Here is a 273248-nt window from a genome sequence, read left to right as displayed (position 1 = left end):
TGTATTTGTCTCCATCCATCTTCCCATCAACTGTGACCAGCTTCCCTGTCCCTGCTAAAGAAAAGCATCCGCACAACATGATGCTGCCACCACCATGTTTCACGGTGGGGATGGTGTGTTCATAGTGATGTGCAGTGTTAGTTTTCCGCCACACATAGTGTTTTGCTTTTAGGCCAGAAAGTTCAATTTTGGTCTCATCTGACCAGAGCACCTTCTTCCACATGTTTGCTGTGTCCTCCACATGGCTTCTCACAAACTGCAAATAGGACTTCTTATGGCTTTCTTTTAGCAATATATTTCTTCTTGCCACTCTTCCATAAAGGGCAGATTTGTGGAGAACACGACTAATAGTTGTCCCATTGGCCTCTTGGCTGCTCTCTCCTTGCCCGACTTGGATTGGATTGAACAGAGCTCCGTGAGATGTTCAAAGCTTGGGAAATTTTTATATAAACTAATCCTACTTCTCCACAACTTTATCCCTGACCTGTCTGGCATGTTCCTTGGCCTTCATGATGCTGTTTGTTCACAGAGGTTTTCTAAAAAACCTCTGAAGGCTTTACAGAACAGCTGTATTTATACTGAGATTAAATTACACACAGGTGACTTCTGAAGGCAATTGGTTCCACTAGATTTTAGTTAGGGGTATCAGAGGAAAGGGGGCTGAATACAAATGCCCCCCCCCACACTTTTCACATATTTATTTGTACAGAAATTTGAAAAACATTTATCATTCTCCTTCCACTTCACAATTATGTGCCACTTTGTGTTGGTCTATCACATAAAATCCCAATAAAATACATTTATGTTTTTGATTGTAACATGACAAAGTGTGGAAAATGTCATGGGGTATGAATACTTTTTCAAGGCACTGTATATAGTATTGTGTGTGTGTGTGTGTGTGTGTGTGTATATATACACCTCACATTTTTGTAAATCTTTTCTTCTATCTTTTCATGTGACAACACTGAAGAAATGACACTTGTCTACAATGTAAAGTAGTGAGTGTACAGCTTGTATAACAGTGTAAATTTGCTGTCCCCTCAAAATAACTCAACACACAGCCATTAATGTCTAAACCACTGGCAACAAAAGTCAGTACACCCCTAAGTGAAAATGTCCAAATTGGGCCCAAAGTGTCAATATTTTGTGTGGCCAACATTATTTTCCAGCACTGCCTTAACCCTCTTGGGCATGGAGGTCACCAGAGCTTCACAGGTTGTCACTGGAGTCCTCTTCCCCTCCTCCATGATGACATCACGGAGCTGGTGGATGTTAGAGACCTTGTGCTCCTCCACCTTCCGTTTGAGGATGTCCCACAGATGATCAATAGGGTTTAGGTCTGGAGACATGCTTGGCCAGTCCATCACCTTTACCCTCAGCTTTTTTAGCAAGGCAGTGGTCATCTTGGAGGTGTGTTTGGGGTGGTTATCATGTTGGAATACTGCCCTGCGGTCCAGTCTCTGAAGGGAGGGGATCATTCTCTGCTTCAGTATGTCACAGTACATGTTGGCATTCATGGTTCCCTCAATGATCTGTAGCTCCCCAGTGCCGGTGTTCTGCCGAGGAAGTTCCGCTCGGCGGATAAGTTCCCCCCCCCCTACTGCGCCTGCGCAGTAGGATCCGGCGGAAATAGCCGAAGCGGAACAGCTGAAAATCAGCTGTACATGGCGCCTGTAAGAGGGCCCCTCGCGGGCTCGCTTCGCTCGCCACACTTCGGCCACGGCCTCACTGCGCTCGGCACTTTTAGATTCCCCCTCTAGGTCCACTTGGATGGTGGGGAAGGAACCTGGACCCAGAGCGCAGGCGCCGTGTACAGCTGATTGAAGCGTTTAAGCTTCGGCTATCTCCGGCGGCTGACAGTAGTACGTACTGCGCAGGTGCTGCGCCTGCGCAGTACAGGGGGGGAACTTATCCGCCGAGGGAACTTTCTCGGCAATACCCCGGTAGCACTCATGCAGCCCCAGACCATGAGACTCCCACCACCATGCTTGACTGTAGACAAGACACACTTGTCTTTGTCCTCCTCACCTGGTTGCCCCCACACACGCTTGTCACCATCTGAACCAAATAAGTTTATCTTGGTCTCATCAGACCACAGGACATGGTTCCAGTAATCCATGTCCTTAGTCTGCTTGTCTTCAGCAAACTGTTTGTTGGCTTTCTTGTGCATCGTCTTTAGAAGAGGCTTCCTTCTGGGATGACAGCCATGCAGACCAATTTGATGCAGTGTGCGGCGTATGGTCTGAGCACTGACAGACTGACCCCCCACCCCTACAACCTCTGCAGCAATGCTGGCAGCACTCATACGTCTATTTCCCAAAGACAACCTCTGGATATGACGCTGAGCACATGACCTCAACTTCTTTGGTCCACCATGGCGAGGCCTGTTCTGAGTGGAACCTGTCCTGTTAAACCTCTGTATGGTCTTGGCCACCGTGCCGCAGCTCAGTTTCAGGGTCTTGGCAATCTTCTTATAGTCTAGGCCATCTTTATGTGGAGCAACAATTCTTTTTTTTCAGATCCTCAGAGAGTTCTTTGCCATGAGGTGCCATGTTGAACTTCCAGTGACCAGTATGAGAGTGAGAGCGATAACACCAAATTTAAAACACCTGCTCCCCATTCACACCTGAGACCTTGTAACACTAACGAGTCACATGACACTGGGGAGGGAAAATGGCTCAGTGGGCCCAATTTGGACATTTTTACTTAGGGGTGTACTCACTTTTGTTGCCAGCGGTTTAGACATTAATGGCTGTGTGTTGAGTTATTTTGAGGGGACAGCAAATTTACACTGTTATACAAGCTGTACACTCACTACTTTGCATTGTAGCAAAGTGTCATTCAGTGCTGTCACATGAAAAGATAGAAGAAAAGATTTACAAAAATGTGAGGGGGTGTACTTACTTTTGTGACATACTGTATACTATATTACCAAAAGTATTGGGACACCTGCCTTTAAACACACATGAACTTTAATGGCATCCCAGTCTTAGTCCGTAGGGTTCAATATTGAGTTGGCCCACCCTTTGCAACTATTACAGATTCAACTCTTCTGGGAAGGCCGTCCACAAGGTTTAGGAGGGTGTCTATGGGAATGTTTTGACCATTCTTCCAGAAACGCATTTGCAAGGTCAGGCACTGATGATGGATGAGAAGGCCTGGCTCTCAGTCTTCGCTCCAGTTCATCCCAAGGGTGTTCTATTGAGTTGAGGTCAGGACTCTGTGCAGGCCAGTCAAGTTCCTCCACCCCAAACTCGCTCATCCATGTCTTTATGGACCTTGCTTTGTGCACTGGTGTGCAGTCATGTTGGAACAGGAAGGGGCCGTCCCCAAACTGTTCCCACAAGGTTGGGAGCATTAAATTGCCAAAAATGTGTTGGTATGCTGACACCTTAGGAGTTCCCTTCACTGGAACTAAGGGGCCAAACCCAACCCCTGAAAAACAACCCCCACACCATAATCTCCCCTCCACCAAGCTTTACACTTGGCACAATGCAGTCAGGCAAGTACTGTTCTCCTGGTAGCTGCCAAACCCAGACATGTCCATCAGATTGCCAGACAGAGAATCGTGATTCATCGCTCCAAAGAATGCGTCTTCACTGCTCTAGAGTCCAGTGGCGGCGTGCTTTACACCACGGCATCCGACACTTTGCCTTGCAGTTGGTGATGTAAGGCTTGGATGCAGCTGCTTGGCCAGGAAAACCCATTCCATGATGATCTCTACGCACTGTTGTTGTGCCAATCTGAAGGCCACATGAAGTTTGGAGGTCTGTAGCTTTTGACTCTGCAGACAGTTGGCAACTTCTGCGCACTGTGAGCTTCAGCATGCGCTGATCCCCGCTCTGTCATTTTATGTGGCCTACCACTTCGTGGCTGAGTTGCTGTTGTTCTCAGTTGCTTCCACTTTGTTATAATGCCACTAACAGGTGACCGTGGAAAATTTTGTAGCAAGGAAATTTCACGGATGGACTTATTGCACAGGTGACAACCTATCACGGTACCACGCTTGAAGTCACTGAGCTTCTGAGAGTGACCCATTCCTTCACAAATGTTTGTAGAAGCCGTCTGCATGCCTAGGTGTGCAATGTGTTTTTACACCTGTGGCCATGGAGGTGATTGGAACGTCTGAATCCAATGATTTGGAGGGGGGTGCCCCAATACTTTTGGCAATATAGTGTATATATAGATACATATATGTATATATCTATCTATCTTCATCTATATCTCTCTCTGTCTCTCTCTATCTATATACAGGGCTTTTTTTCAGCAGGAACGTGGGGGAACGCAGTTGAGGGAAGGTCTATTGATGCTGGCTGCTGGGGAATCTATAGTTTCTGGAGGGAATTTTTGCAGGGGTGTCTATTGTTGCTGGTAAAAGATCTATTGTTGCTCAGGGTGGGTATTATGTTGCAGGGAGTCAATCATTGCTAGGAGGGATCTATTGTTGAGGTAGGGGTCTAATGTTGCTGGCTGTTGGAGGGTCTATTGATGCTGGCTGTTGGGTATCCATTGTTGCTAGATTACTTTTTTACTGCCATTCTTGTTATCATTAACACATTCCATACAAAATACTTAGAACCACAAAACGATACTTGGTTCTCTATTCTCTAAAAGGGGTAGTACTGGAAGGTGGGCAAGGTGTGGAACAAAAGAATTGTACTCGGAGGTGGGTAGGGGGTGGAGTAGGGGGCGGAGTCAAGGGGTGACTCGGAAGGGAGGAGTTCCTGCACCCATTCTCTGAGAAAAAAAAGCCCTTTCTATATTATAGATAGATAGACCTGTGTATGGTATAATCTGGGATACAGACGGTATATGAACACTTTATATAATAAAGTATCTGGAAATCTAAGTTCTCTGAATATTCAGAATGTAATAAAAAGGGAGAAAAAAAGGGAGAAAACTTTACCTGTATGTTCTTCCATCTACAATCGGTGCTTCCTCAGGCTTTGGGAAGGAAAGAATAATTTAAATCTGATTTTCTGTGGACACAAATCAATCATTTTTATATATGAATGATAGATAGATAGATAGATAGATAGATAGATAGATAGATAGATAGATAGATAGATAGATAGATAGATAGATAGATAGATATGCAAATGCAGATAATACTTCCCTGTGTACATGCCTTGGTGAATTGTTGTTGTTGTTGTCTACCCATCTCACAAGATTGATCTAAATCCTGGTGCCTCCACCTCATCATAATCTGCAACATAGACCCCTTCCTAACTCTGGAGACCTCTGAAGAACTCCTCCATACCCTTATAACCTCCTGTCTCAATTTCTGCAACCTGTTCCCTCTAACTATGTTCTCACCTCTACAATCTATGATCAGTGTTGCTGTAATACTCGTCTATTGCTCCCACCACTCATCATCTGCTCTCTCCTCATTGTCAGTCTCTTCACTGCCTTCTAATCAACCTGGGAACAAAGAATGTACAAGTCACCATACCTTGTCTTAAAAAAACACTTTAATAATCCTACCGCTATATTTCTGACCTCATACATAAATATTCCCTAGACCTCCCTCCCCTTTTCCTCTGCTGAGCTATTAAGGTGCATGTATAGCCAAAAGTTTTTTTTGTTTTGGATAGAGTATCAAATAATTCAACCCCCTGCCAGTGTATTGTTTTCTTATCGATTGGTGAGATTTCACTTCACCTTCTATCCTGGAGATGCAATGGGAAGTGAGAGGAAATCTCCTTTTGGACACTTGTCATCAGAAGAGGTGTCCCCTTTGGAAATCTCCTTTGACCATCTCTACAATCAGTTAGCCATTGTATCTAAAGTTCCCCGACCTCATCTCTTATATTGTAAGCTCATTCAGACGAGGTCTTCTTATGTTCTTGTTTTATGTTTTTAGAATTGTATCTGTTTTTTTTTTTTTATTTGTAATTTGCACCCTTTGTTATGTGACATAACAAAGGGTGCAAATTACAAACAAACACAAAAACAAAAAAAAAAAAGTCATGTGTAATATGTCTATACATTTGTGTAATGAATACTGTAATTGTCCAGTAAAGATGGAATTGAATACTCACCTTTTTCACTTCCAACATCACTAATCTTTACAGTAATGAAGAGAAACTGCTGGCTGGAGATTCCAAAAAATCTGAGGATCTTCAGCTGGAAGTTTCTGTAGAGATCGGTGGTTAGTCCATATCTTCTCTGCAGTGAACTCTTCATTGTATAGATTTATCTAATGCCGCGTACACACGATCGGACTTTACGGCATACTTGGTTCGGCGTACCGGATTTCGTCAGACAATTCGATCGTGTGTGGGCTCCAGCGGACTTTGTTTTCTCAAAAGTTTGACGGACTTAGATTTGAAACATGTTTCAAATCTATCCGACGGACTCGAGTCCGGTCGAAAAGTCCGCTCATCTGTATGCTAGTCCGGTCAGAAACCGACGCTAGGGCAGCTATTGGCTACTGGCTATGAACTTCCTTGTTTTAGTCCGGTCGTACGTCATCACGTACAAATCAGTCGGACTTTGGTTGATCGTGTGTAGGCAAGTCTGTTCATTCGGAAAGTCCGTCGTAAAGTCCGTAGAAAAGTCCGCCGGGCAAAGTATGCCGTAAAGTCCGCTCGTGTGTACACGGCATTAGAGACAGAGTAGTTTTCAAAATGGTAATGTAAATAATAAAAGATGTTGCTAGGAAATGATTTTTGTACTTTATAAAACACATTTGTATATAATTAGTACAATATGTAAATCACGAACACTTATACAGAGATTTTATATATGTATTTATTGTTTCTATCCCGGTATACATTTTTAAAAATGAGATTATATTTTACAAACAGCGAACTCTGCGGGGTGTTTGTTGGTACGGATGGATTTTCAGTGTAAATAAGACTGGATTTAATAAAGCTGTGAAATATTTACATTTATTGTCTCTTTCCTGAATATTTAATGTCTTCACTCATTGCTGTAAAATCATAAAAATTATATATTCAAATTAAATGTCAAGATAATTTTTGTTCTTACTTTTGGAGTAGAAATTGGGTAAAACCCCTGTCAGCATTTCTCAGTTTAGAGAGATTTCTGTTAAATTATATCTGAAGGATGTTTTTTATATTTTGAATAGGACAGGGAGTATTTTTATTGTCATAAGTGTCCCATTAATCACAACAGGAACTGAAAGGAAAATTCTCCAATGTGATGAGAAATTCCCTCCCAGACAGTTGTCACCGATACAAGATTTCCTCTCTATTCCTGTTCTGGTGAAAACCCAAAATTTGGTATTTTTTCTGACTCTCTCTGAGAAAACAATGTACAGTAATGAAAAAGTACAATTCGTGATATAAGTCAGTTTTACAAGCATACATGGAATATTTTCTTTAGTGTATTCTAAAGCATGTGCAGTTAGTTGTCTAACGTAGTCATGTCTGCATGTTAATATCACATGGTATGAAATAACGTCTTATATAAGATAATAAAAGTAGCAAAAATAGTCAGAGGGAAGAGTAAAGAGATAGAAAAGAATAGGGAGAGAAGAGGGGAAAGATCACCAGAGTAGCTCATTTACCTGGTTATAAAGGGTCCTCCTGAAGGTGCCATAGCTCCCAGACCTTGTTGTGGGCTTCCAATCTATCCTGCATCCTGGCCGTCATTTTCTCCATCAACTCCACATCTTTAATTCTCGTATACAGTGCCTCAAGGGTAGGGAAAGATCTCTTTTTCCAATTTAATGCGATAAGACATTGTGCAGCCGTAAGTATATGGCGCAATAATTTCTTGTTGGTTTTGGATATCTTTAGTGGGGATAAGCCTAATAGGAAGAATTTGGGGGTCATAGGGATTGGTATTCCTAGAAAATTGGTCAGCAACTGCTGAACCTCTTTCCAAAAGGTAATGATTAGTGGGCATTCCCAGTAAATATGGAGGAGGGTGCCCATAACTCCCAGGCATCTCCAGCAGCGATCTGAGCTGGCAGGGTAAATGGCATGGAGTACATCTGGGGTCATGTACCAGAAAAAAATTATTTTGTATGCGTTTTCTTTATATAGTGTGCAGAGGGAGCTCTTTGCTGCCTGAGACCATATCACCCGCCATTGTTCCGTGGGGATCTCCTCATTGAGAGCTTTCTCCCACCTAATCCTATAGAGATGCTTATCTTGTGCATCCAGTGAGTAAGCATTTAATATTTTATAGATGTCAGAGATTAATCCCTTCTGGGCCAAGCCCGTTAAGACCAAGTTTTCAAAAGGGGTTAGGGAGGAGAATTGCAGGTCAGTAGCTATGGTCATGGCATAATGGCGAATTTGTAGGTAGCTATAAAATGCCTGGCGAGGTATATCATACTTAGTTTGAAGTTCAGAGAAGGGTAATAATTTACGTGTTCTAGGGTCTATTATATTCCCGTAGTGAAACAAGTTTCGCTATGACCATGGATAAGACATTTGATGTGTGAGGCTATCTGGCACCTTGGGATTGCAAATGAATGAAGTCATAAGCGATTTTTCGGAAGAGAGGCCGTGTAGGGGCCGCAATGCGCACCAGAGCCGGCGAAGTTGAGACATGGCTCCTAGTAGACGCTCGGGGGGCACCTCCACGTCTGCACACCAAAGCAAGCTATTAGGGTGGGTCGAGGCTAGCCAGATCTTTTCAATTTCCATCCACTTAATGTATGACCTCTGGATAGACCATGATATTATAGCTCGGAGTTGAGTAGCTTGGTAATATTTTATTAGGTTTGGTAACGCAAGGCCACCATCCGAGCGAGCTGCCGTAAGGACTGATTGGGGTATTCTATGTCTTTTATAGTTCAACAAACAAATTTGAGTATATCTGATTGAAGTTTTCTTAGGTGTTTGTAGGGAACCGGAATAGGTAAGGTTTGGAATAGATAAAGTATCTTCATGAGGATCGTCATTTTAATCGATGCGATCCGGCCTAAAAGGGAGAGGTGATGTTTTTTCCATCGTAGGAGCATGGATCTAATGGAGTGGAAGAGAGGGGGGAAGTTTTCCTGATAGAGGGTGGCAAATTTTGGGGTAATGCGTATTCCCAAGTATTTTAGGGATTACAAAAGAGAATCTGAGAACTGACCCCTAACATAAACCACCTCCATCCCAAAATATCAGAAAGAGAAGAAACAAACGTCGCCCACGGGACTTTAAATGAGGTGTAAATGGTGATCAAAGGGTAAACAAGTATAAAAGTACAAATATTTTATTGAGAACAACAACATGATCCATAGTATGACATGAGCATGGGTGAACAGGTTCATAAAACAGCAACATTGCATTGTAATCCTAAAACATAGCCATGATAAAATAGTGATATATATAATACAGGTATGCATAGTACATCTCTAATCCGACGCGTTTCGCGAGCTTTCCTCGCTTCATCAGGTGCTGATGTGCATATCTGCTGTCTGTAAAAACAGATTAAAGTAATTAGAGTATCGGTTATGATTGGATGAAAGCAAGAAGCCAGGACCGATCATCCCATACTTACTAGTAGGACCAAGGCTACAGACACTGAACCCAAGTAGGGGTCGGCAGAGGGCATCTCCCCCGGGAGCTGAAGAGGCTGAGGACCCAACCAGAGGACCGAGGCTGGACGTGGGGGGCAGCATGGCAATGAGAAAGAGAAAGGGGATGTGGACCCAAATTGTTCCCATATGTCCTGCAGGGCAACTCACTGTGTGGGAATACAAATATAGTAGTGTAAGGTTGAAAGGTCTTGGAAGTGTGAAAAAATGTACAACATGGCAACAAATGCAGGGTATGCTGATGGACAAGGTATAATAGCATTGGCACTGTCATAAAAATATGAAATGTGTGTTGCATGCATAGTATGCCTGAGGTGTCCCACAGAGCAAGGAGAAAAAGAAGAGTACAAAGTGAGGGAATGAATGAGAAGGGAAAGGAGAAAAGAAGGAAAGGACAAGGGGAAGTGAAGTGAAGAGAGACAGAAGAGAGACAAAGAGAGAGAAAAGGAAAAGAAAAGAAAAAGGGGGGAACAGGACCAAGGGGAAGGGACGGAAAGAAAAGTGGGGAAGTGGAGAGTAATGAGGCACAGTGAAAAAGAAGGACAAATTGTTAATGGTGTGATGGACTAAAAGCAGGTACTTCCATGTGAGAGGAAAAAGGGAGTGAAAAAAGTGTAGATGTTAAGGAGTCAGTCAGAAATAAAAATGAGGATAGGTACACTATGGGATACAGAGTATTCAGAGTATTTCCTTTTCTCTCTCTTTGTCTCTCTTCTGTCTCTCTTCACTTCACTTCCCCTTGTCCTTTCCTTCTTTTCTCCTTTCCCTTCTCATTCATTCCCTCACTTTGTACCCTTCTTCTCCTTGCTCTGCGGGACACCTCAGGCATACTATGCATGCAACACACATTTCATATTTTTATGACAGTGCCAATGCTATTATACCTTGTCCATCAGCATACCCTGCATTTGTTGCCATGTTGTACATTTTTTCACACTTCCAAGACCTTTCAACCTTATACTACTATATTTGTATTCCCACACAGTGAGTTGCCCTGCAGGACATATGGGAACAATTTGGGTCCACGTCCCCTTTCTCTTTCTCATTGCCATGCTGCCCCCCACGTCCAGCCTCGGTCCTCTGGTTGGGTCCTCGGCCTCTTCAGCTCCTGGGGGAGATGCCCTCTGCCGACCCCTACTTGGGTTCAGTGTCTGTAGCCTTGGTCCTACTAGTAAGTATGGGATGATCGGTCCTGGCTTCTTGCTTTCATCCAATCATAACCGATACTCTAATTACTTTAATCTGTTTTTACAGACAGCAGATATGCACATCAGCCCCTGATGAAGCGAGGAAAGCTTGCGAAACGCGTCGGGTTAGAGATGTACCATGCATACCTGTATTATATATATCACTATTTTATCATGGCTATGTTTTAGGATTACAATGCAATGTTGCTGTTTTATGAACCTGTTCACCCATGCTCATGTCATACTATGGATCATGTTGTTGTTCTCAATAAAATATTTGTACTTTTATACTTGTTTACCCTTTGATCACCATTTACACCTCATTTAAAGTCCCGTGGGCGACGTTTGTTTCTTCTTTTTCCAAGTATTTTAGGGATGCGGTTTTCCAATGGTATGAGAAATTGGCCTGTAAGTGTGTAATTTCTGTTTCAGGGATATTTATTGGGAGGGCTTCTGATTTGGACGTATTAATTTTGCAGCCCGAGAGGGACCCGTACCGATCTAGCTCAGCATGGAGATTTGGGAGGAATATTCTAGGTTGTGTCAGGGTAAGAATGATGTCGTCAGCAAATAATGAAATTTTGAACTCTCTTCCCCTGACTGATATACCGCGAATATCCGGGTTGCCTCGGATAGAGGCTGCCAGGGGTTCCACACATAATGCAAATAGCAGGGGTGAGGACACCCCTGCCGAGTGCCATTAGTGACGGAGAATGAAGGGGAGAAGGCAAAGGGGGTCCTAACCTGAGCAGTGGGGTATGAATATAGATGCTGAATTGCTCGTAGGAAGGGGCCCTTCAACCCTACATGTTGTAACGTGGCGAACAGGAAGGGCCAACCAAGACGGTCAAAGGCCTTTTCGGCAACCAGGCTAAGGAGCAAGGACGCCGAGTCTTCCCTGTTCTCCACGTCCACCAAGTCAATCACCTTCCTAGTATTGTCTCCTGCTTGCCGGAGCAGGACAAAGCCCACTTGGTCCTTATGAATAAGGGAGGGGAGGACTATGTTCAGGCGAATTGAGAGTAGTTTCATAAAGATTTTTAAGACTGAATTTAAGAGAGCAATGGGTCGTTAATTGGCGCATAGGACAGGGTCTTTATCCGGTTTGGGGATCAAAGTGATGAATGATCGTTGCATGTCTACCGGGACAGGAGTATCCCGGAGAAAAGCGTTAAAGAGTCTGCACATATATGGAAGTAGGAGAGGAAGAAAGGTCTTATAGTACTCGTATGGTAGGCCATCTGGACCCGGGGATTCGCGGGACGGTAAAGATTTAACTGTGAGTTCTATTTCTTCTTCTGTGATTGGCGCATTTAGGGCCTCTAAGTCTGTAGCTTGGAGACTCCACTTTGTTCAAGATAATGGTGCAATCTAAAGGAGACCTCCTGGGAACGGGGGTTACTTGGGATGTTGGGGTTATTGTAGAGGTCTGTATAGAAATCTGCAAAGGTTTGGGCAATGTCTTTAGGGTGGGATAGCAGACAACCTGATTTATTCTTAATCTGGTGGGGTGTAGAGTTAAGGGAGTCATCACGTAGCTTTTTTGCCAGTAGAGAATGTGCCTTATTTCCTCTATCATAATATATTTGTTTTAGCCTAAGTAAAGCCTTTTCTACTCGACCCAGTGCAAAATCCCTCAGGGTCGCCCGTAGTTCAATGATTTTCCTGAGCAGGGACAAGGTAGGGGACGTTTGTAGCCGGGTTTCTAGGGTCTTTAGTTCCTTCTCGGTTCGTAATTTTGTGGCTAACGTGTCCTTCTTCATGGCTGATGACAGAGCTATGCATCTACCCCGGATGACCGCCTTATGCGCGTCCCAAAGCGTGGGGGGGGAGATGTCTGGGGTGTTGTTTTCTGTAAAGTAGAATTTTAAGGTTGAGGACAGTTCCGTGGTCGACGGGAGGTGTTGGAGGAGAAAAGTGTTTAGTCTCCAGTTGTAGGGCCTGGGATTAGGAGACCCCAGGTCCAACGTAAGCAGGATGGGGGCGTGGTCAGACCAGGAGATGGGGAGTATTTGGGCTTCACGTACTATTCTAAGTGTAGAATTATTAACAAAAAAGTAATCGATACGGGAGTGGGTTCTGTGGGGTGCCGAGTAGAAAGTGTACCGCCGATTGCCCGGGTGGAGAACCCTCCAGGCATCAAACAGAGCATGTCTTCTAGAAAGTTGGCGGAAGAGCTTTGAGTCTCTGAGGGCTCGAGCCGACGATGTCCGGGGGCTCACCACGTGACGATCAACAGTCGCGGAATGGGTACAATTAAAGTCTCCCCCCACCACTAAAATCCCATGGTCAGACCGAAAGAGGCGAGTGAACAGTTTAGAGCCGAATCTGTATTGTTTAACATTCGGTGTATATAGAGCACACAGGGTGATCTCCCCAGTCTGCCACAGACCCCTAAGAATGACAAAATGGCCATGTGGATCACTATAGTGAGTCACATATGTAAACGGGGACCCCTGTTTAATGAGTATGACCACCCCTGCACGTTTTATGTAGTCCTGAGGAGAGATAGCTTTGGGGGAATTGTCTGGATGCAAACGCGAAGGTGCCCCCTTTATCAAAGTGCGTCTCCTGGACAAATATGATATCTGCGCCTGACTGTTTAAATTCCCTCAGTGCCAGATGCCTCTTTTTATTGGAATTTAAGCCGTGAACATTTAAAGAGAAAATCCTAGCCATGGTATCGAATAAAGGGAGGAAGGGAGAATGTATTACCTGATGTGGAGATGGAGGTCTCGGAGCCTGGAGCTAGGAGCGGGCACACCTCGGGAGAAGATCCAGGCAAATTCCATGGTCCACGCGGGGAGCCACACAGGGACGGGGAAGAAAGAGAGAAAGAAGAAGAAGCTGGAAAAGAAAAACATAGGTTAATACAAAAGAAATCAAAACAGATCAAAATAGATCTTTTCATCTGACCTTGAGAGGTTGTTAGACCTAGGTCAGTACGGTTTCCCGAGAATCCACCCAACCCCGATCCGAAAGGATGGGCTAGGTGGAAGCAGGGGAGCCCTAAGTTGGTCATGTAACTGATTAATATCAAAACTGCTGTGATTGTAATCACTTAACTGGGGGGAGGGTGGTTCAGCATGGAAACACCTACTCTCTCAAGTCTCATCCGAGACACGCCCATAAAGTAGATCAAAAAATTAAAACTGGGGCAGGGAAGGGGGGACTAAATAAACGAAAATGTCCAGGACAGATCCGTCAGCCTTGTAGAATGGCCGTATATTAATATAGTAGATCACCCAAGAGGAGGGGGTGTGGTCAGTTCAGCCATTTCTGGGTTTGGTGCTCTTGCGGGGGTGCCCGCATTCCGGGATTGAGTAGAAGGGGGACCTTCTGCCAAATCGTAGGCGGTGAGGGTGGTGTAGCTACCAAGTCCCATTCCGGGAGTTGGGGGGTAGAGATACCCAAAGTATCGCAAAAGTTATTTAGATCCTCTGGGTAGCGGAGAACAGCAGATTTGCCTTGGTGTTTAGCTGTGAGGCTGAAGGGGAATCCCCACCGATAAGGAACATTCTCTTCTTGAAGTATGTGTAGGAGAGGTTGCAGGAGTCTGTGCTTCTGTAGTGTTATCCATGAGAGATCTGGGAATAGTTGCAGCTGGACATCCTGGAAAGTTACCTTGCGTGTCAGGCGAGCTTGCCGCATGATGTCTTCCTTCAAGGGATAGGAGCTAATTCTACAGATAATGTCCCTTGGTTTGGAGGTGGGATTCTTGGGGCGGAGGGCCCGGTGTGCTCTATCCATTTCAATGCGGTTAGTTAGAGGCTCACCTAAAAGGTTATTAAATACATGTTGCAATTTGTTGTGAATGTCCTCAGGGCCTTCCGTCTCCGGGACTCCTCTCACCCGTATGTTGTTTCTGCGCCCCCTATTATCTAAGTCCTCAACATGGTGCTGCATTTCCCTTAACAGGGTACGATGATCCGCTCCCTGGAGCTGGGTTCTGTGGACTGCCAGTTTAGTTTCTTGGATTTCTTCTTCGGCCATTTCCACCCTGTCTGCTAGGTGTTTAAGGCCTGTTTGTAGTATCTGTATTTCTGAACGACAAGTAAATTTTATGTCTGCTATCAACTGTTTAAAATCTTCTTTAGTAGGCATCGCCTGTAGGTACGAATACCACTCCGTGGAAAGTGAGTGGGGTTGAGCTGGTAGTAAGGGTTGCTGCGGTAGAAGTTGGTGAGGTGGTTGCTGCTGAAACTGCAGTGCAGCCTTGTCCTGGGGAGGATGCAGAGGTCTTGAGGTCATGTTCCATGAGTCTCCCCAGGGCTGTACCTGGGTAGGTGTGGGGGCCCCCACATCCCCCAGATCATAGCGGTGAGGGATAGGCGATTGTTCCTTCTGTGCATTATTATTATTATTATTATAATACAGTATTTATATAGCGCCAACAGTTTACGTAGCGCTTTACAACTTGAGGGTAGACAGTACAAATACAATACAATTTGATACAGTAGGAATCAGAGGGCCCTGCTCCTTAGAGCTTACAATCTAAGAGGGAAGGTCAAGAGATACAAGAGGTAATAACTGTGGGTGATGTGCTGATTGAGAAGATAAATGTACAGTTGTTAGGTGGGGGCCAGATAGGCTTCTCTGAAGAGATGAGTTTTCAGGGATCGTCTGAAAGTGGATAAAGTAGGAGAAAATCGGACGGATTGGGGTAGAGCATTCCAGAGGATGGGGGAGGCTCTGGAGAAGTCCTGAAGGCGAGCATGGGATGAGGTGACAAGGGAGTTTGAGAGCAGGAGGTCTTGGGAGGAGCGAAGAGAACGATTAGGTTGGTATTTTGTGACTAGGTTAGAGATGTAGCTAGGGGCCAGGTTGTGGATGGCTTTGTAGGTTATAGTTAGTATCTTGAATTTAATTCGGTGACTGAGTGGCAGCCAATGGAGGGATTGGCAGAGGGGTGTAGCAGACGCTGAGCGGTTTGTGAGGTGGATGAGCCTGGCCGCAGCGTTCATGATGGACTGAAGTGGGGATAGCCTATTTAGAGGTAAACCAATGAGGAGGGAGTTGCAGTAGTCAAGGCGGGAGATGACCAAAGAGTGGATTAGAAGCTTTGTGGTGTCATTGGTTAGGAAGGGGCGTATCTTGGAGATGTTGCGAAGACAGAGGCGGCAAGCTTTGGATAGTGATAGAATGTGGGGTCGAAAGGTTAGTTCAGAGTCCAGGATTACACCTAGGACCTTGGCGTGGGGAGATGGGTTGATAGTTGAGCCGTTGATCTTGACAGGGAGATCAGGGGAAGTGGCACCTGAGGGAGGAAATATCATGAGCTCAGTTTTGGATAGGTTGAGTTTGAGAAAGTGATGTGACATCCAGGCTGATATGTCTGCTAGTAAGTTGGTAATGCGTGAGGAGACAGATGGAGAGAGCTGGGGGGTGGAGAGATAGATTTGGGTGTCATCAGCGTAGAGATGATATTTAAAGCCGTGGGAGGCAATCAACTGACCCAAGGAGGTGGTGTAGATTGAGAAAAGGAGAGGTCCGAGAACAGAACCTTGGGGGACCCCAACGGAAAAAGGAAGAGGAGAGGAGGAAGTAGAGTTGTAAGTGACACTGAAGGAGCGGTGGGATAGGTAGGATGAGAACCAGCGAAGAGTACAGTCACGGAGACCAAAGGAGTGGAGTTTTTTGAGGAGGAGGGGGTGGTCCACTGTGTCAAAGGCAGCAGAGAGATCCAGGAGAAGTAGTACAGAATAGTGTCCATTGGCTTTAGCCATTAGTAGGTCATTTGAGAGTTTAAGGAGAGCAGTTTCCGTGGAGTGTTGAGGGCGAAAACCGGACTGAAGGGGATCAAGAAGTTTATTCATGGTCAGATGGTCGCTTAGTCGGTTGTAGACCAGTCTTTCAAGAAGTTTGGAGGAGAAGGAGAGTAAGGAGATGGGACGTAAGTTGTTGAGATTGGTGGGATCCAGTGAGGGCTTTTTTAGTATGGGGGTGACTAGCGCATGTTTTAGAGAGTTTGGGAAGATGCCACAAGAGAGGGAGAGGTTGAAAATGTGAGTTAGAGAGCGTAGAATCGAGTCAGAGGGTGAGCGTAGCATTTGCGAGGGAACAGGATCCAGGGGGCAAGTGGTTAGATGAGTGCTAGATAAAAGTTTAGCAACCTCAGTAGTAGTAGCAGGGTTGAATGAGGGAAGTAATGATTGTATCTGTGGACATGGGGTGTTGCATGGGGGAGGTTTTTGCGCATTGGCGATCTCCTCATGAATTGTATCAATCTTAGTTTTGAAGTGATTGGCAATCTCCTGGGCAGTGAGTGAGTTGGTGGGTGGAGGCAGTGGAGGACAGAGTAGAGTGTTGAAGGTAGAGAAGAGTTGACGTGGACTGGATGAGAAGGTGTTAATGAGTGTGATAAAGTAGGTCTGTTTGGCAGTGTGAAGGCAGGAGTAGTATTTTAGGAGGGCAGATTTATATTGTGTGAAGTCTTCCTGGGTCTTAGTCTTATGCCACAGGCGCTCAAGAGCGCGGCTACGTTTTCTGAGACTTCTGGTGTCATCTGTTTGCCAGGGTTGTAGCAGTCAGGGCCTAATTCTGCGTGTAGTGAGGGGGGCCAGCTTGTCTAGGGAGGAAGACAGTGAGCTGTTGTAGATGAAAGTAGCTAGGTTGGGGCAGGACAGGGGGGAGATTTTGTCATAGAGGTGATCAGTATCAGAGTAGAGAAGAGAAGGGTTGAGGTGGCGAAGGTTTCTGCGTGTAACTGTTAGGCGGTTGGAGGGAGAAGAGGTGGAAGACGAGGAGAGAGCAAAACTAATAAGGTGGTGATCAGAGAGTGGGAGTGGATTGTTGGAAAGGTTGCACGGAGTGCACAGATAGGAGAAGGCAAGGTCAAGGGTGTTGCCGTTGGAGTGGGTAGGAGCCTGTATCCATTGCTTCAGGTCAAGCGATGAGGTTAGATTAAGAAGTTTAGAAGTAATAGTAGTGTTAGTGTTGACAGGGATGTTGAAGTCCCCAAGAATAATTGTGGGGATTTCAGAAGAGAGAAAGTAGGGTAGCCAGGCAGAGAAGTCATCAAGAAAGGCTGATACCAGTCCAGGGGGCCGGTAGATGACAGCAATTCTTAGAGAAATGGGAGAGAAAAGACGAATGCAGTGTGCCTCAAAAGAGGAGAGTGTCAGAGAGGGAGGTGGGTGAAGAACCTGATAGGTGCTGCATGGGGCTAGAAGGATTCCCACTCCACCTCCCTTCCGTCCACTTGGTCTGGGGGAGTGAGTCCAGAAAAGGCCCCCATGGGAGAGGGAAGCAGGAGAAATAGTATCCGATTCATGAAGCCAGGTTTCAGTAATGGCAAGTAGGTTAAAGGAATTTGTGATGAAGAGGTTGTGGAGGGCGGTGAGTTTGTTGCAGACAGAACGTGCATTCCACAGGGCACAGGAAAAGGGGGGGCTGGTTTTGGAAAGAGGAATAGAGACCAAGTTCTGTGGGTTGCGGCTCCTGCCAGAGGGTGTAGGGGGATGGGAGCGTTGGGCAAAGACAGATGATGGTGGCCCAGGGTTTGGGGATATGTCACCAGAGATTAGGATAAGCAGGAGGGTGAGGGAGGTAATGTGGGACTGTGATTTATGTGAAGGGGCATGTCTCAGAGTACTGGAGGTTTTATCAGTGTATGGATGTAGAATGAGCGAGAGTTGGTAAGAGCAGTAGTAGGGGGAAGACAGAAGGCAGGGTGATATGTATAAGTAGGCAGGTGGAGAGGGGGGGTGAAGGTAAGAGAGTTTGAGGAGAGAGGAGAGGAGTGTCAGAAGCAGTGGTAGAGAGTGCATGTTACAGAGTGGAAGGAGAGCTTAATAGAGAGACAGGGTCACCTGCAGTCTGTTAGCAGCTTTCCAGTGCAGATTGCTGTATTCGTTTGCTTCGTGCAATCGCTGAAGTGCAGAGAGTGAAGTGCATATCACTTGTAGAAAGAATCACTTAGAGAAAGAAGCCTTAAAGATAGAAGCCATTGCAATGTGCTCCCCCGAGCAATGTGCTCACCCCTTAAGGATGCTCAAATATATACTGTTATAGGGGTGGGGTTGAAGTTCGTTAATTAATCATGAGTGACTATAAGAGTGCCTAGCATAAGTGGCAGAGTGTGTGGACTGTTCCCTGGAAGAGCCTAAGGCCTGTAAGAATGATAGTCTCTGGGCTTTAGGTGTAGGTGAATCAGGCGAGAAGACTCTGGAGGCCGCTGGAGTGTCATCAGTTCCAGGGAGGGTATTACTGGCCGGATACATCAGGCCTGGTAAGGCTGGAAAGTCAGACGATATATCAGAGGATGCCGGGGATCCAGGGGCATCTCCTGGCAGGCAGGGATCTGAGGCCGTCCGCAGCAGACGTGGAAAGGCATCCGAGCATTGGGTGTAGTGAGGGGGAGGGGGGCCAGACATGGCCGACTGAGAGCCATGCGGTGAGATCCCGGTCAGGGCAGGGTGGAGGGGACTCACCGCTCCTGATGAGGAAGAAATGCCCAGGGTGTCCAGCGGAGCCGATGGGGGACCCTCCGGGATCCGGCTCACGTCCTGGTCTGGCCGGGAGAGCCGTGTGGAGTTCCTGGAGTGGGCCTCCGAGGCCTCCAGCGCCATGTTGTCTGTGCCGCCGGGAGGCAAGTCTGTCAGCAGGAAGGAGGGCCGGAGGTCCGACGTGGAGCCGGGCGGGGGTTGTGATGATCCCCGGGCTTTGGCGGATCGGGTGGCTTTAGATCTGCCCATGTAGATGTGGTTAAACGTCCCCAATTTAGCCTTTAGTCACGGGCTGAGAGAGAGCAGGCCAATCAAGCGGCCATCGAGGTCGGCTTCCGGTCACGCCCCCCCATGTTTGTTATTTTAACTTAAAAAAACAGCGCACAGAGTGGGACCCACTAATTCGGGGTACTTTGTCGCAGTAAGTGGGCTTAGCACTATATGACCATAAAGTGTGACCAAACCCCTGTATTTTTTGAATATGTTCAGGTGTTTTTAACTAGCCCTGCAGGAAATGTCATTCTTGTATGTGTGCTCTGTAAAATATTTTGTACTGTTTGTAGGTCTTATAGCAGCACCATCTTGAATTTAAACGCATTGTATGGTCTGCCCCCAAATATGTTCTTGTATATTGTAATAGGCCCTGACTAGGTCTTTTGGGCTGAAGCACCCCTCCCCCTCCTCATTACCTCTTATTTAGTGGCCACCAGTGTATAGGATGTATCCCCTTCAGTTCTCCCACATAGAGGAGTTCAGCTCCCATGGTTGAGACAAAGGATCTTCCATTCTATTACTAGAGTAGGACCCACTAATTCGGGGTACTTTGTCGCAGTAAGTGGGCTTAGCACTATATGACCATATAGTGTGACCAAACCCCCGTATTTTTTGAATATGTTCAGGTGTTTTTAACTAGCCCTGCAGAAAATATGATTCTTGTATGTGTGCGCTGTAAAATATTTTGTACATGTGGCTGGCGTGATGGCGTCAGCACAACGCACCGCCCTACATGTTTCGCAATACCTTGGGTCTTCCTGGGGGAATTTCCGACACACAAAATTTGAGAGCTGGATCAGAACAAAATCCGTTCTGGTAAATTCCCGAGCATGTGTAGACAATTCCGACACACAAAATTCCACACATGCTCTGAATCAAGTACGAGACGGAAGTGCTCGGTCTGGTAAAACTAGCGTTCGTAATGGAGATAGCACATTCGTCACGCAGCGCATTCTCTTCTTCTTTATAATGCTAGAATAATGAAGTTTTGTTGCTGATATTCACACAGAGTTCTCACAAACTGATTTCTTTATTATTTCTCGTTATCTCCATAATAATTTTTTGTTTTTGTTTTTATAGGGATTTTTTTTTTTATCTCCTGTTTTTATTTTTTATTTTTTTCTAGTGATCCCTAATATTTTTTTTTTGTTTTGTGTGTCAAGTTACCACAACACCATTATTATCTTGTATTTTTTAACCTCAAGGGGGTTGGTTGGTGCCCCTTGTTAATTTCACATTGTATTTTTGAAATGTACCTGCCTCCTCACAAACAAACTGTCCTTTTTGAAGTAAAACACATAGGCAAGTATTTGTGAAAAAATACTTTTATTATTGGTCATAAGAAAATAAAGAGGAAGGCAACGCTGGATAAACTGGTGAAATTTGCGAAGCCTTTCTACCCCAGGGCAGACATCAATTATTTTACAGTCAAAATTAGGAGCCTGAGGAGTTCATATAATAGTGAGCACAATCCGGTCCAGGACTCTGAGAGATCGGGAACAGCAGCAGATGACATATATGTCCCCAGGCTGTGGTCATATAACAGCCTGCATCTTTTGCCAGACCAGACTGAACCCAGGTCATCATACTCTTGTCTTCCTTACACACTTCCTTCCAGGCTGTGGCTCTGGTGTTGGTGGTGTGGCAGGAGGTGGAAGAGGAGGACGATGGTCAAACTCCTGGCTTCCACTAACCCCCGCCACCTCCTGGCTGCCACTTACCCCCGCCTCCTCCTGGTTGAGGTCTTCCTGTGTATGAAAAAGGGACATAGTTTTAGTTTCACAATTCATCAATCACACACAATTTTCAGCTCTTGACTGTTGCAAATTGAATGTTAACAAATAGAAAAGACTATCATTCTGACCCCAGCATTTTTCATTTTTCATTCTTGTCCCAATTATTTTTGGCCACTACGGTCTATTGATATGTAAAAAACTTTGTTAAATCATAAATTAGTGATCACTAATAACATCTAGTTAACATCATTAATTTTTGAACAAGAAATATGTTGAACAATGCTATACCTGACTCAAGCTGGGCTCCTCCATATCTTCCTGCCTGGAAGGCCCAGGTTGGACGTCGGAAGCCTGAGGTGGAAGGAAGCCTTGAAGGAAGAGTGGAGAGTGCTGGCCTGGGTTCACTCTGGTCTGACAGAAAATGCAGTCTGTCATAGTACCACATCCTGGGTACATAAATGTCATCTGCTGCAGCTCCTGATCTCTGGGAATCCTGGACCTTCTTGCGCTCCCTAATATAAGTGCTCCTCAGGCCACCAATTTTGGCCTTCAAATAGGGGATGTGTGCCGTGGGGAAACTCGGCTTCACAAATTCCAGCAATTTATCCATCGCTGCCTTCCTTTTTTCTTTTTTTATTACTGTAGAAGGGGTGGTTCACCAGCCACAGACAGGGCAGCTCCCTGAACATGTCAATGAATATTGGGAGAAATTCCCTATCATTGAATGGATCCATTTTCTCTGCAAGACACAAAACAAGACAAACCCTAATGTCAGGCTAAACTCTCCTAATCTTGTCCCAATATAGGCCTCAATGTATAAGCAGTATAGCCCACTGATGCACCAAGTTTAAATTGTACCTTCATTATCACGATCGTCGCTTCCGCTACTCCTTTCTCTGCTCACAGATCGTATGTACGACACATGCGTGTTACGCTTTATATACACTGCGAATGCCTGTAATTCTGCCCGCCCCTGACATTCTTTCTAGTCTATTCCCCGCCCCTTCTCTTTCGGCGCAGTGGGAGAGCACATGGCGGAGAAAGAGCAAGTGCATGCAGACAGCAGCAGCAACGACGAAAGGCCAGAGCCACGAGTGTCCCGATCCCAGGGAAGATATAAGGCCTAAAATATGTCCTTTGTAGAGATGGTGGACATCTTGAAGAGGGCCGACTATGATGGGAAGTATGGACCTTACCCAAACCCAACTGTGAGAAATGCCAAGATCATGACTAAAGTTGTGAGAAGTCTGCACAGGAATTTTGGGGTATGACGATCCAAGGAGCAATTGAGGAAACGCTGGTCAGACCTGAAATTGAGGGAGCACGATCAGTACAGAAAGATCAGGAAACTGCTTCTAAAAACTAAGTAGTTGTCCTGTGCTCCTATTATTATTACTTGCATGCTGCTCCATGTGATTTTCTTTACTGTTGTACAGTTTAAAATGGCAACTTTCAGGTTTGTGGGCACAGTAATCGTTCGTAGTAAACATCATTCGTTCGCCCACTAATACGATGTTTGGGGCAGATCCAGGTTAACTACATTTGGTCATGCCTATTTGTATTAAAAGAAGTTTAGTACATTGTTGTCTAGATGGGTTTGTAACTAGAATGAAATGCAAACTTGGTTCAGTGTAAGGAGAAGACACTCAGCAGCTGTTTACACATCTGGATGCTGGAGCACTAGTGTGGGATACCAGAACAAACTTTTTAGGGTTTCCCACACAGGTGCTCCAGTGGATACTAGGGGTGTCTCCATGTGTGAAAATTGTACAAAAAAGGTAACTATTCCAGCTTTAGAAAGGGAAAAAAAATGTCTTCAGCTTGGAACTCTGCCCAAAAAGAAAATTGTACGACACTTCCAAGCAATGTTTAATTTTCCTATTTTTGGCCTCAAATATCTGTGTGCTAAGTATACCTTTTTTTTATTCACATAGGGGAGAGAAGACTCGGGACATCTGAGGACACCAGGGACCCAAAACCTCCTAAAGAAGGGGAAATACCAACACCACAACCAGAGGATGTGGAGGAAGGAGAGGATTATGAAGTTGATGAAATAGTGACCACAACAGGTGAGTGTCTGGGACCACAGCTTCAGGTAATAAATGTATGCCTGCATATTTATAACACAAGGTGTGTTTTTGAATTTTAGGTGATATGGATGTTGTGGAAGAAGAAACGCATTTCACAAGTGCATACGTCCTCATCAGGGAGATTATGGTGTGCAATCGTGATTTACAGAAGATCAAGGAAGACATCAATGATGTTGAAAAAGACTCAAAAACATCATTGATGTTCTAGGCAGAATCTAAAACACACCAAAATTCTGAAATTTGTTGAGATTTTATAAACATTTTAAACTTTTTTGAAGTCTATTGAAAGCCAAATTTTGAAGATGCACACAGTGTGTCAACATGTGCTATCTGCCATCATGGGATATCAATGTACACGTTTTGTGGGTGCAACCCCTTCCTCACAACTAAAATAGCTGAGAGGAAGGGGTTGCACCCCCGAAACACGTACTTTGATCCCCCATGATGGGAGCTAGCACATGTTGACATTATTCATGGGATCAGGAGGGAAATCCCCATTTTGACTCCCAATTTGTGTGCATCTTCAAAATGTGGCTTTCACAGCGGTGACATCACCCCATCTGATGAAGACAAGATCAACACGGTTTGGACATACTAATGTCTGATATTGCCTTCAATTTGTCAAAGTTGAACTTTGTAAGTTCCTAAATTGTGTATTGTTTTATGGTTTTAAACATGCCTGTTTACCACAAAAAAGGGCTATTTTGTACTGTCAAATGCAAAAATGTTATTCCAAAAATATGTTGGTTTGTTCAAAAACACTTTTCTAAAGCGCATGTGAATGTGCACAGAGTAGCACATTTTTAAATCAGCAATGTGAGGCTTCTTCTTTCAATGCTCAATAGCAGTTTTGGTACTAAGTTGGTGTTTACAGTGACAATGGGGGTTATTTACTAAAGGCAAATAAACTTTGCACTACAAGTGCACTTTCAGTGCAGTTTCAAGTGCACTTTTGCAGTACACTTGTAGTGCAAAGTGGATTTTCCTTTAGCGACTCCCAAAAATTCATTCATGGTGCTGAAAATGATGAATATATTTTTATCATTAATGCATAACATACATTAACAACAAAAAACAAGGTGTGTGTCTAACAGACCCATAACATAATAGTTTGCTGAAGAAGAGATTGTCACCTCATGTATCAGATAAATTATGTTTGCACTATTGAAGAAAATGGCCAAAAAGAAAAGCCCATTGGAGAACCTAGGAGGCAGCTAAAAGAAACACAAGCAGTAAATCAAAGGAAATATTATTTCAGTTTAACTAAAAAATTAATTTTTAAAATGTTTCTTAAACATTGTCTGGCATATCAATGGCCCCCCTACCCGCAAAGTACGCTAGATACTTTTCGCGAACTTCGCGGGCGCTTTGCAGGGGCAAACCAGGACGGCCACGTTCAAGAGCCGTCAGATTTGTTGGATCCGGTAATAAGCCGGCCTCAGTCCCAACTGAGGCCACATAGTTTGATGCATTTTTTCTTAAAAAGTTATGTAATATGCAGCATGTAAGAACCATGTGCTTGATTTTATATTCCGCCATGTTGATTGCAGTGAGGAATAGGCGGAACCGGCTGGCCATTATCCCGAAAGTGTTCTCCACCACTCTTCTGGCTCTGGCCAGCCGCTAGTTAAAAACCCTTTGGTCTGGGGTGAGGGTCCTCATCGGGAATGGCCGCATCACGTGATCACCCAGCCCAAATGCTTCATCAGGGACAAAAACAAATGGGAGTCCTTCCACGTTCTCTTCAGCAGGTGGCAATCCCAAGCCACCATTTTGGATCCGTCTGTAAAACTCGGTCTAGGCGATGACTCCACCTTCCGACATCCGGCCATTCTTCCCCACGTTCACATAGAGAAACTCATATGTCGCAGACACCACTGCCAACATCACAATACTAATAAACCCCTTATAGTTGTAATAGTATGACCCCGAGTTGGGGGATGGGACTATGTGGACGTGTTTCCCATCAATTGCCCCTCTGCAGTTGGGAAAGTCCCAACGATGGGCAAATTGGGAAGCCACAGTCTGCCATTCCTGTGGCGTTGAAGGAAACTGTGGAGTCAAACAAGAAAAAACAAATTAGTAATTTTGCACATAACATTGCAAGCAGATTAGACACAAACATTCTTGGTCAACTTCGGTATTAACATTTATTTTAAGGAGTATTTAAAGACAAAAGTATAAGGTCAACTTATCAGATTCCTCACCCCCTCTGATGGCCCATTGTAAAAATTTTAGGTGGGGGGGATGTTTTGGACAGGTAACCCTCTCCACTTCATTGAGAGCTGAATGCATAAATAATGTGTGTTACTTTGACCAGCCCCTCCCTACGTACACTATTGACAGCCCATTGGATAGGTAAGAAGTGTCATAATAAAATAAAAAAATACACACTGTACAAATTGAAGCACTTTTTTGCATTCTGAAATTACCTATCAAGATAATAGGAGAACAAAACTTTAAACAGTACCATTTGAAAGTATTCAGGCAGGCCCTTTCACTACATGCTTTGGGAAATTCATACAGAAATATGACCACAAAAGAGGTAGGTATAGTGTGTATGGGTTGAGCAAAGTCAGCAGATAGAGGATTGGTATCGGTTGACTTAGCGGTTGGGGGGAGGGAGGGTCCCCAAAAAAAGCCTCTGGCACTCTGCATGAATTTAAGCACACAAATAACATTTAAACACATTTTAGGGCAGGGCTGATCCTGGGAGGGTGCACGGGGTTCTCCGTACCCCGGCGCTGCAGAGGGGGGTGCTGAAGTGTCAGACTGCTCTCCACCCTCCTCCTCTCCTTGTGTCACACACACAGCAGGTTCTAGCGTAAGGCAGCTGCTAGGGCGCCAGGAGGGCACTGAAGCTGGGAGTAACAAAATGTCCCTGAAGAAAAGTTGCGCTGCCGCCGCCCTCCGCTCTTGTGTAGCTCAGCAGCACAGGTACAGGCACAAAGCGCACAATGACAGGCAGCACAGCCCCCACAATATGAACTTCAGCCGCTGTTTCCAGTGGCGGAATTACCAGGGTCGCACTTGCGCCCTGGCATTCCGCCACTGTGGGGGGGCCCTCAAGACCCCGCACCTCCCCCTGTACCTCTGGGCCGGCTGGCATCTCTAACTATACAGGGGAGGGGGCAATCGGCAGCTCTGTGATGTCCCTCCAGCCAGCACAGTTCACTTCCCAATAGTGTCAGTGTATACAATGGAGAGGGGAGGAGCCTCTGACCCGAGCAGGCGCCAGATTCAGTGCACAAGTTTGTCCCTCTGCTTGTACACTCTGAGTCTTGCCGATACATGCTCGGGGTACAGGACTGCATAATGCACAGAGCGCTGGGCACAGGGCTGCATAATACACAGAGCCCTGGGTACAGGGCTGCATAATACACAGAGCCCTGGGTACAGGACTGCATAATACACAGAGCGCTGGGTACAGGGCTGCATAATACACAGGGCACAGGACACAATATACAGAGAGCTGGGTACAGGGCTGCATAATACACAGATTACTGGGCACAGGGCTGCATAATACACAGAGCGCTGGGCACAGGACTCCATAATGCACAGAGCGCTGGGTACAGGACTCCATAATACACAGAGTGCTGGGTACAGGACTGTATAATATACAGGGCACAGGACACAATATACAGAGTGCTGGGTACAGGGCTGCATAATACACAGAGCGCTGGGCACAGGACTACATAATACACAGAGCGCTGGGCACAGGACTCCATAATGCACAGAGCGCTGGGTACAGGACTCCATAATACACAGAGTGCTGGGTACAGGACTGCATAATACACAGGGCACAGGACACAATATACAGAGCGCTGGGTACAGGGCTGCATAATACACAGAGCGCTGGGCACAGGACTACATAATACACAGAGCGCTTGGCACATGACTACATAATACACAGAGTGCTGGGCTCAGGGCTGCAAAATACACAGAGCACTGAGTACAGGGCTGCATAATACACAGAGCACTGGGTACAGGGCTGCATAATACACAGAGTGCTGGGTACAGGGCTGCATAATACACAGAGCGCTGGGTACAGGACTCCATAATGCACAGAGCGCTGGGTACAGGGCTGCATAATACACAGAGCGCTGGGCACAGGACTACATAATACACAGAGCACTTGGCACAGGACTACATAATACACAGAGTGCTGGGCTCAGGGCTGCATAATACACAGAGCACTGGGTACAGGGCTGCAAAATACACAGAGTGCTGGGTACAGGGCTGCATAATACACAGAGCACTGGGTACAGGGCTGCATAATACACAGAGTGCTGGGTACAGGGCTGCATAATACACAGAGTGCTGGGTACAGGGCTGCATAATACACAGAGCCCTGGGTACAGGACTCCATAATACACAGAGTGCTGGGTACAGGACTCCATAATACACAGAGCGCTGGGTACAGGGCTGCTTAATACACAGAGTGCTGGGTACAGGACTCCATAATACACAGAGTGCTGGGTACAGGGCTGCTTAATACACAGAGTGCTGGGTACAGGACTCCATAATACACAGAGTGCTGGGTACAGGACTGCTTAATACACAGAGTGCTGGGTACAGGACTCCATAATACACAGAGTGCTGGATAAAGCGCTGCATAATACACAGCGCTGGGTACAGGAATGCATACTACACAGGAGGGTGTTAGGCATAGGGTGCAGAGTTCAGAGGTTTGCTATGCACAGAGGACACTTCGACCCCCACATCCATAGCTCACCTCTGCACCCTTCTCTCACAGATAATCTCTGCAGCCACCTCTTTGCCCTTCCCCCACAACAGCTAAACTCTCCATTTCTCAATGCAGCTGCATCAGCTCTGACCCCCGCTCCCCCACTGCCCTCACCTTTGTACAAACAGCCCCCCCCCCATCTGCTCACCTCCCGTCTCAGCCCTCCACACAGTACATTTTTGGCTCTGCCTCTCCTCCATTGAACAGCAGCAGGAGTGGCAATGAGATTGTCCAGCAATTGGCGTCAGCATTCGAGCCACCAGGCTGTTTCTCAGCTAGCATGGGATACCCTGTCTACGTTAATCTGGCCCTGAATCCGGGGACAAAACCGGGGACAGACTTGGTCCGGGGACAGTGTCCTCAGTCCGGGGAGTCGGGGACTGTCCCCGTGAACCGTGGGGATGTCTGATCACCCTACTTAAGGGTCTGCTATGTATTTTATGGAGGATCTCATGCATTTGTTTGAATGGAGTTTCCCCTTGAAGTCTATTTCCGGGGAAACCTCACAAACTTTTTCTTTTTTTTTTTTGCAAGAGGTATACCATTAAAATTGATACCTGAGGGTCTGATATGTATTTTGGGTGGGAACTCTAATTTCTGTTTGCTACAGCAAAAGTGACATTTACAAAGAAAAAAGCATACAGAATCCGTCAAAGATTCCTCAAAATGCACAGCAGATACTTGAAGGGGCCTGTGTGCTGTTTTTTTTAGGCAGCTGGTAATGAAATGTCATTTGCTGGCAATTTTTAGAAATGCTTTTCCTTAGTAAATGTCGGTGCTGCACTTTCTGTACATCACAAAGATGTGCCCCTTCACAGGCAGGATTAAGGTAACCCCCCCCCCCCAAGCATGTTATTTAACCACTTGTCAACCAGCCACAGTACATATACTGTTTGGTTACAGCATCGTACGACCACGCAATTGTCAGTTAAAGTAACGCAGTGCCGTATAGCAAAAAAACAGCCTGGTCATAAAGGGGGGTAAATCTTCCGGGGCTGAAGTGGTTAAAGGAATTGGAAATTTTTAATGTTTCACATTAAGCTTTCGCTGCTCCTGGCTGAATAGAATTTTCAGAGAACATAAAGATCCTAAATAAATGCAGCGCTAATGCAAATGTATGAATAACACAAACGTTACGTGAAAAAGAAACTTTCTGTGAAAAAATATGTATATAAACTAGTGAAAGAGTAAAAAACTATAACTAAAGCAAAATTCCAATATTATTGCAATTCATATGTGTTAAAAAAAAATAGGTGACCATGTATTTGGTGAAAAATAAATGACAAATGAACAGTGAAAACTAAGGCAGAGTCCCATTAATCATTAAGTCCATACACTGGTAAGGATGGAAGATTGTAGAGAAGAAACAATGTGCAATTTCCACAACCAGGTGATTCAAAGGGTGGCTTGCTTACCAGATGGCGAAGACTGCTAAACACCATCCCCAGACGGCGTCCTATCGTGACAAAACGCAAAGGGTGGAGCCTACGACGGTGACGTCATTACGTTTTTCCTTTCAGGAAGTGGATGGGCAAATTATACCTACTAGGAAGTGAAAGATAGCTGACGAGGACACCGCTGGCCTTGCTGCCTTTTAATCATTGCTGTTGAATGGCTTCTACTTTGTAAGTGTGATTCCTCTATTTATTAAACAATTTCTTTATCAAAACGTATTGCACTATGGAAAGTTTTATTTTCTCTGTTTCCGAGTACCATTAGAGTTTTGCGGCCGTTCCAGTAATTGCTTGGGTCTTGGGGAGACTGATTTCCCTATGCTGGGCGAGACTGCTGTTCAGCAGTCATCGCCATCTGGTAAGCAAGCCATCCTTTGAATCACCTGGTTGTGGAAATTGCATGTTGTTTCTTCTCTACAATCTTCCATCTTTCTACAGGGATTGGTGTTTTTTCTTCTCTTACCAGTGTATGGACTTAATGATTAATGGGACTCTGCCTTAGTTTTCACAGTTCATTTGTCATTTATTTTTCACAAAATACATGGTCACCTATTTTTTGATTTTTTTATCACATATGGATTGCAATAATATTGGAATTTTGCTTTAGTTATAGTTTTTTACTCTTTCACTAGTTTATGTTTATATGAATATTTTTTCAAAGAAAGTTTCTTTTTCACATAACGTTTGTGTTAGTCATACATTTGCATTAGCGTGGATCTATTTTTGATTGCTATTATTATTTTAGTTGGGTACTAGACTTTAAGGTGCTGGAAGCTTTTTTTTGTTTTTGATTTAATCACTATTCTGCATCACATACTAATCTTCTAGTGCAGCTCCAGCCTTCAGGCTTTCTTTTTATTCTATCATAAAGATCCTACTTAGTTCTTTGTAAGGAGGGTGCCTGCTGTGTTTCTTCTGCACCTTGAAGAGTTAATTATCAAGTCACATGTGTTACTTCCTGGATCTGCTCATCTGAATGGGGGAGGGGTCTGTAGTCTGCTGTTTACCTTCACTTATGAAGACGGAAAAGGTTGTACGGTAAAAACATTCTAGAAAATATACATTGTACTAATTATTATTATTACTATTATACAGGATTTATATGGCGCCAACAGTTTGCACAGCGCTTTACAACATGAGGGCAGACAGTACAATTCAATGCAGGAGGAATCAGAGAGCCCTGGTCATTAGAGGTTACAATCTAGGAGGGAGGGTCAAGTGATACAAAAGGGTAATAAATGTTGGGAAAGAGCTGATGGATAAAATAGACATACAGTTGTTAGGTGTGGGTAGGATAGGCTTCTCTGAAGAGGAGGGTTTTCAGGGATTGCCTTAAAGCTAAAAGAGTAGGAGATAATCGGACATGTAGCAAGGTCCCAATCCTCCATTAGTCTAATGAGAACCTACTCATTAGGGACAGCTGACATCCTTCTATATAGAGTGGGTTACAAGGCATAGTGAGTGTAATGCAAGATAGATTCATAGGCGCCAGACACTTCTTGGATGTAAAGAGATTTATTTTCTCTTGAACACAACAGTGGGAGAGAGGGTTAGGGCCAGTACACCCTTGCAATGTATATTGGCAGACTCCGAGACTTCTACAGGTAGACAGCCATGCAGGGAAAGGCCCCAGCAAGACACCACATCTACATGTGTAGGAGCGCTGTCTCCTATGGCAACAGTCCTAGAACAGTTCCTAACACAAGTTGTAACAAACTCCTTTACTTTTAAACAATCACTTCTTGTAAACTCTCGACCCACTGAGCTCCCAGTCTCTCTCTCTAGACTTGCAGATTCACTGCCACTGAATCCTATGAGCTCTTCCAATCTTCTTACTTTAGTATCTTCCTCAAGCATCACCGCCGCTTCCCTGCTCGGTCCCTGGCTTGGCACTCCAGATACTCCTCAAGTGTCACCTCCGCTGGTTGGGTTCCTGGCTTGATACCCGCTGAAGTTTCCCGATTCTTCAACGTCCTCGGTTGGTGAGAATGCTGCTCCAGTTCTTGCTTCAGTTACTCACTGAGGTCCCTGGTAATAAGGTGGATGGTCCCTTAGTGGAGACAGGTTCCCCTCTACCTCCGACCACGACAGGTTCTCTGGTCGGCAGAACCATCACTTCTGATTGGATTGCGAGCCGCAATCCCAACTCTGCGCTGCTGTCTTGCTTCTGGATAGACCCTCAGACAGCCTAGCTTCTAGATGTGTTCGGGATAGGCCCAAACTCTGGCCTAGCAGCCCAGGCAATACGACACACATCCACCCAAACAGCCGTCCAGGTGGCACCAAACCCTGATCACCTGACTCCACCCAAATATATAGATTCTCACAGCAGGCCAAGGGATTTAAGAAAACCCCTGTCCATTGGCTGAGATACCCCATATACCCATAATCTGTCTCTGTTTTCCCCCTGTCTTATCTAATGTCACCAGATACCCGGCCATCTAGTGACAGAAGAGAGAAGTGCAGCAATTCTAGATTTAGGGCGAAACCAATTGATCCCTAACAATGAGCCAAGGTAACTACACCTGGCAGGTAAATTTAGGAGCAACCCGGCCTAAACACCAGGGTGCTACAGACAGATTGGGGTAAGGAGTTCCATAGGATTGGAGAGGCTATGAGAGCTGGAGGTCTTGAGAGGAACGAAGAGAACAAATAGGTTGATATTTAGAGACCACGTTAGTGATGCAGCTGGGGGCAAATTTAATATGTTGGGTGAGCGGGAGCCAGTGGAGGGATTGACAGAGAGGGGTGGCAGACACTGAACAGTTGATGAGGTGAATAAGTCTGGCAGCAGCATTCATGATGGATTGAAGGGGGGATAGCCTGTGTAAAAGTAAGCCAATGAGAAGGGCGTTGCATTAGTCAAGGTGAGAGATGACCAGGGAGTGAATTAAAGTGATTGTAAAGTCTGTTTTGTTTGTTTTTGTTTTTTTTAAATAACAATACTAATACTAACCTCCTCTGTACAGTTGGCTTTGCACAGAGCAGCATGGATCCTCCTCTCCTGGGTTCCCTCTCTGCTGCTCCTGGCCCCTCCCCCCTATCGAGGGCCCACACAGCCAGCAGCTTCCTATGGGGGCACCCGAGTCAGAGATCCATTCAGACACGGAGCCCGACCCGCCCCCACCCCGGACCCGCCCCCTCTCTTCCCTGATTGGCTGACCGACTTTCATGAACAGCTTCGGGAGCCAATGGTGCCAGTGCTGTGTCTCAGCCAGTCAGGAGGAGTGTCCCGGACGGTTTAGACATTCGTGGACATCGCTGTAGAGAGATGGGGCTCAGGTAAGTAATTAGGGGGGCTGGGGAGGCTATCACACACAGATTTGATGAAGTGAACGTGCGTGAGGGCCGACCATTTTGCCTGACATTCTTTGAACAATTAAAATTCGGTCTAAGTGCGTTTGTCCGAGCACTAATACACTGCCCAACAAGAATTCTCTTGCCTTTGTGGCTGTGTGTGAGTAAAGAGATGAGCTTGGGCGTATTATTTGGATATACCATATTTATTTGCATATAACACATACCTTCACTTTAAGTGGGAAGTTTCAGGAAAAAAAATTACATTTTAAATAAAGAACTGTGAAGAAAAATAAGGGTCCCTGCCCATCTGCAGCCTCACAAGTGCCCATATGCGGACCCAACATTGCCATGAATGTAGCCCCACCATTGCTAGGAATGCAGCACCCACCATTGCCAGGAATGCAGCCTCACTATTGCTAGGAATGCAGCCCACCATTGCTAGGAATGCAGCACCCACCATTGCCAGGAATGCAGCACCCACCATTGCCAGGAATGCAGCACCCACCATTGCTAGGAATGCACTCACAAGCACCAAAGATTACCTACAGAAGAATCTCCTGTTTACACGGTGGCCTCTTTAATAGAAAGTCTCGTTTCCTTTGATGGACAGAACAGTTGTCCAATGGCAGCGCCGGAGACAGGACTTCCTATTACAGAGGCCGCCCATAAACAGGAAATTCTCCTGTGTGTGTGTGTACAGCGCTTGTCCCGCCTCCTCCCTGTCACCTCCAAGGCATATACTGTACATCTTTTGTGGCCCCGGCGCTGGGAGATCGTCGGGGGCCACAAAAGATATATATGTCCAAATAACCAGACGGGCCATTCAAAACCGAACTTTGGACATGCCTGCTATAAACTAACAAAACGGACCTTAGTTTACAGACTAACTTTACTAAAATTCATTAGACTTGTGTATTATAGGGGTATTTTTATTTAAAAAGTATAAATTCGGCGGGAACACCGCTTTAACCACTTGCCGACCGCCGCATGTACATGTACATCGGCAGAATGGCACAGACAGGCAAATGGGCGTACAGGTACATCCCTTTAAAATTGCCGGCGTATGGTTGCGTGCGCGCAGCCGCAGGAGCGCGCATGACCATGCCGTGAGCTCCATGAGTGTGATCGCGGACTCGATGTCCACGGAGATCCCCGCGATCCTCTCACGGAGAGGAATAACGGGCAAATGCTGATGTAAACAAGCATTTCCCCATTCTGCCTAGTGACAGAACACTGATCACAGCTCCCTGTAATCGGGAGCGGTGATCAGTGTCATGACATACGTAGCCCCTCCCCCCACAGTTAAAAAACATCCCTAGGACACACCATTAACTCCTGCAGGGCCCCCTCCTGGTTAACCCCTTTACTGCCAGTTACATTTACACAGTAATCAATGCATTTTTAATCGCACTGATCGCTGTATAAATGTGAATGGTCCCAAAATAGCGCCAAAAGTGTCCGATGTGTCGCCATAATGTCGCAGTCACAATAAAAATCGTTGATCCCCGCCATTACTAGTAAAAAAAAAAACATATTAATAAAAATGCCATAAAACTATCCCCTATTTTGTAAACGCTACAACTTTTGCGCAAACCAATCAATAGGAGCTTATTGCGATTTTTTTTTACCAAAAATATGTAGAAGAATAAGTATCGGCCTAAACTGAGGAAGAAATTTGTTAGCGCAAAAAATAAAAACCGCAGAGGTGATCAAATACCACCAAAAGAAAGCTCTATTTGTGGGGAAAAAAGGATGTCAAATTTTGTTTGAGAGCAACGTGGCACGACTGCGCAATTGTCAGTTAAAGCGACGCAGTGCCGAATCGCAAAAAGTGCTCTGGTCTTTGGCCAGCGAAATGGTCCGGGGCTTAAGTGGTTAAGATTAAAAAAAACCTTCTGCCTTTACAACTCCTTTAAGAGCTTTGTTGCGCCATTGGTTAGGAAGGGACATATTTTGGAGATGTTGCGGAGGTTAAGGCGGCAAGATTTGGATAGCGATTGGATGTGGGGCCTAAAGGAGAGTTCAGAGTCCAGGATTACACCTAGAACCTTGGCATGCTAGGATGGGCTGATAGTTGTGCCATCAATTTTGACAGAGAGATCAGGGGAAGAGGAAGGTGCACATGGGGGAGGAAAAATTATAAGTTCGGTTTTGGATAAATTGAGTTTGAAGAAGTGGGGTGACATCCAGACTGATATATCTGTTAGTAAATTATTGATACATGAGGAGAATGATGGAGTGAGTTGAGGGGTAGAGAAATAGATTTGGGTGTCGTCTGGTAAGCTGTCCTATGAAGGTTCACCTTACAGATTTTTCAACCAATAAAGAATAATGCCGTGTACACACGGGCGGACTTTTCGACTGGACTGGTCCGACGGACTGAATCCAGCGGACAATCCGAACGTGTGTGGGCTTCATCGAACCTGCAGCGGACTTTTCCGGTCAAAAATCTGACTGACTTTAGATTTGGAACTTTAGATTTGGAACTTTAGATTTCGACCGGACTCGAGTCCAGTCGAAAAATCCACTCTTCTGTATGCTAGTCCGATGGACGTAAACCCACGCTAGGGCAACTATTGGCTACTGGCTATAAACTTCCTTATTTTAGTTCGGTCGTACGTCATCACGTACAAATCCGTCGTAGGAAAGTCCGTTCATTAGGAAAGTCCGTCGGAAGTCCGTCGAAAGTCCGTCGGAAAGTCAGTCGGACCAATCCGGTCGAAAAGTCCGCCCGTGTGTACATGGCATAAGATCCCCTGGAGAGACAAGGCTCTTGTGCACATTGCTGGAGGAAGATCGGGCTCAGGTAAGTATTAGGGGGGGCTGCATAGAATGCATGAAGGTAAAAAACCTGGAGCCTTTACAACCATTCTGTGTGTGCATTTTCCCCTCCTAAAAATCACTGACCTCTGGAAATGTAAGCATAGTGCATATCTGGAAATCCTTTGGTTTTGATCTATAAATCCCAATTTATTTGTAGACCCGTAGTATCTAGTTATAGCCCAGCTGCCATACATCAGCATCATGTCTCCTCTTTTCTTCTCCTCCAATATCTTCTGGTTCCTCCCCCCACGAGTGCCCACCATAGTAAGCTGCTTGCTATGGGGGCACTCTTGTGTGCTCACTTCCAAACTGGCTCCGTCCATGGACACACAGAGCACGACTCAGCCCCACCTTTGCTCCCTCCTCACTTGCTGTGATTGACAGCTGCAGAAGCTCCCTCCCACTGCATTATCCGAGCCAAAGAGGAGGGGGAGAGTTGAGAGAGCCTCTGCTCCGTGTGTTTTAGGACACTAGTAATGTCTCTGTTCTAATAGATGACATCACATTTATTTTAACATTTATATAACTTGAATAAAGGTAACAAATAAAGTTTGTCTACATTTAAAAGGTAACAATTATGTGTCAATGTCTCTAGGTGATGATGGTCTGACATCTGCTGGACATTAACCTGGGAGGAAAGATGCCGGAGGGAAAAATGCCGGAGGGAAAGATGGCGGAGGGATCTGAGATATCTGGTAATAAAGTATAATTTGCTATTTCTCCATCCATATGTTGATCAATTATGACATTGTGTGAATGTATACAGTTTTTTAGTGTAGTCTCCTATCAGAATCCAATAGGGATCCTACTTTTAAATAGGACCTTTACTCTCAAAGTTGTGCCTGAAACAGGCAAGAAAAAGGCAAAGGACTAATCAACACTGTTGCCTGTAGGGCGCAGGCATATTACAAATTCACATCAATCTGCACTTTTCTGCACTGTTTCTGCACTGTGTCCTTGTGTGGAGAAGGCCATCTTGGTAGAGGAGCATTGCTTTGCATGGTCTGATGATGGGTGGGGAACAGTGGAGGAAGCACTGATCCATGAATGGATAAAACAGAAGAAAGAGATCCTTGCACTTCAGGTCCTCAGGTACAACTTGCTTTCCAGCCAGGAGAACAGGGAGCAGCACATTAATAACATCACCAAATCTCACGCTAAATCTGTGTAGCATCCTCGTAGGTAGACTGCTGGGTGGTAGGTAAATTTAGTTTTTCTTTTTTGGTCTCACTGTAAATCAGTAAATTGGCCTTCAACTGCTTTAAGCCGTTATAGAGTTAACAGGCTCTAGATTTGATTACTCCCTCCTGCTTTCTGGATGTTTTCAGAACATAGGGTGGAGAGAGTCAAAAAGGTAGTCTGGATATTTATTACGTTCGAGAGAGAGGACAAATCCAGTGCACCTAAAACAAAAAGTCCATAGTAATGACTGGCTAAAGGAGCTGAAGATTAAAAAGTCCAATAGGCTAAATGAGTGGCAGCCGCTGCTGGAGTGCTAGAATATACTCTGCAATGGGAAGAGAAAGAAAAGCAGCGCCATGTGAGTATAGCAGGTAAATACTTTAATAATGGCAAAAAAGTGTCAACTCACAGAAGTAGGGATGAATAGTGCTCATCAATGTAGATGAAAGTCCCCTCTGCAGCTAGCTGGATGGTCGGCATTCCTCCTCAGTGGGAAACCGGATGAACCTTGGGCGGTGCTGAGGGTTCCTGGATGGCTGTCCCAGGGACCAACACTTCTTGGATGGCTGTCCCAGGGACTTTTATCTACATTGATGGGCACTATTCATCCTTACTTCTGTGAGTTGCCACTCTGTTGCCGCTATTAAAGTATTTACCTGCTACACTCAGATGGTGCTGATTTATTGAGCTCCAGCCAATCCCAGGGGGAGGGTGTCCTAGTAGGTGAATGGAAAGAGTGATAAATAGTGTGAACTCTAGAAAAACAGTGTTGAAGGGATTCCACCAGTCTGGGGGTGGGAGTGTGTAGAGAGTTCCTGCCTCTACAAGCTGACAGGAGTAGTGACAGCAGAATCCCCTCTCCTCTCAGCTTAGCGTGGGAAGTGACAAGCTAAATCTGGAGAGGAACCTGAACTGGGAGCTTGGGCTAAGTACAATGTCAAGACAATCTCAGGTTGGTTCACACCACTCCGGGATTTCCCTGCCACAGCTCTCCTTAGATTACAATGTCCCTGCGAGTTATCTACCATATTTGCCAGAGTATAAGACGACCCCCTAATTTTCCAGTTAAAACATTGGTTTTGGGCTATATTCACTGTATAAGACGACCCCATTCTGACTAGTCTGTCAGCCCGCTGGATGTGCAGTAATACCATATGTACAGTAGCTTCGGTAACATACAGAATTCATACAGTATACCTCGCTGAGCCGCTGGATGTGCGGTAATACTGTACGTAGCTTTGGCTACATACAATGTACCACGCTGAGCCAATCACGGTGAGCAATGTATTCTATTAATGAATACAAAGCCTGCTCGGATTGACAGAGGTTGTAACATTATCAACCCGCTCCTCTCTGACTCTCAAAACCAATCCAAGCAGGCTTTGTATTCAAATAATAGAATACATTGCTCGCCGTGATTGGCTCAGCGTGGTACATTGTATGTAGCCAAAGCTACGTACAGTATTACCGCACATCCAGCGGGCTGACAGATTAGGGATGTTAGTTTTGGGCCAGCTTGGCCCAAAGGAACTAAAAGTGCACATTTTAAACCGGGGTATAAGACGACCTCCGATTTTTGGGGGATGTTTTTAAGTATGAAAAGTCGTCTTATACGCTGGGAAATACGGTATGCTGTTATCCCATGCTTTCAGTAGTCAGTTTCCTACAGGCTTCACTTTTGGTTGTCCAATCTGCTCTGGAGCATGTGCTTCGATCAGATTGTGCCAAGAAACCTACCTCTCATTTCTACTCTCATCTAGTCTTTCATACTCTCATCTAGGGCCACCAGAACCGGTGGCTGCGTGATATTCCAGATTTAGACAACAATGATTGGAAAGATATCTGGGATCTCCATTCCAAACCTTAGATTATCTATGGGATCAACTCATACAATTTTAATCGTACATGGGGCCTACTACACCATCTACAGACTTCATAGGATGAATCCCTCATACCCGCCAGAGTGTTGGAGGTGTGGTCAATCACCAGGGGATTTTTCCTTTATATTCTGGACCAGGCCTGCCATCACTGGGTTCTGTGAGGAGGCGCTAGCCTCAATTGACCTGGTGTCATCTATCTCCTTGTAACCCTCAATGAACATCTGTCTACTAGGCCTAGTAGAAATTGTAATTCACACAGTGGCAGAAAGCCTGCTCCTTTTCTATGCTAGAAGGACCATAGCAATGTAGTGGAAATAACCTGCCTCCCATCTCTTTCTTTCTGGAAACAACTGGTGAAAAACAGCTTGCCCCTTTATAAAGATACCTACATCAACAGAGGTTGCCCCAAAAGATACATCACGGTATGGTCTAAATTAGGGGTTAGCAACCTGTAGATCGCGATCTACCAGTAGATCGCGGACAGGTGACTGGTAGATTCCAGTCTGGGCTTGATGAACCACCATTCCAGAACATCAAACAGAGTACAATGCAGAGGGACTAATTGTAAAGTTGAAGTTGTACTAGGGAGCAAGAGTCGCATAAGCTGATGCGTCCTCTGTAGATCTGGCTCCTGTCCCATCTTGAATGCAGGAGTTTTGGTGTGCATTCAGAAAGTGCCCCACACCTGCAGGATATAATAGAAGTCTATGGCAAAGTGCAGCTAACCCAGCAGCATTAGAGGGTGCCCAGGACAGTAAGGGTTCATTTACATTTTCAGTTTAGGAGGTGATGTTTTTACCACCCATACCCGATTGCACTCCCTTTAGCTGCAGTGGCCAGGGGTGTACACATGTCGCAGCTGCAGCAGGAGTTACATGTCCTGTCATGATTGGTGGGTGTTGCACCTGCCAAACATGACCCATTCAAGTGAATGAGGCCACTCTGCAAATGCCCTGCAACCTTGTGCAGTAAAGCAAATAAGGAGTTAAAGAAGGCAGCATTGTGTTGCTTTCTCACCACCTGCTTTAACCCCTTGGACTCCGCAGAAGCATGCAGTTGCGGGGCGCTTGCAGAGTGGCCCCATTTACTTAAATGGGTCATGATTGGCAGGTGGTAACACCCACCAAAGCAACAGGGGGTTTAATTCCTGTTGCAGCATGTGTACACCTTTGGCTGCTGCCTCAGCTTTACCTGGTTTAAACCCACGATTGCCACGCACTGTATATGATTGTGACGCGGTAGTACAGCAATTAGAGGTTTAAATCAGGTGTGAGGAGGTGACAATGTGCCCAGTGATCTTTGACTTCTCCCGTGTTGTTCAGGTAGATCTCCACCTTTTTTAAGGTTGCCTACCGTGGTCTAAATGGTTCATCGGAGCCCTTGGCAGCTTCACTAATGACTACAGTTTAATGTTTGTCAGTTTGTAAGAGTAGACTATATGTTTTTTTTTTTACTTTAGGGACATCCCTCAATTTGGGTTATTACATACCTTGTACTTTTGTTATGCCTGCTTCTGCATGTATATGTTATTGTGAGCCACGCCTCAGTTTTACGAATGAGGCCGTTGCTATTCCTTGTCTCCTGACTTGTTGTTGTCTTTTGTTATTTGGTTGTGTCTTTTACCAAATTCAATAAACAGATTTGCAAAGAAAATCTGGAGAAGAGGAGAGAGCCAGGAGGAGGTGCAGGTGTTTCGTCACATACTCAACCCATCACATTTGGCTACCCTCTGGAGTGCGCATGTGTGACGCCGCCATATGCATTCCAACAGTTTTCAGACAAAAAAGCACACTAAAACCGTCATGGACGTTCCGTCGCCGCCATCTTGCTACACCCCACACTTCTCCATCGTAAAGATACACTGAGAAGGGGGAAAGCGGACATCTTGTTACACCCACCGGAGTGTTGCATTTTACACTTATTTTTAGCAGTAAAGTGAGTTTATCTAGTGAAATACAGTACTTACAATTCCATCTGACTGGTTAGATGTTGAATTTTTAAAGCAGCGGCAAGCCTGCTTATGTCACAGGTTTGCTAATCTGACAGAAGTTCACTGCTTTCAAAATTGAACATCTAACCAGTCAGACGGAGTTCTAAGTACTGTATTTCACTATATAAACTCAGTTTACTGTTAAAAATAAGTGTAAAATGTCAAACTCCGGTGGGTGTAACAAGATGTCCGCTTTCCCCTTCTCAGTGTATCTTTACTATTGAGGAGTGCAGGATGTAGCAAGATGGCGGCGACGAAACGTCACTTCCGTTACACGTTCTGACGGGTCATGTAATCTGACGAAACAACAGTGTTGGAGCGCATATGGCGGCGTCGCGCATGCGCTCTCCAGCGGGTAGCCAAATGTGATGGGTAGCCATATGTGATGAAACACAGGCTGTGCTCTCTCCCCTGGCTCTCTTTTACTGCCACTGCAGCACCCATAGATTAGGACTGTCAGATCAGGACTGTGCAGGGTCCCGATCCTACAGTCAGTGGTGTTGTCGAGCTGTGATTCCATACCCCTGTAACAGTGGCATCTTTCCTTGTTGGTTGCCTGTCAAAACTGTTAAAAGTCTTGCCTTAGGCTTCTCCTACTCTTTAACTTGTCAATATGTGTGTGCTAGAGGAGGGATACAGAGGAAATACCAATGTTTGTGTGCTGGAGGAAGGATACAGGGGAGAGACTAATGTGTGTGCTGGAGGGGGGATGCAGGGGAAAGACCAATATGAATGTGCTGGGGGAGGGATACATGGGTGGGACCAATGAGTGTGCTGGAGCAGGGATACAGGGGAAAGACCATTTGGGTGGATTTACTAAAGGCAAATAGACTGTGTATTTTCCTTAGTAACCGTAAATGTGGTGAAGCTTCACTTTGTAAATAATACCCAATCAGGTGCAAGGAAAATAAATAAATAGTATTTTTCCTTGCACATGGTTGGATGATAGAAATTAGTAGGGCTTTACCACATTCACTAAGCTCTGGGGATAATGGGTGCAACTGGAACTTGCAAAGTGCACAGTCGATTTGTCTTTACTAAATCCATCCACAGGTGCGTACTGTATGTGCTCTTCCAATAGAATCTTATATAACAGATACTCACCTCAAAAATAAACAAATGTACAATGTCATACAGAATATCTTTCTCCAATAATAGACATTGCCTGAACACCCCCCTGTTCGGTTCGCAGCAGAGCACCCAAACAGGCAAAATATTCTAACACGAACGGCGAACCCCATTGAAGTCTATTGGAGCTGAACAGGAAAATTAAAAAATGCCCATTTTGGAGGCTTATGTGCAAGTAATTGGCCATAAAAGGGGTATGGGGGTCTGGATACTGCCCTGGTGGACATGTATCAATGCAAAAACATTTTTTTTTAAAAACAATAGTTTTTTCAGGAGCAGTGATTTTAATTATGCTTAAAGTGCAACAATAAAAATTAAAAATCCCTTTAAATATTGTGCATGGGGGTCCCCTTAGTCTTCCTGTAAAGTGGTGCATCTGTACCATGTATAGAACATGCTGCAGCAAAAATGACATTTCTAAAGAAAAAAAAACGAGACAAATCACATTTAAAATGAGGTGGGGCGAGCGAGCGCCCCCCCTGAACCATACCAGGCCACATGCCCTCGACATGGAGGGGGGTGGGTGCTTTGGGGTAGGGGGGTCTGTCCCCAGATCCAGGCTCCCCCCTCCATGTGAATGAGTTTGGGGTACAAAAATGTGTAAATAATTAATATAGACAGTATAGACAGTACACAAGTTTTTGACAATTCCTTTACTAAAAAACAAAAAACAATGTCTTCCGATATAGATCCATCTCACATCGCCCGCCGCTACGGCCAAACCCCGCCAAAAAAAAAAACCCAGCCTCGTCGAACACTCCCTGCAGACGGCCTGATCCTTCATCTGACATTTCTACATAACTAAGGGGTGGCGTTACCCAATGATGTCAGCGGGTGACCCTGTCCCCTTGTGATGTCACAGACCGGGTCATGCTGGGTCGATGACGTCACAAGGGGCAGGGTCACCAGGTGGCCCCGCCCAATACCTATTTAAGAACTGTTACCCAACTGGAGTAGGCATTAGGCGGTCAGGAGGTGCGGTGGGCTTGTGATTGACAATGGATCTTCATCGGGGGAACATTGTTTTTATTTATCTATATATTTTTTAATAAAAGGACTTGTCCAAAACCGTCTACTGTTTTTCTTTATTTTTGACACCTTTTTTGGTGAATGACTAGGGGGGCATTGTGCTTACTCATTCACTTGGGGGGCTAGAACAGGCCCCCTTGTTAAAGGGGGCTTCCAGATTCCGATAAGCCCCTTGCCTGCAGACCCCCACAACCACCGGCCAGGGTTGTCGGGAAGAGGCCCTTGTCCCCATCAACATGGAGACAAGGTTCTTTGGTGTGGGGGCGGAATAATGTTTTTTTTTTTAAATAGCTGAGCTGGCAATTGTAACTGTGAGTAAATTCAAATGTGATTTGACTCATTTTTTTTCTTTAGGAATATCATTTTTGCTGCAACAGGTACAGATGTGCCAGTTTACAGGCAGACTAAGGGGACCCCCTGGAACGATATTTAAAGGAATTTTTAATTTTTATTGTTTCACATTAAGTAGGGTTCCAAGAAAAAAAATCCCAAAAACGTATCTGAATTTGTATTGAGACCGTAACGAATTGCACATGTCTTGAGTATAGGGGGTCAGTGGTGATAAAGTACAGGGTGCACTGGTCAGAAATATGTAATGTACAGACCAGAGTACAGATAGCAGTGGTCAGGGGTTAGTAATGTACAGTACACAGTATTGTACATTATGGGGTTTAAACTCACCAAAACGTTGAAATAAATCAGCCTTAAACAATCATTTCCTTCAACCAGGCTCCCATCATCATCTTAGAAGGCAGGCAAATGTTGTACTCCTATCAATGCTGATTTTAATAATCACTTTTGATATATATATATATGGATACCGTATTTATCGGTGTATAACACGCGCCAGCGTATAACACGCACCCCAAGTTTAGGAGGGAATTTTCAGGAAAAAAACTTTTAGGAGGGAGGTTTAAGGAAAAAAAACTTACATTAAAATGCCCATCAATGCAGCGTTATCGGTGTCCATCTGCAGCCTTGTCAGTGTCAGTGCAGCCTTGCCCCAGTGTCCATTGCAGCCTTGTCAGTGCAGCCTTGTCAGTGCAACTTTGCCCCAGTGCAGCCTTGTCAGTGCAGCTTTGCCCCAGTGCAGCCTTGTCTGTGCAGCTTTGCCCCAGTGCAGCCTTGTCAGTGCAGCTTTGCCCCAGTGCAGCCTTGTCAGTGCAGCTTTGCCCCAGTGCAGCCTTGTCAGTGCATCTTTGCCCCAGTGCAGCCTTGTCAGTGCAGCTTTGCCCCAGTGCAGCCTTGTCAGTGCAGCTTTGCCCCAGTGCAGCCTTGTCAGTGCAGCTTTGCCCCAGTGCAGCCTTGTCAGTGCATCTTTGCCCCAGTGCAGCCTTGTCAGTGCAGCTTTGCCCCAGTGCAGCCTTGTCAGTGCAGCTTTGCCCCAGTGCAGCCTTGCCCCAGTGGTCAGTGCAGCCTTGTCATTTCAGCCTTGACCCCAGTGTCCATTACAGATTTAAATATGGTGCCGCGGAGTTCGCAGGGACTCGGCGGAGCTGAACGAGCGCCTCCGAGATCACAGTGATTGGGCGAAGCCAAGATACACATAGCCATGTGTACTCGGCTCGTCTCGGCGCCGCTCACAGTCACGCCTAGTCCCGCCCTATGATGGACATAACATAGGTCCAATGTCCGGGACTGGGCGTGACTGTGAGCGGCGCCGAGAAGAGCCAAGTACACTCGGCTATGTGTATCTCGGCTCCGCCCAGTCACTGTGATCTCGGCGGCGCTCGTTCCGCTCCGCCGAGTCCCTGCGAACTCCGCGGCGCCATTTTTAAATCTACACGCTATGTGTATGTCGGCGGCGATCGCCCCGATCGATCAAAATTAGCGGGGATCGGCGTATAACACGATTTTTCCCTGATTTTAAGGGGAAAAAAGTGCGTGTTATACGCCGATAAATAGGGTATATATATACACACACACAGTGCAGTCAGCGTACAGTATATAAAACAGTGTATTGAAGTGGTTACGGAGAACCCTATGACACAATTTAAAAAAAAAAAAAACAGGTGCTGTTCTAAGGAGTTGGGATCGCACCTCCACATTTGGTGGTTCTGCCCTCTTATACAACCGTTTTGGAAAGAACTACAGACTCACAAACCAAATAACCACACTTATTTTAAACTACACACCAGCCCAATTTCTACTGCACCATTTTACCATGCCGAATGGTGCATACTTACGCTCGCTAGCCATTCACATGGTAAAAGCAGCAAATATGTGCATACCTGCCAAATGGCGCTCCTCAGACCCTCCAACCATAAAAGACTGGGTCAGACGCATACAAAAAAACCTCTGCTATGGACGAACTCATCCATCAAGCGAATGATACCCCTTCCAAATTCAGGAAAATATGGTCCTGCTGGCAACATTTTATAACTACTGATGAATATTCCAAACTTTTGGCCTAATCTTTCACAAAATAGACCAGCAGGCATATAATCGTGCATCCTGGGCCTATTATCTTCCCTTTCTCCTCCTCCTTGCAATGACTACTAAGTAAATCACCTACACTCTTAAAACCTACTTCAACCACTACCACCACTCCCTTTATCGCCGGTGATACAACCCTGATAAAGAATATGAGAAAATATATATACACTCAGAACACCTGCATAAAGACTTTGAATACCACATCCACAAACGAGCTGAGACAAACATAACTGCTACAACTAACAAATTTTAGTTCTTTCTTGGATGTTTATGTTTTGTTTTTTGTTTGTTTGACATGCTCTGATAAGGAGTAAACCTAAAACTAGGCATAATGCCTATACTTTTAACTACACCAACATACTGGCTAAAATGTACGTGTGACAAGCTCTCTACCTAGCCGCAACCCATTTTATGTTGTTTCTTTCTTCTGTTAATATAGCAGCTGCGTCCACAATACTGTGATTTTTCATATGTACCCTTTATAAATACTTTTGATAAACAAAAAACAAAAAAACAGTGTCTGTGGCCCTTTGGGTCTGGCATAGGTTTTTTGTTTACACAAAGAATGACATTATCGGGAACTACCTCCTCCCAGCCACGTACAACTCCTGATGTTTCTGAAGATCATGTTACAGACAAGACATTATAGATATATAAAATCGACAATATACAAAAGATGGCAAGTATAGAGAATCAAAGCATAATGTGAAGCTGCATATAAAGGACTGGTTACATTTAGATAGTTCACACTATATACCATATTAGGGAAACAAAGAAATTGAAAGCACAATAACAGTGGTGGGTTACAAAAAAGGGATGTCCCAGTTGTCCCATTTTTTGTCAAAGAGATGCATTGTAGCATACAGTGTATAATGAATACGTTCAGATAACTTGATCTTCTCCATCCTGGCCAACACCTGAGACCATGAGACAGAGGAGGAGCGCACGTTAAAAGCGGTTACCCACCCAGATAGCAAGCAATTGAGCTGCAGGTTTGAAAATTACTCGCTAAGCTATTGCTAGACTTGCCAGGCTTCACAAGTTTGTTGCACATTTGCAGAAAGTCTGCATTGCATGACTCCAGATCAACTTTCTTTGCAAACATTCTGCAAGTCTGCTGCAAGTTCTGGTTCAGTTATGTTGTGTAATAGTCACCCCACCACAGGGGGTCACTGTGGCTGAATTTTCATGCTGTAGACTTGCAGAGCTCTTGCTGTAGACTCACCACTGCAACTTTGCTCTTGCTAGAGACTTGCCACGCAAATTTGCTACAAATTGGAAAAGTGTCAACTAGAACTTGTGCTCCAAGTACTCTACAAGTGTATAACTTACCAGTGAAAATGTGCAGCAAGTTAACAGACTTACAATTCAACACTGCCACAAATTTTTGGCAAGTTATCCTTGCTGTCTGGGCAGTGAATGGATACAAAGAGAGTATGTATCAATTTTTGTCAGGCATGGAGGTAAAAAAGAGACATAATTGCATTGTTAAAGTAATGGGGCGACCTGCTATTAAAGTGGTGTTCCGGCCAAAATTATACTTTTTAAATAAAAATACCCCTATAATACACAAGCTTAATGTATTCTAGTAAAGTTAGTCTGTAAACTAAGGTCTGTGTTGTTCGTTTATAGCAGTAGTTTGTTATTTTATAAACTTACAGCAGGCCGTGGCCATCTTAAGTGTGGGCATCTGAAGCCAGACTGTATTTCTTCCTGGATCTCATCCTTGCAGATCTGGCACATGCTCAGTGCAGCACAAGCAGTGTAATAGGTTTCAGGTCAGATTTCCAAAGCAACGGCAGTGTCAGAGGAAATTGCCACCCCTTCCCAGAAGGCATTGCAAACAGGAAATGATGCGATGAGCCACGGCTAGGGAGGAGGAAGTGAAAAATGAATACAGCAGATATACAGTAGGTGCTGAGAAAAAAAATGTAAAAATATCCAATTCGTTTACAGTGCACAGTTTAGTGAGGGATGCTGAAGAGTTGTAAAAGTGGGTGGAACTCCACTTTAAGGTAGGTTTCGTAGCTGCACGTTGCCAAATTGACTGAAGGTGCTTGCAGCTCCAAAAAATATGGATAAATGAGCCAGGGTCCGGGCAGCCATGAAAACAAGAGGAAGAGATTGTTGGGTAAATAGTATGGAACTTATTTATACTTGGTATGCCCGACTAGGTGTAGAACACCCACAAGATTAGCACCTCATCCCAATTAGTCAAATATGTAAAGTGGGAAGGAAAGAGATTTTTTTTTAACGATGCTTACAAATGATAATGAGAACCACATATTTAAAATTATATACGTTTATAAAGAAAAACGTTAAAAATAGAGCAAAGCTGGTTTATTCAAAGGTGTTCAATATTTCATCATGACGGTGGTCATAAGGCAAGTGTCCAGCTTAAACAAAGCTTTCATATTCGTATATTATCCCGACATGTTTCGCCTAGTAGCTTTATCAGGGGATATACGAATCAGTAAAAGAGTGCATAAGACTGTACAAGGATACAAAAAAACACAATCAATACAAAGTATCCAAAAACACATGTATGTATCATTATATGTCAAAGGCAGGGGTGGACTGACCATTCGGGCACTCAGGCACTGCCCGAGGGCCCAGTGGCCACTAGGGGGCCCCATCAGGGTTGCCAGCCTCAGTAAAAGCGGGGACAGTTTGTAAAAATATGTGTATGTTTACATCTGTCCCTGAAATGGCCACTTACAGACATCATTTTGCTGTACAAACCTTGAGATTATAGCTGCCCTGCCTCTCCATTGCCTCCTCAGCCAATGGTAGCACAGTGTACACTGTCCCTTCTACAGTGTGGCTTTTTTGACACAGGAGCAGGAGATGCCGACAGCTGGAGGAGAGGGAGGAGGGGACAGCCTGCAGTGTGGGACAGACTGCTGCCTGATACAAGGTAAGCTGGCTGAGCTGAAAGCAATGTATTCTTATCAGTGCTTACCCTGGTGAGGAAGGGGAGGGGGAAGGCTGTGTTACCTCTAGCAGGGCTCCTCCTGTCTCTTAGGCTGCTGTTAGATTGATGTTCTGTGTGTGAGTCGTGCCATGCTTCTGGAGGATGGACGTTCTGAACTTCTCCAATCTCTGCTACACCTCCCTACTGATTACCTGCCCACCAGTACACAGGCAGTCTCCTCTCCTGTATTACCGCATCCAAAGTCTGTGAGCTGCTGGGGCACTACAAGTCCCAGCATGCCAGGAGATGGGGGCAGCAGCAATGGGTTCTATCAGGCTGATTTTTGGATGAAAGTGCTGGTGTGTGTGTGTGTGTATATATGTATACTATGTATGTATACTGTGCATGTATGTGTGTAGCAGGGGCGGCCCCTCTATCGCGCCACCCCCTATTTGCATAGCATAAATCTATCCATGGCCACTGCTGCAACCCCCTATTCGGGCATCTGGCCCCTTTCAGGATGCCGGGCACCTGAATTACAGCGATAGGGGTGTTTTTGTGAAGCACCTGATTAGAGCCATAGGCTCTAATAGGATTCAAAATTGGGTGGGCTCCGAGCGCAGAGCACTCGGAGCCCACCCAGGTGTGTTAGAAAAGCAAATGAATATTCGCTTTTCTAACACTGAAACGCCTCTCTGCCAATCAGGAAGTGTGGGTCTGACACCCATGACGCTGATGGCTGAAAGGACAGGCGCTCCTATTGGACGCCTAGCAGGAGGAAAGAAGAGACACAGGGAGTAAGCATGGAGGACACAGCTCACCGCTGCCTGACCTGCTGCCTGTCCCATGTCTCACCACCGTCACTCACTGCCTGACCCGCCACCAAGATGGGGTAAATGCCAGGGTCTGACAACAGGCAGGGGTGCTGGTTAAATGCCGCCGGGGATCACAGTGGCTGAATTTGATGGGCAGAGTGGCTGCAATTGATGGGCACAGTGGCTGCAATTGATAGGCACAGTGGCTGCATTTGATGGGGCACAGTGGCGGCACTTGATGGCAGAGAGGCTTTATTTGATGAGCACAGTGGCTGCGTTGGATGGCACAGTGGCTGCGTTGGATGGCACAGTGGCTGCGTTTGATGGCACAGTGAGGCTGTAATTGATGTTTTTTTCCAGTATTTTTCAGAATTTTTCCCGTTTTATTTCCGCCCGCCCCCCCCAAAAAAATTTGAGCACTAGCCACCACTGGTGTATACTGTGTGTGTATACTGTATGATCAATGTGTGCCCACTGCTGCTCAACAGAAGTCGTTCTAACAATCCCATGCCCATGAAAAATGCACTTGTTGCCATTCGGGTCCATCTGATTGATGCACTGCTGAGCTCGGCCTCGGTTAGGCAGCAGAGCAGGTCTGGGTACACACCTGTGCAGTGACATCATGGCACACATCAAGCATGACTTTTATTCACATGCCCCACTGCCTGATCTGGCTCTACAACTAACTTGCGCAGTTCAGAGCCTGCAACATGTGGATTTTTTTAAAAGCCTTTTCCCGCCAGCTGCCTACCACACCAAGCACCAAGGTGCAAAGGTGTGTGTGTAAAGGGACACTGATAGAAGGTGACACTGGGTGCTCTGCCATAGGATGACACACTGGGGGGTTCTGTTGTAGGGTGGCACACTGGGGGGCTCTGCCGTAAGGTGTTACTCTGGGGCTCTGCCGTAGGGTGACACACTGGGGAGCTCTGCCGTAGGGTGACACACTGGGGGCTTTGCCGTAGGGGGGCACACTGGGGTGCTCTGCCGTAGGGTGGCAAATTGGGGGGCTCTGCCGTAGGGTTGCACTCTGCAGACTGTGATATATAGGGAGAATGTTGGGACTTTGATATAAGGGAGGACTCTGATGTGAGCGTGGCGCTCATCCAGAGAAGCCCGGAGCAGCAATGAAGAGAATAGTGGAGGGCTGGCATGACAGGGGAAACAGGGTGCTAAAAAATAAGAGAGTGGCATGGATTGGGAGTGACGTGGGGGGAGGAGAGGTCAGTGGTGTTAAAGAGGCTGGCCCCTCCCCAGCGTCACCACAGCGTGCGGAGCAAGATTCCAGGATGGCCGACATGGAGCAGCTCCTGGCTGAACTGCAGGCTGAGGCTGTGGCCAAGGGAGCTGGATGGATGGCTCCAAGCGCAACTGGCGCCAGTGCTGGGAGCACAGATTGTGGTAGCAGGTACTGGGGGTGAGAGTCCGCACGTGCGCAGAGGTCCAGGTCTCCAGAGCGCTTCTTGCCAGACCCTGCCCCCAGAGCTCAGTGTCACTCCGGGGGTGTACCGTTCGGGCCCCCCGCGAAGCGTCATGCCGTGCTTGCGGGTGGGGGTCCCGGGAAGAATCCCCCCCAAACAGACGGCAACTGGACACGGAGAGCAGGGCTCCGCCCCTGGTGCCGTGTTAGCGGAGGCGGGGCTCCGACGGGGGAATCGCACAGCCGCGGCTGCCGGGCCATACACTTCCACAGCTGGCGGCACACCTTCTTCTACCAGGGGACAGTTACTGCCGGAGACAGCGGGGATGGAGACGGCATTGGTGTCTGCCTGGAGCTCTCCAGGACCGGGCAAGGCAACGCAGAAGTTGGTAGGCGGATCCGGTGCGAGGAGGCGGATACAACTGCAGCGCGGATCCTCAGCATCCAGGGAAGCTTCCCCTGGAGGGCTGTCGCTCGATTGTGACCGGATGTTGGTGCAGAGATCGGAGGGAGAACCGTCGTGTCGGAGGAGGAGGAGCCTCAGGGGCGGTCGGTAGCTATGGAAGCGGGACCTTTGGCTGGTGGGACCCTTCCTAGGCAGCCTGGTAAGTCCATTTATAATTATCCTATTTCTGGGCAGTCTGCTGGGGTAGCGGAGGGGGTGCATAATGGTGGGCCTAGGTCACGGGGGGAGGGGTCGGCTGCGCGGGCGAGCTTGCGCGCAGGCCCCCCCTGGATAGTGCGGTTCATGGTCACACTGCTGCTAAGGCCGATACAGGGTTACAGGGGTTCCTGGTTAAGTTGAAGAAATTGGAGAAACATTTTGAATCAGGGCCGGGCTCTCAGGTCAGCCCGTCAACGACTTGGGGACCACAGGTGGGGGAGGTGGTGGCCCCGGGATACAGCAGGGCTGGGAGGGCTCCCATCACTGTGGCGGCGGTGCCCGCTATAGTGGAGACGGTGGCGCAGGTACAGGTGGCGACAGCGGATAAGTCTGCTGGGGGGAACAAGGCTGGGGCAGCGGGGGAGGCTGCTAGCAAGCAGGAGACAATTAGATTGGCCGACTCGGCCAAGTGTGAAGTTTACATGGGTTTTGAGGGACCCCTGGGGGCACATCTGAAACCGGAGGTGCGCGACAAGATTTGGAAAGGTGAGTACATGGAGATGTTTTCATTATCGCTGCTGGAAAAGTTCAACCTGGATAGGGTGAAGCCGGAGGAGACCAAGAAGGAGGTTGAGGAGAAGAGGCAGTACAGGCTGATCCCGCTGACTTTTCCAAACTGGTTGCAGGCTTTCGCCGTTATGGCAAGTGTGATTGGGGAGAAAAACCCCAAAGCACTGTTCGGCGCTTTTCTAGACGCCGTGGGAGAAGCCTATGGAGTCTACGGGGGCACTGCCTGGTTGTGGTATGACGAGCAGTTTCAGCAGCGGAGGGCTATACGCCCGTCTTTGAGGTGGGATCACAAGGACGTTAGTCTGTGGATGCGGCTCATGACCTCGGCACGGGCTCCGAATCAGTTTTCGCCGGAGCTGCTACCCCAGGACAATCGGCCAGAAAAAAAGGGGGTGTGCTGGCAGTACAATGAGGGTTCTTGCAAGTTTGGGGGGTCCTGCCGGTACAAGCACGAGTGCTCAGGGTGCGGAGGCGACCACCTGGTGTCCCACTGTTTTAAACAAAGAAAAGGGTGTACCGGGGAGTTTGGTAACAAAAGGGACAATGCTAGTGAGGGTGGAAAAGATGCAGCCTTTTCTTGATAGGTACCCTGAGAGGGAGGCGGCACAGGCGTTGGGACTGGGTTTCTCTGAGGGGTTTCGCACACCTTATGCACTGGCTGAGGCACCTCCGAGGTCCCGGAACTTGCGATCGGCTGTGCAACATTCTGACGTGGTTTCGGAGAAACTGCAGAAGGAAGTAGCGTTAGGCCGCATGTGTCGCCCTTTTCCGGTGATCCCTTTGGTGGATTTGGTTGTATCTCCTCTGGGGGTTGTGTCGAAGAAGGAGCCAAATAAATTCCAGCTCATTCACCATCTTTCTTTCCTTAAAGGGGGGTCGGTTAATGATGCCATTGACTAGGAGGAGTGTGCGGTAAGTTATACGTCCTTCGACGCATCTTTTTTTGGGTACGCCATTACGGACAGGGGCCCTTACAGACTTACACGTACCTGACTGACTAACCCGGTATAGCAGGGGAGGCCTCCCGTACGTATCTGATTCCTGGCCCCTGATAGTGTAAACAGAAGGCACAGGAGCGCAGAGTGGTAAGATAGCCTGGCGGGTGACTTGCGGAGGTAAGGCCCAGGTTTGGTCTGGAAGTCCTAGAAAGTAAGGTTCTAGGCAGCTGGTGCAGAGCAGGAGCAGAAAGGGCAGGTCCGGTCTCAGGAAGAGTTGGCAGCAGATGGTCAGCAAGGTACAGAGGAACAGGCAGGCTCAAAGTCTGGGTCACAGGCAGGGTTGGCAGCAGGTGGGCAACGTGGTACAGAGGAGCAGGCAGAAACGTAGTCAAGGGAAGCCGTGGTCAGGTGCAGGCGGATAACAAGAGAAGTCCAAAGACAGGCCGGGGTCACTAGGAGATCAGACAGGCAAACAGGAAGTGGACAGGAAACAGGAACTCAGGCACTGGGAGCTGCAGATCGGACAGCACCGAGCAGAAGGCTCCAGCATGTTAAATAGGGCGGCTGGTCCACCAGTCCACCCCGATAGTTTTCAGTTTGTGGGATGCTACCGGGAGGATGCGTTCTATGTAGATCGCTGCCTGCCCATGGGATGTTCGATTTCCTGTGCCTTGTTTGACTGGTTCAGCTCTTTTATAGAATGGGTGGTTAGGGATGTGTCTGGGGTGAATTCGATCATCCATTATTTGGGCGACTTCCTGTGTGTGGGTCCGGCCTCTTCAAACCCTGCGTGGTGCTACTGACTATGTTGGAGCACATCGCAGATCCGTTTTGGGATCTCATTGGCTCCAGAGAAGACGGAGGGTCCAACTTCGGGGCTAAGTTTCTTGGGCATTGTCTTGGACTCCAGCGTCATGCAATGTCTCCTGTCGGAGGACAAATTGGTTCCTCTCAAGGAGGAGATTCGGAGTTTGTTCGGATTGCGCTAGGTTCAACTCCAAAAATTGCAGTTGCTACTGGGGAAGTTGAATTTTGCGTGTCGCATACTGCCAATGGGGAGAGTATTTTGCAGAAGGCTGTCAGCAAGTACGGCAGGGGTTATGGCACCTACGCATTTTGTGTGTTTGGTATGGGAACATAGGGAAGATCTGCGGGTGTGGCATTCTTTCCTGGAGTCCTTTAACGGGCGGGCCTTGTGGATGTCCGGGCCGGTTAGTAACTTCGACCTGGAACGCTACACTGATGCGGCGGGCTTGACAGGGTTTGGGGCCTTTTTTTTTTTCAAGGACAGTGGAGTGTTGGCCCGTGGCCGGATACATGGAAGGAAGCAGGTTTCACTCGCAATTTAGTGCTACTGGAATTGTTTACGGTGGTTGTGGAGTTGTGGGGTGAGTCTTTCAGGGATCTGAAAGTACGTTTTCACAGGGACAATCTTGGGGTGGTTCAGGTCATCAACAAAGTCTCTGCCTCGTCTCCGCTGGTGGTGCGCCTGCTCCAGCACCTGGTGCTGCGATGTCTGCAATTAAATGTTTTTATTTATGCAGATTCTGCTTCCTATTGATTCATTGGTTTGGTTTTCTCTGTGAGAGAATTTTCATTTAAATAGCTGTAGATAAGTGATATTATACCTTTTCCCTGGACATGGATTCACAGATATGTTCGAATTGTGTGTGTTGCAGACGGGATGTTAGTGTACATCTGCTATGAAAAAAGTGCTGAATTTGAATATATCTAAACAGTTCAGTGGAGGGTAAGTTATATTCTGTCTGGAGTTGTGAGAAGGTTTTAAAATGAGAGTCTAATTTAAAAGATTTAAATGTTATTAAACCAGAAGCGCACCAAATAATAAAATGATCTCTTTCTTAAAGGGTGGGGAAGCGTCAGGGTCACCTTAAAAGGAGAAGAGGGTGCAATCAGAGAAACCAATTTAAATCTTATCCCATATAGAGACCAAAGGCAGAGAGTCTGGGCAATAATTCTATTGAGAGGCAGTACAGAGTTTGCCTGTATGAACCTAGACCATAATAGGTAGTATGGAAAAATTAAGTCTGGCATAGATTTAAAGGGGAACTCCATGACAATTTTTTAAAAATATTTGGTGTGGCGTCCCCCCAAAATCCATACCAGACACTTATCTGAGCAAGCAGTCTGGCAGGCCAGGAAAGGGGGGGGACGAGCAAGCTCCCCCCCTCCTGAACCATACCAGGCCGCTTGCCGTCAACATTGGGGGGGGGCTTTTGGGTACCCCCCAAAGCATATTGTCCCAATTTGTTGATGGGGACTAAGGCCTCATCCTGAAAACCCTTATGACTTATTGGAATCTGGTAGCCCCCTTTAACAAGGGGGCCCCTAGATCCCGCCACACCCTATGTGAATGGGTATCGGGTACATTGTTCCCCTACCCATTCACAAAAAAAGTGTCAAAAAGAAAAAAACACAAAAAGACAGTTTTTGACAATTCCTTTATTAAAAAAGAAAAGTGTCCCGCGATGTTCATCCATCTTCAATCGTGCTGCCTGACAAGCCCGAAAAATAAATACAAAAACGAAAAAGCTCCGTCTGTCTTTTCGCTATGACAGCTCTTATAGGCAAGGGCAGGGCCACCCGGTGACGTACCCGATACCCATTCACATGGGGGGGACGGGATCTGGGGGCCAATCAATGGCCAGGGTTGTCGGGACCCCAAAGCACCCTCCCCATGTTAAGGGCATGTGGCCTGGTATGGTTCAGGTGGGGGGGGGCCTGGTATGAACTGGGGGGGGGGACCCACACCAATTTTTTCCTTTTAGAAATGTAATTTTGCTGTGGTACTGTAATAAACATCAGAAAGATGAGCTACTTTACAGGCAGACTAAGGGGACCCCCAGGCATGATATTTAAAGGAATATTTCATTTTTATTGTTTCACTTTAAGCATGCTGCTCCTGAAAAAATGGTTGTTTTAAAAACTTTTTTTTTTCATTGATACATGTCCCCTAGGGCAGTACCAGGGTCCCTATACACTTTTTATGGCAATAAATTGCATATAAGCCTTTAAAATTTGCAATTTTGATTTTTCATGTTCGTGTCCCATAGACTTTAATAGGGTTTGCATGTTTGCACAATTTTTGTCTGTTCGCATGTTCTGGTGCAAACTGAACCTGGGGGTGTTTGGCCCACCCATCCCTAGTGTACTGCTAGCAGATTGGGTGCAAGTACCCGTGGCACCCACTGCGATACCAGCATCCCTCTCAGTGGAGGTTTTTGAGAAGACTTGAGGTATAGTAGGGGTAGAGATCCCAGATGAGGAGCAAGGAGAAGTCTGAATTTTTTTATGATGTGGGTCTTTCAGGTGCTGTTGCCAATGGACCGCATGGGAGGTCATCATATGTCTTTTCAAGCATGTGGTGCCCAAGTGGCTGGTGTTCTGGCCACGCTTGATCCACTTCAGACAGAGATTGCAAATAGCAACGCTGTGGTCGGCTGCACGTGTTGAAAAAAGCCCACACCAATGATCTTTTGGAAATCAGTGGGGAGTCAGCAGCTCCCTGCACCTGTGGAGCTCTGTACTGTGATACAGTAGGGTGGCTGCCCTTAAGCCCATGGAGGACATCATGCCTCGTTGAAGTTGTGCCTTCTCCTCTTTTTCCTCCTCTCTTTTCTCAGGCACAGTCAGTGTCCTTATCATCCCCTCCCTCCTCGTCACTGGAGCAAACCTGGTAGTATGATACAGCTGGGGGAACATGACTGCCAGTTTCTTGTCCGTCATTGGCATACCCTCTCTCTAGGCTCACTTTACTCCCTTCCTCAATCTGGGAACCAACATTGGAGCATTCAAATTGCTGCACATCCTCCATCAGCATGTACCCGACACTATGATCAAATAATTCAGGTGACTCCTCTGTACATTATGTTGGGGCTACGGAAGGAGGCCGCTTTGGCAGCTGTGATAGAAGGCAAACTAGTATGAGCCTGGGTGACAGAGGATGAGGAGGATGAGGACAGCTTAGTTATCCATTCCACCAACTCTTCTGCATGTTGTGGCTCAATAACATGGCCGGCAGCAGAAAAAAAGGACACGTGTGCCCTGCCTGCAGAGGATGCACCGCGCCCGTGACCACTACTTTTTGCTGTAGACACAGAGGCTGCTTGCCCCCTTTTAGTGGCCTGTAAGCATCTGCCTCTCCTTGTTGGCCTTTTGGACATGATGGAGATTTTTTGGGGGGATCTTTATAACTTTTTATTATGGAGTGTAGGATGCAAATACGGTGCTTGGGAGCAATACTTTTGTGCTTGGTGCACTATAAACCATTTTATTTTATTTATTTATTTATTTATTTTTAATAAAGAAAATAAGGGTGCAGCAATTGTGGAAAAATAATTTTTATTGCTTTCAGACTTTTTATTGCTGCTACTGCTGCTGCAAAAAAAACTAAAGCTAAAATAAATGTAAAAAAAAACAGTGGTGACGCAGAAGGAAGACCACCTGTGACTCAGAAACAGCCATTAGGAAAAAATTCTGCTGCTGAAAAAACGCCCCCAAAAAACCCATTGCTGACGCGGAAACAGGAACACCTGCAACGTAGAAGGGGAGACAGCAATTATGCCCTAAATATTCTTAGTGCTCCTGCACAGCAAAAAAAAACAAAAGACAAAAAAAAAAGGAAACCTCTAATAATGCAGCAACAGAACCTGATACTGTAAAAATAAATAAAATAAAAAAAAATTATCAATGAAACAAAAAAATGGGATCAGTGGTGACAGATAAGTGTTGTACACACCAACACTTCAGTGGCACCACAACACTGTGTTATTCACAATACGCTACACTGACTGGACTAATCTATATTAAAACGCTACACACGGCTGCCGTGTAAGCAGCCTTATATATTGTGGGGCATGGCCCCTGAGCTTTGCCTTTGGCCAATCATGGCTCTCACAGTACATTATGCTGTGATTGGCCAAAACATACAGGTCAGGTGCATGCTTTGGCCAATCATCAGCAATCAATTCACTGTGAGATCACAGTGCATTATGGGGCGCTCGGCGGCGGGCAAACTTCCCGCTGATGTTCGAGTCAAACTTCTAGCCCATCTCTATCCTACATACACGACCTCTAGGGAAAGCAATATGCTCTAGCTAAGAACAAAATTGATATGGTTACCTGTAATATATGAGGCATTTCTAAGAAATTAATGTTTGTATCAGACATCAAATTTTAGACTTCTACTTTAACTTGATGGTAAATTTTTTCCATTTCATTCCAGATATTCAGATAAAGCACAAGAAACATCTGCTGGAGGAAACTAAAACTCTAGTGGAGCCAAGACTCCCAGGATCTACTCTGGAACCACAAAGATTTCCCATCAATGAGCGTTATGTGACGCTGACTGTTGTCTGTATTAATATTTTCGAGGAATTCCTGAAAGATATACAAACTGAACAGGAATACATTTTCCCTAACAGGCTGTTCAGCTGGAGCCACCAGTCACAATGTGTACCACATGCAGTAATGGTGAGCGGAGAGCCAGGAATAGGGAAGACCACACTGATGAAGAAGATTGTCTATGATTGGGCAAATAAAAAACTCTACAAGGGATTTGCCTTTGTCTTTTTATTTAAATTTCAAGAACTCAATAAACTGGTTGAGGTCAATTTGGAGGAGATGATTCTTGAACAATATCCATATTTGGAGGGTCAGATTGGAAATATCCTACTACATCCAGAGGAACTTCTGTTTATATTTGATGGATTAGATGAAAGTGTTCACCAAATTGATTTCAGATCAAGTGAAATATTTACTGATTTAAAACAGAAAGGAAATGTTGGTGTGATTGTGGATAGTTTGGTAGGGCAGAGTCTGCTTATGGGTTGCTCCATACTGATAACCAGCCGTCCAACCAGACTGGCATCAATTGACACTGAGGATTTCCAGAGAATGACTGAGGTCATTGGATTCCACCACAGAGACCAACTGATCTACTTTGACCATTTCTTTGGAAACAAGGAGCTCTCAGAAAAGGCTTTTCATTATGTACAGGAGAATGACACACTGCACACTTTCTGTTATATCCCATCATACTGCTGGATCGTCTGTACAGTGTTATCAATGTGCTTCAGAGTCCAACCAACAATCACTGATCAGCTGATGGCATCATTGCCCAAAACAGTGACACAACTCATTGTGACCTTTTTTTCCAACATTCTGGCCAATCATAATGACAAGAAAGATTTGATATCTATCGGACGGATGGCAGAATACGGAGTTATGAATCAGGTGACTGTATTTGATCGCCGCCATCTGGATTCATACAATGTGAAAACTGATAATGATCTCTTTTCATGTCTCATGATAGAATCTGGTCGGCCTCCTGATGTGAATTACACCTTCTTACAGCTCGCTCTTCAGGAGTTCCTTGCCGCTTTAGTTCATTTCATTAATTATAATCCCAACAGATTGCAGAAATCACTTGATAGGGCTGAATCATACAAAGACAGCCGTGCTGAAATATTCCTTCGTTTCCTCTGCGGTCTCTCAGACTCTTCTAGTAGATCCATGTTAGAGTCTCATGTGGGAGAAATGTCTGCTGAGGCTTCCAGACACGTCATCTCCTGGATCCAGAGGAAGACAAAACATCAAAAACCTGACAAATCTATCAGGGGCTCCATAAATCTTCTTACTGTATTCTATTATCTCCATGAGAGCGGGAACAAGGAGTTAGTGTTACAATGTATTGGATCAAACAGAGACATTGACTTTTCTGGCATTACTCTCACCTCTGTAGACTGCTCTGTATTGTCTTTCATCCTTAAATCCTGCAGAGAGACAGAACATCTGAACCTAAAGGGATGTAACATTCAAAATGAAGGATTAAGAAAACTTGTACCAGCTCTACACACCATCAGTAGTTTGAGGTAAAGATTAAATGCTAAGAAATGAATGAATTTCTGTGTTAAACTACAGTACATGCACCATGTCAAGGAGTCACACTGACAGTTACATGCTATCCAGAGTAAAACAATTGTTTAGTAGAGGAGAAATGAGGAGAGAGTTTACCAGAGGCTGGGTCCACACCATTGCAAATTAGTTACAGGTTCCCCACTAGGGATGAGGTTCGTGTTCGAGTCGAACCCATGTTCGACTCGAACATCGTCTGTTCGCCCGTTCCCCGAATTGCGAACGATATGGGCCGTTCGCGCCAAATTCATGTGGCGCGTCACGGCCCATAATTCACTGCGGCATCGCAGTGCATTGCTGGCTGATGATTGGCCAAGCATGCACTATGACCCGCATGCTTGGCCAATCACAGCGCCGTCTGAACAGAGAGCCGTAATTGGCCAAAGCCAAGGAGGCTTTGGCCAATTATGGCTCAGGGGATTTAGTACACGCCCCACACTATACAAGGCCGCCTGCACGGCGGCCCTGTGTAGTGTGTGTTCCGGCGTTGAAAGAGATAGACAGAGAGACAGTGTCATTTGATTTGAGTTAGATAGATTAGGCAGAACAGTCAGTCAGTTTAGCTGCACTTACAGTGTATTGTGTATATATATGCATCCCAGGTGTTGCATATATATATATATATACACTGTATTCAGTTTAGCTAGATCCGTTCCTTTTATCTTCCTACTGACAGGCAGGCTTGTCTTGTTACAGTATTTACAGCTACCTGAAGAAAATTGCTGGTGTTCTTTTGATCCTATTAGTACCACAGTCAGGCAGCTAGACTATTTACAGTTAGTGCAGTGCGTCCTGCTCACAGTGTTCAGCTAGATCCGTTCCTGTTATCTTCTTACTGACAGGCAGGCTTGTCTTGTTACAGTATATACAGCTACCTGAAGAAAATTACTGGTGTTCTTTTGATCCTATTAGTACCACAGTCAGGCAGCTAGACTATTTACAGTTAGTGCAGTGCGTCCTGCTGACAGTGTTCAGCTAAACCTACAAGTTAGTGTGGTGCGTCCACCTCACAGTGTTCAGCTAAACCTACAAGTTAGTGTGGTGCGTCCTGCTCACAGTGTTCAGCTAAAACTACAAGTTAGTGGGGTACATCCTGCTCACAGTGTTCAGCTAAACCTACAAGTTAGTGGGGTGCGTCCTGCTCACAGTGTTCAGCTAAACCTACAAGTTAGTGTGGTGCGTCCACCTCACAGTGTTCAACTAAACCTACAAGTTAGTGCGGTGCGTCCTGCTCACAGTGTTCAGCTAAAACTACAAGTTAGTGGGGTGCGTCCTGCTCACAGTGTTCAGCTAATCCTAGAAGTTAGTGGGGTGCGTCCTGCTCACAGTGTTCAGCTAAACCTACAAGTTGGTGTAGTGAGACCTCTGCACAGTGTTCATCTCAAGCTACAAGTTAGTGCAGTGCGTCCTGCTCACAGTGTTCAGCTAAAACTACAAGTTAGAGCTGTGCGTCCTGCTCACAGTGTTCAGCTAAAACTACAAGTTGGTGTAGTGAGACCTCTGCACAATGTTCATCTAAAGCTACAAGTTAGTGCTGTGCGTCCTGCTCACAGTGTTCAGCTAAAACTACAAGTTAGTGTGGTGCGTCCACCTCACAGTGTTTAGCTAAACCTACATATATATATATCCCAGCTTAGTGCAGCTACAGGCCATTAGTATGTCTGGAAGGCCAAGAAGGAGAGGCAGACAGTCACAAGCCAATAAGAGAGGGCAAGCAGGCTCTGTGTCTAGTGCTGGTCGTGGAGACGGTGCATCCTCATCAGCACGTGGCCGTGGGACACGCTTGGCCTTTTTTTCGGCAGCTGGCAGTGTTGAGCCGCAACATGCGGAAGACTTGGTCGAGTGGATGACCAAGCCGTCCTCATCCTCCTCATCCTCTCTCACCCATGCCCAGGGTACTTTGTCTGGCAAAGCAGCGGCCTCTTCCCTCGGCTCAATGTCATCAGTGACTCCTTCCTTAGCCCCGCCATGTCCTCCCGAGGAGCCCCTCGAACTGTTTGACCACAGTGTTGGGTAGATGCTCCAGGAGGATGCCCAGCGTTTGGAAGGCTCTGATGATGATACTGAGCTTGATGAAGGCAGTAACATGAGCATGGACAGAGGGGGTGCCCAAGAAGGACAGCAATCTGGCAGTCATGCTCCCCCTGCTGCAGCATACTGCCAGGTTTGCTCCAGTGATGAGGAGGGAGGGGATGATGAGGTCACTGACTCAACGTGGGTGCCTGATAGGAGAGAGGAAGAGGAGGAGGAGGCGGCACATCACCAACGAGGCAGGATGCCCTCCAGGGGCCAGCCTAAGGGCAGCACACTGACTGCATCACACCCCAAAGCTCCACATGTGAAGGGTGCTGCAGTCTCTGAGCGTTATTCAAAAAGTTCTTTGGTGAGAGTTAATATGGGAAAAACATTTCTCCTTTCCACTGATGCTTTCCAATCCTTGTTCCACAAAAAAACCCACATTTTCAAAAAACATTTGTCATTGGGACAAAAAGAGAGGTGAAATCTTCTGAAGAGGAGGAAAGACAGCAAAACAAATGTCACAGGGGTGATAACCCTTCCCTATGTTTTCCAAAAAGCTTAAAAAAGATTTTTTGGCTGGAGCTAAACACGTTAAAAATGTACCCGTTCAAAATTACAAAGAGATTCTACTTAACAACAAACCTACAGTCCCTGTCTTGTTTGCACCGCCTGTATACTGCTGTTCAGAGTATATAGGGCCTGGTGGCCCCACACCTTTCCTTATTTTAATTTGGGTGCGGGGTTTAAGACCCAAAGGGCCTGGTAATGGACTGGGGGGTACCCATGCCGTTTGTCTCACTGATTTTCATCCATATTGCCAGGACCCGACATTACATTAAACCCGCAAGCAGTTTTAAATGAGATTTTTTCCTTTATAAATGACATTTGGTGCAGGGACTGTTCTAAACACGGGAAACACGCTCCACTTTACAGGCATACTATAGACACCCCCCAGGTACGATATTTAAAGGAATATTTCACTTTTTTTTGTTTACTTTAAGCATCATTAAAATCACTGCTCCCGAAAAACGGCCGTTTTTAAAAGTTTTTTTTTTGCAATGATACATGTCCCCTGGGGTAGGACCCGGGTCCCCAAACCCTTTTTAGGACAATACCATGCAAATTAGCCTTTAAAATGAGCACTTTTGATTTCGAACGTTCGAGTCCCATAGACGTCAATGGGGTTCTAACGTTCGTGCGAATTTTCGGTCCGTTCGCAGGTTCTGGTGCGAACCGAACCGGGGGGGGGGGGGTGTTCGGCTCATCCCTATTCCCCACATCCAATTCTCAATAGCAGGACATTTTGACCGGCTCTCTATGGAGCCGGTTCACATATCTCCGCTACGGCTCTGGTGTGAATTGCACAGGAGCCCTGTGCATCTTTCGGTCTGTTTGAGGTCCAAATTCAGCCAAAAAAGCGGGATGAAATCGGACCTGAAATGGTGAATCAGGACGCAAAGGACCCCTGCTGAGAGCCCCAGTATTAGGTGTGAACCCAGCCTTAGGCATATAGAAAGCTGCACAGCCTGCAATACCAATGCCACTGGAGAGCAATTTAGCCAAATCAAGCTGGCTGGACTCACACAGGAAGATACAAATCCTCCATACAATCTCGCATACTCTTATGCCCCATACACACAATCAGAAATTCCGTCAGAAAAAACTTGGATGGTTTTTCCGACGGAATTCCGCTCAAGCTTGCCTTGCATACACACGGTCACACAAAAGTTCTCTGAACTTTCGACCGCCAAGAACGCAGTGACGTACAACGCTACAATGAGCTGAGAAAATGAAGTTCAATGCTTCCAAGCATGCGTCAGATTGTGTCTGAGCATGCGTGATTTTTTGCGCGTCCTAATTGCATACAGATGAATGCATTTTTCAATAGGAACTTTTTCCGACCGAAAAATAGAGAACCTGCTCCCAATCTTTTACACTGTCTGTAAGTGGTATTCTTCTCTTTTCTGGGGAGTTAAGACCCTTGGCATATATGGAGATAATGTTGCGTTTGTCTATTGCTCCCCAAGGGAAAGGGAATGGGGTGGGGGAGAGAAAAGAAAAAGAGGGGGGTGTGGAGGGGTGAAAGGAAAGAATTGGGGGGTGGGTCAGGAAAGAACAACTATAGAGTAGACATGTGCATTTGTTTTCGTCCGAATGCATTTTCGTCCGAATTTTGGGTATTTTCGTTATCGTTCTAACAAACGATAACGAACGTGCAAAATCCAAAAACCGAAAGATCCGACACAAACAAATGCTTTATTTTCATTTTCGTGATGACAACAGTTCGATATAGATAGGAGATTCAACATGATGCTGACAATAGCGATCTGCGTCCATCGAACCTGTGGTCGAATGTGCCTAACCTTAGCTCTATTAGTTCAAGATTATTCTACATAGAGAGAAAAGATTCGACATTATAGAGACAATAGCAAAAAAGGTTGAATGTGCCTAACCTAACTCTATTAGTCCAAGATTATTCAACATAGAGAGAAAAGATTCGACATGAAGATTCGACGAAGCAGTCGCCGCGAGCAGACATTTATGGTCAAATGCTCCGCCCATAGGCTATAGAAGAATTCTAATGTTGGTTGACTAGTAATAATAATTAATAAATATAATTATTACTAGTGTCATACAACATTAGAATTCTACTATACCATCTGGCTTTCAGGAAAAAACTCAAGACCTACTTCTTCTAGTGAAGCTTGACAACACAACGCATCAGCGCCTTGAGGCGATTCAGTTCGCATTTGCAGCGCTCTACAAATCATTCATTCATTCATACTATAGCCTGTAGGCGGAACATTCGACCGTAAATGTTCGATTGCGACATTGTACAGTTTAGCTGCTCCGTCAAATCTTCTTAGAATATTCGACAGACACCATAAGCCTTCAATGACAGACTCGACCTTAATTATTTTGGATTTTCGGATGGATGCATTTTTTTAACGAAACAAAATAAATAAAAATGAATTTCGGGAGTAACTAAATAAATGTATTTTTCGGACGAAAACGAAATTCCGAAACTAAATATTTCAGTGTGCACATGTCTATTATAGAGTAGGGTAGGGGTAGGATCAGCGGGGGGATAAACTGCTCACTAACAGGCCCAATCGACAAATAGCAGGGTTTCTCGGTGCCCTGAAGTTGCACAGGAGAGACTTTGCCACCTAAGTGGGAGTGGTTGATAATGTAGGTGGTGAGGTGCACAATAAGGGTTGCAGATATAACATATGGGCATCCGCTGGAGATAACTATTAACCATCAAGTAAAATAACATATACAGTGGGGACGGAAAGTATTCAGACCTCCTTAAATTTTTCACTCTTTGTTATATTGCAGCCATTTGCTAAAATCATTTAAGTTAATTTTTTTCCTCATTAATGTACACACAGCACCCCATATTGACAGAAAAACACAGAATTGTTGACATTTTTGCAGATTTATTAAAAAAGAAAAACTGAAATATCACATGGTCCTAAGTATTCAGACCCTTTGCTGTGACACTCATACATTTAACTCAGGTGCTGTCCATTTCTTCTGATCATCCTTGAGATGGTTCTACACCTTCATTTGAGTCCAGCTGTGTTTGATTATACTGATTGGATTCGATTAGGAAAGCCACACACCTGTCTATATAAGACCTTCCAGCTTACAGTGCATGTCAGAGCAAATGAGAATCATGAGGTCAAAGGAACTGCCTGAAGAGCTCAGAGAGAGAATTGTGGCAAGGAACAGATCTGGCCAAGGTTACAAAAAGATTTCTGCTGCACTTTAGGTTCCTAACAGCATAGCGGCCTCCATAATCCTTAAATGGAAGACATTTGGGACGACCAAAACCCTTCCTAGAGCTGGCCATCCGGCCAAACTGAGCTATCGGGGGAGAAGAGCCTTGGTGAGAGAGGTAAAGAAGAACACAGATCACTGTGGCTGATCTCCAGAGATGCAGTCAGGAGATGGGAGAAAGTTGTAGAAAGTCAACCATCTCTGCAGCCCTCCACCAGTCCGGGCTTTGTGGCAGAGTGGCCCAATGGAAGCCTCACCTCAGTGCAAGACACATGAAAGCCTGCATGGAGTTTGCTAAAAAACACCTGAAGGACTCGAAGATGGTGATAAATAAGATTCTCTGATCTGATGAGACCAAGATAGAACTTTTTGGCCATAATTCTAAGCGGTATGTGTGGAGAAAACCAGGCACTGCTCATCACCTGTCCAATACAGTCCCAACAGTGAAGCATGGTGGTGGCAGCCTTATGCTGTGGGGGTGTTTTTCAGCTGCAGGGACAGGACGACTGGTTGCAATTGAGGGAAAGATGAATGCGGCTAAGTACATGGATATCCTGGACGAAAACCTTCTGGGCTGATGGTTTACCTTTCAACAAGACAATGACCCTAAGAACACAGCTAAAATAACGAAGGAGTGGCTTCACAACAACTCCGTGACTGTTCTTGAATGGCCCATCCAGAGCCCTGACTTAAACCCAATTGAGCATCTCTAGAGAGACCTAAAAATGGCCGTCCACCAACGTTTACCATCCAACCTGACAGAACTGGAGAGGATCTGCAAGGAGGAATGGCAGAGGATCCCCAAATCCAGGTGTGAAAAACTTGTTGCATCTTTCCCAAAAAGACTCATGGCTGTATTAGATCAAAAGGGTGCTTCTACTAAATATTGAGCAAAGGGTCTGAATACTTAGGACCATGTGATATTTCAGTTTTTCTTTTTTAATAAATCTGCAAAAATGTCAACAATTCTGTGTTTTTCTGTCAATATCGGGTGCTGTGTGTACATTAATGAGGAAAAAATGAACTTAAATGATTTTAGCAAATGGCTGCAATATAACAAAGAGTGAAAAATTTTAGGGGGTCTGTTGCACTGCGTAAATTCTCAATCAGTAAATGCAAAACCAAGACTAAATAAATCAGCAATCACCTCTAATGACAAAGTGAATCAATAAAATGTCCATAAATATTCCAAATGTTATAATGTCCATCATTTTCCATAATGGGATACAATGAAGTGTCACCAATGAGCCTCTTCACTTTACTGTCTGACAAGCAGGGCCGATCCCAGACGGGGTGCACGGGGTGCAGTGCACCCCAGCGCCAGAGAGGTGGGGGCGCTGAAGCGCCAGAGTGCTCCCTTCCCTCCTCCTCCTCCTCTTGTTTGTGTCCTGCGGCGCCTCTCCGCTGGTGTTCTAAGAAGAAAGGCGTCGCTGTATTTACTGCTTAAGCCCCTCCCTCCTTCTGTCAGAGAAGGAGAACAGCCAGGCCAGCCGAAGATGAGAAGGGAGGCAGAGCGGCTGGTCTCTGTGTGGAGAGAGACCAGCCGTGCAATGAGTAATGTCTCGCGCGCGCGGGGGGAGCGGTCCATGCTGTGCTGACAGTCTCCTCCTCTCTGTGTCTCTCACTCCTGCTGTGTACTCTTCTGTTCTCCACCCGGGCGGCACGGCTGCACACTCTCCTCTCCAGCTGCCACCCGGGTGTTTTTATCATGTGTACTGTACCCTAATGGAGGGGGGGTCTGTACTAATGGAGGAGGGGGGTCTGCCCTGGGGGGTCATTACTAATAGAGGGGGGCTCTGTCCTGGGGGGTCTGTAGTAATGGAGGGGGGCTCTGTCTTGGGGGGTCTGTAGTAAGGGAGGGGGGTCTGTCCTCGGGGGTCTGTACTAATGGAGGGGGCTCTGTCTTGGGGGGTCTGTAGTAATGGAGGGGGGGTCTGTCCTGGGGGGGGTCTGTACTATTGGAGAGGGGTCTGTCCTGGGGGGGTCTGTAGTAATGGAGGGGGGGCTCTGTCCTGGGGGGTCTGTACTAATGGAGGGGGGTCTGTCCTGGGGGGTCTGTACTAATGGAGTGGGCTCTGCCCTGGGGGGTCTGTAGTAATGGAGGGGGCTCTGTCCTGGGGGGGTCTGTACTAATGGAGGGGGTCTGTCCTGGGGGGTCTGTACTAATGGAGGGGGCTCTGTCCTGGGGGGTCTATAGTAATGGAGGGGGGTCTGTCCTGGGGGGTCTGTACTAATGGAGGGGGGTCTGTCCTGGGGGTCTGTAGTAATGGAGGGGGGCTCTGTCCTGGGGGTCTGTAGTAATGGAGGGGGCTCTGTCCTGGGGAGTCTGTACTAATAGAGGGGGGTCTGTCCTGGGGGGTCATTACTAATAGAGGGGGGTCTGTCCTGGGGGGTCTGTAGTAATGGAGGGGTGGCTCTGTCCTGGGGGGGTCTGTACTAATGGAGGGGGGTCTGTCCTGGGGGGTCTGTACTAATGGAGGGGGGTCTGTCCTGGGGGGTCTGTACTAATTGAGGGGGTCTGTCCTGGGGGTCTGTACTAACAGAGGGGGGTCTTTCCTGGGGGGGTCTGTACTAATGAAGGAGGGGTCTGTCCTGAGCGGTCTGTACTAATGGAGGGGGGTCTGTCCTGGGGGTCGTTACTAATGGGGGGGGTCTGTCCCCGGGGGGTCTGTACTAATGGAGGGGGGGTCTGTCCTGGGGGGGTCTGTACTAATGGAGGGGGGTCTGTACTGAGTAAGTTCTGTAGTGAGGGAGGGGTTTATACTTAGTGCGGGTTCTGCACTGATGGAGGGGGTCTATACTTAGTGGAGGGGGTTCTGTACTGAGGGGAGACTATAGTTGGTGGAAAGGGGGGTGACCCCAACCCTAGTGATGCCAATGCAGCTGCGGGCTCTTCTTTCCCCCCTCCCTCTCCCTCTTGCGCACGCTGCTGTACTAGTGAGCAGCGCTTGCCAGCACAACTGCCCACTATGTATCTTCCCCTGCTTTCATATACCCAGGGAAGAAACAGAATAGAAAAAGGAGCAGAGAAGAGGATTGTGGGACATGTAGTCCCGAGGACTGGCAGCCCCACTGTAACACGGAAACTGCAGCTCACACAGCATGCTCAGCTGAATGGGAGAGAGAGAGAGAGAGAGAGAGACAGGAGCCTGGGAAAGATTTCAGGGAAGTGCACCCAGGACTCCAGAGGGAGAGGACAGTGCTGAGGGAACACCATCAGAGAGAGAACCCTGCTGACCTGCGCCACCAGAGGGAAAGCCACACAGCCTAGCGCCATCCCTGGCAGAGAAAGGAATGGAGTCATTGCAGGAATACAGATCTGGGTGCTACCCAGCAGAGTCGCCACGGGCAATTCAGAGTGAGCTGACTCCTGATCAGAGGAACCGTTGTTGCTGTATCGCTGGGTCAGGTGAGAGGGCTGATCGGCCATTATTTACTAACGTTCATAGGAAATGCAGTCTCTGATCATCTCTTGTACTATGTCTGCAGTCTCTGATTATCTCCTGTACTATGTCTGCAGTCTCTGACCATCTCCTGTACTATGTCTGCAGTCTCTGACCATCTCCTGTACTATGTCTGCAGTCTCTGATCATCTCTTATATCCTGTCTGCAGTCTCTGATCATCTCCTGTACTATGTCTGCAGTCTTTGATCATCTCTTATATCCTGTCTGCAGTCTCTGATCATCTCCTGTAGTATGTCTGCAGTCTCTGATCATCTCCTGTATTATGTCTGCAGTCTCTGACCATCTCCTGTACTATGTCTGCAGTCTCTGATCATCTCCTGTATTATGTCTGCAGTCTCTGACCATCTCCTGTACTATGTCTGCAGTCTCTGACCATCTCCTGTACTATGTCTGCAGTCTCTGATCATCTCCTGTAGTATGTCTGCAGTCTCTGATCATCTCCTGTATTATGTCTGCAGTCTCTGACCATCTCCTGTACTATGTCTGCAGTCTTTGATCATCTCTTATATCCTGTCTGCAGTCTCTGATCATCTCCTGTAGTATGTCTGCAGTCTCTGATCATCTCCTGTAGTATGTCTGCAGTCTCTGATCATCTCTTGTACTATGTCTGCAGTCTCTGATCATCTCCTGTATTATGTCTGCAGTCTTTGATCATCTCCTGTATTATGTCTGCAGTCTCTGACCATCTTCTGTAATATGTCTGGGGGCTCTTTCTAACAGACTCTCTAACAGAAGCCCTCTCTGTGTGCATCAGAGAGACTCCCCTCCAGGTCTCATTAGAGTACTCTCTTCCTGTATTTTCTTTATTAAAAGATCACAGGAGGATCCCAGGGTAACAAAGACTTCTTAGGGGAGCATCTCTGTGTTTGAGTCGTTGCCATAGAAACATTTGTAAAGGGGAGGAGTTGGTAAGATGACCACTCCCATGTGGGGGCGCCAGAAATATTTCTGCACCCAGGCACCCTAGGATCGGCCCTGCTGACAAGTCACAGCTCTCTGATGTCATCCAAAACAACATTCCAGAGCGTCAGGCAGCAGAGAGTGCTAGATCGCTTGGGGGGGTGGGGGCAAGGAAAAAGGTATGACTTTATTCCTTATCTTGTAGGCAAAAGGAGCAGTTAGCCCTTGCAAATGGAATAATGTTTTTTCTTCCACTGAATTCAGTTTTAAATCAACTTTTTAAGTCTTGGACTCCAGCAGGGCCCCTGATAGAAATCATGGGACCCGTACAGCCTAATTGACGGGGCCCCCCCTTCAGCCCAACCCCTGGCCCCGCCCCTGGTCCCTCCCTCAGCTCCACCCCTGGCCCCTCCCCAGACACCGCCTTTTTACTTTTTGCACTATAACCAAAAAAATTAAAACAATTTATATATATATATAGCAGGAAGTAAAAAAAAAAAAAAAAATATATATATATATATATATATAAATATATTATAAATATATATATATATATTTTTTTTAATTTCCTGTTATAAAACATTTCCAATAAAAAAATTTAAAAAATCTAATATCTAATTTCTTCAATAGTTTAGGCCAATATGTATTCTGCGACATATTTTTGGTAAAAAAAAAATCCAAAAAGCGTATATTGATTGGTTTGCACAAAAGTTCTAGTGTCTACAAACTATGGGGTGCATTTTTTATATATTTTTAAATGTATTTTTACTAGTAATGGTGGCGCTCAGCGACTTGACAGCGAGACTTGCCAGTGCCATAATGTACTGCAGACAGTGCCACCCATGCTGCTAATGCCATAATGTGCTGCAGACAGTGCCACCCATGCCGCCAATGCTATAATGCCATTGGCAGCGTGGGTTGCACTGTCTGCTGGCAGCACATGTGTTATGGCATTGACAGCATGGGTGGCACTGTCTGCAGCACATTATGGCATTGGCGGCATGGGTGGCACTGTCTGCAGCACATTATGGCATTGGCGGCATGGGTGGCACTGTCTAGAATGTATAGATGCTGCTGCAGACAGATACAGTGATATGGTAGATCTTGAATCACCCCCCCCCCAGGAAGCACACACCTGTGTAGGCTGGGCCCCACGAGCCACTTCCTCTCTCCTGCTGCTGCCTAGAGTGTTTCAGTCACATCCATTTTCAGATGTCAGCTAAGCTGCTTCCTCCTTCTGCCACCATTAGCCTCACTGCTTCTTTTTCTCCAGTCTCACGTCTCTGTCTCATGCCGAGTGGAGAACGGAGCAGAGCGCCATAAGCAGAGGGAGAGGAATCACTCTGCCAGGAAAGGCCATATGCCGGGACTTGAGCCAGCATGCGGAGCGGGCACGGAGGAGACATGCCCCCAAAACAGAAGAAGTTGTCCCTCCCTCCCGAGTCCCACACACACGAGCATCAAGAAAAAGGAGCAAAAAATAGAAAAAAACCTGAAAAGTCGGGGGGATACGGTTGTTTCAGTTGGTGATGTTGTGCTGGCTGGAGGAATATTTTTAATTTTTTATTCTGCATCAATTCTGACTCTGTTCAGATTGGCTGGGCCCCCCTGCTGGCCGGGCCCGGTACAACAGGGCAGTTTAACTGGCCTATCAGCGGCCCTGAACTCCAGTACCGGGGAGCTCATGCCACAGTTCCAAGTTATGCACACTTGCTGTTACCATTACTAGTAGGTTCTGCTTCCCCCTTTAGGGTTCTAAATGTAGTTATATCCTAGGAAAAAAACACCAGTAGTGATAACATCCAGTATGCAGGAACACACAAAACTTCAAAGTGGGCAGGAACACATTCAGGAGTTCTCAATAGGAGAATGCTGCTAAAGATCCAAGAAATACAAGAAACGATTTGTATGGCTGAAATTACATCGCACAGAGATCACATGTGATTTGCATTGCAGTGCGGTGCGAACTACATCCGAACTCTGACATCGCAGCAGTGTGAACCAGTCCTAAAGGGTAATAACACTGTAATATGAAATTAAAAAAAGTCAACAAAAATGAAATATACAGTGCCTTGAAAAAGTATTCATACCCCTTGAAATGTTCCACATTTTGTCATGTTACAACCAAAAACATAAATGTATTTTATTAGGATTTTTTGTGATAGACCAACACAAAGTGGCACATAATTGTGAAGTGGAAGGAAAATGATAAATGGTTTTCAACATTTTTTTTTACAAATAAATATGTGAAAAGTGTGGGGGGTCATTTGTATTCAGCCCCCTTTACTCTGATACCCCTAAATAAAATCTAGTGGAACCAATTGCCTTCAGAAGTCACCTAATTAGTAAATAGAGTCCACCTGTGTGTAATTTAATCCCAGTATAAATACAGCTGTTCTCATTCTTCTCTTCTTCTACAGTTTGAATGATAATAACCTGACAGACAGTTCCTGCACCGACCTAGCATCAGGAATAAGAAATAACCAGACCCTGAGGAGACTGGACTTGTCTGGGAACAATCTGGAGGGTCCTCATTTCAGGGATCTGATGACAGCTCTGACCACAAGCCGGATAGAGGAATTACTGTGAGTAGAACAGGACTAAACTTTTCAGAACCCTTTTACATCCAAAACATAAATAAAATATCTGTGGGGTGTTTTCATAAAGGGTTAACTCTCACAATCACACTAAAGCCAAAATAAAGGGAACAATCACACAATATGTACTGTAACGAACATCGTGATTCACAGAGGTGATTCCCACATTCTAGGAACATTCCCCAGCATCTGGCTCTACATCCATCCCAGTCTGCTCCATCCCAGTCCTGTCAGGCATGCCTCCCAGTCCTCACTGTTATGAAGTCCCAAACTGCTCATACTCATTCTCTGTATATGTGATGGAAATTTACAAAGATTTTCCAGATTCCACAATTTTCCTATGTAGCACTAACCCCTGAAAGAACCACTGTGTTTTCGCACACTGATACAATAGCAGCTAGGCACATTGCAACAGTCACTCTTCTGGCACAAGGTGTGTGGAATCCAGTGTTGATTGCTGAAGAGTCCGAAAAAGGCTGCAGCATTTAAAAAGGAGAGAAAGAAGGAAGCACGGGGCTCTGGAAAAGTAAGCACACAACCTTTACTTTTGAAGGGAACTGTTCTGCCCAAATTATAGGGTGGGTGACTGACAACAGAGTTTCTAAAAGCCAGGATGGCAAATCCCATATTTCAACCCCAACAGGCTACCTTTAAAGATGTCCTAATAGCTATTCTCCACAGATTATGTCTCTCAGATTCCTATCACCCCGCCCCCTGTCATCTTCATCTCCGTCATCTTCATCCCCCTGTCATCTTCATCCCCCTGTCATCTTCACCCCCTGTCAGCTTCCTGCCAGCCCGCCCCTGTCATCTTTATCCCTCCTGTCAGCTTCCTGCCACCCCGCCCCTGTCAGCCTTATCCCCCTGTCAGCTTCATCCCCCTGTCAGCTTCCTACCACCCCGCCCCCTGTCATCTTCATCCCCATCATCTTCATCCCCCTGTCATCTTCATCCCCCCGTCAGCTTCCTGCCACCCCATCCCCTGTCATCTTCACCCCCTGTCATCTTCATCCCCCTTTCAGCTTTCTGCCAGCCCACCCCCTGTCATCTTCATCCCCCTGCCAACTTCCTACCACCCCACCTCCTTAAATTTACTGGTACACGTCACATATGATGGATGCAGGGACAATTTTTTTTCTTCCAGTGACAACATGGACAGAAGTACATTTGTCCTTCCAGTGAAACCACCGTTGCAGGGACTTTTTTCTTTCAGTGACACCACAGATACTCCCCATAGTGCAGCGACCTGTGTTTTTTTTACTTACAGTGGAATGTTTTTACTTATGTTTTTTTTTTGCACAATTGCGTATAGTTTATATACTGTTTTTGTGCGTGTTTGCAAAATTAAAGTGGGCGGTCTGGATGAAGTCCAGGGCCAAATTTGTGTCCCAGTCCAGCCCTGGTGGGGGGGCGCAGGGCCCCCCTGCCCCAAAACACCCACACCCCTATGTTGAGGACATGCAGCCTGATACGATTCAGGAGGGGGGGCGCTCGCTCATCCCCACCCCCTTTCCTGACCTGCTGGGCTGTGTGCACGGATAAGGATCTGGTATGGATCTTTGGGGCACCCCAACACAGTTTTCTTTTACGTGGAGTTTCCCCTATAGATTCATACCAGACACAGTGCCGGGGATCAAAGTAGGATCCCTGTTCATTGAAGTCGGATTTCAAGTCACAGGGCAAAGTCAGATTCAAAGTGGTACAACTGTCGAGTCGTACCAGTGAGAACCCAGCCTTAGCCAGGAAAAAAAACATGAAAAGAACCATGCCCATATAACAACAGGGGTATAATAACTAAGTTAAACAAATTTAAAACAAAAAAGTTATATATAGCAACTCCTGGATTTAATGAGCATACTGTATATTATACCTTAAAGAGTGCTTATACATAGACAATTTAAAACCTTATTTTTAGGGGTACCAATAATATAAAGTGCATTTATATGTGGAAGGAAGATATATATGTGTAATAACAAACACCAAAATGCAATATATATATATATATATATATATATATATATATATATATATATATATATATAAATAAATACGAACATGAAAAAATAAGTATGTATAAAAGCATACATTTCAAAACTGAAATGTGTATAAAAACATGCACAAAAACTGTGTGTACCAATGCCCATTCATTGGTCGCCAAAAAGTTTTGGGCAAAGGAAAAACAGAAATACCACAAAACAAGAAAGGGCCCTGTAGGATATGTATACATAAAAAACTGATGAAATGATGATTTATACATATACCATATATACTCGAGTATAAGTCGTTCCGAGTATAAGTCGAGGCCCTAATTTACCACAAAAATGGGAAAAACTTATTGACCCGAGTATAAGACGAGGGTGAGAAATGCACAGCTACTGTAAGTGGAAAAGAGGGTCAACAATGCCCATTTGCAGCCTCACTGTGCCCATTTGCATGCCTCACTGTGCCCATTTGCAGCCATAGGTCCCCTGAACTTCAAACTCCGTAGTTAAGGGTTCCTAGATGCCCCCTAGCTGCAGCCAAAATTTGGGGTCTCTGAACCCAACGGGTCCCAAAAGGACATTGCTGCAGATGGACACAGTTGACCGAATTTGGGGCCCCGTATCTTGGGGCCACTTAGTGCTAAGAACCCCAAATTTGTGTGCAAACCCAGTGGAACTAGCACCATAAAATATCCAAAGCTGGGGTTTCTAGCACCAAGTGTCCCCGAGATACAGGGCCCCAAAAATCGGTTCAGAAAATGTCAAGCACTTTTCTATAGCAGAGAATGACATTTTCCGAACCGATTTTGGAGCTCCATATCTCGGGGCCACTTAGTGCTAGGAACTCCATCTTTGGATATGTTGTGGTACCAGTTCCACTGGGTTTGCACACCAAATTTGGGGTTCCTAGCACAAAGTGGCCCTGAGATATAGGGCCCTAAATTCGGTTCGGAAAATGAAATTTTTTGCTGCAGAAAAGTGCTTGACTCGAGTATAAGTCGAGGGGGGCACTTTCAGCACAAAAAAATGTGCTGAAAAATTCGACTTATACTCGAGTATATACGGTACATGTATTGATAATACATAAACATAAAATAAATGGGATTGTCAATGGGAGAAAACAAAAAGAATAACCATCAGAATATCATAATAATTTTCATAGATTCAATATTTTCAACCATTATCACAATAACCACGAGAAATTCATAATGACTGTCGCAATGGCCCAAGTCTTAATCAAGAGAAAAAGGAAATCGGTAAGAAAAAAGAAGAAGAAGATGGGTAAAGAAGGTCGGATAAGAAAAAATCAAATGAAGAAAAAATAGGTAAAAGCAAATCGCATGGTGTACGACGGACACAAATCAGAAGAGCTAAGAAAAAAGAAGAAGAAGATGGGTAAAGAAGGTCGGATAAGAAAAAATCAAATGAAGTAAAAATAGGTAAAAGCAAATCGCATGGTGTAGGATGGACACAAACCAGAAGAGCTATTCAGTTCATGTGAGTTAATGCCTGATCAATGTTATATTGGTATATATACCAAATTCAATCAGCTGAATTAGCCGATTGATTAATAAATGTATATGGGTGTACTCATCCCTAAATCGGTCATTCACAATCTGCTTGCATCGACAACAACCTAGAGGTCAGAAGTAGAAGGTGCATATGCATACCTAGACTATAAAACCAACAAACCATGGATAAATAACTGAATGAATGAAAAATTCACTCAACAATAAATTCATAAAGTATGTACCATCCATTAGAATAGGTATTTCAAATCGGTAGTGGCCTCTATAGTCATCATATCATAAAGATATTATCCACTCATTGAGTTTCTTGATGTACAGTTGTCAGGTAGGAATGGTGCCATAGTTACTGGACTATACAGGAAACCCACAGTCAGTAACGCACTACTAAAAGCTGAGTTTAGCCATCCGGGACACACTATCAGAAGTGTCCTGGTTGTCCAGTTTTTGAGGCTTAAACGTCTGTGTAGCGATGATGTGGATTTTACAAAGGAAGCAAAGCACATGTCTCACAGATTTAGAGACAGGGGCTATCCTGAAACAGTTCTCAATAGAGCCTTTCGTGTTGCCATTTAAGTTCCCAGAAACGTATTGCAATTAAACAAGAGCCCAAGGTATGGTGTTGATAGGAGATTTTCTCCCTCTGTGGCAGACAATCCTGTCTTCTCCACACCATACAGCACTGAATTTAATAAGATTAAAAATACAGTCACTAAGTACTTACCTATTCTATTTAATGATCACCTATACAGTAAGATCTTGTCCAAGAGCATCAATACAGTATATCGTAGGGCCCCAACTCTGGGTGGATCTTTATTGCCCAGTTTATTCACCAGTGAGAAATCCAGCTCCAATTGGCTACATTTCAAGGGTAACTTTAGATGTGGTATGAGGTGATGCGACTATTGTCGTCATATCAAAAGAGGTCACTCCGTTTGTTCAAGTGTCACTGGCAGAGCCTTTGAGACCTCATCATTCATCAATTGTAACAGTAAGTTCTTGATTTATGTCATTACATGCGAGCTATGCCACATCCAATATGTAGTTCGCACAACATATAGGTTAAAAGATCATCTTGATAATCACCTGCGCGATATTGATAAAAACAAGTCCACCAATGTGGCTAAACAATGGAATTTGGTTCACAACAAGGGCATAGCTAGTCTGTACATACAGGGTATTGAGAGGATAGTGACACCAATAAAAAGCGGTGATAGTTTCAGGACACTCTGTAAACGCAAAGTGTTCTGGATCTTCACCCTGAATACCAGAATCCCGGCTAGATTAAATTTTGAGTGGGATGTCTCCTACTATTATGATTAGGTATGCCTGCCATTAGAACTCCTAGGGTTGTGACCTAGATGCCATGACCAGTCTACATGCTTACTTCCATTTAGTCTATACTTTTGGATCGTTTTTCATGGGTACAAATTCTATGGCACTATTTAATTTGATCTATTTTGATTCAGTTTATATTTTGATGTTCTGATGTTTGACCTATGTAATACAGTCTTAATGGATGACATTACCCACTGCATAGTGCATTTGCATGATATGATCATTATAGTAACTACTATTTTTTTATACAGACAACCTAGTGGATAATATCTTTATGATATGATGACTATAGAGGCCACTACCGATTTGAGATACCTATTCTAATGGATGGTACATACTTTATGAATTTATTGTTGAGTGGATTTTTCATTCATCATTCATTTATTTATCCATGGTTCGTCGGTTCTATAGTCTAGGTATGCATATGCACCTTCTACTTCTGACCTCTAGGTTCTTGTCGATGCAAGCAGCTTGTGAATGACTGATTTAGGGATGAGTACACTCATATACATTTATTAATCAATTGGCTAATTCAGCCGATCGAATTTGGTATATAACATTGATCAGGCGTGAACTCACATGAACTGAATAACTCTTTTGGTTTGTGCCTGTCCCACACCATGCAATTTGCTTTTACCTATTTTTTCTTCATTTGATTTTTTTCTTATCTGACCTTCTTTACCCATCTTCTTCTTCTTTCTTACCGATTTTCCTTTTTCTCTTGATTAAGACTTGGACCATTGTGACAGTCATTATGAATTTCTTGTGGTTATTGTGATAATGGTTGAAAGTATGGAATTATTATGATATATGATATATGATATATCATATATGATTATTATGATATTTCAATTCAATCTTATTTTATTCATATAAAGAAGAAAAAGAGACAGTGGTACACCAACAATAGGTATTGTGTGCGTCGGAACAAAAAAACATGTCTAGGTTACATATAAATGGAGTGAAAACATGTTTATAAGGCCCATCAGGAGACCTTCTGTGATAGCAACCCCTGAAAACATTACAAGCTAAAGTAACCTTCATCATCATTTCAGAGAAGGAGATCATAGGTGCCCCATACAAAGCGCATCAGGAAAGGTTATATAAAAAACCTGTCTTTATGAAAAATATGTAGTAGGGGTCACACATCGAATCAGTAACAATAGATAAGTCGAAGTCATGGTACATTTGCTTGATTGATTCCTAAGGGTGTATTTAAATATAGAAAAAAGAAAAGGGAATAGGGGCAGAAAAGAGGGGGCAGAAAGATAGGGGACAAGAAGCACTCCATCATAGTCCCAAGGCGATGTCATCTAGGCCACTCTCAGCCCAGGAGATAAACTCAGAGGAGTATCGGAACATGGACCACGAAGTCCAAGTGAGAGAAAACTGTTCATCTTTACCATATTCCTCTGCCAACATACATTCAAGGTCCCTTATGCGGTCCACTTTAGTAGCCCAATCCCCAGGGAAGGCATGGTTGTCGATCTCCAGTGATGGGGAATCACTACTCTGGCCGCTGCCAGAAAGTGTTGTAATACATCTTTTTTTGATGGATTTGAATTTACCAGGAGTATAGATAAGAGAGCCACCTCAGGTGAAGGGCGAATAGAAGCCGCCATCAGTTTGCAGTATAGTTTAAAGATCTCTTGCCAATACACCTGCACAGGAGGGCATTCCCACCAGATGTGGAGCATGGTACCCCAGGAGCTAAGACACCACCAACAGATACCTGGTACTGCCGAGTTGAAATGATGTATAGTCAAGGGGCATCTGTACCAGTTTAAATCCTTTTTCCTGGGTCTTAGTGGCTAGGGATAGCTTGTGCGTCAGGATAAAACATTTTTGCCAGTCAATAGGGGAGATAGAATGACGTAATTCTGCCTCCCAGGACACTGATAATGGTGGAAGGTCAGGAGAGGAGATATTGAGCAAGAAGGAGTAAAGTTGAGATACCACATGTGTTGGAGGTTCCTCCTGCATGAGCAGTTCCTCAAATCCTGTCAGTTCAACAAGGATGTCTGGAATGGATGGGAAAGTCTAGATGTAAGAAGTAGTCTGTTGTCTCTGAAGCCACTGCATGGGGTGTCGGGATGTCGGTAGGGGTTTCTGTCCTTAACGTGGGGTCTGCTTGAAGTACTTGGGCAAGTCTCCCATGATCTTCTTTTTGTCATGGTCCAAATCTTGTTACGTGCATAGCTAGTGGAAAGGCTGTGGTCCCAAAGAAAGGAGTCATAGGCCCCATGTGGTTCGATATGCCCCTTCTGGACAGCATGCAATCCCAGATCTGAATCGTTTGATGGGTAAGGTCATTGAGGGGGCCTGAACCCCCCTGGAGCATGGGCAAGGTCCATGGGAGAATGGAGAGTATAATTGGGTTCATGTGGCTTTCCACTTGAACCCAAAGCTTGGTTGAAGAGAGGTGAAATCTAATATGCGAGTAAACACCGCTGCTTTATGGTATAAGGAGGTGTCCGGGGCTCCAGCCCCACCCCCCAAACCTTTGGAAGAGATAATGTTTCATATCGTAATCTGGGATGGGCAGCATTCCAAATGAATTTGGAAAACAGCTGGTGTAGTTTCCTAAAGTACGAATTAGGTATGTGTATAGGAATACAGTGAAAAAAGGGATGATTAATGCGCTACCTTCAACTGGTTAAGGAAAAAAGCTGCTACAAACAATGTGACAAATGTGAACCAATAAAATAAATAAATTGTAGCGCTAAAAGGAGAAAACCACCATGTGTAGTATAAAGTAAATGTCTCTGCAAACATATATAAATATCCCAATAGGAGAGTGTTGTCAGAAAACAAAAGTCTATAACAAATGCAGTGAAATCAGTGTAGAAATTCCATCAGCTTTCAAAATATCCGCTCAGATGTCATCAAAGCAATAGGTGGATGTAAGTGCGCTTACCGGAACTGTTGGACTCTACTGCCATCAGCATAGAGTCAATCGAGCAGTATGCCACCAAGGGCAGATGTATGAATGGCCAAGGGCCGATGGGACGTCTGCAGGCCAGGATGTCACCGCTGGATCACCAGGAAGGAAGCCAGGACCAGTTCCAAGGTTCAAACATTTTCTCAGATCCCGGAAGTATGTAGAAAAAAAGGGGAATGCCTCCACATAGTGCAAATCAGGGTTGTTTATTACTAAAAAACCGTGGTACATAAAAGTGATCACAGGTATAAAAATGAAACAGAGTGGCAATGTATAAGTTTAAAGCCGTCCTACGCGTTTCGATCGATAGACCTTCAACAGGGGCAATTGCTTTAAGGTTAAAGCCGCCCTACGCGTTTCGATCGATAGACCTTCAACAGGGGCAATTGCCCCTGTTGAAGGTCTATCGATCGAAACGCGTAGGGCGACTTTAACCTTATACATTGCCACTCTGTTTCATTTTTATACCTGTGATCACTTTTATGTACCACGGTTTTTTAGTAATAAACAACCCTGATTTGCACTATGTGGAGGCATTCCCCTTTTTTTCCACATACTTCCGGGATATGAGAAAATGTTTGAACCTTGGAACCGGTCCTGGCTTCCTTCCTGGTGATCCAGCGGTGACATCCTGGCCTGCAGACGTCCCATCGGTCCTTGGCCATTCATACATCTGCCCTTGGTGGCATACTGCTCGATTGACTCTATGCTGATGGCAGTAGAGTCCAACATTTCCGGTAAGCGCACTTACATCCACCTATTGCTTTGATGACATCTGAGTGGATATTTGGAAAGCTGATGGAATTTCTACACTGATTTCACTGCATTTGTCATAGACTTTTGTTTTCTGACAACACTCTCCTATTGGGATATTTATATATGTTTGCAGAGACATTTACTTTATACTACACATGGTGGCTTTATCCTTTTAGCGCTACAATTTATTTATTTTATGTGTATAGGAATGGTTTGGAAAATGATTATGATATTCTGATGGTTATTCTATTTGTTTTCTCCCATTGACAATCCCATTTATGTTATGTTTTATGTATTATCAATACATGTATATGTATAAATCATCATTTCAACAGTTTTTTATGTATACACATCCTACAGGGCCCTTTGTTTTGTGGTATTTCTCTAAAGCCGATTACACACGATTGGAAATTTGGCCAGCAAAAGACCTGTGTATGCTCCATCGGACTTTTGCTGGCTGAATTCCAGCCAGCAAAAGATTGAGAGCATGTTCTCAATTTTTCGGTCGGAAAAAGTTTTGATCGGAAATTCTGATCGTCTGTAGCATTTCTGACGCGCAAAATTCCTACACATGCTCGGAAACAATTTGACGCATGCTCGGAAGCATTGAACTTCATTTTCTCGGCTCGTCGTAGTGTTGTACGTCACCGCGTTCTTGATGGTCGAAAGTTCAGCGAACTTTTGTGTGACCGTGTGTATGTAAGCCAAGCTTGAGCGGAATTCCGTCGGAAAAACCATCCAAGATCTTTCTGACAGAAAATCTGCTTGTGTGTACGCGGCATAAGTGAGGTTTCTATGTTTTTCCTTTGCCCATCCAGGTCTTTGCCCATCCAGGTCGCCTAGTCTCAATCAACTAATTATGTATATATATATATATATATATATATATTTTCCAACTACCAGGTATATTAGGGTATTTTATATTAGACTTTACAAAACTTTTTGGCGATCAATGAATGGGCATCGGTGCACGCAGTTTTTGTGAACATGTTTTATACACATTTCAGTTTTTCAGCTTTTATAAATGCTTTTATCTGTTGATGGGTGTGGTTGAACTTGTACATCAAATCAACGGTTGTTTCAACTCTTCCAAAAACAGCCCACAAAGCATCAATGTAGTCCATGGCAACACAAGCCCTCTGGCCCATTCTTAAGTTACGGATCACATCGGCCGCTGGGCCTCGAAGGCTCTCACTAAGTCTTCATTTCACAGCCTCTGAAAGACTCCACTCTTCCATAGCCTGTAAAGCTTGACTCATCCACGTTTCAAACTCGTCTTCTCCCACAGGCGTCGGTAACTGTCCCGGGATAATTGAAGTATTCGATAACTCTGATTAGCATTCCCAGACCCATTCTACACCAGGCTATTGACCAAGTGACTCATATCTGTGTAGAAAAAGAGTGGAGGGGCACTGGCCCCTTGGGAGTCGGTCCCCATATGCACAGGACTTTTCTTGTGAGCTTTTGTCAGGGATGATTTCTGAGTCCCTCCTCTCTCGCTTTTGAGTGGGAATACCCTTGCAGTCACTCCCTCCATTAAGCAGACCTCTTCCTCCTGAAAGCACACTGGCAACTCTTCCTGCCATTTTATCAGTGACCTGACCTAAACCATCTCCTCTGAGACTTCAGTATCCACCAGGTAGGGGCGAGTTCAGAGGGTGGTAATAAATGGGGAGTACTCGGAATGGTCAGGGGTGGGTAGTGGGGTCCCCCAGGGTTCTGTGCTGGGACCAATCCTATTTAATTATGTTCATAAATGACCTGGAGGATGGGATAAACAGTTCAATCTCTGTATATGCGGACGATACTAAGCTAAGCAGGGCAATAACTTCTCCACAGGATGTGGAAACCTTGCAAAATGATCTGAGCAAATTAATGTAGTGGGCAACTACATGGCAAAGGAGGTTTAATGTAGAAAAATGTAAAATAATGCATTTGGGTGGCAAAAATATGAATGCAATCTATACACTGGGGGGAGAACCTCTGGGGGAATCTAGGATGGAAAAGAACCTGGGGGTCCTAGTAGATGATAGACTCAGCAATGGCATGCAATGCAGAATATTGACATGCATTAAAAAGGGTATTAACTCCAGAGATAAAACAATAATTCTCCCGCTCTACAAGACTCTGGACCGGCCGCACCTGGAGTATGCTGTCCAGTTCTGGGCACCAGTCCTCAGGAAGGATGTACTGGAAATGGAGCGAGTACAAAGAAGGGCAACAAAGCTAATAAAGGGTCCGGAGGATATTAGATATGAGGAAAGGTTGCGAGCACTGAACCTATTCTCTCTGGAGAAGAGACGCTTAAGAGGGGATATGCTTTCAATTACAAATACCGTACTGGTGACCCCACAATAGGGATAAAACTTTTTCGCAGAAGGGAGTTTAACAAGACATATGGCCCTTCATAAAAATTAGAAGAAAAAAGGTTTAACCTTAAACTACGTAGAGGGTTCTTTACTGTAAGAGTGGCAAGGATGTGGAGTTCCACCACCTTCCACAGGCGGTGGTCTCAGCGGGGGGGCATCGATAGTTTCAAAAAAACTATTAGATAAGCGCCTGAACGACCGCAACATACAGGGATATACAATGTAATACTGACATATAATCACACACACAGGTTGGACTTTATGGACTTGTGTCTTTTTTCAACCTCATCTACTATGTAACTATGTAACTACTTATGCGGCCACACTGAGAAAGATGTAATCTAGCCAGCCTATGCTATCCTAATGAAATTCCTATAAGTAATGGCAAAAGAGTTCCACGTTGCAGATCTGATGTTCTTTGCCAGCTAGTTGGAGCTCGTTAACTGTAATCCCTTTGGGTATAATGAAGGCAATAGATTCCTAGTGGTGAATCCTAGTGGTGATCTAAAGGTGTCTGAGCACAGTGTTGCAGTAATGCAATGCAGTAAAGTTTTCTTGGGGTAAAGGTGTCTGTGCAAAGTGTCTCTGTAATGGTGGCAATGAATAAAGTTCGAGCAATTTGCCCTCTCACCAACGTCCAAATCGCTCTGATGTCTTCTGCACAGGAACTCATGTAGCAGCACTCGTACAGCGGAACCGCTGTCCTGGTCTTCCAAAGTGAAGCTTGCCACATGCACCCACACCGTCAGGCAGGCAATCTGAGTGATTTTGGCAACAGGATGTCCGACAGCGAATAACAGAGCTAGGCCCCTTAGACCTCGGGTTGGAAGTAAGACTCTGCGTGGTAGGCCGCAACCTCTCTCCCTGTTGCACAGAGAGATCCGTCTGGTGTCAGGCCCAAGAGGAAGAGACCATTGCGCAAGCAATCTTCATGTTACAGCAAAGATCCCTGGGATGTGTAGTCTTAAGGTACATGGGTGCGAAGCAACTCGCTGAAGGAGAACTATACGTCCCATAATTCACTTTGTTGGGCACACAAATATGAGGTCACTGGTTACACTGATTACCAAAAGAGCAAGCGATGTCTAGGTACACTGAAAGGTATGGTTTTTTCTGCTGGTAGTCCATATTGCTACACTAATGTAAGAGGAACTCTGAAGGGGGGGGGCTCTGCGGACCTCTTTCTTTCTTTCTTTCTTTCTTTCTTTCTTTCTTTCTTTCTTTCTTTCTTTCTTTCTTTCTTTCTTTCTTTCTTTCTTTCTTTCTTTTTTTCTTTCTTTCTTTCTTTCTTTCTTTAAAATGATGGTGAGATAAAGGATTTTAGCAATAAGCGTGCAGCATAGTCAGTCCTAAATAGATTTGTTAAGTACTACAGATGGAATATGGATTTAATCAGGAGGCAGACTGGCCAAAAGTTTATCCTCGGTTAGCCAGTATAAAGTATTTATACTGTATGTTATATCACTCAGGTGTGCTGTCATAGGATGTAGTGAAAAATACAAAAGTCTCTTTTTCTTTTTCTACATAGTCACAATGACAGCATGTGGTTTATTATCCCATAAAAATATACATTATATTGTCGAAAGTATTGGAACACCTTACTTTACACGCATATAAACTTTAATGGCATACCAGTCTTAGTCCATAGGGTTCAATATTGAGTCAGCCCACCCTTTGCAGCTATAACAGCTTTAACTCTTCTGGGAAGGCTGTCCACAAGGTTTAGGAGTGTGTCTATATGAATGTTTGACCATTCTTCCAGAAGCGCATTTGTGAGGTCAGGCACTGATGTTGGATGAGAAGGCCTGGCTCGCAGTCTCCACTGTAATTCATCCCAAAGGTGTTTTAGCGGGTTGAGGTCAGGACTCTGTGTGTCTGTATAGTCAAGTTCCTCCACACTAAACTCGCTCATCCATGTCTTTAGGGGCCTTGCGTGCGTGGGCAACACAATTTTTCCAACTTTTTTTTTAGGGTTTCTTTAGGGATTTCTACTTGGATGAGATAAAAAGAGTTATGGGGTGCCCTACCTGACTCAAAGAATGACAAAATGAGGACAATTTCCTTCTTTTTGGGCCACCAGAGAGAGTGATCCCGAGCAGACATTGAGTGTGGGCGTGCCCCATTTTACTCTATGTGCACGCATCCACACACTCTATTCAGCCTCAGGGAATGCCAGTGTATCAGCGGTCGGAAGTAGCGAGTGGAACGCATACACACCTGCACTTCCAGGCTGCGACTTCTGCCCACGCAGTCTACTCACTGACGTGCACAGAAACGGAAGTGATGCCTAGGCTGGTCAGAAGTTGCGGGTGGAACGCAGGTTCACCCGCACTTCCTGGTTATCCGAGCGGCGAGCGTTCCACCCGCGAGGGACAGCAGCCGAAGGCCTCATCTCATCTGGTAGGGTTCACCCCATAATTCCTTCATTTCCCGCAGCATGTGAGGAGTATAGGGGTGGTACATGGAGATTATATGCCTGACCACCTCCTAATGGGAGGCTGTACCACCTCCCCATGCACTCCTCCACAATTGCTTTGAATACTGTATACTATCTACCCCATTCTCTGGCAAAACATGTATGGGGTCACTGTCTTAAAACCCCTTTTGGTGTCACATTCCATCGATTGGGTGGAGTTAGGGGGGCTCCACTATGTGGGTGGGTGTGACTTATGAGGGCGGGTTTAGCAGCAATTGAGGTTCACAGACACACATATATAGAGGGGACTGTGTGAGAGAGTAGCCATTGCCCGCTTAAGCTCTGAGGAAAGGGGTTCTCCTCCGTAACGCGCCAGCCATCACTTGATCCCTTTGACGTCGGGTCCTGGCTTGTTGGTGTTCAGAACCGCAAACCTGTTTTATTGCCAATGCCTGTTACCTATGCTCATTTGTGAGTATAAACTTTGCTGTTTTATGCTTTAATTAAGCTTTACCAGTGGTAATGCACTAGGTTGGTGCACCTTCTTTTCTTTTCTTTTCAATTTCATTCTTTGGCACACTGCAACAACAGATACTTGACTACAACAGGCTTTAGCACAATAATCCCCTGCTAGGAGTTTGGTGTCCACCTGAGTGAATTTTCAGTAGAGTCCCAACTTGTAGGAGCTCTTGGTCCCCTGAACAATAGCAGCCCACCTGGTTATGGCATCTGATCCCAGGACAAGGGATTGGGTAAGCAATAAACTGTTCCCTGAAGACTTTCCAAGAACTTGCATCTAGTAGACTTCTCCTTTAAAGGCCCTGGGGTGTAGTAGAGGTACTCAAACTTTCCTTGTCTTGCAGCTATGGATAGAAATGCTTTCAGGCCTTTTATTGGGCTGGTTCCTTTCCAACCTATGCAGGCTGTCTTTTTCCCCAGTGGACTGCAGGGCGGTGGAGCTCCCTCTGTTAGCTTTCCTCCTTCCTCCAGCCTGGAGGCAGAACCCCCCTTCTCCTTGGCCCCCTCTTACGCTACACAGAATCACCTTAACCATTCATCTTTCACCCGACTCCCCTGCTGACCAGGCTCCTCAATAATTATGGGCCTCCTACCCGGGCTACACAGCAGCACATCTTAGCCTCCTATCTGGGGATTGGCAAGATTCCCATAAATATTTCATAAAAAGTCTCCGCCCACTAGCTTCTAGAAATGTCTTATGCTTCTAGAACCAGGGGGAGGTACCAGAGGCCTGACCTGCAGAGCCGTCCAGTCTGACCTAAAGTAAACCCTCTGACTCACCCCAGGCTTCTGAAAAGCCTCTATGTACACTACCCAGCTATGTACACAAGAGGGGGCTACACAAATAAAAGGGCCACATTCATAAAAAACCACCAGATATATTAATACTTGCATAAATTTGTCAACATGAATTTAAATTGGGCAAAACAGTGTCACAGTATATTGGCCCAGTAATTCCAAAGCCAGCTGAATACATGGAGATTCTATCATGATGACTACATAAAAAGAAAATGAATAAGTAAAATAATTTGTGGTTTTATTATGCTGCTGAGCGAAACCTACATTTTTTTTTATTGCTCCTCTTAGACTCCAGAAATACGTTCCTGGGCCACAGTTGTGGTCATTATTAGGAGGTCCTGGTTGGGAGCAGAGCCAAAGACTCTGGTAGGGAGATCTTGCTGACAAATTCCCCTAACAAAAATATTTAAAAAACTAGGTGACGAATAGCTGAGATAAGAGTTATAATTGAAATATCACTTTTAGATGAGCCAGCTCCTTAGAATTGGGTGTTCTCTGTTAAATGGGGTGTAAAAATGATTATCAGCAGAAGTTTTATTAATTTTTTTTTTATTTCTCAATATTCTGTTCTACAGTTTCTATGGCAGTACACTGACAGACAGTTCCTGCACCCACCTGGCATTGGGAATAAGAAATAACCAGACACTGAGGACACTGGATCTATCTGGGAACAACCTGAAGGGTCCTCATTTCAGTGATCTGATGACAGCTCTGACCACAAGCCAGATAGAGGAATTATTGTGAGTATAACAGGACTGGTTGCAATAATTATTTTCCAAGATTTTGCATCTAAAACATAAATATTTGAAATACGCTTTTTTAATTCTAAGTTTTGTTTAATAAGTTTAATTCTATTTTATACAGAAGGTAAGAAGAGTCAGAATTTGGTGTAAACAACATGAAAGCATGGATTCATCCTGCCTTGTATCAACAGATCAGGCTGGTGGTGGTGGTGTAATGGTGTGGGGGATATTTTCTTGGCACACTTTGGGCCTCTTAGTACCAATTGAGCATTGTTTAACCACTTCAGCCCCGGAAGGTTTTACCCCCCTTAATGACCAGGCCATTTTTTGCACTGCATTGCTTTAACTGACAATAGCGCGATCGTGTGACGCTGTACCCAAAAAAAATGTATGTCCTTTTTTTTCCCACAAATAGAGCTTTCTTTTGGTGTTATTTGATCACGTCTGCAGTTTTCATTTTCTTGCGCTATAAACAAAAAAAGACCAAAAATTTTGAAAAAAAAAAGACAATGTTTTTTACTGCTATAAAACAAAAAAAATCAATTTTCTTCATTAATTTAGGCCAATGTGTATTCAGCTACATATTTTTGGTAAAAAAAATCCCAGTAATCGTATATCGATTAGTTTGCGCAAAAGTTATTGCATCTACAAACTATGGGATGGATTTATGGACTTTTTATTTTATTTTTATTTTTTACTTGGAATGGCAGGGATCAGCGATTTTTAGGGGGACTGTGATATTGTGGCAGACAGATCGGACACCTAACTGACATTTTTGACACTTTTTTGGGAACCAGTGACATTATCACAGTGATCAGTGCTAAAAATATGCACTGTCACTGTACTAATGAGACTGGCAGGGAAGAGGTTAACATCAGGGGCGATCAAAGGGTTAAATGTGTTCCCTGTTTGCGCTTTCTTACTGTGGGGGGGGGGATTGGCTCACTGCATGGACACAGTGATCTGTATTATTGATCAGCAGGAACACAAGATCAGTGTCCATGCCTGACAGAACAGCGGTCAGTTTACATCGGCAGACCGCCGTTCTATCTCTCTGGGGAGCGATCTCAGGTGGCCGGACCCGTTGCTTAGCTCCCCCTGTGGCCAATAAGCACAAACGCACCTCCGGCGGCGTGCACGTGCCCCCCCAGTGGCTAATGCACAAAATCAAATACAGCGGATCAAGCATGGCCAGAACAGCTCCTGCTTGGGCACCACATGCTTGACAAGACATATGACGACCTGCCATGCAGTTCGTTTGCAACAGCATCTGAATGACCCACATCATAAAACAAGGCGGACTTTTCCTTGCTTCTCATCTATGATCTCAACCCCTACTATAACTCCAGTCCTCTCAAAAACCTGCACCGAGAAGAATGAAGGTATAGCAATGGGTGCTACAAGTACTTGCAGCCAATCTGCTACCAGTAAACCACCATTTGATTTCAGCAGGCAAATTTCCCTACCCCAGTTGCTGAACGGTAAAAAGAAATTCGGTCCCAGCCATCCACATGCTCAATGTCTAAATGCTAGCCTGTTAAAATTGCTAGCACTACAAATGCTGCCTTTTCAGCTGATAGACTCTTCCCCCTATCGTGAATTTGTGGAATGTGCTGTACCACAGTGGCATGTTCCAAAAAGAAATGTATTTTCACATAAGGCCATTCCAGCTCTCTACCATCATGTGGAAGGCAATGTTTTGGCCTTGTTGGACAGGGCGGTCAGCAGCAAGGTTCATATTGCCGCTGACTCATGGTCCAGCAGGCATGGACAGGGACGTTACCTTTCCTTCACCGCGCACTGGGTAACTCTGCTGGCAGCTGGGAAGGATGCAGGACAGGGTTCAATGTTGTAGCTAGTCCTGCCACCACGCCTCCAAAAATCTGGTAGTGATTCTGCCACATCTCCCTGCTCCCCCCTCTTCTTCTTCCTCTGTGGCCTCTTCTGCAGAATTGTCCTCTGAACCAGCAGTGCTCCCTAAGCATTCAAGGGGCTACACAAGCAGTCAGGCTAAAAGATGCCATGTGGTGCTTCAGTTGGTCTGTCTAGGGGGACAGGAGGCCACACTGGGGCAGAGATTCTGTCAGCTCTGTGGGGTTGACGCCAGGTGGTTGACGCCACGGCAGCTTGAGCCAGAAATGGTTGTATGCGACAATGGCACCAACCTTCTCTCTGCCCTCCGACAGGGACACTTGACACATGCCCCATGCTTGGCACACGTCCTCAATTTGGTGGTGCAGCATTTCTTGACCAGGTACCCAGGCTTACCAAATATTCTAAGGGAAGGCCAGAAAAGTCTGTGGTCATTTCTGCCGGTCATACAATGCCAGTGCTTGGCTGGCTGACATTCAACAGGAATTTAACCTGTCCACCAACTGCCTCATTTGTGACATGGCCACCAGGTGGAACTCAACATTGGCAATGCTGCAACGGCTGCACACACAGCAGAGGGCCATGAATGAGTACCTGTGTGAGTATGGCACCAGGAGAGGCTTAGGGGAGCTTGGCTTCTTTTCCCCAAGCCAGTGGCTACTGATCAAGGATGTATGCACTGTCCTGTCACCATTTGAGGAGGCCACAAGGATGGTGAGCAATGACAATGCATGCATCAGTGACACTGTCCCTGTAGTCTTCCTGCTGGAGCACACACTTCGTGGAATCATGGACAGGGCACTTGAGGCAGCGAGAGGAAGAGGAGGACTTCCTTTCCACTCAAGGCCCCTTTTATGCAGATAGCATTCCTGTGGGGCTGCCAAACAGGAAGAAGAGGAGGAGGATTGTGTCAGCATAGATGTAGAGGATAACATGCAGCAATCTTCAAGGGATGGTTTTCAGTCCCCAGGAACCCAAGGAGTTTTTACATGGCTCGGAGAAGGTGCCTGACAATGTCATCCTCGGTGACCCAGAGGACTCAGAATCTCATGCCTCTGCAAACTTATACTGCATGAACTCCCTGATTCTGCAAAGCCTGTGAAAGGACCCTAGCATACGTATAATCAAGGAGAGGGATTATTACTGGCTGACAACCCTTCTTGATCCACGTTACAAGGGTAAATTTGCAGAACTCATCCTGCCTTCGCAGAGGGAGCAGAGGATGAAACATCTTCAAGAGGCCTTGAAGAAAAGTTTGTGTAACGCCTTTTCAGACCCTGGGAGGTTACCATTTCCTGGTGCTGGACAACATGTTTCTGAGGCTTCGTTCAGTCAGAGGAGGAATGGTAGAGAAGGTGGCCGGCTGACTGATGCCTTTAAACAATTTTTCAGTCCTCAGCACCAAGAGCTGATAAGTTCAAGCAACCATCGCTGGCATCTGCATTGTATGGTGCAGGAAAATCTAGGGGCAAGAGCAGACTTGGAGACCTTTCCAACAGAGCCACTGGCCAGAGCTTGCTCAATATGCAATCGAGCTACTGGCCTGTCCGGCATCCAGCGTGCTTTTGAACGGACATTCAGTGCTGCTGGAGGGTTTGTAACGGATCAAAGAGTGCACCTGTTCACAAACTCTATTGATAGGCTCACATTTATATAAATGAATCAGTCCTGGATCAGTATTAATCAAGCCCCTGATGCTGATGTAACTGATTGAATTTGCTAGGGATCTAAGATTCCTTGAAGACTGCCTATGCTGCCTAAGTGCCTATCCTATTCCTGAATCTTGATGATGCTAGCTTCCAACAATATTCTTGGTTTAGGGCACCACCAACACTCAAGGCCCAATCTTTCTGTATTTGTTTAACACGACATGTAATTTCAATTTTTAAAATAATTGTTTACAGCAGGGCCCGTTCCTGCACCCAACAAGAGCAACTGTGAGAGGTTACAGTGTTCTGGCACCACCAACACCCAAGGCCCAATTTTTCTGCACCTGTTTGCCTGGGGCATGTAATAACAATTATTTAAATAATATTTAACAGCAGGGCCCGCTCCTGCGCCCAACAAGAGTAACTGTGAGGGGGGGGGGCGTGGCTACCGCGCAGCTGAATGGACGCTTAAACCCACAGCTCCGCTCCAGCTACAGGAACCGAAGCCTTGGGGACGACACAACGACCCTGCTCAACCTTAAAAACGAGCCTAAAAGCCCTGCAACTACCGCAAGATGACCCGCAGGAAAAAGGACAACGATCAGCTGAAGAAATTACCGGATTTCTTCCAGATGAAAAACCGCGGCCTTCTCCAAGATGGCGCCGGCGCCATGCGAGATCCTCCTTCCCCCACAGGCAGCGCGCGGTCTGCGATCTCCAGCCCGGGCTCACAAACAGGCTCTAAGCACAGCTCTCCTGGTGCCTCCACACCCATGTCCCGCAGCCCAGCAAAGTCCAAACCTCGGTTGGCGGAGGACACTCAGCAAGGCAGCATGACCCCGGACACCATGGAGGACACAAGGGAGCTGGTGGACCCGTTCACAGCCTTCCCAACAACGGGTAAGCCTGTATCAGACACCACCTTAAAAGATATGCTTGTCTCCCTACGCAGCTCTATGCATACAGATATGATGCAGTGTGTACACAACTTTAAATCTGAACTAGGAGCTATAGGGGGTAGAGTTGATCACATAGAAGAGAAAGTGGGGGATTTTGCAGCATCTCACAATACTCTGATTGACGCCCATAATGACCAGTCTGATGAGATCACATGGCTTAGGTCAAAGGTCGCCGACCTTGAAGACAGGTCAAGAAGAAACAACATTAAGATTAGAGGGGTCCCTGAAAATGTTCTTCCCCCACAACTCCAGCAATATGCACAGGATCTAATCCAAACCTTCTTACCTAACATCCCAGATAATGAAATCTATATAGACCGCATTCACAGACTCCCAAAACCAGCACACCTCCCTGACAACATACCCAGGGACGTGCTGATGCGAGTGCACTTTTACCAGACCAAGGAACAACTCATGTCTGCGTTCCGTAAAAACCAACAACCCCCAGAAAGGTTCGCACATCTCCAACTGTTCGCAGACCTCTCACAATTTACCATGCAAAAACGAAAAGCCTTATTGCCGGTGACTAAAGCTCTCCGCAACCACGATATACCATATCGGTGGGGATACCCCGTGAAAATAACAGTTACCCATGATGGTAACAATACGATAATCACAAACGTGGAGGAGGGACTCAAATTGCTCCGATCACTAGACATACTACCTGATCGCCCCTCAGAGGGCCCTTCACCCCCTGCTAAACTCGACACTCAGTACGAATGGCAAACAGTGTCCAGAAAGAGCAGCACCAAACGAAACAACTCAAAAACACCCAAATATAAAACCTAACTCTACTTCACCGCACCAAGGTTCCTGCTAAAGCCTGGAGCATGTAACAAAGTTCCCCTCCGCTTGAAATATGGGCATATGTAGTGCCCCCAGATGCAAGTTCAACCACACAGTTATTTTGCAATACCTGTTTTTTTTTACAATTACCTTTTATTTTTTCCCCTACTCTGATCTCTCTCTCCCTCTACTGGTCTGAGCTCCAAGTGGACATCCTCATCAAAGTGAACCCAGGAAGTAACAACCAACCCAACCAACGCCGACTCATCGAAACAGGATGGACTACTCCAAAGAGACCAAGGTACTACACACACCACCCCCTATACTACTCTAAATGGCGCTTAAAATAATTACATTTAATGTAAATGGTCTCAACCACCCGGCCAAGAGAGCTTCTGTATGGAAAGAAGCAATAAAGCTCCAAGCAGATGTCTTATGCCTTCAAGAGACACACTTTGCCACTGGTAATACCCCACATTTTCAACACCAGCAATTTCCTCATGTTTTTCTTGCCTCAGCTCCTTCGAAACAAAAAGGAGTCCTTATCGCTATTAGAGACTCTATAGCCTTTCATCTATTGGAAACACACGTAGACCCAGCCGGAAGATATATAATACTCATAGGAAAGCTTAATAACAAACCCTTTACCATCGCTAATCTATATGCTCCTAACTCTCACCAACTCCGTTTCCTGAGGAGACTCTACCGTAAAATTTCTACCGTTCAACAGGGATCTCTGATTGTCTGTGGAGACCACAACATAGCACCTGACCACTCTTTGGACACTACCTCCAAGGCCAAACGTCCTCCTCCTTCACTTCAGCCTCTACTACATTCGGAAAATATATTCGATGTATGGCGCTGCCAACATGCAAATGAGAAGGACTACACCTTTCATTCTGCTAGACATAATTCATATTCCAGAATAGATTTGATTATGGTTGATAAAATGTTATTGCAGGCAGTGTCCTCCTCCACCATACATGACATCACATGGTCTGACCATGCTCCTGTATCGATCACGGTGGTGGAGGGGCACACTCCAAGCCCGGCATATATATGGAGAGCCAACACACGTGTTCTTCAAATGCCACAACATGTTAAAAATTTAAGTAAAAACCTAACTGAATTTTTTGAAGCCAATACTGGTTCGGTATCGGATCCGGCAGTATTGTGGTGCGCCCATAAAGCGTTTGTTAGAGGGTTGATGCTTCAGATAAGTGCAAGGGAGAAGAGGCAGAGGACGCAAAAACTAAATTCACTAATCAATGATATCAAAGAGCTGGAGACAGCAAACAAACAAAACCCCACCCCTCACAATGCCCAAAAGTTGTCCCAGCTCCGTTTGGATCTCAGACTCCTATTGATCGAAAGATATGACAAACACATACAATACCTTAGAATGTCACACTACTCATCGGGCAACCGTGCAGGCAAATTCTTGGCCCAGAGGCTCAAGATAGCTAGAACCAAGTCCAAAATACCTTTCTTGACACACCCCATCACTAAATGCAACATCTACAATCCCAAAGACATAGCAAACTCCTTTGCTGAATACTACTCTACGCTATACAACCTGAAAACAGACCCTGATACTCCACAACCAACTGAGGAGAAAATTCAGGCTTTTCTAGCACAACTCAATCTTCCTTCTCTATCTCATACACAACTTGAGACCCTTAACGCCCCCATAACCGAGTCTGAGATCCAAAGGGGGATACGATCGCTCCCCCTGGGTAAATCTCCAGGCCCAGATGGTCTCCCTAATGGGTATTATAAGACATTCCAATCCATACTAGCCCCAACTTTACAGACAGTATACTCTGCTGCGGTGTCCTCTGCCTCGTTTCCCCCAGAAATGCTTAAAGCATATGTAGTAACTATCCCAAAGCCTGGTAAGGAGCCTACCTCCCCGGCCAACTTCAGGCCAATATCATTACTTAACACTGATGTTAAGCTTTATGCAAAAATATTGGCCCACAGACTGCTTCCAATCCTCCCACTTCTTATAAAACCCGACCAATCTGGCTTCACGGCAGGAAGACAACCGGCCGATGCTACCAGAAGGGTCATCAACATAATACAACATGCCGGGTCGTGTCGGACGCCTTCTCTGCTCCTCTCTTTGGATGCGGAGAAGGCGTTCGACAGGATACACTGGGGTTACATGAACCAAACCCTGCAAAAATACGGGTTCGCTGGCCCCATACTATCTGCTATACGGGCATTGTATTCTTCTCCCTGTGCACAAGTCTTTACATCTAATTTACTATCTGACACCTTCAACATATCAAACGGGACTAGACAGGGCTGTCCTCTCTCCCCCTCAATTTTCAACCTACTGATAGAACCCCTTGCAGAAAGAATAAGAACACATCCGAAAATCTTAGGCTTCTCCATACAAGGCAAATCACACAACATAAACCTATTTGCAGATGACATCATCTTATTCCTCTCTCAACCCAAAATATCATTAAGCCATGCACACAATACCCTAAACGAGTTTAGCAACATCTCATATTATAAAGTCAATTTTACAAAATCAATTATACTAGATTTAGGAATAACCCCCTCCTTAAAATCCGAACTTCAGACATCCTTCCCCTATACATGGAGCAAGACGAGCATCACCTACCTAGGTCTTACATTGACCAAAAACCCAAATGACCTAGCAGAAACCAACTACTCCTCTTTACTTAATAAACTCACCAAAGAAACAAATAGACTAGCCAAAATAGAACTAACCTGGTCGGGCCGTCTTGCCTCATTCAAAATGTTAATCTTACCCCAAATACTATACATATTCCGAACATTAGCTGTCCCAATACACAACACACATATCAAAGCCTTAAATTCGCTACTTTCCAGATACATCTGGCAATCTAAGAGACCAAGATGCTCTAAACTCCTCCTGGTCAAACATAGAAGAGCGGGAGGGATGGGACTGGTAGACATTAGGGACTATTATCGTGCTGCAGTTCTTACACAACTTAAAGAATGGTTTGACCCAACATCTGACAACCTATGGTGTGGAATTGAAAGAACTCTGATTCCCTCTAACAACCTACAATCTTTCCTACTTTTCGATGTCTGGAAACCCCACCCACTACACACCCTCCCACTCACCCTCCAAGCATCATTATCTGCGTGGAGAGACCTATGTAAAAACCCAATCACGCCATCCCAACTCCAGGAAATCCCTATACCCATAGCAATTATCTCTCAAGCCATCCCCAATCTTAACATGGGAGAATGGCACAATAGAGGTATAAAAGTTATCACGGATTTATATTCCAATAACTCCCTTATCCCCTTCACCACACTGCAGGACCAATATAATCTATGCCCTACAGATCAATATAAATACAACCAAGTAGCTCATCTCCTACGCTCTATTAAATCATACCATATATACTTACCTAAAGAGGCATGGAAATATCTCACTTCGAAACCTACCCCCCCAAAAGGTATTTCTCTGTTCTACAATATTTTTCAAAGTAAATTAGATTTTATCAAATCTCAACCTTTCCAGAAATGGGAAACAGATCTGAACATACACATTGCGAACTCACAGTGGCAGTCCGCATTCAGATCACTCTATAAAGCTTCAAAATGTGTCAACCACTGGGAACTCTCCCAGAAAATTACATTACGCTGGTATCTTACACCTCTCAGGATTTCAAAATTTGGAAACAATGGCTCCCCACTATGCTGGAGAAAATGTGGCTCCATAGGTAACCTATTACATATGTTCTGGTCCTGTAGGCACCTAACTAGCTTTTGGAACTCTGTCTTCCGGTTTATTTCTAACATTACGGGAATTCTGACCCGCCCCAAACCAAGCTTGGCAATTTTAAATGTGGGTATTGAAAATTTCCCTCCTGAATTCAAAACTGTAATCACACATATTCTCCTAGCTGCTAGAACACTAATAGCCAAACATTGGAAGGCAGACAGAGCTCCAAATGTATCCGAAGTCCTCACAGACACCCAGACACATTACGTTTATGAATCTCTTATAGCCATTAAGAATGGTCAGAAAGAAAAGTTTGATAAAAATTGGAAAATTTGGACAACCTGGTTTAAAGGTAACTGACTTTAACAAATATTACATGAACTATTCAAAATCTAGATGCTTCCACTATGTCCACATGAGATCAGACCATGGATGAACCTCCTTCTACCTTTTCCCCTCCCTCCCCTACTCCCTTCCCTCCTCCCTCCCTCCCTCCCTCCCTCCCTCCTACCTTCCCTCCCTTTATGTTATTATTTTCTTATACGTTAAACTTCTAGCAATATTATATCCGCATATGGATAACATGTTATTCAGCTATAACTACAATAATGATATTAATACGCCTCATGAGACCATTACCTTAATAACATATTGGAGTTTAGACTGTCTAAATAAAATAGATATACCTATGTTAATGTAATATGGTACAACATAACGGTGTAACACTGTACTCTATGTATAACATGCAAAACTCAATAAAAATCATTTAAAAAAAAAAAAAGAGTAACTGTGAGGGGTTACAGTGTTCTGGCACCACCAACACTTAACGCCCAATTTTTCTGCAGAGTATATAGTGCAGCCCATATAGTATATATACTGCAATTCAGAGTATATAGTGCAGTCAGTGTAGTATATATAATATAGTGCAGGGTATATAGTGCAGTGTACTGTATATAATATAGTGTATTAAAGTGGTTAAGGGGAACCCTATCACAGAATTAAGTAAAAAAAATAGGTTTGGGTCCCCCCCCCAGTCCATACCAGGCCCTTTTGGTCTGTTATAGATTTTAAAGGGAAACGCCACGCCAAAAAAAAAAAAAAAACAGCGTGCCCCCTCAAAATCCAAACCAGGACCTTTGGGTCTGGCATAGATTTTAAGGGGAACTCCAAGCCAACATTTAAAAAAAAATTGGTGTGGGGTTCCCCCCGAAATCTATATCAAACCCTTATCCAAGCAAGCAACCTGGCAGGCCAGGAAAGTGAGGGGACAAACGAGCACCCCCTCTCCTGAACCATACCAGGCCACATGCCCTCAACATGTAGAGGGTGCTTTGGGGTCCCCCCCAAAGCACCTTGTCCCCATGTTGATGGGGACAAGGGCCTTGTCCCCACAACCCTGGCCTGGTGGTTCTGGGAGTCTGCGGGTGGGTTGCTTATTGGAAACTGGAAGCCCCCTTTAACAAGGGGGCCCCAGATCCTGCCCCCCCCCATATGAATGGGTATCGGGTACCCCCTACCCATTCACCAAAAAAGTGTCAAAAAGTAAAAACCACAATAGACAGTTTTTGACAATTCCTTTATTAAAAAAAAAAAAAGTGTCCCGCGATGTCCATCCATCTGCAATCACGCCAAAAAAAGGACCGTAAAATAGGAAAAAAAAACCCTCCGCCTTGATGGGAGGGCTTCCTCCGACTGCTGTCTCTTGGCTGTGACAGCTGTTTTATAGGCAAGGGCGGGGCCGCCTGGTCACGTAACCGAGTGACCCCGCCCCTTCTGACGTCATGTGTCATCAGAGGGGGTGGGGTAATCCGGTTACTTTGACAGTCAGCAGCTCTCTGCTTGGGGAGCTGTGAGAACCAAGCGATCAGCGGTGTTCGATTGCTCAGTTCTCAATGTAGAGGCGCCGAGGGACAGATACAGCATTGGACCAATGCTGCATCCACCTAGATAAGTATGATACTGGAAAAAAACCCAACCCCATACTTCTCTTTTAATATCATCATGAGTACCAACATCCCCAAAAACAAATGATTCCCAAATGCAACACTTTTTTCAACAGGGATTTTTATGATGCCAGTCCACACTCTTGCATACTTAATTAAAACATAATCTTATTTTACAAAATTAATTTTAAAAAACAAGTTTAAACTTACTCTTAAAATAATTATACAATTAAACCTCCTGGCCCATTTCCCACCATGTGTATAGCGTTATCCTTCCACTAATACCATTTTTTTTTTTCAATAATAATAATAATCCCATATTTTATAGTATTGTGTTCATACGCGTCATGGTGGAAATTAAGTTAGGAAAGACTCTACGCGTTTCATTGAACTTTCTGTCAACCTTTTTAGGAGTACGTTGGAGGTGATTACTATTAGTGAATAATCACTTACAAAATTAATATGTCTGTATGAGCTTAGGTTCGGTCCAAACCCAGAAGGAAGCTGTCAGTGGTGGCCCAGTCAGCTGAAGCTGTGTGCCAGGGCTGGGCTCTCAGCCCTTCCTTCTCTGTGCTCAGGTTGCTCAGCTGTCGGTTTATTGGCTGTACTCATCGTTCCACAGTGGCTCACCTGGTTATCATTTCCTGCCTTTGGCCAATCATGGCTCAAGGGGACGAAGTCCACGCTCCACACTATATAAGGCTGCTTACATAGCGGGTGTGTATACTTTGTGGATTTAAATAGATTGAGCTAGATTAGGCAGGCAGGTTAGTGGCGTGCAGGCAGTGTATTTAATAAATAAACAATTATATATATATATATATATATATATAGATAGATAGATGCTCTGCATTTAGTGTAGACTAGATATTCAGTGTACACTCTATATTCAGTCAGTGGAGGCAGTGTAGTATATATAAAACAATGTATTGAAGTGGTTAAGGGGAACCCTGCAACAATTAAAAAAAAAAAAATAGCGTGGGGCTCCCCCCAAAATCCATAGCAGGCCCTTCAGGTCTAGTATGGATTTTAAGGGGAACTCCATGCCAATATTTAAAAAAATGGCGTGGGGGTCCCCCCAAAATCCATACCATGTCCTTCAGGTCTGGTATGGATTTTAAGGGAAACCCCGCACCAAAATTGAAAAAAAAATGGTGTGGGGGTCCTCCCCAAAATCTGTACCAAACCCTTATCTAAGCAAGCAGCCTGGCAGGCCAGGAAAGGGGGGATGAGCGAGTGCCTCCCTCCTGAACCATACCAGGCTGCTTGCCCTTAACATGGGGAGGGTGCTGTGGGGTCCTCATTCCCACAACCCTTGCTCGGTGGTAGTGGGGGTCTGCGGGTGGGACCCCCCCCATGTGAATGGGTAGGGATACATTGTACCCCTACCCATTCACCAAAAAAAAGTGTCATAAAGTAAATACCACAAAAGGCAGTTTTTGACAATTCCTTTATTAAAAAAAAAATTAAAAACTGTCACGCGATATCTATCCATCTTCATTCACAGCGCCGACGGACCCGAAAAATAGAAAAAAAATCTCCGCCTCCATGGGAGGCGTCCCGCCGACTGATGTCTTTTCACAATGACAGCTGTTATATAGGCAAGGACGGGGCCACCCGGTGATGTAACTGAGTGACCCTGCCCCTTCTGACATGCCCCTTCTGACATCATGTGCCATAAGAGGGGGCCGGGGTCAGTGAGCGGGACGCCTCCCATCGTGGCGGAGCTTTTTTTTTCTATTTTACGGGTCAGTTGGCGCCGTGATTGAAGAAGGATATCGCAGGAAACTTTTTTTTTTCTTTTTTAAAGGAATTGTCAAAAACTGTCTTTTGTGTTTTTTACTTTTTGACACTTTTTTTGATGAATGGCTAGGGGTACAATGTACCCGATACTCATTCACATGGGGGGAGTCGGGATCTGGGGGCCCCTTGTTAAAGAGGGCTTCCATATTACGATAAGCCCCCGCCCGCAGACCCCCACAACCACCGGGCAAGGGTTGTGGGGATGAGGCCCTTGTCCCCAAAGCACCTTTTCCATGTTGAGGGCATGTGGCATGGTATGGTTCAGGAGGGGGGTGCTCACTTGCCCCCCCTATCCTGTCCTCCAGGCTGCATGCTCGGATAAGGGTCTGGTATGGATTTTGGGGGGACCCCACGCAATTTTTTTCATTTTTGCGTGGAGTTCAGACCTGAAGGGCCTGGTGTGGATTTTGGGGGGGGGGTCCGCTGTTTTTTTTTTTTTAATTTTGGTGTGGAGTTCCCCCTAATATCCTTCCCAGTCCTGAAGGGTTTTTTCCTAGATTTTTATCTATATTGTTGGGACCCGGCAACAACCGCGAGCAAGTTTAAATTAAATTTTTTGCTTTAGAAATATAATTTTGCTGCGGCACAGTAAACACATTAGAAAGATGCGCCACTTTACGGGCAGACTAAGGGGACCCAAAGCATGATATTTAAAGGGTTACTAAACCCTTGTGTTTTGTTTTTTTTTGCCATACTTACCTCCACTGTTCAGTTAGTTTTGCACAGAGTGGCCCTGATCCTCCTCTTCTGGGGTCCCTCAGCAGCGCTAGTAGCTCCTACCCATTTCGAATGCCCCGTCAGAGAAGCGCTCTCCTTCAGGACACCTGTTTGGGCGCGCTCCGGAGTCTTGCTTCTGCGTCTATTGACACAGAAAGCAGGACTTGGCCTCGTCCCCCACGTCATTGGATTTGATTGACAGCAGCAGTTGCCAATGGCTGCGCTGCTATAGATCTATCCAATCAGGACACGAGACACCAACTAGAGCTGGTGTGCTCATCCCTGGGGAGAAGAAAACCGGGTTCAGGTAAGTAAAATGGGGTCACTGGGGGGCTGCAGCACTACAGAGGGTTTTTCACCTTAATGCATGGAATGCATTAAGGTGAAAAACCATGAGGGTTTACAACCCCTTTAAAGGAATATTTCATTTTTATTGGTTCACTTTAAGCATTATGAAAATCACTGCTCCTGAAAAAATGGCCGTTTTTAAAACTTTTTGCATTGATACATGTCCCCTGGGGCAGGACCCTGGTTCCCATACACTTTTTATGGCAATAACTTGCGTAGAAAAAATTTAAAATGAGCACTTTTCATTTTTCATGTTCGTGTCCCATAGACTTTAACAGTGTTCGTATATTCGCACAAATTTTTTGCCTGTTCGCATGTTCTGGTGCGAACCGGGGGGGTGTTCGGCTCATCCCTAGTCCTGAGTTATCCCGAGTTTGTGGCTTCCTTTAAAAGGGTGTTTGATGTTCCAGCAAACTCCACTTCTTCTGCCAAGAGCCTCATGTCCATCAAACAGAGTAGGAGAACTGTTGCCAATTACGCCATTAAATTCCATCCTCTGGCAGCAGAGGTTGCTTGGAAAAATGAGGCCCTCATGGTGGCTTTTTCTCATGGTCTCTGTGGATGAGAAGACCTTTAGGAGGGAGAGATTGTGCCTTTATTGTGGCCAGGCAGGTCACTTTTTGAAGTCTTGTCCTACCCGTCTGGGAAATGCTTGCACCTGAGGTCCTGTAGGGGACAGACCTTAGGTGGCGTTGTTACATCCCCAGTTATCCTGAAGGATAAGCCTCTAGTTCTGGTTACCCTTTCATGGTCTGAGTTGTCCATCGATACACAGGCCCTAGTCGACTCTGGGGCTGCAGACCTGTTCATAGACAGTGCCTTTGTGCCAAAGCACTAGATTTCACTGCAGCATTGTGCCACTCCACTTGCCATTGCCGGTAGTTTGCCTCCACACCGGTCGTATGATTGTGCAATTGACCTTCAACCTGGTGCTATGCCCCCTCGTGATCAGGTTTACCCTTTGTCTGTCTTGGAGGATAAAGCCATGGAGGACAATGTTACCGACACACTTTCACGAGGGTTGATTAGCAAATTCTCATCTCCTGCTGGTGTTGGCTTCTTCTTTGTGAAAAAGAAGTGGTGGTGAACTGAGACCTTGTATTGATTATAGGGGTCTCAATCGCATCACGATTAAGAACACCTACCCAATTCCGTTGATTAATATTTGACCGCCTCAAGGGGGCAGCGGTTTTCATGAAGCTTGAACTGAGAGGGGCAAACAATCACGTGAGGATCAAGGAAGGCAACGAATGGTAAAACTGCATTTAATACCAGGACAGGACATTACAAATACCTTGTAATGCCGTTTGGTCTTTGCAACGCTCCTGCAGTTGTTCAGGAATTCATCAACTATGTCCTCCGAGATATGTTTCAGCAATGTGTGGTGGTTTATCTCGATAATATTCTCATATATTCTAAATCCCTAGAGAGCCACCACACAGATGTCTCTCATGTGCAGCAACACAACAGGGATTGTGTCACTGATGCATGCACTGTCACAGCTCACCATCCTTGTGGCCTCCTCAAATGATAACAGTACAGTGCATGCATCCTTTTATGAGCAGCCATTGGCGTGGGGAAAAAAAGCAAGCCAGCCTGAGCCTGTCGTGTGCCATACTCACACAGGTAGTCATTGACAGCCCTCTGCTGCATGTACAGCCACTGCAGCATTGCCAAAGTCGAGTTCCCACCTGGTGGGCATGTCACAAATCAGGCGATTCATGGGCAGGTGAAATTCCCACTGAATTTCAGCCAACCGAGCACTGGCTGTGTATGACCACCTGAAATGGCTACAGACTCTTCTGGCCTGCTTTAGCAGATCTTCCAACCCTGGGTACCTATTTAGGAAACGCTGCACCACCAAATTGAGGACAATCCCTGCCTTGCCCACTAGAGGTCATTATACACACATCGCATCCCTGCATTGCCCTCTCGTCTTCCCAGAATGCTTTGCTGTGCTGGAAATTTTCCAATTTCCAAAGATAAAAAAATAGAATAGAAAACATCCTGTCTGACCTTAGACAGGCATGGCACATGTGTCAACTATGCCTGTCTAAGGTCAGACAGGATGTTTGTGCCATTATCGCACACCACCATTCCTGGCTCCAGCTGGCGTGGCGTGAACCACCTCTGGGCCTGTTCCTGCAGAGCTGCAAGAATCTCTGCTCCAGTGTGGTTCCTTTCCCCTAGACCAGTGGTTCTTAACCCTGTCCTCAAGTACCCCCAACAGGCCATGCATCCTTCAGAGTTCCAAGCAGAGTTATCCAATGTGCCGTGAACAAAATGGACCACGTGTCAGCAGTAATGTGGACTTTGCGGCTGACTGCCTTGCCCAACGATGCCACAATATTGTCTTCCATGTGATGGTAGAGAGATGGAATGGCCTTACGTGAAAAGAAATAGCGACTGGGAACCTGCCATTGTGGTACAGCACATTCTGAAAATTCAATTTGAATACGAATAAACGAAACGAATTCCGAAAATGAATTAAACGGAATTAACAAATTTAACTAGAGGAATTTATGCAAATAACAAATCGAAACAAAACAAAGCAATAGAGTGGCTGCTCTCTACTCTAGACATGTGCAGAACCCAAAAAATTTGCTTTGTTTTGTTTCGATTTGTTATTTGCATAAATTCCTCTAGTTAAATTTGTTAATTCCGTTTAATTCATTTTCGTAATTCGTTTCGTTTATTCGTATTCAAATTGATTTGTATTTTCGAATTCGAATTTGGATTGTTTCAAAAAGTTTTTGAATCAATTTCGAATAGTTTTCAAATTCTAATAGTTTTCGAATTCGTATCGTTTTTGAATTTGAATAATTTTCCAGTTTCCAAAGATAAAAAATAGAATAGAAAATAAAGGAATAGAATAGAAAAGAATATGACAGAAAATAAAAGAATATAATATAATAGCGTAAAACAGAACAAAATAGGATAGAAAATAAAAGAATAGAATGGAACAGAATAGAATAGAAATAAATAGAATAGAATAAAAAAAGCATAGAAAGATTATAACCATCTTCTGAAATTCGAAAAGAATAGAAAAGAATAGGATTAAAAAAACAATAGAATAGAATAAAATGGAAATACTATAACCATTTTCCAAAATTCAAATAGAATCAATTCGAATTAGAGAAGAATAGAAAAGAATAGAGTAGAATAGAATAGAAAATAACACAATAGTATAGAAAAAAAAACAGAATAGAATGAATATAATCATCTTCCTATTCTAAGCTATTCTTTTCTATTCTATTCAAATTGATTCTATTTGAATTTTGGGAAATGGTTATATTCTTTCTATTTTATTTTTTTATTTTTTTATTTTCTATTCTGTTCTTTTCTTATGTATTCAAATTCAAATATATTCTATTTGAAATTAGAATTTCAAAAGATGGTTATATTCTTTCTATGCTATTCTATTCTATTTGTTTCTATTATGTTCTAGTTTATTCTGTTCTTTTGTTTTCAATTCTATTTTGTTCTGTTTTACTCTATTATATTATATTCTTTTATTCTCTGTTATATTCTCTTCTATGATATTATTTTTTTTTCTATTCTATTCCTTTATTTTCTATTTTTTTAATTTTCTTTGGAAATTCGAAAAGTATTTGAAAACGATTTGAATTAGAAAAGTATTCGAAAACGATTCGAAAATTATTCTAATTCAAAATTTGTCCAAATTTTTTTCCATTATTTCGGATTTGTTTAAATTCTGTACTCTTGTAATTCGGAAATTCGGATACATCCAAATTTCCAAAAAATGAAAATACATTTGAGGTTCAATTCGGAACAAAACAAACTACACATGTCTACTCTACTATTCCATGGTGGCTGCCTCGTTGGGATTGTACCTCACCCCTCCTCTGCTCTATCCGGCACCCAAATCGAGTCAGTGACCTCATCATCATCTCCTCCATCCTCATTTCCACTGGAGACAACTTGTCAATACGCTGCGGCTGGGGGAACATGAATGCCAATTTGTGTACCAGCTTTCTCCCCTCTCTGTAGGTTCATGTTCCTGCCTTCCTCAACCTCAGAAACAACATCTGAATCAAGTAATGGCTGTGCATCGTCAAGAAGGAAGTGGCTGATGCTGTGTTCAAACAACTCAGCTGACTCCTCCATGCATAATGCTGGGGCTATGGCAGGAATATCTGTGGACAAGGAGGCAGGTTTAGCCACTCTGGCAGCTGCAGGCGACTGCACACTTGTCTCTGCTTGTGTAACAGAGGATGAGGAGGATGAGAACGGTTTAGTAAGCCAGTCCACCACCTCCTCTGCATGTTGTGGCTGGATAGCACGGACAACATCACTAAACAGAGGAAATGATGCCTTGCCTGAGGACTGACCACGTCCACCTTTGCCTGTGGACACATACACTGCTGGCCGCCTTACAGTGCCATGGGAATGTCTGCCACTCCTTGCTGTCTTCCCAGACATGATGGGGGGTGCTTATTAACAAAATGTAATAAAGATGTGTAAATGTGTACGTGGATGCACTTTAACCACTTGCTTACTGGGCACTTAAACCCCCCTCCTATCCAGACCAATTTTCAGCTTTCAGCGCTGACGCACTTTGAATGACAATTGCGCGGCCATACAACACTGTACCCAAATGAAATTTATATCATTTTTTCCCCACAAATAGAGCTTTCTTTTGGTGGTATTTGATCACCTCTGCAGTTTTTATATTAAAAAAAATGTAAAATAACTGAATTTAAAAAAAAAAAAAAATTTTATATTTTGTTATAAAAAATGTAAAACAAGTAATTTTTCTCCTTCAATGATGTACGCTGATGAGGCGGCACTGATGGGCACTGATGGGTGGCAGTGATGGACACTAATGGGTGGTAATAATGGGCACTATCAGCTACACTGATAGGCAGCACTGCTAAGTGGCACTGATTGGCACTACTGGTGGGCATTGATAGCTGGCACTTGTGGGCACTGACAGGTGGCACTTGTGGGCATTGATAGGTGGCACTTGTGGGCACTGATAGGTGGCACTGTGGGCATTGTTAGGTGGCACTGTGGGCATTGTTATGTGGGCACAGATGAAGCAGATGTGCCTCTTCCACTTTGGGACCAATGTCCCTCGCATCCGAGCTGGTGATCGTCTTTTTTCTCTACTCACGCTGTCAGCGTGAGTAGAAAAAAATGCCGATTACCGATCTTAGTTTACATCATGTGATCAGCTGTCATTGGCTGACAGCTGATCACATGGTAAGGGGCCGGGACCTGCCCCTTACTTGGATCGGTGATCACCCGAGTCTCAGTGACTCGGTGATCCCAGCGCGCCCGGCGGGCGCCTTGTGTGGCGCGTGCCGAGCGCGTGCACAGGGGAGGCCGTCATATGAGGTCCGCGCTATGGCCATCATTCGGCCATAGCACGGATATCAAGTGGTTAATCAATGGAAATTGGTGTTTGGTGCACTTTAATTTGAGCATTCACTACGCAGACACACTCCACTGATACACTATAATATACTGCAATATACTGCATCAAACGTGCAGTAACGCACAGAACTATATGGCGTAAAACTTGCAGTAACACAATCAAATATACAGCGTTAAACTTGCAGTAACACAATGAAATGAAATATATGGCATTGGGCGTGGCTTGATGGTGGAGTGAGCGGCCGCATAGAAACACCGCTCCTGCTCTCAACACCCATCCTACCCTTATCCTGTGTCCTATCTCCTCGCTGAAGGTGCCAAATCCTTCCCCACAGCTGTAGGAACCCATCAGGCTGGCTGACATGGTGAAATATAAGCCGCCCTGGCCCCGATCCGCGGCGGAACAACTCGCTCAGTTCCGGAGGCAAGATGGCGCCGGGACACATGCAGGGCAGGCAGACATGCTGCAGTCATCCTCCTCTGCTGACCAGAGCTATGCTACAGGGGTGAGTGTCTCAACTACTGCTATCTTTCTTACCCAAATAGACCCCCTATTGTCCCAGGACTCCCAGCAACATGATGAAGGCAGCCAGGACATAGATTCTCCCCCTAATGAGCATACACTGTCCATTATCATGCTGGCTATACAGAACTGTAAGGCCTCACTCCCCACACAGATTGCTTCTATACGTATGGACTTCTCCCTCCTGCAGCAGGATGTCCAGAACCTACGTGATAGAACCGGGGACATGGAGGAACGTATTAGTTCCCTAGAAGATACTGTGCACCCCTTGTCAGTTAATGTGCGTGATACTACCAGTGTAAGGGCGACCCTTTGCGCCAAAATCAATGATTTGGAGAATCGTTTGCGCAGGAACAATCTCAGTTTTGTCGGGTTTCCTGAATGAGCAGAAGGCTCACACCCAGAAAAGTTTCTGTACTCCTGGCTGTGGACCATCTTTGGCACTGATGCACCCTCATTCTCATATGTCATCGAACGTGCACACCGCACCCCCCTCGTCCACCCCCAGTGGGAACTCCCCTACGCTCCCTTATCGCACTAATCCTTAACTTCCAGGACAAGGTGGCAATTCTACGCCTGGCAAGAGAAAAAGGACCACTTAAGTTCAATGGCAATACCATCTCGGTCTATTCTGATTTCACAGGCGAAGTCCAGCGCCAACGCATCTCCTTTGCAGCAGTGAAGTCCCGCCTGCGTGCTGAAGGCCTACCATATGCTATGCTTTTCCCCGCCAAGCTGCGTGTCATTCATGATGGTAAGGCCCACTTCTACACCAGCCCCAAGGAAGCCATGGCGCAGCTGAATGACCGTTACGAAAATCTGCCCAGACGCAGGGGTGACTGACAGCAGCATTAGCGCCTTGAAATTGCCTTCTGCCCCATTACTACAGATCCAGGGATTTCTACATATTTGTGCCTAGGCTACAACATTTGTATCTGCCTCTTTCACCATGTTGCCTTTCTGCCCCGTGATAATCCTGGCCCCCCCTCCTGCACATTAGCAGGGTGCACTTTACCACTGCACACGGCCTTCTCTCTCAGAGTTATTCTTTACCTGGCCTGAATATTGTACCTCCTGATCTGCAGAGAGTCTGGGTGGCATTTGACTTCCCCTACATCAACAATGGTTCTGTATCCTGGACCAGGAGATCTTTATATCATTCATGCTTTCTGTTGAGAGCCCCACTGGATTCCACATTACCCCCTCACCGGTTAGTGACACGGCCAAGGAACAGTTCTGACCTCCACTGACAGTTTTTTTTTTTGACCGGGAGGCTTTCAAGGTTTAGGGATCCAAGGCTTGCTGTGTTTGGGATGGCCGAACGGGGTAGGTGGCATGGGTTTTCTGTTGGACTCCTTTTTTTTTTCTTTTTTCTTTAAGTTTTTTTTTTTTTTTTTACGTTTTTTTCTTCTTTTTTTACCTTTTGTATTTTTTTATGGGTGCTGCCAATGGCAGAATATTGTTTTTTCATGTTCATTACCTTTATGGCTCTTACTACCCTAGCGGTAGATCAACACATTGTAATGTATGCATATTTGAATATGTTCTAGGTGGCACGACCTCTCAGGTTATACATGTGATTGTATTCATGCTCTTCTGTGATTATTTTGTACTGTCTACTTTACCATGGCAAAGCCCTTATGGATAATCTCATGGAACACTAGAGGTTTGAATGCACCCCAAAAGCGGTCCCTGGTCTTTTCAGTTTTAAAAAATCGTCTCTCCCATATCATAATGCCTCCAAGAAATTCACCTTACTGGCACTAAGGTGAGAGCCCTCAAACGCCCATGGTTGGCCCAATATTATCATGCTACTCACACGAATTATTCTAGGGGGGTCTCTATTCTGCTGGCCAAATCTCTCCCCGCTGAAATTATACAAGATAAAACAGACCCCGATTTATTGTACTCGCATTACAAATTTCCTCTGTGACATTCACCCTTGTTAACAATTATATTGCTCCCCCATTTTCAGTGGAGGTACTGTCCAAATTGTCCCTCCAGCTGCTGTCCAGACCCCCAGGCCCCCTACTTTATGTGGGTAACTTTAATGCCATTTTAGATCCTGCTATGGACCGCTTGGGGGGGGTGGTGGTAGGCCCTTCCCCTCATTTGTAGACTGGACACAGGTTCATGGTCTCACGAAGGTATGGCGCTGGAAACATCTGGATGTGTTCCAGTATTCCTGCCACTTGGACTCTTTCCACACCATGTCTCAAATTGATCTGGCGTTTGCCACGACGGACACCCTTCCCATTGTCTCTGCTGTTTCCTATTTGCACAGGGGGATTTCGGATCACGCTCCTCTCTCTGTGGACCTCCTCCTCCTCCCTGGTTTGGGCCCTACAATTTGGCACTTGAATTCTTACTGGCTGGAGGACGAGGTGGTGCAGGGGGAATGTAGAAAGGGCATTTTGGGCTATTGGAGAGACAATCTGGGCACAGTGGATTCCTCCACAGAATGGGAGGCCTTTAAAACTACATTACAGGGTACCTTTATGTCCATCACTGGTGTTATATGCAAAAATAACCGACAACTTACTGATGAATTAGAAACAGTCATGGTGCAAGTGGAGTCCGCCTATGCCTCTAATGCCGCATACACACGGGCGGACTTTTCGACGTACTAGGTCCAGCGGACTTTTCGGCGGACTTTACGACGGACTTTACGACGGACTTTCGAATGAACGGACTTGCCTACACACGATCAACCAAAGTACATGATGACGTATGACCGGACTAAAATAAGGAAGTTCATAGCCAGTAGCCAATAGCTGCCCTAGCGTCGGTTTTTGTCCGTCGGACTAGCATACAGACAAGCGGACTTTTCGACCGGACTCGAGTCTGTCGGAAAGATTTAAAAAATGTTTTATTTCTAGGTCCGTTGGACTTTTTGGAAAAAAAGTCAGCTGGAGCCCATACACGGTCAAATTGTCCGACGGAGTCCGGTCCGCCGGACCTAGCCTGTCGAAAAGTCCGCTTATGTGTACGCGACATTATCCTGTTACTGACACGAGAGACACATGGCTGCAGAGTTGCAGAAACTATGAACTCCGTTTGCTTGATCTTACACAAAAACATATGTTACATGCTACCCAGAAATCATTTGAACATGGTAACAAAGCCGGACGTCTCTTACCTGACCAGACCTGACCGCCCCCCGTTTCTATCTGACGTATCCTTACTACACAAGGCCAAATCAGCGAGGGATAATATGGAAACTTTTTAAAGCTTCTACAAGGACCTATATACATCCAGAGCTGACTACACTGAATCCCAACTGAATGACTACCTAGCTGACATATCTCTCCCCTCCCTATCAACTGAGGGAACTACCTATAAATAAGACCCCAGGCCTAGATGACTATCCAGCCGAATGGTATGCCCAATTTAAAGATCAATTGTGTCCATTTCTCTTGCATACTTATAACAAGGCCCTGGATGGTGGAACCCTTCCCCCCACCATGTGAGAGGCTTTGATCATATATCTACTGAAACCCCATAAGGACCCACTCAGATGTGATTCGTACCGCCCGATATCTCTCATCAATGTGGATGTTAAAATCCTGGTCAAAGTGTTTGCGAACCGTTTAAATACTGTAGTTGTGACCTTGGTCAACAGTGACCAGGGGGGCTTTATACCTGGCAAGTCCACCAGAATGAATACCCGGAGACTGTTCCGCAATATTCAGTACTCACATGACTGCCCCCCACTCGTGCAATCGTATCCCTGAATACCTGTAAAGCCTTTGACAGTGTGGAATGGCCATATCTCTTTCAGGTGTTACAGCTGTATGGCTTTGGCCCCCATGTTATAGCATGGATAAGACTCCTCTATACCTCCCCAGTAGCCTGCATTCGGGTTAATTCACATGTTACTGACTCTTTCCCCGATCACTAGGAGCACCAGGCAGTTTGCCCTAGCCATGGAGCCGCTTGCAGTACGCATTCGCTCCTATCCCTCAATTAAGGGTCTCCCTATTGCCACCATAGAGGAGCGGGTCTCGCTGTATGCGGACGATACCCTAGTATACCTGGCTGACACGAATGAGTCGCTCCACACTTTAGTATCTGAAATTAATACATTTGGCGATTACTCTGGCTTCCAGGTGAATTGGGACAAATCCAATCTTTTTCCTTTGGATTCCGCTGCGATTCCCCCTGATTCAACAGGAGTCCAGACTACAGGTGGTGTCCTCTTTTAGGTATCTCGGGGTTCTAGTACAGATGCCTCGATCTGCCTACATCATTAATAATTTAGACCCCTTATTAATTCGACTGTAAGAGCAAACCAAACAATGGATAGACTTGCCTTTGGACCTTATGGGTAGGGCCAACACCCTAAAAATGATTTATCTACCTAAATTGTTGTATATTCTGGCTAACTCCCGTGCAAAATCCCTAAGTCTATTTTTAAATGTATAGATGCAATATGTACAGCGTTTCTGTGGAGTGGTAAACCCCCGAGGATAGCTCTTGAGACGCTAAGGTTGCCGACACATTTGGCAGGCTTGGCGTTTCCTAACTTTTATCTATAATATCTAGCATCTCAACTGGTACATATCCATGACTGGCTACACCCAGCAGCAGCGAATGCGTGTACTACTACGGAGGGAGCTATTGCATCTTCCCTAGAGACCCTACACAACATTATCTACAGAGGCCGAGCCCCATCTCGCCCTGGCACCTCTATACTAGCCACCTCTCTTTCATTATTCCGTTACATTGTTACGAAGATATCTACACATACCTGGTCGACATCACCTTATAACCCCCTGTGGTTCAATCCCAATCTACAGGAACTGTACTCTATACCTGACCCCAACAGCTGGTACTCCAAGGGGGTTAAATACCTGTGTCATTTATACAATGCACAGGGCTTTAAATCTTTCTATCAGCTATGCCTTGACTTTGACCTGCCACGCTCCTACCTATTCTATTACTATCAGCTCAGACATGCTGTTCGTGTCCAATTTGGTTCCCTAGATGACCCCACTACCCTATCCCCATTGGAGAAACTACTGAGACACCCTGATCCCACTAAACTGGTTTCCACTTACTATGCTGCCCCAATGAATGACTCTAATCCCAGATTTCGCAAGGCCCAGGCGAAATGGACCTCTATGGACATTTCCCTTACAGATGATGACTGGATCGAATTTAGTGACACGTACAAAACCTCAGTAATCTCATCAAGGGATCGCATTATACATGTAATATACTTCAGGCAGGCAGGTTATTCAGTTATCTGCAGTGTATTTAATACATATATACAGAAAGTCTTGTGTATATATATATATATATATATATACACTGCATACAGTTTAGCCAAGCCTATATCTGACTGCAAGCCGTTCCTGGTGTACTTTTACAGTTGACAGTTAGCTGCAGTGTATTTAATATATATATATACAGACAGCCTTGTGTATATATATATATATATATATATATATATATATATATATATATATATATATATATATATATATATCCACTGCATACAGTTTAGCTATATCTGACTGCAGGCCGTTCCTGGTGTACTTTTACTAATATACTTCAGGCGGTGTACACAGTACAGAGTACTGTGCACCCCTAGTGCAGTTGCTAATACTTTTCTGGTGGTGTACACAGTACACAATACATACTGTACACCCATAGTTGTTATTACACTTCTGTTGGTGTACACAGTACTGTGCACCCCTAGTGCAGTTGCTACTACTTTTCTGGTGGTGTACACAGTACACAATACATACAGTGCACTCATAGTTGTTGTTAAACTTCTGTTTGTGTACACAGTACCGTGCACCCTTAGTGCAGTTGCTACTACTTTTCTGGTGGTGTACACAGTACACAATACAGTGTAGTGTGGTTTTGCTAAAAAAAAATGTACCGCATGTCCGGAAGGCCAACAAGGAGAGGCAGACGCTCACAGGCCACTAAAAGAGGGCAAGCAGGCTCTGTGTCTACAGTCGACAGTGCTGGTCGTGGACATGGTGCATCCTCAGCACGTGGCCGTGGGGCATGCTTGTCCTTTGTTTCTGCAGCTGGCCGTGTTATTGAGCCACAACACGCAGAAGAGTTGGTGGAATGGATAACAAAGCCCTCCTCATCCTTCTGATCCTCTGTTACTCAGGCTCAGAGTAGTTTGCCTGCCAATGCAGCTGCCAAAGCGGCCTATTCCATCAGCTCCATGTCAACAGCCACTCCTTCCTTAGCCCCACCATCATGCATGGAGGAGTCACCTGAACTATTGGACTACAGTGTTGGGTACATACTGCAGGAGGATGCGCAGTGATTTCAAGGCTCTGATGATGGTACCCAGGTTGAGGAAGGGAGTAACGTGAGCCTAGAGAGAGGAGGTGCCCAAGAAGGTCAAGAAACTGGCAGTCATGTTCCTCGAGCTGCAGCATACTGCCAAGTTTGCTCCAGTGATGAGGAGGAAGGGGATGATGAGGTCACTGACACTACTTGGGTGCCTGATAGAAGAGAGGAGGAGGAGGAGGCACATCTCCAACGAGGCAGGATGCCCTCCAGGGGGCAGCTTAAGGGCAGCCATCCTATTGCATCACACCACAGAGCTAAGCAGGTGCAGGGTGCTGCTGACTCCCCACATATTTTGAAAAGTTCTTTGGTGTGGGCCTTTTTTGACACATGTGCAGCAGATCGCACTGTTGCTGTTTGCAACATATGTCTGAAGCATATCAAGCGTGGCCAAAACAGCAGCCGCTTGGGCACCACATGCTTGACCAGACATATGACGACCTCCCATGCAGTCCATTGGCAACAGCACTTAAAAGACCCACATCAAAGAACAAGGCGGACCTCTCCTTGCTCCTCATCAGCTGGGATCTACAACCCCACTATACCTCCAGTCCTCTCAGAAACCTGCACTGAGAGGAATGAAGGTATAAAAATAGGAGTCCCAAGTACTTGTGGCCAATCTGCTAGCCGTACACCAACATCGGATTTTAGCAGGCAAATTTCCCTACACCAGTTGCTAAACCGTCTAAAGAATTTCAGTCCCAGCCATCCACATGCTCAGCGTCTGAATGCTAGCTTGGCCAAATTGCTAGCACTGCAACTGCTGTCTTTTCAGCTGGTAGACTCTGTCCCCTTTCGTGAATTTGTGGAATGTGCGGTACCTCAGTGGCAGGTTTCCAAACACCTTTTCTTTTCATGGAAGGCCATTCCGGCTCTCTACCAGCATGTGGAAGGCAATGTCTTGGCCTCGTTGGACAGGGCAGTCAGCAGTAAGGTGCATATTACTGCTGACTCATGGTCCAGCAGGCATGGACAGGGACGTTACCTTTCTTCCACAGCACACTGCTGGCAGCTGGGAAGGATGCAGGACAGGGTTCAGTATTGTTGGAGCTTGTTCCGCCACCACACCTCCAAAATGCTAGTGGTGATTCTGCCACAGCTCTCTCCTCCACCCCCTCTTCTTCTTCCTCTATGACCTCTTCCTCTGCAGATTTCTCCTCTGAACCAGCGGTGCTCCGTAGGCGTTCAAGGGGCTACACAAGCAGTCTGCTTAGGGGACAGGAGCCACACTGGGGCAGAGATTCTGTCAGCTCTGCAGGGGCAGTCTCATAGGTGGTTGACGCCATGCCAGCTTCAGCCAGGAATGGTTGTATGCGACAATGGCACCAACCTCCTCTCCGCCCTCCGACAGGGACACTTGACCCATGTTCCCTGTTTGGCTCACGTCCTGAATTTGGTGGTGCAGCGGTTCTTGAGCAGGTACCCTGGCTTACAGGATCTCCTGAGGCAAGCCAGGAAAGTCTGTGGTCATTTCCGCCAGTCATATAATGCCAGTGCTCAGCTGGCTGACATTCAAAGAGAATGCAACCTGCCCAAGAACCGCCTCATTTGTGACATGCCCACCAGGTGGAACTCAATGTTGGCAATGCTGCAGCGGCTGCACACGCAGCAGAGGGCCATCAATGAGTACCTGTGTGAGTATGGCACCAGGGGGGTCAGGGGAGGTTGTTTTTTTTTTGGGCACGCCAGTGGCTACTGATCAATGAATGCATGCATTGTCCAGTCACCATTTGAGGAGGCCACGAGGATGGTGAGCAGTGACAGTGCATGCATTGGTGATACTGTCCCTCTTGTTTCCTGTTGGAGCACCTGCTTCATGGAATAATGGACAGGGCACTTGAGGCAGAACAGCAGGAGGAAGAGGAGGACTTCCTTACCTCTCAAGGCCCCCTTTATCCAGATACTAGTATTCCTGCAGGCCCGCCAATCACACAGGAAGAAGAAGAGGAGGAGGAGGAGGATTGTGTCAGCATTGAGGTGGAGGATAACAATCAGCATCAGCAGCAGTCTTCAAGGGATCGTTTGCAGTCCCCAGAAACCCATGGAGTTGTACGTGGCTGGGAGGAGGTGGCCGGCTGACCGATGCCTTCAAACAATTCTTCTGTCCTCAGCACCCAGGTCTGATCGGTTCCAGCAACCATCGTCAGCGTCTGAATTACATGGCGCAGGAATATCTAGGGGCAAGATCAGACTTTTAGACCTTTCCACCAGAACATCCATCGTTCTTTCTGAACGCACATTCAGTGCTGCTGGAGGCAGAGTGCACCTGTCCACAGACTCTGTTGATCAGCTCACATTCATAAAAATAATTCAGTCTTGGATCACCAGCTACCAAACACCTGATGCTGATGTAACTGATTGATTTTTCTATGGATATGGGATCCCTTGAAGACTGCATATGCTGAGTGACTATCCTATTCCTCCTCAATCTTCATGATGAGAGCTTCTAGGAATATTTTCGGTTCAGGGCACCACCACCACTGCCTAAGGCCCAATTTTTCTGCCCCTGTTTAACAGGGGCGCGTAATTACAATTCTTGATATAATATTTCACAGCAGGGCCTGTTGCTGCACTCAACAAAAGTAACTGTGAGGGCTTACAGTGTTCTGGTACCACCAACAACTAAGGCCCAATTTTCTGCAGAGTGTATAGGGCAGGTAAAGTGTATATACAGGCGGTCCCCTATTTTCTGACATCCGACTTACAAACGACTCTTACTTAGAAACAGAGGGAGACAACAGGTGTGAGAGGAAATCTACCCCTAGGAAGGGAAATTCTCTCCTGTTAGAGTTAATATGGGAAAAATGTGTCTCCACTGATGCTTTATCACCAATCCTTGTTTCCCTAATAACCCAAAATTTTCTAAATTCAATTGTCATTGGGACAGAAAGTGAGGTGAAATCTTCTGAACAGGGGCACAGACAGCAAAACAAAAGTTACAGGGGTGATAACCCTTCCCTATGCTATCCAAAAAGCTTAAAAATAGATTTTTTGGCTGGAGCTACACTTACAAAACGTACCTGTTCCAAATTACAAACAGATTCATCTTAAGAACAAACCTACAGTCCCTATCTTGTTTGTAACCCTTGTTTGTAACCCTGTATACCGCTGCTGTTCAGAGTATATAGGGCCTGGGGGCCCCGCGCCTTTTTTCTTTTTTTAATTTGGGTGCAGGGTTCCCCTTAATATCCATACCAGACCCAAAGGCCTTGGTAATGGGCTGGGGGGGGCAACATTACATTACAGCCGCAAGCAGTTTTAAATTACTTTTATTCCTTTAGAAATGTCATTTTGTGCAGGGACTGTTCTAAACACGGGAAAAATGCGCCACTTTACAGGCATACTATAGACACCCCCAGGCACAATATTTAAAGGAATATTTCACTTTTATTGTTTCACTTTAAGCATTATTAAAATCACTGCTCCCAAAAAAACGGCCGTTTTTTTAAAACTTTTTTTTGCATTGATACATGTCCCCTGGGGCAGGACCCGGGTCCCCAAACACTTTTTATGACAATAACTTGCATATTAGCCTTTAAAATGATCACTTTAGATTTTTCACGTTTGAGTCCCATAGAGTTTAACGGTGTTCGCACAAATTTTTTGCATGTTCGCATGTTCTGCCGCAATGTGTTTGGCTCATCCCTACTGCTGTGCCTTCGCTTTGGTCAAATATATCTGGAGATTCTATGTTGTGTTCCTGTTGAAGACTTGCCCGGCTGACGTCCCTTCTGGTTTCTGATCCTGTCTGCTGCCTCCGACTATGCTGATCTCTGGCTTCCTAATTTACTGGCTTGTTCTGACTACCCATTTTGATTACTGTACTCTGGCTATGTTTTGACTACGTTTACTATTTGTACCATTTTTACCATTATTTTAAAAGGCGTGATTTTTTTACTGCATTTTCTGTCTCTGCCTGATGCATGTTTCCTGACACTGCGGCATTCTCTGCCCCACAGTTGCATGCACAAAAGGGATGGGAGTGCTTGTGTCAAGAGCTTCTCCACCCCATTGTGTATGTTCAGCAATTTGTCGGGGAATTCCACAGCTTCAGCTGATTGGGCCGGTGCTGTCAACTTCCTTCTGGGTTTGGACCAAACATTAGCTCATCCTTGATTGAGACAGATTCTAAATGACCCTGACTTATTCAACATGCATTTTATATACCTGTAAAAAAAATCCTATGCTATTCAAACAAAAATGTTGTAATGAGATTTGGTACTCCTTTCTTTTTATTAAAAATAAATGATTGAATGTGGTGTAATCCCTAGTGAACCTGCCACAAAGGTGGCAGGTTGTTCAGGCACTACCTATTATAGGGTGACAATGCTATGTAGTTTTATATTGTGTCACCCTGTCACACACACTTCTGATGGTGATTATAAGTGACCTTACCAAGAAATACGCAAAGAAATGGTCCATGGTTGTCACCATCAGGAAACCTCTCTGGCTGCAAAGAGGCTGCAGGAGATCAGCGGCATCAAGAGGCAACAAAGAATGAAAAAAGGGTGAAAACAGTATTTTATTTAAATAATTAAATATGGTACACAGTGCTTTAGCAAATGTCAGTCAGTTAGGATTTACATATACAGTATATTAGAATATTTTCTTTTTTTCTTCTACAGTTTTAATGGTAATAAACTGACAGACAGTTCCTGCCCCCACCTGGCATCAGGAATAAGAAATAACCGGACACTGAGGAGACTTCATGTTTGTAGAAACAATCTGGAGGGTCCTCATTTCAGTGATCTGATGACAGCTCTGACCACAAGCCAGATAGAGGAATTACAGTGAGTAGTTTAGGACTGATTTAAACATTACATTTCTGTGGCATATTTGCATCCAAAGGATATTAATAAAAGAACGCAGGGATGTTTTTCTGTTGTATTCAGGGACACCATACATTCATTAACCCCTTCATTACTAGAATGTAACACCCCTTCAATCACCAGGGCATTTTAAGGTTTTCTGTGCTGTGATAGTTTGTCTGACAATTACTCATGTCATGTCATGCATTAGTGTACCCATGCATTTTTTTTATCTGTAGCTCTTACCCCCAGTGTAGCTGTTTGGTAAGATGGGTTCTCTGTTCTAGACATGTGCACATTGAAATATTTCGTTTCAGAATTTCGTTTTCATCCAAAAAATAAATTTATTTAGTTACTCCCGAAATTCGTTTTTATTCATTTCATTTTTCGTTAAAAATTGCATTAGTCCGAAAATCCAAATTAATTAAGGTCAAATCTGTCATCAAAGGCTTATGGTGTCTGTCGAATGTTCAAAGAAGATTCGACGGAGCAGCTCAACTGTACGACGCCGCAATCATACATTTCTGGACGAATTTCCCGCCTACAAGCTAGCTATGGTAGAATTCTAATGTTGTATGACTAGTAATAATTATATTTATTAATTATTTTACTAGTCAACCAACATTAGAATTTTTCTATAGCGTATGGGCAGATTCATTTGACCGGAAATGTACGATTGCAGCATCATACAGTTTAGCTGCTCCGTCGAATCTTCTTAGAACTTTCGACAGACACCATAAGCCAAAGATTCGACGTTTGTATGCTTTTCGTTGCTTTGTCAAATCTTCGTCGTTCATGTTGAATGGTCTACTTGTAGAATAATCTTGGACTAATAGAGTTAAGGTTAGGCACATTCAACCACAGGTTCGATAGACACAGATTGTTATTGTCAGCCTCATGTCGAATCTCCTAACTATATTGAAATGTTGTCGCATCGAAAATGAAACTAAAGTATTTGTTTATGCCGGATCTTTCGGTTTTCGTATTCTGCGCTTACATTATAATTTGTTAAAACGATAACGAAAATACCCGAAATTCGGACGAAAATGCATTCGGTTGAAAACGAATGCACATGTCTACTCTGTTCTGCTACTGCTCCATTCCCTCTGACACCCTTGATTACATATCGGGATACTTCAGACACCTGTGTGAACATATATTATACTACCACAGCTATATTAGTGCAGCACTGTCTAGTGTGTGCAAGTTAGTAGTGTAGGTTTGTTAGAGTAGGACAATTAGTTTTAGCTCATGGCTAAGCCTGAGCTGTGAATCTGGGTCAGGGTTCAGTTCTCAGGGCTGGGTGACTCATCCTGACAGCTCCTCTGGTGGCTCCCCCTGTTTTCTGGGACATTGGAGAATGTTCTAGACATAGTGGGTGGAGGTTAGGAGGGACTGTTTGGAATATTTATGAAGACCTCAGCCAATCCCCAGTAAGTATTTTTTTATTTTAACGTTACACTTCTGTCAAAAAAGCACGTTTCTTATAACAAAACTTGGTTTTGCTTAAATAAAGACATCATATAATGACTAAATTTGTGTCTGTAGTGCATGTTCAAACCCTAATACCATAAATAATAACAAATATTTTTTTTTACTCCCGGAGTATATAATGAGTTTGGAAATTGTAGAGAAATGCTTAAATAATGCATTATAATTTAACTATCCATTAGATTTTAGATGACTAAAATTAGTTAATGTACTGGAGATTTAGACTACTAAGTACGACTAAAATGGTACTAATGCCGCGTATACACGAGTTTACTTTCCGGCAGACTTGGTCCGGCGGACCGGACTCTGTCAGACAATTCGATCATGTGTGGGCTCCAGCTGACTTTTTTTCCCAAAAGTCCGACGGACCTAGAAATAAAACATGTTTCAAATCTTTCCGACAGACTCGAGTCTGGTCGAAAAATCCGCTCGTCTGTATGCTAGTCCGACGGACTAAAACCGACGCTAGGGCAGCTATTGGCTAGTGGCTATCAACTTCCTTACTTTAGTCCGGTCGTACGTCATCACGTACGAATCCGTCGGACTGGTGTGATCGTGTGTAGGCAAGTCTGTTCATTAGGAAAGTCTGTCGGAAGTCCGTCGGATAGACCATTGGACCAGTCCAGTCGAAAAGTCCGCCCGTGTGTACGCGGCATAAAACTAAAATGCCAATTTAGTCAAAAGACATAAGACCAAAACAAAATCGAAATTTGCTGCCAAAATTAACACTGCTTTCATCCCTCTCAGTCTTCCAATGAAAAATCTTCGACAGGCACATATTTTTAAAGAAAGACATCACCTCCAAGTCAGCCAAGTTTGGCGTTTATGCCACCTCAGGGTAATGGGGAGCCTCACCTCTCAAAGTGGGGGACATCTGTCGACCTTCTCAGCCTTCTGGTCCTAAATCATCTCAGATGCCTTTATCCAGAGTGTCATTTCCAGGGGATACAGACTAGAGTTTCACCTCCTCAAACTTCATAAATTCCAATTTGTCTCTCTCCCTGTTGCAGTGGGTTGATTTGCTAGCTGCTGTCTGGCAGCTCTTCCCTCACCCCTGTTCCATCAGGTAAACATTTTCAAGGTTTCTACTAAAAATCTTCTTGAATGGAGGACTTTTGCCCAATCTTGATCTGGAGACTCAAGTTGCCCTACATGTTCCAAAAATTCATTGATCATTGCCTCCCTCCTTCTGGGGAATTTTTTTGGCCTCACATTCACATTGCCATCTTTCCACCTCATCAATGCTATCTGCACTTTGCAGTGGGCGATCTGCGGTACCATTTTGTTTCCCCTCCCATTGGCCTGTCATGACTCCCTAGATCTTCCCCAAGGGGTTCATACAGTTCTGGCTCTGCTCCATTCTCAGGAAATTCATGTTGTGGGGTACCTGGACAATCTCCTGTTGAAGGACCAGTCCTCCCTGTCCCTGTCAGCCAATATCCTACAGATGGTACAAGCTTTGCAAACCTTCAATTGGATTCTTAAACTGTGTATAAAGGAAGATAAAGTTGAATGCCCAAACATAAGAAAATAACAATATGAGAAAAACGTGCTGCATATTTTTTTTTATCATATTGAATCCTTAACCTGAGGAAGTAATCACTGGACTCATCTCAATAATTGGAGTACCAGGGTTTGACACTGGACATGGCCTGGTCCAGAACTTTTCTGCCTTGGGAAAAATTCTCTCCCTTCATTCACATATCAGGGCCCTTTTTGTCCAGAGGATGCATGAAGGTCTTGTGTCTCATGGTTGTATTCTTTGAGCATGTACCATAAGCCAATTTTTACCCAAGACCATTGCAATTCAATATTCTGGCAGCGTAGGCAAAAAGATCCAGTTCCTGGGCTGCACCACGCATCTGACCCTCAGGACCAGACTTTTCCTAGAATGGTGGTTTTCCAACATGTCTGGATTTAAAAGAGAAGTACAGAATCTGTTTTCTTTTTCTTTTTTGTAGAACCATATTTAACCGCTTCCCGACCGACTCACACAGATATACTGCGGCAGAAAGGCACGTACAGGCAGAATTACGTACCTGTAAGTTGCCCTTCAAGAGGAGGGCTGTGGGCGCGCGCGCGCCCGCTGGGAGCTTCGTGAGCGCGATTGGGGTCCCGCGGACTTGATGTCCGCAGGGATACCTGCGATCGTCTCATGGAGAGGAAGAACAGGGAAATGCTAATGTAAATAAGCTTTTCCCCATTCTGCCTAGTGACACTGTCACTGATCACCGCTCCCTGTAATCGGGAGTGGTGATCAGTGTTGTGTCACACACAGCCCCTCCCCCCCACAGTTAGAATCACTCCCTAGTACACACTTAACCCCTACAGCGCCACCTAGTGGTTAACCCCTTCACTGCCAGTCACATTTACACAGTAATCAATGCATTTTTATAGCACTGATCGCTGTATAAATGATAATGGTCCCAAAATCGCGCCAAAAGTGTCTGATCTGTCTGCCATAATGTCGCAGTCACTATAAAAATCGCTGATCGCCGCCATTACTAAGAAAATAAATTATTAATAAAAATGGCATAAAACTATCCCCTATTTTGTAAACGCTATAACTTTTGTGCAAACCGATCAATAAACGCTTATTGCAATTTTTTTTCACCAAAAATATGTAGAAGAATACGTATCGGCCTAAACTGAGGAAAAAAAAGGTTTTTTTATATATTTTTTGGGGGATATTTATTATGGCAAAAAGTAAAAAAATTGTTGCTATTTTTTTGTTTATAGCGCAATAAATAAAAACCGCAAAGGTGATTAAATACCACCAAAAGAAAGCTCTATTTGTGGGAAAAAAAGGACGTCAATTTTGTTTGGGAGCCACGTCACGAGACCGCGCAATTGTCAGTTAAAGCGAGGCAGTGCCGAATCACAAAATAACACTCTGGTCTTTGGCCAGCCAAATGGTCCGGGGCTGAAGTGGTTAAAGTTGTTGTATAGGTTAATTTTTTTAAAATAACCAACATGTCATACTTACCTCCACTGTGCAGTTCGTTTTGCACAGAGTGGCCCCGATCCTCCTGTTCTGGGGTCCCTCGGCGGTTCTCTCGGCTCCAATAGCTAACCCCCTCTGGGAAGCTCTCTCCTGAGGGGGTTACCTTGCGGGTGCGCTCCCATCTCACACACTCAGGGCTGGAGCAAGGATTTTTGACACCCTAGGCAAAACCTAATTTTGCCACCCCCTGGTTCCACCCCCTTTTATACCCCACCTTTTAATGAAGTACTCATCAAATGCAGCCTCACCTGCGCCCATCAATGAATGTTTGCTTGCTTCCATTTAATCGGGAGTCGGGACACAGACACAGTCCTCCACCGCTGCTGCGCCTCTGACACTATGTGCGAACGGAGAGGCGGCTGCCTGCTGATGGTGAGACTTAGTTGCTTGCTGCAGAGAGAAGAGAGTAGGGACACCAGTGGCCGGGCGCCCTAGGCAGCAGTGCACCCTAGGCGACTGCCTAGTTTGCCTAGTGGTAGCACCGGCCCTGCATACACTCGGCCTCCATAGTCACAGAGTGTATGACTCGGTCCCGCCCCCTGGCGGCCACATCATTGGATTTGATTGACAGCAGCGGGAGCCAAGGGCTGCGCTGTTATCAATCTATCCAATAAATGCTGAGACTCTGTGGAGAAGAGGATGCTGTGGACGTGCAGAGCAGGTGAATGGGCTTGGGTAAGTAAAATGGGGGGGGGCTGGGGGGCCGTGACAGCCAGGTGTTTCTTTATCCTAATGCATAGGATGCATTAAGGTGAAAAAACATGAACCTTTACAACCCCTTTAAAGAGGAACTGCAGTCTGCTCATATAATTTGTAATAAAAACATATTTGCCATTCTGAAGCTTCCCTCCAACCACTTTGCATATTATTTTATTTATACTGTGATTCTGTACTTGCCAAATATGTTGCAGAAATCTTCCTCCACTGAGTCTGACTGCAACTATTTTAACTGTGGGCAGCTGAAGCTGCTGCCTGTTCACTTCCTGGATTTACACAGACACACAGAGGCACACCTCCAGCTCTGCAGCCCTGCAGCTCTCATTGGCCCTCTTATGACTCATCCCCCTCCCTTCCTGGCAAACTCTCACAAAAGTGAGAGAGAGCTGTGCACAATGTCATAAGCTTAGGCTAATGACCAGACAAGAAACAGGAAGTGGGCTGTATAAGGGATTTGCTGGCAGAAAAAAAGTTTTACTATCCAAAGTTAAAACAACAACAAGGGCAAAAGATTTAATAGATGAAAAGTTGAAAAAATGACTGAAGCTCAGACACCGCCAATCGCTCAGGTCTCAGAGCTCCATGAGCAGAGAGCTGCTGGCTGTCAGTCACTGTCTCTCTGCTATTCAACCGCCCCTGTGCTCACTGGAGCTGTAGAGGGGGCGGGAGTGGCCAGTTCAGGCTCTACATGGCTCGCTGAGAGGCTGAGCTCGGTGCCGGTCCAGGCATGTGGGTGGATACCGAACATATGATTGGGATCTTTGCCGAGCCTGGACTGGCTCTGTGACATCAGCAGACAGCAGACTTAAGCCCGCTGTCTGCTAAAAACGGGTCACAAGAATGCAAAATGAACAGCACTCCTGTGATCCACAGGAGAAGTACAGCCAAACAAGCTTTGCTCTACTTCTCCTTTAACCACTTCAGCCCCGGAAGGATTTACCCCCTTCCTGACCAGAGCACTTTTTCCAATTTGGCACTGCGTCGCTTTAACTGCTAATTGCGCGGTCATGCAATGCTGTACCCAAACGTAATTTGCGTCCTTTTCTTCCCACAAATAGAGCTTTCTTTTGATGGTATTTGATCACCTCTGCCGTTTTTATTTTTTGCGCTATACACGGAAAAAGACCGAAAATTTTGAAAAAAATGATATTTTCTACTTTTTGTTCTAAAAAAAATCCAATAAACTCAATTTTAGTCATACATTTAGGCCAAAATGTATTTGGCCACATGTCTTTGGTAAAAAAAATGTCAATAAGTGTATATTTATTGGTTTGCGCAAAAGTTATAGCGCCTACAAACTAGGGTACATTTTCTGGAATTTACACAGCCTTTAATTTATGACTGCCTATGTCGTTTCTTGAGGTGCTAAAATGGCAGGGCAGTACAAAACCCCCCCAAATGACCCCATTTTGGAAAGTAGACACCCCAAGGAAATTGCTGAGAGGCATGTTGAGCCCATTGAATATTCATTTTTTTTGTCCCAAGTGATTGAATAATGACAAAAAAAAAAAAAAAAAAATTACAAAAAGTTGTCACTAAATGATATATTGCTCACACAGGCCATGGGCATATGTGGAATTGCACCCCAAAATACATTTAGCTGCTTCTCCTGAGTATGGGGATACCACATGTGTGGGACTTTTTGGGAGCCTAGCCGCATACGGGGCCCCGAAAACCAATCACTGCCTTCAGGATTTCTAAGGGCGTACATTTTTGATTTTACTCCTCACTACCTATCACAGTTTTGAAGTCCATAAAATGCCCAGATGGCACAAACCCCCCCCCCAAATGACCCCATTTTGGAAAGTAGACACCCCAAGCTATTTGCTGAGAGGCATGTTGAGTCCATGGAATATTTTATATTTTGACACAAGTTGCGGGAAAGTGACAATTTATTTATTTTTTTTTTTGCACAAAGTTGTCACTAAATGATATATTGCTCACACAGGTCATGGGCATATGTGGAATTGCACCCCAAAATACATTCTGCTGCTTCTCTTGAGTACGGGGATACCACATGTGTGGGACTTTTTAGGAGCCTAGCCGCGTACGGGCCCCCGAAAACCAATCACTGCCTTCAGGATTTCTAAGGGTGTACATTTTTTATTTCACTCTTCACTGCCTATCACAGTTTCGGAGGTCATGGAATGCCCAGGTGGCACAAACCCCCCCAAATGACCCCATTTTGGAAAGTAGACACCCCAAGCTATTTGCTGAGAGGCATGGTGAGTATTTTGCAGCTCTCATTTGTTTTTGAAAATTAAGAAAGACAAAAAAAAAAATTTTTTTTTTCTTTTTTTAATTTTCAAAACTTTGAGACAAAAAGCGAGGTCTGCAAAATACTCACTATACCGCTCAGCAAATAGCTTTGGGTGTCTACTTTCCAAAATGTGGTCATTTGGGGGGGTTTTGTGCCACCTGGGCATTCCATGGCCTCCGAGACTGTGATAGGCAGTGAAGAGTGAAATCAAAAATTTACGCCCTTAGAAAGCCTGAAGGCGGTGCTTGGTTTTCGGGGCGTAATTTCACATATTCCCATGGCATGTTTGAGCAATATATCATTTAGTGACAACTTTGTGCAAAAAAAAAAAAAAATTTGTCTCTTTCCCGCAACTTGTGTTACAATATAAAATATTCCATGGACTCGACATGCCTCTCATCAAATAGCTTGGGGTGTCTACTTTCCAAAATGGGGTCATTTGGGGGGGGTTTGAACTGTCCTGGCATTTTATGCACAACATTTAGAAGCTTATGTCACACATCACCCACTCTTCTAACCACTTGAAGACAAAGCCCTTTCTGACACTTTTTGACTACATGAAAAAATTATTTTTTTTTGCAAGAAAATTACTTTGAACCCCCACACATTATATATTTTTTTAAAGCAAATGCCCTACAGATTAAAATGGTGGGTGTTTCATTTTTTTTTTCACACAGTATTTGCGCAGCGATTTTTCAAACGCATTTTTTGGGGAAAAAACACACTTTTTTACATTTTAATGCACTAAAACACACTATATTGCCCAAATGTTTGATGAAATAAAAAAGATGATCTTAGGCCGAGTACATGGATACCAAACATGACATGCTTTACAATTGCGCACAAACGTGCAGTGGCAACAAAATAAATAAATTTTTAAAAGCCTTTAAAAGCCTTTACAGGTTACCACTTTAGATTTACAGAGGAGGTCTACTGCTAAAATTACTGCCCTCGATCTGACTGTCGCGGTGATACCTCACATGCATGGTGCAATTGCTGTTTACATTTGACGCCAGACCGACGCTTGCGTTCGCCTTAGCGCGAGAGCAGGGGGGACAGGGGTGCTTTTTTTTTTTTTTTCTTTATTTTTTTTTGCTTTTTTATCTTATTTTAAAACTGTTCCTTTCATTTTTTTTTTTTTTTATCATTTTTATTGTTATCTCAGGGAATGTAAATATCCCCTATGATAGCAATAGGTGGTGACAGGTACTCTTTTTTGAAAAAATTGGGGTCTATTAGACCCTAGATTTCTCCTCTGCCCTCAAAGCATCTGACCACACCAAGATCGGTGTGATAAAATGCTTCCCCAATTTCCCAATGGCGCTATTTACATCCGGCGAAATCTAAGTCATAAAATGCTCGTAGCTTCCGGTTTCTTAGGCCATAGAGATGTTTGGAGCCACTCTGGTCTCTGATCAGCTCTATGGTCAGCTGGCTGAATCACCGGCTGCATTCTCAGGTTCCCTGTTGAGACAGGAGAGCCAGAGAAAAACACGGAAGACGGTGGGGGGGGCATTCTCTCCCACTGCTTGTAAAAGCAGTCTAGAGGCTAATTAGCCGCTAGGATTGCTTTTACATGAAAGCCGACCGCTGGCTGAAAAGAATGATACCAAGATGATACCTAAACCTGCAAGCATCATTCTGGTATAACCACTCAAAGTCGTGAATGGTGTACCTGAAGACAAAAAAATGGTTAACAATAAAGCACAGTAAACGGTAAAGTATAAAAAATTGCATACCTGAAAAGCAAACATGATAAACAATAATATCAATAAAACATTGCAGAATAGAATACAGTAAAAAAGAGCAGAACAATAGAGAGAATAGAGAGAGAGAGAATAGAGAGAGAACAATAAAACGACAACTATTATTTTTTATTTTATATTTTTGTTTGTGTTTTTTTTTTTTTTTTTTTTACCCTTTTTTTGTAACTGTAACTTTCATAACTGTAACCGGTTCCAGGTTCGGGTCTCTCAAAATGCGATGGCATCTTGGGAGACCCTGTGAAAGTGTGCCTAGTCTGTGCAATGCTGTACCCTACGCTAATACTCAACTAGTGAATGGTAGCGTTCAAAACATTCACCAATGCAAAGACCAGGATTGTCAGGACAGGAGGGACAATAATATCGGGTGTCACGCCTATATCCGCGTTTGCTGCAGACACAACATCTTTTTTGGGGGGGTTCGTTGGGTAGGGGTACTCGGGAGGACATAAAAATGCCTCTCATGCAGCCGACTGCATTTGGTTGGGGATGTGAATGGGGGAAGTACGGGCGCTGCAGAAGCGGTGGGTTCCCAATTAGGATTGGCGAATGCAGCAGGAAGGGCACTATGGGCACGACGGGCCTGTGTTTGTCTTCTTGGTGGCAGCGGGACACTACTTGTGCTTGCCACCTCACCAGCTTGAACTGCACTTATGGGACTCGCCACGTCACCAAGTGTTACTGCAGTGCTGGTTTGACTACGACCGGGGTGTACTAGGCCGCTGGCGCTTGCCAGTTCACCAAAACGCTACCAAAAAAACTGTTAACGATCGCAGGGATCAGGCCTGACTCTGCAAACGCTGCAGTTATGCGTTTAGTGTTTTGTAAGTGACAGTGATCGATCGATACTGCACTTGGGTGGGCTGGGTTGGGCCGGGCGGAGGGACAAAACGCAGGTGCTAGCAGGTATCTGGGCTGATCCCACTAACACTGCGTTTTTGGGAACCCTAAACTGCTGGGGACGCCAGTATAGATCTGATCGGATCAGATATTGATCAGTTCAGATACTATACCACTAAGGGAGGTGTACGGTGCGTGCGTGGGTGTTAGCGCGACCGGCGCTAACCTGACGCTGCCTGGGGCTGGTGCTTGCCAGTTCACCAAAACGCTACCAAAAAAACTGTTAGCGATCGCAGGGATCAGGCCTGACTCTGCGAACGCTGCAGTTATGCGTTTAGTGTTTTGTAAGTGACAGTGATCGATCGATACTGCACTTGGGTGGGCTGGGCTGGGCTGGGCGGGGCGGAGGGGCAAAACGCTGGTGCTAGCAGGTATCTGGGCTGATCCCGCTAACACTGCATTTTTGGGAACCCTAAACTGCTGGGGACACTAGTATAGATCTGATCGGATCAGATATTGATCCGTTCAGATACTGTACCACTAAGGGAGGCGTATGCTGCGTGCGTGGGTGTTAGCGGTACTGGCGCTAATCTGACGCTGCCTGGGGCGACGCATATCACCGCCGGGCGATCAGGGGGCTAAACCTTTATTCGGTAATAAACGGCGGGTGCCCTGACACTATAAAAAACTAACCAGCGTCACCCGTAACAGTTATACGGTGATCACCGGTGAAAGTGTTAACTAGGGGGGAATCAAGGGGTTAAAACATTTGTTAGGTAGTATATGGGGGTCCCTGACGCTATAAAACACTGACGGCGAACCTATATATTTACCTCCCTAACTAGCGTCACCAGTGACACTAATACAGCGATCAGAAAAATGATCGCTTAGCGACACTGGTGACTGGGGGTGAACAAGGGGTTAAAACTTTATTAGGGGGGGTTAGGGGGTATCCTAGACCTAAAGGGGGCCTAACACTCACTGCCCTAACACTGTAACTGTCACAAACTGACACCAATCAGTAATCAGAAAAAAAAAAAAAAAAAAACCTGCTTGATGTCAGTTTGTGACAGGGGGGGGTGATTGGGGGGGGATCGGGGGGCGATCGGGGGGGGATCGGGGTATTTTGTGTGCCTGGCATGTTCTACTGTGTGTGTAGTGTTGGTGCACTCACATACCTGTCTTCTCTCCTCGGGCCGGAACGGAAATTACCGAGCCGAGGAGAGATGACATCATTTCCTCTGCCTCTGTGTACACTACAGAGGCAGGGAAATGATCCAATTGGCTGGGGGCGATCGCGAGGGGGGGGCCACGAATGGATGGCCTCCCCCTCACCACCGATCGCCAGGGGAGATTTGCCGACCGCCGCAGGCACCGGGGGGGGGGTCCGATCGGACCCCCCACCTGCGGGCAGGCAAGGACGTACCTGTAAGTCCTTTTGCCTGCCCATGCCGCTCTGTCGACGTACATCGTCGTGCGGCGGTCGGCAACTGGTTAAAGATGCTTTTTCTCCCACAGTCAAGGTTCTCGTGATGGATGTCAGCCTATCAGGCTGGAGAGCAGTCCTAAACATCCTGTCAGTTCAGGAGAATTGGGCGTCGAGAAGCTTGTCTTCAGAACATTCTGGAACTCAGGGAAATTCAGTTGTCCCTTCAGTGCTGGATACCTCTCTTGCAAGCAGACATTACCATGGTCCTGATCCTCTCTAGGGCAGAACTTCACATTCTGGCTCTGTCTACCATTCACTAGGGATGAGCCAGATGTTTACATCGGGGGTTTGCCTGTTCACCGAATAGCGAACAATTTGCGGTGTTCGCTGCAAATTTTTTTACAAAATGGTGTAGGGGTCCCCCCAAAAATCCATTCCAGACCCTTATCCTAGCACACAACCTGGCAGGCTGCAGGAAAAGAGAGGGGGATGAGAGAACACGCCCCCCTCCTGAACCGTACCAGGCCACATGCCCTCAACATGGGGGGATGGGTGCTTTGGGGCAGGGGGTCTCTGCACCCCCACCCCAAAGCACCTTGTCCCCATGTTGATGGGGACAAGGGCCTCATCCCCACAACCCTTGCCTGGTAGTTGTGGGGGTCTGCGGGTGTGGGGCTTATCTGAATCTGGAAGCCCCCTTTAACAAGGAGACCCCCAGATCCCCATCCCCCCTATGTGATTTGGTAACGGGTACATTGCACCCCTACCATTTCACCAAAAAAAGTGTCAAAAATGGTAAAAAAGACAGGAGACACTTCGGGACAAGTCCTTTATTTAAAAAGAAAAAAAGTCCAGCGATGTCCATTCAACTAAAAAAAAAAATGCTGCAACAGCTCTGCCTCCATGGGTGGCTCCCGCCGAGTGACGCACCTCCCGCTGTGACAGATGTTGCTCTGCACTGAGAGAAGCAAACCTGATCCTCTCTAGGGCAGAACTTCACATTCTGTCTCTGTCTATCATTCACTAGGGATGAGCCCGATGTTCGAGTCGAACATCGGGTGTTTGCCTGTTCACCGAATAGCGAACAATTTGCGGTGTTCGCGGCAAATTTCTTTACAAAATGGCATAGGGGTCCCCCCAAAAATCGATTCCAGACCCTTATCCGAGCACACAACCTGGCAGGCCGCAGGAAAAGAAGGGGGACGAGAGAACGTGCCCCCCCCTCCTGAACTGTACCAGGCCACATGCCCTCAACATGGGGGGATGGGTGCTTTGGGGCAGGGGGTCTCTGCACCCCCACCCCAAAGCACCTTGTCCCCATGTTGATGGGGACAAGGGCCTCATCCCCACAACCCTTGCCGGTAGTTGTGGGGGTCTGCGGGTGTGGGGCTTATCTGAATCTGGAAGCCCCCTTTAACAAGGAGACCCCCAGATCCCCACTCCCCTATGTGATTTGGTAACAGGTACATTGCACCCCTACCATTTCACCAAAAAAGGTGTCAAAAATGGTAAAAAAGACAGGAGACACTTCGGGACAAGTCCTTTATTTAAAAAGAAAAAAAGTACAGCGATTTCCATTCAACTAAAAAAATAAATAAATGCTGCAACAGCTCTGCCTTCCGCTGCCTTGGCTCCCGCCGAGTGACGCGCTTCCCGCTGTGACAGATGTTATATAGCTGAGGGCGGGGCCACCCAGTGATGTAACCAGGTGACCCGCCCCCTCTGACGTCACAGGGGGTTTCCCCGTGGTGTCAGAGGGGGCGGGGTCACCCGTATACATCACCGGGTGGCCCACTGAGTTTCCCCATGGTGTCAGAGGGGTCACCTGGTTACGTTACCGGGTGGCCCCGCCCTCAGCTATGTAACGGCTGTCACAGTGGGAGACACGTCACTCGGCGGGAGCTGCCCATGGATACTCGTTACCAATTCACATGGGGGGGTGAGATCTGGGGGTTTATTTGTTAAGGGGGGCTTCCAGATTCCGATAAGCCCCCTGCCCACAGATTCCCACAACCATCAGGCAAACCACCAGGTTGTGGGCATGAGGCCCTTGTCCCCATCAACATGGGGGCAAGGTGCTTTGGGGTGGGGGGGGGTGCAGAGCCCCCCCCTGCCTCAAAGCACCTATTCCCCCATGTTGAGGGCATGTGGCCTGGTACAGTTCAGGATCAGGGCGCTCTCTCGTCTCCCCCTCTTTTTCTGTGGCCTGCCAGGTTGCATGCTCGGATAAGGCTCTGGTAATGATTTTTGGAGGGACCCCTACGCCATTTTTTTTTAAAATTTGGTGCAGGGTTCCCCTTAATATCCATACCAGACCTGAATGGCCTGGTATTGAATTTGGGGGGACTCCCACAAAAAATTTTTTAAATTTTGGTTTGGGGTTCCCCTTAATATTCATACCAGACCCAAAGGGCCTGGTAATGGACTGGGGGGGAACCCATGCCGTTTTTTCAATGACTTTTTTCTGTATTGCCGGGACCCGATAATTCATTACAGCCGCGAGTAGTTTTAAATTACTTTTTTCCTTTAGAAATGTCATTTTGTTGTGGGACTGTTCTAAACACGGGAAAAATGCACCACTTTACAGGCATACTATAGACACCTCCCAGGTACGATATTTAAAGGAATATTTCACTTTTACTGTTTCACTTTAAGCATTATTAAAATCACTGCTCCTGAAAAACGTCCATTTTAAAACTTTTTTTTGCATTGATACATGTCCCCTGGGGCAGGACCCGGGTCCCCAAACACTTTTTATGGCAATAACTTGCATATAAGCCTGTAAAATGAGCACTTTTGGTTTTTCATGTTCGTGTCCTATAGACTTTCGCATGTTCAAGCAAATTTTTTGCCTGTTCGCAAGTTCTGGTGCTAACCGAACCGAGGTGTTCAGCTCATCCTTACCATTCACGTCACAGACATGGAAATTGGCTGGCAGACATTCTTAGTTGTCAGTGCCTGGACCAATGGCCTTTTACCCGGGGGGGGGGGGGTTCAAGCCCATTGCAACAAATTAGGAATGCTAATGTGGATCTTCATGGAATACAGCTTAAACAAACCCTGGACAGGTTTTGTTGCCAGGTCCAGGGATCCTTGGACCTTTACAGAAGATGCAATAGTGATACTGTGTACTATACAATCAGGAAAATGGGATTTTTTATTTATCTATTTCTTGGAGTACAGTACAGGATACAAGACCCTCCCCTCTGTTCTTATGAGCTCCCTATTGCTTACTACAAAAACCAAGTCTATCTGGGAGTAGGAAGCTATTATATAAGGGATGTCCCTGCAGTCTTTCTTTTTTTTATGCCCAGTCACCTGAAGGTAGCTGCATATAACCCAGTTGTAAAGATTTAATGAAGCTTGTATGCTGTACTCTACTCCAGGAAATTGATTTTACTAGTAAGTCCAAAAGCCTATTTTAATTCCCTAAAGCAATTTTTGGGGTGTCCATGTCACTATCTGAATGATGTGGGCACTTTCAATTGGCTGTCCAGTGGCAGGGTCTTCTCAGGATGCAGAACAGGAGAGACATCATTGCAAAAGCACTGTTAAAACCAACCAGTGAGGGACGATCTGCAACGCTGGGTTAGCAATCCTTCGCACCCAGAAGCAGTGCTGGTGAGGGACCTGGGAGACAGACTTGGGTGAGTATAACATGTACCAGGTAAGAACAAAAAATAACCTTGTACAATGAGTTAGAGTGGGCAAGAGGAAGATTACATTTTCTAACACTAAACCCAGGAACTGAATTGTTCAGGTTCTGGATTTACAATCCTAATGAAGAGAAATGCCCGGCGTTACGCAGAACACAATGCTCCTGTACACATCATACTTCTTTAGCAGCTGTGAGCTTGTTTAATTTCGCAACAGCCTTGCAGTGGATTATTTTATTCAAATTATTTTCTGTTATCTTTCTTCTCTTCTACTAGTTTGATTGGTAATAACTTGATAAGCAGTTCCTGCACCCACCTGGCATTGGGAATAAGACATAACCAGAACTTGAGAAAATTTGACTTATCCTATAACCATCTAGAAGGTCCTCATTTCAGTGATCTGATGACAGCTCTGACCACAAGCCGGATAGAGGAATTACAGTGAGTAGAAGAGGACTGATTATAAAACATATGCTGTGTAGTATAAAAAGAGCAGAATATTTCTTGTTCCCTGCCAGAAACACTGGAAAATACTCCATTCAGCTTTACACCTTTAGCAGCCATGCTCCATCTTTTTATCTTTTGTCCTCCTCGGTTTTGACTCCCCTCTTTCTGTTTTCTCTCTCATGTTTATATCACAAAGATCTCCACAGTCACCGAACAAATGTGAAAAAAAAAGAAAAAAATTGCAAAATCAACAGTGTATGCATATATAATAACATTGGTATGTTGCAGCTTGTTACTGTCATGGGTTCCCACACCTCATAAGATATATAGAACTCCAAGGTACAGCACAATGAGTAAATACTAATAATTTTATCCCACTGTGTATATGCAATAAACAACATTAACAATATATACAATGTGAATAATCACTAGATACATTGCCTACAGTATAAATAATCAATATGAAGCTCAAATCCTCAAAATCAACACAGTCCACAATCTTCTTCATAAATGACGTGTTCTTATTGTGATATCACATGCATCCATTTACATGTGTGCTTGCCGTGCATATTCCTAAAAAAATGTGTGTTCCACCAGTGCAATCCACCACCTCTTAATAGAGCCTCTTTCCTCAATGTCTGACCTCCACAACGGTAACGTGAAACAGCACTTTCCCAGTGATCTGGGTCATAATCCTCAGGCAGTCTTTTTAAGATATAAAACACATTGCCCCCTTAAAGGGGTTGTAAACCCTCATGTTTTTTCACCTTAATGTATCCTATGCATTAAGGTGAGAAAACACCTGGCAGTCAGGTTTAGGAGATATCCAGGGTAGCTACAGGTAAGCCTTATTATAGGCTTACCTGTAGCAAAAAGTGTGTTGTAAGGGTTTACAACCACTTTAAGAAAAGACATCAGTATAAGCATGTGACGAAACATGTCGGGAAGCAGGAAGTAGGCCATCTTTGCATATGCTTACACTGATGTCTTTTCTTAAGAGGACGATGTGTTTTATATCTTAAAAAGGCAATACCATTGTGCTCCAGTGCCTGCCCAGGGGAAACCATTCATGATGTTGGCACACATATAGGATAAGACGCTCTTTGTTTTTAGGGATACTTCTATATGTCTAGTAAATACTGCTGATCTCTCATGCGTCCTGAGGAAGCGGCATAAAGAAATGCATTGACTCGTGAGGACTCACGACAACAAATTATGTGTTCACCTTCAATGCCAGTAAAGTCCACTTTCCATTTTTTTCCTATAGTATATAGTCTAGTATAGAGGTCGACCGATATATCGGCCGATATTTGGTGTTTTTTTCTTAATCGGCATCGGCCGATTGTGCTGATAAAAAAGGCCGATATAACTCAGCGCGACTTGTAAATGACTTCTGAAGTCAATACAAGTGGCCTGTAATCTTCTGTGAAGCACTTCTCTCCCCTCTCTGGGCAGCCTGCCAAATCTGATAAAAAGAACCTGAATTGATACAATGTTTACACTTCTGAATGAGCTGAACTCGTGTGTAGAAGTTCTCAGTTTAACCATTTAAAGACTAAATCTTTTCTGACACTTGTTGCTTACAATAAAATTCCTGTATTTTCTGCTAGAAAATCACTTAGAACCCCCAAACATTATATATATTTTTTTTTAGCAGAGACCCTAGGGAATAAAATAGCGGTTGTTGCAATATTTTATGTCACACGGTATTTGCGCAGCGGTCTTTCAAACGCAATTTAAAAAAAAAAAATACAATAATAAATTTTAAAAAAACTAAGCAGTAAAGTTAGCCCATTTTTTTTCATCCAAAAGTTTTGATTACCTGTTTTTGTGTATTTATTTTTAAGATATAGTTTTTTTTTATATTTTTTTTTATCTAAATTCTACATACAAGTGAACTGATTGGAGGTTTGTTTTGTTTAATAAATGTTTAAGGCCCCTTTCACACGGGACAGATCCATGTTGATCCGCCCCGTGAACATCCGCTGCTCAGCGGGGATCGCTCAGTTTTCCCCAGCTGAGCCGGCGGATGACAGGGCGGGAACCGCACACTGTGCAGGGACCGCCCTGTCAGATCTCCGCTCTCCCCTATGGGGGATCGGAGGAACATGGACCGTCTGTCCGTGTTCATCCGATCCGCTCTGCAGACGGATAGAAAAATAGGATTTTCTTCCGTCTACAGAATCGGACGAGAGCGGAGCCGGATGACATCGGGTGTCAGCGGATGTACATCCGCTGACACCCGCTATCCCATAGGGATGCATGTATGTCCGTATTTCATCCGAAAACGGATGGATGAAATACGGACATACGGTCCGCATGTGTGAAAGGGGCCTAAATGTAAAAAAATTTCTGTATCACTTTAGGTTGCTTACACACTGCAGCGGGCATGCGTTGACGGTAAAACGCTGCTAGTTTTAGCTGTGCTTTACCATCATTTTAGTGGTGCTATTCGGCTGCTAGCGGGGAGCTTATAACCCAGCTAGCAGCCGAGGAAGGGGTTGAATGCGCCCCTGAAGCGCCGCTGCCGAAACGCTTTGCAGGCGCTTTGGCAGCGGTGCGCATTCATTTCAATGGGCAGGAGTGGTGGAGCAGCGGTATACACTGCTCCAAAGATGCTGCTTGCAGGACTTTTTTTTAACATCCTGCCAGCGCATCGCCTCAGTGTGAAAGCACTCGGGATATCGCACTGAGACTGCAGGGGAGCCGTTTTACAGGCACTTTACAGGCACTATTTTTAGCCCAAAAGCACCTGAAAAACGCCCCAGTGTGAAAGGGGTCTAAACTGTTAGATTTTATGAGATGAAGGGAAAAAAAAAAAAAAATCATCCTAATATATCGGCCCAAAAAAATCGGCATTACATATCGGCCATCGGCCACCGAGATTTCTAAATATCGGCATCGGCATCGGCCAGAGAAAAACCCATATCGGTCGAACTCTAGTCTAGTATGGAGGAGGCAAACGAGTGGTATCTTCTTATATCAGCATTAAAATCACATTTATTTTTTGACATTTGCAGGAGGTGTTTAGTAGTCATCTGTAATCCAGGCCTGATATTTTTTATTTTTTTTTTTATAAAAGTCAGCCAGTCTACATTGTCTGGGGATAGGCAGATGCACTTCTCTGTGACAACCCCTCCTGCTGCATTGAAGGCCCTCATGGACATCACATTTTCAGGCCTCAAGAGCATATTGAGCTAACTGTGTCTAGTGGTCTACCCATTGTCATCCAGCAACTTGTGGATTGCTCCTCACTTTTTAGCATATCAGTATCAGCCCTGGAACCAGTATAGTCAGCAATCCTAAGGTTCAGGTGCTATCTATAATTGCAGTCAGTAGCCAGGTCCCACCACTGGAGCTTTGCAAAAGCCATGCTGAGGCTGCTGCTCCTGCTGATCCTTGAGAGGATGTCAGCAAACAAGAACGTTGGTCAGAATGGGGTTTCCTGCCCCCATTGGGAAATGCAGCAAGAAATGCCGCACACAAAAGTCCTGATTCACACTTTAGTTTCCAGGGGTTCTCAAGCCTTATTCCATAATCAGTACGCTTTGAATTACTAGAACTGAATACAGACCAGCAGGGCAGATCTGCCTTTATGTATGCATACCTGTTTCAAACCCCATTTTTTATCCCACTTACTACATGGTTAATAAGAGATTTTAAATTCTGCTTCATTTTCACATGGCACATGCAGTCTTTTTGGGAGACATCAAGTTATTGAGCCTTCAAACCCTCATATCAGATGTGGTAAACTTGTGGAGAATTCTCTCCCACAGATGCATGGTGCTGACAAAATTGTATGTTCCCTCTATGCACGACATTATGTCAAGTATAGATCTTATTCTGCTCACAATTAGACTGCTCCCCTTGCTCGTGATGCAGTGGGCCACACTGTAAGCCTATTTAGCCTACTTCATATAAAAGAATATTTAGGTAGCAGTGACCTTAACATGATTTAATTTAATGTTAGCAGTAAGCAACAAACACATACGGGAAAGATAAAAACACTTAACTTTAAGAGAGCAAATTTTCCAAGGAGGAGGACTGCTCTCCAGGACTTATGCTCCGTACACACGGTCGGATTTTCCGATGGAAAATGTGTGATATGTATGTTGTTTTCAGAAATTCCGACCATGTGTGGGCTCCATCACACATTTTCCATCAGATTTTCCAACACACAAAGTTTGAGAGTAGGCTATAAAATTTTACGACAACAAAATCCGTTGTCGGAATTTCCGATCGTGTGTACACAAATCCGAAGCACAAAGTGCCATGCATGCTCAGAATAAATAAAGAGATGAAAGCTATTGGCTACTGCCCCGTTTATAGTCCCGACGTACGTGTTTTATGTCACCACGTTCAGAATGATTGGATTTTCCGACAACTTTGTGTGACCGTGTGTATGTAAGACAAGTTTGAGCCAACATCCGTCGGAAAAAATCCTAGGATTTTGTTGTCGGAATGTCCGATCAATGTCCGACCGTGTGTACGGGGCCTTAGACTTGGAGGGAACATTGGCATCAATGGACACAGAACAGAAATGGGAATTTTTCAAAAAGACTGTATGCAAACTCACTGCAAAGTATATTCCCATGGGCAATAAATTTAAAAGGCTAAGAATAAAACCTTTGTGGGTCACGGCCAAAGTTAAAATATGATATAAATGATTATAAATGATAAGAAAAGAGATTAAAAAAAATATTACAATGAAGGAACGCTATCATCTTTTAAATGTTACAAAGAATATAACAGACTATGTAAAGAGGAAATCAAGTATGCAGCAATTCAAAACAAACAAAAGATTGCGTGGTATACTTGGATTTTGCAAAAGCGTTTGATACAGTTTCCCACACGCGGGTCATGGGTAATGTAAAGTCTACAGGCTTGAAATAATCAATTTGTAAATGGCTAGAAAACTGGCTAACAGACAGAATTCAGAGAGTAGTGGTTAATGATTCTTACTCTGAATGGTCTAAAGTTATCAGTGGTGTACCCCAAGGTTCAGTGCTGGGACCCTTACTTTTTAATATCTTTATAAATGATATTGGGTCTGGGATCAAAAGTAACATTTCTGTCTTTGCAGATGACACCAAGCTATGTAGTGGAATAACGTCCTTACAGGATGTCTCCAACTTACAAGTCGACCTCAATGCACTGTTTAATTGGAGACTATGTGGCAAATGAGTTTTAATGCTCATAAATGTTAAGTTATGCACATGGGGGCTAAGAATATGAATGCATCATACATACTAGGGGGAGTACAACTGGGGCGATCCAAAGTGGAAAAGGATCTGGAGGATCTAGATCATAAGCTTAATAATATCATGCAATGCCAAGCTGCGGTTTCCAAAGCAAGCAAAATCCTTTCTTGTATTAGGAGAGGTATGGACTCCAGAGAGAGAGATATCATTTTGCCCCTCTACAAATCATTAGTAAGACCTCATCTGGAATATGCAGTTCAGTTTTAGGCACCAGTTCTTAAAAAGGATATCGGTGAATTGGAGAAAGTGCAGAGAAGGGCAACCAAAATGATAAGAGGCGTGGAGGAGCTCATATATGAGGAAAGATTAGAGGAACTGAATTTATTCACTGTTGAGAAGAGGAGACTAAGGGGGATATGATCAACATGTATAAATACATAAGGGGTCCATATAGTGAACTTGGTGCTGAGTTTTTCACTTTAAGGTCATCACAGAGGACAAGGGGGCGCTCTTTATGTCTGGAGGAAAAAAGATTTCATCTCTAAATACGGAAAGGTTTCTTCACAGTAAGAGCTGTGAAAATGTGGAATAGACTCCCTCCAGAGGTGGTTCTGGCCAGCTCAGTAGATTGCTTTAAGAAAGGTCTGGATACTTTCCTAAATGTACATAATCTAACTGAATACTGACATTTATAGGTAAAATTGATCCAGGGAAAATCAGATTGCCTCTCGGGGGATCAGGAAGGAATTTTTTCCCCCGCTATAGCAAATTGGATCAGGCTTTATTGGGGGTTTTTTCCTTCCTCTGGATCAACTGAGGGTGAAGGATTGTGTATATGGGATTATATGGTTATATATTTTTTCTTTTTTTTATTGGTTGAACTAGATGGACTTGTTTCTTTTTTCAACTTGACAAACTATGTAACTATGTAACTGTGATACTAAACTCCTGTTGTAGTATCCCTATATACGAATCTGCTGCCCTATGCTGTCAACTGCTAGTATCACATTGTAATGTTTAATTATGTATAGTATGTCACTTCCTGACTCGGGTTGTTGAGAAAAGATCCTGGAAGAAGGAAGTGGGAAGAGAGAGAAAGTCTCAGCCACATGTCCTGTCCATGCTACTAATACCAGAACAGAAGAGACAATTATTGCCAGATAACTAGGACTGCATTCCAAGCTGGTCAGGTAAGAGCTGGAAGGTCTCCTTATCCCTGCAGATCTTGTCTTCAGATCTCCCACACCACTTCATCCTCAGGGGCCCCTGCAATGAGACTTTACTTCAACAGTCTTCTGGAGGTATCTCTATAAATAACTATTTATATATGCATAATTCCACCAGGACTCCAATCGGGCCCTTTGCTGATAATATCTGTTTATATATTGGATATATGTACTATTAATTATTTCTTGTATAAAGCTTCTGTTATTACTATACTGGTGTGGATGTATATGCTTATGGTTAATGTTAGCTGGTTGCAGTAGTTCTGCATCCAATTACTTTGATTAAATTGCTGGTTAATTTCCCAGGAAGAGAATCCCTTCTGTTCTCAGAGGCCCTGTCTTGAGTGGAGGCTCTGCCAACTTTATTATCAAACTCACTCCACCACTTAGCAAAAAGTTCTGGTTGTCTTATTTACCTACAGGTTTAGCGTAATATCCTGTTTGGGTGAGGGCCATTGCTCACAATCTCCCCCTCCCAAAAGAGGGCTACAATTTGAGGCACTGCTGAAATCAAAGTGGTATGGAGGAGTAATCGAACCAAGAGTAGTGCCCTCAACCTGCTCCCAAAGGGCGTAACCTGCTCCTAGATGCATTGGTGGACTTACCCTGTACTTTTATACCAGTTAATGGTAAAAAAAAACCTGTATCAGTTAGCTATTCTGTCAGGCTGGAGAGCAGTTCTAAACATCCCGTCAGTGCAGTAAAATTGGTCGTTGAAGGAAGCTTAAAAGGAAAACAAAGTAGATATGGCGCCGTTCTGTTGCTATCAAAAGCTGGTTAAAATCAAAATGCATGTACTTCTCCCTTTGATAGGAGAAGAAATTGAGGTAGGAGAAGGGATTGGTGTACAATAATAGGTAATTCCTAGTGAATAGCAATTAGGTGAATCATAACCAAATATATGTGCACAGTTTAATTTGAACATATATTGTAAACACTTGGGTGTGTGTTCATTAATGTGAAACCCAGTGTGCATAAACCCTTGGATTTAAATTTAAGTGAACTGGTGGTCCATTATGTATAAATACTGTGTACCTGACACAATCTAAGGTGCAATGTGTCAGAAACCGCAGATAGATTTACTGTGTTTAACAATACTGCAATATGCAAATGCTGTGCAAAAATAAAATAAATAAATAATCTAAAGTGCAATAAATAACAAATCAATACCATGTGTATATGATATTGCAACAACCATAATATAAATAGTGCAAAAAATAGGATGCTAGTATAAAGTGCTGGGGTATATAAATAGCTACTACATAACAAAATATAACAAAATGAATTATAAGGTGCTCTTGTGCCAGTGAAGGGAGCCGTTTAATACTCTGGTGGACTTTCCAGTGAAACAACACTCTGTGCGTGCCTTATTCGTGCTCCTATTGTGGCTGCACTCACCAGATCCTTCACCCCCTCCTGGGGTCAAGCACCTCCACAGTACGTGCCACTGTGTAGCAATATAGGATAACTCCGTCCTTAGTGTTGGCTGAATTTGGTGATACCCTCAATATCCTGTGACACAGTGAGACAGAGAAATTTAAACAGCTGCATTCACTTACTGAAAAATTTCCAGTGTTCCAGTGTTGAAGGAAGCCTGTCTTCAGAAAAAATTCTGGAAATCCAGTTGTCACTTCTCTTGCAAGCAGACATTGCCATGGTCATGGCCTACATCAGTCATCAGGGAGACACCAGAAGTTGTTCCGCACTAAGGGAAGTAAACTTGATCCTCTCTAGGGCAGAACTTCTTATTCTGGCCCTGTTCACCATTCACATCACAGACATTAAAATGAGCTGGCAGACATTCTTAGTTGTCAGTATTGGGACCTGGGTTAATGGACTTTTCACCCTTTTCAAGCCCACTGCAACAAATGGGGGATGCCAATCTCGATCTTCATGGAATCCAGCTTAAACAAACAACTGGACAAATTTGTTACCATGTCCAGGGATCCTTGGGCCTTCACAGAAGATGCACTAGTGATACTGTGCATAATGGCTTAACCACTTGCCGACCGCCTCACGCAGATATACTGCGGAAGAATGGCACGGGCAGGCAAAATCACGTACCTGGATTCTTCAACACACACACACAGTAGAACATGCCAGGCACACATTACACCCCCCATCACCCCCCAATCACCCCCTGTCACACTGACACCAAGCAGTTTTTTTTTCTGATTACTGCATTAGTGTCAGTTTGTGACAGTTAGTGTGGTAGGGCAGTTAGTGTTAGCCCCCTTTAGGTCTAGGGTACCCCCCTAACCCCCCCTAATAAAGTTTTAACCCCTTGATCACCCCCCGTCGCCAGTGTCACTAAGCGATCATTTTTCTGATTGCTGTATTAGTGTCACTGGTGACGCTAGTTAGGGAGGTAAATATATAGGTTCGCCGTCAGTGTTTTATAGCGACAGGGACCCCCATATACTACCTAACAAATGTTTTAACCCCTTGATTCCCCCCTAGTTAACACTTTCACCGGTGATCACCGTATAACTGTTACGGGTGACGCTGGTTAGTTAGTTTATTTTTTATAGTGTCAGGGCACCCGCCGTTTATTACCGAATAAAGGTTTAGCCCCCTGATCGCCCGGCGGTGATATAAGTTAGCTTTTAGGGTCAGATAGGGTCTGCGTCGCCCCAGGCAGCGTCAGGTTAGCGCCAGTAGCGCTAACACCCACGCACGCACCATACACCTCCCTTAGTGGTATAGTATCTGGATCAATATCTGATCCGATCAGATCTATACTAGCATCCCCAGCAGTTTAGGGTTCCCAAAAACGCAGTGTTAGCGGGATCAGCCCAGATACCTGCTAGCACCTGCGTTTTGCCCCTCCGCCCGGCCCAGCCCAGCCCACCCAAGTGCAGTATCGATCGATCACTGTCACTTACAAAACACTAAACGCATAACTGCAGCGTTCGCAGAGTCAGGCCTGATCCCTGCGATCGCTAACAGTTTTTTTGGTAGCGTTTTGGTGAACTGGCAAGCACCAGCGGCCGGTCGTAGTCAAACCAGCACTGCAGTAACACTTGGTGACGTGGCGAGTCCCATAATTGCAGTTCAAGCTGGTGAGGTGGCAAGCACAAGTAGTGTCCCGCTGCCACCAAGAAGAAGACAAACACAGGCCCGTCGTGCCCATAATGCCCTTCCTGCTGCATTCGCCAATGCTAATTGGGAACCCACCACTTCTGCAGCGCCCGTACTTCCCCCATTCACATCCCCAACCAAATGCAGTCGGCTGCATGAGAGGCATTTTCTTTATGTCCTTCCGAGCACCCCTACCCAACGAACCCCCCCAAAAAAGATGTCGTGTCTGCAGCAAGCGTGGATATAGGCGTGACACCCGCTATTATTGTCCCTCCTGTCCTGACAATCCTGGTCTTTGCATTGGTGAATGTTTTGAACTCTACCATTCACTAGTTGAGTATTAGTGTAGGGTACAGCATTGCACAGACTAGACACACTTTCACAGGGTCTCCCAAGATGCCATCGCATTTTGAGAGACCCGAACCTGGAACTGGTTACAGTTACAAAAGTTACAGTTACAAAAAAAAGTGTAAAAAAAAAAAAACAAAACACAAAAAAATATATAGAATTAAAAAAAAATAGTTGTCGTTTTATTGTTCTCTCTCTCTCTCTCTCTATACTCTCTTGATTGTTCTGCTCTTTTTTACTGTATTCTATTCTGCAATGTTTTATTGTTATTATGTTTTATCATGTTTGCTTTTCAGGTATGCAATTTTTTATACTTTACTGTTTACTGTGTTTTATTGTTAAACATTTTTTTGTCTTCAGGTACGCCATTCACGACTTTGAGTGGTTATACCAGAATGATGCCTGCAGGTTTAGGTATCATCTTGGTATCATTCTTTTCAGCCAGCGGTCAGCTTTCATGTAAAAGCAATCCTAGTGGCTAATTAGCCTCTAGACTGCTTTTACAAGCAGTGGGAGGGAATGCCTCCCCCCATCGTCTTCCGTGTTTTTCTCTGGCTCTCCTGTCTCAACAGGGAACCTGAGAATGCAGCCGGTGATTCAGCCAGCTGACCATAGAGCTGATCAGAGACCAGAGTGGCTCCAAACATCTCTATGGCCTAAGAAACCGGAAGCTACGAGCATTTCATGACTTAGATTTTTCCGGATGTAAACATCTCCATTGGGAAATTGGGAAAGCATTTTATCACACCGATCTTGGTGTGGTCAGATGCTTTGAGGGCAGAGGAGAGATCTAGGGTCTAATAGACCCCAATTTTTTCAAAAAAGAGTACCTGTCACTACCTATTGCTATCATAGGGGATATTTACATTCCCTGAGATAACAATAAAAATGATTAAAAAAAAAAATGAAAGGAACAGTTTAAAAATAAGATAAAAAAGCAAAAAAATAATAAAGAAAAAAAAAAAATAAAGCACCCCTGTCCCCCCCTACTCTCGCGCAAAGGCGAACGCAAGCGTCTGGCGTCAAATGTAAACAGCAATTGCACCATGCAGGTGAGGTATCACTGCGAAGGTCAGATCGAGGGCAGTAATTTTAGCAGTAGACCGCCTCTGTAAATCTAAAGTGTAAATCTAAAATTCCGTCGGATTTTCCGACGGAAAATGTGTGATAGGACCTTGTTGTCGGAAATTCCGACCATGTGTGGGCTCCATCACACATTTTCCATTGGAATTTTCGACACACAAAGTTTGAGAGCTTGCTATAAAATTTTCCGACAACAAAATCCGTTGTCGGAAATTCCGATCGTGTATACACAAATCCGACGCACAAAGTGCCACGCATGCTCAGAATAAATTAAGAGATGAAAGCTATTGGCTACTGCCCGTTTATAGTCCCGACGTATGTGTTTTACGTCACCGCGTTCAGAACGATCGGATTTTCTGACAACTTTGTGTGACCGTGTGTATGCAAGACAAGTTTGAGCCAACATCCGTCGGAAAAAATCCATGGATTTTGTTGTCGGAATGTCTGATCAATGTCCGACCGTGTGTACAGGGCATAAATGTTGTGCATAAAATGCCAGGACAGTTCAACCCCCCCCCCAAATGACCCCATTTAGGAAAGTAGACACCCCAAGCTATTTGCTGAGAGGCATGTCGAGTCCATGGAATATTTTATATTGTGACCAAGTTGCGGGAAAAAGACAATTTTTTTTTTTTTTTTTGCACAAAGTTCTCACTAAATGATATATTGCTCAAACATGCCATGGGAATATGTGAAATTACACCCCAAAATACATTCTGTTGCTTCTCCTGAGTACGGGGATACCACATGTGTGAGACTTTTTGGGAGCCTAGCCGCGCACGGGACCCAGAAAACCAATCACCGCCTTCAGGATTTCTAAGGGCATAAATTTTTGATTTCACTCTTCACTGCCTATCACAGTTTTGGAGGCCATGGAATGCCCAGGTGGCACAAAACCCCCTGAAATGACCCTGAAAGTAGACACCCCAAGCTATTTGCTGAAAGGTATAGTGAGTATTTTGCAGACCTCACTTTTTGTCACAAAGTTTTGAAAATTGAAAATTTCTTCATTTTCAAAAACAAATGAGAGCTGCAAAATACTCACCATGCCTCTCAGCAAATAGCTTGGGGTGTCTACTTTCCAAAATGGGGTCATTTGGGGGGGGTTGTGCCACCTGGGCATTCCATGGCCTCCGAAACTGTGATAGGCAGTGAAGAGTGAAATCAAAAATTTACGCCCTTAGAAATCCTGAAGGCAGTGATTGGCTTTCGGGGCCCCATACACGGCTAGGCTCCGAAAAAGTCCCACACATATGGTATCCCCATACTCAGGAGAAGCAGCTAAATGTATTTTGGGGTGCAATTCCACATATGCCCATGGCCTGTGTGAGCAATATATCATTTAGTGACAACTTTGTGCAAAAAAAAAAGTTGTCACTTGCCCGCAACTTGTGTCAAAATATAAAATATTCCATGGACTCAACATGCCTCTCAGCAAATAGCTTGGGGTGTCTACTTTCCAAAATGGGGTCATTTGGGGGGGTTTGTGCCATCTGGGCATTTTATGGTCTTCAAAACTGTGATAGGTATTGAGGAGTGAAATCAAAAATTTACGCCCTTAGAAATCCTGAAGGCGGTGATTGGTTTTCGGGGCCCCGTACACGGCTAGGTTCCCAAAAAGTCCCACACATGTGGTATCCCCGTACTCAGGAGAAGCAGCTGAATGTATTTTTGGGGTGCAATTCCACATATGCTCATGGCCTGTGTGAGCAATATATCATTTAGTGACAACTTTTTGTAAATTTTTTTTTTGTCATTATTCAATCACTTGGGACAAAAAAAATTAATATTCAATGGGCTCAACATGCCTCTCAGCAATTTCCTTGGGGTGTCTACTTTCCAAAATGGGGTCATTTGGGGGGAGGGGGGGTTTGTACTGCCCTGCCATTTTAGCACCTCAAGAAATGACATAGGCAGTCATAAACTAAAAGCTGTATAAATTCCAGAAAATGTACTCTAGTTTGTAGACGCTATAACTTTTGCGCAAACCAATAAATATACGCTTATTGACATTTTTTTTTACCAAAGACATGTGGCCGAATACATTTTGGCCTAAATGTATGACTAAAATTGAGTTTATTGGATTTTTTTAATAACAAAAAGTAGAAAATATCATTTTTTTTTCAAAATTTTCGGTCTTTTTCCGTTTATAGCGCAAAAAATAAAAATGGCCAAGGTGATCAAATACCATCAAAAGAAAGCTCTATTTGTGGGAAGAAAAGGACGCAAATTTCGTTTGGGTACTGCATTGCATGACCGCGCAATTAGCAATTAAAGCGACGCAGTGCCAAATTGTAAAAAGTGCTCTGGTCAGGAAGGGGGTAAATCCTTCCGGGGCTGAAGTGGTTAAAGAAGCCTGTATGCTGTACTGTACGATCAGGAAAATAGGATTTTTTATTTACCTGTAAAATCTATATCCTGGAGTACAGTACGTGACACAAGATCCTCCCTTCCTTCTGTTCTTGTGATCCCCCTTCTGCTTGTCACAAAAACCGAAACTAGCTGGAAGTAGGAATTATATAAGGGATATCTCTGCAGTCTTCCTTTTTATGTCCGGTCATCTGAAGGTAGCTGCATATAACCCAGTTGAAAACATTTAATGAACCTCGTATGCTGTACTCTACTCCAGGAAATTGATTTTTACCTAAAGTTGCGGTCACATAAAGCTCTGGGTTCGAGCCTTTACTTTGTTTACTTCCAGCTGAGTCCATTCACATGGCAGGGTGTCCATGTCACTGCCTGAATGATGTGGACACTTCATATTGGTTGTCCGGTGGCAGGGTCTTCTCAGGGTGCAGAAGAGGACAGACATCGTTGCAAAGCACTGTTTAAACCAACCAGTGAGGGACGATCTGCAACGCTGGGTTAGAGACCCTTCGCACCCAGAAACAGTAGAACAAAAAATAACCTTGTACAATGAGTTAGAGTGCATGGGAGGGAGATTACATTTTCCAACACTAAAACCAGGAACTGAATTGATCAGGTCCTGAATTTACAATCCTGGTTAAGAGAATTTCCTGACATCACACAGGACACTAAGCTCCTGCACACATTATACTTCTATAGCAGTTGGGAGCTTGTTTTAAAATTTGTTATATTGTGCTATATTAGTGCTACTTCACTACACGATATACATTTTTAGAGGTGTTGGTTACACTATAGAAGTTTAGCTGCTTTTTTCATTTAGCACTTTTTATGTATGCACTTTATTAATTAGCACTTTATTTGTATTGATACACTGTTGGTAGCGCATTAGTACTTTGCCATATTTGTTTTAAAATTTAGCAACAGCCTCTGGATTGCAGTGGATTATTTTATTCAAACTGTTTTCTATCTTTCTTCTCTTCAACAGTTTAAATGGGAATAAATTGATAAGCAGTTCCTGCTCCCACCTGGCATTGGGGATAAGAAATAACCAGACACTGAGAAGATTTGACCTGTCTATTAACAATCTGGGGGGTCCTCATTTCAGTGATCTGATGACAGCTCTGACCACAAGCCAGATAGAGGAATTATTGTGAGTATAACAGGACGATTGGAACAATCATTTTCTTTTACATCTAAAGCATATCCTGTATAGTATAAAAAGAGAAGAACATTTCTTGTTCCCTGACAGAAACACTGGAAAATACTTGCGTCAGTGGCTTTGGGAGGGGGGCTGACCGGTGCTATAGCACCGAGTGGGCCCCCAAAAAAGAGTGACACAATTATTATCCAGAGTCCCAAGGCCTGGGGTTGGCCGGGAACTCGGGGCTACTGGCCGCCTGCCCTGGGGCTGTTTGTGGGTTGATCCTGGGCGGGTACACGCCCGGCGGGCTGCCAGTCTGAAGGGAAGGGGGAGGTGAGCACCGCTGGACAGAGCAGGTATCTCCATCTACCGTTTTCCCGGCGTAGCTGAGTGACATGCAAAGTCCCGCCTCCTGAATCAGCTCCCTTGATGGACATCACACTGGTCCAATGCCGGGACGTGTGACGTCAATCTTAGGAGCCGCCGGTCAGGAGGCTGGCCATGCCAGGTGAGTGGGAGATGCTCGCTCTGTGTAAACGGGGGCTCTCCTCTCCTGATGGCACTGCTGTCTGATCAGGCTGCATGGGCACAGGTAACTTATGCTGAGCTGGTGATGGGATGGGCACTGTCACTGATAAGGCTGCATGGGCACATGTAAGGCTGTGCTGGTGATGGGATTGGCACTGATCATTGGGTGGAGCTTGGGCTGGACTTACTTTAAAATGTTGCTGGGGTTATCAAATTTACCTTCGGGCTGAAGCCCCTGGTCTTTTTCCCCACCTAGCAACACCCCTGACTTGCGTCCATCCAGCTTTACAACTTTATTTACACAAAGTGCAGCGCTTATCACAAGAAACATGAATTACAATAAATTGTAAAAAGACAAAAATACATAAGTGTTAAGAAAAATAAAAAGTAAAAATAAATAAAAAATTCTACAAGTGTACAAAAAGTGCTTTCAATGATCAAAGAAGAACAGAAAAACAACCACAAATCAGAAAGGGCGGGCTCCGAAGAGGAAAAAGACAACCCAGAAGTCCAGTGAAAATGAAAGTGAAGTTGGCTGTTTACCAGAAGTAATGGGCTTTCAAACAAATTAAAAGCCAATAGCGCTTTAGGGGATAAACCCCAAACAAATCCGCAATGGATGATGGAACAGCCCTCTGACTCACGGCTCCACTCCAGCTTCAATCCTGGTCATCCAATGTCTTATGTTCACAAAACTCATTCCATGCTTTTCATATCAAAGCAACAGCCTCCTACTTGTGTACTGATTTTTCATTGCCATTTAATTTCCTCCAGTATCCACATACTGCTGTGTTGATGTTTATGGTCACTGGTGAAAGTGCGCATGTTCCATTATCCATTGCGGATTTGTTTAGGGTTTATCCCCTAAAGCGCTACTGTCTTTTTATTCATTTAAAAGCCCATTACTTCTGGTAAGGGGTCAACTTCACTTTAATTTCCACTGGACCTCTGGGGTGTCTTTTTTGCTCTTAGGAGCCCGGATTTGTGGGTGTTTTTCTGTTCTTCTTTGATCATTGGTAGCACTTTTTGTACACTGGTGACCTTTTTTATTTATTTTTACTTTTTATTTTTCTGAACACTTATGCATGGACTCTTTCTTGGAAAGGACAGATTTTTTTCTATTTACTTTTTAATCTAGGTTAATTCTAAATCTAAGATTCACATGTTTATTTAGCGTTATACTACTAGCATGCCATGCCATGCTCCATCTTCTTATCTTTTAATCTTCTTTTCTCCTCAGTAATGTTGGGCGAATGGTTCAGGCTGAGTTTGGGGATGAGTTTGGCCGAACAGCCGTTCGGGGAACACCCGAATTTGCAGTGTGTTTGGCGGGTGTTTGCCCCGCTGAATGCCCTGCAATGCACTGCACGTTGCACAGTGCATTCTGCGCCCTGATTGAGCAAGTGCATCCAGTGTGATGAGAGTGAACTGTTGTAGACAGAGGTGATCAGGTCAGGACAGGACAGAGGAGAGATTATGTCATATAAGTGGTCAGTAGCAGAATAGAGAAGAGAAGGGTTAAAGTGGCGAAGGTTTCTACAAGTAATCGTTTGAAGCTTGGAGGGATAGGTAGTTAGTTGAAGGCAAGGATACAGTGAAACTGATGAGGTTGTGATCAGAGAGAGGAAATAGGGTGTTGGTGAGGTTGCCAGGATTGCAGAGATGAGAGAATACAAGGTCAAGGGTATTACCATTGGAGTGAGTGGAAGTATGTGTCCTTTGGGTTAGGTCAAAAGATGAGGTTAAGTTGAGAATTTGAGCTGTAGCTGGGCTGTTAACATTGACAGGAATGTTGAAGTCACCAAGAATGATATTGGGTATTTCAGAGAAGAGAATAGGGTAACCAGGCAGCAAAGTCATCAAAAAAGTGAAATCCTGGTCCAGGAGGCCGATAAATTGCTGCAATCCTCAGAGAAATAGGAGAAAACAGACGAATAAAGTGCACCTCGAAAGAAGAAAGAGATAGAGAGGGAGGGATAAGGAAGGACTTGGAAGGTGCTTTGTGGGGATAGAAGGAATCCAACTTCACCTCCTTTCTGTACATTGGGTCTAGAGAGGGCAGCAGGAGAAGCCAAGTCAAAATTTTGAAGCCAGGTTTCAGTTATCGTGAGTGTGTTAAAGCCATGAGAGATGAAAAGGTCGTGCAAAGATGTGAGCTTGTTACAGATGGAGCGGGCATTCCAAAGGGCGCATGAGATTGGGGGGCTGGTTTGTGGAAGCAGGGGGATAGAAATTAAACTGAGCAGATTGCGGTTGTTGCCAGAGGAGGAGGGATGTCGGATGTGTGGTTTGCAGTTAGAAAATGGAGGACCAGGATTAGGAGAAATGTCACCTGAGACTAGGAGAAGAAGGAGGGTGAAGAAGGTAAGATGAAGGCCTCTTGAGCCCCTTTAGGGAAAGATAGCCTTGACTGATGGGGGCATGGCCAGGTGAAGGACAAGGTGGCTGAGTGGTCACCAAGGATTGCTTTAACTATGGGGGATGGGCTGGGCCTGAGCTCAGGAAAGTGTCCAGGGAGTTCTGGGTCTTTTGAGGGACATGGCTGGAAGAGCTGACCACCCTCCCACCCCTTTTTTCTTATGGTATGTCACAGCTTGCTGCGGTTTCTTGACCTTGCCAGCATAAAAGTGGCTGTAATGGGTTATGCCCTTGATGGAACTTGGAAGTAGGCGGCCTGTCCAGCACTTATGGTAAGGACAGACTCCTTTTTGGAATTGCATGCTCACAGTACAACTGTGACTGGCACCGGTTTAAAAGTGTTCACATATTATGTGTTGAATTTTAAATAAAGCTATGGCCTTGCCCTTTTCAACCTAATGGTTGTAAGTGTGTTTATTTAATGGGGTGAGGGGGCAAGGGTGAGGGTTTCTATCCATTTATGTTACATTTAATTTGTACCTGGGCCCATTGCGCCTCAGCAGTCATGGGAGTGGGATGTGTATGAGTGCACGTGTCCAACTGCCCTGGTGTTTAGGTCAGCATGTGGGTGCAGCAATTTCAGGAGATGATGGGTATAGTAGTAGGGAGAGGGTAGGAGTGAGGGTGATATGTGCATGCTGCAGGGTAGAGAGGAGGGGTAGAGTAAGGATAATTTGAGGATAGAAGACCCTGATGGGAGAAGGAAGAGAAGGAGCATGTTTGTAGATAGAGAGTGGGAATCTGACTTCATATAAATTAAATATCGAATGCTGGTTTGCTTGCAGTCTTCCCAGAGTGGAGCAGAGTTCTTGTTGTATCTTCATCCAGCTTTAGTTATACTGCTTTCGTTAAACTGTGGCGGTGAAACTGCGCACCACTCATGACAGAGCCACTCAGGAAAGAGCCATGGTGTCCCGTTAGGCCGCTTTAAATGTATAGGGAGAATGAGTAGGCATGCATTTCTAATTTGATCAATATAGGGTCTGATTTGAGACACATGAATATGGGAGAGGAGATGGCCAATACCAGACCAGTCACAAACACAGGCTTGGGTCGTAAAAGCGAATGAACTCTCTTGATCACTCAAGACAAATGGGGTTGATAATCAATCCCCAGTAATGTTGCTATTGCGGTGTGTGTTATAGAGCTAGCATTAAATATAGAAGTTTAAAGATATGGCAACAGAAAACATTTACCAAAAATTAAACAGCAATGTCAGATAGTCCAGCAGAGCAGAGTGTACATATGGAAATTATTTTTATGTGTCTACCTTTGCTCTTGGGGCCACTTCACTTAAAGGAGTCCCCTGACAGCAGACAGGCTTGATATTGTTGATTTTCTCCTGTAGCTTTTGTTTTTTTCTATATCCCACCCTACTTGTTTACTATCTTATATTACTGTGACTGTTTGTTCCATTTGCTTTCAAGCAAGATCACAGTAAAATTTACTTTCTGAGTTCACCATAATCTGTGTCTATTACTGTGGTATTTACACTACACTGCTGCCAGGTGTGCCACTGGGGTTGAGCCTGTCCTTGGGGTTGAGGCGGCAGTAAAGGGAACCAACAATATTCAAGCGGCTCCTGAGGGGGTAACGCTACACACACATTCATCAACACGGAATTACCTGGTATTCAGTAAAAATTGGCAACACAACTTACGTCAGGGGGTGTTTAGATCCTAGGGTCCTTGGGGCATAATATGCCTCAATAAGTTTCACAGATCGGTTAGATCTGGCTCAGATCTGCAGCTAGCATTAATGGGTAGATGAAAGAAGCTTTTAAAGTGTTTTACATTTGTAATACATTTTATATAAACTTTTTTGCCTATTTATGTGTTTGTCCACACTGTACCAGTAAAGTCCAATTCCATTTTTTGTTTTTTGTATAGTTTATGGATGTGGTACATAATTAGCAGCCTTAGTTTTTTTGGTATTGAGTCAAAACAATTTAAGAGTCATTGTGAAATATTATATTCAAGGATTTTCTGTTGTTTTTCAATTCTTTTGCAGTTTGTATGATAACAACTTGACAGACAGTTTCTGCCTTCACCTAGCAATGGGAATAAGAAATAACCAGACACTGAGGAGACTGGACCTGTCCTATAACAATCTGAGGGGTCCTCATTTCAGGGATCTGATGACAGCTCTGACCACAAGCCGGATAGAGGAATTACAGTGAGTAGAACTTAACTGACTAGAACAATAATTTTTCTAGGACTTTTTTTTATCCACAACACACAATATAGTAATAAAGCTTTAAAGTGATACTAAAGTATTTATTTTTTTCGTTTAAAAATAACAAACATGTTACGCTTACCTGCTCTGTGTAAAGGTTTTGCACAGAGCAGCCCAGATCCTCCTCCTCTAGAGTTCCTGGCCCCTCTTTCTGCTGAGAGCCCCCATAGCAAGCAGCTTACTATGGGGAAACCCGAGCTGAGCCACTGCTCTGTGTGTCCATTCAGACACAGAGCTGTGGCTCGGCCTGCCCCCTCTCTCTCCTCATTGGCTCACTGACTTTGACAGCAGCGGGAGCCAATGGCGCCCTGCTGTTGTTTCAGCCTGTAAGAAAGGAGAACCGAGACATTACTGCAACATTGCTGGATCGAAATGGGCTCAGGTGAGTATTAGGGGGGTGGGGGGGGGGCTGCTGCACACAGAGATTTTTTTTTATCTTAATGTATAGAATGCACCTTCAGCCTTTACAACTACTTTAAGTGATTGTAAAGTATATGTTTTTCAAAAATAACAATTATGTTATGCTTACCTGCGCTGTTCAATAGAATTACCAGTTATAAAATAACCACCTCAATACAGGGCACTTACACCCCCTTCCTGCCCAGGCCATTTTTCAGCTTTCAGCGCTGTCACACTTTGAATGACAATTGCGCGGTCATGCTACACTGTAACCATGTGAAATATTTATAATTTTCTTTACACAAATAGAGTTTACTTTTGGTGGTATTCAATCACTGCTGGGTTTTTAATTCCCCCCCCCCAAAAAAGACCGAAAATTTGGAAAAAAATAATGTTTTTCTTAGTTTCTGTCAGTAAATTTTGTAAATAAATCATTTTTCTCCTTCACTGATGAGGCGGCACTGATGGGCACTGATAGGCTGCACTGATGGGCACTGATGAGATGGCACTTATGGACACTGATGAGGCAGCACTTATTGGCACTCATTAGGTGACCCTGAGGAGGAGGCACAAATATGCCACACTTATGGGCACTGATAGGTGGCACTGATATTTGGCACTGATGAGCACTGATAGGCGGCACTGATGGGTGGCACTGGTGGGCACAAGTAGACGGCACTGGTGGGCACAGATAGGCGGCACTGGTGGGCACAGATAGGCAGCATGGATAGGTGGCACTGATGGGCATTGATGGGTGGCATTGATGGGCAGCAGTGATGGGCATTGATGGGCAGCAGTGATAGCCAGCACTGACTGGCATCACTAATGGCCACTGATTGCTGGCAATTGTGGGCACTGATTGCTGGCACTTGTGGGCACTGGTTGGCACTCATTGCTGGCACTGGTTGAACTTAATTGTAATCAGGGCACTGATCTCCCTGTGAGGAGATTCCGCTGATCGGCTCTCCCCTCCTCCCACTATGTCAGTGTGAGGGGAGGAGTGCCGATTACCCGCATCTCTGTGTTTACATGTGACCGGCTGTGATTGGACGCAGCCAATCACATAGTTAAAGAGCCGTGGCCATGGCTCTTTACAGAGATTGGTGTTGCTAGGACACGGCTCGGCACGATTGCCGTGCTGTGCACCCCAGCGGGCACGTGAGAGCGGTCGTTCTGGGAAGCCGTCATATGACGTCCACCCAGAACGAGAGCCGCACTGCCAAGCCATCATTTGATGGTGGGCGGGCAGCAAGTGGTTAACAGGATTTATCAGGGCCGGATCTAGCCTGTCTGATTTGGGGGTGAAGTAAAAAAATTTCAGCAGGGCAGTTTACAGGGGGTTAGCAGGGCAGAGAATAGTGTCGGGCAGTGTACAGAGGCCGTTAGTTTGTAAGGACAGTGTACAATGGCTTAACAAGGCAATGTACAGGGTTTAGCATGGCAGTGGACAGGGGTTAGAAGGATGGAGGATGAGGTCAGCAGTGCAGAAGACAGGGGTCAGCAGAGTCGAGGACCAGGTCACTGCTGGCACAGCACTCTAGATCTTCTCCCTACACAACACATAGCTGAAATCGGTGTCCCTCCACACAGTGTGTAGCTGGCTACTGTAGATGCCAATCCAATTGGGGAATTTCACAGTTCAGAACTGCAATACAGCAGTCAGCTACACATTGTGCAGATCGAGACTGTGACTGTAAGGAAATCCGATCTCAGCTTTGTGTTATGTGGGGAGGAGGAGATCTGTTGAGTGCCTTGTGTGCAGTGCGGGCAGTGCTGGGACAAGGTCATCTAGCGCCCAAGGCAAAGGTGACAAACTGCACCCACCCTCCCAATGTGTAAGCATCATGTCTCAGCAGACCCCCCCCAAAAAAAAAACACTAGTCAACACACTCTCACCTAAGCATAAATTCTTTCCCAAAAATGCAAAAGTTCCCCATCTTCACAGTCCAAATCCTCCTTCCAGAACGTATGTTTAGCCCCCAATTCCCCACAAATCTCCCCCACCCAAAAAATCCCCCCCCCCCAAAATACCACCTCCTAGTACAAATCCTCTCCCTCAAATCCACCCTCCTAGTACAAATCCCCCCCCCAATCGATCCTCCTACAAATCCTCCAAAATCTACCCTCTTAGTACAAATTATCCTCCTCAAATCGCCCCTCTTAGTGCAAATCCTCTCTCTCATATTTCCCCTCTTTGTTCAAATCTTCCCCCCCCCCAAATCCTTCTTTCAAGCACCAATCCCTCCTCCTAGCACAACCCCCTTGAAATTACCCTTCCCAGCACAATCCCTCCTACCAGCACAAATCTTGACATCTGAATATACAAAAGGAATGCTGAAGATACTTAACAAATTCCGAAAATGAATTTGTCCAATATTGCATCAATGGACCAATTCGTTTTTGGAACTAATTTAGTATTTTTTGGCGTAGCATTCATATTTTGTAAAAAAACAGCGTGGGGTCCCCACCCCCCAATCCTTACCTGGCCCTTCGGATCTGGTATGGATTTTAAGGTGAACCCCACGCCAATTTTTTTTTTTAATGGCATGGGCCCCCCCCAAAATCCATAGTAGACCCTTACCCAAGCATGCAGCCTGGCAGGTCAGGAAAGAGGGGACAAGCGAGTGAACCATATCAGGCCTCTGCACCCCCACCCCAAAGCACCTAGTTAATGGGGACAAGGGCCTCTTCCCCACAACCCAGGCTGGTGGTTTTGGGGGTCTGCGGGTGGGGGCTAATTGGGATCTGGAAGCCCCCTTTACCAAGAGGGCCCCCAGATCCTGCCATCCCATGTGGATGAGTATGGAGTACATTGTACCCCTACCCATTCACCAAAAATGAGTAAAGACATAACACATTTTTTTGACAATTCCTTTATTAAAAAAAAATGTCCCCTGGTGTAGTACCAACATCAATCATGATGCCCGCCGCACCACTGGACCCCCCCAAAAAAGAGAAAGAGAAAAAAACCCCCTCCAAATTCATCAAAGGCTCCTGCCGTCTGCCAACTCTGTCGTCTGACAGTTCTTAAATAGCTAAGGGGTGGGGCCACCTGGCGACATCACTAAGTGGCCCTGCCCTCTTGTGATGTCATAGACCGAGGCATGCTGGGTCGATAACGTCACAAGAGGGTGGAGTCGCCTGATTACGTTGCCAGGTGGCCCCACCCATTAACTATTTAAGAACTGTCAGACGGCAATATGATAGACGTTTCTATCTATTTACCAATAGCAGCATAAGGATAAAAATAGTCAATGGTGATTGTGAGAGTGAAGTTCCATTGAAGGGGTTAATGCAGGGCTGGTACAAGGGGTGGGCGGAAGGGACGGATGCCCTGGGCGGATCAATTTATTGTAGGAAGGGGGCGCAGTGCTGGCAGGCAGGGTGTTCTTAAACTTTGTGGGCAACAAGTGACTACCACACTGCAGAGCTGTGCCTGCTTGCAAAGCTGGGCAGAGGCGTACTAAGTGGGGGGGCGGGCCGCCCCGGGTACCACACACTGGGGGTGTGTCAAGCTGCCCCCCCCTCCGGGATTGAAGCGGTGGCAGTGCTGCGGATTTAGGCAGCGGCGCAGTGACAGGCACAGGCAGGGAGAGGCGATCTTCATTGTGATGCAAGGGGGAGGGGGTGCAGGGGGGTGCAGGGTGACACCGCTGCACCTACCATCCCCTCCTCTCGTGGCCACGGGCTGTCTGTGTGATCCCAGATGTCACACATGCCCAGCCAAGCAGAGTGAAGCCGCCTCCCCCTCCTCTCTGTTTATGTGTAAACAGGGGGAGGGGATCTGCTGAGCATGTGCCGCCGCGCTGATCTGAAGTACTAAATCGGGAGGGTCTGCACACTGCACTGAACGAGGGCTACACTGAACAGGGGGGCTACACTGAGGGGGGGTGTCTGCATTGAACGGGGGGCTACACTGAAGGGGGGTGTCTGCACTGAACGGGGGGCTACACTAAAGGGAGGTGCCTGCACTGAATGGGGGGCTACACTGAAGGGAGGTGTCTGCACTGAACGGGGACTACACTGAAGGGGGGTGTCTGCACTGAACGGGGACTACACTGAAGGGGGGTGTCTGCACTGAACGGGGGGCTACACTGAAGGGGGGTGTCTGCACTGAACGGGTGGGCTACACTGAAGGGGGGTGTCTGCACTGAACGGGGGGATACACTGAAGGGGGGTGTCTGCACTGAACGGGGTGGGGCTACACTGAATGGGGTACTACACTGAAGGGGGGTGTCTGCATTGAACGGGGGGCTACACTGAAGGGGGGCGTCTGCACTGAGCGGGGGGCTACACTTAAGGGGGGTGTCTGCACTGAACGGGGGGCTACACTGAAGGGGGGGTGTCTGCACTGAAGGGGGGCTACACTGAAGGGGGGTGTCTGCACTGAACAGGGGGCTACACTGAAGGGGGTGTCTGCACTGAACGGGGGACTACACTGAAGGGGGGTGTCTGCACTGAATGGGGGGCTACACTGAAGAGGGTGTCTGCACTGAACATGGGGCTACACTGAAGGGGGCGTCTACACTAAAGGGGGGTATCTGCACGGAACAGGGGGCTACACTGAACTGGGGGGCTACACTGAAGGGGGGTGTCTGCACTGAACAAGGGGGCTACACTGAAGGGGGTGTCTGCACTGAATGGGGGGCTACACTGAAGGGGGTGTCTGCACTGAACATGGGGCTACACTGAAGGGGGCGTCTACACTAAAGGGGGGTATCTGCATGGAACAGGGGGCTACACTGAACTGGGGGGCTACACTGAAGGGGGGTGTCTGCACTGAACAGGGGCTACACTGAAGGGGGGTGTCTGCACTGAACAAGGGGGCTACACTGAAGGGGGTGTATGCAGTGAACGGGGGCTACACTGAAGGGGGGTGTCTGCACTGAATTGGGGGCTACAGTGAAGGAGGGTATCTGCACTGAACGGGGGGCTACACTGAAGGGGGGTTTGCACTGAAAGGGGGATCTGCACTGAATGGGGGGCTACACTGAAGGAGTCCAGAGGTGCAGGGTGCTGTGTAATGTAAAGGAGCACAGGGGGCTGTGTAATGTAAAGGGGTCCAGAGGTGCAGTGTGCTGTGTAATGTAAAGGGGTCCAGAGGTGCAGGGTGCTGTGTAATGTAAAGGGGCCCAGCGGTGCTGTGTAATGTAAAGGGGTGCAGGGGGCTGTGTAATGTAAAGGGGTCCAGAGGTGCAGGGTGTTGTGTAATGTAAAGGGGTCCAGAGGTGCAGGGTATTGTGTAATGTAAAGAGGTCCAGAGGTGCAGGGTGCTGTGTAATGTAAAGGGGTGCAGGGGCCCGTGTAATGTAAAGGGGCCCAGAGGCGCAGGGGGCTGTGTAATGTAAAGGGGTGCAGGGTGCTGTGTAATGTAAAGGGGCCCAGAGGTGCTGTGTAATGTAAAGGGGAGCAGGGGGCTGTGTAATGTAAAGGGGTCCAGAGGTGCAGGGTGTTGTGTAATGTAAAGGGGTCCAGAGGTACAGGGGGCTGTGTAATGTAAAGGGGCCCAGAGGTGCAGGGGGCTGTGTAATGTAAAGGGGCCCAGAGGCGCAGGGGGCTGTGCAATGTAAAGAGGCCCAGAGGTGCAGGGGGCTGTGTAATGTAAAGGGGCCCAGAGATGCAGGGTGCTGTGTAATGTAAAGTGGTGCAGGGGGCTGTGTAATGTAAAGGGGTCCAGAGGTGCAGGGGGCTGTGTAACGTAAAGGGGTCAGTGCGGGGGATCGCTGGACTCCAGGTTAGCAGGACTGGGGGGGATGGGGAGGGGGTCCAATGTCAGTTCACCTTACAGATTTTCTGTAAAGTGAACTTACAATTTAACCATTTGCTGACCTGCCGCAGTACATATACTGCGACGGGGCTGCAGCTTCAGTATTGTATTGTTGTATTGTAGTGTTGTATTGTTTTAAGTGTTTTCTGGTTTTGAATGGACACTGACTCTTTCTTTATACCCGGGGGAGGGGGCGCAGTTTGCCATCTTTGCCCTGGGCACCAGATGGACTTGTGCCAGCACTGGGTTAATGTACAGGTCACAGTAGCATCATGGAGATGACAGGGTGATTGTTCAGTTGTGTAGGATAAGGTTAGTGAAAGGGTTAATTTACTGGACATTAGGGACTGTATTATAGTATGTGTAGGAGTGGAAGGGGACAGGAAAGGTTTTAAATAAAAATTAAAAAAATCTGTCACTGCAGCAGAATGATCGGATCTGCAGTTGCAGCCACTGATCTATTCATATTGTTCCCATTCACAAGAACTGATCCCTCTCCTTTCCCTGTTGGAAGGGGAAGGATCAGCACAGTAAACAATACCGTGTGATTTCTGTGATGACCAATCACAGTGATCGCTTGGTAACCAGCCACTTGGATCGGCTGGGTACAGTGTATCTGAGCACTGATGTCTAATGGCGACTCGGTACGCAGCGACCACCCAGCAGATCAGCTGCCTAACTGCTATTTGTCCAGTGCTGTTCATAAACAACAATAGGTAAATAAAGGGCCACTGATCAAAAACGTAGTGGTGCGTAAGTGATTAAATACGTTTCTGAGTGCATTTGGTTAATCTAAAGGAGTTTGTACGGAGACTACAATTAACCACTTCAGTCCCGGACCATTTGGCTGCCCAAAGACCAGAGCACTTTTTGCGATCCTGCACTGCGTCACTTTAACTGACAATTGCGCGGTCGTGCGACGTTGCTTCCAAAAAAAAAAATCGACATCCTTTTTTTCGGACAAATAGAGCTTTCTTTTGGTGGTATTTGATCACCTCTGCGGTTTTTATTTTTTGCACTATAAACAAAAATAGAGCGACAATTTTGAAAAAAAAGCAATATTTTTTACTTTTTGCTATAATAAATATCCACAAAAAATATATAAAAAAACTATTTTTTCCTCAGTTTTGGCTGATATGTATTCTTCTACATATTTTTGGTAAAAATACAATATCACAATAAGCAATTATTGATTGGTTTGCACAAAAGTTATAGCGTCTAAAAAATAGGGGATAGTTTTATGGCATTTTTATTAATAATTTTTTTTTTACTAGTAATGGCGGCAATCAGCGATTTTTATCGTGACTGCGACATTATGGCGGACACATCGGACACTTTTGATGCCATTTTGGGACCATTGTCATTTATACAGCGATCAGTGCTATAAAAATGCATTGATTACTGTAAAAATGTCACTGGCAGTGAAGGGGTTAATCACTAGGGGGCGCTGTAGGGGTTAAGTGTGTCCTAGGGAGTGATTCCAACTGTGGGGGGTGGGGGGGCTACGTGTGACGCGCCACTGATCACCGCTCCCGATTACAGGGAGCTGTGTTCAGTGCCCTGTCATTAAGCAGAATGGGGAAATGCTTGTTTACATCAGCATTTCCTCGTTCTTCCTCTTCGTGAGACAAGCGCGGGACTCCCGGTGGACATTGAGTCCGCGGGACCCGCGATCACACTCACGGAGCTTGCAGCGGGAGCGCGCTGCCGGTGTTCTGCCAAGAAAGTTCCGCTCGGTGGATAAGGACCCCCCTCTACTGTGCAGGCGCTGCGCCTCCGCAGTAGAATCTGGCGGAAATAGCTGAAGGGAAATAGGTCCAAATCAGCTGTAGACGGCGCCTGTAAGAGGGCCCCTCGCGGGCTCGCTTCGCTCGCCACGCTTCGGGCACGGCCTCGCTTTGCTCGGCTCTTTTAGATTCCCCCTCTAGGTCCACTTGGATGGTAGGGAAGGAACCTGGACCCAGGGCGCAGGCGCCGTGTACAGCTGATTGTCGAACTTGAGCTTCGGCTATCTCCGGCGGCTGTTAGTAGTTCGTACTGTGCAGTACAGGGGGGGAACTTATCCACCGAGGGAACTTATTCGACAAGACACCGGCGGCAGGCGCCCGCCTCAAAGGCGACGTACCCATACATTAATATGCCCAGCCATGCCATTCTGCCGACGTGTATTGGCGTGAGCCGGTCCTTAAGTGGTTAAAGTGATTGTTAAGGCTCGTTTTTAATTTTTTTTAAATAACGAACATATACTACTTACCTCCACTGTGCAGCTAGTTTTGCACAGAGTGGCCCCAAACATCCTCTTCTGGGGTCCCCCGGCGGCTTTTGCGGCTCCTCCCCACATCAGATAACCCCCTAGGAGAAGCGCTCTCCCGGGGGGGTTACCTTGTGGGCACGCTCCCAAGTCCAGCATTCGGCGTCCATAGACACGAATGCCAGACTCGGCCCCGCTCCCCGGCGTCCGCGTCATTGGATTTGATTGACAGCAGCGGGAGTCAATAGCTGCGCTGCTATCAATCTATCCAATCAAGAGCTGGGACCCCCTGCAGAGAGGGAGAGCGCGTCTCAGACGAACGAAATACGGGGCTCAGGTAAGTAAAACGGGGGGGGGGGCTGGGGGGCCGGTCACTGCCAGGTGTTTTTTCACCTTAATGCATAGGATACACGGAGGTTTACAACCCCTTTAAATACAAATTACAGCATGTGAGGCCAACATATTGCTGGACATACACCGTACAATTGCTGCTTTCCACTTTCCATTGTCTTAAAGTTTGATTAAGTGATTATTGTATTTTTGTACTATTCAACCTAAAATCACCACAGTAATGATCAGAATGCCTTTATCAGCATAAATCCAGCATCGTCTAGCATTTCCATTCCTCTCCAACCCCTACCTATAAACCCTTCATAGAATATTATATGTTGACCTTTCAACAGGGGGCGTGTAATAAAGCAGCTGTGAGGCACTGTCTGGCCCACAATTTTTTAAACAAAGGATGTGGGGCAAGAGGCAGACACCCATGGAGCAAATTTCTCCCAGTTGCAGATGACTTTGCTCCATGGACAGTGCCTTGAAAAAGTATTCATACCCCTTGACATTTTCCACATTTTGTTATTTACAACCAAAAATGTAAATGTATTTTATTGGGGGTTTTATGTGATAGACCAACACAAAGTGGCACATAATTGTGAAGTGAAAGGAAAATGATAAATAGTTTTCAAAATTTTTTACAAATAAATATGTGAAAAGTGTGGGGGGTACATTTGTATGGCGCCCCCCGGAGTCAATACTTTGTAGAACCCCCTTTCTCTGCAATTACAGCTGCAAGTCTTTTTGGGGATGTCTCTACCAGCTTTACACATCTAGAGAGGGACATTTTTGCCCATTCTTCTTTGTAAAATATCTCAAGCTCTGTCAGATTGGATGGAGAGCGTCTGTGAACAGTAATTTTCAGGTCTTGCCACAGATTCTCAATGTGATTTAGGTCTGGACTGTGACTGGGCCATTCTAACACATTGATATGCTTTGATGTAAACCATTCCATTGTAGCTCTGGCTGTATGTTTAGGGTCGTTGTCCTGCTGGAAGGTGAACCTCCGCCCCAGTCTCAAGTCTTTTGCAGACTCTAACAGGTTTCCTTCTAAGATTGTCCTGTATTTGACTCCATCCATCTTCCCATCAACTCTGACCAGCTTCCCTGTCCCTGCTGAAGAAAAGCATTGCCACCACATGATGCTGCCACCACTATGTTTCACGGTGGGGATGGTGTGTTCAGAGTGATGTGCAGTGTTAGTTTTCCCCCCACACATAGAGTTTTGCTTTCAGGCCAAAAAGTTGAATTTTGGTCTCGTCTGACCAGAGCACCTTCTTCCACATGTTTGCTGTGTCCTCCACATGGCTTCTCGCAAACTACAAACAGGACTTCTTGTGGCTTTCTTTCAACAATGTCTTTCTTCTTGTCACTCTTCCATAAAGGGCAGATTTGTGGAGAACACGACTAATAGTTGTCCTGTGGGCAGATTCTTCCACCTGAGCTGTGGATCTCTGCAGCTCCTCCAGAGTTACAATGGACCTCTTGGCTGCTTCTCTGATTAATGCTCTCATAATGCCTTCATGATGCTGTTTGTTCACTAAGGTTCTCTAACAAATCTCTGAGGGCTTCACAGAACAGCTGTATTTATATTCAGATTAGATTATACACAGGTGGACTCTATTTACTAATTAGGTGACTTCTGAAGGCAATTGGATCCACTAGATTTTAGTTAGGGGTATCAGAGTAAAGGGGGCACCATACAAATGCCCCCCCCCCCACACTTTTCACATATTTATTTGTAAAAAAAATTCTATCACATAAAATCCCTTTTTTGGTTGTAACATGACAACATTTGGAAAATTTCAAGGGGTATGAATACTTTTTTAAGGCACTATATGGCCAACTTTAGTTATGCTCTGTGTAGGACACCACCAAGGGATGCTGAGGAAGGGTAGGCTATCAGCTCCTCAGCACAGTGCCCAAGGCTGGTGCCCCTCCTGACTCTGCCCTGACCTTGCTTGCACACACTGTGAAGTGTGGTTCTGTGTTGTACTTATAATTATAAAATGTATTTAGAATTGTAGGACTAGCCATTTATATTTGTCCCCCTAGACTACAGGATGTTGGTCTGACTGATGAATACGCTCCATTCCTGGTGTCACTGAGCAATTGTACAATATTGACAGTCCTGGATCTCAGTTGTAATCGCCTCACTGATGCCCGTGCTGAATACATAGAGGACCTCATACTGACATCAACTAGATTAAAGGAGATCAGGTCAGTAGCTATTTGTTAAAGTGCTTTAGCATGAATTAACATTGGGATAATGTTTTTTTTTATAGGAATGAATTTACATAATAACAAAAAACTTTAAAGAGGTAGTAAACCACAGGTGCTTAAAAAAAAAAAGAATTCCCTGCAAGGCAATGCCATAATGTGCTAGTATGCACCACATACTAGCACATTATGATAGACTTACCTTAGAATGAAGCCCTCCAGCACTGCGATGTCACAGCTGAGACAGCTGACATCTTCCCTCGGTCTTCCTTCAGGGTTCGCGGCCTCCGGCTACATGAGTGGCCGGGGGCACAATGACGTCACTCCCGTGCATGCCCGCGGGAGCCGCCGTTTACGGCACTGGCTCTGAAGGTCCGGCACTGTAAGCCAGACCTTCAGAGCGCATGCGCCGGTGATGTCATTGGCTGCATGCTCTCTAAATATCTCCTAAACTGTGTTTAGGAGATATTCACAGTACCTACAGGTAAGCCTTATTACAGGTTTACCTGTAGGTATAAGTGGTGTAACAGAGATTATTTCCACTTTAATATAGGTCAGGCCCATTTTCCACATCCCATAGCTATAATCCATCTGGGTCCTGATACAGAATGTGAACCATGGCTCCATCGCTTGCCCTTCCAATTTTTACAAATACTACGAAATATTAGAAACATCAATGTGTATTTCTGGAAGTTTTAAAGACTTATTAAAAAAGCGTAATGTATGTAGCCTACGTTGATTTGCTAATTACCTCCAGCATTCTCTAAAATTGTTACATTGTATCTTTTGTTACAAAAGCCTATGTATTTCCTATGATCCTCACCTCCATCTAGTGGCCATAATGGGGTATTTTACCACTGCCTGAAGACAAAATAGATTTTGCCTATTAAAAATGCAGTGTACATGCAGATTCACTGGACAAATGGCTATGCAATTTTTTTCATAAACAGACTCCCATGTAGATCTTTAAAACCAAAAGATCTGTTGGTCTTTTGAAGTACCCAAGAAATTCACATAGCCTCATCATAAAAAAAACATACAATTTGTATTAATTACATATGCATTAATTTAAAAACCTTACAGTTTACAGTGACTCCCTCCTAGATGTATCCCTATACCCTGTCTTAGAAAATCATAATGGACTCACAAATAGTGACTGCATATTACTAAAGCAGACTCTACATGTTTCTTGGATATCATCTGCTTCCTCAAGAAGGTAATGGAGGACACCTCTATAAATATACAAAAAATTGTCATAAGATATATTCTCGTAAATAAGTCCATTCAAAGACAGTTAATAACGTTCATTAACATTCTCTCAATAATCATTTTATAGGTTTTTACTACACTCTTTAAAGCAAACTCCAGGCCATATTGACTGCACCCCGGATTCTCCTGGGTGAGCACAAGGACATTATATGAACCCCACCAAGGAGAAAAGAATGAGGGGTGTAGGATGTAATTCTCTTACATAGTGAACAAGTCAGCAATGTCCACATGAGCTGGCATATTAAGGGATACAGAAATACCTTTCTATAAGATTAAATACGGTTAAAAGAAATGCCCACCTGTGTATAAGAAGATGGCCTAGGTTTATCCAAAAAAGGCCCTGTGATGGGAGTCACTTTGGGCGGTGGGGCCCATGGAACCCAGAATCCCTTGGAGAGGTTGGGAAACCCTTGTTTCAGCTCCCCATGCACCTCCTATGTCTAAGTTACCCTGTGTCTATGTCATGAATCGCCAGTAATACCTTCATGCCCTGTCTGTCTGCTCACCTGGTCTGGGTGTCAGCCTTGGGCCTGCATTCTGACGCCTGCATGGTTAAGTAATCTTCCCTCAGTGTGGCTCCACCCTAGCCTCTACAGGATACACTATTTAATACTGTGTTTTGCAAGCCTGCCTTGTACGAGCAATATTATCTGTTTGGTTTCCTGTCTCCTGCTTGCCGTGTGCTCTACATCCTGCTGGCTCTTAGACCCCGTGCCTTGGGGAATCTCATGCTCTAGCTTTCAGTGGGATCCGTGTTGGTGCTCCAGTGGACCTGCTTTTCTAAACCACCCAGAGTTCCATCCGCAGCAGTCAGCCGTAGGGTCCACTACCTTAGCGGTGCCCTCCTGACCCCAGCGATGTGCATCTGTCACCTGTGTGTGTGTATATGTATGTATGTATTCTTCTTCTCTTCTGGCCAGAGCACTACGAGGCCCCCGCACCAAAACCTACATTTCCCACATCCTGTCCCCATCCGGCCGGAAGGTATCCACATCCTCCGACATGGCAGAGGAGTTTCGATTGTTTTACAGTGGTCTCTACAACCTGGACAGACCCCCTCCCGCAGATCCTAACTCTGCCGGGGGTTCCACCCCCCATACATATCTAGCCTCTTCAGGCATGCCATCCCTTCCGTCCAGTGTTTTGGAGGAAATGGAGGAACCCATTACGGTGGAGGAGCTGGTAATAGCGCTGGCAAGCTCGAAACCAAAGAAAGCCCCAGGCCCTGATGGCCTTACACCAGCTTATTATAAGACCTTCTTTGAGACGCTCTCTAAACCGCTAGTATCTGCGCTTAACTCGATTACCAAAGGCAATTCTTTCCCTATCGACTCTCTTAGAGCCTACATATCCCTCATCCCAAAGGAAGGGAAGGATTTACTGCGATGTGGGAGCTATCGGCCAATAGCTCTACAGAACACCGACTTGAAATTATTTGCCAAGATATTGGCAAACAGGTTACTTCCACATATACCGGGCCTAATCCACAAAGACCAAGCGGGCTTTGTGCCACAGCGAGAACCCCGCGACAATACTATCAGGGTGATCAACCTCGTCCATGCTGCCAGGACATCACGGCGACCCCTTCTCCTGCTGTCAACAGACGCGGAGAAGGCCTTCGACCGGGTGGATTGGACCTTTGTGAGGGCCACCCTAGAACATATTGGTCTCCGTGCCTCAATGCTCAGCTGGATTTTGTCACTCTACTCCTGTCCCACAGCCGCGGTTAAGGTTAATGAGACTAGGTCGGGGTATTTCAATATTCGAAACGGTACCAGACAGGGCTGTCCCTTATCTCCGTTGATCTTTATACTCACCCTGGAACCACTGCTGTGCTGTAAATCCTCCGGGGATCACAAGGTTGCTGCCTTTGCTGACGACCTCATCTTCTTCTTGACAGACCCACTTGCCTCACTTCCCATATTGCTCCACTCCCTGCGGGAATATGGGGCTCTATCCCTCTTTCAAATAAATATGACCAAATCCTCCCTACTTAACATCACATTGGGTTCGAACACAATTCGGCGGCTACGCTCAGAATACCAATTTCATTGGGCAACCAACACCATCTCCTACCTAGGAACAGCTATTACCCCTGACCCCGCTAATCTCTATAAAGCAAACTTTACCCCATTGCTTCATAGTCTTAAAACTGACCTACATCACTGGCACTCCCTCACCCTTACGTGGTTCGGTTGTTGTAATGCCATCAAGATGACCGCACTGCGGAGGGTGCCCTACCTGCTTCAAGCCCTCCCCATCCGCCTTCCACCCCCTTTCTTCAAGCGAATTGATGCTTTATTCCGGGAGTTTGTCTGGTCACACCGGCAGCCTCGCATCAAATTGCAACTACTCCACATGGCAAAACATAGGGGAGGGGTGGGACTCCCAGACATGAAAGCCTATTATAGAGCAACACATCTTACCAGACTAATTGACTGGCATAGTCATGCGGAGGCGAAACAGTGGGTAACAATGGAGCTGGAGGACTCCGACGGTACAGCCAAGAGCTGGCCGTGGATTGCCACCCCCATTCCAAAGGCCCTTGTTGACCATCCTACCCTAGGAAGCACACTGCAGGTCGCTAGAGAAACCCTCCGCAAAACCTCAGTATCTCCCACACCATCTCCCATGGTGCCGATCTTAGGCAATCCTGACTTCCCACCTGGCTGCCGGGGCCCAATTTACAGGTCCCTGTCGGCGGAGGGAAGGTGGCCACACCTTCACGACTTTCTCGGACCAAATGGTCAGCTTAGTGCAGCTGCCGGATTGGAAGGTTCCAACCCGCCACTGGACTTCCTGAGTGGACTCCAACTGCGTAACTATTTACGCCGATGCGCACGGACTCTGGGCAGCTCGTGCCCGCTCACTGAATTAGAACGAATATGTCACCGCAGGGAACCCATACGTCATTCTCTGTCCTTGATCTACTCCTCCCTGATCTCTCCGGCAGAGGGGTTCATCCCCCCTTTCCTCTCTAAATGGGAAGACGATATGGGAGTTCGCTTTGACGAACAACAGAGGGAAAAAATTTTACACTTTGCCCAAAAATCTTCTCTGGCCTCCAGGGTTCAGGAGACCTGCTACAAAATTGTGACTAGATGGTACAGAGTGCCATCCACTCTGCACTGTTTTTTTCCACAGGTCCCAAGTCTCTGCTGGCGCTGTGGGACGGGGGAAGGAACAATGCTCCACATCTTTTGGGACTGTCCCAAAATCAAACCCTACTGGCGGGAGGTGACACGCACGATTGAACATCTAACGGGTGCCACTTTGGAGGAGGATCCTGGGGCGTGTCTGCTGCACCTCTCTAGACGACCAATTAAGAAATATAAAGCCTCCCTTACTATACAGCTATTGAACGCTGCCAAGGCTTGCATTCCCTTATCTTGGAGATCGGAGACCCCACCAACGAAAATCCAGTGGTATGCCAAGGTTAATGAGTTGCGTGATATGGAAGATCTTACTGCCACTCTGTACGGCAGGGAGGAGGCCTATCGAGACACATGGCGTCCGTGGCAGCACTTTATTTACTCTGAGGCATACCTCAGCGAGGTGGCATAGACTGAATGACCCCCGGACTGGGGACCCCGCCTGGCCGGGGGACCTCACCTGCCGTTCTTGGTCTCTACCTCTCTCCTTTCTCGTCTCTCCTTCTTTTTCTACCTTTGTTCCTATGTTATACACCCCTTTCCTCCTGTCTTATACCTCCCCCCTCCCCCTACACCAATTCTCCCCTTTTTTGCTCTGTTTGATTTCCCCTTTATAATTTTCCAGCTACGGGAAGGTTTGGCCAGATATGGTGTATATCTTGGTCTGCATTGCACTTTGTTAGTATCCCATGGTTGGACTCTGCTGGCTCTCTAGGAAAGCCCATCCCCGGCCAGTGGAGAGTATTTTATTCACCGTCTGGTTATGATAGTTACGCGATCTAAACGCTTTTTTAAAAAAAAAAAAAAAAAAAAACAGGAATATTCTCAGGAAACCTCATCGGTTGGACACTTAGACAGCTTTTGTATGTGAATTCTTCTTTATGTCCCATATATGCTTTCATAGATCGTGTAACCAAGGGAAATGCTACTGTACACTTTTGTTTTTGGCAACTGATTATGTCAACGACTTATCTCAATACTTGTTGTACTATATACACATAAGCTGTATGATGTTTTCTTTGTAGTGTTTATTGAAATGTAACGCTTATTTTTGGAAAATAAAGGAATTACAAAAAAAAAAATTTGGATCACTGTTCAGAGGTTTTTGAGCTTCAAATTAGGCCACTGACAAAGACTGCTTGGTCTCCAAAAGGTGGGCTTTTTTTACCTCTAAGTAATTTGAAGTGTAGAATCACCAAATACAAAAGTTAAATATATTTGACATTTTCAGACTTTTTTGCTTAAATGTTCAATAAGAAAGGGCCAATTGAAGAAGTGCCCCCTTCTTCATGGCCATAATTGCCATAATGGAAGCGGCTGACAGGCATCGGCTCAGCAGTTCTTACATTGTGCTGTACTGAATGCAGTTTTTTTGTTTGACTTGCTAGATGTACAGAAGGAAAAACAAATAGCGTAGCACTCAAAAATAGGTAAATGTGAATATATAGTACAAACAATAAAAACTTGAGTGAAATGATCAAAATAGATAAATCACATATATACTATTAGTTCATCTTGAGTAGACAATATAATATATAGTGATGTAAAAGGAAGTCCATTGTTAGGTTCAACTCTTAAACAAGTTGCTTAAGTTTATATTGCTTTGTCAAATTATTGCTTCTTATAGGAATTAAGACACAGAGTCAGAAATCCATGTATCAGTTTCTGAGCATAATGGACTGCTCCCTTTACTTCTTTCAAAGGCCTTTTATAGGCAATTATACAAACAATAGCATCAGCACAACCCCCACAAAGGGCAAGGGTAAACAACAACAGGAGTCACCTGGGCTACAGGCACAAGCTCCAACACCATGGCAATACAGATACAAGGTAACAAAAGCAGCTTCAATCGAGTTCAGCAGCCAAAAGTTACATTCATAACAGATTTACACGTAGGCATTATATTAAGTGAGAATTCTAAATTAAATCCCTGACCTTATCAATTTCCCCCTTTGACATCATCCTCTCCCTCCCCCTGGGTCCTCATGAATAAGTTCTAGTCAGTTTTTCCCCAGAGTCCTTTCCCTGACCGCGAGTTGCCAGAGGGGTAGAACCCATCCCCCTAGGTATTACCAACATCTTAAAATTCAAGAAGAGGAATTTTATAGGAGTAGGGTGATGTCAATACACATTTATCGGTATGCCCTGTCTATTCTCCTAATTTTCCTATTTATTTTCCTGTATACACATATATTTGTGATTGTAAGTGATATTAATATTAGAATAATAATTACCATTGGACTTAACAACCAGTGAAAGGTATTGGTTGCTGTAGAAGACATTCCACTAAATATATCCCACCAATGTGGTGCAGTATCTTGTTGTATCTGTGAGGAAAGATGCACTAGTCTACCTTTGTCAATAATTGTGGATACAAGGTTATTCTGTAGGGTATGTTCTAGTGTTTCTATGTGTTGTCTTAACAACTCTGATTGTTCCAAAACCTGTTTTAGTGGGTCTAAAGAAATTATAAAGGGTGTAGTGTCAGTGAGATTATGTACCTCATAGACTGAAGAGAATATCTTATCGGCGTCTGGTTCAAAAAGATAGGTGTCGTTACCCCATTGTAATATTTTAATCTTTTTTATACATCCCGCAAACGGTGCCGATTTATTTAATGCTGACATGGTGCGGTTATCATTAGTAATGATACAAATATGCTGGGGTCCTATTTCTATGAATCTATTGTTCACATTTATCGGTGTTCTTTGCATTTTGCATATGCTAGTTTGGTATTTTAACAAGCAAGGTTCATATACTGGGGAACGTCTGCCACATACCATTCCCTTATTAGTTCCTTCACATAGAGTTAAATCATGGGTTCTGTTTCCTTTATCTACATATTTCCCATATATCAAAACTCGTCTTTTTAAGTATTCTAGGGCTTGTTCTAAAGCTCAGTGGCGTCACTAGGGTTGGTGTCACCCGGTGCGGTAAAAAATGGTGTCACCCCCCTCCAGCATTAAGCCAGGCTAGTGCATTGATGTGGCTCTCCCCCCTTAACCTGCCACAGTGGTTGGAACCGGGATATGAGGGATCAGGGGATAATTGGAACCGGGATGGGATCGGAGGGGATGGATGGAGCCGGGATAGATGGAGCCGGGATGGGATCGGAGGGGGTGGATGGAGCTGGGATGGATGGAGCCGGGATGGGATCAGAGGGGGTGGATGGAGCCGGGATGGGATCGGAGGGGTTGATGGAGCCAGGATAGGATCAGAGGGGATGGATGGAGTTGGGATGGGATTAGAGGGGAATGGATGGAGCTGGGATGGGATCAGAGGGGAATGGATGGAGCCGGGATAGGATCAGAGGGGATGGGTGGAGCTGGGTTGGGATCGGAGGGGATAGATGGAGCCGGGATGGGATCGGAGGGGATGGATGGAGCCGGGATAGGATCGGAGGGGATGGATGGAGCCGGGATAGGATCGGAGGGGATGGATGGAGCCAGGATGGCTGGAGCCAGGATGGGATCGGTGGGGGTGGATGGAGCCGGGATGGGATCGGAGGGGGTGGATGAAGCTGGGATAGGATCGGAGGGGTGGATGGAGCCAGCATAGGATTGGAGGGGATGGATGGAGCCAGGATGGAATTGGAGGGGATGGATGGAGCCGGGATGGGATCAGAGGGGATGGATGGAGCCGGGATGGGATCAGAGGGGATGGATGGAGCCGGGATGGGATCAGAGGGGATGGATGGAGCCGAGATGGGATCGGAGGAGGTGGATGGAGCTGGGATGGGATTAGAGGATATGTACTAGGGGGTGCTTTGGGAAGGAAGAGGAATTGTGCTGGGGGGTCAAACTTCAAATCTTCCCCCTCCTTCTACTTCTAGCACGAGTTCTAACCCAAATCAAAGCCTCCTAGCACATATCCTCTAACCCCCACCCCCTCCCTAAAATCACTCCTAGCAGCATAGATGTTACCTGTCAATTCCCCACCTCCCAATCGCCATGTTCCCCTCCCCTGCAATATTCCTGTTACTTTACTTACTGTACCTTAGCGCCGGGCAGATGCTGTAGAGCAGTGTCCCTCCTCCTCCTCCCGGTCTGTGTACTTGTAAGAAGGAGGAGGCGGCGGCTATAGTCCAGTCTGCAGTGAATTTTATGGAGCCAGTGGGGAGAGATGTGACTGTAGCGTGTGGGACGGTGGGATCCCGGGCACCTTGTCTCTCTACCTCACTCCCTCCGGCTCCTCCCCCACTCTGACTGCACATCGCGTGCAGCTGAAGAGGTTCCAGAAGAGAGGGAGGGAGCCGTGCGGTACCGGTACTTGCCTGAGCCTGGTGTCACCCTCTGCAGGGTGGCACCCGGGTGCGGACCGCACCCCCCGCACCCCCCTAGCAACACCTCTGCTAAAGCTTTTAATTCTGCTTCCTGTGCTGACATGTGGGCTGGTAAGGGCTGTGCTTCAATCACCCGGGTATCAGTCACTACAGCATACCCTGTGTGATATTTACCTTTGTCATCAGCAAACCTGCTACCATCTATATACAAGGTGTACTCAGCGTTTAAAATTGGTGTATCTGTAACGTGTGGGAATCCCATTGTCTCCTGTTCCATGAGCTGAAACCAATCGTGTTCATCTACCTCTTTAAACAAAAGAGTGTCAGTGTCCTCATTTCTTTTCTCACTAGTACTATTAGTACTATCATTCCCCCTTGCCAAATCTGGTGACTGAAGAGGCAAAAAGGTGGCCAAATTTAAGGTTGTACAGCGATGAAAAGTGACATTTGGAGGTAAGAGTAAAGTACACTGTAACCTTAATTGCCTAGCCATTGAAATGTGTTTGGGCTGTACCTGAGACAAGATTGCATGTATGTCATGTGTGGTATGCACTACGACTGGATTGTCTAGAACAATCTCTGATGACTTATCTATGATAATTGACACTGCAGCTACCGCCCGTACACAAGACGGTGAACCTCTAGATACTGGATCTAATGCTGCTGAAAAGTAAGCGACTGGTCTTTGTTTTACATGTGCCTGTGTCAGAACACCTGTGGCGTGTCCAGTGATCTCAGCAATGTACAGATTAAATATCTTGGTGTAATCTGGTATACCAATAGCCGGGGCAGAAATCAACAACTTTTTCAAAGTGATAAACGATTCATAAGCTACTTCTGTAAGCATATACGGTACAATTTTCAAACAATCGTATAATGGCTGCATCAAAGCGCTAGCATGTGGTATCCACTGTCTACAATATGACACGATACCTAAAAACATACGCAATTGTTTGAAATTCCGTGGGGGTAACATTCCCTTTATCACTTGAACCCTCTCCTCAGTGAGATGTCTCGTACCCTGTGATATACAATGTCCCAAAAAGATAACTTTTTCCTGACACACTTGTAACTTTTTCTTATTAACCTTGCAACCTTTTTCTGCCAAAAATCGCAACAAATTAGGGGTGGTGTGCAAGCTTTTAGTCTTTCACTTATCTGTGAAATTAATCCTTCCATAAACTGTCTATTGAAGGCTCGGATTGTGACTGGCAGGGCCAAGTCCAATCCCTCATCTGCCATCATACTTTCCATAGATAAGTAAAATTCTGATACAGTCTGTCCTGGCATTTGCTTCATGGATGATATGGACCCCCTCTCCTGTTGTTTTGCCTGACAAAAAGCTTCTAATCTAGCAATAAAAGGGGCCCTTGAGTCTATATGTCTGACATGTCCTGCCTCCAGGTTGCTATCCCCATCAACTTGTCCTGCAGGTCTGTGTGGACCTATTTCTGTCATAAACTGGTTAAACAGGGTCAGAGTCATTTTGTGTCTGCATAGATCCTCCCCATCCTGCCAGGTCGCTTCATGTGTATTCATTAACTAAAATAAAAACAGTGTTATAAAGTGGTCAACATTTAGACTAAATTATCCCACTAGACAGCGCTATGTTGAGCAATTGAAACTTGTGGCCAACAACACATATAGGGACAATCTTATTACAGAAAAGAGTCCTTTAAAAGAAAATCCCTTATAAAGGGAAGTGATGAAAAGTCCAGGGTGTAATTCAGAAAATCTACAGGTGATCTTGAGAAAAGAATCCTCCACATGCACCTTCCACCAATCCCTTGATCGTATGTGAAATCCACCCGGTGACAGGCACTCACCCCCTAGGGGGTTAAACTCACCAGAAAAGGAGAGTAATAAAGCCTTCAGCAGTAGTACGTTGTCATCATCACTTTAAACAGGGTCACAGGCTAGCAGGGCTCATAATGAATCAAAGAACAGAAAAAAGAAAGGTGCACATAGCGTAATCCCGTTTATTGATTCAAACCCCTTATACAAAGACAGACATCGGACCCCCCTCCAATAAAAATACGTACATCAGATAAAATATACAGCAAGCAATCAATCAAACAGGCATAGAGTATGCACACTTCACCCAGAGCCGTCAGCGCCGCTACTCAGGAAAGACTCGATACTTCCTGGTTACCAGGAAGCCAGGAAGTATCGAGTCTTTCCTGAGTAGCGGCGCTGACGGCTCTGGGTGAAGTGTGCATACTCTATGCCTGTTTGATTGATTGCTTGCTGTATATTTTATCTGATGTACGTATTTTTATTGGAGGGGGGTCCGATGTCTGTCTTTGTATAAGGGGTTTGAATCAATAAACGGGATTACGCTATGTGCACCTTTCTTTTTTCTGTTCTTTGATTCATTATGAGCCCTGCTAGCCTGTGACCCTGTTTAAAGTGATGATGACAACGTACTACTGCTGAAGGCTTTATTACTCCCCTTTTCTGGTGAGTTTAACCCCCTAGGGGGTGAGTGCCTGTCACCGGGTGGATTTCACATACGATCAAGGGATTGGTGGAAGGTGCATGTGGAGGATTCTTTTCTCAAGATCACCTGTAGATTTTCTGAATTACACCCTGGACTTTTCATCACTTCCCTTTATAAGGGATTTTCTTTTAAAGGACTCTTTTCTGTAATAAGATTGTCCCTATATGTGTTGTTGGCCACAAGTTTCAATTGCTCAACATAGCGCTGTCTAGTGGGATAATTTAGTCTAAGGCCCCATTCACACTAGCGCGTTTTTTGATGCATTTTGCATTTTGCAGAAATGCACGGGAATTTTTTAACATGGGTTCCTATGGAACATGTTCACATCAATGCTTTTTTGTATCTCTGCGTTTTTGGAAAGGGTCGGGGACTTTTTTTCATGCAAAAAGCAGCGTTTTGCATGTAATGGTTTTCAATGGACAAGCATCAAAAACGCAAGTGCACCGTTTTTGCAGCGTTTTTGATGCGTTTTTGGTGCGTTTTTGGTGCGTTTTTGCCGTTTTTTTTTTTTTTTTTTGTAATTTTTTTTAAGACTGTAAAAAAAAAGAAAAAAAAAAAAAAAAAACGCAAAACGCAAATCGCGGCAAAAACGCGGCAAAAACGCGGCTCAAAAACGTGCCAAGCATGAAAAAAAAACCTCCAAAAACGCTCAAAAGCAACATGCATAGGTGTGAATCGAGCCTAAGGCTCGATTCACACCTATGCATGTTGCTTTTGAGCGTTTTTGGAGGTTTTTTTTTCATGCTTGGCACGTTTTTGAGCAGCGTTTTTGTAGCGTTTTTGCGGCGTTTTTGCCGCGATTTGCGTTTTGCGTTTTTTTTTGTTTTTTTTTTTTTTCATTTTTTTTTAAAGTCTTAAAAAAAAATTACAAAAAAAAAAAATAAAAAAAAAACAAAAAAAAACCCGGCAAAAACGCACCAAAAACGCACCAAAAACGCATCAAAAACGCTGCAAAAACGGTGCACTTGCGTTTTTGATGCTTGTCCATTGAAAACCATTACATGCAAAACGCTGCTTTTTGCATGAAAAAAAGTCCCCGACCCTTTCCAAAAACGCAGAGATACAAAAAAGCATTGATGTGAACATGTTCCATAGGAACCCATGTTAAAAAATTCCCGTGCATTTCTGCAAAATGCAAAATGCATCAAAAAACGCGCTAGTGTGAATGGGGCCTTAGGCTCGATTCACACCTATGCATGTTGCTTTTGAGCGTTTTTGGAGGTTTTTTTTTCATGCTTGGCACGTTTTTGAGCAGCGTTTTTGTAGCGTTTTTGCAGCGTTTTTGCGGCGTTTTTGCCGCGATTTGCGTTTTGCGTTTTTTTTTTTTTTTTTCATTTTTTTTTACAGTCTTAAAAAAAAATAAAAAAAAAAAATAAAAAAAAAACAAAAAAAAACCGGCAAAAACGCACCAAAAACGCTGCAAAAACGCTGCAAAAACGGGGCACTTGCGTTTTTGATGCTTGTCCATTGAAATCCATTACATGCAAAACGCTGCTTTTTGCATGAAAAAAAGTCCCCGACCCTTTCCAAAAACGCAGAGATACAAAAAAGCATTGATGTGAACATGTTCCATAGGAACCCATGTTAAAAAATTCCCATGCATTTCTGCAAAATGCAAAATGCATCAAAAAACGCGCTAGTGTGAATGGAGCCTAAATGTTGACCACTTTATAACACTGTTTTTATTTTGCTTTTTCTTTGGTTTGAGACGGCTGCTGCTTATTAGATTGTCTCTCTGCCTAGACAGACACAGTGGAGTTCAATCGTATTTTTAGCTTTTTAGTGTATACTGCTGTGTGTTTATGGTACACACTTTGGATTATTCTTTTAAAGATATCTACACCTTGGGTTCTTTTGGGTGTTTGGCGCTGAGTAGTGTTTTCTGCAGGCCTGGTGAAACGCTATTTTATCTTATTGTATTCATTAACTGTGTCACAAATCTACAGAAAGCAGCTGGCTTTGCTACCGGGTCTGGGGCGCTCTGTATTAATGCCATAAGGGTGTCTGCCGACCATGGTGCCCAAGTCCTTATTTGCATTCTACGAGTGACAGTAGGCGGGGCATTTGGATGGGCTGCTTGTCCAAATTCTGGATTGTTTACCTGAACAATGCGTGTATCAGTGCGTACGGGAGCTACAGTTTTTGGATGAGGTTTTTGTGCCCCACAATGCACACATTCTACTGCCCATTCTGGGTTTTGTGCTCCACAATCCTGACAAACCCATCCTCTCCCCTCAAGTACAGGATATATCTTGTGTGGTTTGCGTTCTACGTCAGTGTATGGGGGTGGGATGGCTGAGCTGGGAGCCTCGACATTTTTTGTTCTTCTATCTTTCATATCCCAACCATCACAATCTGGATTATATTTCCACCCCTCTTCTTTCGCTCTATTTGAGACCTTAATTAAGCATTGAACCTGACGCATCCATTGCTTCTCTAACACCTCTCCTTGTCTGTCCCTTTTTATTTCACTTTTTTTCACTATTTTTCTCACTATTTCACTCCATACATCCGGGTCTAAACCCGCTGCTCCTTTCACCTTAAATTTACGAAAGACATCCTTTAAGTCCTATGCTTCATCTTTCCCACAGATGTTTTTAATTATCTGTGGCACCGTATAGTGCGCCACAATTCCCTGACGGGGTTTTGTGTTCCTCTGGCCCATTCTAACAGTCCTGCCTAGGTAGCGTGTGGGACACTTATTGTACAATATAATGCGGCTACAACATATACAAGAATGAATAATTACTTTATATGCTAGCCCAATAACAAACCCGCTAAGTTACACTAGTTCCTCGTTGCCTTCCTCCTAGGGTGCTAGAATACTAAAAACCTCTCCGGAATGAGATTTCTGAAACCGAATTACCTTATATGCTAGCCCAATAATAAATAATTAGTTTATATGCTAGCCCAATAACAAACCAGAATGCGGCTACAACATATACAAAAATGCGGCTACAACATATACAAGCATTCCTTTAAGTGGCCAGGTATCCGACTAGATCTCCGGACTTTATGGAGATCTTATTCCCTTCCCGTATCTGGGATCCCTCTCATGCACTCTTATCCCTGCTTTATGGAGCAGACAGGGCTTATACTCTCAACCCATCTATGGTTTATGAGTTAGATGTGAGGTTAAGCATAAGCGTCAGACCCCCAAAGTCCTCTTGCGAGGTAAGGGCGCATTCCGTTGCTTAGTTCGGCAATCCCCTTCCAACTCATACCATCCTTGACAAGGCTCATTCACTTTCTCAACAAGACAGACAAGACAGACAACAAATAAACAAATAATCCCAGCAATATAAACCAAAATATGCAGTAATTCTAGACTCACCACTACAGAGGCTGGTGTTTTAAAACCAGGAGAACCGTAACTGACAGAACGGATAGGCACAAATCAGGGGAGCACAGAATATAAGAAAAATAAAGCTTTTTCTTACCTGGCCAGGTTTTTGATCTGTGGTTCCCGGAATGCCTGTCCTTTCGTTCCGTCAGCGTAGCTCAGCCACCTCTTGTAGCAACTTGGTGAGTCCCTGTTCGGGCGCCAAAATGTTAGGTTCAACTCTTAAACAAGTTGCTTAAGTTTATATTGCTTTGTCAAATTATTGCTTCTTATAGGAATTAAGACACAGAGTCAGAAATCCGTGTATCAGTTTCTGAGCATAATGGACTGCTCCCTTTACTTCTTTCAAAGGCCTTTTATAGGCAATTATACAAACAATAGCATCAGCACAACCCCCACAAAGGGCAAGGGTAAACAACAACAGGAGTCACCTGGGCTACAGGCACAAGCTCCAACACCATGGCAATACAGTTACAAGGCAACAAAAGCAGCTTCAATCAAGTTCAGCAGCCAAAAGTTACATTCATAACAGATTTACACGTAGGCATTATATTAAGTGAGAACTCTAAATTAAATCCCTGACCTTATCACCATAAATGGTGAATAAAATACAGTGACGGATCTAGAAAAATACTTGATCGTGAAGTGCAAACAGATAAAAGTAAGCATGGCACGCTTACCAGACAAGATGGACACATATAAAAAAAAGAGTTTACACTTACAAGAAATCGCATAAAACCAACTTGTCTCTTAAAAAGTATAGATTGCCATGAACGTCACCCAGCGTGTTTCGTCCCACTGAACATCATCTGGGGTGTCATTGCCATCTGGGGTGCCCCAGATGATGTCTGGTGGGACGAAACGCTGTGGGTGACGTTCATGGCAATCGCTCTATACTTTTTAAGAGACAAGCTTATTTTATCCGATTTCTTGTAAAATGTAAACCAATATTTTTTTAATTTTTTTTTTATAAAAAGACCATACAGAGTTACACCATGTGGATTTATATATCTTACATGTCCAATGCTACGGGATAACCTCACATTTGAGATATACTTGCCGTTCCCCCGCAGAGTCCATCCTCTGATGCGGGATCACCTGTTCCATATTGAAGTCCATCTTTACATTGATTGCCTTCCATATGGATGATTTCATTGTGGCTTTTTCCCCAAAAATGCCTGCTGGACCCCCGTGCTATACACTACGTGTGTCCATCTTGTCTGGTAAGCGTGCCAACCTTACTTTTTTCTGTTTGCACTTCATGATCAAGTATTTTTCAAGATTCTTCCATACAGAGTTACACCATGTGGATTCATATATCTTACATGTCCAATGGCACGGAATAACCTCACATTTGAGATATACTTGCCGTTCCCCCATGGAGTCTATCCTCTGATGCGGGATCACCGGTTCCATATTGAAGTCCATCCTCCATTCATTGCCTTCCGTATGGATGATTTCATTGAGGCTTTTTCCTCAACAATGCCTGCTTGACCCCCGTGCTATACACTACGTGCGTCCATCTTGTCCGGTAAGCGTGCCAACCTTACTTTTTGAGCGCTACGCTATTTGTTTTTCTATTTGTCTTGCACTTTGTGTCCAGTGGAGTGTTGGCGGCTCACCCAGTTTTCTCTTATATACTATCCATTGCTAGATGTACAATTTGTGAAAATGTAAGCAAATAAAAAGGGAAAATGTCAAATATTTGGACCTCTTGTGTTTGGTGCTCCTACACAACCTACTCTGTATTCTGCATGTGCTAGTCTGCTGGAATCTTCATCAAATGTAGCAGATATATGAGCACCTTTTCTTTTACCTTTCGTGACAACAATGTGTGAATGTGGACACAAAAACTAAAAAAAAAGAAAGTAGACTTGGTGGCTCTTCAGACTTTCATTGTCAGCTGCCACCTCTAACACAAAATTATCATTACCTTTTTGGAAAATGCACAGCACTATTTTGAAGTTTTAATGTCTATTTTATTTATTTATTTTTTTCTGTAAAAGCAAATATTTCAGTATATGCAGTGGGGACAGAAAGTATTCAGACCCCCTTAAATTTTTCACTCTTTGTTATATTGCAGCCATTTGCTAAATCGAGTTCATTTTTTCCTCATTAATGTACACACAGCACCCCATATTGTACACACAGCACCCCATATGGTACACACAGCATCCCACATTGACAGAAAAACAGAATTGTTGACATTTTTGCAGATTTACTAAAAAAGAAAAACTGAAATATCACATGGTCCTAAGTATTTAGACCCTTTGCTCAGTATTTAGTAGAAGGACCCTTTTGATCTAATACAGCCATGAGTCTTTTTGGGAAAGATGCAACAAGTTTTTCACACCTGGATTTGGGGATCCTCTGCCATTCCTCCTTGCAGATCCTCTCCAGTTCTGTCAGGTTGGATGGTAAACGTTGGTGGACGGCCATTTTTAGGTCTCTCCAGAGATGCTCAATTGGGTTTAGGTCAGGGCTCTGGCTGGGCCATTCAAGAACAGTCACGGAGTTGTTGTGAAGCCAATCCTTCGTTATTTTAGCTGTGTGCTTAGGGTCATTGTCTTGTTGGAAGGTAAACCTTCGGCCCAGTCTGAGGTTCTGATTACTCTGGAGAAGGTTTTCGTCCAGGATATCCCTGTACTTGGCCGCATTCATTTTTCCCTCGATTGCAACCAGTCGTCCTGTCCCTGCAGCTGAAAAACACACAGCATGATGCTGCCACCACCATGCTTCACTGTTGGGACTGTATTGGACAGGTGATGAGCAGTGCCTGGTTTTCTCCACACATACCTCTTAGAATTAAGGCCAAAAAGTTCTATCTTGGTCTCATCAGACCAGAGAATCTTATTTCTCACCATCTTGGAGTCCTTCAGGTGTTTTTTAGCAAACTCCATGCAGACTTTCATGTGTCTTGCACTGAGGAGAGGCTTCCGTCGGGCCGCTCTGCCATAAAGCCCCGACTGGTGGAGTGCTGCAGTGATGGTTGACTGACTACAACTTTCTCCCATCTCCCGACTGCATCTCTGGAGCTCAGCACAGTGATCTTTGGGTTCTTCTTTACCTCTCTCATCAAGGCTCTTCTCCCCGATAGCTTAGTTTGGACGGACGGCCAGCTCTAGGAAAGGTTCTGGTCGTCCCAAACGTCTTCCATTTAAGGATTATGGAGGCCACTGTGCTCTTAGGAACCTTAAGTGCAGCAGAAATTTTTTTTTGTAACCTTGGCCAGATCTGTGCCTTGCCACAATTCTGTCTCTGAGCTCTTCAGGCAGTTCCTTTGACCTCATGATTCTCATTGCTCTGACATGCACTGTGAGCTGTAAGGTCTTATATAGACAGGTGTATGGCTTTCCAAATCAAGTCCAATCAGCATAATCAAACACAGCTGGACCCAAATGAAGGTGTAGAACCATCTCAAGGATGATCAGAAGAAATGGACAGCACCTGAGTTAAATATATGAGTGTCACAGCAAAGGGTCTGAATACTTAGGACCATGTGATATTTCAGTTTTTCTTTTTTAATAAATCTGCAAAAATGTCAACAATTCTGTGTTTTTCTGTCAATATGGGGTGCTGTGTGTACATTAATGAGGAAAAAATGAACTTAAATGATTTTAACAGAGTGAAAAATTTAAGGGGGTCTGAATACTTTCCGTCCCCACTGTATATGTGTGTGTGTTTGAAGTTAACAGATGAATACAAAAATGAAACATGTTATATCAATGTATCATACTTTGATGTGGTAAATTCTTAGAGGGAGAGTGACATTTATTCCCTGTACGCATTTTGAGAATGAAGCAATGGATTCTATTGTTTACTCTTTGTAATAGAGTGCACAGACTTTTTATCTTTATTCTAACCATCATAGGACAAGACTCTGAAATGTTTCCAGTCACATTTTTATTTCATGATTCTGTAATATTTTTTGGCAGGATCAAGGGAAATCGCATTTCCTCACATGAAGAACAAATATTAAGAAGAATAATGGATGAACTGTAAGTTGAGTTGTAAGCAGATACCATGTAGCATTTCTTTTTCCAAATAAGTTTGGAATGAGTTTTAATATCCTATCTGTAAAGCTGAACTTTAAAGTCAGGGCCGGATTAACATAGGGGCTGGTGGAGCTGCAGCTCCAGGCCCCTCCCTCAATATAGGCCCCTCCCTCAATATAGGCCCCTCCCTCAATATAGGCCCATGCCAGTGGCTTATCGATATCTGTGTGCCTTCCTGAAGGAAGAGGAGCCCTCTGTGCACACATGGAGGAGACAAGTGTTAGTGCAGCCGAGTCCTGTCTCTGCCGATTCCTGACTCCTATCACAGCATCTGTTACATTCACACAGATCCTCCTCAATGTCTGGGGGAGGGGCGCTGATGTCCTAACCAGCAGGAGCCCGGGAGGAAGGACATCTCCCATGCTGTTGTTGAGATAAGGTTAGTACATTCGTTAGGGAGGTGTTTTATTGTGCTAGGGGAAAGACTGCTGCTTCCCCCCATGTAATGTGCTCTCTTGTGCCCAGTGCCCACCATGTCATGTGCTTTGCAGTGCCCCCATGTAATGTGCTGTGCCCACCTTGTCATGTAATGTGCATTGCAGTGCCCCCATGTAATGTGCTGTGCCCACCTTGTCATGTCATGTGCATTGCAGTGCCCCCATGTAATGTGCTGTGCCCACCATGTCATGTCATGTGCATTGCAGTGCCCCCATGTAATGTGCTGTGCCCACTATGTCATGTACTGTGCATTGCAGTGCCCCCCATGTAATGTGCTGTGCCAACTATGTCATGTGCTGTGCATTGCAGTGCCCCCCATGTAATGTGCTGTGCCCAGTATGTAATTTGCTGTGCATTGCAGTGCTCACTATGTAATGTGCAGTGCCCACCATGTCATGTGCTGTACATTGCAGTGCCCACCATGTCATGTGCTGTACATTGCAGTGCCCACCATGTAATGTGCAGCGTCCACCATGTAATGTGCTGTGCCATGCAGTGATCCCACCAAGTAATGTACAGTGCCCACCATGTAATGTGATGTGCCATGCAGTGCCCACCATGTCATGTGCAGTTCCCACCATGTCATGTGCTGTGCCCACCCTGCCATGTGTTGTGCCCAGCATGTAGTGTGTTGTGCCCACTGTGCAATGTGCTGGGCTGTTCAGCAGTGCCCACCATGTCATGTGCAGTTCCTAACATGTAATGTGCAGTTGCATTGCCCACCATGAAATGTGCTATGCCATGCAGTGCCCACCATGTAATGTGTTGTGCCATTCAGTGCCCACCATGTAATGCGCTGTGCCCACCACGTCATGTGCTGCGCCATGCAGTGCTTACCATGTAATGTGCTGTACCCAGCATGTAATGTGCTGTACATTGTCCACCATGGCATGTGCCGTGCAGTACCCACAATGGAATGCGCTATGCAGGGCTCACCATGTCATGTGCGGTGTCCACCAATTAATGTGCTGTGCTCACAATGTAATGTGCTGTGCTGTGTCATGCAGTGCCCACCATATCATGTGGTGTCATGCAGTGCCCACCTTGTCATGTGCTGTGCAGTGCCCACCATGCCATGTGCAGTACCCACCATATAATATGCTGTGCCCACCATATAATGTGCTGTGCAGTGCCCACTTGTAATGTGCAGTGCCCACCATGTAATGTGCTCAGCTGTGCCTGCCATGTCATGTGCTGTGCCCACCATATAAGGTCCTGTGCCCACCGTGTGCATGTGCTGTGCCCACCATGCAATGTGCTGTGTTGTGCAGTACCAACCATGTCATGTGCTGTGCCCACCATATAATGTACTGTGCCTACCTTGTAATGTGCTGTATTGGGCAGTGCCAACAGTGTAATGTGCTGTGCCTGCCATGTAATGTGCTGTGCTTCGCCCACCATTAAATGTGCTGTATCCATGTATCCACCATGTAATGTGTAGTGCCAACCATGTAATGTACTGTGCTATTCCCCCCCCCGTGTAATGTACTATGCTGTGCCCCTCACTCTCACCCCCTCACTCTCACCCCCTCACTCTCACCCCCCCTCTCTCTTTCACCCCCTCTCTCTCTCATCCCCTCTCTTTCACCCTGTTCTCTCTCTCATCCCCTTCATCCCCCATTCTCTCTCTCTTGCCCCTTTAACCCCCTCTTTCCTACCACCCTCTCTCTCTTTCACCCTCTCTCTATTCCCCTTTTTCTCACCCCCTCTCTCTCGTCCCCATCTCTCTCATTCAATGCCTTTCTCTCTCTTTTCCCCTCCCTCTCATCCCCTCTCTTTCAGCCCCCTATCTCGCTATCACCCCCCCCCCCTCTCTCTCTCTCAACCACTCTCTCACACCTCTCTCTCGCTTTAATTTAATTCAACAAAAAATTGTTTGCGTTTTCATTTTATTTGTTTTCATAAAAAGGCCCACCAAAATCCTTAGCACCAGGCCCATGTTGCTCTTAATCTGGCCCTGTTTAAAGTAAAACGAAACTGTATCTGAGCAAACCGAAAACGCTATTTAGTTCATTTTTAATTTTCAAAGCAAACTCCTCCATCTCCATGCTTTATTTTGTTGAGAAATCACGTTAACCTCTTGACCTCCGGAAGGTTTTACCCCCCCTTCATGACGGGGATATTTTTTGCTATATGGCACTGCGCTACTTTAACTAGCAATTGCGCGGTCATGCAGCACTGTACCCAAATGAAATTTATATCTTTTCTTCACACAAATAGAACTTTCTTTTGGTGGTATTTTTCTTTTTTTTTAATTTTTTTTTCATCTAATTTTTCATAAGAAAGTTACAAACGTAAAAGTCAACAGTCAGCACTACAATACACCAGCACCAGTGAACAATGCAGCTCCAGACCATAACCGTGACCATTTTCTTGTAAAAAAAAAAGATAAATAAGGACAAAAAAGTATATATTTACAGAGTCAAATCACATCACTCCAGGGACACCAACAGTTATCAAACCAGGTGCTCACCAAGGTCTGCATATATTCAGCATTAGACATGTGCGGTTCGTTTAGTTCCGAATTAAAATTGCGGACATATTTAAATTTTTCAGAAATTCGGATGTATCAGAATTTCCAAATTAGAATAGTACCGAAATTAAAACGAATCCGAAATAACGAAAAAAAAAAAATTCAGATGAAATTCAAATTCAAATAGTTTTCGAATACTTTTCGAATCGTTTTTAAATTTGAGTTAGAACAACTTTTCGAATTCGAATAGTTTTCCAATTTCAAAAGAGAATAAAATAGAATAGAAAATAAAGGAATAAAAAAAAAAATAAAGAAATTTCTATTCTTTTCCTTTTTTTTCTACTTTATTTTATTAGTAAATTGTATAGAAACCGTGCTTAGTGTTCAAAGTATATAACAAAAGCAGCCAGCACTACAAGAGACAACTTGTGAAAAAAACTATAAGTATAAAAAAAGTGCAGCGCTAAACATCAAAATACACAATCATAATAGTAAATCCAAAAAATTACTGTATTTACCGGCGTATAACACGCACAGGCGTGTAAAACGCACAATAACTTTAAGAGGGAAGTTTCAGGGAAAAAAAATTTCCACAGCCCCCTGCACATTACACAGACTCCCTGCACGTGACACAGACTCCCATTCATTATAAAGCCCCCCTGCTTTCCCAGGAGACCCCCAGTCTCCTGGATCAGCATTGCCAGCATGCTCTAAAGTTGAGAAAACATCACTGTCAGCACCTTCTCATACACCGCTCCTCCTGTGTCAGTGTCGTAAATCGAAGCTTCTAAAAACCCCAATTAACACCGCTCTTTTGTGGACCCGGTCATGTGACTGCTCTCCTCTGCTGATTCATTGATGGTCACATGACCGCTCTCCTCCTCCAATTAAAAGCTACACTCCAGGAGAGCGGCCAGAATGAGCGGCGTTAATTGAGGTATTTAGAGGCTTCCATTTATATTGAGGGTGGCACAGGAGGAGCAGTGTATGAGAAAGGACTGGCAGTAATGTTTTTTTAACTTTAAGGTATGCTGGCAGCGCTGTCCCAGGGCCAGGAGAGGCGGGGCAGTCGGCCTGACACATCCCCCCAATGGGTGGCACCCGGGGCGGACCGCCCCCGTTGGTAATAAAAGAAAAATATTGGCGTATAACACGCAGGCACAGTTTACCCTCTATTTTCAGGGTAAAAAAGTGCGTGTTATATGCCAATAAATACAGTAGATAAAAAGAAATGTGAAAAGGTAAATAATACAAAAGGAGAACTTCTATATAGTTGATAAACTTTGTGGTTCCAAGTAATGATGATCTATCACCCAAAGGATAAGAGAAAAAGATCACCAATGTGAAAAACTTCTGCCACCAAATGCGATATAAGGAGGCTTATGCCGCGTACACACGAGCGGACTTTCTATCCTACTTGGTCCGGCACACTTTCCGACGGACTTTGTCCGCCAGGTGCGCCGGACTTTAAAACGAACGGACTTGCCCACACACGCCGGGATTTTCCGGCGGGCTAAGTCCGCCCGTCTTTCCGACGGACTTTCGCCGGAGTTCCGGCGGACTTTCAGAATGAACGGACTTGCCCACACACGGACAAGTCCGTTCATTTTGAACGTGACTCAGGTGCGACGGGACTAGAAAAGGATGTCAATCTTGCCGCTTTTATCGGCTAGATTGACACCTTGCGAGCCCCGTCGCGGGGCATACCAGGCCCTTAGGTCTGGTATGGATTATAAAGGGGAACCCCGCTACGCCGAAAAAACGGCGTGGGGTCCCCCTAAAATCCATACCAAACCCCGATCCGAGCACGCAGCCTGGCCGGTCAGGAAAGGGGGTGGGGACGAGCGAGCGCCCCCCCCCCTCCTGAACCGTACCAGGCCGCATGCCCTCAACATGGGGGGTGGGTGCTTTGGGGGAGGGGGGCGCCCTGCGCCCCCCCCCCCCAAAGCACCTTGTCCCCATGTTGATGAGGACAAGGGCCTCTTCCCGACAACCCTGGCCGTTGGTTGTCGGGGTCTGCGGGCGGGGGCTTATCGGAATCTGGGAGCCCCCTTTAATAAGGGGGCCCCCAGATCCCGGCCCCCCACCCTATGTAAATGAGTATGGGGTACATGGTACCCCTACCCATTTACCTAGGAAAAAAGTGTAAGTAATAAAACACACTACACAGGTTTTTAAAATATTTTATTAAACAGCTCCGGGGGGGGGGATCTTCCTCCGGCTTCGGGGGTCTTCTTCCGGCTTCGGGGGTCCCTCCGCTTCATCTTCTCCCGGCGTCCGGTTGGTTCTTCTCCGCTCTCCGGCCTCTTCTCCCGGTGTCGCAGGTCTTCGGCCGGCCCCTCCGCTCTCTTCATGTAGCTCTATTGCGAGCGGAGGTCCGGACTTCTTGGCTTCTTGGCTTCTTGGCTTGGCTTGGCTTGGCTTCTTGGCTTGGCTTGGCTTCTCTTCTCTTCTCTTCCCCCAGATGTTGACACGACGCTCTCTCCGGCTGGACTGGTTTCTGAGGGCTGCGTTGTGACTTATATAGGCGGAGACCCCGCCCCTATATGATGTCACAGTCCCTGGGCATGCTGGGACTGTGACGTTTTAGGGGGCGTGGTCGACCACGCCCCCCGACCACGCCCCCTAAAACGTCACAGTCCCAGCATGCCCAGGGACTGTGACATCATATGGGGGCGGGGTCTCCGCCTATATAAGTCACAACGCAGCCCTCAGAAACCAGTCCAGCCGGAGAGAGCGTCGTGTCAACATCTGGGGGAAGAGAAGAGAAGAGAAGCCAAGCCAAGCCAAGAAGCCAAGCCAAGCCAAGAAGCCAAGAAGCCAAGAAGTCCGGACCTCCGCTCGCAATAGAGCTACATGAAGAGAGCGGAGGGGCCGGCCGAAGACCTGCGACACCGGGAGAAGAGGCCGGAGAGCGGAGAAGAACCAACCGGACGCCGGGAGAAGATGAAGCGGAGGGACCCCCGAAGCCGGAAGAAGACCCCCGAAGCCGGAGGAAGATCCCCCCCCCGGAGCTGTTTAATAAAATATTTTAAAAACCTGTGTAGTGTGTTTTATTACTTACACTTTTTTCCTAGGTAAATGGGTAGGGGTACCATGTACCCCATACTCATTTACATAGGGTGGGGGGCCGGGATCTGGGGGCCCCCTTATTAAAGGGGGCTCCCAGATTCCGATAAGCCCCCGCCCGCAGACCCCGACAACCAACGGCCAGGGTTGTCGGGAAGAGGCCCTTGTCCTCATCAACATGGGGACAAGGTGCTTTGGGGGGGGGGGGGCGCAGGGCGCCCCCCTCCCCCAAAGCACCCACCCCCCATGTTGAGGGCATGCGGCCTGGTACGGTTCAGGAGGGGGGGGGGGCGCTCGCTCGTCCCCACCCCCTTTCCTGACCGGCCAGGCTGCGTGCTCGGATCGGGGTTTGGTATGGATTTTAGGGGGACCCCACGCCGTTTTTTCGGCGTAGCGGGGTTCCCCTTTATAATCCATACCAGACCTAAGGGCCTGGTATGCCCCGCGCTCGCCGCAATAGGAAGATTTGTTTTTCCTATTGCAGCGAGCGCGAGATGCAATACCCTGCCCTCGTGTCGTATTTGGTCTGTCGGACCAGCCTACACACGAGCGGGCTTTCCGTCGGACCAGCACACACACGAGCGGACTTTCCGCCCGAAACTGAGTCCGACGGAAAGATTTCAAACATGTTTGAAATCTAGGTCCGGCGGGCTTTTGGGAAGAAGTCCGCCGGAAAAGTCCGCCGCCGCCCACACACGGGCGGATTGTCCGGCACACTCTGGTCCGCCGGACCAAGTATGCCGGAAAGTCCGACCGTGTGTACGCGGCATTACCGGAATGTATGGACCCTATTCAGTTTACTACATGGGTCAAACAGGCAATGGTGTATCCACACCTAAGTATAGACTGCTTACTGCAATCTTCTCCAGTTGATCTTATGGTAATTGGGAGGGTTATTCAACAGCCACCGAAACCAGTATAGTAAGGCACTTCAGATTTCAAGTCGAAATCCTCTCATCAGTGTTCATATTGAGGCTTGACACGCATGCCTCCACGCCATCTTGCTGATAATCCTGGAAGTTATTGGCGGATTAGACGCGGCGTTAAGCAGCGTGATTATCCATGTGATGGGGTAAATTATCTATAAATATTGTGGTGGCACAGGCAGCAGGACACCCCAGATGATGTCTGACTGAGACGAAACGCGTCAAGTCTGTTGTCCTGCCTAAGCCATTATAACTTGATGCATCATTCAATCAATGCCTCTTGATGTTTATCAAAATGTGAGTTTTCTAACATTTAAAATAAAAAAAAAATTTAATTTAATTCTGAAAATTTTCTTTAATTCTGATGTGCATTACTATACTGGTTTCGGTGGCTGTTGAATAACCCTCCCAATTACCATAAGATCAATTGGAGAAGATTGTAGCAAGCCATCTATACTTAGGTGTGGATACACCATTGCCTGTTTGACCCATTTAGTATAAACTAAATATATATCCTTATATCTCATTTGGTGGCAGAAGTTTTTCACAGCGGTGATCTTTTTCTCTTATCCTTTGGGTGATAGATCTTCATTACTTGGAACCACAAAGTTTATGGACTTACTTATATGAACTATATAGAAGTTTTCTTATTGTGTTGTTTACCTTTTCACATTTCTTTCTATCTAATTTTTTGGATTCACTATTATTAATGATTATGTATTTTCATGTTTAGCGCTGCAATTTTTCATATATTTATTCTATTTTATTCTCTTTGGAAACTGGAAAACTATTTGAATTTGAAAACCGATTTGAAAACTTTTTTGAATCGATCTGAATTGAAAAATTCTAATTGATTTGAAAACGAGCAAACGAAACGAATTCCGTAAATGAATGAAACAAATGAAACAAATTTAATTAAACAAATTTATGTAAATAATGAATCTTAACTAAACACATTTTTTTTTCGTCTGCACATGTCTATTCAGCATCTCACCCACAATATTAACCCTTAACCAATAGACAATCAGTCCGAAGTGGTAGAATTATCATTTAACCAGGTAAAATACACAGAGGATTAGCTGTCCCGGATTTTAAAAGCTATTATAATGCTGTTTTATTGACATAAATTATTGACTGGACATTTAATCTTCAAGAAAAAAGTTGGGTTTACATTAAGTAAAACACTGGTAAATTGATTTGGGTACCACAACATTATCGTAATTTGTCTTAAGACACAAGCACATTCACAATGTATGTATTTAAGTTATGGGACTTATTGCACAGGAAATGGGATTATAATTCACCACTTATACCACTTACAGGAACAATTTTTTTTATGAGGGCACAGCACCAGGAGATAACGCCGGCACAACGTTGATCAAGGTATTTGAGGCATGAGGTTGAGGCATGAGGCTTGAGGCATGAGGTTGAGGCATGAAGTTGAGGCATGAGGCTTGAGGCATGAGGTTGAGGCATGAGGCATGAAGTTGAGGCATGAGACTTGAGGCATGAGGTTGAGGCTTGAGGCATGAGGTTGAGGCATGAGGCATGAAGTTGAGGCTTGAGGCATGAGGAATGAGGTTGAGGCATGAGGCTTGAGGCATGAGGCATGAAGTTGAGGCTTGAGGCATGAGGCATGCAGATGGACACAGTGAGGCTGCAAATGGGTATTGTTGACCCTGTTTTCCACTTACAGTAGCTGCAGCATTCTCACCCTCGGCTTATACTCGAGTCAATGAATTTTCCCATTTTTTGTGGTAAAAGTAGGGGCCTCGGCTTATATTCGGGTCGACTTATACTCAAGTATATACGGTAACTACTTCATCCCTTAATGACCAGGTCATTTTTTGCGATATGGCACTGCGTCACTTTAACTGACAATTGCGCGGTTGTGAAATAAATTGACGTCCTTTTTTATCCACAAATAGAGCTTTCTTTAGGTGGTATTTGATCACCTCTGCGTTTTTTTACATTTTTGCGCTATTAACAAAAAAAAAAGACCGAAATTTTGAAAAAAAACAACAATATTTTTTACTTTCTGCTACTGTATAATACATATAAAAATCATAAATCCAATAACAAAATATAAATCTTATATCATATATCAAACATCATTGATATATAATTTATCAAATTTCCTCATCAATTTAGGCCAATATATATTGTGCTACATATTTTTGGTTAAAAAAATCCCAATACGTGTATATTGATTGGTTTGTGCAAAAGTTATCCCATCTACAAGCTATGGGTTATTTTTATGGCATTTCTCTTTCTTTATTTTTTTTTACTGGTAATGGCATCGATCAGTAATTTTTAGCGGGACTGGGACATTGCGGCAGACAAATTGGACACTAAGTGACACTTTTTTGGGAACCAGTGACATTATTACAGTGATAAGTGCTAAAAATATGCACTGTTACTGTACTAATGACACTGGCAGGGAAGGGGTTAACATCAGTGACGATCAAAGGGTTAACTGTGTGCCTAGCTGGTGCTTGCTAACTGTGCGGGGGTGGGGGTCTTCTCTGACTGGATGAAAACAGAGATCGGTATTCCAAGACCTCTCATCTTCTCCCCTGTCAAAATGGCGATCTGCCTTGTTTACATTTACACAAATGTGAGGGGTCTACTTACTTTTGTGGACGCTGTTTTTTATTATGTATATGTCATTATGTACACTTTATATTTTCTCACATATTGAATTAATGTTCATAATTCATTTGTTAAGCCCTGCACATTTTCACCTTTTTTTTACCCATTTCTATACACTGCTGTCCTGGCTGCTATAGTGCGTTTTAGACAGCGCAGTATATATCTTTGTATAAGTTCACATTGAAATAAATAGGCAGTGCGGCCGAACCGCCGGCAAAGCGGCGCTGTGCGGCTGGTTTGAACCCTTTTTTGCTAGCGGTGGTTAAAAGTGCCCCGCTAGTGGCCGAATACCTCCACAAATACAATGGTAAAGCGCCGCTAAAAATAGCGGCGCTTTACCGCCGACGCCGCTCGCGCCCCAGTGTGAAAGCAGCCTTATATCGTTGGTTGCTCTGCCCCCAACCCCACCCCTCAACCAATTTTATTACTGCCCTGTCCAGTTTTCTTTCAAAGAAAACACCTTTGTAGCTGCAGTTGTCACCTCACTACCTCTGATTCATCAGTCTATAAATGGTCAGCAAACTGATAGGGTCCTTCCTGAGTTCTTTATTTTCTGCAAACCTGTCTAAACACTTCCCCCCGGGAGCCCCCCCAGTGTTGAAAACACTCAAGGATACCAGCACTGTCCCATTCTACAGAGCCTGACTGGATTATAACTCAGAAGGTTCAACACATGAAGCTATAATGATAATTAGGTGTCACAACAAAAATTTCAGAAATTACAATAATGGGTGTTAAAAATACTGGTCACATAAAGCTGCACGATTAATCGCTAAAAAGACACGATCTTGATTCAACCCCCCTCACGATCTTAACCCGGCATTTCCATGATTCGGTGCAGAGCCGTTCTCTGCTCACAGCTGACAGCTGTCAAAAAAAAAAAAAGGCTACCAACTTTATCACATTGCTCAGTGGGAGATAAAGAGAAACATTGTATCATTTGGTTCTTTTAGATGAGGGATCTCCAAACTACGGCTCTCCAGCTGTTGCGGAACTACATGTCCCATGAGGCATTGTAAAACTCTGACATTCACAGACATGATTAGGCATGATGGGAATTGTAGTTCCTGAACAACTGGAGGGCCGTAGTTTGGAGAACCCTGTAATTTCGATCAAAGGGATGAGTTTGGTCTGTAAATGAGGTCAGCTTAACCACTTAGAGACTAAACCTTTTTCTGAAACTTTTTTGAAACAAAAAGGGAACGGTGCCAACTGTAAACTAATACAATGGGTATGTGCCTGTGCTGCTCCTAAAATTAGTGAGTAACTAATAAAATATGAACAAAAACCAAAAGGGCGCTAACTGGTCAAGCAAGTGAAAATACATATTTGCCAAGATGAATGAATGAATAAATCAATGAACAATAAGTAATCAAAATTACTGTGAACATGAATTCTATATCTATATATATATCCTTGATGCAGTTAGACATTCCAACATCCCGGCAGTATTTGGATCTATATTTCTAGGAGATATAGAAGGCTTATACTTCTTAATTGGACAGCATCCCCTGAAGAAGCCCGATACATGGGCGAAACATGTTGGGAAGTTCATCCTATAGTGCTGTACCGTTAGAACTGTGCTAACTTGTATTTGCCAACTGTTATGCTTTAATATATTTTTTTTATTTTGCCTTTCAAAATAAAAAATCTTTTATCATTATATTTGATATTGTTGCAAATTACTCTGCACCTAAAAAATCCCAATCCTCTTATATATAGTCCATTATCATCCCCTCCAAGAGTTTACATACTATTGATGTTAGGCTACTGGTCTGTAATTCCCAGGGATGTATTTTGGGCCCTTTTTAAATATTGGTGCTACATTGGCTTTTCTTCAATTAGCTGGTACCATTCCAGTCAGTAGACTGTAAAAATTAGGAACAACGGTCTGGCAATTACTTGACTGAGTTCCCTAAGTACCCTCGGATGCAAGCCATCTGGTCCCGGTGATTTATTAATGTTAAGTTTCTCAAGTCTAATTTTAATTCCGTCCTCTGTTAACCATGGAGGTGCTTCCTGTGTTGTGTCATGAGGATAAACACTGCAGTTTTGGTTACTGAAGCCCCCCGATTCCCTCGTGAAGACTGAGGAGAAGAATAAATTCAATACCTTCGCCATCTCCCCATCCTTTGTAACCAGATGTCCTTCCCATTCTTTATGGGGCCAATATGGTCTGTCCTCCCTTTTTTTACTGTTTACATACTTAAAGAATTTCTTGGGATATTTTTTGCTCTCCTCCGCTATGTGTCTTTCATGTTCTATCTTAGCTGTCCTTATTGCACCCTTACATTTTATGTTGCATTCTTTATAAAGTCTGAATGCTGATGATGATCCCTCAACCTTGTATTTTTTGAAGGCCTTCTCCTTTGCTTTTATATGCATTTTTACATTGGAGTTAAGCCATCCAGGACTTTTGCTTTTAAATTCCTTTTTTACATTGGAGTTAAGCCATCCAGGACTTTTGTTCGCTCTTTTAAATTTATTACCCAATGGTATGCATAGGCTAATGCCCTTATTTAATATGCTCTTAAAGCAAACCCATCTCTCCTCCGTATTCTTTGTTCCTAAGATTTTATCCCAATTTGTGCCTTCTAGCAAGGTTTGTAGTTTAGGGAAGTTGGCTCTTTTGAAATTCAGTGTCTTTGTGTTCACTTTATGTTTCCTATTTGTGTGATTTATACTGAAACTACTACTGGATACTGAAACTAATTGACCTGTGATCGCTGTTACCTAAATTGCCCCGTATTTCCACATCCGTGATCAGGTCTGTATTGTTGGTAATCAGTAGATCCAGTAATGCTTTATTTCTAGTTGGTGCGTCTACCATCTGACCCATAAAATTGTCCTGCAAGACATTAAGGAACTGGCGAGCCTTAGATGAATGCATGGTTCCCTCAGCCCAGTCTATGTCTGGATAATTAAAATCCCCCATTATGATAACACTTCCCATCCTTGCTGCTAATCCAAATTGTGATAGGAGATCTGTCTCCACTTCCTCCCTCAGGTTAGGGGGCCTATAGCATACTCCCAGTATTATTTTCCCCTTAGCTTCATCCCTTTGGAGCTCTACCCATAAGGATTCCACCTCCTCCCTAGCTCCCTTAGTGATGTCATCTCTCACATTCACTTGCAACTAGGACTTGCTACTATACTTATCTTGGGTTTTTGTGCTTTGGTCAACCTACTACTAATGCCCCCAATAACACCCTCTGGCATATGTTCTGCCCTGACTATCTCTACCTCTGGACCCCCCCCCATCACATAGAAGTCGGCCTAGTCCTCCAGGAACCCAAACCCCTCCTTACTACACCAGCTCTTCAGCCACTTGTTTACTTCCCTAATCTCCCTCATCCTTTCTGGTGTGACTCGATATACTGGTAGTATTCCTGAGAATACTACCTCGGAGGTCCTTTTCCTCAATTTAGCTCCTAAGTCCCTAAAATCGTTCTTTAGGACACTCCATCTGCCTCTGACTTTGTCATTTGTGCTAACGTGCACCATGACAGCTGGGTCTTCCCCAGCCCCTCCCAGTAATCTGTTCACCAGATCCGTGATGTGCCGAACCCGAGCGCCCGGTAGACAACATACTGTTCGACGCTTCAGGTCTTTGTTACAGATTGCCCTCTCTGTCCTTCTAAGAACTGAGTCCCCTACCACCAGAATCTGTCTTTCCTTTCCGTTCGCTCCCTCCCCACTCTCACTGGAGGAGTTCTTCCCCTGGCAGCTAGGAGAGTCCCTCAGCTCCAGCAGTGCTGGTCCCTGACCCGGAACCCGCGGTTGGACTCACGGAGCTCGCGACAGGCGCGCACCCTGCCAACGGCGCGCACGTGATGGCATGGCAGCAAATTCAAAGGGACGTACAGGTACGCCCATTTGCCTGTCTGTGCCATTCTAATGATGTACATCGGCGTGCGCCGGTCGTTATGTGGTTAAGAAGCTCAAAGCTGTGTGCATTAAAGGGCTAAGCTGTGTGCGTCCAAGGAGCCAGAAGCTGTGTGCATTGAGGGGCTTGAAGCTGTGTGCGTTTAAGGAGCCCAAAGCTGTGTGCCTCCAAGACTGTGGGCCTGGAAGAGCTGGTGGTTTGAGGGACCAGTACCTATAGCAGCAGTGAGATGATTTTTTTATGATCATGGACCAACCAATTTAATTTAAGTACCACATCCCTGGATTTTATAGATATGGAAAGAGGATTGGGATTTTTTAGGTGCAGAGTAATTTGCAACAATATCAAATATAATGATAAAAGATTTTTTATTTTGAAAGGCAAAATAAAAAATATATATTAAAACATAACAGTTGGCAAATACAAGTTAGCACAGTTCTAACGGTACAGCACTATAGGATGAACTTCCCAACATGTTTCGCCCATGTATCAGGCTTCTTCAGGGGATGCTGTCCGATTAAGAAGTATAAGCCTTCTATATCTCCTAGAAATATAGATCCAAATACTGCCGGGATATTGGAATGTCTAACTGCATCAAGGATACTGTATATATATATATAGATATAGAATTCATGTTCACAGTAATTTTTATTACCTATTATTTATTGATTTATTTATTCATTCATCTTGGCAATTATGTATTTTCACTTGCTTGACCATTTAGCGCCCTTTTGATCTTTTTTCACATTTTTCTGAAACTTGTTGCTTACAAGTTAAAATCAATATTTTTTGCTAGAAAATTACCTAGAACCCCCAAACATTATATATATAATGACTGTGGCGGTCATTGCAATATTTTATGTCCCACTGAATTTGCGCAGCGGTCTTTCAAACGCAATTTTCTTTGAAAAAAATACACTTCAATTAATTACATTAAAAAAGTAAACAGTCTGTTCCCAGGTGTGGATGGTCTCTGCTGCTGCTGTCTGGGCTTTATAGTTCATCTCCCTGAATATCTGGACTTTTATTATTTATCTGATGTCTAGAATTTGATTAAATTTTTTGCGCTGCACTTCTTTTTATCTTTGATTTACCTTCAGGTGTTGTGATTACCTTATAAGTGTTCAGCTGGCAAACAATTGTTCTTATCAATTTATTGTGTATTTGTGCTGATTGCTCTTTCTGTTAAACAGTAAAGTTAGCCCAATTTTTTGGTATAATGTAAAAGATGATGTTACGCCGAGAATCGTAATCTTTATTCTAAGCAAAAATATTGTGATTCTCGTTTTATCCCGAATCGGCAGTAGAAGTGCTGTTTGAGATAACATAATATGATACCAGAGCTAAAGTGTGGCACAATAGATTTTCTGAGTTTTACACTTGGCAAGATTCAAATCGCTGTCATTAGATTTACAAAAATTGGTACATTTCATGTGAATCTATGTTGGATGTCATTACTAAAGTTTTGGTATAAAAATGTTTTTTATTTTTTTTATGTTACAAGCCGAGACTATGTTCCTCCGCCTCTTGAAAAATCTGGTTATGGTGATAAAGAAAAGGCTTTGGTGGAGTCTGATCCCTCTGCAGAGGTAGGTTTAACTATATCGATTTTATTGTCAAAAGTATTGGGACGCCTGCCTTTACAAGCACATGAACTTTAATGGCATCCCAGTCTTAGTCCATAGGGTTCTATATTAAGTTGGCCCACCCTTTGCAGCTATAACATCTTCAACTCTATTGGGAAGGCTGTCCACAAGGTTTAGGAGGGCGTCTATGGGAATGTTTGACCATTCTTCCGGAAGCGCATTTGTGAGGTCAGGCACTGATGTTGGATGAGAAGGCCTGGCTCGCAGTCTCCACTCTAATTCATTCCAAAGGTGTTCTATCGGGTTGAGGTTTAGGACTCTGTGCAGGCAAGTCAAGTTCCTCCACCCCAAACTCACTCATCAGGCCCTTCAAGTCTGGTATGGATATTAAGGGGAACCCCATGCCAAAATTTTTTTTTAAAATTAAATTAAATTTAACAAGGGGACCCCCAAATCCCACCCCCCCCTGTGTGAAATGCTAAGGGGGTATTTACTACCATTTCACAAAAAAAGTGGCAAAAATGTTAAAAATTACAAGAGACGGTTTTTGACAATTCCTTTATTTAAATGCTTCTTCTTTTTTCTATCTTCTTTCTTCTATCTTCTTTCTTCTATCTTGCTTTGGTTTCTTCCTCCATCTTCTTCTTCCTCCGATACTCTGCTTCTTGCTCCGGTGTACTCGTCCGGCATCTTCTTCTCTTCTTCGTGCTCGGGCCGCTCCGTATCCATGATGGGAGGCTCCCGCTGTGTGACGCTTCTCGTCTTCTGACGGTTCTTAAATAATGGAGGGCGGGGCCACCCAGTGACCCCGCCCCCTCTGACGCACGGGGACTTCCCTGAGGTATTCCCCATGACGTCAGAGGGGGCTGCCAGGGAAGAAAGAAGATAGAAGAAAGAAGATAGAAGGTAGAAGAAAGAAGAAGCATTTAAATAAAGGAATTGTCAAAAACTCTCTCTTGTCATTTTTAACATTTTTGACACTTTTTTTGTGAAATAGTAGGGGTACAAATACCTCCTTTCCATTTCACACAGGGGGGGGCCGGGATCTGTGGGTCCACTTGTTAAAGGGGCTTCCAGATTCCGATAAGCCCCCTGCCCGCAGACCCCCACAACCACCGGGCAAGGGTTGTGGGGATGAGGCCCTTGTCCTCATCAACATGGGGACAAGGTGTTTTGGGGGGGACCCCCCAAAGCACCCTCCCAATGTTGAGGGCATGTGGCCTGGTACAGTTCAGGAGGGAGGGGGGGCGCTCTCTCGTCCCCCCCTCTTTTCCTGTGGCCTGCCAGGTTGCAGTGCTCGGATAAGGGTCTGGTATGGATTTTTGGGGGGACCCCATGCCATTTATTTTTTAATTTTGGGCACAGGTTCCCCTTAAAATCCATACCAGACCTGAAGGGTCTGGTATGGATTTTGAGGGGGACCCCCACACTTTTTTTTTTTTTTTTTGGCGCGGGGTTCCCCTTAATATCCATACCAGACCTGAAGGGCCTGGTATGGAATTTAGGGGGAACCCCACGCCATTTTTTTTTTAAATTTTGGTTCGGGGTTCCCCTGTGGGGAATTCCCATGCCGTTTTTATCAATGAACTTTTATGTGTATTGTCGGACCGACAATTCATATAGCCGCGAGTAGTTTTAAATGACTTTTTTTCCTTTGAAATGTCATTTTGCTGTCAGACTGTTCTAAACACGGGAAACATGCGCCCCTTTACAGGCATACTATAGACACCCCCAGGTATGAAATTTAAAGGAATATTACACTTTTATTGTTTCACTTTAAGCATTATTAAAATCACTGCTCCCGAAAAAAACGGCCTTTTTTAAAACTTTTTTTTGCATCGATCCATGTCCCCTGGGGCAGGACCCGGATCCCAAACACTTTTTTATGACAATAATTTTCATATAAGCCTTTAAAATTAGCACTTTTAATTACCATATTTATCGGCGTATAACATGCGCCGGCGTATAACACGCACCCCAAGTTTAGGAGAGAATTTTAAGGAAAAAAACTTTTAGGAGGGAAGTTTAAGGAAAAGAAACTTACATTAAAATGCCCATCAATGCAGCCTCATCAGTGTTCATCTGCAGCCTTGTTAGTGTCATTGCAGCCTTTTCAGTGTCAGTGCAGCCTTGTCAGTGCAGCCTTTGCCCCTGTGCAGCCTTGTCAGTGCAACCTTGTCAGTGCAGCCTTGTCAGTGCAGCCTTGTCAGTGCAGCCTTTGCCCCTGTGCAGCCTTGTCAGTGCAGCCTTGTCAGTGCAGCCTTGTCAGTGCAGTCTTGTCAGTGCAGCCTTGTCAGTGCAGTCTTGTCAGTGCAGCTTTGTCCCCAGTACAGTCTTGTCAGTGCAGCCTTGTCCCCAGTGCAGCCTTGTCAGTGCAGTCTTGTCAGTGCAGCCTTGTCCCCAGTGCAGTCTTGTCAGTGCAGCCTTGTCCCCAGTGCAGCCTTGTCAGTGCAGCCTTGTCAGCGCAGCCTTGTCCCCAGTGCAGCCTTGTCCCCAGTGTCCATGTATACCGCCTGCCGCCGCCGCCATACACATGTTAGTAGTTTTAAATATGGCGCCGCGGAGTTCGGAGGGACTCGGCGCTGGCGGAACTGAACGAACGCCGCCGAGATACACATACCCGAGTGTATTCGGCTCTTTCCGGCGCCGCTCACAGTCCCGCCCAGTCCCGCCCTATGATGGACATAACACAGGTCCAATGGCGGGACTGGGCGTGACTGTGAGCGGTGCCGGAAAGAGCCGAATACACTCGGGTATGTGTATCTCGGCTCTGTGATTTCGGCGGCGCTCGTTCAGCACCGCTGAGTCCCTCCAAACTCCGCGGCGCCATATTTAAAACTACTCGCTATGTAAATGTTGGCGGCGATCGCCGACATTCACGTAGCGATAGTGGGGATCGGCGTATAACACGCACCCACGACTTTCCCCTGATTTTAAGGGGAAAAAAGTGCGTGTTATACGCCGATAAATACGGTATTCATGTTCGAGTCCCATAGACTTTAAAGGTGTTCGCGTGTTTGAACAAATTTTTTGCCTGTTCGCATGTTCTGGTGCAAACCGAACTGGGGGGGTGTTCGGCTCATCCCTGGTGATGAAATAAAGTTCTCAGATCTCCCATTAGTCAAAGCGGAGTGACTGGTAAAGGCTGCAGTGTAGGAGTAGGTCCCTTGTATAGTGTCTGGAGCTACTGGAAATAGAGAGGCTTCCCAAGTCGAGAAGTTCCCCTTCTGACGATGAACTGTAGATCTGTCCTGGTTAGTGATCCTCCTTCTGGAAAGTCGTTGCAGGATTCTGAGGTTTAGATGAACCTGCTGGAAGGGACGGTGCAGCTTTACCTACTACAGTCACTGGGGGAAGCTGGCCTTAACTGTCTGATATGTGTTGGGCACAGGCTACCCCACAATCTGATATTAAAATATTCTTTAGGTCTACCAACAACTTTGCAGTGCAAGGGCCTGTCTGATTAGCTAGGCATTGATTAAATAGTGTAGTTAGGTCTTTATGTAGGTAAACCTAAAGTGTATTGTACAGTGAGATTGCAACATCTATAGTGAGTTTAACATATTGCATGTATAATTGCCACTTGTAGATCTCTATCTATCTAGCTATCATCAGCTGTAAGAGTCGCTGGATATTGCTTGTCCTCTTGTGCTGCCCTGACCTTGAAATCTTCCCAGCCCTTCTGACACTCTAGGTTCAAACATAATATACACCTTTAAATTAACCACAGACACAATGTAAACTGAATTCAGCAGGTTTTACTTGAGTGGCCTTGTGCTGAAAAGTATTGAACTGTTTGTTAGATACAAGCACTTTGACTTGGGGATATGGGTCTACACCCCTTATCTTCGCTATTACATTGACATGTTAATACTGCTTGTTATATGTGTTATATAAGCAGTGGGTGCAATAAGATGTCAGTTAGCCAAACCCTGGGACAGCACCCAAGACTGGTTGAATTAGACACACGGCAGTCAGGTATGTACAGAATGACAAAACAGATGGTAATGAATAATAACACTTGAATCTGCAGGGAAATAGTAGAAACTGACTGAATAATTGAATGGACCAGAAAGCTCAATTGTAAAAGGGGGGCTGTGACTAGAGGAAGGCTGGCCTGCAGGAAACAGTACTCCTATAGAGGGGTTAAGCAGTGTTTGGGCCAGCTCACACCCTGCAGATGATAGGGTAAGGGTAGTCCAAGTGTCAGGCCTGAACATAGTCTTCACTGGCACGTTGGAGCTCAAAGATGTAGAGAAAGGAAAAACCTCAGGGAAAGGAGAGAAGGTTCAAGCAGTCAGTAAGCAAGTAGTGGGTATGACAGCAGTGGCAAAGTCCTCTGCAATCTGGGTTATAATGTCTGCATGTAGTGTCCATGTGTTGTATGTCACTGACAAGAAGGGGATTTGGGCATAAGCCCTCTCACCAGATCCTGAAGGCACACACACGATCTCTACCCCTCCAAGGATGGCTCCTAACAGGCTGGGGTCCCAGCAGCCGGACGACAGTTCTAATGCTTGCGTGACTGATCCCAGGAAGAAGAGAGTGGACCCACTCATTCCACTTCTTTAAATAGCCTCTCCCAAAATCCCCCTTCTTAATTAGTGGCTTTTTGGGAGATGTAGTTTGAACGAGACTCAGGAGTCCAGTTAAGGCTGAATACATGACTACAGATTCCATGGTCCTTTGCTTCTTGGCTCAGAAATGTGATGCAACAGTCTGAGTGCTATGGTAGCCTGCATCTATCTATCTATCTATCTATCTATCTATCTATCTATCTATCTATCTATCTATCTATCTATCTATCGTTCATATATAAAAATGATTGATTTGTGTCCACAGAAAATCAGATGCATTTAAATTATTTTTTCCTTCCCAAAGCCTGAGGAAGCACCGATTGTAGATGGAAGAACATACAGGTAAAGTTTTCTCCCTTTTTATTACATTCTGAATATTCAGGGAACTTAGATTTCCAGATACTTCATTATATAAAGTGTTCATATACCGTCTGTATCCCAGATTATACCATACACAGGTCAGTGGGCACGTGAGATCAGATTTATTTCAAATGTATATTTAGATGTCATGTTATAAACCTAACCTTAACCTTAAAATGGCTATAAACCTGATTCATGAAATTTGACATAAGCACATCTGCAGTGTTTTCTTTTCTCTCCCCAAAGCTCTAAGTCCCATGTTTTTCTGCTGTTTTGTTGCTCTGTTATCAGCCTGATAACTTCTGACAAGGTCTCCATCAACCAAGATAAAACCAGGCTGAAATGTGTGTTGTGGGAGGTTCCTATAAATAGATTAGCAGATGGCTTGTCTTGTCACAGCACAGATCTGCATGTCCCTGCCTATGTGGAGGGGGTGTGTGCCTCTCCTCCAATCAGCTGTCTTGGCTGTATGCCAAGAATCTACTCCCAGTGTTGAACAGGAAGAGAAAATCTCTAACACGGTGTGCAACTTCTAAAGAATATATAAGGCTGAAGACAGCAGATATACATGTAAATCTTATGTAAGGAAATTTACTTCATCCCTATGTATCATCTTTCTGTAGTCTTCTACAGCAGGGATCATTAAACTTTTTAAACAAAGGGCTGGTTTACTGTTCTTCAGACTTTAAAGGGGCCGGACTGTGACTGTGAGGAATAGTGTCCCAATGTTGGTATCAGTGAGAGAGGAGAGGAATAGTGCCATCATTGGTGACCTAAATTCATCCCTATACCTATCCTTTCTCCCTCTGGATTATGTCCCAGAATTTTCTTTTCTTTAACCCCATTTTTATAATTTCCTGTGACATCATCACCAGGCTTTTAAAATTAATTCTTGCAGGGATACATGCTGGGAGGTTAATTTCTGCTGAGCTAGGTATTCCCCAGAACTAGCTCCCCTTAAAGTGGAGTTCCACCCATTTAAAAGTCAGCAGCTACAAAAAGTGTAGGTGCTGATTTTAATAATCAGACATGATCCAGCGATGCGGGGAGCACAAAGCCCCGCTCCTCTCCCCCTCCTCTCCGCGGCGCCGGCATTCCAGCTGTGGGCGCCCGGTTGTGGCTTCACAGCCGGGCATGCACTGTGCATGCACAAGCCACACTGCGCGCTGTTAATGGCCGGGCAATCTTCTGGGACCTGCGACATGTCACAGAAGTGTTCAGGGAGGGTGGGGGAGAGGTGATCTTCCATCCAGTGCCACGGTGTCAGGGGATGAAGTGGGAGCTAGGTGCCTGTAAAAACAGGGTACCCGCCCCTCCCTCCCCCAAAAAAAATGACATGCAAAATGTGGCATGTCAGGGGGTCACCAACACTTAAAGAGGAAGTTCCATTTTTGGGTGGAACTCTGCTTTAATGACCTTTCTTTACTGTGGGAACCAGATTCAAATGGTAGAGCAGTAAGAGTGCAGCTTCTCACCTAAATCTACTCTTTATGGGTTTTCTTGCCCATTTTTATTCAAACAAAAGTGCAACACATCACATGGGTTTCCCTTGCAGGGTTTTTTTTTTGAGCATTTCTCTGCCACAAATGTTCATCAGCTTCTTGGCTTACATTTGCACCGTTTTTGCTGTTTGCCTCAATCCTCAGGCCCTTGTCAGTCTTCTCCAGACATTCTTCTCACACATACTCACATCAAACACCTACTACTGCGCTGACTCCCACCAGTCTCCTAGATGGAGCACTCCTGACTCCTGGGCTGAGACCTCCTCTGTCTGCTGGGGTGAACCACTGAACCGTAGTCATGTTTCTAATAAAAGCCCTGCACAGATCTACACAATTGGTGACCTGATCCTCCACAAAACCTGAACTCAAGACTAGAGACTTCATCCCTGCCAAGTCTTTACAAAGCCTCCAGGTTCCAGGACCCAAAACCAGGCTTTACCAATCTGAGGAAACTGAAAATCCAGTATCTTCTGTACAGCCCAGTTGTCAGGAGCATCTAGCACTCCCACTTCTCATTCCAGCATCCTGGTTTTGGCATTCTTCTTGTCTGTCTGTCCACCTGCAAGGTGATTGATGTGGTCAGTCTCTCGGTGGAGACCAAACCTGACATAAGCCAGCCAAGCCTGCAGTCTCATGCTTATGATAATGAACTTTTAACACTTTTTCTAAGCTACCTGTCTGCCCTGCTCTGCTAAATTGGATTCCCATGTGTATGACCTTGGATCAGATATCCACTATTCTCTGAACTCTGCCTGCCTTTTACCTGGGCTGACATTGAAGCACTCTGCCTGTGTGTCAACTGTAAATACCTGTTTGCTTTGCTTAGTTCACGCATACCCTGGCGTGGTAGCCGGGCACTATAGCATTGTGTTTATATCCTGTGGACAACCAAGTACCAGTAGGCCTGCTTGCCTTATGGGAAAGGGGGCTGTGATAGGTGAAGAACACAGAAGCCAGCTATAGTATCTGACCACATGCGTTAGGGGTAAGCGTAACAACATTACCCTGGTGCCTCTCAACCTGCCTGGATGAGAACCCTGGAAAATACTTAGCCCTTTCCACACAGGGCACAACACTGTCACACTGAACACGTTGTGTTGGCATGCTCTTGGGAGTAAAGACAGCAGCAAATGCATCCATTTAGGGGGAAGGCCAGAGGAAGTCAAAGATAGGTTCTGTAGCCCAGCAGGAAGGGCTGAAAACAATACCTGGAATTCAGTCCAGCAGAGGCAATATTGTCAGCTAGCAAAAGTAGGTTGAAAGCCTAGGAAAATGTACATTATTGCAGAGATGTACTGAATGTTTTTTTTTTTGTTGCTTATTTTGCCCAGATATACATTTTTTTTTATAGTGTTATCAGTACATCCGGTAGTAATGGGTAATAAAAATATTATTATTTTTATTATTAAGACTAAATCTGAAGCCTGGTCGACTTTTCTGCTGTAAAGAGACGAAGATTATGTTCAAAGTGAAATCTGAAGTGACCATCACATATGAGCTTGGATTTGAGAGTGACTATGAGGAACAAGTTCAGGAGAATGGATATGACATTGTGGGTCCCGTGTTTAACATAAGTGCAGAGCCTGATGTTGTGTTAGAAGTTCACCTACCACATTCCCTGTGTTTAGAAGGTAGGTCAAAGAATTGTTACATTTTAATTTAAGAAGGTATTATAAAGTATCATTTTGTATAAAATGGGGACCACTGTTGACACCTGTTCCATGCAAACTCAGATAAATACCCTAATTTTTCCCCTCACTTGTATCCCTGGAACAGAAAAGGTTCTAAAAGGTGCTAAACATTCCCTACATCATCCGAAGATAAAGCTATCTGTTGGTTAATCACCGTGAATTAACAGCTGTTCCCTTCTGTGTTCTAAACATTGGGCAGCCTATGGGGTCTACTTACGGTATATACTCGAGTATAAGTCGATCCGAGTATAAGTCGAGGCCCTAATTTACCACAAAAAACTGGGAAAACTTAGTGACCCGAGTATAAGACGAGGGTGAGAAATGCACAGCTACTGTAAGTGGAAAAGAGGGTCAACAATGCCCATTTGCAGCCTCACTGTGCCCATTTGCAGCCATAGGTTCCCTAAACTTCAAACTCGGTAGTTAAGGGTTCCTAGATGCCCCCTAGCTGCAGCCAAAATTTGGGGTCTCTGAACCCAAAGGGTCCCGAAATGACATTGCTGCAGATAGACACAGTTGACCGAATTTGGGGCTCGTATCTCAGGGCCACTTAGTGCTAGGAACCCCAAATTTGGTGTGCAAACCCAATGGAACTAGCACCATAAAATATCCAAAGCTGGGGTTTCTAGCACCAAGTGGCCCCAAGATACAGGGCCCCAAAAATCGGTTCAGAAAATGTCAAGCACTTTTCTGCAGCAGAGAATGACATTTTCCAAACCGATTTTGGGGCCCCGTATCTCAGGGCCACTTGGTGCTAGGAACCCCAGCTTTGGATATGTTGTGGTACCAGTTCCATTGGGTTTGCAAATTTGGGGTTCCTAGCACCAAGTGGCCCTGAGATACGGGGCCCCAAATTCGGTTAGGAAAATGAAATTTTTTGCTGCAGAAAAATGCTTGACTTGAGTATAAGTCGAGGGGGCACTTTCAGCACACAAAAATGTGCTGAAAAACTTGACTTATACTCAAGTATATACAGTATTAAAAAATTGCAGTTCAAATGTCTCAAGATTCACGAATAATACTCATAACATTTGTAATATATGTTTTAGGTCTGAAACGAGGCATCACTCTAATTAGATTTGGCAATCTTAAGGATGGAAAAATGAAAATAATAAAACCGGTAACAATTGGACCGTCCCATATTGTCCTGGAAAATCCCTCATTTTCTGGACTTCTTCCTCTACTTTCGAAATTATGGAGACGACCCATTCCATTCAAGGGGAAGGTTCTGTTATACAGCAAGGTGGTTTGTCCAGAGGACGTGAACTGCTTGGAGTATAGATTTCATCTTTATGTGATACCCAGAAACCAGCCGGAGATAAAGGTGAGCTAAAGACTGAAAACGTATCTTTATTTTTGTTTTTGTTTTGGATAAAATGTGGAAGGGTTAGAGCCACTTCCAGTGAGACTTCTGGGGACCCTGTCTATTAGTTCTGATGATCATTGTCTCCGGTACAGAAAGTGATGGGAAATCCAACATCTGCTTGCAACTCATTAAGGCGAGTCATACACTGTAAACAGCGTGGATGGAGGAATCTCCCCTGACAGCTATTGAATTCTGACTGTCTGTAACTCTGGCTGTCAGATTTCCCAAACGGTGGCTGCATCTGGATGGAATACTAAGATTAGTGCTCCGAGGGAGGGATGTATGTTAGTGAGGGGAAGAGGGGTGAGTTTGTTTGGGAGATTGGTATCTAATCAGAGGTGGCTGGGGAGGGATGTCAGATTTGGGGGTGTGACTTGAGGGGATTTGACCAAAAGCCTTTATAAATATAAACACTTTCTCAGCAGATTTAACACATATTTTCTTAATACACCATCCCAGTAATCAGAGGCATGCTACAGGAAAACAAAGGGGGGGGGGTGTAGTCAGCTTGTAAATGTGGGGTTATTCAGAGCATTGAGTGTGGTAGTGCCACCAAATTACTTACTAATGTCACATGTGCACTGCCTACTTTTACCTGTTCATTATATTTCGACATGTTCTGTCTACAAAGTAACTGTCAGGGCTGGGCTCTCAGCTCTCCCTTCTCAGAGCTCAGGTTGTTTAGCTGTCGGTTAATTGCCAGCACTCATCGTTCCACAGTGGCTCACCTGGTGATCATTTCCTGCTTATCAGTCCAGCCTACAGCCAGCCCCTTCTGGCTATTTAAACTGTCTCTGGTTCATTCCTTCCCTGCCTTCTCCTTGGTCAAACATATCTGGAGACTCTCTGCTGTGTTCCTGTTGAAGACTTGCCTGGCTGACGTCCCTTCTGGTTCCTGGTCCTGTCTGCTGCCTCAGACTAGGCTGATCTCTGGCTTCCTGATTTTTCTGGCTTGTTCTGACTACCCGCTTTGGCTACTGAACCCTGGTTATGTTTGGCTACCGAACCCTGGCTATGTTCAATATTTGTACCATTTTTACCAATTTATTAAAAGGTGTGATTTTTACTGCATTTTCTGTCTGTCTTATTCGTGGTTCCTGAGAGTAACCCGTATTTCATTCTCACCCTCTGCTTACTCTTCCTCCTCTTCCTTCATCTCTTCCTCCTTCTTTTTCATTTATTCTTCCTTATTTTACTTTTTTCAATCTTAATCTTTCTCCCTTACCCCTCCTTCTGCTCCGCCTATTTTTTACCTTTCTCCTCTTACTCTTCCTTCTCTTTGACTATCTTCCCTTCCTTCCCATATCCCTACTCCTTCTCTTCATCCTGCTTGCCCACTTTCCCCTTTGTCCTCCTTACTCTTCATCCTCCTCATATACTATCATTTGTTCTTCCTCCATCTATTCCTCCTCCTCCAATCCATTTCTTCATTTTCCATTTCTTACTCCTTTTCCCAATCCACCTTTCCCTCTCCTCTTAATCATTCTCTTCCTCCTCCTCTTCCTCTTATCCCCTTTTAATCTCCCCCAGAAACTTTATGAGTGGAAACACAGCCACGGCTTCCAGGACATGGAAAAACCTCACTTGACGAAGAGCAGATTATATACTAAAACAGAGTATGCCGTCAGAGTTCACCCCGATGGAAAGATCTCCCCCGAGGTAAAACAAATTTATTTTTCCTTAACCACTTCAGCCCCGGAAGGGTTTACCCCCTTCCTGACCAGGCCATTTTTGCGATACGGCACTGCCTTGTTTTAACTGACAATTGCGCGGTCGTGCGACGTTGTACCCCAACAAAATTGACGTCCTTTTTTTTGCCACAAATAGAGCTTTCTTTTGGTGGCATTTGATCACCTCTGCGGTTTTTATTTTTTGCGCCATAAGCAAAAAAAGACCGCAACTTTTGAAAAAAAAAACAATATTTTTTACTTTCTGCTATAATACATATTCAAAAAATATATATAAGAAAACAAATTTATTCATAAATTTAGGCCAATATGTATTCTACTACCAATTTTTGGTAAAAAAAAATGCAATAAGTGTATACTGATTGGTTTGAGCAAAAGTTAGAGTCTACAAAATATGGGATAGATTTATGGACTTTTATTTATTTTTTAATGTTTTTACTGGTAATGGCGGTGATCTGTGATTTTTAGCGGGACTGCGACATTGCGGTGGACAAATCTGACACTAAGTGACACTTTTTGGGGACCAGTGACATTATTACAGTGATCAGTGCTAAAAAAAATGCACTGATCAAATTCAGGGAAGGGGTTAACACTAGGGAACGATCAAAGGGTTAACTGTGTTCCCTGGATGTGTTCTAACTCTGTGTGGGGGGCTGGGCTCACTGAGACAACACAGAGATTGCTGTTCCTGATCACCAGGAACAGCAGATCTCCATGTTATCCCCTGTCAGAAGGGGGATCCACCTTGTTTACATAGGCAGATCCCCATTTTTGCCTCTGTGGCGCAAATGTGCGTGGCCAGTGGACTCCCTGTCCGCGCGCCCACAGTATCTATTGCATGAAACGACGTACAGGTATGTTGTTTCACGCAATAGCCCTGCCGCAGTTTTGTGCGGTCTTAAAGTAGTTAAATATATATGTGATTTTTTTAATAATGGGTTTATTCAAGATGAAATTATTATTATATTTAATATGTGTGGCTGCAATTTTGAGGTAATGGTTTCTATTTATATAGGGTGAATTAAAAAAAAAAAAAATTCTACTCAAGAGAAATGACGCTAGTACTGGGAAAGGCCAGAACAGATGTCTGTGTTTTTTGGGGTTTTTTTTGTAATTATTTTTTATTAAATTTAAGAATAGAAGAAAAAGCTACAACATTGTATACAATTTATACTACATATAAAATTGTAAAGTACAGAGTAATTAACATTCAAATAAAAGGAGGGGGGGTATGAGGAAGATACCAGGATGAGAAGAGTTGTGTAGCGCTACCCTCACGAGGGCCGCTTGTAGAATCTGTGCCCCACTTGTTACCCCGACTCTGCAAGTTCTCTGACACCCTGGGTTCAGTCATTGTTTTTATTGTTGGCGCCAATAATAAGAGAACCACACTATACCCGCGAAACAGTTCAAGTGTTTTTACTACGGCAAGATTAACACATATGTTGCATAACATGAAACTTTATTATATGAAAATGGCCTAACAACCAGCATATACAGTATCTCACAAAAGTAAGTACACCCCTCAGTCACATTTTTGTAAATATTTTCTTCTATCTTTTCATGTGACAACACTGAAGAAATGACACTTGTCTACAATGTAAAGTAGTGAGTGTACAGCTTGTATAACAGTGTAAATTTGCTGTCCCCTCAAAATAACTCAACACACAGCCATTAATGTCTAAACTGCTGGCAACAAAAGTCAGTGCACCCCTAAGTGAAAATGTCCAAATTGGGCCCAAAGTGTCAATATTTTGTGTGGCCACCATTATTTTCCAGCACTGCCTTAACCCTCTTGGACATGGAGTTCACCAGAGCTTCACAGGTTGTCACTGGAGTCCTCTTCCACTCCTCCATGACGACATCACGGAGCTGGTGGATGTTAGAGACCTTGCGCTCCTCCACCTTCCGTTTGAGGATGATCCACAGATGATCAATAGGGTTTAGGTCTGGAGACATGCGTGGCCAGTCCATCACCCTTACCCTCAGCTTCTTTAGCAAGGCAGTGGTGGTCTTGGAGGTGTGTTTGGGGTCGTTATCATGTTGGAATACTGCCCTGCGGCCCAGTCTCTGAAAGGAGAGGATCATGCTCTGCTTCAGTATGTCACAGTACATGTTGGCATTCATGGTTCCCTCCAGGGCCGATCCTAGGGTCACAGACGCCTGGGTGCAGAAATATTTCTGGCGCCCCCACGTGGGTGTGGTCATCTTACCAACTCCTCCCCTTTACAAATGTTTCTATGGCAACGACTCAAACACAGAGATGTTCCCCTAAGAACTCTTCGTTACCCTAGGATCCTCCCATGATCTTTTAACAATAAAGAAAATACAGAAAGAGCGTACACTAATGAGACCTGGAGGGGGTCTCTCTGATGCACACAGAGAGGGCTTCTGTTAGAGAATCTGTTATGCCCCGTACACACGGTCGGACTTTGTTCGGACATTCCGACAACAAAATCCATGGATTTTTTCCGACGGATGTTGGCTCAAACTTGTCTTGCATACACACGGTCACACAAAGTTGTCGGAAAATCTGATCGTTCTAAACGCGGTGACGTAAAACACGTACGTCAGGACTATAAACGGGACAGTGGCCAATAGCTTTCATCTCTTTATTTATTCTGAGCATGCGTGGCACTTTGTCCGTCGGATTTGTGTACACACGATCGGAATTTCCGACAACGGACTTTGTTGTCGGAAAATGTTATCTCCTGCTCTCCAACTTTGTATGTCGGAAAATCCGATGGAAAATGTCCGATGGAGCCCACACACGGTCGGAATTTCCGACAACACGCTCCGATCGGACATTTACCATCAGAAAATCCGACCGTGTGTACGGGGCATTAGAAAGAGCCCACAGACATGGTACAGGAGATGGTCAGAGACTGCAATCATAGTACAGGAGATGGTCAGACTGCAGACATAATACAGAAGATGGTCAGAGACTGCAGACATGGTACAGGATATGGTCAGAGACTGCAGACATGATACAAGAGATGGTCAGAGACTGGAGATATAATACAGGAGATGGTCAGAGACTGCAGACATAGTACAGGAGATGGTCAGAGACTGGAGATATAATATAGGAGACAGTCAGAGACTGCAGATATACTACAGGAGACGGTCAGAGACTGCAGACATACTACAGGAGATGGTCAGAGACTGCAGACATGATACAAGAGATGATCAGAGACTGCAGACATGTTACAAGAGATGGTCAGAGACTGCAGACATAGTACAGGTGATGGTCAGAGACTGCAGACATGATACAAGAGATGTCAGACTGCAGACATGTTATAAGAGATGGTCAGAGACTGCAGACATGTTACAAGAGATGGTCAGAGACTACAGACATGTTCCATGAGATGGTCAGAGACTGCAGACATGTTACAAGAGATGGTCGGAGAATGCGGACATATTACAGGAGATGGTCAGAGAATGCGGACATATTACAGGAGATGGTCAGAGACTGGAGATATAATACAGGAGATGGTCAGAGACTGCAGACATAGTACAGGAGATGGCCAGAGACTGGAGATATAATAAAGGAGATGATCAGAGACTGCAGACATGCTACAGGAGACGGTCAGAGACTGCAGACATACTACAGAAGACGGTCAGAGACTGCAGACATACTACAGGAGACGGTCAGAGACTGCAGACATAGTACAGGAGATGGTCAAAGACTGCAGACATACTACAGGAGATAGTCAGAGACTGCAGATATGATACAAGAGATGGTCAGAGACTGCAGACATGATACAAGAGATGGTCAGAGACTGCAGACATGTTACAAGAGATGGTCAGAGACTGCAGACATGTTACAAGAGATGGTCAGAGACTGCAGACATGTTACAAGAGATGGTCAGAGACTGCAGACATGTTAAAAGAGATGGTCAGAGACTACAGTTCCTATGGACGTAGTAAATAATAGCCGATCGGCCCTTTCACCTAACCCAGCGATACAGCAACAACGGTTCCTCTGATCAGGAGTCAGCTCACTCTGAATTGCCCGTGGTGACTCCGCTGGGTAGAGCTCAGATCTGTATTCTGGCAATGACTCAATTTCTTTCTCCACCAGGGATGGCGCCAGGCTGTGTGTCTTTCCCTCTGGTGGCGTAGGGCAGCGAGGTTCTCCCTCTGATGATGTTCCCTCAGCACTGTCCTCCTCTCCCTCTGGAGTCCAGGGTGTATTACCCTGAAAGCTTTCCCGGGCTCCTGGCTCTCTCTCTCCCATTCAGCTGAGCATGCTGTGTGGGCTGCAGTTTGTGTTATAGTGGGGCTGCCAGTCCTTGGGACTACATGTCCCACAATCCTCTTCTTTGCTCCTTTTTTTTTTCTTCCCTGGCCGATATGAAGGCGGGGGAAGAAACATAGTGCGCCGCTCACTAGTACAGCAGTGCGCACAAGGAGGAGAGGAAAAGGGGAAACAAGAGCCCGCGGCTGCAGTGGCGTCACTAGGGTTGGTGTCACCCAGTGCGGTAAAACATGGTATCACCCCCTCCACCAACTATAGTCACCCCTCAGTACAGACCCACCTCCACTAAGTATAAACCCCCTCCGTCAGTGCAAACCCCCCACTAAGTATAAACCCCTCCCTCAGTATAGACCCCCCCAGGACAAAACACCCCCCTTTATCAGAATAGACCCCCCCTCAGGACAAACCACCCCCCTCCATTAGTACAGAACCCCCCAGAACAAACCACCCCCCCTCCATTAGTACAGACCCCCCCAGAACAAACCACCCCCCTTCAATTAGTACAGACCCCCCCAGAACAAACCACCCCCCTCCATTAGTATAGACTCCCCCAGGACAAACCACCCCCTCCATTAGTACAGACCCCCCCAGGACAAACCACCCCCCTACATTAGTACAGACCCCCCTCAGGACAAACCACCCCCCTACATTAGTACAGACCCCCCTCAGGACAAACCACCCCCCTCCATTAGTACAGACCCCCGCGACAAACCACCTGCCCCCTTCCATTAGTACAGACCCCCCAGACAAACCACCCCCTCTACATTAGTACAGGCCGCCTCAGGACAAACCACCCCCCCATTAGTACAGACCCCCCAGGACAAACCACCCCCTAACTTAGTACATACCCCAGACCCCCCCAGGACAAACCACCCCCCTCCATTAGTACAGACCCCCCCAGGACAAACCACCCCCCTCCATTAGTACAGACCCCCAGGACAAACCACCCCCCTCAATTAGTACAGACCCCCCCAGGACAAACCACCCCCCTACCTTAGTACAGACCCCAGACCCCCCCAGGACAAACCACCCCCCTCCATTAGTTCAGACCCCCCCAGGACAAATCACCCCCTCTACATTAGTATAGACCCCCCCAGAACAAACCAACCCCCCTACATTAGTACAGACCCCCCAGAACAAATCACCCCCCCTACATTAGTACAGACACCCCCAGGACAAATCACCTACCCCCTACATTAGTTTAGACCCCCCAGGACAAACCTACCCCCCCTACATTAGTACAGACCCCCAGGACAAATCACCCCCCTACATTAGTATAGACCCCCCAGAACAAACCACCCCCTACATTAGTACAGACCCCCTTAGGACAAATCCCCCCTACATTAGTATAGACCCCCAGGACAAATCACCCCCCCTACATTAGTATAGACCCCCAGGACAAACCACCCCCTCTACATTAGTACAGACCCCCCAGGACAAACCACCCCCCCTACATAAGTACACACCCCCAGGGCAAATCACCCCCCTACATTAGTTTAGACCCCCTGGACAAATCACCCTACTACATTAGTATAGACCCCCCCAGGACAAACCCCCCCTACATTAGTACAGACCCCCCAGGACCGTCAACCCCCCCCCGTAACGTCACTGCGCGGCCGCGGCTGGTCTTTCTCTGCACACAGAGACAGCCGCTCCGGTCTCCAGCTGTTTCGCTCTCCTCCTCTGACAGGAGGAGGGAGGGGGATGGGCACAGCGGTGGCGGTGACCGGCGGAGAGAGCCGCCTACGGACAAGGAGAAGAGGAGGAGGAAGGGGAGCACTCTGGCACTTCAGTGCCCCCATCGCTGTGGCGCCCGGGTGCACTGCAACCCGTGCACCCCGGCCAGGATCGGCCGTGGTTCCCTCAATGAACTGTAGCTCCCCAGTGCCGGCAGCACTCATGCAGCCCCAGACCATGACACTCCCACCACCATGCTTGACTGTAGGCAAGACACACTTGTCTTTGTACTCCTCACCTGGTTGCCACCACACACGCTTGTCACCATCTGAACCAAATAAGTTTATCTTGGTCTCATCAGACCACAGGACAGTTCCAGTAATCCATGTCCTTAGTCTGCTTGTCTTCAGCAAACTGTTTGCGGACTTTCTTGTGCATCATCTTTAGAAGAGGCTTCCTTGTGGGACGACAGCCATGCAGACCAATTTGATGCAGTGTGCGGCGTATAGTCTGAGCACTGACAGGCTGACCCCCTACCCCTTCAACCTCTGCAGCAATGCTGGCAGCACTCACACGTCTATTTCCCAAAGACAACCTCTGGATTTGATGCTGAGCATGTGACCTCAACTTCTTTGGTGGACTATGGTGAGGCCTGTTCTGAGTGGAACCTGTCCTGTTATACCGCTGTATGGTCTTGGCCACCGTGCTGCAGCCCAGTTTCAGGGTCTTGGCAATCTTCTTATAGCCTAGGCCATCTTTATGTAGAGCAACAATTCTTTTTATCAGATCCTCAGAGAGTTCTTTGCCATGAGGTGCCATGTTGAAATTCCAGTGACCACTATGAGAGAGTGATGCCGCGTACACACGAGCGGACTTTACGGCAGACTTTGCCCGGCGGACGGGATTTGGTTGGACAATTCGATCGTGTGTGGGCTCCAGCGGACTTTGTTTTCTCAAAAGTTGGACGGACTTAGATTTGAAACATGTTTTAAATTAATCCGTTGAAATTGAGTCCGGTCGAAAAGTCCGCCATCTGTATGCTAGTTCGACGGACAAAAAGCCACGCTAGGGCAGCTATTGGCTACTGGCTATGAACTTCCTTGTTTTAGTCCGGGCGTACGTCATCACGTACGAATTCGACGGACTTTGGTGGATTGTGTGTAGGCAAGTCCGTTCATTCAGAAAGTCCGTCGTAAAGTACGTTGAAAAGTCCGCCGGGCAAAGTCTGCCGTAAAGTCCGCTCGTGTGTACGCGGCATGAGAGTGATAACACCAAATTTAACACACCTGCTTCCCATTCACACCTTAGACCTTGCAACACTAACGAGTCACATGACACCGGGGAGGGAAAATGGCTAATTGGGCCCAATTTAGACATTTTCACTTATGGGTGTACTCACTTTTGTTGCCAGCGGTTTAGACATTAATGGCTGTGTGTTGAGTTATTTTGACAGCAAATTTACACTGTTATACAAGCTGTACACTCACTACTTTACATTGTAGCAAAGTGTCATTTCTTCAATGTTGTCACATGAAAAGATAAAAGAAAAGATTTACGAAAATGTGAGGGGTGTACTCACTTTTGTGCGATACTGTAGCTCTAATATCAGAAATGCAATTCAGAAAACTATTTTAGTGAAGTCAAATTGTGAAGTACACAGTATCACCAAATACAATCAAATCCTTTCCCTTTAAACTCAGCAACCTATGTGAACAGGCACCAGAAAGGTAGAGGACGGACACTGTGGGGGTTATTTACAAAAGGCAAATCCACTTGAAATTGCACTGAAAGTGCACTTGGAAGTGCAGTCGCTGTAAATCTGAGGGGTAGATCTGAAATGAGGGGAAGCTCTGCTGATTTTATCATCCAATTATGTGCAAACTAAAATGCTGTTTTTTATTTTCCTTGCATGTCCCTCTTGGATCTACAGCGACTGCGCTTCCAAGTGCACTTTGCACTTGTAGTTTGCACTTGTAGTGCAAAGTGGATTTGCCTTTCGTAAATAACCCCCTGTATGTTTATGTCAGACCACTCCTGTCTATTTCCTAAACCCACAGGTCATTAACATAAAACAATAACAAATCACTCAAAACTGTTATATTTAAGTTGTTTGGCTCCATTAAACAACGTTCCAGAGAGATGAGCGTAGACCCCTTAGGTGGCACAACTTTATTCAATAATGCAAATGAGGAGAGAATAAAAGGGGGTTAATTATCACTCTGTGGCATCCGGCAATTCTTCAGCTAGCTCTTTGTGACTGATTAAAGAATTGATCCTTGGTGGCAAATCAGAGTAAAAGAACTGCTTGTGGTAATTCCTTTGTTTTTGGCAAGCTTTCCTGTAGGGAATAAGCACTGGTGGTCACTATATGTGATGCTTCAGTATTTTTTTTGTTTGTATCCAATAGAGATTGCAGATGATTAAATTGTGAGCAAAGCACCGATGTCTACATACAGTGTCATTGAAAGTGAATAAACTTGCCTTTAATGGGACTGAAAGTATCAGAGACTTAGGCAGAGGCAAAGGTGTCTATATGCAGTGTCAATTAGTTTAGATGGGCATATGCCCGCTCACCAGCTTAACAGAAGTTGCTGATAGGAAGAACAGATGATGATTCCGGTGTAGAGAACCACCAAACTTTCACTAAAGCTTGTTTGGCAGCAGGGCCATTGAATAAAAAAGTAAAGAGACGGAATTGACTATTCCAAAAAAAGGTACCTGCTGCAGGCATCACCCCGGTACAAACACTTGAAGTCAAATGAAGTATTAGGTAACGAGAACCAATTGAAATTCCAGAAATCATTATCTGGGGGGTCCTTTACAGTCACACAATTTAACCCCATAGACCAGGGGTAGGCAACCTTTTGAGCACAGTGTACCAAAAAACTTCACACTCTCAATCACGAAAAGGATTTTTTATAAGGTTAAATGCTTTAAACTACTTGAGTAGTAGTGGGAAATTAACATCCTGCACTCTCACACCTTATACCAGCCACAATTCCTGCACCTTCACACCTCAGATCAGCCCCAATTCCTGCACCTTCACACCTCAGATCAGCCCCAATTCCTGCACCCACCTTCACACCTCAGATCAGCCCCAATTCCTGCACCTTCACACCTCAGATCAGCCCCAATTGCTTCATCTTCACACCTCAGATCAGCCCCAATTTCTTCACCTTCACACCTCAGATCAGCCCCAATTCCTTCACCTTCACACCTCAGATCAGCCCCAATTCCTGCACCTTCACACCTCAGATCAGCCCCAATTCCTGCACCTTCACACCTCAGATCAGCCCCAATTGCTTCATCTTCACACCTCAGATCAGCCCCAATTTCTTCACCTTCACACCTCAGATCAGCCCCAATTCCTTCACCTTCACACCTCAGATCAGCCCCAATTCCTTCACCTTCACACCTCAGAACAGCCCCAATTCCTGCACCTTCACACCTCAGATCAGCCCCAATTCCTGCACCTTCACACCTCAGATCAGCCCCAATCCCTGCACCTTTCACACTTCAGATCACTCCACTTCCTTCACCTTCACACTTCAGATCACCCCAATTCCTTCACCTTCACACCTCCGATCAGCCCCAATCACTTCACCTTCACACCTCAGATCAGCCCCAATTCCTGCACCTTCACACCTCAGATCAGCCCCAATTCTGTCACCTTCACACCTCAGATCAGCCCCAATTACTTCACCTTCACACCTCAGATCAGCCCCAATTCCTTCACCTTCACACCTCAGATCAGCCCCAATTACTTCACCTTCACACCTCAGATCAGCCCCAATTCCTTCACCTTCACACCTCAGATCAGCCCCAATTACTTCACCTTCACACTTCAGATCACCACAATTCCTTACCTTCACACTTCAGATCACCCCAATTCCTTCACCTTCACACTTCAGATCACTCCAATTCCTTCACCTTCACACCTCAGATCAGCCCCAATTCCTTCACCTTCACACCTCAGATCAGCCCCAATTACTTCACCTTCACACCTCAGATCAGCCCCAATTCTGTCACCTTCACACCTCAGATCAGCCCCAATTCCTTCACCTTCACACCTTAGATCAGCCCCAATTATTTCACCTTCACACCTCAGATCAGCCCCAATTCTGTCACCTTCACACCTCAGATCAGCCCCAATTCCTTCACCTTCACACCTTAGATCAGCCCCAATTACTTCACCTTCACACCTCAGATCAGCCCCAATTACTTCACCGTCACACCTCAGATCAGCCCCAATTCCTTCACCTTCACACCTCAGATCAGCCCCAATTACATCACCTTCACACCTCAGATCAGCCCCAATTCCTTCACCTTCACACCTCAGATCAGCCCCAATTCCTGCACCTTCACACTTCAGATCACCCCAATTCCTTCACCTTCACACCTCAGATCAGCCCCAATTCCTTCACCTTCACACCTCAGATCAGCCCCAATTCCTTCACCTTCACACCTCAGATCAGCCCCAATTACTTCACCTTCACACTTCAGATCACCCCAATTCCTTCACCTTCACACTTCAGATCAGCCCCAATTACTTCACCTTCACACCTCAGATCAGCCCCAATTACTTCACCTTCACACCTCAGATCAGCCCCAATTACTTCACCTTCAAACTTCAGATCACCCCAATTCCTTCACCTTCACACCTCAGATCAACCCCAATTACTTCACCTTCACACCTCAGATCAACCCCAATTACTTCACCTTCACACCTCAGATCAGACCCAATTCCTTCACCTTCACACCTCAGATCAGCCCCAATTCCTTCACCTTCACACCTCAGATCAGCCCCAATTACTTCACCTTCACACCTCAGATCAGCCCCAATTCTGTCACCTTCACACCTCAGATCAGCCCCAATTCCTTCACCTTCACACCTCAGATCAGCCCCAATTACTTTACCTTCACACCTCAGATCAGCCCCAATTCCTTCACCTTCACACCTCAGATCAGCCCCAATTCCTTCACCTTCACACCTCAGATCAGCCCCAATTACTTCACCTTCACACTTCAGATCACCCCAATTCCTTCACCTTCACACCTCAGATCAGCCCAATTACTTCACCTTCACACCTCAGATCAGCCCCAATTCTGTCACCTTCACACCTCAGTTCAGCCCCAATTACTTCACCTTCACACCTCAGATCAGCCCCAATTCCTTCACCTTCACACCTCAGATCAGCCCCAATTCCTTCACCTTCACACCTCAGATCAGCCCCAATTACTTCACCTTCACACTTCAGATCACCCCAATTCCTTCACCTTCACACTTCAGATCACCCCAATTCCTTCACCTTCACACTTCAGATCACTCCAATTCCTTCACCTTCACACCTCAGATCAGCCCCAATTCTGTCACCTTCACACCTCAGATCAGCCCCAATTACATCACCTTCACACCTCAGATCAGCCCCAATTCCTTCACCTTTACACCTCAGATCAGCCCCAATTCCTGCACCTTCACACTTCAGATCACCCCAATTCCTTCACCTTCACACCTCAGATCAGCCCCAATTCCTTCACCTTCACACCTCAGATCAGCCCCAATTCCTTCACCTTCACACCTCAGATCAGCCCCAATTACTTCACCTTCACACCTCAGATCAGCCCCAATTACTTCACCTTCACACCTCAGATCAGCCCCAATTACTTCACCTTCACACTTCAGATCACCCCAATTCCTTCACCTTCACATCAGCCCCAATTACTTCACCTTCACACCTCAGATCAGCCCTAATTACTTCACCTTCACACCTCAGATCAGCCCCAATTCCTTCACCTTCACACTTCAGATCACCCCAATTCCTTCACTTTCACACTTCAGATCACCCCAATTCCTTCACCTTCACACCTCAGATCAGCCCCAATTCCTTCACCTTCACACCTCAGATCAGCCCCAATTCCTTCACCTTCACACCTCAGATCAGCCCCAATTCCTTCACCTTCACACCTCAGATCAGCCCCAATTCTGTCACCTTCACACCTCAGATCAGCCCCAATTACATCACCTTCACACCTCAGATCAGCCCCAATTACTTCACCTTCACACTTCAGATCACCCCAATTCCTTCACTTTCACACTTCAGATCACCCCAATTCCTTCACCTTCACACCTCAGATCAACCCCAATTCCTTCACCTTCACACCTCAGATCAGACCCAATTCCTTCACCTTCATACCTCACCTTCACACCTCAGATCAGACCCAATTCCTTCACCTTCACCTTCACACCTCAGATCAGCCCCAATTCCTTGACCTTCACACCTCAGATCAGCCCCAATTCCTTCACCTTCACACCTCAGATCAGCCCCAATTACTTCACCTTCACACCTCAGATCAGCCCCAATTCTGTCACCTTCACACCTCAGATCAGCCCCAATTCCTTCACCTTCACACCTCAGATCAGCCCCAATTACTTCACCTTCACACCTCAGATCAGCCCCAATTACTTCACCTTCACACCTCAGATCAGCCCCAATTCCTTCACCTTCACACTTCAGATCAGCCCCAATTCCTTCACCTTCACACCTCAGATCAGCCCCAATTCCTTCACCTTCACACCTCAGATCAGCCCCAATTCCTGCACCTTCACACTTCAGATCACCCCAATTCCTTCACCTTCACACCTCAGATCAGCCCCAATTCCTTCACCTTCACACCTCAGATCAGCCCCAATTCCTTCACCTTCACACCTCAGATCAGCCCCAATTACTTCACTTTCACACTTCAGATCACCCCAATTCCTTCACCTTCACACTTCAGATCACCCCAATTCCTTCACCTTCACACCTCAGATCAGCCCCAATTACTTCACCTTCACACCTCAGATCAGCCCCAATTACTTCACCTTCACACTTCAGATCACCCCAATTCCTTCACCTTTACACTTCAGATCACCCCAATTCCTTCACCTTCACACCTCAGATCAACCCCAATTACTTCACCTTCACACCTCAGATCAGCCCCAATTCCTTCACCTTCACACCTCAGATCAGCCCCAATTACTTCACCTTCACACCTCAGATCAGCCCCAATTCTGTCACCTTCACACCTCAGATCAGCCCCAATTACTTCACCTTCACACCTCAGATCAGCCCCAATTGCTTCACCTTCACACCTCAGATCAGCCCCAATTCCTTCACCTTCACACCTCAGATCAGCCCCAATTCCTTCACCTTCACACTTCAGATCAGCCCCAATTCACCGGCACATCTGCCCCACCACTGTACCCCCTGCTCATCTGCCCCATTACTGTACCCCCCTGCTCATCTGCCCCATCACTGTACCCCCCTGCTCATCTGTCCCACCACTGTGACCCCCCACACATCTGCCCCACCACTGTACCCCCCTGCTCATCTTTCCCATCACTGTGACCCCCTGTACATCTACCCCACCACTGTACCACCCCGCTCTTCTGTCCCAGCATTGTAACCCCCTGTACATCTGCCCCACCACTGTAACCCCCTGCTCATCTGCCCCACACTGTACCTCCCTTCACATCTGCTCCACCGCCGTACCCCCATGCTCTTCTGTCTTACCGCTTAACCATCTTCTCATCTGTCCTAACATTGAACTTATCTGTTCATCTGCCCCACCACTGTAACCCCCTTTCTAGATGAGACACATCTACCTGTCCTGGCACACTCATCCTGCTGATCCACCTCTCCCATCCAGCCCATGTGCTTGTATGTGATGTATGGGATCTATATGATGTATATGATGTATGGGATGTCACATACAAACATCTGGAATAGATGCGCAATGATGAGCTCAGGTCAGGGGTATTTTCTGAAAGCAGTGGGCCTGTGTGCAGGATTAGAACTGCACTCAATCTCCTCCCCATCACAAAAGCTGACGATCGCAGCTACAGCAAAGTTAGAGAACCAAACAATGTTTCCCATCTTTTACCATATGTGGGGGCACAGTGCCTCCCCTCAATGCAATTGCAGTGTGGGCAATTCTGAAATTGGAATGCATTAGTGTCTCACTGACACTTCCCTGTTCTGCTGATGGGGAGGGAGTCGAGTGTCGGCAAAAGAGGATTTGAGTGCCGCTGGCGGCACCAGTGCTGGGGGTTGCCTACCCCTGCCATAGACATAACTCGTTTTGTTAATAGTTTAATAAATTAATATAAATTAATTTTCAACCCCAACTTATTTTTTCAGTTAAACCCAAATCATTTTGACACTACAATTATGTCATAAGCAAATTAGTTTTTTGCTAAGTAGCACACTGTTTGCTATTTAGTATGCCCTAAATAAACACATTCCGTACACATTTTGAAGCTAAACAAAATTTAACCGGTGGCCATTACTTATTAGGAATGCTACACACTCCCCAAAAAAAGTAATCAATGTACCCAGGGCATTTGTAGTATGTCCTGTATTTCTGCCTTACAGCTGCTCCTCTCCTCACTCTAACCAGCAATTCACAACTGTGTAAATACAGCTGCTGTAGAAGTTTCTCCTGTCAAACCTTTGACACAGTGTTTAAAACCACTCTGCAGACTTGTGATAGAGCAGGGGTAGGCAACCCGCAGCACTGGTGCCGCCAGCGGCACTCAAAGCCTCTTTTGCCAACATTCGACTGACTCCCCATCAGCAGAGCAGGGAAGTGTCAGTGAGACACTAATGCATTCCAATTTCATAATTCCCCATGCTGCACCTGCTTTGAGGGGAGGCACTGCGCCCCCACACATTGTAAAAGATGGGAAACATTATTTGGTTCTCTAACTTTGCTGTAGCTGCGATCGTCAGCTTTTGTGATGGGGAGGAGATTGGGTGCAGTTCTAATCCTGCAGTTATGATCCTGCACACAGGCCCACTGCTTTCAGAAAATACCCCTGACCTGATCTCATCATTGCACATCTATTCCAGATGTTTGTAGGTGACATCCCATACATCATATATATCATATACATCCCATACATCTCATATATCACATACAAGCATGTGGGCTGTATGGGAGAGGTGGATCAGCAGGATGAGTATGCCAGGACAGGTAGATGTGTCTCATCTCTGCTTCCTTTCACCACTCTGCATATCACACATATCATAGATGAGAAAAGGGTACAGTGGTGGGGAAAATGAGCAGGAGGGTACAGTGGTGGGGCAGATGAGCAAGGGGGGTACAGTGGTGAAAGAGATGAGAAGGGGGTTCAGCAGTGCGACAGATGAGCAGGGGATTACAGGGGTGGGGCAGGAGAGCAGGGGGAACAAAGGTGAGACAGCTGTGCAGGAGGTACAGTGGTGGGGCAGATGAGTAGATGGGTTCAGTGTGTTAGGACAGATGAGAAGGTGATTCAGCAGTGAGACAGAAGAGTATGGGGATACGGCAGTGGAGCAGATGTGCAGGGAGTCACAGTGGTGGGGCAGATGAGAAAATGGGTACATTGATGAAGCAGATGAGCAGGAGGGTTACAGTGGTGGGAGGGATGAGAAGAGGGTTCAGCGGTGGGACAGAAAAGCAGGGGGGTACAGTGATGGGGCAGATAAGCAGGGGGTTACAGTGGTGGAAAAGATGAACGGGGGGGGTTCACTGTTGGGACAGATGAGAAGGGGGTTCAGCGGTGGGACAGAAGAGCAAGGGGGTACAGCAGTGGGGCAGATGTGAAAGGAAGTGCATTGGTGGGACAGATGAGCAGGGGGTTACAATGGTTAGGCAGAAGAGCAGGGGGTACAGTGGCGGGGAAGAGGAGAAAGGAAGTACATTGGTGGAACAGATGAGTAGGGGGTTACAGCGGTAGGGCAAAGGAGCAGGGGGGTACAAAAGTGGGGCAGATGTGCAGAGGGGTGCTGAGAAGAAAGGAGGTACATCGGTGGAACACATGAGCAGGTTTTACAGTGGTGGGGCAGAAAAACAGGGGGAACAGAGGTGGGACAGATGTGCAAAAGGTACAGTCGTGGGGCAGATGAGAAAGGGGGTTACAGTGTTAGGACAGATGAGAAGATGGTTCAGCGGTGAGACAGAAGACCATGGGGGTACGGCAGTGGAGCAGATGTGAAGGGAGGTACAGTGGTGGGGCAGATGAGCAGGGGGGTCACAGTGGTGGGACAGATAAGCAGGGGGGTACACTGATGGGGCAGATGAGCAGGGGGTTACAGTAGTGGGACAAATGAGCAGGTGAATTGGGGCTGATCTGAGGTGTGAAGGTGAAGTAATTGGGGCTGATCAGAGAGGTGTGAAGGAGCAGGAATTGGTGCTGATCAGAGGTGTGAAGGAATTGGGGCTGATCAGAGGTGTGAAGGTGAAGGAATTGGGGCTGATCAGAGGTGTGAAGGAGCAGGAATTGGTGCTGATCAGAGGTGTGAAGGAATTGGGGCTGATCTGAGGTGTGAAGGTGAAGGAATTGGGGCTGGCATGAGGTGAGAGTGCAGGATGTTAATTTCTCACTACTACTCAAATAGTTTAAAGCATTTACTTTATAAAAAATCCTTTTCGTGATTGAGAGTGTGAAGTTGACAATTTTTTTGTTAAAAAATCGGCACGCTCAATTTCTTTGAAAACATTTTTCGGCACACTGTGCTCAAAAGGTTGCCTACCCCTGTGATAGAGAGTTATAAAGTAACATTGTTTATAAACATTGCCCATATTTGAGATAGCGATACAAAGTACCTTGTTTATAAACATTGATCAGACAGAAGATAGAGAGCTACAAAGTAACATTGTTTATAAACATTGATCAGACAGGAGATAGGCCCCTTTCACACGATCGGACCGTTCAGGTCCACCTGTCAGTTTTGATGGCGGACCTGAACGGGCGATCCATGTTAGCCTATGGAGCATCGGATGTCAGCGGAGACATGTCCGCTGACATCCGACCCCGTCCAATCCGCTAAAAGCAGACGGGTGACTCTACGTCCAGATCCATCGCTGGCGGATCGGGTGAGATCTGACGAAAACGGACACGCCGTCCATTTTCGGCCGATCCCTCCATAGGCGGCAGCGGCGCCTGACAAGCCCCTCCCCGCTCAGTGAGCAGAGAGGGACCTGTCATCCCCCGGCTCAGCGGAGATCAACGGACAGATCTCCCGCTGAGCCGGCGGACAGAGGAGGGCTCCGTAGAAACGGAGTCCGCCTCGTGTGAAAGGGGCCATAGAGAGATACAAAGTAACATTGTTTATAAGCATTGATCAGACAGGAGAGAGAGATACAAAGTAACATTGTTTATAAACATTGATCAGACAGGAAATAGAGAAAAACAAAGTAACATTGTTTATAAACATTGATCAGACAGGAGATAGAGAAATACAAAGTAACATTCTTTTGAAAAAACTGATCAGACAGGAGATGGAGACAAAGTAACTGTTTATAAACATTGACCAGACAGGAGATAGAGAGCAAACAGTTGGTGTAATTTTGACAAACTTCATAAGGAGTATATAAAAGCAGATAATCTACTTAGCCTAACTCCTCTAAACTATATCTTTCATACATTTAGAGATGGGTGATGAGGTGGTGTAGTAATACAGCCAAGATAGAAACAATTATGTCATTACAGGAACACCTGAAGATTCAGTTCAGTGCTGAGGCCGAATGGGGCCAAAGATCCAAACTTGCAAATCCACATCCTTTCTTTCTGCAGGAGGACAGGGTCAAAGTCGCTCCTTCGTTGTAGTGAAATAAACACATAGATTCCTTTGATTTTTAACCCCGTTAGTTGAACCATTATGCACCTGTAAAAAATGCTGGGCCAATGGGCTTTCATTTTCCCTATTTTTTTTATATCTTGAAGATGTCCTCCCACTCTTACCTGTAATTATTGTTTTTTGTTTTACCCATGAAAAATTTGCAGGGAGGACTTTCAAGCATGTAGATTATCCTACTGATGACACAATGAACAAACTAGTTATTCTAAAATCTTTTGGTCCTATCTGCACAAAGAACTCCTTAGTTTTGTGCACAAAAGGGGAAGTTTGATACTGCATGGATACTTGCATTTAGCCCTCATAATATCTCCCAGCCACTGTTCTAATCGGTTCCTGACAAACTCAGAATAAGTGGTCGCAGAGATTTCAGTCTCGTCTCACCACCATTAATGATTGTGGACCTACAGGTATAATATAATGTAACCAGTAACTGTCTCAGTTCTTGCCAATGTGCACCAAACTGTGACTGATCAATGCATCTGCATCTTCCTTGGTATTAAAGTGCTTTGTCCAGCCATGCTCTCGGATGGACCTATTTTAGGCTGTGGTTAAGATCTCTTATCTGCCCTCTTGATATTTGCATTTACAGTTGTCCCTTCTCCCTTTGGGACCTTATCACTGTGGGACTGTATCACCACAATACCGGGCTTATAGTTTTTAAACTTTCATTTGTAGGCTTGCCACTGCTAACCTCTCTATGAGTAGTATGATACTCAAAACATGTTTGGAAGCTTCTACATCAAGACTGTTACACTTGAACCTATGAGAGTTGTATATGGGGTTCTGTTACCTATGGTCGAAGCCTGTAGTGTTTGTTTTGAAATATAGTTTTATGTTTTGAAATAAATATGTAATAAACTATATATATATAAATTGTTTTTAAATTAGATTTGGTGCTGGGAAAGTCCTATACACCCATGATACAATCTGTTGGATGGACAGCTTAGCAGACCTCTTCTATCGCACGTTTGCTCTAGCTCAGCTTATCCTAATACACCTGTGAGAGTAACCTTTCTCCCTAAACCTACAATACATAGTTTTTCCCTCCACATTTTTTCAAGGGTACAATTTCTACAAATCCGCAGACATTTCTTTGTTAGGACGATGACCATCAGGGAGCTCGGGAAGTGGCTCCAAGGAGAGATAGGAATAGGAGGGAGAGAGATGGGGGACATGGGAAAGTAGGAGAGAGGTAGAGGAAGTGGAGGCAAGGGGCTGAGAGAGAGAGAAGAGGTGAGAGAGGGAGATGTGGTAAGAGAGGGTGGGGGGTGGGGGTAAATAAGGGGTGGCAAAGAGGGGGGTTGGGAGAGAGAGAGAGAGAGACAGAGAGGAGGGTGGGGGTGACAGAGGGGATTGGGTGATAGAGAAGGGGATGAGAGAGAGAAAGGAGGTGGGGGTGAGAGAAAGAGAGGGGGTGGGGTGAATGAGAGAGAGGGGGGAGGGGAGTGACAGAGTTGGGGAGAGAGAGGAAAGTGGGGGGCAGAGATTGGGGTGAGAGAGAGAGGGAGTGAGAGAAGAGGGTTGAGAGAGGGGGTGGCGGTGATAGGGGTGGGGGTGAGAGAGACAGAAGGGGGGTTGAGAGAGGAGTAGGGGGATGAAAAAGAGGAGAGTTGTGGGGGGGTGAAAGAGAGAGAAGAGGGTTGAGAAAAAGAGGGGGTGGGGTGAGAGAGAGAGGGGGTTGAGAGAAAGAGGGGGTGAGAGGGGGGTTGAGAGACAGAGGGGGTGGGGGTGAGAGAGGGAGGGGTGGGGGTGAGACAGAGAGGGACGGGGGTGGGGGGGTTAGACAGAGATGAGTGCGACTCCCTCCCCCCCTCCTCACCCCTCAGCTGTTTTCTGCACATCCTGCCATTCTCACTGGGGGGCACAGACAGCATAGCTTGAGGCTTTATTTGATGGAATGGCATGTTCTGTGTGTGCGTCCGGACCGAGTGTTCATTGTCGCATACTGTAAGGATGAAGGATTACTTACTACTCAGTCCCTTCATCGGCTCCTCCTCTCCAGTCTCTTCCCTTATCCCAGGCTCCCAGGCAGTCAGCCTCCTCCTCATTCCTCGAGTCTTTCCTTACTTCCTATATTATCTCTGCCTCTTACGGGGCCCCATTCACACCTGAGCTTGGCGTTTTCAGGCAGAAAATTGCGCAATTTTACCGCAATTTTGCTGCGTTTTTTGTGGTGTTTTTTACCGTGATTTGCAGCGGTTTTTACAGCGATTTGCCCGCTTTTGTGCAGGGCAAAAGGTCACCAATGTAAAAAGCAGAAAAACGCCCAAATCTGCCCGATTCGCGCGACAAAAAAGGGTCCAGAACTTGTTTGAGCTTCAGGTGTAGGGCTTCAGGCGTTTTGGAGTGGAGATGTGAACCATCTCCATAGAGAATAATGGATTTTTTCCCCTCCAGCATTTTGTAGCTTCAGGCTTCAAGCTACAGAACGCTCAGGTGTGAATGGAGCTATACTGATCTCTGGCCGGTGCTGCCTCTGTCACCAGCAAGAGCGGTGTGCTGCCCTTGTGTCTCCACAGCACAACAGCCGCGTAATGTCACCCATTGTGTGTCCAGGCCTGGTGTCACCCCTCTGGCGGGTGTCACCCGAGTGCGGGCCGCATCCCCCTCACCCCCCCATAGCAACGCCACTGGTTAGGACCCAGTAGTGGATAGGACCCAGTTGTTGGATCCTATCCACTACTTCTGTTTCCTGGGGTTCCTAGTTCCTGGTTCTGCTTTTTTTTTTTATTTCCCCATAGCATCCTGAGATCTTGTCTTTGTTCTTTTCTTTTTCGTCTTCCTGTGTTTCGATCTAGTTCTGGTCCCCATTGACCTGCTGTGGTCTCTCCCAGATTGGGTGGCTCTAAAAAACTTACCGTCACATCATAGATTAGACAAGTAGTAGAACTAGAAATGGTGGAGGATCAATATGGACTGGCCTACAATTGAATAGTGGCCAATAATAACTAGTAAATCATGGGGTTCTTACAGAATTAGAAAGGATCAAAAATCGCACTTATAAACCACCTTCCCCCCCCCACTCCCTTGAAAGGCTAACTAGCTCATCCATTATACAGTATATGGAATACCATATTGTACTGTACCAGCAGTTGGCATTGGAGATAACATTTCGTGTTTCCTCAGTCCTGATTAAACACAACGCAGGTGAACAAGATGTGGTTTGTAGGTTGTAATTTATTTTTTTTCCATCTTTTCCCAGCTTTTAGAGTTTGAAATTAGTTGTGAAACTGAAAATTTACCCTTCGTTGAAGTCAATGTGGATAGCAATGCAAAAGAACTTTCATTGTCCATATCACTGAAGGGAAGCGACGATCCGCTCTGGAAAGGTGACATCACAGAAGGTAAAAAAAAGTTATAGTTTCAGATTAGAGGAGTTTTAACCATTGTAGCCAATAATATGATGTCACAGCCCAGGAGGTCACAAGATTGCAGAGATTGCCACATCCACTGTAACGTATAGTAATCCAACTGAGCACTATATACAGTGCCTTGAAAAAGTATTCACACCCCTTGAAATTTTCCACATTTTGTCATGTTATAACTTAAAAATGTAAATGTATTTTATTGGGATTTTATGTGATAGACCAACACAAAGTGATACATAATTGTTTAGTGGAAAGAAAATGATACATGGTTTTCAAAATGTTTAACAAGTAAATATGTGAAAAGTGTGGGGGGGCATTTGTATAGCGCCCCCCGGAGTCAATACTTTGTAGAACCCCCTTTCGCTGCAATTACAGCTGCAAGTCTTTTTGGGGATGTCTCTACCAGCTTTGCACATCTAGAGAGGGACATTTTTGCTCATTCTTCTTTGCCGAATATCCCAAGCTCTGTCAGATTGGATGGAGAGCGATTGTCAGATTGGATGCTTTGATCTAAACCATTCCATTGTAGCTCTGGCTGTATGTTTAGGGTCGTTGACCTGCTGGAAGGTGAACCTCCGCCCCAGTCTCAAGTTTTTTGCAGACTCTAACAGGTTTTCTTCTAAGATTGCCCTGTATTTGGCTCCATCCATCTTCCCATCAACTCTGACCAGCTTCCCTGTCCCTGCTGAAGAAAAGTATCCCCATAACATGATAATGCCACCACCATGTTTCACAGTGGGGATGGTGTGTTCAGGGTGATGGGCATTGTTATTTTTCCACACATAGCATTCTGCTTTTAGGTCAAAAATTTCAATTTTGGTCTCATCTGACCAGAGCACCTTCTTCCACATGTTTGCTGTGTCCCCCACATGGCTTCTCACAAACTACAAACAGGACTTCTTATGACTTTCTTTCACCAATGTCTTTCTTCTTGTCACTCTTCCATAAAGGTCAGATTTGTGGAGAGCACGACTAATAGTTGTCCTGTGGACAGATTCTCCCACCTGAGCTGTGGATCTCTGCAGCTCCTCCAGAGTTACCATGGGCCTCTTGGCTGCTTCTCTGATGAATGCTCTCCTTGCCCGGCCATTCAGTTTAGATGGACGGCCATGTCTTGGTAGGTTGGCAGTTGTGCCATACTCTTTCCATTTTACGATGATGGATTGAACAGAGCTCCGTAAGATGTTCAAAGCTCGGGAAGTTTTTGTATAACCTAACCCTGCTTTATACTTCTCCACAACTTTATCCCTGACCTGTCTGGTGTGTTCCTTGGCCTTCATGATGCTGTTTGTTCACTCAGACACTGAGCCAAGCAATGGTGGCAAAGTGAAATAAAGGAAACGCTCAGGTAAGATTAGACAGGCTATATCAACAATTACTGGATATTTAGCAGGTTAACATAAGAAAGTTTAATACATAATCTATTGCACATTCTTCTAGATGGTATAAGCACCTTGAAGTGTGCGGGTAATAGATGAAGTCCGCCTATAGGGAAAGATTTTAATATTGATCGATCGATTTGTCAAAACTTCTTGAAATAACAGGTTAGGTCTATGCCTTAATTAAATTGAGTCCTTGGTGATTTAAGTGTCATTATCTATGATCAATCCTGTTTGTACAATTTTGCAGGTATGACTATAGAGCAATTGTTTTTTCCTCTCACTCTTGTGGCACAGACGTCCCCCATTGGACCTCTTGGTGGGTCTTGGGGAGTATCTGGAATCGTGGCCATTTAAAGGGGTGAGAAAATATATTCATCAGACGATCTATATGTGATAATGACTATGTAAATTATGTTTGAGTTAATAGGAACCTTTTGGGGTTTCCTAAATGGATGTATTGTTTGTTTCAAATTAAAATTAATTTTATTCTTTTTCTATTTTAGTGGTAATGGTTTAAAATAAAGGTCCTACAAAAGCTTCAGCAGAAGCCACGTTTGTGGTGAAACATGTAGAGACAACCATTCCTTTGTAATATGACCATTGGGGTACCTTTTGCCCTAATTGTACAAGTCATTTTATACTGTTTATGTATTAATACATTTTCTATTCTTTGTATAATTGATTTTTTATTTTTTTGCACCTTAAAACTCCACTTACTGCCCTTTTGGGACTTATACATGTTCTTGTTATTTGTTCACTAAGGTTCTCTAACAAACCTCTGAGGGCTTCACAGAACAAATGTATTTATACTGAGATTAAATTACACACAGGTGGACTCTATTTACTAATTAGGTGGCTTCTGAAGGTAATTGGTTCCACTAGATTTTAGTTAGGGGTATCTGAGTAAAGGGGCTGAATACAAAAGCACGCCACATTTTTTCAGATATTTATTTGTAAAAACTTTTGAAAACCATTTATCATTTTCCTTCCACTTCACAATTATGTGCCACTTTGTGTCAGTCTATCACATAAAATCCCAATAAAATACATTTATGTTTTTGGTTGTAACATGACAAAATGTGGAAAATGTCAAGGGGTATGAATACTTTTTCAAGGCACTGTAACAAAATGAGTTGGCCAGTCATTGTTATAGTATATGTTAAAGTATATGCCAAGGGGAAAAAAATATATGCAGTACATCTCTGCTATACAGTGCATCCAGAAAGTATTCAAAGCGTTTCACTTTTTCCACATTTTGTTATGTTACCGCCTTATTCCAAAATGGATTAAATTAGTTATTTTCCTCAAAATTCTTCAAACAATCCCCCATAATGACAACGTGAATGAAGTTTGTTTGAAATTTTTGCAAATTAATTAAAAATAAAAACTGAAAAAAATCCCATGTACATAGGTATCACAGACTTTGCTCAATACTTTGTTGAAGCACTTTTGGTACCAATTGTGGCCTCAAGTCTTTTTGAGTATGATGCTACAAGCTTGGCACACCTATTTTTGGGCAGTTTCTCCCATTCTTCTTTGCAGGACCTCTCAAGTTCCATCAGGTCGGATGGGGAGCGTCCGTACACAGCCATTTTCAGATCTCGCCAGAGATGAGGTTCAAGTCTGGACTCTGGCTGGGCCACTCAAGGACATTCACAGAGTTGTCCCATAGCCACTCCTTTGTTATCTTGGCTGTGTGCTTAGGATTGTTAACCTGTTGGAAGATGAAACTTAGCCCCAGTCTGAGGTCCAGAGCGTTCTGGAGCAGGTTTTCATCAAGGATGTCTCTGTACATTGTTGCATTCATCTTTCCCTCAATCCTGACTAGTCTTCCAGTTCCTGCCACTGAAAAACATCCCCACAGCATGATGCTGTCACCACCATGCTTCACTGTAGGGATGGTATTGGCCAGGTGATGAGCGGTGCCTGGTTTCCTCTCCAGACATGACGCTTGCCATTCAGGTCGAAGAGTTCCATCTTGTTTCATGAGACCAGAGAATTTCTTTCTCATGGTCTGAGGGTCCTTCGGGTGCCTTTTGGCAAACTCCAGGCGGGCTGTCATGTGCCTTTTACTGAGGAGTGGGTCCTGTCTGAGCACTCTACCATACAGGTCTGATTGTTGGAGTGTTGCAGAGATGGTTGTTCTTCTGGAAGGTTCTCCTCTCTCCACGGAGAAATGCTGGAGCTTTGTCAGAGTGATCATCAGGTTCTTGGTCACCTCCCTGACTAAGGCCCTTCTCCCCCGATCGCTCAGTTGGCCGGGCGGCCCGCTCTAGGAAGAGTCCTGGTGGTTCCAAACCTCTTCCATTTATGGCTGATGGAGGCCACTGTGCTCATTGGGACCTTCAATGCTGCAGACATTTTTCTGTACGTTCCCAAGATCTGTGCCTCCATACAATCCTGTCTCGGAGATCTACAGACAACTCCTTGGACTTCATGGCTTGGTTTTTTCTCTGGGAAAAATTGGTGACTCGCGCTGAACAAATTAGTGGGTGTGGTTGGTTTTTTCTCTGACATGCACGGTTAACTGTGGGACCTTATATAGACAGGTGTGTGCCTTTTCAAATCATGTCCAATCAACTAAATTTACCACAAGTGGACTCCAATCAAGTTGTAGAAACACCTCAAGGATGATCAGTGGAAACAGGATGCACCTGAGCTCAATTTTGAGGTCCTGAAAAGAAAAATGGGAGAAACTGACCAAAAATAGGCATGCCAAGCTTGTAGCATCATACTCAAAAAGATTTGAGGCTGTAGTTGGTGCCAAAGGTGCTTCACCAAAGTATTGAGCAAAGGCTGTGATACTTATGTACATGGAATTTTTTTGTTTTTTATTTTTAATAAGTTTGCAAAGATTTCAAACAAACTTCTTTCACGTTGTCATTATGGGGTATTGCTTGTAGAATTTTGAGGAAAACCATGATTTTAATCCATTTTGGAATAAGGCTGTAACATAACAAAATGTGGAAAAAGTACATATAAATATATACAGCATTGTAAAGTGTTTGTAGTGTTGTGTATACATCTACTGTGTCCTCTATGTTTTAGGGGACTTGAAAGAAATGCACTCAAGTGCCGGTACGTCTGCCACCAGTGTAGGTATGTTACACCTTTACTATAACATTTATATAGTCAAAGCATTATTTTATTCTTATTTGCTTAGGTGTATGGAAACTTCTTGTGTGTCTTTCTCTGCACAATTCTCCCCTGACTTAGCTCAAGCCTTAGCCTCTGAGTTAAAATTTATACTAAAGTGTATAGAAAGGCAATTTTTTCTTTGCATTTTGGATAGTAAGAGGGTTATAACCCATCAGGTTTTTTTTAATATCTGAGTCTCATTGGGGAGATTTCCCTTTACTTCCGGTCTTAAAAAAAACAGGAAGTGAAAGGAAATCCCTCCAAACTGAGGGAATCCCTGGTTGTCACCAGAACTAGTGTGCCCACTGGAAGATTCTCCCTCTATTCCTGTTTTGCCGACAACCCAAAAGTTGGATTTTCTTTCAGTCTCAGTGATAACAGCAATCGGGACAAATGGAGACGGTGAATCTCCCTAACAGGGACACAAACAGCAATGAAATCCTGACTGGGGGTCTAATCCCTCTCCACTCCATCCAAAACTAAAACGAAAAAGTTTTGCTTTTAGTTATACTTTAACCACTTGCCGACCAGCTCACGCACATATACTGCGGCAGATTGGCTCTCCTGCATGCAAGGGTGCAAGGAGGATAGCAGGAACATGCCCGCGGGTCCTGTGGACTCGATGTCCGCCGGCAATTCGCGTTTGCGGTGATTAGAGCCAGAACGGGAAACTGCCTATGTAATTAAGGCGATTCCCCATTCTGCCAGATGACATGACAGAGATCTACTGTTCCCAGTGATCAGGAACAGTGATCTCTGTCATGTTCCAGTAAGCCCACCCTCCCTACAGTTAGAACACACCCAGGGAACACACTTAACCCCTTGTTCGCACCCTAGTGTTAACCCCTTCCCTGCCAGTGACATTTAAACATTGATCAGTGCATTTTTGTAGCACTGATCAATTTAATAATGTCACTGGTCCCCAAAAAGTGTCATTTGGCGGTTAGATTTGTCCGCCGCAATGTTGCAGTCCTGATAAAAATTGCAGATAGCCACCATTACCAGTAAAAATAATAAAAAATATAAAAGTCCCTAAATCTATCCCATAGTTTTTAGACGTGATAACTTTTGCGCAAACCAATCAATATACGCCTATTGCGTGTTTTTTTTTTTTTTAACAAAAATATGTAGAAGAATATAAATCAGCCTAAACTGATAAATAAATGTGTTTTTTTAATATTTTTTGGGGGCATATGTATTATAGCAGAAAGTAAAAAAAAAATTAATTGTTGCTCCTTTTTTGTTTATAGCGCAAAAAATAAAAACTGCAGAGGTGATCAAATACCACCAAAAGAAAGCTATTTTGTTTGGGTACAGCTTTGCACGACCACGCAATTGTCAGTTAAAACAACACAGTGCCGTATCGCAAAAAATGGCCTGGTCATTAAGAGGGTAAAACATTTCCGGGGCTGAAGTGGTTAATAAAAAAGTGCAACTTACTTCTTCTGCTGCTTTTACACTCATGCTTTAGTGTGCTGCAGTGTGATGAAGCCAGTGTAGCTTTAACATTCTGGTGAAATGGCAAATCCATACCCCCTGTTTACAGAAGAACTGTGATTTGTTCACGTTCATCACCCATCCCCAGCAGTATACAGAACTTTGAGTCGTTCTGTACAGATACTGGGAGTGAAAGAAAATACTCAGTACTTCCAGGGACTGCTTTCTCGTCTCATGTAACTCTGAGCTTATGTAGGGCTTCCTCTCCTTCACATATGCACCCGAAAGGAGTATTACAGGAGCAGAGGAAAAGTACGTACATACAGCTGGACTAGCTGGATTTGAAGTCAACTTTTTGCTTTGCCATTCATGAGCAAATCACGGTGTTCAGTTTAAATATACACAGCAACAGTGGGAATGTTTTTATTACAGATAAATTAAACCAGAGTGAAAAAAGGGAATACTTGACTGTGATTGTGACGGGAGGGCAAGCGGTACTCAGAATCCCTTGGAAAGTAGGGGATGCCCTTGTTTCAGCTCCCCATACACCTCTTATTTCTAAGTCACCCTGTGCTATCCTGGCACAGGGTGAGTGAGAAAATATATCTTGGATTACTTAAAATGGGACAGTAATATTTGTCCACAATATCTCCCAGGATGTATGTAGAGACTATTATTGGTTTGTTTGATTCTGAACTCAACCTGTTAATTGAGTGAGCTGATCACATTAGCCTCCAGGACTGGCTAGGAGACGAACAGTCTAGTCTGGCTTACCACAGGTTCTAAGGGTATTCCTCACATTGTTGTTTGTTCTAATTAACAATGTGTTGATGTTTATGGTAATGTGTATTGAATAGTCACCTAGTCTGGGTAAATGATTTAGTAAACTAGCTCATGGTAATTAGGTTACAGTTGTATTGTTAGAGGAGGTTCCAACGGCATATAAAGTCTTGTAATTTTGATTCTAAATAAAATAGTCCATGTTAGCATCTAAGCAAGTCTCGTCTTGTTTTATGCTTGGGAGCAGTTGGAATATCTGATATCTGAGTCCAGACTGGGAGGAAGTGGTATACTGACGGAAGCACTCAAGCGGAGTGAGGGACGTGGATTCTGAGTACCGCAGGCCCTCCCATCACAGTGATGGACTAGGAGTGCAGAGAGAGAGAGAGAGCACACAGAAACAAATCACAAGGAACCCAACACATGGGCATTTATTGGGAGACTTGAGGGTACAGCAGGGGTGGCGTTGAGCTACTGAACAGTTAATTGGTCCACAGGGTAGCAATGGGCATGCCACAGATAAGCAGTTCATGGAGTAACAGTGGGGCAACACGGTGGACAGTTCACAAGAAGAGATGTGCCAAACAACCCTCCCCCGGTTTGGTTTGTGCCAGAACATTGCAAAAGTTCAGACCCAAACCGTGAACCCCATTGAAGTCTATGGGACCCGAATTTGAAAAATCAAAAGTCCCCATTTTGAAGGCTTATATGCAATTAATTGATACATGTTCCCCATGGCAGTACTCGGGCCCCCATGAAAAGGGTATGGGGGCCCCAGTACTGCCCTGGGGGACATGTATCAATGGAAAAAAAAAAAAGGTTAAAAAATATTGTTTTTAAAGGAGTAGTGATTTTAATGATGATTAAAGTGAAACAATAAAAATGAAAAAATCTTTTAAATATAGTGCCTGGGGTTCCCCTTAGTCTGCCTGTAAAGCGGCACATCTGTACCATGTATGGAACCTGCTGCAGCAAAACTGACATTTATAAAGAAAAAAAAATTACACTTAAATTGATTTTCCCTGCAAGCTTTCTTTATTTAGTAAACAACGGCTTGGGGAGCCAGTCTGTATGATGAGGCCACAATTTAGTGAACTCAGAACAAGATTAGAGATTTTTTGGATAATTTATAGTGTCTTTTTGGCAGACTTTGGATGGAAATAACAAAGTTTTGCACCACAGTGAGCAAGCCTTATGTGAAGAAGCCAAATTGTAGTACACTATGCCAAGATTACATAATTACATAGTAGGTGAGGTTGAAAAAAGACACAAGTCCATCAAGTCCAATCTATGTGTGTGATTATGTGTCAGTATTGCATTATATATCTCTGTATGTTGCATTCGTTCAGGTGTTTATCTAATAGTTTCTTGAAACTATCAATGCCCCCCACTGAGACCACCGCCTGTGGAAGGGAATTCCACACCCTTGCTGCTCTGGTCTTTTTGCAGGCTTTGAAGAATAATGGAGCCCATGCATCGCAAGTTTGAGTAGGCATGAGAAGCAGAGTCCTCGGGGTCACTGAGGATTACAGTATCTGGAACTACCTCCTCCCAGCCATGTACTACTCCCAAGGTTTCTGGGGACTGAAAACCATCTCTTAAGGTTTGACGTATGTCTTCCTCTGCTTCTATGCCTCCAAAACTGCCAGAATCCTCCTCCTCCCCCTCTCCTTTTGTGTGTTCTGTGGCATCGCAAGAATGGTGTCTGCATAATGCGGGCCCTGAGAGGAAAGGACGTTGACCTCTTCCTGCTCTGCCTCGAGTGCCCTGTCCATAATGCTACGTAGAGTATGCTCCAGCAGGAACACAAGAGGGATTGTGTCACTGATGCATGCATTGTCACAGCTCACCATTCTTGTTGCCTCCTTAAATGGTGACAGTACAGTGCTTGCATCCTTTATCAGCAGCCATTGGCGTGGGGAAAAGAAGCTGAGCTGCCCTGAGCCTGTCCTTATGCTTTACTTACACAGGTACTCCTTGATGGCTCTCTGCTGCATGTGCAGCCACTACAGCATTGCCAAAGTTGAGTTCCACCTGATGGGCATGTCACAAATCAGGCAATCAGGAGTAATGTGAAGACCCCAACTCTTACATCAGCATCCATTTCTTCTCACTGCAGCAATCGGCTACAGGACAGGTTGAGGCTGGAAAGCTGGAAGGCTGGGCACTGGGACCGGATAGGTTTGAAGGAGGAACTTCCTCCTTCTCTGAATGCCAGGGCCTGGGGGAGGGGCAAGCATGTCTTTAGTTGCTAGGACATGAGCGGTCCTCACAACCAAACCCTATCAGTGAGAACAGCTGGCGGTGGTGAATGCTGTCAGCGACCGTACATTCAGAGACAGTTCTGATTGCTGCTGGCCCCCTCACAGTGCCATGGAAAGTCTGCCTTTCCTTGCTGGCCTCCCAGACATGATGGGGAATGTGCAAGTGGATGCACTTTATTGAATGAAAAGTGGTGTTTGGTGCACTTTAAATTGAGGACTGACACTGACAGAAATGTAAAAAAAAAACATGCAGCAACGGAAAAAATAAAAGAAGGTTATCCAGGACTGTATACAGAATTAAATGTTATGTAATGCGGTGTTAAACACTGCACTACACTGAAACTACACTATACTGACACACTATACTCACACTACACTAACACTCTACACTCAGAGTCACAATAAGTGAATACACTAACTCGCCAGTAGCAAACTGAGCCTTTTTCTATCTATCTCCACTCCAACAATGCAAAAGCTTCCTGTGGAAGGAACCTTTTATAGTGTGGGGTGGGACTATGAGCACTGAGCCGTGATTGGACAATGTCATCATCACTTAGTCCAATCATGGCTCTGTGCCCTAATTGGCAAAGCCTTGCACCTGACCAGATGTCAGGTGAATTGCTTCATCCAATTAGGGCCCTGGAATGCACTCTGAAGCGCACAGTGCATTGTGGGGCGCTTGGCAGGCGAACACGCCATCGAGCGCCGAGCAAATTCGGGTGTTCACCGAATGGACGAACAGGCGATGTGTGGGCCGAACTTCTTCTTCTCCTTGGCCCAAACCATTTGCCCAACTCTATTCACAAGGTAATGATAAGGAGCTACAAGGGGAAGTGATCCTTCAAGCAGTAGAATGACAGTTTGGAGGAGCGATCCACAGGGCCACAGTCAGGCCCGGCAAGGTGAAAACAGGTCCTCAGGGTGGTAGTATGGCACAGCAAGAGTTAGGCATCCATGGAGAGGAAATCTAACCCAGCACAACAGAAAAAAGTCCATGGGGCCACGATTAGGGCAAGGGTCTACTACCAGGCCCTCAGAATGGTAGTATAGCACAGCACAGATAAACAATGGGCACAGATAGCAATGGGCACGGAATGGATAGACAGTTCACAGGGTAGCAGTGGGCACAGCGTTATATGGCACAGAAAGGAAAGATGATCTTCAGGACAGTTGCAAGGGGTAATAGTCCATGGAGTGGGAATATAGTACAGCAAAGGGGAAACAGTTCACAGGGCAACAATAAGACACAGCCAGGGGGAATACTCCTCAGAACAGTAACAGCAGAGAGGGATAAGGGGCGGAAGGGTTCAAAGACTCACGCTGCGTAAGTCCAACCATCCAGGGTATTGGATGTGGTGGTCTTGACATCACTGGATCCAGGCAGGGCAATGCAGAAAGGGCTCTGTGCCCAAAGCAGACAGAGCAGGCAGGGCAATCCGAGAAGGGCTCTGGGCAATAAATCTTGGGTCCTCAAAGGTTCTTGCAGCAAGTGGCTACTGCAAAAAAAGGTTCTACAAAGTGGCAAAAAAGGGGGTTTCCGGTGTCTGGAAAGCAGCACAGACAACACAGGATTATATTTTCCAGCAGTCCCAGGATCCAGGAAGTAGCACACCACCCCTACTGAACTATCAGAGTCCAGCAGTTCTAAACACCTTCTAGTCTCCTAGAACAAAAGTTCCCCCGTGTCCATCACTGCGGAAAGCTCAGAAAAAAACTAAATCTGTCTGCGAGCATAGGGAAATTAGACTGTACTTTGAATTCAGCTAAGACTAGCATACAAGACCCGGTGCTGGCAAGTCCAGCTTCTCCAGCTACAGTACACCATGCTGCCTGTGCTTCCTGCAGAGATCAACCTAATCTCCTACCCCCTGTGGGGAACAGGAACTCATAGATTAACCGCTTCAGCCCCTGAAGATTTTAACCCCTTCCTGACCAGAGCACTTTTTACAATTTGGCACTGCGTCGCTTTAACTGACAATTGCGCGGTCCTGCAAAGTTGCACCCAAACAACATTTGTGTCCTTTTTTTCCTCACAAATAGAGCTTTCTTTTGGTGGTAATTGATCACCTCTGCGTTTTTTATCTTTTGCGCTATAAACAAAAGAACAGCGACAATTTTGAAAAAAACACAATATCTTTTACTTTTTGCTATAATAAATATCCCACGTTTAAAAAAAACAAAAAAAAAAAGGGCACATTTTTTCCTCAGTTTAGGCCGATATGTATTGTTCTACATATTTTGGTAAAAAAAATCGCAATAAGTGTATATTGATTGGTTTGCGCAAAAGTTATAGCGTCTACAAAATAGGGGATAGAATTATGGCATTTTTATTTATTTTTTTTTACTAGTAATGGCGGCGATCTGCGATTTTTATTGGGACTGCGACATTATGGCAGACACATCGGACACTTTTGACACATTTTTGGGACCATTGGCATTTATACAGCGATCAGTGCTATAAGAATGCATTGATTACTGTAAAAATGTCACTGGCAGGGAAGGGGTTAACACTAGGGGGCGATCAAGGGGTTAATTGTGTTCCCTCTGCATGTTCTAACTGAAGGGGGGAGGGGACTTACTAGGGGAAATGACAGATCGCTGTTCATACATTGTATGAACAGACGATCAGTCATTTCTCCCCTAAGAGAACTGGGAGCTGTGTGTTTACACACACAGCTCCCAGTTCTCGCTGTGTCATGAGCGATCGCAGGTGCCCGGCCGTCATCGCGCCCGCCGGCACTTGCATCGGCTCCGGGGGTGAGCAGCGCGCTCGTGCCACCGGCGCCGCCCCTAGTGGCCACGGGACGAAGCGATGTAACATAACGTTGTTTCGCCCAGCCGAGCCATGCTGCCCCAGTAAGACTGCGGTGACTGGTCGGCAAGTGGTTAATTAAGCAGACAAGCTGGCTGTTTTACACACTGTTGATTTCAAGAAAACAACACAAAAAAACATAATAATAATACATTTTCCCTCCGCTACATAGGCAACATAACATACTAGATCAAAATATTATCACAGAACAAAAGTCCAAGAACAAATTCATGAGAGCGGACAATTCTTGGCATAACAGTGTATTTTATACTTACAGGTTGCTCTCAATCAACAAAGCATGATGTAGATAAACATTGTGAAAAACTTATCCAAAAAGTGTCCAATGTGAAACAAGTTCTAGATAAACTCAAAGAACTGGATCTCCTGGACGATGAACAGTATGATATTGTGAACTGTAAGGAAACATCCCAGGACCAGATGAGAAAGCTCTTCAAGTTTGTCAGAGGTTGGGGAGATGATGACAAGGACAAGCTACTCGATGTTCTAAAGAAGACCAACAAGCAACTGATTAACAGTCTGAAAATATAATGCATTTGTGAAAATTTCCAGATTTTTTTTTCATTCTATTTTTGTGGATGGAACCAGGCACATTATTTTCTTGTTAAGTCCAGGCCAATTCTGCCTCCAGGTCATCTGGTTTATAGCATGGATCCACTCTAATGTTAAAGAACCATCTATTCCAACCTCCATACAGATGTTTAGACATGTTGGCCATCATCAGAGCAGCCCATGGAAACCATGACTCCTGGAGTACTGCTTGGGGAACAACGATACACAGTATAACTAGATAGGGTGTGATCAGATAGACAAATGAACCTAAACTTCCTTATACCAGTGCACAGCATAGTAAAGTCTTTTTACAAAAAAAGAGGATATCTCAATGCACGGATGTAGAATTGACCCAATGGCAAAAAAGGATTCTCAACGTTCAATCTGCTATCCTATTTCATTTTTTGGATATTAAATTGTATTTCAAGAATTTCTGTAACATCAGAACTGTTCTAATATAGAGTCTGTGCCTGTAATAAAGTAGAACTTTAGTCAGAAAATTAAGTCCTGCTAGATGACCTCAGGCTGGCCCCTTTTGCAGCTCTCACTCTGCACTGCACATGCTCAGTTGCTCTATATTTTTAGGAACTGTGCCAAACTTGTAGAGGCCGATCTGCTGACAGCCAAAACATTTAGTGCTACTCACGGGCTCTGGGCTTCGGCAAAATGGCTGCCTCCAGCAAGCAGAGACGGGAACAATGCTGGAGGCAATTTACAGCACACACCAATTTTGGTAGCATAATTATTAATGGGAATGTATGTTCCTTGCTAAAGAACATTATTTTTTTTATCAAGTTGTTATGGGTAAAGTTCTGCTTAAGTTACTAAACATTTTCAACATTACAGAACAAGTGCAAGTCCAGTTGAATGTGACCAACTATATATATATTATGTAAAAATGGGGGGGGGGGGGGGGGAATCAGACTCAAGCGGTAGGTGCATTTTCAATGAGTGTGCCAGTCCAAAACTGTATTTTTAAGAGCATGGTAGCCCTCTTTTATTTAAAAGAATGGAAAAGTTCACAAAAGACATCAGTAGCCCATGTAGGGGGTTCCACCATTACTATAACTTGTACAATCAGAATACTTCAGCCTCCTGGCTTACTCTCTTGCCACACAGCTGCTTCAAGCCTCAAGCAGAGGCCTTAAGCCAAAAGACTTCCTTAGAGTCAAGTTCTCTCATAGCTTACTCACGATCAGCTCCTTGTTGCTTTGTCACAGACTAAATCTGCCTCCTGCAGACATGCATGCTCTGGCTGCCCCATGCAGCCTCTCTAACTCCTGGAGATGATGAGAGTCCACCTGACTCCACCTGACTCCCATACACAGACCTCCTGTCTATTGGGTGGGGCCCTGAGCCAAATTCAGGTCACAACTAATATCCCAGCACACATTTGTGCAATCAGCATGCCTGCCTCTCCAAAAATCTGGCTTAAACCAGCAATATTCTGAGTAGCATGTGGCCCAGCTGTTACTATATATATATATATATATATATATATATATATATATATATATATATTATATATATATATTAACACACACAGTATATATAGTGACAATTTAATTCCCGGAATTTCTGCAACATAGCATCACACAGACATCTGGAGCAGCAAATTACCATCACATTTTGCATGAAAATTGGCAAAATTGGGAATGAAATTTTAGCTCTGTTACAAAAGGCTTATTTATAGTGAACATTAGGGAGGGGCAGGAAGTAGGGTTGCCACCTCATCCCTTTAAAACCGAACACATATTAATTACACGGGTTCTGTGGCTGATTAAGGTGACAATTAAACTCACTTGGTGCCTTATCTGCATTACATTAGCCTCAAAACTTGTGTAATTCATATGTGTTCAGGTTTAAAGGAATGAGGTGGCAACCCTAGCAGGAAAATGTCCATGATAACGCAAGTGGGCAGGACAAAAAGGCAAAGGATTGATGCAAATATGGACAAAGTGCAAAGCCTTGTACCCTCAGATTGAACATTGAGTGTGCAAATTATGGCAGAAGAATTGAACATGAACAGGGAAACAATGCGTCAGATTCTAACAGAGGATTTGGAAATGGGGTTCATGAATTATTGATGCCATTCTACCTGCTCCACAAGTTTGATGCCTCACAAAGATTTATGCCTTGGTATGACCTATGTCCAAATCCTGCTGCCTCTTCCTTGGCATAATCTGCTATCTTCCTAACTTTGGAGACATCTGAAGGTCTGTATCCTTATAACCAGGGGTGGCCCATCCATTAGTGGTGCCCGGGCACCGCCCCCTCTCTCCTCACCACCCCCTATATGCAATGGATAGATTCATGCATAGCATGAATCCCCGCCGTCACTCCCCGGATGCCCGATCCCTGCCACTGCTCCTCGGATGCCCGCCACCTAGATGGGGTAAGTGCCGGTGGACCAACCAGCGGACAGCGCGGGGGATGATGTTCGAGTTGCCGCGGGGGGCTCGGTTGTTTGCTCCCCCCAAACAAAAAAACGCCAACCGCCACTGCTTATAACCTCTATCTCTGCACCATAATCCCTTTAGGTTCTCATGTCTACAATCTGCCATTAATGTTGCTGTAAGACTTCTCCATCTCTCTCACACTCATCTGCTCTCCTCTCTCTGCCAGTCTCTTCTCTGCATTCTAATCAACCCAAGAATGGCATTCATGTTACCATGCCTTGCCTTAAAAAATGACTTCAATAGTCATCCCATTCCTACAGGGCTGGCCCAAGACATTGTGCTCGTCCATCCAGCAAAGAGAAATTTCCATAAAGCAAACAGATATTTCCATAAAGCAAAGAGACATCCCCAAATAGTAACAGCTCAATCCAGCAGAGACATCCCCATATATTCAGCAAAGAGACATTTACATAAATTCAGCAGAGACATTTCCATAAAGCAAAGAGACATCCCAATATACAATCCTATAAATACTCTGCCCCCAGCTACATCACTAGCCTAGTCTCAAAATACCAACCTAATCGCCCTCTTTGTTCCTCCCAAGACCTCCTGCTCTCTAGCTCCCTCATCACCTCCTCCCATATTCGCCTCCAGGACTTCTCCCGAGCCTCGCCCATCCTTTGGAATTCCCTACCCCAATCTGTCAGACTGTCTCCAAATTTATCCAATTTTAGGTGATCCCTGAAAACTTTCCTCTTCAGAGAAGCCTATCCTGCCTCCATCTAACAACTGCACTATTTTCTCCATTATCTCACCCCCCACAGCTATTACCCTTTTGTATAACCTGACCCTCCCTCCTAGATTGTAAGCTCTAACGAGCAGGGCTCTCCGATTCCTCCTGTATTGAATTGCATTTTAATTGTACTGTCTGCCCTAATGTTGTAAAGCGCTGCGTAAACTGTCGGCGCTTTATAAATCCTGTATAATGTAAAAAAAAAAAAAAATACTAAAGAGACAGCCCAATCCAGTGAAGAGATATCCCCTTATATTCAGCAAAGAGACATGCCCCCTCCAGAAAAGACACAGGGCCAACCAAGCAAAGAGACATGCCCAATCAAGCAAAGAGACATGCCCCTTCCTACAAAGAGACATGCCCCCTCCTGCAAAGAGACATGCCCCCTCCTACAAAGAGACATGCCCCCTCCTGCAAAGAGACATGCCCCCTCCTGCAAAGAGACATGCCCCCTCCTGCAAAAAGACATGCCCCTTCCTACAAAGAGACATGCCCCTTCCTACAAAGAGACGTGCCCCTTCCTGCAAAGAGACATGGCCCCTCTTGCAAAGAGCCTTCCCCCTCCTGCAAAGAGACATGCCCCTTCCTACAAAGAGACATGCCCCCTCCTGCAAAGAGACATGCCCCCTCAAGCAAAGAGACATGCCCCTTCCTACAAAGAGACATGCCCCCTCCTGCAAAGAGACATGCCCCCTCCTGCAAAGAGACATGCCCCTTCCTACAAAGAGACATGCCCCTTCCTACAAAGAGACATGCCCCCTCCTGCAAAGAGACATGCCCCCTTCAGCAAAGAGACATGCCCCCTCCTGCAAAGAGACATGCCCCCTTCAGCAAAGAGACATGCCCCCTCAAGCAAAGAGACATGCCCCATCCTGCAAAGAGACATGCCCCCTCCTGCAAAGAGACATGCCCCCTCCTGCAAAGAGACATGCCCCCTCCTGCAAAGAGACCTGCCCCCTCCAGCAAAGAGACATGCCCCCTCCAGCGACATCCCCCCTCCTGCAAAGAGACACGCCAAAAACATTAGCTCAACTCATGGGTATATGAATTGTTCAGCACCACGAAAGCTCCCCCTTCCTCTTCACTGCCACCGACCAGCTAAGCTCCGATCCCGGGTCAGTGATGTAAAATGCAGCGACAGCAGCTCTGCAATGGTGGCGGTTGCTCCAGCTATAGAAGCCTGTGCTGTTCTGGGACCGGGAGAGCTTCTCCACCGCCCCGCAACGCTTCCCAGCAGTACAACTTGTACTGCTGGGGAGTGGGGTGGAGCTGGGGACCGGAGCATGATGCAAGGATGACACTGCATGTAAGAGGGAGGGAGTACTGGGTCCTCGGGCAGTGTTCCCCTGTTGCTGCCCCTCTTAAAGTACCGCCTGGGTCCCATTGACCACCAGTACCCATGGTAGGGCCAGCCCTGCACCCCTATGTTTTTGACCTCATACACAAGTACTCCCCAGACTTTCCTCCCTTTTCCTCCACTGACCTATTAAAGTGTATGTATAGCCAAATGTTTTTTTTTTCATTGTTTTGAATAGAGTTGTCATGAACAGGTGTGACCAGAACCGTGTGAACTGCGACAGAGGAACCCAAACAGATATAAAGTGAATAATTAAGTTTAATTAAGATAAGTGATATAAACATACAAACACCTCCAATAATAAACAGTGAACAACCAACCAGACAGTGACCCACAAATAACTATATAAAAATAGAAGGGGAGTACCGGAATTATAAACGTAGCCAGGCCAGGGTCATACACAGGAGATCAGCAGATGGGGGCAAGGAACGGACAGGGAGGACGGGATCAGGCTGCAGGGCAGGGATGCAGGACAACAGGGTAACAGGAGGGATGGGATCAGGATCAGGTACACAGGTAACAGGATCAGGATCACAGATAACAGGTCAGGGTGCAAGGAAGATACCAAGGCAAGCATGTTAATGCTTGAAGGGTATAAATACACACACCTGTAATCAGACTCAGGTGACATCTGATCGCAGGAGGTGATTTCTGCTCCACACTGCTGGGAGGCACCCGCTAGTGGACATTGGTACTGTGGCCCAAGGATCTAACAGTGCCACCAGCAGGTGAAACCTTTCATGACAGCTCCAGACTGACCGGAGACACCCGCTGGTGGACACCAGTACTGCGACTTACAGAACCGACAGCGCCACCAACAGATGAGACCTTTCCTGACAGTAGTGAATAATTTGAAAGTGAAAACCTCTGCCGGTGTATTGTTTTCTAATCCATTGGTGAGATTTCACTTCACCTTCTGTTCTGGAAATACAATAGGAAGTGAGTGGAATTCTTCTCTTGGACAGTTGTCACCAGAACAGGTGTCCCCATTGGACGAAATTCCCCTTTGACCGCCTATACAAGCCTTTAGCCCTGACCTCATCTCTTATTTTGTAAGTTCAAGACAAGGTCTTCTTTTATTCCTGTTTTATGTTTTTAGACTTGTATCTGTGTTTTGTAATTTGTACCCTTTGTTATGATATGTAAAGCTCCGTGTAATGTGTCTGTACCTCTATGTAATGAATACTGTAATTTTCCAGTAAAGAAGGAATTGAATACTCAGCCTTCCCTCTGCCAACACCGCTAATCTCTATAGTAATGAAGAGGACCGCCGGCTGAAGATTCCAGAGAATCTGACACTTCTGGGTGTGTCAGTTTCCTGACCCCCCCTCCCCATTGATCTCAGTGGTTCTGTCCCTCTATCATTACTGTCATTACTGTGTCCTGTTGTGCTGTGGGGGGCTGGTGGGAGTAACCACATCACCCAGCAGGGGACGCTTTATTGTACAGATTTACCTTGGGGAACAGAGTAGTTTTAATAATGGTAGTTGGGAACCTTAGACTGTAAGCTCCAGAATAATGGGAATGTAACTAATAAAAGATGTTACTATGAAATTATTTTTTTTTACTTTATAAAACACATTTGTATATAATGAGTACAATATATAAATCATGAACGTTTACAGAGATTTTATTGATGTATTTATTGTTTCTATACCGGTATACAGTTTCATACAATATGATTATATTTTACAAACAACTTTAATACCTCAAATCCTAACTGTAACTCTGCGGGGTGTTTGTTGGGTACTGATGGCTTTTCAATGTTAATAAAAAGACTGAATTTAATAAAACTGTAAAATATTGCCATTTATTGTTCCTTTGCTGAATGTTTTACGTCTTCTCTTATTTCTGCAAAATCATCAAAATGTCATATTTAAATTAAATCTCAAGATATTTTATGTTCTTTTTTTTTAACAGTGAATTTTTATTTTATTAAACATAGAAGACAGTACAAGCATTGTCAGCATTATATAAGGATCCAACAGCAGTCGACAGACTACAATATACAATCATATATGTAAAAGGATTATTCCATTCCATTCCAACTTGTGGCGACGGACAAAACATATACAGCACATGAAATATGACAACCCACTGGTATGATTCAGTAGTGTTAATTAGACCTCTAGGGGAATATCAGACGTTACATCAAGGTGTAAAATACCCAATCTAACCCACCCCCTCCCAGCCGAAGGGGGGAAGAGGGGGGGGGGGGGAGGGTGAACACACGGGGCCACCCCCATCTTCAGGGGCGGCCACATGCATCCACCCAGCTCGACCACACCTTATCAAATTTTTGAGGACAGTTCCTGCTCTCATAAGTCAAGCGATACAGCGGCAGAACATTATTTACCGCCGCCTCCCATGCCTCCGCGGTGGGTGCCTCTTTTTTCTTCCAGTTAAGGAGTATTTCTCTCCTTGCATAAAATAGGGAGAATGTTAGACACTGTTTGATTTTAGCGGTCTCCCTCTATCTCTCCCAGATAGCTAAGCAAAAAGATTAAGGGATCCATTGGTATCTCTGCGCCACATATCACCTCTAGTTTGTTCGCCCCCTCACTCCAAAACGGACCTAGCTTGGGACAGGACCAGACCATATGAAAGAAGGAGCCCACCTCTGTTTCACATCTAGTGCAGTTGGAAGTCTTTTCGGGGTAAATTTTGGCCAGACGTTGGGGCGTGTAATAAGCTCTGTGGATAAATTTTAGCTGAATAAATCTATCTTTGGCAGCAATCATGGATGGGATAAACGTAGTCAGACACTCTTCCCATTCCTCCTCTCCCAGCGAGGAAATATCCCCCTGCCATTTAGCTCTAGTCCTATCAGTTTTAATGTCATGGGCGACTGTTAAATATAAATACAGGGAGGATAGTGGTTTCTCTAGCATCCCAGAGATCAAGAGACGCTCGATTGGATCCGTTTCGAGCGTCACCCGGGAGAGAAATTGGGCCCTGAGGGCATGTTTTAACTGCCAGTATCTAAAGAGAAAGGAATTTGGTAGGTTATGGGCTTGTTGTAGTTCTTTAAATGGTTGTGTTGCTCCCCTTGACATGACCTGTTTTAATTTGGTAATACATATTTTATGTTCTTACCTTGGTCAGAATTGAAATCAGTCAGCATATTTCTCAGTTTGGGGAGATTTCTGGAAAACTATATCTCGCCCAGTGGGATGAAACGCAACGGGTTTGCTTGCCTAGCTTCTCACATTGCTTTTAAAATTGTGATCACAGATACTTGTACACATCTTTATCTTGATGTTTGTACTTATTTTAATAAACCCATCCTTTTGACCTACACCATATGGAGGTATTTTTTATGTTATGATCCCCATGGTTGTACCGCATGAGAGTGTTTGCATACACTACCTGCACCTTGAGTGACCTCTGCCTGAGTTCCAGTCCTGCTTTCCTCCGCTCCATAGACCCACTGCCACTGGCAGGCGAGTCCACATCCTCGAGAGTTCCAGTGTCCATCATCTGAGTTCCATCTCCTGGTCTCTTCAGCTTGAATGACCCACTGCCGCTGGCATGTGTGTCCACAAAGTCTGGAAAGAGTGTTTACCCCCTACCCGGGTGATCCCTGGTGATTTTACTGTGGTTGTGGTTACCCCATTTGTTTCCATATTGGATCTCATCACTGAGTCTATCTTCCAGTGTGGACTGTTCCAGTATACGTTGTCATCAATCCACCTTTTATTTGAACTTTTTTCACTTTCCCATGGTCCTATTCCATCTGATTCCATCCAGTGGAATTTGTACCCATTTGAACCCAGCACTTTAATATTTATCACTGTTGTAGAACCTACATGGACTTTATGATATATTTGCACATGATTTAATATGTTGTTATTTTAGCATTACACTTTGTTTTATGTTTGACTCCAATTTTGTTGATTTTTGTGTTAGCTGCTCTACATTGTATATTATTTTGGTAAGCACAGTAATCTCACCCACATTTCCATATCTAAATGATTGTTTTCTATTATGAATGGGGGCAGGGAATGTTTTTTCTTGCCATATGTGTCCCATTGCGAAGATTTTCCTTCACTTCTTGTCCTGTAGTCACAACAGGAACTGAGAGGAAAATTCTCCAATGTGATAGTAAATTCCCTCCCAGACAGTTGTCACTGGGACAAGATTTCCCCTCTGTTCCTGTTCTGGTGACGACTCAAAATTTTGGATTTCCTCTTAGAAAACAATGTATGGTGACAATGGTCACCAGAACAAATGGAAAACGAGTCCCTAGATTCTCTCTGAACCCTCCCTATCTTATGTGGCTTTCCCTTAAAGTGATTAAAAAAAAAAATCGGGAATGCAGAAGTCGGCCCCGCACCCAAGTGCCCGCGTCATCGGATTTGATTGACAGCAGCGGGAGCCAATGGCTGCGCTGCTATCAATCTATCCAATCAAGAGTCAAGAACCCCGGGCAGAGAGACAGTGCGTCGCCGCTGTGGGACATTCCAGGGCTCAGGTAAGTAAAATGGGGGGCTGGGGGGCCAGAAGTTTTTTCACCTTATTACATAGGATGCATTAAGGTGAAAAAGCAGGAGGGTTTACAACCCCTTTAAGGCAGGGGTGGGCAACCTCGGCACTCCAGCTGTGGTGAAACTACAAATCTCATCATACCTCTGCCTCTAGGAGTCATGCCTGTGATTGTCAGGTCTTGCAATGTCTCATGGGACTTGTAGTTTCAAAACAGCTGGAGAGCAAAGGTTGCCTACCCCTGCCTTAAGGCTTGTATGCCTATCGGTGGTCAGATGCCCCCACGGCTTAAAATGTATCTATACTCAAAAGTAAAAATGAAATTCATTGCAACTTTCCAATCCTTAGATGTGATGGCTGAAATTATTCTCTCTTTTTTAACTTTTTTTTAACAACTGGTGATTCAACTAGTCTTCGCATGTCTTCACTCTGGATGGAGGAGCAATGGAGACAACTGCACTGTCAGTTTGGACGGAGGGTAGTAGGATACAAAACTCCTCATCAATACATGATGGGTAAAGTATGGGATTTTAATTGTTATAAGTTCTAGTTAAGTCAGTTTATGACATGTAGACATAAAATGGCCATATAGGGTTACACTCAAGAAATGTACAACAATCACATTTGGGCAGTGTAGGGTGTCAACGCGTTTTACGATTGTTGCTTTTTCAGTATAAACCCTGAGCTGCAGGTATAAGTGTCATCAAGTGAAAGTTTTTTACAACAATGAATCTGAAAGTAATAATAATTAATCATAACTCATTACAATACAAACATTAATGAAGGAAGGAAGGAAAGAAGAAAGAAAAACCCCACAGACCCAACCGTGCCTGCACCATAAACCAAATGTAAGTCCTAATCTACTCCCAGCCTGTGGATGTGTACAAATAACAGGGACCGATGAGCCACACAAAATGCGTCCACCAAAATTAGTAATGTATCCCTAATAAAGGCAAGGATCAGGACCAGTGGCAACCAGTAGTGTATCCTTTATACAGACAAGGGTCAGGACAGGTGGCAATCTGTATCATATCCATTATCCAGGCAAGGATCAGGGCAGACAGCTTTCAATAGGGTAATGCATTTCTAGGGAAAGTTCAGGCCAGGCAGCAGACAGTAAAATATCAATGTTGGGGGGGTCGCATATAACAGTATCAAGACCAGGTACAGGAAGTTGAGCGCTATCATGTCCTGTTGCTGCCTCTCACCTTGTCACTTGCTACAAATCTACAATGTTGCAGTCTGATCATTGGAGGAGAGAAGACTGAGGAAATGCTTCATCTTAATCTGCTGCAGGAAAACTCTTTATCTTACACAGTTTAGTGTCTCCTCTGCCCAGGCTAACCAGAATCTATATCTCCTGGTATTCTGATGGTACAGCAGTCCAACTACTTACGTAAAATATATTTCCAGCTTCCAGTGAAGAACAATCTGATATGTCATATATACTCATAAATGGGAAGTTGGTGTGCTTGTGGTAGAATAGATCCCTTTTATAGCAAAGCTGGTCTCGCAGGCTGCATCTCCCACAATGATTATTACTAGAGTCAGCTACACCGGTTTCATGTAGCTATTACCTGAGTCCTGGCGCCTCGTTCTTTGTGTAATTGTTATTTTATGGTTTGTCTGGAAGTAATCTGAATTCCTGCTCTCTGTGGTGTTACATAGGATGGCCCCAGGCCAACTTCTTAATATAATCCCAGGTAACAGTCCTTCCGCTCTGGCTTTAATATCCCTTTCATGACTAAGCCTATTTTTGAAATTTGGTGTTTACAAGTTAAAATCCATATTTTTTGCTAGAAAATTACTTAGAGCCCCCAAACATTATATATATTTTTTTAGCAGAGAATCTAGAGAATAAAATGGCGACTGTTGCAATATTTTTTATCACACGGTATTTGTGCAGCGGTGTTTTAAACGCAAATTTTTGGAAAAGGGACACTTTCATGAATTTTTAAAAATCCAAACAGTAAAGTTACCCCAATTTTTTTGTATAATGTGAAAGATGATGTTACGCCGAGTAAATAGATACCAAACATGTCACCCTTTATAATTGCACGCACTACGGAATGGCGACAAACTACGGTACCTATGAATTTCCATAGGCGACGCTTTAAAAATTTTTTTACGGTTACCAGGTTAGAGTTACAGAGGAGGTCTAGGGCTAGAATTATTGCTCTCGCTCCGACGATCGCGGCGATACCTCACATGTGTGATTTGAACACCGTTTACATATGCGGGCGCGACTTCCGTATGCGTTTTCTTCGCTGCGCGAGCTCGCGGGGACAGGGGCACTTTAAAAAATTTTTTTTTTTTTTTTATTTTTTTTATTTTTTTTTTTACTTTATAAATTGTGTTTTAAATTTTTTTTTTTTTTACTTTTATTGCTGTCACAAGGAATGTAAACATCCCTTGTGACAGTAATAGGTGGTGACAGGTACTCTTTATGGAGAGATCGGGGGTCTAAAAGACCCCCCCATCCCTCCTTTACACTTCAAAGTATTCAGATCGCCGAAAACGGCGATTCTGAATACTGTGTACTTTTTTAAATTCGGCGCCATTGGCAGCCGAGTAAACGGGAAGTGACGTCATGACGTCGCTTCCGCGTTTACAACAAGAAGGCTGGAACGAAGCCGCTCACAGCTTCGTTCCAGCCCGCCCCCAAGCGCCGAAAGTACCCGATTGGATACCGAGCTTCCCGATCGCACGGGAGGCCCGGTAACAGCGGCGGGAGGGGGGGTGTCCCCTCCCGCTCCCCCGGTATAACAACCGAGCGGCTTTTAGCCGCATCGGTTGTTATACACGGGTAGCCGATCGCCCGCTGTAAACAACGGTACCGGGATGATGCCTGCAGCTGCGGGCATCATCCCGGTATAACCCCGGAAAGCCGAGTACGCATATGTGCGTACGGTCGGCGGGAAGGGGATAAACAGTAGGGATGGGCGAACGGTTCGGCCTGAGCATAAGTTCAGGCCGAACTTTCGCTGTTCGGACGTTCGACGAACAGCCGAACAAACGGGTCGTTTGTTCGGACCCCCGAACCGACCACAATGCATTGCAGCGCTGAACAGTGCATTGCAAGCCCTGATTGGCTGAAGCAGTGAAAGCTTCAGCCAATCAGGGCACAGAGCACTGTCAGAGTCATGATTGGACACTGTCATCATGACTTTATCCAATCATGGCTCATTCCCGCCCCGCAGTATAAAAGTATTCTTTCAATGGCAGCCATTTTCAGTGTGATTTTGGCGTGGAGAGAGATAGAACAGGGCTCTGTTCAGTGCTATTAGTTAGTCAGTGTGCTATACTGTGCTACTTTGCTTCAATTGTCAGTGTAGAATATTAGTTTAGTGTCAGTCTAGGGATAGGGTGAGTGTAGTGAGGAGAACCATCATTCAGCTTTTCATAGTGTGCAGCTATAGAGTAGGGACAGCTCAGCTAGTTTCACTGTAGTGTAGAGATACCGTGTCAGTAATCTTTACATTTCTGTATAGCTAGAGTAGGAACAGTTCAGATAGTGTCAGTGTAGTGACAGTTGAACACTGTCTATTTGATTGCATTGCTGCCAGTTTAACGCCATTTACTTCTGTGTGCGTTACTGCCAGTTTAACGCCATATAGTTTATTATATATTTTTTGCAGCAAGGCCAATTCATGCTTTCATCAAGATTACCTCTATAGGGCTACAGTGTGAAGGCGCCGCGACACCCAAAGACCAATTTTTACGCGCACGTTACTTCTATACAAAGTCAAAGTGACACCAAGAATGTATTCAAAAAATCTCCAATCTGGTTCCCAGTGCACTACATTGTGGCCTCATCATACACAGTGGCTCTCCAGCTGTTGCTGAGAAAAATAAAGGCAGCTTGCAGGGAAAATGTCTTTTTTTTGGCTTTATAAATGCAATTATTGCTGCAGCAGATTATAGACATGGTACAGATCTGCCACTTTACAGGTAGACTAAGGGGACCCACAGGCACTTTATTGTAAGGATTTTTTTCATTTTTAGGCTTTCACTTTAAAAATCAAAAAATCGCTGCTCATTTAAAAATGTTTTTCACAAACTTTTTTTATTGATACATGTCCCCCAGGGCAGGACTCGGACCCCTAAAACGAATGCCCAATTACTTGCATATAAGCCTTCAAAATGGACACTTTTGATTTTTGACGTTCGGGTCCTATTGACTTTAATGGGGTTCGTTATTCGGGTCCGAACTTTCGCAGTGTTTCAAAAGTTCTGATGCGAACCGAACAGGGGTCCATTTGGCCCATCCCTAATAAACAGTCCAGACAGGGGTTGTCTTTTTGTGGTTTATTGCTTGTAGATCATAGGATAGGGAGGGTTGAGGGTGGTATGAGAGACCCAAGGAACGCTTAATTGTAACCTGAGGACACTCCTGACTAGACTAGGCTTCTCTGAACAGCCTTTCTGCCAAAGAATTAATAAAAATGGCCAGAACTGAGACCCTGTAAGAGGCGGCTCAGAAAGCGCTAATGCTGCCACTTATCCTAGAAAAAACAGCACACAGTCACTTGGATCTTGAGCTCAGGTCTTTTCTCACAATGTCTTTCCAGGACAGCTGAACTCCCCCCTAAGTTCCTTTAGACATCTCTATGCTTCAGGACGGCAGCTCTTTCACCACTTTCACCAGACCCTCTTCAGTGAGGGAGAGATTAATGCTCACAAGGCTACAGGACAGCTGCACACTTTCCAGTTTCCACCCAGCACTCTCCAGTGAGTACTCCAGACCAGATCCTTAGGTGAGACTTGCTTAGTTCGCTCCACAGATGATTAGGACTAGACCCCCCAGCCCTGCCACAGCTGGGACCTTGATGAACCACAGAACTCTAGCAGAACAGCCTCAGCGGGGCAGCAGTGACCCCTAAAGCTATGGAACTTCTCCAGCAGGGCTGCGCCAGACCCCAGGCTATTTATGTTCCTCCCCAGCCTCCTACTGGGCATACCTCCGCAGGGGTTGGCAGCAGCACCATAAATATTTAAGCTGCCCATTTGACTTTTACAGCCTTTCTATGTTCTGGAAACCTCCAGAATGCAGGGAGAAGCAATCAAACCTGCAGCCTGTGAAATCTAGAACAGCCAAAAGGAATCAAGAGCTGCTCCAATGATTACAGTGGAGTAAAAAATAACTACATATCATCTTTGCAACCTATCTAGGAGGGTGCTACACTTGGAACTCCTGAAGAGGAAGCAATGTATGCTCTGAAATGTGTTGTTTTATTATCTCTAATAAATGAGTGACTTTCGTTTACTTACTGTTATTGATGTCCACCTCCTTACAGTATTTTGCACTTTGAGGGCTCCCAATACCCAGCAGCATTGTTGTTAAGTGTGGTACACCCAACCTTGGGATGTGTTGTTAAAGACCTCGTGGAAGTCAACTGTAGACCCCTGCTTTATAAGCTTGGACTCATTGTGGCATTTTCTTGGCTACTCACCAAGGTGAGCTGCATATATTGATTTTAATTTTCACAAGTTGTCTTCCAGGACGATGTAGAGCTCCTCCCAATGGGACAGGAAACATGCTACCCCAAAGAGAATAAAAAGTGGACCTCCAGGGCCCTGCTTCAGCATTTAGTGTAACATGTTTCCAGGAACCATCGGAGGGTCTCCCTATGGCTGCTTGGAAGCTTCTTCAGGGGGATTTACTTTGTTTTTGGGTTTTTTTGGACCTTGCTTACTGTATATAGCGCTTCAGCAATAACCCCTTTTTACTGGTGGGGGGAGGGTGGCTGGTCTGTCCTGTGCTTCTCCTGGGCCCCCGCAGAGGGTTTGACCAGGGATGTAAGCCTGCCTTTCCAATTCCCTCCTGCCAGACACCTGTTTCTCTGTTCGGGGGAGGACTCCCAGAGTGCTACAGCTGCTGTTCTCCTTCTGTCTGTCCGTGTGTGTTGGGGGGAGGGGTCGGGCCTGTGTGCTGCAAGCTGGCTCCCTAAAGTGCATTGTTTTCAGGAGATCGATGATGTCAGTGCCGGGCGCCAGGGGCACTGGTTTTGATCACCATAAGGATGCAAAGCAGGACGGAAAAGGCTGTTGGACATCTGCTGCTACTCTTAGATGCGCAGAGTTTTGGGGGGGTTATTTTTTTTAGAACTAGGAAAAACGTAAAAATGTGTGGCTGAGCCAAGGTTTTCTCAGAAGAAAGCCAGCACGACGGTAATATTGTATGCATGTTACTGCCAAAATTATTAATGCCTGAACAGCCAAAACGCGTTGGCACTTTTTATAGCTGTATCAAACCATTTTTAATAAAGGATGAACGCCTGCTGATATCACTGTTTTGTCGCTTTCTTCTGAAGATTGCATATTGTTGATGGAGGTTCACAAAGACCTCCTAAAAAGGGACAGAAGGGGGCACCAGACTAAGTGTAGCAATTAATGGTAATTTACATCAAATAAAAGTATACTGGCATATCAGTGTGTCAAATGACCGTAGTAGTTGACGTCACTTCCAGTCCAGTGGCTTCTGCGTTCCACGCTGGGTACGACTGGCATCAATGGTGCTCCTCCATCCATCCATAAGCACACCAGCTGCGGGAGCATTACACATCCCCAGGACCTGGCAGATGACCTCGGGCTTACCAGCTACCATGGCTTTTTGACACACAGATATGCCTGTATACTTCTACTTGCTGTAAGTTGCCAATTGACTTTTAATAAATCCGTTACCATTTATTGCTACACTTAGTCTGGTGCCCCCTTGTGATCTTTTTTATTTCCTACAGAGTCTGTTTCACTCTGAGGATCTGCCTCTAATGTTGCTGAGATCTTTTATGAACTTTTTATACATGGACTATGTGGACTTATTGGCTGCTGCAGAAGATGACAGGTGGCACCGCCTGTCAAACTTGCCCATTGAGGTCAATAGGACTGCATTTGCAGCAGTCCTGCAATGTAAAATTGATGTTCAGTGATTAAAGAAAAAACAGTAGCACCTCCTAAACACCTGTCAGCTGCTCTCTGAAATGGGATCCATTGACCGCCAGCGCGAAAGAGCACTTGCTGCACAGCAGGAATTCTGCATCCGGATCCCCGGTTCAAAATAGTGCAGTAAAAAAACAGAAAGGAAAGAAAAAATAATGCTCCAAATGTGAAATTTACAACACAAATGTGCCAAAGAAGCATGAATTGTGCAGTCCTTAAAGTGAGGTCTGTGGGTAAGGTCATAGGTTGGGCCCCATTGCTTGAAAAATGTGGAGTGCCCAGTGCACTGCAGTGACATTCGGTTTTGATTGTACCAGGTGTGTTAGAATTGTAAAAAATCTAGCGCACCATTTGTTACAGAAGGAAGAGTAGTAGCGTTCCATTGTTAAAAGTGGGTGTGGCCAAATTGTGTTACCAGTGGGAGGGGCTTAAATGGGGCAAGTTAAATAAAGCAAAAGCCTTTTTGTTCACATAAAAATGCTTGGATTGCTGTGCCACAAGTACGAGTCTCACAGACATGTATAAACCTCAGCACAATTATCTTTAAAAAAAAAAAACTCTTCCATTACCTATGATTCATGTACATTGAAAATAGAGAGCTAACACTTTGAGCCGACCTTAAAGAAGAACTTCATTAAAATAGAACAGTTGCTTAGCAACCAGCAACCGTTAAGACAATGCACACTTTGGTAAAAAGTATGTAATATAGTGTATATAGTGTGGGAGTCCATCCCCCCCGATCAATTGCCCCCCAGGTCATTGTCCCCGAGCACAATTACCAACCCCCACATCAGTGTCCCCCAATACAATCACCATCCCCCAGTTTAGGGTCCCTCAGCACAATCACCCTCCCCCCAGTTTAGGTTCCCCAAGCACAATCACCCCTTAGTTTAGGATCCTCCAGCACAATTGCTACACCCCCGGTTTAAGGTCCCCCAGCGCAATCACCACCCCCCCCCCCCCAGTTTAGGTCCTCCAGCATATTCACCAACCCCCCGCCAGTGTTCAGGGTCCTCCAGCATAATCACCACCCCTTCCCCCCGTAGTTTAGGGTCCACCAGCACAATCGCCACCGCCACAGTTTATGGGCCCCAGCACAATCACCATCCCCCCCAGTTTAGGGTCCACCAGCACAATCGCCACCACCCCAGTTTAGGGTCCCCCAGGACAATCACTATCCCCCCTAGTTTAAGGTTCCCCAGCACAATCACCATCCCCCCCATTTCAGGGTCCCCCAGCACAATCACTATATCCTCCCAGTTCAGGGTCCCCCAGCACCATAACCCCCCCCCCTGTTTAGGGTCCTCCAGCACAATCACCATACCCTCAGTTCAGGGCCCCCCAGTACAATCACTATCTCCTCAGTTCAGGGTCCTTCAGCACAATCACCACCCCCTCTATTTTAGAGTCCCCCAGCACTATCACCATCCCCCCATCTCAGGGTCCCCAGCACAGTCACCAAGCCCCTCCCCCCCAGTTAACAGCTAACAGACCTTAGACATATGTCTGCGGCATGTGAAGTTTCTTCGGGGAACTCAGGATGACATTGGCGCCTCGCCCCCAGTGATGCCGAATTTCCCCCAGAGTTAACAACCAGTCGCAAATTATTTAGGATCTGTCAGGGGATGTTATACACAACATCCAATGCAGGTGATCAGATCGCTGGGCTGCACCAAGGAATCAGGGACAAACCAGTAAATAAAGAAAGTATGTTTATTATTAATGATAAAGATACATGTGAAAACAAGACAGCAAACCAAAAACAAGAAAATGGTGAAAACACAGCAAACCCCCAAACCCACCTAACTAACTAATATAATACACAAGCAAGGAAACCAACATGAAATAAAATATAAGGCATGGGCCAAAGCGACAAGGGAACAGAAACCAGGAATAATGAAGCAGACCAAGGAGCAGGGAACAGGAAACAGGGTTCAAGGTCAGGATACACAAACAGGGTTCAGGAACAAACAGGAACAGGCTGGAACAAGAGCAGGTACTGGCAGGGACAAGGGCTTAGCAGAGGAATACTGAAGCACTGGAGGTTAGTTCAGGGCGGGTTTATATAGTCCAGCAAAACCATGACAGGTGTGCTTGATGGCAAGTCTGCAGTCCAGGCAGGGAGACCCCGCTGGTGGCCACTGGAATTACACCCTTTTGGTGCTGAATGTAATAGTGCCACCAGCAGGAGAAACCGGAGATGACACCGTTCCTGACAGTTCCCCCTCCTAAAGGAGTGGCCTCTGGACACTCCATTCAGCCCTGGGTACGACAGTCCGAGTGGGTGCAGAAACACCTTAAAATGTTTCCCTACAGAGTCTGCGGACTTCTTCGCACTTCCAAGGTCAGAGTCTTTTAGTTCACTGGGGGACGTGCCATCAGAGTCTGAAAATAGGACACGTACCCCACCCCCCGGGTCAGGAAGTTTGGATCTGGAGATGAAAATTAGCAGGGTAACGGGAAAGAAACCAATCGGAGGCAGACCACACAGGAGCATTACATTCAAGCCAGGCGACAGACAGGATTGACCCAGCGGCAAGATGGCCATCAGTCAGGAACAGTTTTAGCAGGCACCATGTCATCAGGCTGAGCAGAAAGCAGAGGTACATCACGCTGGGCAGTGGCACATCCGCATTGAGCTGGACAGCAGGCAAAAGCATATCAAGCTGGGCAGCAGGCAAAAGCACATTGAGCTGGGCAGCAGGCATGGGCACCTCAGACTGGAACACTGGCACCGAGACATCAGGCTGGAGGGCTGGCACAGAGACATCAGGCTGGAGGGTTGGCACTGAGACATCAGACCAGGCGGCAGGTACTGGAACTTCAGACCGGGCAGCCGGTACTGGAACTTTAGACTGGGCAGCAAGCACAGACACTGGCACATCAGGCAGAACAGCAGGTGCTGGAACAACAGGCAGGACAGCAGGTGCATCGGACTGGATAGTCGGTACTGGAACTTCAGACTGGGCCGTGGGCACAGGCGCTGGCGCGTCAGGCAGAACAGCAGGTACTGGCACAACAGGCAGAACAGCAGGTACATCAGACTGGATAGCAGGTACTGGAACTTCAAACCGGGCAGCTGGTACTGGAACTGCAGACTGGACAGTGGGCACAGGTGCTGGCACATCAGGCAGAACAGCAGGTACATCAGACTGGATAGCAGGTACTGGAACTGCAAACCGGGCAGCTGGTACTGGAACTTCAGACTGGACAATGGGCACAGGCGCTGGCACATCAGGCAGAACAGCAGGTACTGGCACAATAGGCAGAACAGCAGGTACATCGGACTGGATAGCAGGTACTGGAACTTCAAACCGGGCAGCTGGTACTGGAACTGCAGACTGGACAGTGGGCACAGGTGCTGGCACATCAGGCACATCGGACTGGATAGCAGGTACTGGAACTGCAAACCGGGCAGCTGGTACTGGAACTTCAGACTGGACAATGGGCACAGGCGCTGGCACATCAGGCAGAACAGCAGGTACTGGCACAATAGGCTGAACAGCAGGTACATCAGACTGGATAGCAGGTACTGGAACTTCAAACCGGGCAGCTGATACTGGAACTTCAGACTGGACAGTGGGCACAGGTGCTGGCACATCAGGCAGAACAGCAGGTACTGGCACAACAGGCACATCGGACTGGATAGCAGGTACTGGAACTGCAAACCGGGCAGCTGGTACTGGAACTGCAGACTGGACAGTGGGCACAGGTGCTGGCACATCAGGCAGAACAGCAGGTACTGGCACAACAGTCTGAACAGCAGGTGCATCGGACTGGATAGCAGGTACCTGAACTTCAAACCGGGCAGCTGGTACTGGAACTTCAGATTGGACAGTGGGCACAGGTGCTGGCACATCAGGCAGAACAGCAGGTACTGGCACAACAGGCTGAACAGCAGGTACATCAGACTGGATAGCAGGTACTGGAACTTCAAACCGGGCAGCTGGTACTGGAACTTCAGACTGGACAGTGGGCACAGGTGCTGGCACATCAGGCTGGAACAGATCAGCTGGTGGGGAGGCAGGATTGGATACTGGCATGATGGTATGGGTTGGAAAAAACTTCCGCTTCTTTTTGCTTTTAGCCACTGGGGATCTATAAGTGGGTACAGGGCTGTAGGTAGGGAATGCAGCTGGTAGAAGCGAAGAGTGAAAGGATGGCAAGACAGAGGGAGTAGGTTTTGAAGGGAGATTTAGTGGAGCTGATGGAGGCAGTTGAGAAGCAGCAGGGGAGTTAAAGGCAGGGTAGGTGCAACAGGAGGAAACAGGGTACTGGTATTTCATTGGTAGAGAAGTATATTTGGAGCTAACAGAAGCTGAATGCAACAGACTTGACCAGGCCTGTATTAATGATTGCACTGAATCAGGTTTGCACTTAGCTTGTCTGACCAGAGACTGCACTGATTCAATGCATTTTGCAAGCACCTGCTGAGGACAAGCTGAATAGTGTTCAAAAAAAAATGCTGAGTCATCCTCCAACAGCCAAACTAAAGATTCTACCTGAGCTGCACTAAAAGGGGGTGTATAGTCATCACCTCCCTCAGCGACATTAGACAGGGCCAACTCAGTACAGATCCAAATTAATGGTTGCACATGTTCAAACAAAAAACTGCCTTGCTCAATAAAAACATGAGCTAGGCGGATGCCTTCTAACAACTGTTCCCTAGTGTATGCAGCCAATGTCTGATAACAAAGGTCTCTGTCATCAGTTGCCAAGAGCGATAAATACAAAATACTTTCAAAATCCATATGTCAACAATAGCTGGGACTCAGGCCCCAATTCCCAGGTGCAACCGATCTGATTGTATGGCTTCAGTATTCTGTCAGGGGATGTTATACACAACATCCAATGCAGGTGATCAGATCGCTGGGCTGCACCAAGGAATCAGGGACAAACCAGTAAATAAAGAAAGTATGTTTATTATTAATGATAAAGATACATGTGAAAACAAGACAGCAAACCAAAAACAAGAAAATGGTGAAAACACAGCAAACCCCCAAACCCACCTAACTATCTATCTAACTAATATAATACACAAGCAAGGAAACCAACATGAAATAAAATATAAGGCATGGGCCAAAGCGACAAGGGAACAGAAACCAGGAATAATGAAGCAGACCAAGGAGTAGGGAACAGGAAACAGGGTACAAGGTCAGGATACACAAACAGGGTTCAGGAACAAACAGGAACAGGCTGGAACAAGAGCAGGTACTGGCAGGGACAAGGGCTTAGCAGAGGAATACTAAAGCACTGGAGGTTAGTTCAGGGCGGGTTTATATAGTCCAGCAAAACCATGACAGGTGTGCTTGATGGCAAGTCTGCAGTCCAGGCAGGGAGACCCCGCTGGTGGCCACTGGAATTACACCCTTTTGGTGCTGAATGTAATAGTGCCACCAGCAGGAGAAACCGGAGATGACACCGTTCCTGACAGGATCTGTGCAATGCTGTTTCAGGTTATTTGGGGTCTGTGCAGTGCTGGGTCCGATTATTTGGAGTCTGTGCAGTGCTGTGTCCGAGTATTGGGGTCTGTGCAGTGCTGGGTCAGATCATATGTGGTCTGTGCAGTGCTGGGTAAGATTGTTTGGAGTCTGTGCGGTGCTGGGTTGGATTATTTGGGGTCTGTGCAGTGCTCTTTCAAATTATTTGGGTCTGTGCAGTGCTGGTCAGATTATTTTGGGTCTGTGCAGCGCTGGGTCAGATTATTAGGGTCTGTGCAGTGCTGGTCAGATTATTTGGGGTCTGTGCAGTGCTGGGTCAGATTATTAGGGTCTGTGCCATGCTGGGTCAGTTTATTGGGGTCTATGCAGTGCTGGTCAGATTATTGGGGTCTGTGCAGTGCTGGGTCAGATTATTTGACATCTGTGCAGTGCTGGGTCAGATTATTTGGGTCTGTTGCAGTGCTGGGGAGACCTTCCGTCCTTCTTATTGAGGATCAGTCTATGTCAGTAAATGAGGATGGTGAATGTTACATCTCACATCCTCCTTGCTCAGGATTTTATCACAGGAAGATCTCGCCACGTAATCTATTTGGTAATGTTGGGCAATATTATTGTATCAGCAGAAAAGATGTCGCAGGCTTTAATTTGTTTTCTTTCTGCCTCAGGCACACAGGAGAGGATTGCTTTGTATGTGTTATTATTGGACTCCAGCCAGTCTTCAGTCTTGCACAGTTATACCGGCTCCTCTCCTGGACTGAAACGGCTTCCTCTGATTTCAATGCAGACTGTGAGCTTCTCACCAAGTGCGTTAGAAGCTGCAGCATTCAGATAGAGCCCCAACTCATTTCCTGGCTGGTGGACTGTCCCTGGCCCCTCCCCTTTCCACCCCAACCTGACTGTCCCCTGGCCCGCCCCTTTCCGACCAGCCTGACTGTTGCTGGCTCCTCTCTAGTTTGGGTTTCAGTTCTTTTGATCAGGGAGGCTCAGAATCACATGTGGGCGTCACATATGCAAATACAGCCTGCCCAGGACCACCCACTCCTCCAGACTGACACCTGTCCATCAAGGAATTTTGATATTCTTTTATAACTCCTCCCACTACTTGCATCAGCGTGAGGGCTCCTGAGAGGAGTACTGAGGCTGGGTGCTGTGATGTGTTCAGGAAGCTCTGTACAGCACCCAGTTGGCCCCTCCCATGGCCATGATCTGCCTGCATTGAATAGAGAAGCACAGAGACCCAGTGATGACATCACTGGATCTAAAATAAGGTAAGCAATGAGAACAGAAAGATTTTATTTATGTCATTAGCATGTTAATGAGGGGGGAGGGACCAGGGAGGGCACAATACAAGCAGGTTAAACTGCAGCTTTAACCGCACACAAATGACAATCAAATACTCAACAAAAAGGGGAAAAACTTTAATAATAAATATAATAATAATAAATAATTATAATAAATACAAAGAATAATAATTGCCCCCCCAAATAAAGAGAAAACCTTTTTTTTTCGAGCACATTAACTAATCCGCTCAATAAGTAAAACTAATTGCAAATCCAAAGTCAAATTAAGAAAGCCCAGCGCTGAACTAATATTTTTTACTTTACATTTTTAAAATGTAATTCTTTAATTTTTTCCTCCCATTATTCAGCTTATCCCCAAAACTGCACCTGCAGTTATTCCATTCTACCACTAGATGTCCTCAGTATTCCTAATTAAATGACAATCACATTCATCCAAACCGGAAACTAAAGGCACCCTGTAGGGTGTCATAGACCCGCCCCCCTTGGGGCGCCTGGAGCACAGCATGTCACGATGGGGGTGGGCTAGAGCGCAGCATGGAGGGTAGGGGGAGGGGGGGGGCATTAGTCCTGTCCGTGATACTCTCAGGGCAAGTTTTCGGGGTGTACCCCCTTCTTCAAGACCCCCTTCATCAAGGTACTTTAAGACATGGCGTAGACATAGAACAAGTGTGCAGATCAGGAGTTGTGACTTCACTTTGACTTGCTAATCTGTAAGTAGGTTCCAGGTCAAGCAACGTATTCTTAGAAGGAGCAACGGCTGCCCTATTTTTCTCTAATAACTGGTTTCCTGTGACCTGCACACACTGCCTACTTCTGCTTTTGAAACGGTAATTATTTTAACATCCTGAATATCTTATCTTTGTTACCATTTTAGTACCCTTACCACTTTTCTCTGATGTCATCTCACAACCCCCAACTTGGAGCAGGAAACATCCTTCAAGGAATATCACGGAACTATCTCCAGTGACACCAGAAGTTTTTGTCTCTATAAATATCACTGCTGAATACACAGTTCCTTCAGAGTCTTCCGTTCCAGCAACTTTTCAGAGGAGTGAGTACTCACCAGTATCCCCTCGAACCAAACCCAAGAAGCCCATCTCACAACCAAGCCCTAGTAGAGGAGAGACCATGTTACCGAACAGCAATATGACTGCTGCAGGACCTATTCCAATAAACAAAAACATCACATCACCTACTAAGAGACCACAGGCCATCACTTTACCTGGTCCAGAGACTGATTCCACTGAACTTCTGGTCACCTCAGGACCATCTGCTACTATGATAATGGAAGGGGATACATCCCCTAATGAAGCCAGAAATATTGCCACCAGCACTTATCCTTCAGGATACTTGGCCAGAGTTTCATCTGAAAATGCTTTTGAAACCCACCCACAAACTAACCCAACATCATCGACTGACAGAACTGCACCAACCTACCCAAAATCTTACCAAATATCATCAACAGCCACAACTGCACCTGCTTATTCCCAAACTTACCCAACATCACTGACTGCCACAACTCCACCACCTTACCCACAAATGTACCCAACATCATCAACAGCCACAACTTACCCACACACTTACCCAACATCATCAACAGGCACAACTTCACCAGCTTATCCCAAAATGTACCCAACATCATCGACTGCCACAACTACATCTATTTTCCCACAAACGTACCCAACATCATCAACAACAACTGCACCAGTTTACCCACAAACTTACCCAACGTCGACTGCCACAACTGCTCCAATTTACTCACAAACTTACCCAACATCATCAACAGCCACAACTGCACCAACTTCTGTAGTATCAGCAGGAATTGCAGCCAAAGCAATAACTTCTAACATGTCTAATGCCACATCACTAGCTGCCAAAACTGTAGCTGTCTCATCTAGTATTACGAATTCTTCATCACCAAGTACAGCACCTGCAACAATGATGGCTCTTACAAGTCTAATAACATCACTGGCAACCAAATCAACACTTTTACCGTCATTACCATTTGTAACAACTGCGCCAATAGCACCTAATATTACCAACTCTACTTTGCCAACTACCACACCTGCCTTAATGTTGGCTTCTGTGACTCTAACCCCATCACTTGGAAGCCACACATCACCCATACCATCTAATATAAACAACTTAACATCACCAACTGTGACACAGATGACTACTCTTACAAAGCAAACTACATCACTGGGAACCAAAACAACACTATTGCTATCTTATATAACAGACTCAACATTATCATTGGTAACAAATGCACCAATGATACCTAATATGTCCAACTATACATCACCAACTACCACAGCTCGACCAATGTCTCTCAACTCTACAACTGTCAAAACTGAACAAACCTCATTTATTGTCTTTAAAGAAACATCACCATCCACCATAGTTGTACCGATAATGTCCAACCTGCTTTCCAACACAACACAAGCTACCTTGAGTTCCCCTGCATTATCAAATCTAGCTAGTTCAATATTATCGACTACTATAACTGTGCCAATAACATCCAATTATACCAATATTACATTACAAGGGAACACAGTTGCACCAACAGTGTCCAATAACACCGGGTCAACTTCAACCTCAAGAACATTAAGCCTAAATACCACTATACTACAAGTTACTGGGACAATACTGTCTAATACCACAGGTTTCACATCACTGGCTACCAAAACTGCACCAGTGACTCCATTTATCACCAAAACCATAATACCAGATACAGCAGCTACAGCATCTAATGTCACTGGAGTCTTGTCTGCAGATGCAACCACCTGGCCAGCAGAGTCTAATACTGCAGATGCATCAAAATGGCCTAACGTCACCAGATTGTTGTCCCCAGCCACCACTGCACCTGTATCACCTGTTTTAAGTACCTCTATTTCGCTAGATGGGAGAACTGCTGCAGTAATGTCTAATGTTAGTCAGTATTCTTCGCCATCAACCACAGCAGTGCCAGGAACATCCAACATTACACCCTCTGTATCTCCATCTTTAATTCCCAATATAAATGAATCAGCATTAGTAGATTCCAGAACTGCCCCAATAACATCTAAAATATCTACGACCCTAGGAAGTACCACAGTTGCAGCAACAATGAAGAATACAACGGGTTTAATGTCAACAGTTAATCTGAATATGTCACCGGTTGTAGGAAGTACTCCAGTACCATCAAAGATATTTGGCTCCTCATCAATGACTACCAAAACGGCACCAATGATATCTGACGTCACTGACTCTTCTGGAACCAAAACAACACTATTACCGTCATTACCATTTGTAACAACTGTGCCAATAGCACCTAATATTACCAACTCTACTTTGCCAACTACCACACCTGTCTTAATGTTGACTTCTGTGACTTTAACCCCATCACTTGGTAGCCAAACGTCACCCAAACCATCTAACATAACCAACTTAACATCACCAATTGTGACACCGGTGACTACTTTTACGAAGCAAACTACATCACTGGGAACCAAAACAACACTATTGCCATCTGATATAACCAACTCAACATTATCATTGGTAACAACTGCACCAATGATACCTAATATGACCAACTATACATCACCAACTACCACAGCTTGACCGATGTCTCTCATCTCTACAACTGTCAAAACTGAACAAACCTCATTTATTGTCTCCAACGAAACATCACCATCCACCATAGTTGTACCAATAATGTCCAATCTGCTTTCCAACACAACACAAGCTACCTTGAGTTCCCCTGCATTATCAAATCTAGCTAGTTCAATATTATCGACTACTATAACTGTGCCAATAACATCCAATTATACCAATATTACATTACAAGGGAACACAGTTGCACCAACAGTGTCCAATAACACCGGGTCAACTTCAACCTCAAGAACATTAAGCCTAAATACCACTATACTACAAGTTACTGGGACAATACTGTCTAATACCACAGGTTTCACATCACTGGCTACCAAAACTGCACCAGTGACTCCATTTATCACCAAAACCATAATACCAGATACAGCAGCTACAGCATCTAATGTCACTGGAGTCTTGTCTGCAGATGCAACCACCTGGCCAGCAGAGTCTAATACTGCAGATGCGTCAAAATGGCCTAACATCACCAGATTGTTGTCCCCAGCCACCACTGCACCTGTATCACCTGTTTTAAGTACCTCTATTTCGCTATATGGGAGAACTGCTGCAGTAATGTCTAATGTTAGTCAGTATTCTTCGCCATCAACCACAGCAGTGCCAGGAACATCCAACATTACACCCTCTGTATCTCCATCTTTAATTCCCAATATAAATGAATCAGCATTAGTAGATTCCAGAACTGCCCCAATAACATCTAAAATATCTACGACCCTAGGAAGTACCACAGTTGCAGCAACAATGAAGAATACAACGGGTTTAATGTCAACAGTTAATCTGTATATGTCACCGGTTGTAGGAAATACTCTAGTACCATCAAAGATATTTGGCTCCTCATCAATGACTACCAAAACGGCACCAATGATATCTGACGTCACTGACTCTTCTGGAACCAAAACAACACTATTACCGTCATTACCATTTGTAACAACTGTGCCAATAGCACCTAATATTACCAACTCTACTTTGCCAACTACCACACCTGTCTTAATGTTGACTTCTGTGACTTTAACCCCATCACTTGGTAGCCAAACGTCACCCAAACCATCTAACATAACCAACTTAACATCACCAATTGTGACACCGGTGACTACTTTTATGAAGCAAACGACATCACTGGGAACCAAAACAACACTATTGCCATCTGATATAACCAACTCAACATTATCATTGGTAACAACTGCACCAATGATACCTAATATGACCAACTATACATCACCAACTACCACAGCTCGACCGATGTCTCTCAACTCTACAACTGTCAAAACTGAACAAACCTCATTTATTGTCTCCAACGAAACATCACCATCCACCATAGTTGTACCAATAATGTCCAATCTGCTTTCCAACACAACACAAGCTACCTTGAGTTTCTCATCATTATCAAATCTAGCTAGTTCAACATTACCGACTACCATAACTGTGACAATAACATCCAATTATACCAATATTACATTACAAGGGAACACAGTTGCACCAACAGTGTCCAATAACACCGGGTCGACTTCAACCTCAAGAACATTAAGCCTAAATACCACTATACTACACGTTACTGGGACAATACTGTCTAATACCACAGGTTTCACATCACTGGCTACCAAAACTGCACCAGTGACTCCATTTATCACCAAAACCATAATACCAAATACAGCAGCTACAGCATCTAATGTCACTGGAGTCTTGTCTGCAGGTGCAACCACCTGGCCAGCAGAGTCTAATACTGCAGATGCATCAAAATGGCCTAACCTCACCAGATTGTTGTCCCCAGCCACCACTGCACCTGTACCACCTGTTTTAAGTACCTCTGTTTCGCTAGATGGGAGAACTGCTACAGTAATGTCTAATGTTAGTCAGTATTCTTCGCCATCAACCACAGCAGTGCCTGGAACATCCAACATTACTCCCTCTGTATCTTTAATGCCCAATATAAATGGATCAGAATTATTAGATTCCAGAACTACTCCAATAACATCTAAAATATCTATGACCCTAGGAAGTACCACAGTTGCAGCAACAATGAAGAATACAACGGGTTTAATGTCAACAGTGAATCTGAATATGTCACTGGTTGTAGGAAGTACTCCAGTACCATCAAAGATATTTGGCTCCTCATCAATGGCTACCAAAACTGCATCAAGGATATCTGATGTCATTGACTCTTCTGGAACCAAAACAACAGATTCAATGTCAAATAAATCAGCTGTGACCTTAACATCCACCGTAACTCCACCAATAACAACTAACATCTCTTTTGTAGGCCCACCAGTTCCCCCAACCGCTCCATTAATGATCATCGCTTCTACTTCACCAGTTAGCAAAATGGCGCCGATAATATATACTGTCCATGGAGCTTCATCATCAACAGCAGTCTCTACAATCAGTGATATCACATCTAGACCCTCTGCACTGGTGATTCCCACCACACAATACACCACTAAAGACTCTTTACCAAATCTAGTTTCTGAGAGCAATACCATCCCAGTAATGTCTGGAATTAGTGGGTTGACCAGTATGCCAAGCCTGGAAAAAGTTTCTACAACTGCCAAAACACCAGCAAGTGCCACAAGTATGCTGGCAGCTTCTACAACTGGTGCTCCATCAACCAGTACCACAACTATACCATCTAATACAACTTTGACAATTACGGGAACAACTTTTTCTACTGGAACTGAGCCAGTACATTTGAACTTCCCAACTAAAACGTCAACTGCTTCCACGCTGGGACAGGTCAATGCTACCAAAACTGCCACTAACATGACTGATGGCTCTACTGAAATGCGGCCTGCAGAGGCTGTCACCTTGGGAACCTATGAGACAAACAGCAGAGGTAAGTGGTACAAGATTTACTCACATTAATATAGCGCTACCACCTCAAGGACCGCTGAGTTGTGTCTCAGGTTCTTTTACTAGTGTAGCGGCAGCCAGGCAAACAGCAACATTCACTCCTCTGGCTCAGTATACAGTCTAGTGGTTGCCTTTTTTAAAGTTTATTGTGGAGTAACTTGGATGGAGTTTAGGGAAGCTGTAAGATACTCCAGAACACTGAGCAGGAATAAAGGGACACTCTTCCCTTTGCAGCTACTTTTTAACATAGTCCTTTGAGCAGTAGGTCATAAAATGGACAGCACTGGAACGCCATTAGCAAAGTTCCGGGCCAGGCAAGCCCATAAGAGGTTAAGGGGTAAACAGCAGCAACAGTCACTAGGATCCGTTACAGGTGACAGAATGTGACAGGTGAAGATTGTGTCATTTAGAGGTTCCACTAGAAGGGAATAATGATGTCAGAATCTCTCATTATTGTGCACAGAGAATCGCTAACGTTTTGAGAAATATCCTTTCTACCGGGCTGATCCTTCCCATTAAATAGGAAGTTTTGCCACTTCCATCTATTCATGTGTCACAGGAGAAAGGAGAGTAGCAATCCAAGCTGTAGGGAAGGAAGATACACCTACACCTTGTAATGTTACAATGCGTATTCATTTAACATAATGTAAAAAAATATAACTTGAACACAAAGTATCAAGATGTTGATAAGGAAAACAACAACTCCAACTTAACTGTGAAAGTTTTGAACATTTATTTAGAAGAGAAAAGCTACAAAGTAGATATTAGAAAGAGAAATTAATATGTTCAGATCTCCTAGAGCAGGGGTGTCAAACTCAATTTCATTGCGGGCCCCGTCAGCATTAAGGTTGCCCTTAAAGGCCCGGTTGTATGACTAAGGCTATATAAATTTTATCCAGGGTTTTTTTTTTTTTAGAGAATAGGTGAAGGAACTCAACCATGCCAACCCCCTCCACCCCCATTCACATTTAAAGGAGACAACTAAAAATAACAAAATTGACTTCGCTGTAGTTACAAGATTTTCTAAAATTCTAATTAACCAGATTGTCCATGATAATAATTGGGTTTGATTGACCCAAAACGTGTACTGCATGATACAGTAGTCCTGGTATGAGGCCACCATTAAAACTGAAGTCATCCGCCATTTATCCTTTCACAACCCAAGCCATTCTAAAATTGGTAAGTGATCTGTTTCTGCTGCTTCTGGGGGTTCTCCAAACAAAGATGGCGGAACATGGAAGAGAACCT

At 45.1% G+C, this 273248-nt stretch overlaps 1 protein-coding gene across 5 annotated transcripts; it reads left to right on the top strand.

Annotated features, from left to right (window-relative positions):
* Positions 1–30363: 30363 nt before the first annotated feature.
* On the top strand, positions 30364–243706 carry LOC141144048 (NACHT, LRR and PYD domains-containing protein 3-like). Of its 5 annotated transcripts, none has more exons than XM_073629394.1 (20): positions 30364–30477; positions 36158–36257; positions 48046–48124; positions 57714–59361; positions 71995–72159; positions 87392–87556; positions 118242–118406; positions 133861–134025; positions 148323–148487; positions 153435–153599; positions 164468–164632; positions 183114–183176; positions 198182–198266; positions 203145–203182; positions 206113–206333; positions 207443–207717; positions 209290–209418; positions 230248–230389; positions 234844–234894; positions 242504–243706. In XM_073629394.1, exons 3-20 carry the CDS (start codon positions 48055–48057, stop codon positions 242773–242775), a joined length of 4149 nt encoding a protein of 1382 aa, XP_073485495.1. In that variant the 5' UTR covers positions 30364–30477; positions 36158–36257; positions 48046–48054; the 3' UTR covers positions 242776–243706. The 5 variants fall into 5 exon arrangements, with proteins under 5 accessions (XP_073485495.1, XP_073485499.1, XP_073485498.1 ...); XM_073629395.1 differs by having other exon boundaries at positions 30379–30469; XM_073629398.1 differs by lacking the exon at positions 118242–118406.
* Positions 243707–273248: the final 29542 nt, after the last annotated feature.

The sequence above is a fragment of the Aquarana catesbeiana genome, linkage group LG05 (assembly GCF_042186555.1).
Source record: "Aquarana catesbeiana isolate 2022-GZ linkage group LG05, ASM4218655v1, whole genome shotgun sequence".
Taxonomy (NCBI): Eukaryota; Metazoa; Chordata; class Amphibia; order Anura; family Ranidae; genus Aquarana; species Aquarana catesbeiana.
This window is presented reverse-complemented; position numbering and strand designations above follow the sequence as displayed.

What these genes read in the sequence shown, in the direction of transcription:
- LOC141144048 (XM_073629394.1), top strand. Translation starts at nt 48,055, where the DNA reads ATGCCGACAGCTGGAGGAGAGGGAGGAGGGGACAGCCTGCAGTGTGGG. An exon ending in AGCCGGATAGAGGAATTACA is followed by an intron (nt 134,026 to 148,322) that starts GTGAGTAGAAGA and finishes TCTCTTCAACAG; the next exon opens with TTTAAATGGGAATAAATTGA. An exon ending in GTAGATGGAAGAACATACAG is followed by an intron (nt 203,183 to 206,112) that starts GTAAAGTTTTCT and finishes TTTATTATTAAG; the next exon opens with ACTAAATCTGAAGCCTGGTC.